Source organism: Balaenoptera musculus, chromosome 15 (genome assembly GCF_009873245.2).
Source record: "Balaenoptera musculus isolate JJ_BM4_2016_0621 chromosome 15, mBalMus1.pri.v3, whole genome shotgun sequence".
NCBI lineage: Eukaryota > Metazoa > Chordata > Mammalia > Artiodactyla > Balaenopteridae > Balaenoptera > Balaenoptera musculus.
The window spans coordinates 20,153,205-20,441,562 of record NC_045799.1 but is presented as its reverse complement, the minus strand read 5'-3'; positions in this window follow the sequence as shown (position 1 = coordinate 20,441,562).

Genomic DNA, 288,358 nt, shown 5'->3' with positions numbered 1-288,358 from the left:
ATCAGAGAAAGCAATTGCTAATTCCCTAATCATACAGATTAACTGAATGTGATCTCTAGTAAAATTGCTCACGTGTGATTACTGCAGCCAACCCTGCTGGCTCAGTCCTAGGCAAAAGATTCGATTATAGATGGGCAGGACAGAGGCTGTAAATGTGGGCAATCGATGACGGTTCAGTGTCTCCATGTATATCGCTTATTCTGTGTCAACGTCTTACACTCCCTCCCAACTCTGAGCTGGGAAGTAGCACCTTCCTATCCACCCTGATCTCAAATGTCCCAGCCTCCATGAAGCCTTTTCTCGGGGCCCCAACCAGGCAAGGGCTCTTCCCTCTTTCAACTTCTTGTGCTGCTTGAGTGGGTACTAGTTATCTGGTCTACCCCGTGTCTCTTTCTAATGGGCAATGCCCCTCTCCTATTCCATAGAGGCTCTGGTGGAGTTATTATTCAGGGACTATACTTCTTTGCCCCAGGTTGACCAGTAGAGAACACCCCACCACCAACACCCCTCCCGCCCCTGGGAAGAGAGATTGGTTCAGGATGAGCCAGTTTCTCAAGCAGGACAAAAAGAATCATTCTTTAGGGATCATGTTGAGTTTGGGAGAGGAGATTACAAAGTGTAAAGCCAATGAAGCTGTAGTTTCCATCCTGGCTTCCTTTTTTTTTTTTTTTAATTTTTATTTTTCCATACAGCTCTGCCTTAGTCCTTTTCTCCTGTTTCATGAAATTTTCTCTTTGCTAATCACTGGTTCTAATGAAGAGATGACAAATTTTATCTCAGGTCCCAAGCCTGATTGATTGGCAGTGGCTGCTGGAGCACTGTGTTAAGAAAGAACCTAAAGTCAAGCCTGGGGTGAGCAGGAAAAGAGATCTGTGATCAATCAGTCATGTCTGACATGGAGACAGGAGTGGCTGGAGTGGTAAACAAGCCAGGTGTTTGCCATCCTTAATCTAGTGACATATCTTTTTTCTTCTCAGTGATTGCTGTGAGTCCTGGATTTAGGCAGCCCCTTATTTCTATAATGTGTCACATTTGTCACCAGGAAAGCCACAGTGGCCACCTTATGAACCAGGTCAACTAGAGTTTTGCCCTTCAGATTTTGACATTAATTCTTTGGATTCTCAAAGGATGAAGTCAGTTAGCACAATAAATGATGTTAAAGAGTATAAATCCAAATGGAGCAGGAACATAAAGAATAGAAGGAGAGAACAACTAAAGCCATTCTGAAAAATTTAAGGAGCATGCGGCATAGCCTGGGAGCCCCAGGGTTGTATGCTCAGAGCAGCATATGAAGGAAATTTACTTAAACTAGCTTTCCAATTAAAATTTCGATTTATTGATTTGGTGGCATCATGGTCCATTGGGGATTTTTATGGTCTTATGTGGCCAAGGATCATGTACAAACATATCTCATTTTATTGCATTTTGCTTCATTGTGCTTTGCAGATATTACATTTTTAACAAATTAAGGTTTGGGGCAACCCTGCATCGAGCAAATCTATCGGCGCCATTTTTCCAACAGATTTGCTCACTTTGTATCTCTGTGTCACATTTTGGCAATTCTCACAATATTTCAAACTTTTTCATTATTATTATGTTTGTTATGGTGATCTGTGAACAGTGATCTTTGATGTTACTATTTCAAAAAGATTACAACTTGCTGAAGGCTCCAATGATGGAGCCACTTTTTAGCAATAAAGTATTTTTAAATTAACATATGCACATTGTTTCTTTTCAGACATAATGCTATTGCACACTTAATAGACTACAGTATAGTATAAAAATAACTTTTATATGCATTGGAAAACCAAAATAATTGTGTGACTTGCTTTATTGGGATATTCACTTTATTGTGGTGGTCTGGAAGCGAACCTGCAATATCTCTGAAATGTGCCTGTATGCTGTCTTTGCTTTTGCATCTCCTGTGCCTAGTACATAGCATGTGTTCAACAATGTTGTGTTGAATGAGGGAATTAATAGATTATCACACTAATGTGCAAACTCTTCAGCTCATATCAGAAGTCAAAAATGATAGAACTGATATTTATGGAATATTGTTTGAACTGAAGCAGTAGAATCTAGAAAATACATTCAGTTTTTGAGAAATATTTGGTTGGCCAAAAAAGTGCCTTTGATTTTTAAGTAAAAATAAAAGACACATTTTTCAATTTCACCAAGAACTTTATTGAATAACGTAGTCACCCTTTTGTTCCACTACCTTCTGCCATTTTTCAGGCAACTTCATAATTCCATCTTCCCAAAACCTTTTATCTTTTTGAACAAAGAATTGTTCCAGGTGCCTTTTACAGTCTTTCAGGGAATTGAAATTTTTTCCATTAAGAGAATTTTGTCAAGACCTAAATAAATGGAAATCCGAAGGTGCAAAATCTGGTAAATACAGCAAATGAATCAGAACTTTCCAGCCAAGCTGTAACAGTTTCTGCCTGGTCATCAAAGAAACAGGCAGTCTTGTATTATCCTGGTGGAAGAGTATGCATTTTCTGTTGACTAATTCTGGATGCTTTTTGTTGAATGCCACTTTCAGTTGGTCTAATTGGGAGCAGTACGTATTGGAATTAATCGTTTGGTTTTCCGGAAGGAGCTCATAATAGAAGACTCCCCTCCAATCTCACCATATACACAACATCACCTTCTTTGGATGAAGACTGGCCTTTGCTGTGGTGGGTGGTGGTTCATTTTGCTTGCCCCATGATCTCTTCCGTTCCACATTATTGTAGAGTATCCACTTTTCATCACACATCACAATTTGTTTTAAAAATGGAACTTTTTTTACGTTTAAGTAGAGAATCGCATGCGGAAATACGGTCAAGAAGGTTTTTCTCGCTTAACTTACGTGGAACCCAAACATCAGAGCGATTAACATAACCAAGCTGGTGCAAATGATTTTCAATGCTTGATTTGGATATTTTGAGTATGTCGGCCATCTCCTGCGTGGTATAACATTGATTGTTCTCAATTATTGTTTCGATTTGATTGCTATCAACTTCAACTGTTCTACCCACCGTGGAGCATCGTCCAGTGAGAAATCTCCAGCATGAAACTTTGCAAACCACTTTTGACATGTTCGATCAGTCACAGCACCTTCTCCATATACTGCACAAATCTTTTTTTTTTTCATTTCATTCGCGTTTTTACCTTTCTTGAAATAATAAAGCATAATATCCCGAAAATGTTGCTTTTTTTCTTCCATCTTCAACATTAAAATGGCTACACAAAAATTCACCAATTTTGATAAGTCTTTTTTTAAATGCACGCTGATATGACTGTTGTCACGTACAATCTAACAAAATTGTTTCGAATGAAGTTAAAGACAACTAAGTGCTACTAGAGCCATCTTACGGAAAAAAATGAATGAACCCTTTGGCCAACCCAATATTAAGGAGCCGGGATTGACAGGATTTGGTGGTGGATAAAATGCTGGGAGACTGGAATAGCTGGGTGGGTGGTGGTAACATTCACCAAGATGCTCTTCTGGTACACCTGTGTGGATACTAGCAGAAGTATTTCTCATACTCTTTTTATTGGCTGGTTATTTGTCTGTCTTCATCCCAACCCAGGAAGTGCATTGAAGAAGGCATTGTGCCTATCTTGCTAACTATTGCATCCCCATTGCTTACTACAGGGCTAGCACGAGTAGGTTTGCAATAAATAACAAGTGCATACATGGATAGGCAACACCTATCCGATGATGATGACAACAATTTAGACAGTATATAGGATGACAGTTCATTTCTAGTCATTGTGGCAAGGGAACACATTATCCAAAACAAACTTCCAGACATTTATAATGGGAAGCAGGGCACACACTGTTTCACGCAGCTCATTACCACTTTCTGGTCTACCAGAGACCCACTAATCTTACTGTGGTATTAAAATGCAAGTTTTGCATGAGCTTCAATTACTGAAAGTCTACATGGCGTTTCTGAGGGTTAACCCATAGCTGGTTCCCGTTCACAGTCAAAGGCCAATGAATGGTCAATAAAAGCTGCAAACAGTTTTCCATTATTCCTGATGGATTTCTCTGTAAGATGACAGAGTGGAACAATGATCAACAGTGAAATGGCCATTCTGGAAGGCCTTTGTGCCAGATATAATATATTGATAAAAGGGAGGGCAGCATGAAGTTTTGTTGGTACATTGGCCTGTGGTTTTGGGTAAACAGAGGAAAGCTCTTCTTGAAAATAGGGCAGACTGTGCTTGAACCCTTCCAATAGAAACTGGCACATAGTTGAGGCTCAACAAATGGGTGTTGTGATGATCATATTGGGAGAGCTGGTTTATGGGGAACATCTTGGTGAGGACTGGAGCCAAGAAATCAGATGAGTTCTTGTGGAAAATGCTCTTCACCTGGTGTTTTATTAAATTTTAAGATTTGAAATCCAACGAGCTAAATGAGGAGGCAGAACAAGGTTGAGAAGGAGCTCTGATTCACAACAAGACTTTATCATCTTTATCTTGGATGACTTCTTGGCAGCACTGAAACAGTTAAACACTCTGTCCTAGAAAAGCTCACCCCAGATGATTTCCCTCACCCCTGTTGATGGTTGAAGTATGTCTCCTTAAAATGTATACACTGAAGTCCTAACCTCCAGTACTTCAGAATGTTACCTTATTTGGAAATGGGTTTGTTGCAGATGGAATGATGTAAGACGAGGCCCTCTCTATTCCAGGACAACTCATGCCTTTATGAAAAGGGGAAATTTGGAGACAGACACACACAGGAAGAACACCATGTGAAGATGAAGGAAGAGATGGGGTGATGTGTCTATAAGTCAAGGAATGCCAAAGATTGCCAGCAAAGCACCAGATACCAGAGGAAAATCATGAGACAGATCCTTCCCTCACAGACTTCAGACAGAGCCTGCTGACACCTTGATTTCAGATTTCCAGTTTCTGGAACTGTGAGACAATAAATACACTTCTGTTTTTCAGCTATCCAGCCCTAGCCTATGAATACAATACCTTGTTTCCCCCCACTCGTCTGCCTCTTCTTCTCAGAGTGCTATATGGATGCCTGTTCCACTTCTTCTCTTACACATTAGGATTCCTTAGAGCGCTGTTCTAGATCTTCTTATGCAACACACATCCCCAAATGATTTACCCTCCCTATGCCATTTCCTCTTCTGACTCCCAAGTCTCTTTCCTGTGCTTCAGATATATGTGTGTGTATATATACAGACACACACAAACACACACACACACACATACACGCATTTGTGAACTCTAAAGCTTGAGCCTTCTTTTTTTTACATCTGTAGAGTTCAGATATTATTTGTTTTTTCATTCCCTGACTAAATGGACTGACATTTCCTTGTCAATATTTTTTAGGGGAAAAGTAATAATTGCAATTACCCACCACTTAAACGAGGGGACACCTGTTCTGATTGAACCAGCATCCACAACAGTTAAGAGGTTCCCATCTTGAGGGGCCCTTGACAGACTGCCAGGGTCTCATCTAGCAGCCCTTCTTTTTGTGTGACTGCCTCATTGTAAGTGGTTCTTCCCCCCATTTCTACACTGCGGACCAGACTGGGATCTCAGATGTTCAGGCTCTGTTGAGAGGTGGCACTTGGATCTTTGATTCTCAAACCTGGAAAGCTCCACTTTCTCAGTAGGGGGTGAGTTCTATCATTTCTGCTGAAATGGAAGGCTGCCATTCAACCTGGCCTAGAGCCTATGGTAAGTCACTGGTCAGCCTGAATATATGAAGCAATTATTCGTTCAATTTCGAACACGTTAGGAGAGGGTGGTGAAGTCAGCCATTGGCTGGGTTTCCATCATTAGGGAAAGTTTGGACAGTTGCAGTTATTGGGACAACCTAGTGGCCTGGCTGGCAGGGACTTAAGAATAGAAAAGAATAGAGAGTTAATGGAAACAAAACATTTCTACACCTTTTTCTTTTTAAAAAATGGTGCTAAAATACACATAACATAAAATTTGCCACCTTAACCATTTTTTGGCTTACAGTTCAGTGGCATCAAGTACATTCACAGTGTTGTGTCACCATCAGGACCACCCATCCACAGATCTCTTTTCATCCTGCAAAAGTGAAACTCTGTACCCATTAAACAATAATTCCCCTAATCCCTTTCTCCCCAGTCCCTGGAAACCACCATTCTACTTTCTGTCCCTATAATTAGACTATTTTAGGAGCCTCATATAAGTGGAATCATACAGTATTTGTTCTTTAGTGACTGGCTTATTTCACTTAGCATAATGTCCTCAGAGTTCCACACATGTTGCATCATGTGTCAGAATTCCCTTCCTTTTTTAAGGCAGAATAATATTCCACTGTTTGTATATGCCACATTTTGTTTATTCTTTCATCCATTCATTGTACACATGGGTTGCTTCCACCTCTTGGCTATGAACATGGACTTACAAATATCTCCTTGAGTCCCTGATTTCAGTTCTTTTGGGTATATATTTATAAGAGGGATTGCTGGATCATATAGCAATTGTATGTTTGATTTTTCGAGGAGTTGCCACAGCAGCTGTACCTCTTTCCATTCCCATCAACAGTGCACAAAAGTTCTAATTTCTTCACATCTTTACCAACACCTGTTCTTTTCTTTTCTTTTTTTTTTTTATAGTAGCCATCCTAATGGATGTGAGGTGGCACATTTTTTTCCTTTCTGAAACATTTTCCAATGTTTCTTTAGACATAGAACCAGTTCTATTCCCTTGGTTACAAAAAAAGTAAATTTGCCATCCCAGCAGAAGCCAAGATTTCGAGTGAGTGAGGCGATTGTGTGCTGAGAATTTGAAATAGGCTCAATGACCTACTGCAAATGTCCCACTGCAAATGTCCCTCAGCACTTCTCTCTCAGGAAGTCCAAACTAGAACTCAGTGTTTTACTCAGAAAGCTGCTCCTGTCCCCCATGTTCTCCAGACTGATGAACTTCATTGCCATTCATGCAGTTGCTCCAGCCAGAAAGCTGGAGAGTTCTCTTACCTCTTCCTCAGCTCCAAATACACATTCTTCATCAAATCCTACCGCTTTCACTTCTTAAATATTTTCTTCCAAGACCTTGTTCTAGGCAGCAGCTTCCTTAGTTCAGTATACTTGAGTCTTTAGCTAAAGTGGCTTCAATAACCATCTATCTGCCCCCTAACCCCAACTCTCTACCCCCATCTTCTCCAGTCTCCACACTATAGCCAGGTGATCTTTGTAAAATAAAAACATTTGATCTTGTCACATCTTACCCCAGTAAAAACCCATCAATGCCATTTCCTTGCCCTCGGAATGAAACTGAACATCCATAAGAAGGCCTTTTTTTCATCTGGTCCCCACCTATGTGTCTTATTTATCTTCATGTATCTCCTCCTGCCCAGGAAGAAAGTGGGTGGAAAAGGAATTTTCGATTTACTGAATGACAGAGACAGCATTTTTTCCCTATTCATTATACAAATGCTCAGCACTTCCTGGCCTAGGTCTGACCCTGAGAGAGTCAGAATTGAAGACCTGTACCAAGATGCTGTTACATGATGGATGAAGGATGTGAAGTGCTGCCCTAAACCAGAAAAGCACCAGCATACCTGATGTACAAATTGGCTAATTCATTAGTGTCTCTAAGATTTTCCGAAGACACTAAAATTTGGATATTCAGCTTTTAATGCTTGTGGGAAGCATATAAATAACAGCCCCTTTACAGATTTAAGAGATGTGCTCTTTGCAGGTGTAGTAACTGTGGTAGGTTATCATACAGCAAAGTCAGGTTCAGTTAGACAGCAGTTCTCAGTCCAAGTTGTACATTGGAATCAGTTAGGAATCTTGACAACGTGAGACCTCCATCCTAGAACAAGAGCTCTGTGAATGGGGCTGGGAGTCAGGATTTTTTTAAAAAAGCTTCTCAGGTGATTATAATACACAGCCATGGCTAAAACCCACTGACTTAGCTCAATAGAGAAATGAATTCATCAGATATCCTTTTATGGAGAAAACTGATCTGACAGCTAACTGGACAGTGAATTTCTTTAAACTGGATTTGGAGCACATTTGGAATTAGAGATTTTTAGCTAAATTACAGGTAACTTGAATTTGGGATAGCTTATTTCATTTTTGTCTATGACCTGGGAAGGGAAAAACATGAAAAATTATCTTATCCCATGTCTAGACATTGGTTACAATCATTGCCTAGAGTATCCACATTTTGAGGAAGCCAGATTAGCATACAATGCTTAACTGAGATGCCACATGTCTATTGAGAGAACTTCCAAGTATGCAGCCCCTCAGGGAATTTCATCCCAGGCAGACACTGGGGAAGGCTGTCTTGGGATGTGAGGACAAGGAGGAAAAGTTGGATTCAGGCTTCAGAAAGCAGCCAGGGGTTAGCCTCCAAAACTCCCACCTCTTCTGAATCAAAAAGAGAAATTGTGGATGGGAGGCAATGGCCTTGGCTGCTTGATGTGCACATCTTGTTGTGTTCTGACCCAGTGGTGAGCTCTTTTGATGGACATTGTCAGTGAAAACCTCTGTGGGACACCAGTAGACCTGACTTGGTGCCGTGGACTGCCATCAAGGAGGTGGTACTTCAGGGCTTTGCCGTGGGATGAGGTGACTCACTGCCCTGTAACTGGATACAAAAGGGGAGCCATAGGCAAAAGCTGATCAAAGCAGCACAAAGAAGGTCTTTACTTGCTAAAGAGGGAACTCAAGTTTTCCTAGCCATTCAGACACCATAGATTTAAAAAAATACCTGCTGGATCTGAGAATTATTATTGGTTTTTTTGCCCCTGGTTTCAGACTTAACATGATTATTATTGGGTATGTTGGGAACTGGACTTGTTTCATTATTTTAAGTAATCAACTGACCTGTAACAAAGGGACATGGCCAAGGAAGTGTTGTTCAATAAAGGAAAGGGTCATATCTCTGTTAAAACATGAGCCTGTGTATCTGTGATCTTGTATATATGGCTGGGGTTCTGCCTTTCCCAGGCCTACCTGAATGGGTTAGTTCAAACTCCTTGTTGGACTGTTAAGCCTGCTGAGACTTGGTAGGAGTTTCCAAAGAGCTATCAAATAATGCTGAAATTGAGCCTTTTCCCTGGAGGCTTCTTCGCAGGGAAGACAAATGAAGGCAGAAGCTTGCTGCTAAGGAGTACCTCCCTGAGGATGTATGATGGTGGCTGTCTGCAACGGAAGGGTTGTCACTGTCCCTTCTCCCTCCCACGGTTCCTGAGATCTCAGCTCTGTAGCCGGATCCTCCATGCTACTGCATCCTGCCCTTCAGGCTGTGTCTCTCTGTGCAGGTGGATGAGGTGACAGAAGGCAGATGCATGGAGCATGCAAGAGGTCATGAAGGCGGGGACCAGAAAGTATCTAGAATGATGTCTACTAGTGGCTTGATGGCCTGTGTGTATTTGGATGGAAGGCAGAGAGCCGTCCAAAGTGCTCCCCAAGGGGGAAGACTGTCTGGGCTCAAATCTCTGTTCTGCCACTATGTAATCTTGACTTTTAGTTTACCCATCTGTATAATGGGGTGATGATAAGGATGCTCGACCTCATAGGGCTATTTTGAGAATGAAACGCAGTATTATTTATAGGTACTTAGGGCTTCCCTGGTGGCGCAGTGGTTGAGAATCTGCCTGCCAATGCAGGGGACACGGGTTCGAGCCCTGGTCTGGGAAGATCCCACATGCCGCGGAGCAACTAGGCCCGTGAGCCACAACTACTGAGCGTGCGCGTCTGGAGCTTGTGCTCCGCAGCAAGGGAGGCCGTGACGGTGAGAGGCCCGCGCACCGCGATGAAGAGTGGCGCCCGCTCGCTGCAACTAGAGAAAGCCTTCGCACAGAAACGAAAACCCAACACAGCCAAAAAAATAAATAAATAAATAGCGTTAAAAAAAAAAAAAAGTACTTAGACTAGTTTCAGCCATATAATTAGTGCCCAATATAAGCTATATTCGGGCTTTTGGAAGATTAATAGGGAAATTCAACACTTAAGACTTCCTAAGATGGATGGCCATTCATTCATTTGTTCATTCATTCAACAAATATTTGTGAATATTACTGTATGTGGAACTGTCATGCCAGGTACTCAGAAATGAATTACAGATGGTTTCTCTTTCAGGGAGCTGAGAGGGCTGCTCTGTTGTTTATGTCCCAAGAACAGACAATCAAAAAGAGAAAATAGAACTGCCTACTAGCCCAAGTACACATGGAGACTTCTCATATTTAGGAAGAATCAAGCCATGGGGGCCAGAGCTTCTCTGGGATCTGGTATCATCATGGTCACATGACTAGGATGCAGCCCAAGTTGGGTGGGGAGGATGGAAGAACAAGACTCAAGACTTTTCTTTTTCCTTCAGTTTAGATGTGAGGCTATATAGTCATTTCCAAAAAAAGAAAACCCCAAAACCAAAAGAACAAACAAAAAAAAAACCCCAATCCACTGAACTCAAGTTCCCCATCTCAGTCTCAGATAAGTGGGAAATAGGGGTCAGTGGCCTCCTTTCACAGACTTTCAGGGCAGGAAATTACCCAACTCTCATGCAACAAGCAACCAGCTTCTTCAGGCCCCATAGAAGCTTCAACTGTTGAGTGATGCTGGTCTTGAATGGGAGGCCTCCTGGGGCTTGGGCCAAGGGCTCTGAATAGCAATTAGCTTCCTGGGGGTAGGACTGCTGTGTTCTCAGTCTGCTTTAGATTATAATTAATTATAGAATCTCTGCTCAGCAGAAGTGGGTTGAATCTTGGAGAAAATGTAATTCAATCCTATCATTTTGCAAAGAAAATCCCTTAAAACCAAAGAGGACCCAGTTCTCCTTACTCTCTATCTGGTTCTGTTCCTCTCTCAGCAAAAATCTCTTCTCTCTACTAATAGCCCATAGATCCTCTCCACTAATAGCCCATAGGGGTTCTGCCTGATCCATTTACAGATGATTCATGCCCTAAGAACTTTGTACCAAATGTAAAGTCCAACCTATTTGAACTATATTAGGAGATTTCAACAATAGTTGCCAGGCTATCACATGAGGCATACTAAAATGGTATTTTTTTTCAAATTATGTAAAACAAGTTTACATATTACTTTATTATTTATGTAAAGTTGGAGTCCCTTGTAGCTGTCATGATCATGATCGAGATCGTCATCATCATTGCAATGGACAACACTTTACTAGACGAGTGGTTCTCAAAGTGAGGTCCCAGACCAACAACATCAGCATCACCTGGGAACTTGTTAGAAGTGCAGACTCTCAGAGCCCATCTTAAACTTAATAAACCAGAAACTCTGGGGGTCAGACCCAGAAATGTGTGTTTTAAGAAGCCCTACTGGTGATTCGGATGTAGGTCAAAGCTTAAGAACCACTGTGTTAGACTGTGCCAAGGGCTTTTAATGCATTATCTCATTTATTCTTCATAGTAACCTTCAGTGAAAAATGGCATTGTTAACTTCACTTTGAGAAGACTGAGACAGAGCAAGGTTAAGTAACTTGCCCAAGGCCACACAGCTTGTCAGGGGTATAGCTAGATCCCAGTCCTCATTTATTTGGTGGCATCAGATCACATTTTCAATGAAGTCAGTATCTGGGTCTCTGCTTATCCTAACAAACCCTCTGAACTACAACAGAAAAGCATAGTAACTTCTTTAACAGCCACCTCCCACCTACGTCATGGAATTGCCATGGATTTTTACTCAGCTTCATCTCCTTTAGTCCAGAACCAGCCTGTGGGGCTTGAGGTGGTGGCATGACTTCAAATCCTGCCTCATCTTCCCTTGAAGTGAAGCCAGAGATGACTTCCTGGGCTGGGTCTGCGGCCAGTGAGGTCTGTGGTTGAGAAAGGAGTGGGTTGAGGAGGATAAGGCTGGGACCAGCTGCAAAATACTTGCTGAGTAGGGAAAGGGGGATGGAGAAGAAAGGCCAAAAGAGAAAAGTGAGTAAGTAAGCAGGGACTGTTACTCTATCAAATAAATACAGTGATGTCTATTTTACTAATGAGCAAACAAAAACCTAAGGAGGTCACGTGACATGCGTGATACCACTAATAGGGCAATAGAGGCCCTGGGTGTGAATTTGGTGGTTTTGACTCTAAGTTCAGTGTTTATTCCATTATAATGCCATTGGAGCAACTCCCTATGGAAGCCAGCAATATCAGACTCTGAAGAAACACCATGTCTTAGGGTTCGTATTGACATTCAGGGGATTGATGGACCCACTGAAACACCAGGTTATGGTGTTGTGGTGTGTGTGTATGTGTTTATGAGATATATATATATATGCACTCATGCATATATCTGTGTATGTATATGTGTGTATACACATATATGTAAATACATATACATGTGTATGTATGTGATGTGTGTGTGTGTGTGTATATATATATATAAATATATAAATCTGTATTAGTTGGGGTTCTCCAGAGACATAGAACCAATAGGAGATTTCTTTGTCTCTCTCTCTCTCTTTATTACAAGGAATTGTCTCATATGATTATGGAGGCTGAGAAGACCCATGATCTGTCATCCACAAGCTGGGGACCCAGGAGAGCTGGTGGTATGAGTTCCAGTCTGTGTGCAGTAGAAGACTGATGTCCCAACTTGAAGACAGTCAGGCAGACAAAGTGAATTTTCCCTTATCCTGCCTTTTGTTCTATTTAGTCCTCCAATAGATTAGCTGGGGCCCACCCACATTGGGGAGGGCAAATCTACAAATTCAAATGTTTATCTAATCCAGAAAGACTCACAGACGCACCCAGAATAATAAAATAATAATATTTAACCAAATCAAATATCTGGGCACTTGGTGATCCAGTCAAGTTAACACATAAAATTAACTGTATATGCCCAAACTCATGTCTAAACAATAACACACTTGACCATAAAGAAGTTTCACAGGTTTACAGCAAAAAAAAAAAAAAAAAGTGAAAAAGTAATAGTATAATTGGCTAGGCTTTCTTTCTTAAGGGTAAATCTCTTAAGTTTTTAGAAGTGGACCTCTCTGCCGTTTTTTTTTTTTTTTCTTAAAATTTATATCCTTCCTCCTTTTTGGTCCTTTTTAAATGGAATAATGAGAGTAGGTTATTTTGTTTTTTCTGCTGCTGTTGTTTTTTGTGTTGTTAAATTCCTTACTAGGCAAAATAAAAAGTTGGTTACTGAATGCTAGTCTCTAATTCTTTAAGAAAAAAATTCTGTTACTTGAACTAAAAGTCTGGGAACCACTGACCCACATAACAAAATCCAAGCCACTTAGCATGGCATTAAACACTGGATGCTGTATTGGATGAATCCTATTCTAATTGTATGATAATTGGACCCACCCCTAATGTGATTCAACACTGTGTCCCTGAGGTAAGTTATGAACTTCTGAAAAAATTAGAAGCTTGGTGGAGCATTATTTCTTTGGGAAAACGTGTTTTAAGACACAAGCTATTGACTTAGGTTAAATTTTAAAACACAACCAAGTTGAAGTGAGACATTGCTAGTTCACAAATAATTAACACAAAACATTTATCCACTTAGATATACATGGGGCACATGTTCAGCTCCCACGTGGAGTCAGTCATTCTCACAGTCACAGGAATGTCATACCCCCCCCCCACCAAAGGGGAGATGCACACACCCATAGACACAGAGACACACACGGCGGCTGGAACCATGTAGAACTCTAACAAGTGATCCAGCAAGGCCACTAAGCTGAGCTGTGCTTCCCAGCTGTGCGATGTTCCATCAATCTCTGCATATCTGCTTCCAGGAGCTCTTTTTCCCAAAGTCCTTGGAATAAATTCATGGCCTGATATTTGAGAAAGGACCAATATGGGCCCTGCTCACATAACTCATCCATCCCCTTGACATCCTCCCCTTAGATTTGGCCATGAACAGCTGCCCATCCCCAGGACCAGGGTGGGAATCAGGACCTCTGGTGGAGGAAGCATTTGTCTTTTCTCCTGGATGTGAGGCCACCTGGATTTGCTTCCATTAATCAGTCGCCTGCCACCTAGCCCGGGATAATAGTTCATTTTGGGTTTGTTGACCCCTGTCTCTTCCATTTGCCTGGTGTTTGGTGATTCAAAGAATGATAAATAAACATAGGATTCATAATCACAGCATGCATGATTAGGAGGACTTTCTGAACATTTCATTTCAATTTGCATTTAGGTCTGGTTAACCTGAGGGGCAGGCATGTTAATCTTCACACAATACAGATTGATTACTGACTTCTCTAATTTTTCTTCCTTCAGATGACAAACGCTGGCAGCCTGGAATTTGTCAATTTAGGATAGGACTCAAGGAGTACAACTCACCAACTTTGGGGAAAAAAAAAATAACTTGGAATAAATACATTACATCCGCACAGAGCGGGAACATAAAATTATACCCCAAGGAAAGACTAGCCTATAACCTACTGCACTCCTGAGATATCTTGGTGCTGCTATTAAATTTATAAATGAGGGTTGGAAGGTCTTAGCAGTGATGCTGGCCCATAACTTCCACCCAGCCCTATTGTTTAATAGGATCAGTAGACACTTACCAGCACAGATGATTAATTAGAGAGAGGCTTTATCAGTGTAAGGGCTGGGACTGGGGAAGCAGGTGGAGATGTTTTCCCTTGACCTCATAATCCTTCATCTGTCTTCTTTGCAGTGAGGTTTTATTACTCAAAGTACACAGGATCTGATGCTTACCCTTGGAAATGTCTAGGAATCCAGGGACATCTCTGTGATCTCCGTGGAAGACCTTGGGAATTCCATCCAGGTGTGCAGATTTCTCTGCACTGGCCCATGCTTAACAGTGAAACTACAAAAGGCAAATCTTAGAGGTGTTTGCTGTTAAGTTACTTGTATTTTTCAAGGGCAGAAATCAAGCCTTATGTCTCTCCAATATCTTAGTAACTGGCACGTGCTATGATGTATAACATGCTTAGGAAATGCTTATTAAATGAATGGGCTTTTGGACTGTTTTCTGAGTTTCCTGGCCATTGGTTGAGTAAAAGTGCTGGAGGATATTTTATTGCAGAAAGAGTAACCTGGGTAGCCTTTGTAATATTTATTTCCTCACTGCTCTTCCCATCTCATCATAATACTCATCATCTTTCATCTACTCTGTAGACCAGACTCTTGACTACTCTCCCCACCCACTGGAGCTCATTTCCCTCCTCAACTTCTTGATTTTTACAAAATGATGTTAACAGTCTCCTGAGTGTGAATATCTATGGCACTTGGGGCCATCCTCAAAGGTCAACAAAGGATAACTTTGTCACAAGCATTTACTAATGAGTATGATCTAGTGATCACAGCCCTCATTCTCTTTCACAGTCCCTGGAGAGAAGTAATATTCAAAAAGGATTGCTTGCTTGGAGGGTCTACAATCCACCTCTTTTCCCAAATATTTTTAAATGTTTTCTTGGGATAAACTAGGTCAAGAGAAAGCTGGGCACCTGGATGTTCTACTGGTTCCCTGTACATCTGCTGCCACTGGATGTTCTTTGAGAGTCTATATTGAGGTTCTGATAAGAAAACAGATCTGTAAAGCTTATAGTTATATCCATTTTAATGATGCTGTAGAATGGTGTTTATTATATCATACGTTGTCTTCTTTATGAAGACTCTTGGGAGAAGTTTTCATCTGGTCCCAATACTGTGAAGGGTTGGATGATTAGCAAACAGTAGAGCCTTTACCTTTATGAGCTACATAAACTTTCATCTGTGTTCAGTTGGGGTGTGTGTGTTTGTGTGAGTGCGTGTGTGCTTCTTTCAGTAAATTCATCAAGAAATGCAAAGGCAAGAATCTCATGGGAGAGGAACTCCTATTTATCGTTTAAGACCTATGTTAAACAAATGTCCTTTGAAGAGTTAGAAACTCCTGCCTCTGGTGCCCCAGATCACTTTGTTTGTTCTTCAGATTCATTGATTGTGTGGTTTTGGGATTTGTGTGTCCATGACTGTCATCCCCACTTACCTGAGAACTTACAACAAGGCCTTATATGTAGCTTCCAGAACTTAGCACATACCTAAGGACACTGTTACTCAGAAGTTTTACCTAAGCCTCTTGGTTTGAGTCGACTGGCACACTCTCAAGTGTGCTTCGTCTATGTGCAATTTTATAGTAGAGTGTTTGAAGAGGAATGGGTCTTTTGGGACAGAGATGGGTCCATGTCTTATTAAAGACCTTGTCATTCTATTTCCTTTTCTTGCCACCCAGAATTCAGAAATGTCTTCTCTAGTGTTGTGTGTGTGTGTTTGTGTGTGTGTGTGAGACAGAGAGTTTGATAGATTAATTGAGACCTACCTCAGTAAATGAACGGGAAGAAGACCAAGTGTCTTTTGACTCCTGACTTAGATCTGACCCACAAAATCACAATGCTTCTGCTCTGTAGCACAAGGTACTCTTTTCTATACTTTTTAAAATAAATCTATGACCGGGTCATTCTGATTTTTGGATTTTGGAACAGGTCTATTAAAGATAAAAACCATGCTTCTGAGGTTTGCTTTATAAAACACAGCTGTTTCAGATTTTTTTTTCCTTTTTGCTGATTTGTGTTGAATTCCATCCTTTCTTCAACCACTTCCTTTTTCCCTTCTAAGAGCAATACAAAGTTCAGATGTGTTCTGAGTTTGAGTGACTTTAGCAGAAAGTCAGCAGAAAGCTTACAGTTCCCTCCCTTCAGGCTGGTGATGGAGGGTGATGATGCCCATGGTTTCCAGTCCTGCCTCTGGACCTGTGATACACCACCATGGAGTGGGTCCTCAGCATCCTGGGAATGTGGGTGCTCATCCAGCTTTCAATATCATCACTGAGTGGCAATAAAAAGAAAGGGACATCATGGACTGACCTCATGCCAAGGGGCTCCCCATTCAGTTGTGCTCTGCTTTGGACAGCTTGAGCTTCTGGGGTTTAAAAAATTGGAAAAGAGGAAAGTAAATAGCTCCAAGAGGCAAATACTGGATTTCTTACCAACATATTAAGGGGAGAACAAGACTTGAATTTGAGTTAAAACATTTTATAAAAGGTGTGCCTTTTGAGCTTCTAAAAATGGAACAATCATTCTTGTTACTCATTTTTTTTTGACCTGGTAATTGCTACGAACTGAATGTTTAGTCCTCCTCCTGTCCCTGGTGCCCAATTCATATACTGAACTCTTAACCTCACTGTGGCTGTATTTGGAGATGAGGACTTCACAAAAGTAATTAAGGTTAAATGAGGTCATAAGGGTTGAGCCCTGGTCTCATGTGATTAGTGTCCTTTTAAGAAGAGACAGGAGACAGCTTGCTTTTCCTGCATACAAAGAGGTCATGTGACCACATAGTGAGATGGTGGTCACCTGCAAGCCAAGAAAAGAGGCCTCAGAATGAAACCTATCTTGCTAGCACCTTGATCTTGGACTTCCCTGCCTCCAGAACTGTGAGAAATAACTTTCTGTCCTTTAATCTGTGGTATTTTGTTATGGCAGCCCATGCAGATGAATACAGTAATCTTAGTGAATCTGCTGTTTACAGGGAAGTAAAAGTTGTGCGGGTTTGGTAGTCAGAAGGACCAGGGTGTGAGGTCCTGTCTCCACCATTTTTTTGCTGTGAATTTCAGGTAAGTTTCCTTGCCTCTAAACTTGTATTCTGTGATATGCAAAATGGAGATTATAATGCTATCCTAAGGTGTAAAGATATATGATATAATAGATAAAAAATTGCAAACCTAAGTGTGGGACTATCATAATGGATTGTCTAACAGATATTTATTTATCAATATCTGCTTGACAACAGTAGGGCCACCCAATTTATTTTGATGTGATCACCTCCCAACCCTCAGCTCCACCCCAGAATTGTGGCAGGAAGGATTGGGGGTGGGAAGCCTGCCTCTTATTCCCTTCTGTCTACACTGGAACCAAAAAGGATTTAAGAAAATACCCCTAAGTGGTTACCGACTACCATAGGGCACAAGTTTTATGGTCCGCTGGATTAGTACAGAAGAGATAGTTTATTTTTTAAGGTCCCTGAATGAAAGAGACGACCTTCAAAAAGGTAAAGAGAAGTTTTGGGAGAGTTTAAAAAAAGGGACTAGATCCAGAGGTATGGATTTAAGGAAATAACAAGGCATAGCACAGCATCCTGGGGCTAGCAACAGTTGGGGAGCTGTACCACCACTGGGTCTAAGGGCAAGTGGAGGGACCAGTTCACTGGAAGTAGATAGGTTAACTGTCTAGAGAGGGAGGTCTGGCAAGAATATATGGTCTGGTGAATGTAGGAACACAGTGAACTCAGGATGCCTTGTCAGCGAGGAAGCTAAGTGAACAAACATCTAGCCTCACTCTCTCCTGTCTTCTGCTCTCCTGCTGTCCTCCATTGGCTTGAACCCAACTAGAAGTCAAGGACAAGGGGATTGGTTGATGGATCCCATGTGAGTTAGTCTCCTGGGGCACAGAGCAGAGTGGAGAAGGTGGGAAGTGAATTTGGGAGGGTAAATGGAAAGTTATCCAGGACCAGAATCTCCTCAACACTTCTTAACTTCTCAATAGAGAGAAAACTTTATCTTTGATTCCTCTAGGTTTGGTTCTTGATGTGTTACAATAATATGGACATCCTGTCTCTTTCCTCATTTAAATTTCCAGGTTTAACATCTGCCCCAGAGTGATCAAGTTCTTCCTTAGAGCAGAAGACTGCAAGGACATACGATTAAGAAAGAATGAAACAAATAGGCTTAATGTTTGAAAAATACATTCTCCGTCAGACTGTTAGTTCATCCATGGCTGTGGGCCCTTTAATCACTGTGTTCTGGGGCCATCCACATGTCCATATCTCTTAGTCACTGGAAATAAAATCTATTTCTTTGGGCATCTCCTTTCCTCCTTTTTATTTAAACTTTTAAGTTTGAGGTAATTGTATATCCACATGCAGTTACAAGAAAGAATACAGAGAGAGCCCACATACTCTTCACTCAGTTTCCTCGGTGATGATATGTTGCAAACCCATAGTATAATATCACAACTAGGATTTTGACATAGATACAGTCCACTGATCTTATTCAGATTTCCTCAGTTATACTTGTACTCCTGTGTGTGTGCGTGTATTTACCTCTATACAATTTTATCACATGTGTAGGTTTGTGTATCTACCACGCAGAAAAGGTATAGAACAGGTCAATCAGCGCAAGGCTCCTGTTGCTTTTATAATCACATATATTTCCTTCCTGTCCCAACCCACCTTGTATTCCATCCTTAACCCCTGGTGACCACCAATCTGTCCTTTTCCCTATAATTTCATTAGTTCAAGAATGTTATATGAATGGAATCATACAGTTTGTAACCGTTATAATTTTTTTTTTCACTTAACATGATTCTCTGGAAATTCATCCAAACTGTTGTGTGTATCAATAGTTCATTCCTTTTTATTGCTGAGTAGTAGTCCATGGTATGGATGCACCACTGTTTGTTTAACCAGTTACCCATTGAAGGTTATCTGGTTTGTTTCCAGTTTTTCGCTATCATGAATAAAGCTGTTATAAATAGTCATGTACAGGTCTTTATGTGAACATGAATTTGCATTTCTCTGGGATAAATGCTCAAGAGTTCAACTGCTGGGATATAAAATAATTTCATGTTTCATTTAAAGCTAACTGCCAAACTATTTTTTAGAGTGGCTGTACCATTTTACACTTCTACCAGCCAAGTATGAGTGATCCAGTTTCTCTGCATCCTTGCCAGCATTTAATCTTGTAACGTAAAAAAACAAAACAAAACAAAAACAAAAACAAAAACTTACTCATTCTGATAGGCGTGTGGGTAATATCACATTGTGGTTTTAGTTTGCATTTCCATAATGGTTAATGAAGCTGAACATCTTTTAATATGCTTATTTGTCATTTGACATATCCGTTCGTGTCTATTTGATTGTTGTTTTTTACTCTTTTGAGGGTACTTTATATATTCTAGATGTTAATCCTTTGACATATACGTGGTTTTCAAGTATTTTCTCTCAGTCTGTAACTTGTCTTTTCATCCTCTTGACAGGATATTTCACAGGGCAAAATTTTTAATTTTGATGAGGCCCAATTTGTGATTTTTTTCGTTTTTGTTGATCATAATTTTTGGTGTTGGAACTATAGCTCTGAACCTTCCACTTGTTTTTGTAAATGAAGCTATATGGGAACACAGCCATGCTCATTTATTTGCATGTTATGTGTGACTGCTTTTATGCAGAGTTGAGTATCTGGTGCAGAGACCACATGGCCCACAAAACCTAGAACATTTACCAAGTGGTTCTTTAAGAAAAAGTTTGCCAACATCTGATTTAGCACATATTAATTATTTCAGAATTATAAAAACTATTTTGTAGACAACAGCCAATTAGAACATACTTAGGTTATAATTTTAATGGAAAAATAATATCAATTTATACCTCTATTTTATAGTTAAAAATACATTAACCTACAATGACTTAAGAGAAGAACTTGAAAAGGAAGAGAAAGTAAAACTGATTTGTGAGATCTGGGGAATTCTAAAAGTCTTTTCTTCCCCAAATTTCTTGTATTTAAGAAACATAATGATTTGCGCAATAAAAATTATCATGTAAAAATGGTGTCACTTGTTAAAAAGAGTTCAGGAATTCAGGTCCTCTCTGGGTGTGGTCCTGTCTCCAGGGAAAATCCCGCAGGTGGTTAGGTGGTTAGGAAGTCTCCGGCCTGTGCCATTGTTCTCGAGGTGGAGATGTGTGCGCTGATTGAAGAGTGTAATGAAGTCCTTTCTTTCCTCCCCTTCCAGCCATTTCAGGCAGAGCCAAAGTGTTTCTGCATGCAGGGCTCAGGCTTATTAGCAATGCAAAATGAATATCTAATAGTAGGCTTTTTAATAGAGCCGTTCTTAGCTGTCAAAAGTGGATTTATATCGCACATTAATTCCTTGCTGAAGACACGCAGAGCTTGTATTTCTGATGAGACTGGAGCTATCTGACTATGGTTAATAGTTTTATTACTGTCATATTGTATATACCTTCAGTTTTCTGTGTGCCTGCACACACACACACACACACACACACACACACACACACACACACACTATGGGGACCAAACAAAATTTCTGTGGGCTGAATATATCCCTCAGGCTGAAAGTTTTAAACCTTTGTCCTAGAAAATAGTTTGGAAAGATACTTAGAGTAGGCCTATCTAGCAGACAGATTACATCTTTGAACCAGATGCAGTATTTTTTTTACCACTAAATCTGTTGAACAGCCTACAAGCCATGATTGGGCCATGACACTGAGTTCATGCTGTTTAGGACTTTGTGTTTGTACATGTGTGATGTGTAGATACACGATGGTAACTACCTATTGTGAGTTCACATGATTTTGAAATTCGAAGGCACCTGAACAGCCATACTCAGAGCTCCACACTGGGTGTGACTTTTCTCCATGATTTCTCAGATAAATGGAAGCCCAGGGATGAAGAATGCACATTTAATACAGAGGAACTCAGTACCATGTAAGGTGGTTCAGTTCATTACAAAGCACTTCACTTATCTGAGAGGTTTTCATTATATTAAACAAATCCAATTTCCCTGTTAAGTATTCTTATTGACCCTTTGGAATTCTATAACAGTATCTAATTCCTCTCCTGCTTGATGGTGCTAATTATTTCAATAAAGGTACCAAAATATCCTAAGTCTTATGAACTCCCTGCAAAACAGCCAACAGTTCCTTCATGGTTTCCAGATGTTTCATCTACCCCAAACTAATTCTGGGTGTTAGCAACAGCTATTCTGAAATGTGAATAGAATGCTCCAGAGGCCTATGGCCAGCACAGAATAGTAATAACACAAAAGTAAACAGCCACCCAGCTGCAGACTCTGTACACGAAACCCAAGTTTCATTTGGGCTCAGTTTCTTCATCATGTGATCATGTGATGGTCTCACAGTGAGCAAGTTACCATCAGTTTGAGTTCCTTAGCTGTGTCACCCGCATTTTTCTAAGCCGTGTTTTCTTGTCCTGTCCTTTCACAACCGACAGACCTAGGTGCAGTAGTTGACATTTCTATCATCTGGTTTTAATGTATTAGATCTGATCCATTCTTCCAACTCATTTAAGTATTCTTTTAACTTATTGGTTTATTTATTCATCCAACAAAGATATACCAAGCACATATTCTTTTGCCAAGAACTGAAAATACAATAGTGGAGGTACTTGGAGATTAATTCTAATTATTCACCATTTTCACTGTCACTTCAAGCTTTGTATCATCTGTGACTGTGATCTGTATAAATTAATGTGATGAAACAACCAAGTGAGATTACATCACAGCAGAGAAGTATGTTTAATTTGAGTCTCTTAATCTAATTCATCACATTAACACATTATAAAGGAGGAAATTATATTTTAACACAAATAAATGTAGAAATAAAATTTGATAAAGTTATTCACATTTTCTTTTGTGTTCAGATAAAAAGTATCTTCTTAGTAAATCAAGAAAGTAATTCCTTGACCGGATAAAGAATATCTTCTGAGAAATGACAGCAAGCATCATTATCAATGTAACTTAACATAAACGTATTTTCTTTAAGGTTATGAGGAAGATATGGATGCCTATTCTCATCACGCTGCCCAACACTATCTTGGAAGCTTCAACCGGCACAATAAAACAATGTTAAGAAATAAAAGTATAAGGATTAAAAAGGAAGACAAAAAGTCATTATTTTAAAAAAATTTTTATTTATTTTTATATTTATTTAATTATTTTTTTTTCTGTGTTGGGTCTTCGTTTCTGTGCGAGGGCTTTCTCTAGTTGCGGCAAGCGGGGGCCACTCTTCATCGCGGTGCACGGGCCTCTCACTATCGCGGCCTCTCTTGTTGCGGAGCACAGGCTTCAGACGCACAGGCTCAGTAGTTGTGGCTCATGGGCCCAGTTGCTCCGCGGCATGTGGGATCTTCCCAGACCAGGGCTCGAACCCGTGTCCCCTGCATTGGCAGGCAGATTCTCAACCACTGCGCCACCAGGGAATCCCCAAAGTCATTATTTTTAAACAATATGATTGTTCACACAGAAACTCTGAGATAATCTCCTTATAATTATTACTACTAATGAGAGATCAGTAATGTTGCTGTATATAAAAGCAATGTATAAAAATTTAAAAAATGTTCACATGTCATAAACAATTAGAAAATATAACATAAAATATATAATATTTTTATCAGCAAACAAAAACTACAAATGGCTTAGGAATTCAATGTGTTATATGTTAAGAAAAGATTATAACACTTTACTGAAGGCCATTAAAGAAAATCTAAAAGAGAGCTTTATTACGTTCATGGATAGTAAGATCCATAGTGTAAAGATGCCATTTCCAAAGAATTCCAACCTGTGGGGAAAACACAGCACTGGAAGCATAAGCACTGGATAATGGTTTAGAGCAGCTAAACACTGCATCGAGGTCCCAAGAAATCAGCAGTCAAGACCTCACGTAATAATAAGAGCTGGAGTGAGAAGGTGGCCACATTTTGGTGGATGAAGGGAATAGAGTTAGTGTATACAATTCTAATTTCTAGTAGGAAAATAAAGGGACTAAAAATAATCTCACTCATATGGACTGTGTAAATATGAGTGAAAAATAAAGGCTACCGCTCTATGGTCGCACTGTATATAGTCAGGGTCCTAAAAGGAAACAGATGGCATACTCGGATGGGATGGTTGGGTAGAGCTTAGAGAACTATTTATTGGAATGTGAGCGAGGTAAAAGAAGACCAAAAATGATGGAGAAGTAGCTAGGGAATAGCAGTAGAAGAAGGCATTGTTACCCTAGGCTGAAGAAGCAAGGGGACTGGGCTGTTAATGGAAATTAGAGAGAGATCTATAGGTATAAGAAGGTCAACATACTGAAGTGATGGCTTTTGGTTGAGAAATACAGCCACGGCTAGATGATGTTCCAGCAGAGAGGGATCTGGGAGAATAAATATCACAATCTCACTTTCTTCACACTCTCCAGTCACCTGCTGGTGACTTCATTGACCAACTCCCACTGGAATCCAGAGCATAAGAGATCCCAGGGGTATAGTCCATTGAGGTCAGTGTCCCAGAGAACAGGGAAGGATGGAGAGGGCAAAGAATGGGTTTGGAGAGGCAAAGGGAGAATGACCAGCTCACAATAGCAGCTCTCCACCAAGATTTTATGGTAGCAAGTCTATTTTCAGACTCCATTCAATGGTGAGAATCAAAGTTGAAGAATAGATTATTTTTGTACTTTAGCCTGATTGGAACTGGACCAGAACAGAGCCTTCTGGAAAAGGGCCTCAGTGTCTTTTGCAGAACTGGCTTTTGGAGAAAGCAGGATCTAATCTAAGTCCTGAATAGATGTGAGGACCTGAGTATTTGCTTTCTTAGTATAGTTGTGTACTCTGAGCAATCAAGTATGATCTTTAGGAATCTCATTTTACAACATACCAACATAGCCAGGTAACTCCAATTAGTTGGAGTTACCAAATTGGGCACATGCCTTACTCTCATTCCATTCTCCTTCCTACCGCCACACCAACCACTGGGTGAAATAGAGCTTTCTGCCTGAATTGTCTTCATTTGGTTCTCAGCCCCATCATTAAACAAATATGTACTGAGTGCCTGCTGTGTGCAAGACACGATGCGGGCACAGTGGGAATTCAGCAACGAATAAGACAGTCCTCGCCCTCAAGACCCTCCAGCTCAGAAGAAAAAGAAAACAAGTTCATGAGAAGCTACAGTGCAAGGCTGAATTTATCTTCTCCTTCGTTCCTCTTTTATCTAAGCTGCTTCTCTCTAGGGACAACACGATTGTCTTGATTCTCTTGACAAACCTTACATTAGAGGGGCTATGATTTAATGTTTCAGGGAACCAGAGGCAGGAGAGAGTTTAAATAACAGCATATTGCTGTTTAGCAGGAGACCTCTTCCTTAACTACATCATGCTTTTGCTGAGGGTAGGGTGGGAGTCAGAATGTGGGCTTACTTCCTAGTGTCATACTGAGTAGCTTCATGCCGAGAGAAGTGCCATTAGCACAACCAGAGAGCTGTGCAGATTTATAAAGCGTGATCCGTGTAATTCTCTGCACATTAGCTTGAAGACACATGGCTTACGGCACTGAACGCTTACCGTTCTAGACTCATGCAGTGACCTTAGTGGTTGCAATTTTGCCTTTAGCTATACCTTCATAGCAACGGAATCCACCCATTCAGAAAGAAAGGAAGTATGAAGGGGAAGAATGAGTTTTTTGGGGAAGGGGTGCCGTTGTAGTGAGCTCTGCTCTGCCTTAGTCTTTCTTAGAGGCTAATCATTAGTAGCCCCAAGTGCAATGGATATGGGTGTAGATTCTCTGGTCTCAGAATCCAATGGCTGCCGCATGGTACCCTTGACTACTTCTGTCTGCCCCAGAATTTTCTGACTCTTCAGCTGAGGTCATCAGTCGAATACTCCAGCAGAGAAAGTCCCAACTGGCTACAGACTCATCTCAACCTGAGTAAGAGGTGCCTAGGAGTTCCAACGCATAGCATCTTGGGTCTGACATTAGTTGTTGTGTTACGATAAACCTAATTACAATACTAGTGTATCTGGGTTGAGACTATGCTCCTTATGAGGCCCTTGAATCTCCACCTGCCCATAACCTGCCCTCTTGGTCCAGTCCAGGATCCCCAAAAAGTGGTTCTCAGAACAGCCTTAAATGAAATTTGCAAGGAAAAAAAAGGGATTCCATGGTCCCAACAGTTCCAGAGACACTGCACATCCTCTCCCCTTCGGAGGATGCTAAACTGTATAAGTCTTGTAACACCAAGAAGAAAGAAAGAAAAAAAAGCACTTAGATTAAACTCACATTTTCCCAGTTTATTTGCTCATATACTCTCCCTCCTTTTAGGGAAAATTGTAATTTGCTGGGTTGTAAGGCACACGGGAAACACTCAATAGATATTGGTTGCTACTGGCTGTTGAAGATCTGCTGTGAACCCTAAAGCTTTCAGGAATAGGAGTTCTGAAAGCTATCCTCAATGACTCTGCCCATCACAGCTTGTCCCCACATCTATGAGTGTCTGTGGACACCCGCCCAGCAGCAGCTCTTCAAGGAACACCCTTAAGTGCCAGCACTGGGTAGGGTGTTGCAGCCAGACATAGCAGGCATGAAGCAAGCTTGAGGCAATACCTTAAAAGGGGTAGTTTCCATGATCATCACTCAGACCCCAGATCCCAGACGCCTACACAGGCATCTGCATCTATTTTTCCACTCTGCTTTCTCCTTCAGGCCCGAACTGGGGTCTGGGGATTCCCATCTGGGCTCTGCTGCTAATGGGTTGTGTGACCTTAGGGCAGTTACTTAACCTTGGGGTCCTGTCTCCTCAGCTGTAAAATGAGGGGGTTGCATTGGCTGGTCCCAATGGGCCTGCCGGCTCTGCCAGTCTGTGAATTTTGCAAGCTCAAAATTGTGTGTTCCCTCTCCACGCCTCAATGCCCTCATCTTGCAAACAATAGGAGTGTGAGCCTCCAAAAAATGGGGTGGTCCGTAGCATGGATGGACGCAGGACAGCTTAAGCTGGAGTTCCAGTTCTTGTCTGCACTTGCACCTTGCTTCAATCCAAAGCCGAAGTCTGCTTATTGTCAAACATCTGGAAGAAGCACACATGAACAAAATCAAAGATCCAAGTGAGAAGCTGGCCACAGGGAAGTTGACGCCTTCAGCAGCTGGTATAAAGTGAAGAATCAAGAGGCCGCCAAGAAAAGTGAAGGAGCGAGGTCTGGTTTGAATCCTGGCACCAGCCACTTAACCTCACTTGATCTCCATTTCTTCATCATTAACTCCTAGCTCACTGGGTTATCCTGAGGATTTAAAGAGAAGCAAAGCAGCGGAGGCAGACGATCTGGGTTAGAGCCCTGCTCGGCTATTCACTCACCGTGACCTTGAGTAAATTCTTCAACCAGCCTGGGCCTGTGTTTCCCCTTTTAGGGTTTTGTGAGGATCAAAGAGATAATACAAAGTCCCTTGTTTGTTTTAAGCATCCAGTAAATATTATGAGAGCGATTACTAGCAATATTACTGCAGTCATCTATTTGCTACTATTGATATTGTTGGTTGTAGTAAACGATCAGTAAATATTGGTTCACCCCACCCAGCTTTATTCCGTTCTATACTTTCCCAACTTCCTACAGAGTTGGACATCATTGTTCAGTGTTTTGTTTATAAGAGAAGTTTGGCCAGATGTAAAAGGCAAGTCTTGACGTTAACAAAACAAAATAAAAACATAACCTGATTTCTGGAGTCATTTAAAAGTTTCTTTTCTAAACAAACTCATTTCTGGAATCATCTTTCGTCCCGTGTAACTTGGTATTTATTTGCCTGTGTGTTTTAGTCTCAGCAGGAAAACCAGGGAGGTGGAGGTAAAGTCAAGGAACTTCCTCTCTGCGTCTGTCTAAGCCCACGGCACAGAGGGCTGGGCCTCCTGGGTGCGCAGGCAGAGGGGCCCCAACTCCAGGGTGGAGAGGAGGTGGGAGGCTACATCCTCTTCTGCCCCAGCGAGCAGGTGTGCCCCGCCCATGCCTCTCAGCAAAGCCCTGCCAAGTGACAATTGACACATTGTGTGGAAATAAGAGCAGTGGCAGTCGCTGCTGTTTCTAATGGCAGCGTGGGTAGGGGGGGCGGGCCAGGCCCGGCAGAGTGACAGCTGTGGTACCCAACATTGTCAACGCAGAGTTCCCGGTGCCGGCCCACATTTGTGCACCCTGTCACCGCAGGGTGACAAGCCCAAACACAGCGGGCCTCCCTTTCTTATGCTAATGCTCCGTGATGACAGCTTCACCGGGGGTGACAGCCACCAGTGGCGGCCTCCACCTCCACTACTGGGTTTCCCACTCCAGACCCCAGTCCTGGATTCAGGATGGAGTCAGCTCGGGACAGACCCCTTCCGCCAGCCATGAAGGTCTCAGGCTCACAAGTAGCTGACCCTCTGCAGCCTGGATCTTGATTTGTCTCCACCCACAAGGCCATCTTGCCACTCTCCACTCTGTCTTCATCTCCTGCCCCCTTGCTGTCTAACTACCCTAACCTCAACCATCTTCTTTTTGTTCTTAAACACACCAAAACCTTCCTCGTTTCTGGCCTTTCTCCTGGCCGTTCCTTCTGCCTGGAGACTTGTGACGCTTGCTCCTTCCTTAGTTGATTCATCCTTGTCCTTCAGGACTCTGCTTAATGTCACCTCCTTCCCTGACCTCCCTAGCCCGTATCAATAGCTCTTCATTCTCTCCTTCACATCACTCTGCTTATTTCCTGGATAATATTCATTTCAGTCTTCATTTTTCTTGTCTGTTAATGCATTCACTTGCTGATCTGCCTCTTCCACTAGAATATCATCTCCTTAAAGACAGGGGTCTGTCTGGCTTGTTCACAGTTCCATGCCAGAGTCGAGTCCCAATGCCTGGGACAGAGTAGCTACTCAATGAGCACAAATTGAATGAATCAATAAATGAAGATCTGCACAGATGAAATTGCTCCTATCCATAACTGAGGATCACCAAGTAATGCTTTTCAAATGGGGAGCCATGACCTCAAGGGTACACACACACCATCTTAGAAAAGTCCCCCAAGTAATTCTACTGAGCTTCTGCAAGAGCAGATAAACTTTTCTGACAGTGACTGTTCTTGCACCGGCCCCTTTTGCTTTCCTAAATCTTCTCTGTCTGATCCTTTAGTCCTATTCTCTGCCAATTCAGGAGACAGCTGGTTAAATGTTTAATATTTACTCCCCCAACCTGTTCAAGCCTGAGGGCTATGAGTAAAAATCGTTTAAAAATCTTGTTTTCTTTCTGAAAACTTGCAAGGATCCCTCTTTATCTTTTGAAGTTTGGGAATTTCACAAGGCACTTCAAGTGTATGTCTTTTTTCCTTAGTTCTGCCTGAGGCTTAGTGAACTCTTTCCATCTGAAGACTAGACCAGCATATGCTCCAATTCACAGTTTTCGTCTATTATTTGATTATTATTTTTCTCCCATCCATTTTCTGTTGTCCTTTTGGCTCTCCTGCTAATTTCTTATGAAGACCCCTGGATCCATTCTCTAAGTGTCTTACCGTTTCATCCTTGAATCTCCTTTTAAAATTCTCTTATGCATTTTTGTATTTGTTTTGCACTTATTTGTAAGATGTTTCTTCTAAGTAGTCTTTCCAAACAGTAATTCAGATGTCAGGAGTGACTCTCCACTTTTTCACATCTTCCATTGAATTTTTAAATTTTGAAACAATTTTCCCCTACAAAGTCTTTTTCTCTCTTCAGTGGCATCTCTTTGAGAGAGAATGTTCCTTGCCTACTCAAGTTTTGGTTTTTTCCCCTGCTTATTCCAATTCTTCTGCCTCATAAGAGCCACCTCTTCCAATTCTTCTCTCAAATTTCTGTCTTTGAGACTCTCTGTTTTAATTTTATTTTTTTTCTCAATTAAAATTTTAATATAGTATACATAGGTATAACCCACATAAGTATTTAAGTCTTCAATGCTTTTTAAGGATGTAAATAATCTTGAACCAAAAAGTTTAATTGATTTTGATATACTCATTTACTCAAGAAATATTCCTGAGTACCTGTTGTGTGCCAGGCCCTGATTATTATGGATTATGGAGAACAGCAGAGAATGAGACAAAGCCATTGCTTTTCAAGACATTCCAGCTGGGGAGGTAGATAATAAAAAGTTAACAACTTAAAATAGAAAATAATTTCAGGTGGTGAAAAATGCAATGAAGAAAACAAAGCTGGGAAGGGAAAGCTAATGCCAGGGGTTGAAATTTTAGACATGGGAGTTGGGAGGCCTCCTTGGGGAGGGCGTATGGAATCAGAAGCCTGAATTGACCTAATTCTTTGTGCCATTTCTTCCAGGAAGGCCAGAGACTCAATGTGCACATAGACTCATGGTGGCCCGTTAAGACATGACATAGGTTCCCAGTAGGTGTCAAAAATAGCAAGACCCTTGTCATTCATGAAAGACATTACCCCTCTAAATAGATTCATCCTAAGTTCAGTTCAAAATGCTTATTGCAGTTATAATAATAACCCTTTATTGAATATTGAATATCTAATCTTAACCATGTTCCAAGGACTGTGTATATTATATAGCATACTTTTCTCGTTGAACCCTTGCGATAACACAGTGACCTGATGACTTTACATATGAGGAATCTGAAGCCTAGAAATGCAAATCTCATTGTCAACGTGGTTAGTTAGTAGTACAACCAAGGTTCAAATCCTGGTTTTCCTTTTTCCAAAATTCATGCTCTTGACTATGAGGTAAATATGCTAGGCCTGGGTATATAAAAATAAATGCACAGAGAAATTCCTGGTGGTCCTCTTTCACTACAGTGGCCCCGGGTTCAATCCCTGGTCAGGGAACTAAGATCCCGCAAGCCTCTCTGCATGGCCAAAATAAAGAAATAGAAAATAAATTAATACATTTTCCCTGCTTTGAGGAAGCTCATTGTATTATGTAATAATAGATAGATAGATAGAAAATGATTACACCATGTGGTGAATGCTGGTATTCAGAAAAGCATAGAACATAATGGGAGACCAGATGAGGGTCATATAATCTAACTGACAGGAGGGTACACAAAGAAAGCTTTTAGAAAAGAGGGGATTCTTGAACTTGAACCCAAAAGATGTGGAGGTAACCAAGAGAAAAAAAGAAAGAAGGGTATTCCTGGTAAAGAATCGAGCATAAACAAAGATGCTGAGGTATGAATATTATGGAGTACCCAGAGAACTCTGAGAAGTTCAGAATTGCTGGAGCATGAAAAATGAGGCAAACCTAAGCAAGAGGTAGTATAGTTTGAAGATGTGTGATCATGGAGTGTTGCATCCCATGTTAAGATGCTTGGAATTTGTTCTGTAAAAAATAAACAGCTGAATGCTTTCAAACAAACATCCAGGTAAAACTTATTTTAGGTAAAATGCTCTGATGACCATTTTGAGGGTGAGTTTGATGCAGAAGGATAGGACTGGGGTCAGGAAGAACAGTTACGAAAGCACTGTAGTGGTCCATGGAAGAGATGATGATGGGCTCCTCTAAGGTAATGGTGATAAGGATGGAGAAGAAGAGGAAGATTGAAGAGATGTTGAGGAAAAATCATCAGCATGTGGTGCCTGATTGGAAGTTGAAATGGAATGAAAGGGAAAATCAGTATGATCCTCAGATTTTGGCTCAAGTGACCAGTAAATATTGGTTTCATCAGCTGATGTGGAGAACCGAAGAGGAGGAGTAGCACGAGAGGGGAGTTTGGGCAGAGTGTGATGCAATGGTGCATTTGTGGTGCATTTGAGACACCAGCTGGCATGTGTTGGCTGTCTGCAGCTCACCACAGAAATCTGTGCTGGAGATAGGGATATGGGACTGTCAGCAACTCACTGGATGTTAAAACAATAAGAATGGATGAGACCATCCAGGGAGCAGCTAGTAGAACAGTGGTGGGAAAACAAAATAGAATAGGGAGGGCATAATATTTAAGAATATTCAAGCAATACAACTTATGTTTTATAAAACAAGTTACAGAAACTGTGGCTAACAAGATCTCCTTCGCTGGTGGGACTAGAGAGAAAATGGTATGAGAAAGATGGTTATGAAAGAAAGGAAGCAAGTGAATAAGTAACAACAGTGAGAACCGGTGGGTGGAAGGAGAAAAGTCATGGGTCCAGGAAAGATCTATGGAGAAGAGATGACCAGAAAGTGGACAGGGGTTGGTTGCTGGGCCTTCCAGGGGTGTTTCCATTTTAAAGATGAGTATTGTCTCCATTCAAATCACGTCAGTTCAAGTATCCGATAAAGACAAGATTAGGATCACTGAAGTGACACTACAGCGGCTTTGTTACTGCTCTTACTGGAAGGTCAGCTTTGCCTATCCCTGGGCTGTAATCCAGTAACCAAAGTCACAGGGTCATAGAGCTCCTGGGAAATCTAGATCAAAAGACAAGGAACAAAGTTAACTTTGTAACTCAAATTTGTCCTGTTGCTTTCCGGTTCCTTAGGAAGCTACATGGACAACGGCATGGATACGTCTGAATTTAGTTGTCTTTTTCCTTCCATTGGAAATTTCATCTAGGCATCTGAAAGCTGTGGAGTGCACAGTATTCCACGGAGATGGTATCTTTTTTGGTGCTATAATTGGAATCCAGTACTTCTTTTTGACTTGGTAAACTTTTAGTGGCAAAAATAGCATTAATATGACAGGTTAGATGGGAGTTTTACTGAAAGATCAGTGATGAGGACTGGATCAGAAAGAGAAATAATCTTCATTCCACATGGCAACCTAATGACAGGTGAGGACAGATGGTGACAATCCTCAGCCTGGAATTCTGCTTGAATCAATCAATCAATCAGCAACTATTTACTGATCTCCTATTCTGGCTAAGAACACAGACCTTGGAGTCAGATGCCTGAGTTCAAAACCCAGTTTTTCTGTGTACTACTGACTTATCTTTGGGAGAATTCCAAAACCTCTCTGAGCCTCAATGTCTTCCTTTAATGAATGAGGAAAATGACTGTACTTGACCCAATGGGTTGTTGTGGGGACTGGTTGAGATGTAGAGACTCAGTAAGTGTTAGCTACGACTGTTGTCATTGTTTTTGTTGTGGTTGTTATTGTTGCTACGATCATTATCACTTCTGGGTTATCCTATAGGCTTTCTTTCTTTCCAGGATGATTTTATGGTGTTTCCCAGAAATGCGTAAGGTGAGTTTCAAAGAAATGTCCAAAGTGGTGCCCTGGGCCTGTTAAGTCTATCCTAGATACTCATTGTTTATAGTTTTATGAGCTCTCAGGGGAGCCTGTGGGGAAAAAAGGAAAGAAAACAATGATGGGCAAGGAAGTGAGGTGAGGAGACCTGCAGGATGAGGCAGGGAAGCGGGGAGCTTATTGTGGGAAAAGGAGATACTGTCGTCTTGCAGCAATTTTTGCAAGATTCATTCATTCACTTAACAAATATTTATAGAATGCCTACTATGTGCCAGACATTCTTCTAGGTGCTGGGCATACCATAATTACTAAGAAATACAAAGTCACAACCTTCAGGAATCTTGTATTCTATGGGGGAAGGAGAGGGAAAGATAATAATATATCGTCCAATACCTAGTTTCAGTTAATGGTAAATGCTATGAAGAAGACAATACTGGTTGAGTTGCTAGTGACTGGCTTAGGCAGTGTGAGAGGACTTCCTTTGGGTCATGTGGTCAGGAAGGGCATTTTTGATTGCTAAAGAGAGGCCTGACTTGTTTGGGGGATAGCTCTTACCCAACATTGAAGTTTCATTCCATGTGGTGGATCTTCTACTAGCCTATTCCCTCACCCACCTCTTCATCAGCTCCTCTCCTCCCCGTAGGAGGTGGACAACCTTTTCTGCAGGGAAATTTGGGAGCAAGACTTGGGTGTGCATAGCTCAGCTAATTTCCTCACCTCTTTAGGGCAGAATGAAGTGCCTTCAAAGAACATATATTCCACTCTGCTTCTTTGTGCTTTAAGTTTTACGAGGGCAGAACCCCCATGTTCTCTTTCCAATCCCAGGGTTCAGTAGTAGGAAGCCCTCATGCCTTCATATACCAGCCCTCATGCTCAGAGGCAGTGATTCTGAAGGTGCAGCCCATGGACCAGAGGCATCAACCTCACCTGGGCACTCATTAGAAATGCAAATTCTCAGGCCCCAGCCCAGATGACCTGAATCAGAAGCTCTGGGGGTGGGGCCCAGCCATCTGTGTTTGAACAATTGCTCCGGGTGATCCTGATGAGAGTTCAAATTTGGAACTGCTCCTCAAGAGCAGTTTGACTTTCTGTAACACGTGGTGCTCTGGTGTTGAGAAGGTTTGCAATTCAAATCGGCAGGTCAGCAACCAAGAGCCTAGATCAGCAGCCAAGAGCCTGAACTTGAATGTCAAAAGTGCCCCTGTTCTTTTGTCTATCTCAGCATTTCCCAGCCTCAGCACTAACGACATTTGGGGCTGGTTAATTCTTTGTTTCGGTGGCTGGTTTTGTGCATTGTAGGATGTTAAACAACATCTCTTGCTTTTACTTCCTGGATGACAATAGCGCCTCTATCTACCCCCAGTTGTGACAATCATACTGTCTCTAGACAGCACCAAATATCCCCTTGGATGCAAAATCATCCCTGGTGGAGGACCACTGGTCTATCTACATTAGTTAAAGAGTATAGCTTATTGACTATTCTTAATGATCACTAAGTAAATGGTCTTCCTTAAAGAAAGAACAATAGCCACCTCTAAATTTGTTGGGTGGATTCAATGTAAACATCGGAAAATCTTTAGAACCATATGTGTCTTATCAAAGTCGTCATGTGAGTTTGGTATTATTATTATTATTTCAGTTATTATTGTAATTGAATAATACACGGACCATGAAAGGTCTAGTACAAGTAAGTTTTTGTTAACATTATCATTTACTCGAATTATTAGTCTCTTTATCTCATGAAATGTCTATACAGAAGTCAGTTGTTGTTAATTTATTGTCACTCTCTTCATTTTGTGAAAGACCTGAAGTTGCCTTTATTTTATACGTGGCACCCCTAGATCTTCTCCCTATTAGGGGAAAGGATCATAAAGACCTTATCAGTTTTGCTTTAACTCATATTCCTTCCACTTAGAAAGATGTAGCGAACATGTTATTAAACTCCCTGTCTATTTTCCTCACTCTCCTTAAGGGATGCTCAGGCACATCTGGATAGCCTCTTTTCTCCACCCTCCAAATCTTAGCAACTTACTCCACACTACCTGCTTTTATAAAGAAAAGCAGGTTCTTTCCTTCCCCCTACCCCATCCCATGAACATTGTGATCCACATATGAATAGAGAGACTCTTTTCAAATAAACTCCTCAGAGTGTGCCAGGATCGACAGCTGCTACCCACGTCCTTAACTCTGTAACAGCAAACATCTGAATCAAGAGGAAAAAAGTCAGTAAACCATCCGGATGTTTCGTTGATGTTTCGCCACGCATTAGAAGTTGTGCAACATCTGGATGACAACCTAGGATTTTGGCTTTCTATTGGACTGCTTGGGTATTGTGTAGACACAGGCTTTATCTTAACCTGGCCATAATTTACGAGTTCGGAATTTCAAATTCAACCCAAATCCTTTGGAGCCTGAATCCACTCACCCCTGGCAAAATGTGAGTATGTGTTTTTAAAGCAATAAGACTTGGAAAGTTTATTAAAAAGTCTTAAAAGGCATTTGGACATCAAATAACTCTCAAAACCCAATGTTTTTGTGATTTAAATGAATCAGAAACATATGGATTAAATTCTCTTTAAATAGCTCACAAGATTAAAAATCAAGGGAAAAAAGTGCTCAGGGCCAAATATGTTTTGGGTTTTCCAGGACCAAGTATGGTTGAAACTGAGCTAGAGTCATGAATAGCACCCACACTGCTGCTGGGGTACCCCCTCCTCAAATTGGTTTAAGGACTAGCATTTTATTCACAGAGCATTTGCTCTCACTCGGCCAAGCAACCGCACAGACCACCAAAAACAACCATAATAGCAAACATCAACAATTAAAATGTCTGCTAATTTGCAGTTAGCCAAAAACAAACAACACACTTCAAAGTCAAACTAAAGATGTCTCTTTCTGAAGTTCCCCTGCAGAATCTGAAAGTGATTAAAAGAGAAATTACATCTGAGAAAGGAGCTGCTTCAAGCATTATTTAAAAGTGGGCAGAGATGGGGCTTCTAACAGCCAAGCCATCTCAGGCAGCAACCCAGCTCTGGGCTTGTCACCCTTGGGCTCAGATATCAACCTAAATTCAGCTCCGAGGGGTCTAAAGTAAGCCAGAGAAGACCAACCTGGCAGACGTGGTGCGGATGAGCTTGGGAGCTTAGTTCTCCACTGGAGGCGGGGGTGGGTTCTTTATTTGGTTTCTGCTACACCTACAGCTCTCTACTCTTGCCGACCAAAGAGCAAAATCATTTTAATCTTGTTGATGACCAAAAGATATCTTAAAACATAAAACATATGTTTTAATCTGATTGCCTCTTTCATATCAGTTTTTGTGGGGGGGTCAAATTATTTGACCTTCCATTTCTGCTTCTTCAGATTAAAACAACAGATCCCTTTTCCTAAGTTCACCGTCTTGACTGGACCAGGGGCTGGTCCCTGGAGGCAAAGAGATCTTTGAAGGAAGGAAGGACCACAAAGTCTGTCTGACCTTGCCTTCTTTTCCTAATTGGCTCTCCTGCAGAAAATTTCCACCCTACCTCCCCATCTACCTCCTGTTGCCTCCCTTCCCAGTCCCCAGTTATAATTTTGTAGCTTATATTTAGAAATTTTATTACAGCTAGGGGTGTAATTATTATCTCCCTTTATCAAGTTTCCCATCAGATCTCTGAAACTCTTATATGTTTCAGAAAGCCACTTATTTATTCAACAAATATTTGCTAAGCTCATACTATGTGCCAGGTACATACTTCTTTTTGTAAATCGAAGGTTTTATTGATTTATTTATTTGCCACACCACACGGCATGTGGGATCTTAATTCCCCAACCAAGGATTGAACCTGTGCCCCCTGCATTGGAAGTACAGAGTCTCAACCACTGCACTGCCAGGGAAGTTCCGCCAGGTACATATTTATTGAAGATACATCTGTAAATAGGACAATTAACAGTAGATGAGTAAACAAATGGATATTCTAGAAGAAGGGTCAGCATGGAGGACTAGATGGAGAGCTAGTCCTTATTTTGGTGTTAAAGGTGGTGAGTGAACTGAATGAGGCTGATTCAAGGCAGTTAAAAGGCAATCCGTTGATTGACATATTTTACATCAAGGTGTGAATGACTGATAGCACAACTTAATAACATAAATGTCCTTCTCCTCTTCCTAACCCTAAGGAAAATATCTTTCCTTCAAACAAACCTCCAATGGGTGATCTTCAACCAGCACTGCGGACCCTTTTTGGTAAGAAAACATCACTGTTTCTTATCTTGTGCTCTCCAAGTAGCAAATCTGCCCCTGCCTCCTCTGCACTATTCTACTACAATTTACAGATGGTAATTCCATTCCGTCTTAGGCTTCCACTTCGTGGAGGACCTTCATTAAGAGCCATTTTAGCTAATCTTCTTTAAGTCTTCCTCTGTCTTGTTTTTTCCAGACTTGTTCAAATTTTTGTATATAGGTACAGCAGGTTATAGTATCAAAGAGGAACTTATTCTCAATTTGTTTCTGATTCCTTATGACTGAGGGCTGTGATATGTAAATTATCATGCTTGTGAAGGCCACTCAAGGTGACATGCATTGATTATGGACCACAGGGAGACATCAGCCCTAAGGATTTAACAGAAAAATAGATGATGAGCAATGAATGAAAGTCATTGGTCTCGAGGAACACATAACCCTCACTATATTATTTACTACAAATTTTCCTTTCTGTTAAAAAATTATTAAGATAGCATTTATATACAGTGAAATATACAGATGTTAAGTGTATAATCCACTAAATATCAATTGCTATGTGATATATTAATATATATGTATATATGAATATACCCATTTTGATCAAGATCATTTCCATTACCCCAGAAAAAATTCTTTCATGCCCCTTTTCAGTCATTCTCTACACCCTCCCCCCCAAATAGGCAATCACTGTTTTGATTACGATCGTTATAGACCAGTTGGCCTGTTCTTGAACTTCATGCAAATGGAATTGTATGGTAGGTATTTTTTATGTCTGGCTTCTTTTGTTAAAAATACTATTTTTGAGATTCTTTTACCCTCCCTGTATTTTGTGTTTGTTCAACACCTAACAACATGATAAAGAAGAATGTGAAAAGTAAATCAAGAATAAAATCTAAGCTCATTGGGAGCCTCGAAGACAAAGCATGATACCAATTTGGTAAACATCCAGATGAAGATTTAGAAAAACTTGGTCAAGGGGGTGATGCTTCTCATTTTTATCTCCATGAATCAGAACTTGTAGAAGTAGCTGTAGTGTTAATGTGCCATCACAGTATCTATAATGCTGTGACCTTGGGTGTATTTTAAAAACTCCAAAGATACTTCTAAATAATATAACCCAGGTTGAGAACCACTGCCCTATAATGAGTGTGAGAGAGGCAATATGAATTTACTGTTCTTTCAGCGAATTGCAATTTCTGCCTGCTTCTTTATTCTTTATGAATATCTCACTGTAATTTTAGTATTTATAATTCATATTTTTATACACTATATCCTTTAAAAGTAAGCCAACAATTCTATTTTCTGAAGAAGCAGTGATCTGTTTCAATGATGAAGGAAAAATGGGCTGTGTTGGCCACTCCTTTGAGGACAATTCCTAAAGGTATGTTGAAAGTAGTTTTGACTTTATATGATTTTTCACTGCATTAGTCAGAAGGCTATGCTGTGATAATAAATTAATTTTAGAATGATAAAGATGTACTTCTTATTCAGATTACAAGTCCAATAGAGATCTCTACACATTGCTCAGATTCTCAGGCTGACAGCTTCCAGTATCTGGATTGGCTGGTGTCTGAGGTCACCAAAGAAGGGTATGATAAAACAGAATGCCTTTAAGGACCAGACCTGGGAGTGGCTTACATCAGCTCTCAAACTTTGCTGCACCTTAGAATCATCAGGGAAACTTTAAATTTTTTTTTGATATTCAGGCTGTGCCCAATCCCAATTAAATCAGAATTTCAGGGGGTTGAGATTCATGTATCAGTATGTTTTAAACTTCCCCAGATGATCCCAATGTGTAGCTGAATGTAAGACTCAGTGGCTTATGTCACTTCTGCTCACACTCCATTGGCCAGTCCGAGTCAGATGGCCCTGACCTAACACTAAGAGGAGCTGGGAAATGTAGTCTTCCTGTGTAGCCAGGAAGAGGGGATTGAAAGAGGAGTGGCAAACATATATCATTGTGTCTGACACATTGATTTTTCATGTTAACTTCAGAACATGCCTTCCCACTCCTCCCCATACACATGTGATTTCACTCTAATAATATTATATTGATAAAAGCCTGGTCTGAGGCAGTAGCAGTGGGATGGGGAGGAAAAGTGGATTATACTGACATTTCAGATGTACTTTTCATTCTGGTCCCATTCACATTTGAAACAGGACCCCCCCCGTGAATCTTTCTAATTTTTATTCTAAGAATATCGGGCATCAAATAAAGAGTTTTAACCAAGGGACCAATGAATTATTTTAATTTGGATCAGTTATGATGTGGGGCAAGTGTGGATGGGACCAGGCCAGTTAGAAGGTCTCTGAGGTCATCTGGGACAAGATGGTGGTGGCCTGGATTAAGGTGACACAGTGTAGATGAGTTTGAGAGAAATTCAGGAGATTGAAGCAATGGGATTATGAATTGCACAGTAGGAATGAGTTAAGTTTATCAGAATTCATGTGTTTCTCACATAATCAACCAAATACCAAATGGGAGAGTGGTGAGTGTGGGTATCAGATGCAAGTATGAATGACAGTGAAGAAATGGAGCAATGCACAAAGGTACCACTTTCAAGAAGTATGTCTCAGAATGATGGGATGGAGGGAGAATGAGGGCGTTGACTTGTCTAGCTCTTAATAGCACAATATTTGCTTCACACTTGACTACTGCCCTTTGTGTCTATAGCTCCTTGGGCTACCATTCAGATAGGGGAAGGTGAATGTTAATTTAGAGCACCAATGCCTCCCTTTATACTTAACTTGAGACTCCTGGCTTATCCAATTGTCTGCATACCTGCTTGGCTTAAAATCCATATCATATAAAGGAGAGTAAAAAGTTCAGCATACTCAATATAAGAAATATAAAGAGCCAAAACACCCTCTTGACTATGTTGGCTTGGTCCTGGCTAAAAGGTAGTGGCTCAGAAGAATTCCCTTATAGACCTTTGCTTTCCATTCTGTTCCAAGAAAACGTTGCCTTATGCAACTCAAAATTTTGAATGGAAATTTGGAAATATTGACCCAGGGAGTGGACTTCTTATTTATTTGAAATCTACTCCCATCTCCTGGCCCCACCATTAGATCAAAAGGCATTGAACCTTTCTTCTCAATGCTTACTAAATAATCTGGTATACAGTAGATGTTCAATAATTATTGGCTTGTGACCTGCATCAGAAATTACCTTTAAGTTCTTTCTTCCCTGCTATGGCTGTTCCCCAGGGGTTCTCTGAGTGGCCTGTGGACAGGCCAATGCAGGAATGTCCTCACACTTGTTCAACCTACTCCCAATCTCCCAAGTGGAAAATTTTCTCTACTCTAATAGTTTATTAAATTGAGATATAACTCACATACCATAAAATTCAACCTTTAAACATGCAATTCCACGATGACACTATATTCAAAGGTTATTCAACTATCTAATTCCACTATCTAATTCCAGAACATTTTCACCACCCCAAAAAGGACCCCAAATCCATTGGCAATCTCTCCTGAGTCCCACCTCCTACCTCCTACAGGGTAGCAACCACTAATCTACTTTTTATCTCTATGGATTTGCTTCTTCCAAACAGTTCATGTAAATGGAATTGTACTATCTGTAGCCTTTCATGTCTGGCTTCTTTCACTTAATATAGTGTTTTCAAGGTTCACCCATGTTGTGTGATATATTAGTACTTCATTCCTTTTTAAGGCTGAATACTATTCTCTTGTATGGATATGCCATTTTTGTTTATCCATCATCAGTTGATGGGCCTTTAGGTTGTTTCCACATTTTGGCTATTATGAAAAATCCTTCACTGTTCTAGTAGGTTTAAGAGTAATTAGAGTTAACAGGCAAACTTCAGGTTACAGAAAGCTCACAGGACAGATGGGTTAACCAAACAGTGAGTCTTGCTTCCTTTTGATTTCCTCTACAAAACTACAGATGTGTTGCTTCTAGGTAGAAAAGCCTATCATTGCAGCAGAATCTTGATTAAAATATAGTGAACTTTTCTCTTTAATCAATTCATAGTGAAAGGAAAACTAGAACAAATCCAATCAGAGTGCAGCTCATTTTGTGTACAGCTGCAATAAACATCTCTGAATTTCTGGGTTTCCCTCAGTAGGAACAGGTGGTCAGAAATAGCCCCAACTTTAGTGGGAGGATTTGTTTTATTTTTTAAAGTAGGAAACAGGAAGAGGGGAGAGGAAAACTGTTGATTGCACCAGTGACTTCAATGACATTTTAATTCCCACAGTCAATCCAGTGTCTAGTATTTTCAGACTCTTGAACGCAAGTCCTTCTTGTAATGCAAAATATTCCCCATTCTGAGCTGATACATTTTTGGATCGCTCTCTCTTGGACCCAAATGATTAATGTTTAGGTCTTCCCAACCCTGACCACACATTTCCCTATGCCAACCCAAGTTAGTGTCTCATCTCTGTTCCTTCACTCCTGGGCCAAAATATGGAAAGGTTTGTTTTTTCAGCTATGTAGCATCCCTTGGGGTTTGATCTCAGTCATGGTATCTTATCTTTCCCTGAGGTTGCAGCCTCCAAACTGCAGCAGGAGGCAGGCCCTCATGAACAAGTATAGAGGCTGGTAGGTGGACATCAGGTTGGATGCTTGGAGCCCAAAGAGCATGCGCCACTTTTGCACATTCCAATGTTTGAAGGTGCAAAATTGTACGAGCAAACGGAGCTGCCCACAACTGGCTAATTGCAGAGGCAATCATCGCCCTGGCTCCTTCCAAATGAGCAGAGAGCAGCTAATTGTGCTCACAATTGGCTGATTGAGCTCACAGTCAGTAAATTGCTGCTGTAACTGTTTGTGCATACAATTTTGCACCTGGGAGTAATTGCGGGCGATAGGGTCTAACCCACTTTGAAAGAACATTAAACAGTACAACAACCAAGAAATCCAACACCGTCCAGCCTTCTTGGGGAATTTGAGGAGACACACTTCTTAAACTGGAGTTGGGGTATCTCAGACCCCGAAGCTACACCCCAGGGTATGCATTACAACTTGGAGCTCTGCTCATACCACATCATCTATCTCTGACTTCACACTCAGAGCTCACTGCTCAGCCAGCAAAACATTTCAGTCACGGGAAGGGTCAGAGAGTGTAGTGCTTAGAACGGGAGCTCTGAACTCAGGGTACCTTGGTTCAAATTTGAGCTATTCCACTTTGCTGGAGAACCTTGGCAAGCTTCTTTTTTTTTCTGTAAAATGGCAGTAATGATAAAAAGTACTCAAGTCACAGGGTTACTGTGCAGAGTACATAAAATAATGCCTGAAAATTGTGACTACACAGATTTACTCAATGAATGTTTTATTATTTTTTAACTCACAGTATCAGTCAAAATTTGGACTTCACTTGATACCCCATGGAGTGCCTCGCACTCTGATTTTTATGACAATTGCTGATACATTGGTGTTAGTGTTAAAGAGATTTATGTTTTTCTCCTTGACAGCTGCAGGACTGTGGCCAAGTTGCTTAATTTCTCTAAATCACAGTTTACCTATCTGCCAAATGGGGATAAAAATGTCATCTACCTCACAGGTAGATAGGTAGCCCTATCTCATGGGACTGTTGTGAGGGTTAAATAAGGCCATGTAAGTGAAAGGGGTGCTTTGTAAACACGCTGTAAGTGCTAGCTCTTGCTGTTATAATTACTATTATTGTTCTCATAAAGCTCTGTGAGAGCAGAATGGCACCAGGGCTGGCACTTTGGGGACTTAGAGCCAATACTATTACGTAACTCATACCTGCAGTTTGTCAAGCTCCTACCCACTGCCCTGACGGAATGGATCCTTTTAGAGAGAAAGGAGGTATGTGAGCTCGACGGCAAACTGTCATGCTTGGGCCCTTCCCAAATCTATGTGAGGAGACAAGTAAGTTTTGAACCCAGAGAAACGCAAGGCCCTGATCCTTGTGTTTGCCTTGCCCTGGCTCATTTCTTGGTCCCTGATAGAGATGATTTTATAGGGTTCTTACTCTCAGCAAGAAAAAAGAGATAAGGACGAGCTTTGGCAGGATCCGGAAATTAATCCAGGGGAGGCAGACATTGTGTCTCTAAATGTAATTGAATCTCCCTGGTGTCTGGTGGGGGCGGGGATGGAGCACAGACCTTCTGACTTTAATGTCTGCGGGGGTGGGGTGTGGGACAGGGGAGGGAAGGTATGGGGAGGGCGCTGCACGGCTCCAGGCTAAGCCAGCTCCCTAAGTACTTCTTTCCACGCGGCCTCCTTCCCTTTCCTCTTTAGGACGGCCGCCATCCTCTCCCTTTGGATGTTTCTGACCCTTGATACAGCTACAATTTGGGGAACACGATCCCCCTCCCTTGCTGTCCAAGGATACAGGCACACAGGACTCTTTATGGTAAAATGGGCTTTACTGCCGATCCACAGGGATGCAGGCAAGGATGAAGGGCCAAGAGCTTAGAATCCCAGAGGATTCTCTAGCATTGCTTTTTGTTTCCAGCTCATACGTGGTGTATTACTTTGTTAAGGCCACCACAACAAAGTACCACAGACTGAGTGCCTTAAACAATTATTTCTCACCGTTCTGAAGTCTAGAAGTCTAAGATCAAGGTATCTGCAGGTTTGGTTTCTCCTGAGGCCTCTCTCCCTGGTTTGCAGATGGTGCCTTCTGGCTGTATCCTCACGTAGTCTCTTTCTCTGGGCAAGTGCATCCCTTGTGTATCTTTGTGTGTACAAATTTCCTTTCTTATAAGGACACCCGTCAGATTGGATTAAGGCCCACCCTAAAGACTTAATTTTAACTTAATCACCCCCTTTAACCCATATCTCCAAACATGGTTAAAGTCGCAGGTACTGGGGACAAGGGCTTCATCATATGAATTTGAGGGAAACACAGTTCAGCCCAGAACACATGGGATTCTCAGAATTCCCAAGAAATGTTCTCTCCTTAGAGGTGAAACCAACTGGACCCAACTCAGATCCCAACTCAGCCAACAATAGCTGTGTGACCTTCTTAGACAAGGCACATAATTAAGCTTCATAACTTGGGTGACCACATGTCTCAGTTTGCCTGGGACTTTTTCGTGTATGTCTGTTGTTCCAATGTAATTATAAGAGTATCCTCTTTCATTCTTAAATGTATCCTCGTTTGGATGATAAATTATGTGGTCACTATTCATTACTTTCAGACCTGAATCATAAGATGCTCAGGGTTTTCAGGGAATGCTGGAGAAGTAACCATCAAACCACCTGATACTTAGCAAGTGTGCCTGTCCCTTTTGCTTGCACCTTCATATTCCCCAATCCCAATTCCCTTGGTCAAGAATGCTCCTTTTGCTTGTGGAACCCTTTGCTCAGGATGTAGCCTGGAGAAGATGCCAGGGTAGACCAGTAAGTCTGGACCACTGTTCATCCAGGCTCATATGTGCTACATGTAACTGACATTTTAAGGGCCTCCAGACTGGGTGAGAGCCAAGTTAAAGGGCCCCTGCCACCCTAGAAAATTGTTCATCTCTGCCATCAGCATCTGGCAGTACACTTGATTGGATTAAGACTCCTTGACTACAAGCAACAGAAACGGCATCTTGATTAAGTGGAAGGAAGTGGGGAAAGAGCCTAATTATACAAGTAGTTTGCAGACTCAAAGGAAAAATTAGGCCACCAAACCTCAGACAGAAAAGGGCCCAGAGTGGTTCCTGTGATTTTTGGTTCAGGGATGAATGGGCAGTCATTTATTGTTTTTGATAAAATAAAAATGTGTATTTATATAATATCTCTATATATTATATACATACACAGAAATAATAAATCAAACATTAATCTTCCCCCATCCAGTTTTAACAATAGTTATTCATTTGCTATATTTTCTATTTGCTTTTGGTGGAGTTTTTATTATTATTATTATTATTATTATTATTATTATTATTATTATTTTGCTCTTGTTTTATTTGGTTGAATAAATGAAACAAAACCAACTTAACTTCCCAGGCTCCAGTCCCATTTTCCTTTCTACTGTTCAGAGGTAAACAACAGTATGAGTTTGTGCATCCTTCCAAGGTTCCTGATTTATGTGCATTTCCAAAACCAATATGGCAGACAAGTCTCTCTCTTGGCCCTGCTGTCAGTATAACTCATCTCCTGAGAGTCAGGTTCTTGGGAGAGTTTCTGATGGGCATGACCTGTGTCACGTGCCTACTCTCAGGGCCCCCTTATAACCTTCATGGACCTGGGGCAGTTATGCCTTCATGGGTCCCATTCTCCATAAGAAAAAAATTGAAAATTATATCTTACTATTGTGTTAGTATAAAGACACATATAATACAGGCTGGTTTATATTCATTCCTTTTCTCCTGATTTTCATGTAAATCATAACATTTTCCTGGGCTCCCAAAGGTACTGTGGGCAGTAGGCCCAGTACCTATTGTGACTAATGGAAGTGTTGGCCATGCCCATTCTTGAGGTCATTCAGGGAAAAGGCAAGGCCTGTGATTGGCATTCCCAGTAGAATCTCATGAAGTGCTGCTTCCCTGACATGAAGTGCTGCTTCAGTGACACTGAACAGATAAAATCAGGAGACTCCACTGTAAGCCCTTTAGTTTTCCTCAGGGGCTGGAGTCCAAGGTCTAGGTGCAGACACAGCCCCGGTTTGCCATAAGCTCAAACCTTTCCTTAGAAATTCCTCCACTTCCTTCCCTTGAGCGGACTCCAGTCTGGGTCAAGCTCCTGGAGGGATGCATCTTCCCACCTGTGACTCTCAAACATCCTTGGTTACATGTGGTGGCTCTAAGGATTGCTTCCTAGAGCTTCCGCTGGAAAAGCACCTCCTCTCTCTCTACCTTTGTAAGTTTCTTCACTTGCTCATTTCAGGAACCAGGACTGCTGCTCCGTGCTATTTCCCAGACACTGTTTTGTCTCTTAGAGCTCAGAGACCGATGAAGTCACACCTGTGCCCTGAAAGATATCACAGTCTCAGGTGGAAACAGACCACTTATTGTAGTACATGTGGCACAATGTAGTGAAGATGGGGGATAGTTATAGGCCATCCCTGGCTCTCTCTGTTACAGAGAAGTTCTATACCCACCTGCTCCTTCTGGCTCAACCCATCTTTGGGGGGCCATATTGGCTAGGACCCAGCCTCTCTCCCTTGACTTCTTATTCATCAAGTAATAAACCATATCTTATCAATTCTATGCTGCACATATTTTAAAAGCCATTGACCATATCTGAAAATGGGTTATGATTGATTGCCTCTTATAAACACTGTTGGCCAGGTGACAGTTGGGACATAGTTGTCATTGCCTTCACATTCATGAACTTGGTCTGAAAACTCTTTGTTGATACTTTTTGATAAGATCATGAGAGTATCTGCAAGTACCTTGCGGAGTGGGGGTGGTCAGTAATCTGGAAGAAGACCCCAGAGACTGTAGCTCTTAACCAGTAGTATTGCCTATAATTATTTTATGTATGCCAAGAGTCATAAAAATAAATCTAAAAGAGCTTTTTAATAATTAGAAAATAAAATTTCTAAGGCATCAGGAGGTACTGTGCCATGATTTAGTTGGTGGCATTTTTTTTCTTTCTTAATAGTGCATAAAATAATGATGTCTTTAATCAATGGTGACTTAGATTTGATAAAATAAGTCATAGCTACAAACCTCACAGGGGCTCCATAAGGATCACTGTGTTTTTAACACATAGCATAGTGTCTGGCCCATAGTGGATGTTCTCTCTCTCTCCCTCTCTCTCCCTCTCTCTCTCTCTCTCTCTCCCCCTCTCTCTCTCTCTCTGTCTCTCTCTCTCTCTCTCTCTCTCTCTCTCTCTATATATATATATATATATATATATATACTCTCTGACATTATTATTTAAAATAATATGCACAAAAGAATGAAGGGAGGGAAAGCAATACACCAGTATGCACCAGTAATAGACCTAGACTATTTTTCTATTTCTTATGACTTTAACTGCAAATATCACAGTGTCTTTTCTTGAAAGCAGAGATTGGCCAGCTTTTCCTGTAAAGGGCCAGATAGTAAATATTTTAGGTTTTGTGGGCCATACAGTTTTTGTTACAACTGCTCAACTCTGCTGTTTTAGCATGAAAGCAGCCATAGGCAATATGCAAACAAATGGGTGTGACTGTGTGCCAATAAAACTTTATTTACAAAAACGGACAGCTGGCAGGATTTGACTCCTGGGCCACAGTCTGCCACCTGCTCTAAAGCAGTGGTTTTCAACCTTGTGAGTGTACAATAATGTTAAATTTCAGATTCCTGAGTCCTCCTCCAGATGGCTCTAATAAAGATAATGATCCTCTTTTTGAGAAATGTTTCTAAAATATCTTGATGAATTAGTTACTCTTGGAAGGTACCTGCTACTCTTCTAGAAACTGTTCCTGGAGTATAGGGCAACAGCCTGAACAAGCAGAGGTCAGAATTTCTTGATGTCCTATTTACCCTGTCGTGAATATTTCCCCTTTATTTGGATGGTGTCTGAAACAGTCTTATATTACTAGAAGTTAAATTGAATGGGAGGGTTAGACAATCTTTTTAAGAGGACAGATGTCTCAACTCCCACCCAGGGTAAAGGATAGATGGTCCAAAAATGAAGTTATCCCCTTTAGTTCTTTGGCCAAGAGGAGATTCCTCATTCTAACGGGCAACAAAAGTTCCAGTGGCCATGACCGGGCACAGGTTAGGTTTGTGGCCAGAGGAGAAACCACTGCAGACCAAGCCTTGTCCACCAATGCCAGAGCCTGATGTGGGTGTCACATGTGCATAACTATTCAGACCCACATCAGGCAAACAGTGGATCCAAAGGAACTAGTCAGGCATCTGTTCAATGAGCCTGTTAGAATGCTGACTTATTTTTCAGTGAATAAAGCCCTCTTAAATTTGTTAGTTTACTTGTTTAAGAGACAAGTAAATGGTTTTGAAATAACTGTGTGAGATTTTAATCTGGTTAATTTTCTTTAAATACCTCTTGCCTGGGGATATAAACCTCTTCACTCCTGGAGATAGTCAGGAAAATGCAGGGAATGAGAAATCATTTGATCATATAATAATGATAATATTTATCTGCTGGGCACAAGCTAAGACCTTCCATGCATTGATTCATTCAGATCTTAAAGCAACCCTCGACGTAGGTTCTACAATTATCCCCTTTTTTGCAGAAGAGGACCAGAGGCTCTGAGAATTTAGGTAGCTATGCAGGGTCACTAGTTAGTAAGCATCAGAGCCATGATTTAAGCCCAGACATTCTTCCTTTTGACTCTGAACTCTTTATATCTACTTGACAAAACATCTTATTGGATAGCAATGGAGTGGACACATCATAAGTGGCCAAAAGGAGAAAACAGGATTCAGCCACTGACTGGGGTTGGGAGCGTACCCGGCTTACCCTGAAGGACGTGACCACCAGGATGTGGGTGAACAAAATCTGGGTTCTGTTAGCAGGGGAGAAGGAAAATGGCTGGTGGATAGATAACCAACAGTGTTGCTAAAGGTGGGAAACTGTGTGGCATCCATTTATTCAAAGTAAAATCTCAGGCATTGCGCCTATTAGACTGGAAAACAAAGAAACTGGATGCCAAGGGCTGTGAGGATGTGGAGCAATTGGAGCTCTGGTGTATTGCTGGTAGGAACGTGAAATTGGTCCAGCCACTCTGGGAAATAATGTGGCGATTTCTTAGAAGGTTACACACTCACCATGACACTCAGGAATCCCATTCCTCAGTGTTTACCCAAGAGTAAATAATAGATGTTAACACAAAAACCTGTGTGTGAATGGTTATAGCAACTTTATCATGCCAGATTGTAAACAACCCAAATGTCCTTCAGCTGGTGCATGGATAAACAAGCTGTGGTACATCCATACAATAAAATACTGTTCAGTGATTAAGAGGGATGAACAGCTGATATAGGTAACAACATAGGTGAATCTCAAATACATTCCAATAAGTGAAAGAAGCCAGACTCACAAAGTGAGGCATTGCATGATTCCAACCACGTGACAGGCTGGAAAAGGCAAAACCATAGGAAGAGAAAACCGATCAGTGGTTGCCCAGGGGCTAAGTGTAGTGTTGTCTGCAAAGGGACGGGAGGGAATTTTGGGGGGTGGTAATAGAGCCATTCTATATCTTGGTGGTGGTGGTTGCACAATGGTGCATTTGTCAGATTTCATAGAATTGTACACAAAAAGGTAAATTTAACTTTATATTAAAAAATGTATCTTAATAAACTTTACTAAAGTGAAGTCTTAGGTATCTCTCATCTTGGGATACAAGATGAAGGACCATGTCCTGGGCTGTGATCTGATGGAGCTGTCCAGTCAAGAAGACAATGGACCACTCAAGAGAGCAGACAAGGAGGGCTCCATGATAAGCCCGCCAGTCAGGCCTCATGCCTCCATCATGGAGTCCCGGTCTATTGGTACTAAGATAAAGTCTGCACCCTACATGTAGTTGGTCAAGTCCTCATCAAGACTGGTTCAGGAATTGGAAAAGGGCTGAATCTGCAGATGGGTGATGTAAAAAAGTCCAGCTGAAGCAGTTTGGGGAAGACAAAACCTGACAGCAGATGTTCCGACAGAGGGCCTCTGTATCCCAGTTTCCCCAGTATGAGATACAGGCAATGCGGTAAGATAAGAAACAGATTTGTGTCAGCGACTCATGCAAAGGAGTGATGTTTGCAGGCACTCTCTCTGTTGGGGCAATATTTCTACAAGCAAGCGTGACCATTTCTAACCAGGAAAATGCCTTCGGATAATGAACTAACTTCTATGCACACCTTTCAATGGGCTTGCTTCATCTTTGTCAGTTAAATACTCCCAATTTCCCTTCCACGGTAACTGACAAGGATCTATTCTCTTTTTATTCCATATATAAGGAGGGGGATTTTGGAGGCTGAGAGTGGTAGTAGTGAGATGTGATGTCACCATCCTCATGATTCAGGCTCCCCATTTCTGTCCCCATGACTGCAGGGCCTTGGGCAAAACCTCTAACCTCGGTTTTCCCCAAATGCATAATAAGGAGAAGGGTCTTTACTTATTTATGATGAACTCTGTTACTTGTATGAGAGATGTTCCAATGTAAGTGTTATTACAAGGTCCAATTTACTGTTCAGAAAGAAGCAATCCTGATAGAAATCTTTCATTTAATTAAAATTGATTTTAAAATTGCCTGATCAATAGTGAGTTAAAAATTCATCCTGGCTCAGTGAGGGGGGGGGGAGAGGTCTCTGAGAGGTCCTGAGTGGAGAGGTTTGGCTCAAAAACCGGGCTGGGCTTTGCTGGCCCTGCTAAACTGGCCAAAGTCTGATGGCTTCCCCTGTGGTCCAGATGGCAAAGCCCTCTCTGAAAGAGGGAGGGCACACAGAAAAATCAACTCATTTCTTTCTTTTTGAGCAGGAAAGCCTTAAAAATGCAACTGGCCATCCTAGTTAAGCTTGAGCCATTTCGTTTAATAGGAACCAATGAAAACATCTGCTTAACTCACTTTTGGACACATTCCTTTGAAAGCTGCCTCCTACAAGTACTGAGGGCCCTTTCTCCGTGTCCAGTCACTCCAGCCAGGGAACCTGGCACCGTGTCCCGCCCTCCCAAACCCCTCCGCCCCCATGTGCCATCATCTGCTGAATCCTGACACTTCAATCTCTGCCTTTTCTGTCCTTTTCCATCCCCATGGCTCCTGCCCTGGGTCAAGCCTCCTTCACCTCTCACCTGGAACATTTTAATAGGAGTCGCATTGTTCTCCCTGGCTCTGGTTGTCCACCTGTCTAATCCATTCTCTGTGCTCTGACTTGAGAGATCTCCTTAAAACAAGGTCATCTAGGGTCACCACTGCTCAAAAGTCTGACTCCCATTTTAATACAGAATTAAGTCAAATGCCCCAGTGGACGTTCTAAGACATCTATAATCAGACCGATTTCCAACAAGCAATGTCCACTACAGTCTCTCAGCAGAATACCACTCTCTCCTCTCCTTCCAGACTTCCATACTCAGCACTCTGAGAATCCACTGCACTCTCCCAGCCTCCAGGGCTATGCTCACGCTAGTTCCCCTGTTTCCAACCTGCATTCATTCACTTGACAAACACTCATTTGGACAACGCTATGTGCCCGGCCCTGTGTGAGTTGGGGGGAGGTGGTGTGTCTGATAGACAAGGTCCCTGCTCTCCTGGAGCTGATGTTCCGATGGGGAGGTAAGTTATTTAAAAAGTCAACAGACAAAGAAATGAAGAAATACAGAATCTGGTACATGTTATGAATTAAATCAGTGTAGGCTGGGAGTGAGGGCTCCAACTATGAAGTCAGGGATGACCTTTCAGAGTGAGGGCCTTTTAAACTGAGTTGTGAAGGGTGAGGAAGGGACGGATGTAAGATATGTGAACAGAGTGGGCAGAGGGGACAGTGGTTCTAAAAAGCCGAAGTGGGAGAGACATCGGTACACACTAGGAAAACCAAGACATTTAGAATATAGGGAGGTGTTTTTTTTTTTTTTTAATGTCAGGAGATGAAGGTGAAAGTCAACTGCCAGGTCATGTGTGGCTATGTGCCATGGAAGGGGTTTGAAGCATATTCCAAGTGTGTTAGTTTCCTCGGGCTGCCATAACAAAGTATTACAGCCTGGGTGGCTTAAAACAATAGAAATCTGTTGCCTCACTGTTCTGGAGGCTGGCAGCCTGAAATCAAGGTGTTGGCAGAGTCATACTCCCTCCAGAGCTCTAGGGGAGGATTCTTCCTTGCCTCTTCTAGCTTCTAGTAGCCCGGGCATTTCTTGGTTTATTGCAGCATAACTCCAATCTCCTCCCTGTCTTCACATAGCTGTCTTTCCTCTGTGTCTGTGTCTGTTTCCAAATCTCTCTTTTCTTATAAAGACACCAGTCATATTGGACTAAGGCCTACCCTAATGACCTCATCTCCACGTGATTAAATCTGCAAAGAACCTATCTTCAAATAAAGTGATGTCACCTTCACAGGTACTAGGAGTGAGGACTTCAACATATCTTTTTTTCAACCCATAACACAAAGTGATATGGGAAGTTTTTAAAAGATTTAAGGAGTGGGCAACATTGTCTATTTTATGTCAAGAATAATTCCTTTGGTTTCTGGTGGAAAATGAAGCAGAGGGGGCAGGTGAAAGCCAGGGATCAGTCTTCCAGGTGTGAGATGATGGTAGCAGCTGACTTGGAGATAAGTGGGTGTATCCCGATGTGTTTGGCACAGAACAGATGGGGGCAGAATGTAAATGCAACTTACATTCTGCACCCTCTGTGATGCCTTGCAAATCATTTCTTTTCTTTGTGCTCCCATAGCCCTTGGTGCATACCTTTATTTGGCCTGTATTTAGTTTTACCCTGTTTTAGAATTATATATGAGGGAGGACTGTCAAGGGTGGAAGCCCATGATATACAGAAGGGCTTTTGGCTAAATGAGAAAGAGGGAAGAGCTTGCACACACAGCTATCTTGAAGAGGGATGGAAGAAAAGAGTTGAGAGACTTTCTGGGCCAGCTCCAAGGACGCATATCTGAGATCATGGAGAGGGGCTGTAGGCAAGAGCCAGAGGACGTGGCGCTCCATAGAAACCAAGGCGTGAGTGACTGAGGGCTCAGGGGACACAGTGCTGCCCAAGGGAAGAAGAAAGAAGGCTTATATCCCCTTTGGCTTGTACCATAGTCTGCCTGTGAGATATCTCGGACTGCACAAATGCGTTGGTATCACAAGTATTTGCAACTTTGGGGTCATCAGGAGAAGGCGAATGTCTCATAGATTCCAGCACTTTTAGAGCAGACAGTGGCCATAGTGGTTGTGGTCAGACATTACCCTCAAGCATAATCATGGAATCCTGATGAGTAATCAGCACAGAAGAACCCGAAAGATCTGCCTGTGTGATCATGCAAGAACCTTGTGGATGACAGAGAAGATCTGGGAGAGGCTAGTGGACATTGATAATTTTCCATGTCCAGGATGTGAACCCCTTCCAATGTTGGGGATTCCCCACTGTATGAGACTTGGGGAAAGGCCCAGCCTTCCTCTGCCTAGAGGGCCACAAAGGACAGATGCCACCACCCCTGCTTCCTTTAAGGCTAGGGCCTGGGTGCGTGGTCTCTGCTCAGCCAGACATACTGTTTCAAGACTTTGCACTGTGAGCTGGGGAAGCAAAGGCACAGTGACAGTGGAGAAACTATTTTGGGGTGGGTGGCGATGGCAACAGCAGCAGGAGAAACACCCAGTTCTAAAAGCAGTGGTGGCAGCTTTGCTGTACTCAGCGTTTGCTGGAGGTGGTAGTGGGGTTACACTGAATATGGCTGTAGGATAGACTGAAAAATGCCCCCCCCTCCAAAGCCACATCAAATCCCTAGAACCTGTGGATGTTGCCTTATAAGGTAAAATAGGATATTAATATAAGGATCTTGAGAGGAGGTGTTTATCCTATATTATTCACCTGAGCCCTAAATGCCATCAGATGTATCCTTGTAAGAGAGAGGCAGGGGGTGTTTTGAGAGACATACACAGAGGAGAAGGCAATGTGGCCAGGAAGCAGACACTAGAAGAACATGGCCATAAACCAAGAAGTGCCTGGAGCTGCCAGAAGTTGGAAGAGGCAAGGATTCTCCCCCCAGATCTTTAGAAAGTGTGTGAGCTTGCAACACACGTTGATTTTTGACTTTTGGCATCTAGAACTATCAGAGAAAAATTTCCTATTGTTTTAAGCCACCACATATGTGATACTTTGTTAAAGCAGCCACAGGAAATAAATATAGGCTGTATAGCCAACCTTCCTCCTATTTGATTTCTGTGCTTGGTGGTTAATTGCTTGATGTGCTCTTGGTTCTGTCTTCCCTGGTTTGAACAGAGGCAATGAAAGCTTTGGCTGTCCCTGTGCCTTTGACTAAAAGGCACGGGAGAATGGAGAGCTCACTGTCAGCCCCTCCAGCTGGCAGCCTATTGCATGTCTTCTGGACTGAGTTTGCTGTCGCATACTGAGCGGTGCGTGTGGCTTGAGCATGTGAGAGGGAAGGATTGTGTGCACTGGGGCAAGCGAGAGGAGAGCATTGTGATAGTTAGAACTGGGCTGTGCAACCAGTTCACATGTCATATGTCGGTGCAAGATCTTGCTCCAGCACTCACCAGCTGTGTGACATTGGGTACGTCACTTAAGCTTTCTGAGCTTCTCCATCTGTGGGAGATAGGCTAAAGGGCTTGTCTCAGTTTACGCAGACAGTAAGTGTGGCAGTCTGACTTGGGTCTGCCTGACTGATTATTCATTCGTAGGAAAATATTTATTGAGCAAGTATTATGAGCAAGTCATTGTGCCAGATATGGGGGCGCGGTAAACTATGTCAAGTTGTGGCATATAATAGAGTCACTTAAAATGCTTCATTATTATGTTTACAATGTTACGGGAAAATGTATAGTTAATGTGTAAAAAAAATACAGGTCATGAAGTTGTTTTTACAGTATAATCTCATGTATATTTGGGAGGATGGAAAGGGAAGATCTTAGGTCATTTCTTTTTTTTTTAAATTAATTTTTATTGGAGGATAGTTGCTTCACAATGTTGTGTTAGTTTCTGCTGTACAGCAAAGTGAATCAGTTATCTGTATACATATATCCCCACTTTTTTGGATTTCCTTCCCATTTAGGTCACCAGAGAGCACTGAGTAGAGTTCTCTATGCTATACAGTAGGTTATCATTAGTTGTCTATAAGCACTTAGGTCATTTCTGAGTGGTTGTGGGAGTTATGGGTAATTTAAAAGATTTTTCTTTATTTTCACACATTTTCTAAATTCTCTAGCAAACCAAAGCAAAAATAATAAATGAAACCTCATGAAGTATTCATATATTTGTTGGGTACTTGCTCTCATGTCATGACAATTTACGTGGCACTAAAGGATACAGCAGGGAATCAAGAGGCATGTTTTGGACTTACCTGGAAAGAGCTGCCGCCTTCTTGAAACACCAAAATAAGTACATGCTGCTATAGAAAATAGGGTAGTGCTAACGGATGATAAAGCAGGCAATTCATTAAATTTGAATGGTAGCAACTTGCCGTAAATGAGCACTTACGACATTCCAGGTACTGTTGTAAGTACTTTACATATGCCATCACCTTGTATGGTGGGGACTAATGTTACCCCACTTTACAGATGTGATCATTGAGGCTGAGAGAATTGAGTATCTTAGCAAAGGTCACACAACTAACTAAGTGGTGGAGTGGGATTACAACCAATGTTTGTTTGATATCAAAGCTTGTGTTCTTCATGACACTGCAATGCCTATGAGCAACTTTCTAGAGATGACAAAAGTTGAAGTTGGCTTTAACAGATGGTAGAATTTATAGAGACACATAGGAACTACTGCAGGTGATAAAACAAGGGGTCCATGAGTAGGTTTCTTCTGGACATTTATTGTCTTCTACTCTGAACAGTGTGCAGAAAGAGATGTGTGGCGTCATCCCTACTCACTGGGTACCTTCATTCAGTGAACGTTTACTGAGTTCCTGCCACATGACACACACTGTGTGGGAGGAGAATCATGCTCTTTGCTCTCATGGAACTTACAGACTAGTGGGCAATATTGACACTAAATATTAAACAGAAAATCTATGAAGGAAAGGAATGTTCTAGTTGTGGGAAGTGAAGTGACCATAAGAATGTCAATAGTGTACACATGTATCAAATGATGAACAGCAGAAAGAGGCTGGGAACTGGCTCCGGGGCCCATGTTAAAGGCTGACTTTCAACTTGACTGAGCACATTTGAGTTCCATTCACAGGCAACCCTCAGAACAGACCAAAATATTGTTACTAGGAACTGGAGCTTAAAACTTATTCTACCAGGCTGTTTGCTTAGCTTCATCTGAGTCTCTACTTCCTAGTCTTTAAAATGGGGATAATAGTATCTATGTTACGGGTTTTTTGTATGAATGAAAGGGGATACAGCACATGAAGAGTTTAGCATAATAATCATAATGTGATTTATAACAATAAATATATATTTAGTCTTCCATCATGTTCCTGGCCCAGGGCTCCTAAATCCTTGGAATTTCCTGTGATAGAGCTATAAAGGTGTCTTTAGGTAACCTAAGGCTGGGGGCTGGTTGCCAGGGGAACCAACCAAGTGATGAGAGGGTTGAAACTTTCAGTACCTACCTCTAACCCCCTCCTGGGAAGGTACAGGAGCTGGAGGTTGAATCAATCACCAATGGCCAATGATTTAATTATTTATGACTATGTAAAGAAGCCTTCATAAAACCCCCAAAGGGCAGAGTTTGGAGAGCTTCCAGGTTGGTGAACATGTGGAGATGTGTGAATGGTGTACCTGGAGAGGACACGGGAGCTCCGTGCCCCTTTCCACATAACTTGCCCTATTCATCTCTTCCATCTGACTGTTCCTGAGTTATATCCTTTTATAACAAACTGATAATCTAGTAGGTAAAAAGTTTCTTTGAGTTCTGTGAGTTGCTCTAGGAAATTAATTGAACCCAAGCAGGGGGGGGCGCCCTTAGGAACCTCTGATTTATAGCCAGTTGCCCAGAAGTACAGGCAAAAAACTGGGCTGTGACTGGTGTCTGAAGGGGATGACCAGTCTTGTAGGACTGAACCCTTAACCTGTGGAATTTGATGCTGTCCCTGGGTAGATAGTGTCAGAATTGAGTTGACTTGTAGGACACCTGGTTGGTATCCCAAGAATTGCCTGTCGGTGTGCGGACCACCCCCTCATTGGAATTGGTACCAGAACCTATTTAGCCTGGCATATAGAAAATGGTCAACAATGTTGGCTATTATTATTGCTGTAGAAAGCTGAGCTAGAGGCATGGGAGGCATTGCAACTTAGAAATCTATCTTTGCTTTCCTTTTTGCTGATATGAATATGAACTCCTTCCTGTTGGTCTTTGGTCCTTCCTGGAATGATAAGTGGTGGATCCATTCCCTCACGCCCAATGCTACAAGGAGTTGGTATCTATTGAGAAGAATTTGTGCCAGTCATTATGTTTTATTATTTTTATGATGATGATGATGTTATTGGTTGTGTTTGTAAACATTCATATTTTCTCTGCCCTTCTCATCTTCCAAAATTGGTTTTGCAAACAAAAGCACACAGATAACCACCAATTCATAAAAACTGCTGTAACCAGAGTGTCGTTCTTTGTCCTGACCTGACCTGGGTAGGGAGACCATGGGGACTTCAGACCTCGTGGCAGTGTTTGGCTTTCAGGGGGCACCAGGATCCTGATTCAGCTTGGATCACCATAAAGCCTGACACAGCAGGCATTCAACAAACATTGTCTATATGGTTTGATCATAACTGCATAAAACAAATAAACCAAAATAGCTTGCATAGAAAAAAGACTGGAAGGAAATGTAGCAAAGTTATTCTCTGTAGTTCATTGTGACGAAGAATTGCTTTACAACAGCCCTTATAATTTTTGTTTTTTTCAAAACTTTCTAACAGAATGAGCCTGTATTATATTTATTTATAATATGGGACAATCTCTTTATGCATAAAACAACCATCATTAATTGAAAGAAAGTATAATTGTCTTCCACTGCCCAGAGGCAAATGCGGAAGCTCCCTGGAAGAGGCAGGTGAGGTAGAGAGAAGTACTGATGATTTTTTGCTCTCAGAGATTGACTTGTTGGTTTCACTTTTTGAGAATGTTATGCCAACCTCTCTGACTTACTTCCTGATGCCCTGTTCACCTCTCACCAGCAGAGGGACTTCAGGGACAAATGACAGGACACTAACGCAGGTTAGTAAAATCCTCAGCATGAAAATGATTTGAACTACAAATCCCAGGTGGGTATTTGGGATTGTGGGATTTCTTCCCATGCCCTCTTTTCTGCTCTCCCTAAAGAAGGTGGGTTGCTCACTGGCATTAATCTCTTGCTCTTGTGCATTCTTTTGGGTTCTCTACTAGGAAGCAGGAAGCATCTTTAACAGAGGGTGCAGCGGGAGCAGTGTTGGCTTGGGACGTTGCCAGGGGTCGGAGCAAAGCAGCTGAGCTGACTCGGCCTCTGATACCACATCTCCTATCAGCCCATTTACTTATCCTACAGACTGACTCCAGGACTCTCATAAAACCCAGGGGCAGACTCACTCAGTGCCTCCAAATCTTAGCCCGATTCTCTCCTCCCCCATCCCCACCACGTAATTTCTCATGGTGGAAAAGCAGGTTGAGTTTATTTAGATAAAGATATATTACTATAATAGAATTACTAATTACGTCCAACAACTTTTTCCTTAAACAAAACATTCCATGGTTGGGCTGGAAAGCATTAGTGAGAGGAGGAGGAGGAGGAGGAGGAGGGGGAGGAGGGGGAGGAGGGGGAGGAGGGGAGGAGGAGGAGGGGGAGGCGAGCGAAGTCGTGTTTTTCTTTCCCCCTGATTGATGATGGCGTGATAATCTTGGCCAGTTCACAAGTTGCTATTTCCCGTGGATAACTGGATCCTGCTTTGCCAGCTCTAATTTGAAGCAAATTTTGCTCTAACCAGTCTCCTCCTCCGCATTAATGTTTATTAAAAGTCAGTCACAGCACATACAGCGGCCTCCAACACCCCGGCCCCCGCCTCCAGGGCCAACTCCAGGTTACTGTGAGAGAGAAGGCGGCTCCCACCTCTGCTTTGCTTTTCCAAAGCCTGCATGAACTAGGGGGATGGGAAGGGAATCTGTTGCTGCCTCATGAAGTCTGCAGACAATCCTGAGTTGGGAGCTGTTGGGAATGCAGATGGCACATAAGGACACAGTGATACCAAGAGTCTTATAGTCTGAAATTCTTCGGGGGAATGTGAGGATAAGAGACTGATTACATGGGAAGCAGGAAGCATTACAAACCATCGTTGGCTTTCCCCCTTATCTCCTGCCTAAGTCTTCCCTTAACTCTTTTCACTGGGACGGTGATCCATGCCATGGTTCCCTACTCATTTAGCTAACTGTCTTAGGTTGGGTTTCCCCAGAAGCAAACCCTGAGATGAGAATGTTGAGTGCAAGTAGTTGATTTGGGAAAGGGTCCCAGGAAGCACTGTGGAAGTTAGGGGGGAGGTGAAAAGGGAAAAGTAGAAATTCAATACCTAATGTGACAAGTACTGAGGTCTTATTTTATGTTATTTTTTTAAAGAAATTGTATTTATTTATTTATTTAATTTTTTGGCCATGCCATGTGGCTTGCGGGATCTTAGTTCCCTGACCAGGGATTGAATCCGTGCCGTCGGCAGTGAAAACACTTAGTCCTAACCACTGGACAGCCAGGGAATTCCCTGAAGTCTTATTTTAATTTGTGTTTCTTTGCTACTAAGACTGGATATTTTTCTGCCTCATCTGTTAACCATTGCATGTATCGATAGTTTATTCCTTTTTATTGCTGACCAATATTCTATAGCACCAATGTATTACATGTTTATGCACTGTTAAAGGGCATTTAGACTGATGCCAGCTTTTGACTATTACGAATAAAGCTGCTATGGACATTCACGTACAGTTTTTTTGTGTGTGAATACGTGTTTTCAGAGAAGAGGAAGTGAGAAGTGGCACAGGAGAGGATGTGTCAATAAATTGCTTGACCGTAGATCAAACTATACCTGAAGCCATCCCTACCCCCTTAAACTTCTTGGTTACTAAGGGGGTTTACATCACTTGTTTTACATTATTAAATACAGTGACCTTTGAACAGCATGAGTTTGAGCTGCGTGGGTCCACTTACATGTAGATTCTTTTTCCATAAATACGTACTACAGTACTACACAATCTGCAGTTGATTGAATCTGCAGATGCGGAACCGCAGATATGGAGGGCCGACTATAAATTTATATGCGGAGTTTTGACTGTGCAGAGGGTCGGCTTAGTGAAGTAAGCCAGACACAAAAGGACAAGTACTGTATGATTCCACTTATATGAGGTACGTCAAGTAGTTAAATTCATAGAGACAGAAAATAGAATGGTGGCTGCCAGGGGATGGAGGGAGGAAGAAACGGGGAGTTACATTTTAATGGGCACAGAGTGTCAGTTTGGGAAGACAAAAAAGTTCTGTGGATTAATAGTAATGAGGTTGCACAACAATATGCATGTACTTAATGTCACCAAACTATGCGCTCAAAGTGGCTAAAATTTAAATTTTATGTTATTTTACTACCTGGGGAGTGAACCAGTAAACAAATGGATTAGCAAAAAGCAAGCTGACATTTCCTGAAAGATCCAGTCTTTATAAGATAAATCAGGATACATCTAAAATCAAATAGCTGCCATCATGACATCTTTCCAAATCCATCAGAAGAATGAACAGGTTCAGGCCGCTCTAAAATATGTTTGAAAAAAAATTCCAGCCTTCGGGGAAGTGTAAAGCTTCTTTCACTAGAAGCTGAAGGAATGAAAGCAAGAGTGAGTAAACTTATTGTACAGAAGAGAAGAATATCAGAAAATTCTAAGGAGAGTCAGGCCAAGTCTCTGGGTGGACCTGGAATACGAGAGTATGAGAGATTGTGCAGCAGCCCCTAGAGGAGACGGCATGAATGGTGGGAGCTTAGGATTCATCCAAACACAGAGACCACATAGAATCTGAGTCAAAAACTGAGTTTTGAAATCAGTGATTGATGTGGCTGAGTTAAATATTAAAAACTCTTGAAAAATAAGGAAATGAAACGTACGCTAAACTCACTGACAACGATTAAATAAACGATGCACTTAAAATTATATGCAAAGTCTCTAAACGGATAACGCTTTATGCAGTCAGAAAAAACAACAACGGCAACAAAAAAACGCAGTTAGAAAGGCAGAGATAACAGCTTCTGTGGGAACTTCAAGTTCTCTTAGAACTGCATCAAGGGGAAAAAACAAGAATTCTCACCAAATATTTGATTTAGAGAGAATTTACCCTGTAGAGTAGAAAAGAATCCTTCTAACGCAGGTGACAAGCTCAGCAATGCACTCAATGAGCTGGACACCTATAAAATACGAGCCAAAATTCTGTCAGAAGAATTTGAAAGAATCTCTGGCTGTTAACGAAGCCAGCTTATTTCCCATGAGAGAAAACTCATGATAATGAAAGCTCTGTTCACTGAAAGACACCTTCATAACTTAAGAGTATGTATCCCAGAGACAAAAAAATATATATATTGAGGGATATTTAAAGATTTTGAAAATTATTCTTATATCTTTGACGTTGCAAATGGGGCATTTGGCAGAGGTCCACTAGGACTGCCAGGGAACCCTCTGGATTACCAGATCCCAGAGGAAGGAGGAGCATCAGGCTATGATGAGGTGGGGATTCAACCTCCTGCCTGATGTGGGATAAATGCTACCTTCTCAGATCAGGGCCCCAGGAGAAAGAGCCCTCTATCGGGTCAGCTCTATCCTGAGACAGAAGCTCCTCCTTGAGAGAACAAGGGAGGTGTCCTGGTGCTTTCGATTTATCCCTCCCACTAGAACAGAGTGTTGGTGGCCCAGGCTCTGGTCTTCCACCTTGACCCCTTGTCAGACATTAAATGTTCCAAAGGGACCCCAGGGAGCAGCTCCTGAGAATAGAACTCTGTGTCCTCCCCCGCACTTCTAGATCAGAAAGAAACTGCCTCGCGGTCTTTCCCACCGAGGGACTCCCCTGGTCCACACATCCTCCACTGGCCACAAGAAAGGCCTCTGCATCAAATGCTGCCACACAACCTGAAAGCAGAAGTGAATCATCTCTGAGTTAATCCCACTCTCCAATGAGCTGAACTGAAGATCCAGAACCACAGCAAGATGCTTTTCTTTTTCAAGTAAAACAATTTTGGTTTTTGACTTTTAGTCGTATTGCTATTAAGTAATTAATTTAATACTAGTCTCCTTTATCCGCAGGAGATACATTCAAGATCCCCAGTGGGTGCCTGAAACTTCAGAAGTACGGAACCCTACATATACCATGTTTTTTTTTTTTTTTTCTATACGTACATACCTATGATGAAGTCGAATTTACAAATTAGGCACAGTAAGAGATTAACAACAATAACTACTAATAAAATAGAAAAATATTAACAACATACTGTAATAAAAGTTATGTGACTGTGGTCTTTCTCTCTCTCCCTCTCTCAAAATACCTTACTGTACACGTTTAATGCCTTTTCCATCTTATCTAAGCACTTATCACGTATTGTGTCTGTAACTTCTGCAGTTTGAGGTGCCACAGCAAAATAGCACAAGTTTCCTTCTCCTGCTTCACAATTTCATGGATAGAAGATTCATTCTTACCATAGATCTTAGCAACCTCAGCATACGATTTTTTTGTTCTTTCCTTGTTAAGAGAACTTTCAACCTTTTCGATTAAAGGAAGCACTTTACAGCTTCTTTTCGGCATATCCGAATTGCCAGCATCACCCCTCTTAGGCTTTGGGACCATTATTAAGTAAAGTAAGAGTTACCTGATGACAAGCACTGTGATACCATGACAGTCAATCTGACAGTCTAATTGGGTACTAAGGGACTATTGGGTGGGATACTCTGGACAAAGGGATGAAACATGTCCATGTCGTGGGTGGGACAGAGTGAGATGGTGTGAGATTTCATGACTCTCCCTAGAACAGCATGCAACTTAAAACTTATGAATTGTTTATTTCTGGAATTTTCCATTTAATATTTTTGGACTTTGGCAAGCAAAATTGCAGTTAAGGAGGGACTACTGTATCCAGTGGCTCAAATGGAAACCTGGTAGAATTATACTTCTAAAATAATGCCCTCTAACTGTGGATTACTTAAATATGACTCAGAAATTAGTTGCTTTCATTTTATGCTATTTATAGGTAGTTTTATTACAGTAGCTTTGTTGTTGATAAGTTCACTAAAATCATTCAGAAACACAGCAAAAATGTTGTCTTTCTTCTATTATATTTTTTTTTCTCTTTTGGTTTTATTGCTATTATTTATGTGATTATACAATGTTTCAAATGGAGACCTGATGGGATTATGACTTTTGAGATAGTGTTTTATAAATGTACATTATATTCGTGTGAATTTTGAAACTGAAAGGAACTAAAGGGGGAGGGCAAGCTATTAAGACTTGCCCCTCCCCGTGGTGTCACCTCCATCCTCAGCCATTTCCCAGCCATGTCCAAGCGACAGCTGGAGTTGATGACAATGAACAGGTTAGAACTTTTCCTTCTTTCGGGGCAAAGGCATATGGCCCAGGAGGAACAGGCCCCCACCAAGGTCCAGCCAGTCACAGGTTGACCTTGGGAACCCGACCTTTCTTGGGCTCAGTTTCCCCTGGCAGAGCTGCTGTGAGACATAAACAAGGTCCTGGGCATCCAGCTGTCCTTCAGTCCAGAAGCAGGAAGCAGAGCCAGATCTGGGGGAATCCAAGAGTCGTCAGGCTCTCCTCTGCTTCCTCTCGCGTGACCATCCTCTTCCTCCTCACCCTCACCATAGTTTCCTTCCTCATCCCCACTTCCCTCTGGCTGCACCTACTTCCCTCTTTCCTCATGTTTAACACAATCAGTGAACAAAAGGCAATCCCATCCCCTGGGTGTTGCTGGATGTCTGTCCTGCCTCCTCCTGGGCCAGGTCTACTGTGATTTTCTCAGGCCACCTCTGTAGGCCTGGAAGTGAGACAGGCTGGGACCTGGGACCCTTTGCTGCAGTGCTGGCACCTGGACACACCTCTCCTCGAGCAACAGAATACAAAGACACTATAAGGGAATAAAAATGACTGCATGCATGTGCAGTTGGGGCAAATTATGGACAACAAGATACAAAAACAACAAAAAACCCCCCAACTGCCACTTCTGAAGAGCCAGGAGCAAAAGTAGGGCACTGGGAACAATAGCAGGGCACTGCGCATGCCCCCTGCACACAACACCACCGAAGTGGTGGGCAAACCCCCTAAGCCACCCCTCTGGGCCGACCCCTGGACCTGTCCCCTACCCTCACCCCATATAAGGAACCAGCTTGCCTGCCCTCAGGGAGCGAGCAAGGGAACCTGTTAACTTGTTCTCTCTCCCCGCTGCTGCATCAGGGGCCCCAGTAAAGCCTTGCCTGAATTTCTTGTCTGGCCTCTGATCAATTTCTATTGATTAAGGAGATAAAGAACCCTGGTCAGTAACAGAATCTGGATCCCAAACCCCAACAGGGCCTGGTGCCAACTTTCTACCCCAATCCAACTGCTTCTAGGTACCTTTGTCCAGACTGCCACCATCCCTCCTGAAAGCCTACCATAGCTTCCTGCCCCGTAACAGTCAAGCCAGAGTAACCTTTCCGAACACATAAAGAAAATTGTGAGACCCTGCTACGCAAAGCCCTCCATGCCTCCAATCACACTGAGACTCAAAGACACACTCCTGATAAGGTCCTCGGGGACGTGCATACCTGGTCTCTGTTTGTCTCTGCCTGTGCGCGTCCAATCTCCATATTCACCTTCCTTCTGTTCCAGTCACATGTCAAGCTCACGCCTGCCTTGGAGGCCTTGTGCTGCCTATTTCCTCTTACTAGAATGCTTCCCACCAGCTGTGTGTGTGTGGCTGCCTCCTTCTCAGTGTTTCACTATCAGCTCAGGTCCTGTCTCTCTAAGTGGCCTTTCCGGACCACCCAGCTGCCCGACTCCCCTCCCTGCCTTCCTCCCTATTCCCTGGTCCTACTTATGGCTCCAATTATTCTAGTTTGTATCATTTAACCCTCCTTATAGTAAACTTCTAGAACAGGGATTGTTTATTTTAGAAGAAAGACAGAACCCCTACTGTGTTTCTGGACCATCGTAGTGGATGTAGTAACCACAGAAACACTGGACTGTCTGCCCTGGCCTCTGACACGGAGGGGACAGAGGGTTTACCTGATTTACCGCTGACCTTTCCCTCCCGCCCAGCACATAACAGCTACTCATGAAGAATCGGGAGAATGGAGGAATAAGACCAGGTGAATCCAGTGGGAAGACCTTCTGAGATCTCATCCTGTGAATAGGGCTGCCTTGTGCCTCCCAATGAGGGTTCCACACACCTGTGGGTAACTCCTGGGAGCCCCAGCTGGCATCCTGGTCCCAACTGGCTGGCCCCCTGGCTTTGTCCTAGAGCCTGCTTCACCCTGTGCATATGTGGGTTTCAGGCTGTCTGGCCACTCCACGCCCGTGTGTCCTAAGTCTCCACATTGATATGAATTATTCAGACGGCTGGGGAAGCCCAAGGTTGTGGAAAAAGCAGAAAGAGATGCTGAGGATGGAGACATGGGAGGGTGGCCACTGGCTTCCTCTGCCACAGTGTTGAGCCACAAAGGGACGGGTGCTTTTGTGTTCAAGGGAGGGCCACTGGATCTCAGGGATCCACGTCATGTCATCGGCTTGAAGAGGCCTTAGAGAGGAGTCAGGACGTGTAAGCACTGACCATCAGCTCTTACATGGGTGTCGTAACTAACACTCGTGGGACACTCAACTCACAAAGCACAGAGTTCCGTACAAACTCCACGCCGTCTTCTAGCTTATCCTATTTAATCCCTTTATGGCCGCTCTCTAAGACAGGCATTGCACTCAGAGATGAGGAAACTGAGGTGCTAACGAGCTCTGAATCACACACTGCAGGGGGCGCGGCTGACAGCTCTGGCTCCGACCCAGAGTGTCTGAGAACTAATTTCACCTCTGACACTTCCCAGCTGGGTAACTTTGGACATGTGACTTAATGTTTCGGTGCCTGCACATTTCTCATCTGTGAAATAGATGAAGGATGTTGTGCGCTGGGCACAGAGTAAGCCCTCCGTGTAATCTGCTGTTTTTATTATCACACCCAAAGTAAACGGCATGCCTGACACTGAACCTGAGACCTCTACCTCCAAATCCATTTACTGTCCACTCTTTGAAAACTGTTTTGTCTGTGTTTAATCTGCATTTGGTTTACCAATTGCTTCTAAATTTGCCCTTGACTTTTTGTTTTAGGATCTTCTTCTGGAGGGACCCAAACTAAGGTACTGTCCATCTTCTCCGAGCTTACAACGAAAGAGCAAGGTATCCTAAAGGACTAGGTATGAAGGTGGTGAGACAGTTTCAAAACTTCGGATAAGCTCTGGTTAATGGCAGTAACAACATTTAAAAGTCCCTGTTTCCAGTGAGGCAGACTTTTCCCAGGGAAATTTGATTCAACTCCACAAACACTTCTCCTACTCATTAAGGCACCTACCACTAAAACATCTGGTCAATTAAATTCAAAACATTAGTCAAACCAGTTGTTGGCATTATATGGTTAAACATCTGGACAAATGGCATTTTAATTGAACGTTTTGATGTCATGTGGTCTTCATTTCAAAGCCAGTCCCCAAATAGAAGTTACATACCTTGACTTTCTAGGCTGAATTGTGTGGGCTGGGTTTACTCTCTCAATTCACTTTCAGAATATTTACTAAATTCTAATGTTATAGATATAGTGATGGCGTATCCTGGATTTTCCACAGTAGACCTGATTTCTTAAAAAATTTATTTTATTGAAGTATAGTTGATTTATAATGTGTTAATTTCTGCTGTACAGCAAAGTGATTCGGTTATACATATATACATTCTTTTCCATTCTGGTTTATCTCAGAATATTGGATATAGTTCCCTGTGCTATATAGAGTAGGACCTTGTTGTTTATCCATTCTATATATAATAGTTTGCTTCTGCTAATCCCCAAATTCCCAATCCATCTTTTCCTCACCCCCCTACCCTTGGCAACCACAAGTCTGTTCTCTACGTCTGTGAGTCTGTTTCTGTTCTGTAGATAAGTTCATCTGTGTCATATTTAAGATTCCACATATAAGTGATGTCATATAGTATTTGTCTTTCTCTTTCTGACTTACTTCATTTAGTTTGATATCTCTAGGTCCATCCATGTTGCTGCAGATGGCACTATTTCATTCTTTTTTATGGCTGAGTAATATTCCATCGTACATATGTACCACATCTTCTTTATCCATTCATCTGTTGATGGATATTTAGGTTGCTTCCATGTCTTGGCTACTGTAAATAGTGCTGCACAACAGCCCTGATATTTAAAAAAATCCATTCTTTTGCTGGCCAATTGACATGCCCCAATTTTTTGTCAGACAACGTGGTCCATATTTACATGGAATCCCAAAGAGAATGAGGAAGCCTACGTTGAAATTTTGGATCTGGTTCCATTTACTCTAAAATATCCAATGACACGTTTAATAACACTTTTCATCAGGTTTCCCATTAATAAAATGGAGGAGTCACTTTGTCATTTTCTGCTGCCAGGGGAAGGCATTCTGGGTAAATCTACCATGTTTTAGAGATGTGTGAACACAGACATTCACAAACACACTGTGTATGCGTGTTCATGTGTACACTATTTCAACGAATCCTTGCCAATCCCTGATGTAGATGCACAATATTAGCGCCTTGGGCTGGGGTTCTAGCGGTGGACATAGAGGGGCGGGTTCTGCAGGAGTAGTTCCATTGCTACTAAGTGCAGTGCTGGAAGACACCTCTTGGTCGACCTCTCAAATTCCAAGACAGCAATCCAGCTTCTCTCCATGTCTCTCTGTTTTTCACCCCGGGAGTGCACACAAGCACTGTTTAAATCCCTCTTGACTTGTCTTGCTTCCCTGATCCATCCAAACCCATTATCCTGGCACAAGAAGTCTCTGGCACAGGGTCATGAAATGCTTCAAAAAAAAAAAAAAAAAAATCTCCAAACACAAAAACAAAAAAACAAGAAAGAAATCCCTCTCTGGACATCTGTTCTGATGCGGAGCCAAGAGCAGGGTCCGCGTGGTGCCAGCACGGCCACGCGGCTGCAGACCGTAGTCAGGGAGTGTGTGGTGCCAGCGCTAATGATCTGGGCTTCCTGCTGAGGGACGCGCTGCCAGACTCCTAATTAGGATCCGCTCCGAGCGGCCTGGGCTGGGGCGGTCAGTCCTTTTCTGCTGCCTGTCTCTCCCTCCGTGGTCTTTCTCCTGCGCAGCAATGTCCCATTGTGAGCATTTTTCATCGTGGCCCATTTAAAACAAAGGGGAAATAACAGCAGGCTCCTTGGGAGGTGCTGGACAAAGGGAAGAGCCTCTAAAGCCGATGGCGCCGCCGATGGAGGAAGCCCCGGCCACGCCCCCTCGGAAGGATGCAGGTCCCGTTTAACATCTCACTGGTCAGGAGCCCGCGGAAGACCCTGCCTTGAGTGGGGCCCAGAGATCCAGCCACTGTTATGGGAGGCCTGGCCTGGGGTCTTTCTCAGTTCCTTGTCCCAGAGGGTCATCAACGGGAGGTGACCAACAGGTCTGGCCCTTGCGTTTCAGCTGGATGTGGACCACAGCCACTGATGGAATGGGAGGAGACTCTGGCTGGGGCCCATCTGCGGGGCGGATGTTCCTCTGACAGCCGAAACCCCTCATGGAGGAAGTTTGGAAAGTCGTGCATTTTCCATGAGTGCTTTGGCTCTGATTTGTGCCCTTGAGGGCTGGGGTGTTGGGCACACAGTCTTTCCGAAAAAGAGTATGGCTCGGTGAACAGAGCCTGGGGGCTGACTGAAGGCGGGCATCGTGTATGCCTTGCTTACTGTGGTGGTACTGGTGCTCAGCACAGAGCCCGGAACACTGTAGGCGCTCAGTAAATGAGTTCATCCGCGAAATGGGCATCATCGTAGTGGCCACCTTTGAGCAATGTGGGTGTACGAGCGCTCAGCCCTGAGCCTGCACACGTTGCTACAACTACTGCCACTGAAGTGAAGCGTTAGAGCAGGGGCCTGCAGATGCTTTCCGTAAAGGCCCAGAGAGTAAGTATTTTAGGCTTTGCAGGCGCTGCAGTCTCTATCACAAATTACCGAACTCTACTGTTCTAGCGTGAAAGCAGCCATTAATAATATGTGAAGACATGGAGGTTGCTGTGTTCTAATGAAACTTTGTTTATAATAATAAGCTGTGGATTCGATTTGACCTGTAGACCATGGTTTGTTGACTCCTGTCCTAGAAAATGATAAAGTTAAGGAACCAGCTCTCCACAGAGAAAGTACAGATATAAATATACCTAGATTCAAGGGAAGTTCATATCTATCCATGAAGAGCAGCTCCTTCCCAGGTGAACCTGGTAAATTCAAATACAACTAAAATAGCCACTCAGCTGGGAGACTGATGGCATGAAGGATGTACAGAGCATCTCCCAGTGTCCTCCCTACAGCTCCTGAGTTGCTGCCAGGAACAGAATCTACAAATATCTAGTCTTGACTAATCCACATGGGCTCTGTAAGCAAACAGCTTATTCACGTATACAGACAGCGCTGGTGGAGTCATTAGAAGCCTGCCTTGCCCCCTGGGGTTCCCTGACTTGTGTACTCATATCTCTGGTGGTGTTTAAGGTCCCAGATCACTCTAGTGAAAACTGGAAGTTGGGAGACTTTGAAAGGAGATTAGACCCATGTGTATCCATTCAACAAACCTTATCTCCTACCTGCTAGATGCCAGGCATTGTGCCACATGGTGGAAATAAGTATATGGCTAAGATCTTATCTCAGACTTGGAAGAGCTCTTGGCCTAGCTGGGGAGACAGGCATGAGCAGGAAATTAATTGCAACACCATGCAACCAATGAGGGGGTAAATGGCGCTAGTGTCCACAGGGGAGGGAGTGGTCACCTGGGCTTGTGTTGACTGTTTGCTGGGAGGTGATGCTTGAGCTCCATGAGGAAGGGCCATCACACCTGTGCACACACACTGTGTTTAGAATTTATTTTTTTCTTTACAGGAAGGACACACTCTGGGGAAATGTTGGGAGAACAGTTTTCCTTGGTTCTCCCACTGGGACTTTTAGAAAGTAAGTGACACAATGCCAGAGAAATGCCTTTTCTCTCAATCAACATTGTTTGTCTGGCTCTAAGCAGGTCTTGGAATAAAGAGGCAGGGAGGGTGAAACACTGAGTAGAAAGAGACTCTCTCTTGTCTCATGACTTTTATGTTGATTTGTAAGTCAATTCTTCCGTGAGAAGAATGAAATTCAGATGTTGAACAGAACATGCGATAGGATTTATGCTGCAACATTAAAGGTAGGTGGGTGCTTGCTTCATGATGAGGAATAAGGATCTTGTGATTGCAGGTTTCTATTTAGAAAATTTACCCTTTTACAACTAAGGATAAGCTAACTATTGTCCATCGTTTTGTCATCTGCTTCCTTTGGCTGTACCCTCAGGTCATCTTTAACCTCATCATCAATGACATCTATTTGAAACCCAAACATGGCCATGTTCCTCCTTGGTTTAAAACCATTAGCAGAAGCCTTTTGTCTGCAGGATAAATCCCCCCACTCCAAGACTCTTTGTGGTCTGCCCCCCCTGCAGCTCTAGTCATACTAAACTAACAGGCACCATGTAACGAATGTCCACCATGAGTCACATTCTCTCAGCCATTTGCTAATGTGAGCTATTTGAGCTCCACTGTAATCCTAGGAAACTCCATCAGCTCAGTTTTATAGAGGAGGCAACTTAAACTCTGGGAGATGGAGTAACTTGCCCAAGGTCCAGTAAGTAGTCATGTCATTTAACCCAAGATCTGCCTGAGTTCAACTTCTACACCTCTTCTCCAACATCTTCTGCCTAGAACATTCTTCATCCCGTATTTCTCCTGAAAAACGAAGCCCCCTTAGGGTTTAGTTTGAACATTTCCTGGATTCTCTCATACCGTCCTTGCTGAGTTCCAGTACCATTTTCTTTTCTTTTCTTTCCTTTCCTTTTTTTTTTTTTCTGTAATTATCACAGCATTAGTACGGATATATCATTCCCATTTCTTTGCCTCTCTATTTCCTGTGATAGACTGTGAGCATCCTAAAGGTTTCTTCAATATATGATCTCTCTTTATATTCCTGGGCCCAGTATAGAGATGGTGCATTGAATACGGGTCCAATGAATGAATGATAGGAACAGAATATTTGGGGATGTGTGTGTTTCGATCAGATCTTTCAAATGCAGAAATACCAACCTTTAAGTCCATCTGCTAATGGAGACTGGGTGCTGACTGTCGCACGGAGGAATATTCTTCTCTTGTTATGTAGTCTTGGGGTGGGGCTGGAGCGGTAGACTGGTTGTGGCTGGTCGAGCCGTCCAGCCTCTCAGAAATCTCTGAAGTCCAACCTAAACGTTTAAATGAACTAAAGTGGTTGGCTTTATAAGTAATAGAAGTCAATTGTGTTTGCAGCGTCTAATGCAGGAACGGCATTAGATGGCTGAGATGGGCCAGCGCCGAGAACTGCTGAGTGGGCAGGAGGCCTGATTTTCAGCCTCCCTCTGCATCCATTTGTGATAATCCAGGTCTGGCTTTCAACCAGTCACTCTCCTAATGAGACTTGCATAAGACAGCCTTTGCCCCCAGCACAGACATATCCTGAATCAGGAGTTCACTTACACAGACTTCTAAAAACCCCCGCACATCTACACACACTCACTCACATTTTTTCTAAATACATGTTTTATCTTCCTTGTTATCAAGGCTCTCCTAACGGACTGGCAAACATTCAGACAGAAACTGAAACATTTAGATGGACGGGGGACACCTATCCTCCCCCAAAGAATGAAATTCCAGTTGAAAGACAGAAGAAAGTCGATATTCTGCCTTGATTCCGTGACATCTGAGTTATGGATAAGAGCTTGCCTTTGGGCGGCAGGGTAGGGCATGAGGGCTGAAAACAAAGATAGAAATAACGCTCATGTTTGTTCCGCCTTTCATAGGAGAGTCCTTATCCTCTCCCATTGGGAGGCTAGGCCCTGCTCACTATTAGGATGATAATAATGAAGACATTAAAATAAAGATGAACATGTATTGTCTCATGACATTGTTCGAAGCCCTTACAGCATTGTGTAACATAACCATCATGGCAGTCCTGACAGATTGGTGCTTTTATTATTTCCATTTCACAGATAGAGAAACTGAGGCTTAGAGGGGATCACAATTTGCCCAAGATCACAGTTCATATGGAATTGGGTTCATATGTATCTGCCCCCCGAGTCTGTGTTCTTAAATGCTGTGTTTTACAGAACAGAGAAACTGGCTCAAATCCCTTTGAATGAAATTCTAGGGAACCTCCAGGGAGTGAACTCATTCCATAGAAACAGGATATCAGGTTTATCAAGCTTTGCCCTGTAAAACACTTGGGAAGTATGAGTCAGGGAATTATTTGAGGGTACATCCTGGTGTTAGCGTCTTAGATTTGTCTCCGGGCTCATCTTTCTATACTCTTCTGTAATCTCTATGATAAGTATGTGTAAAAAGAATTATTTTACTAGAAGACGCCAGGAGACACAGAACTCAAGCAAGGTGACTGTAGGGCTCCTCTGAAAGAAAGTGACAATAAAAGGAGAAGGGGAGAAATCGCTCCTACTCCGTAAGCTCTGAGACTCAGGATAACGGAGTAGGATCTCGTGGGCCCAAGAGTAGATGGAAGGGCCCCGGGGGAGACCCTACCATGTCTGGCAGAAGTGAATCTACTGTTGGTAGAAGCACTGTGGCTCAGTGGGACATAACAGTCACTGAGGACAATCAATGATGTGGCTTGGGGGTTAGCCCCGGAGAAGAGGAATAAATCTGCAGATATCAGTAGCTGATGGTGTCCTTTAATTAGCACATGGGAAACACTTTTTTATGGGTTCCCCCAAATCCTTTGGAGGGGGCTCTTCTATCCAGGATACATGGGTCTTTTAATATCAGGTCACACTGGTTTATGTAAAGTTCTCCCAGATAACTCACTTATCTCTGGTGGTAGAGTGGTGGTCCTGAATTCTTCCCCTCCCTGCTGCCAAGCCCTTGCAGTGCGAGGTTGCTGTGCTCCCACGGAAAGGCAGACTCAATTTTCTATCTCTTTAATGGGCACAAAGCCCATGCTTCAAAACACACTCAGAACCATTTTATCCCTAACCTGGTCTCAAAACTTCTTCAGAGTTCCCAGCCCCTCCTTCTAGATGAACCAACGTAAATATACATGGCCATTATGGCCCTCTTCATAGCTAGGGTGACTCTAGGATTTAACTTACAAATGGGACCTTTTGAGGATAAAAGCATTGCTACTAATAACTCTGCCAGGAATGTCCAAGCAAACTGAGACATATGGTCATTCTATCCCTAAGTATCCCTAATATGGAGAGAGCACTTTGCACGTGGCAAAACCTTTTTAGATAGTTTATTACATTTTATATAAAAATCCTACACTGTAGTTCATCTAAACACCCACATTTTACTGACGGGCTCTTTGACCTTCAGAGAAGCCAAGTGACTTTTCTAAGGTTCCTGGCACTAAGTGGGCATTCAATGAATGTTTGTTGAACTGGATCGGTAGTTCAATGGACGGATGGGTGAATGAATACAGGAGAACACATGCAAGAAAAGGGAGCAGAAAGCCTAATCACATCAAATTGTGTGGTGTTTTCAGGCAAGTAAGAATAAACCAGAGTCACCTAGATGGATGATTCTCGAACTGGCCCCAGAACACCAATGGTCTCCATGATATGAATAGATATTTTGGGACCATTGCTCAAGGTCTAGGTCTTACCCTCAGGTTCCTAATCTATAAAATTGGGATAAACCTTCATGGAATAAAGGTGGGAGGACTAAAGATAATACAAATAATGTGTTCAGCACAGTGAGTGACACAGAAGAAGAAGAAAAATTATAGCAAATATGTATTGGTCCTATATTATGTTCCAGCATCATGGAAATGCAGGGCCTGGATCAATCTCATTCAGTCTCCCCCATGTCCTCTAAGTCAGGTACCATTTATAATTCCCACTTCACAGATGATGAAATTGGGGCATAGAGAGGAAAATTCCTTGCCCTAGGTCATTCAACCACCGAATGGAAAAGTGACCTGGAATCTCTTCTGTTCATTACAGTGCTGCTCTGTCTCCTGCCCAGTGAATGGCAACCATCGTTAATTTTATAATCGTGCTTTCTACAGCAGACACACCTCATTGTATCTGCAACATTTTTAATTTGAGTGGATGGGTCTCAACTTTTTTCAGCCACATGAGCCTTAACAAAATCACAACTGAATCGGATTTGGACAGCCTAACCTGTAAACAAAGTCAAAGCAGAATTTCTCTGACTGAACCAGCTATGGGACCCTGGAGCCCTCCCTTCCTGTGGCCTCTGCATAAAACCCTTTGCCCTCTGTTGGGCACAGTTGGAAAACACTTGTCTAAAACACAGTTGAGTGGATTTGCTGCCTGACACATCTAGTCTTACCGTCTCCAGGGACCCCAGCCTTTCTTAAAGGATCTGAATGAATGTTTAAGCTCAGATGAAGAAGCCCTGGAAGATAATGGAGGGTGGGACGGTATGGAATGGAGCAAGCATCTTTCTGAGTCTTTGGAGGTAAAGTCCAGGCAATATCTTAGGCTACAGTGGGGTTCCTGGGGGGTCTGCAAGACAGATTTCCAAGAAAACGAATTCTTAACAAAGTCAGGACTTCTAAAGATAGCGCTGGCTCAATGGCAATGAGGAATGACCTTATCTTCCCTCCTTCTCTCCCGCCCCACTCCAATTAAGTCTTTTTCCTTCCTCTCCCACCTGTACCTGGGGTTCTCTCCAGGCTGCAGGCAAATGTGTGCATTAATCACACATGGATCGGCCGGTGCCCATGGTGGGAAGCGGCTGATTTATGAACCAGCCAGAAGTGTGGGGAGGCTGGGAGTGGGCGAGGCAGGCCCAGCTCGGGGAGCATATGGGAGCCTTTTCTCTAGGACCAGATCCATATGCTCCACCGCAGGGCCATATGCTGTGTGTGTTGGTCCCCCCCCCCCCTTTGCCAGCATCAAGGTTGCCTGTCTGCTGTAACGTGTAGGGAGGTGGATTAACCACATGCCCTCCTGGCATTTGAACACACCTCCTCCAACAATGTGAGACCTCTGGGGTGAGGTCTTGGAGCTCTCCTTGTAGACAAAAAGAGAGCCACATGTATGCCCTTGTCAATATGAGTTATTGTCATTTGCTTATTTAGGGACAGTCCACAAAAGACAGGTGAGACCAGATTATTTTTCCCTTTTTATTAGAAGAGGAAACTGAGACATAGTACTGGAACCACAGGCGCTATTATTATTAATAATAACAATAACAATAATAACAATAACAATACCTATGTATATTGCAGTATGCATGTATGTCAGATACTGGGCTCTGTTCTAATCATGTTTTACTGTATTACTAATACGTAATACGGTATGTATTACTTAAAGACATGGAGACATAATTACCCAAGGTAATAGATTGTGTTAGAGTTAGGAGTTAAACTTAGATGTATGTTTGCTATGATTCCCTTTGAACTGTTTATTCATCGTTCATTCATTCATTCAATGAGTGTTTATTGAGTCCTTCCTGTATGTCAGACCGTATAGGAAATTCTGAGATTACAGCTGAGAATAAAATAGACATGATACTGTATCTTAGGGAAGATGCATTTTAGTAGGTCACGACAGACATGAAATCATGTGAGTGAAACTTTTGAAAATTGTAAAGCAGTATAGAATGTAAAGAATCTTTCATTCAAATTAAAAAAAAAAAAGAAAAGATACTGAAGAAAATGTATAGTTATAAATTGCAGCAACTTTAATTAAGGAAGTAAACAAAGGGTTTAGGCACAGAAGGGTACCTGTGTCAGCTAGGGTGGTCAGAGAGGGCTGAAGCTTTTAGGATAAGAGGGGTTTCCAGTATGGGAAAGGAGCTTCCTGCTGTGTGTGCAACGGCCCTGCGGAGGGAATGAGCTGGCATGTTGGGCCAACTAGAGGATGGAGAGGGAGATTTTGGGGAGATCACGGAGGGCTTATGGTGCATGCTGAGGTGTGCAATGGAGAGTCATTGCAGGGTCTTAAGCAGCATAGACCCTGCACTAATGAACCCTCACTAATTGTTAATATTGGTGAGTAATAGCTTAGCTGGCTCAGTGATAGTTAATATGCGACCCTCACACACGGCACCACTTAACATTCCCTAGTGCCTTCCCCACCCCCAGATATTTCCCAGCAGCGGAAGCCAGCTCAGGGAAGAGTTATTTGAACAGGGAGATGTGCTTAACTGGTCTCCATATGCCTCCTGGAGCAGACACTCAGTGCCTACCATCGTATTGGAAACACAGTAGTGTTCATGGGATGTGGGCACATCCTCAGATTTAAAAACCATGACTGATTCTTTCAGACTGTGTTTGCTTTTTAGTAAGCTCTAAAATGGTATCATTACTCCACCCCATTAAGTTTATACTGTTTTACCATTATATATTTTTCCCTTGGCACATTTTTTTCTTTGAAGATATCAATAGCTTTGGAATATTTTATCACTTTCTTTTATCACTTTAGAGTTGACAAACTTTCCATTCTAGCAGATCTGACCTCAATGATAAGATCTAGTAGCTTGGAAAGATAAGATTTTATTAAACAAACTTTTATATAGAGATTGATGGGCTCAGTATGGATCTAAGTACTTTAGAGGAATTAACTCATTCCATCCTATAACAAGCCTATACGATGGATAGATACTGTTATTATTATTCCCATTTTACAGATGAGGAAATTGAAGTACTGAGAGAGAAAGTAAAATAGCCCAAGGTCATACAGCTCGAAAAGTCTGTCCTAGGATCTATGCTATTAGCCATCTCATTCTGGTGGAAATTTCCTTGTGTAGACGCAAACTGCAGGGCCAAGAGGCCCGCTAACTAGGATTCTGACTTATGCTAGGTCTTCCCTTGTCCCTCATTTCTAAGGAGCCTCCAGTCAGGAGGGTCGGGGTTTGGGGTTTGGAACCCAGTGTCAGGAGGGAAGGGCAAAGGGAGAGGGTCGAGCTCTGGGAGGGGTTTGCCAGGGATGGAGAAGCTTGCTTGGAGAGGCAGACGGCAGCTGCAGTGTGTGAGGGCCGAGGAGATGCGAGAATAAAAGGGACACTTTAAGAAGCCTGGCTGAAAATGATGTGGCCTTTTGATGAGAAGCTGGAGAAGAAAAGGCAGATGAATTGCACGGGTTCTGCATTCTCCTTGGGTTACTGGGTCGCATCCTTGGCTGGGTGTGGCTCCAGACTGAGCTCCGGAACCACAATGTTACAACTCTTTTTTTTTTTTTTTTTTTTTTATGCTGAAAGGGTAATTTTATTTAATGTTTGGAGCTAATATACCAAATATTTTACAAAAAATATAATTATGATGTAAGCTAATATTCAAATACTTCTTTTTGATTTGTTATTTAAATTTCTATAGGCATTTACTCTTTTTTTTTCCCTAAATATTTATTTTTTAACATCTTTATTGGGGTATAATTGCTTTACAATGGTGTGTTAGCTTCTGCTTTATAAAAAAGTGAATCAGTTATACGTATACATATGTTCCCATATCTCTTCCCTCTTGTGTCTCCCTCCCTCCCACCCTCCCTATCCCACCCCTCTAGATGGTCACAAAGCACCAAGCTGATCTCCCTGTGCTATGCGGCTGCTTCCCACTAGCTATCTGTTTTACATTTGGTAGTGTATATATGTCCATGCCACTCTCTCACTTCGTCCCAGCTTACCCTTCCCCCTCCCCATGTCCTCAAGTCCATTCTCTAGTAGGTCTGTGTCTTTATTCCTGTCTTGCCCCTAGGTTCTTCATGACCTTTTTTTTTTTTTCTTAGATTCCATATATATGTGTTAGCATACGGTATTTGTTTTTCTCTTTCTGACTTACTTCACTCTGTATGACAGACTCTAGGTCCATCCACCTCACTACAAATAACTCAATTTTGTTTCTTTTTATGGCTGAGTAATATTCCATTGTATATATGTGCCACATCTTCTTTATCCATTCATCTGTCGATGGACACTTAGGTTGCTTATATGTCCTGGCTATTGTAAATAGAGCTGCAATGAACATTGCGGTACATGACTCTTTTTGAATTATGGTTTTCTCAGGGTATATGCCCAGTAGTGGGATTGCTGGGTCGTATTCCCTTGTATATATGTGCCACATCTTCTTTATCCATTCATCTGTCGATGAGCACTTAGGTTGCTTCCGTGTCCTGGCTATTGTAAATAGAGCTGCAATGAACAACTCTTAGAGCAGCCAGGCGACTAAACAGGGTGAGTATTTTCACTCTTTCGCTTTTCCTTTTTTCCTTCTCCTGTGGGTCTCCCTCCTCCTTTCCTCTTTCTGTCCTCTCCTCCTTCCTTCTCTCCTTCCTTCCTTTCAAAATCCACTTTTGGAGCACCCATTCTGTGCCAGACCGTGGCCATAACCCCTGCCCTTTAAGGGGTACAGTCTTGATATGGTCAAGGAGAACATTTAGATTGACATGCACTTCTGTAGTGTCGCGAGGACATTTCTTCCTTCTGCAGCCTCCTGGGTGGCTGTTCCTCTCCTGCCTGCTCCCTCAGCAAAGCCTGTTCTCTGTCACGTCTATGATTTGAGGATCTGGCTGTTTCCACCTGGCTTCTCTCCTCCAGGGCCCTTGTTCACTCCTAAGACTTGGGTGAAACACAGGTTGACAGAATACTCACAGAATTTACGAATTTCTTGAATATTTGTCTCTGAGTGCTGCCAGACCTAATATAATGAGGATCAGCAAACTTTTTCTGTAAAGGACCAGATGTTAAATATTTTAGGCTTTTGCAGGTCATTCAATCTCTGTCACAATGACTCAGCTTTGCTGTTGTAGCACTCAAGCAGCCAGAGACAATACATAAACAAATGCTCATGGCTGTGTTCCAATAAAACTTTATTTACAAAAGCAGGTGGCAAGTGGGTTTGACCTGCGGGCCGTAGTTCACTGACCTCTGTAGTAAAACTCTGATTCTCCCGTGCACAGACCACATCGGTGTGGATGTTGTGATTCAATAAGAGGATCAGCAAATGACAGCAGGGCTGTTTGAGGTGGTAGTGGCTTCAAACTTTCCACCAGCAGGGCTATTCAGGTGCTGGTGGTGATGCAATAGAGCCTGTTTCTCCAAACAGATCCGGTTGCAATCATTCTTATTCACTCTTACCTTCATGGGGATCCAGTCTATCAAGGGAGCCAAAGAAAGTATGACACAAAGGAGGTTTGGAACAATGCTGGGTGTGAAAAGAATCCTATGTACAAACAATTCTAAAACGTGTTAAGTGTTTTGTGGCTCTTGATAGAATAAACGTTGAGGATGGTGATGCTGATTAACCCCACTTCGCCTGTTCACTTGATGGGGACAGAGGAAGGAGAGGTGAACACAGGGGTGTCCTGGAGACTGGAGCTGGATGAGAAGGATGGGTGGCTATTTAAGGAGTGGTGAGTGATTACCAGATTTCTCCTGAGACCATAAGAGACTCAACAAAGGAAAATGCATCCTGCTAGCAACGTGACCCAGGGATGGAGTGTGCCGAGTCCAGATGCTTGCATTTACTGCCTGCAGATGCTGGTAGACAGAGCGTGGATCTCTAGGTCTCCTGGTCCTCCCGTTCCCTTATTCTTCATCCTGTGGGATTTGTGTTTGCACGCTGTGCCGACCCCCTTGGCTCTTTCAGCACACCCTTTCTCTGGTGTGAGTTCCCTCCAAACAGCCAGTGCCTGCAGCTGTTTCTCAGAGGACTGCCTTCGGGCTGCTGGAGCCCCTTCGTCCACACCGGAAGTGAGTCTGATATGCCTTGGAGTTTATACCCTTCAGGTGGCCTTGAACCAATGACTAAGTGGGTGCAGGAGTTTGAAAGCTCCCATGCCCGGGGTGAGGGTGACCACTGGGTGAGGGGTGACTTACACTGCAGGGTTCCCTGAAACCTGTGGGACAGGCTGTGGGACTTGGCCTGAAATCACACCCTTGTTTGGCTTCCCCCCTTCCCTGTCCTGCTCCCCCTTCCCAGCCCAGTTTCCCTGGGGAGCACTGCCTTGATAAGTCACTTGTATACACATCCTCATCTCAGGATTGTCCTTGGAGATCTGACCCCAGAGTCACTCCCTAAAGAGATATGGGAAAAGCCACTAAGGAGAGCTTAAAGCCAGTTAGCTGCCTGGACCAAAAAGGCAAGGATGCATTGGTGGAGGGAAAGGAAAAATAAGATATGGTAGATTTAGAATTGTAACTCCCTATCATTTCTCTCCATTTTAATGGCTTTGTAAAATTAAAAATATTGGGGAGATGGGGTTCCTCACATGTCTGCAAAGTAATTTTCTTGGGTGCCAATAAGATTGGAGTCTCAGTGCTGGTGGTAGCGATGGTGCCCACACAGTTATTTTTCTTCCTAGTATCACAGACTAGTAAGTGCTCTATCTCTAGTCCCTTTTTCTCTCCTTGGTGTTTTCCCACTTCTACTCCCTAAGAAACAGATTGGTCTGTTATCAGACCCAGGGGAAGTAGTGGGGCGGGTGGGGGGGGGGAGTTACATACTGATCCAAAATAGTTACTACAAAAAAAAAATCCCCTTTTAATATGGAGGGAGATAGAGAAATGTAGATAAATATGTATTTGTATTTTTATTTATTTAGTTATTTGGCTGCACTGGGTCTTAGTTGTGGCATGCAGTGTTCCCTGACCAGGGATCAAACCCGGGCCCCCTGCGCTGGAAGTGTGGAGTCTTAACCACTGGACCACCAGGGGAAGTCCCTATTTGTATTTTTAACATTGTATTTTACTGCTGTGGAGCATGTGTTTCGGTGGGTCCATGATACTTATGTGTTAAGTAAAGTTCTGTAATGCTGATCTGGCTTGAAAGGGAATTTCCAGAATCATATTCTGATGAGTCCTTTATACCTCCCCCAACAGCCCTAATCTAAAATAGTTGCTATGAAAGGGGTAGCCAAACTCAGCGTTGAGCTGGAGCTGGTTTGTACTGGCTCACAAGAGTCTATTATTGACTTTTCAGGAATTATGCAAATGAGTCAAGGGCCCATTGGTGGCATGAGACTGGCCAGGCTGGGAATATATACACCATGGAAATCGGCAGATGCTACCAATCAGGGCACACCTTTCCCGTTCCTGCCCGAGAGAGCCGACTGTTCAGCATTTCCCAGCCCATCACTGGCAGCGCTCAGCCCCCGGTCTGCCCACCTTCTGTCTGCAGTACCGATGCGCTGGCTGGCTGGACAACGGGGAGTCCAGGGAAGTGTCAGGATCAAGAATGTGGCAAAGAGCTCCTGGTACTCTCTCCATCATGACCTGCATCACAGTGTTGAAGGCTTTTCCTCCAGCCAGCAGCCCTGTTCTTGCATTAGAAACGGATGTGTCTGGTCATCTTTCTGCATTTGGAAGTACATATTTCATGAGATAAATGAAACAGTATTTGTAACCTGCATTTTTTTTCCTTCCAGAATATTTGAATATTTGAAGCTATGGTCTCACCATTTTGCTGAGAGGGAAAGAAAGTCAATCAGATTCCTGGCTTACGTGTGAATGCTGAGACTTGTGATTGAAAAACTTCCTCCCTGCCAGAGCCTGGGCCTCAGCCTCTGGTGAAGAGAATAGGGGTGGTTTTGAGTTAGGCCCTTATGAGTGTGCCTATGTATATATGTAACATCACTAAGCTGTCACATTCATTTAACAGACATCAGGCTTAATAACAGCCCAACGGGGAAGATGAGCAAGTAAACAACTAATGACAATAAAAATAGTTTGGGAAAGCCTGTGACCTTATACTATATGCTTATTGTATGCATGGGGCATGGTGTGGTAGAACCAAGTTGGGGTTTTAAGTTGAACAGGTTTGTATTCGAATCTTAGCTCCGTAGTCCTGTGTAACCTCAAGAAAGTTACTTACCTTCCGTTTTGTCACCTATGAGATGGGGACGATAATACTCACCGTTCTGAGAAGGAATAGGAGCTTCATATGCAAAGAAATGGGGTGAAATCATTCCAGGGAGAGGGAGCAGCTTATTATTCAAAGCCATGGAGAAATACATTGTGACAGAAACATAAAAATTGGGCAGGGAGTTAAGGGATAGAATGTTTGAGATTTTTACGAAATTAATGAAACTGCTATACCCTGTGAATCACAAAGCTATATGTGGAGAAGAGCAAGATTCTAATTTCTCTAACTATAAAACCCCTGGAGTTGCTCCCACTAACTCAGGCTTTGACCTTTGTGCAAAGGGGAGGTGGCCTTCATCACTCTCTGTGTGTTCTCTCCATTTCCACTCCTTCAAGGTCGAGGCACAAGAACAAGGAGCTGCCAAGAGAACGCTAGATTATTCCTTCTCTTGGGCAAATGGCAGTGCTCCCAGAGGAAGGACTGAGCCTCGCTGATTCCTGAGTTGCCCTTTATGGCAGTCCTTGTGTAGCCTGAATGCAATGACGAAAGGCCACAGCTCTGTGGCTCTAGGTGGGAGACCAGGAGGGGACTGGATTACTTGGGGAGCTTTTCCCAAGTTCAGGAACTGGGATCTGGAATCTCCAGTGGCTGGAGGGATGAGCCTCTGTGTTTATGAAAAGGTTCCCTGGGAGATTCAGACACATCCTTTCTCTCCCTGCCTTTCCATTCCCTTCCCCCATCTACCGAGCCCGTTGTATGGAATGTTCTGCAGGGAAATCTCACACTATAGTATTTGGGGGTATCATCTTGAAGGAGCAAAGCTTGGGATCCTTCCTTAGATATTTATTCATGATTCTAAACATAATCCGTTCTCCCAAATGTAACTTTCCCCCTGGGAATAAAAATGCAAAAAGGTAGCCCAAATAAGTGTCTTCCCCTGAAAATTGCTCCATTTTTGGTTGAACTCTTTCATCTTTTATTTTTAAATTTTTTTTTTAATTTACTGTGCAACAGCATTTTAATTGCAATAACAAAAACCTGAAATAAAGCTGCTTTCATTTTTCATGTTTACTCTGGACCCTGTCCACATGCAGACAATTCTCATAGTTTTACTATAATTTTTAAATTTTATAGTTTTACTCACAGTGTACATATAATTTTGTATTCTGCTGTGTTCGTTTAACATTATATCATAAACAAATGTTGAGTTTCTTTGTCATATTGCTAATTAACATTTTTATTGGCTGCATACTATTCTGTCAAGTTGATATAATTTTATCTGCTTAACCGTTTCTCTATCGCTGGATATTTACGCTACTTACAATTATTTTTAATTATACATTAAACGCACACAGAAATAAATATCTTCACACACAGTGCTTTTACCACTTTTTTGGTGTTTGTTCTTAAAGGATTATGTTCTTTGAATAAAATTCTCAAACTTTGCAAAATGATTTAAAAATGTTTCTGGGTACAAGATTACAGTGTGACCAGCAATGTTTACCAGCTTCATCAGACATTTGTCCCTGTTGGATTGTTACCATTGTTAAGAGGCAGTATTACTGAATGTGATTGAGCTAGGAAGATCAAAGAACTGGGCACATGCTGAGCTAGACATATGAGCAAGCACACCAAACTCAGAAGATTGCAGGATCGAGGTATGACATCACATACTTCTGTCTAATGGATATGACAAACTTGACTGTAGCTTTGGGAAAATCAAGGGAAGCTGTGAGTGTTCACTCACTGAGAAGCAGCATGAATGCTTAGATTGGGGCGCTCATAGCAAAGCTACCTAGATCATCAGAAGCACAGCGCCCCCTGCTGCCCAACTCTACAAGGTAACATTCACGTCACATCTGATTAATGCAACACAAAGAAGGTCACAGGGGCAAAGCATACTGAGAGGGCATCCCAGTCTTGAAAAGGGGTTGGCAGGCCCATCAAGGCAGTTACAGGCTAGCAGCTGGGTGGCACCCATCCTATGGACCAGGCAGGAACAGGTGAAAACTGCAGCTATTGCTTGACCATTGCTTGACCCTCCAGTCATTTCTTGACCCTCCAGAGGTGCAGAGAGAGCTGGCTTCTCTGTACCTCTGTCCTCCAGTGCCCAGCAGAAATATGATTCCTTCCAAGCCTGGTTAGGTTAGGAAGGAGTTGCTAAATTTCTGCTGGCCTGTGATCAGTGATTCTGGTCCTGTGAGATACGGAGTACGAGTGGCTGAATGGTTCTGAGGCTGGGATTAGTTTTATAATTGTAGCTCATTTTGTATGTCTCTTACTTTTATTATCTTTCTTGCTGCATTTGCTCCTTCCTCACTGCTAACATGCTCAAGTTTCTCTAACCTTAAAAGATTTTTAAAAAGTCATGACCCTGCTTCTCTGCTTCCTTGACTTTACCCTCAAAATGTGGACATTTTTTTTTTCAATTTGTCTTCCATGAGATGCTGAGCAAAAATAAACAGTTAAAATGTCATTTGACAAAGAGATGGCTAATTAGATGGTAGATAAAGTGGGCAAATGCTGTTTATTTCCTTCAGCAAAGATCTCAGGCTATCTTTTTCTTCAATCTCTTCTCTCCCAAGTCATAAGGGTCTCATATGCTGTTTCCTTTCTTCCCCTCTGATCTGATGGTAGCTTTCCACCAAGCAGAATACTACCATGTGGGTGCCATGATACAAGAGCTGAGAACGTATTATTTACTAACTCCATGCTGCTTCCACAAGCAATTATAAGACAGTATTTACATTTGTTTTCAAACTGTTTTGTGAATCAAAGGACATATTTCCTTCCAATCTTTTTTTTTTTTTTTTTTATGGACTCTGTTTCATTAATCTTTTTTTTTGGTAACTTTTTAATTGAAGTATAGTTGATTTAAAATGTCTGTTATTTCAGGTACACAGCGAAGTGATTCAGATATATATATATTCTTTCTCAGATTCTTTTCTCTTATAAGTTATCACAAAATATAGAATAGAGCTCCCTGTGCTATATAGTAGGCCCTTGTTGGTTATCTATTTTACATATAGTAGTGTGTATCTGTTAATCCCAAACTCCTAATTTATCCCCCCTCCTTTCCCCTTTGGTAACCTTAAGTTTGTTTTCTATGTCTGTGGGTCTATTTCTGTTTTGTATATAAGTTCATTTGTATCACTTTTTTTAGAGTCCTCATATAACCGGTATCTGATCTTTTAAATTCAGAAAATTTAGCTGAGTGAAACATTTAAAAATAGAGTGGTTTCTTCATGCCTATGCAAAAAGAATTTTTTTTCAGACAAATTTTCTGATTGGACATTACCCCCAATTTTGTTTCAAAATCCCATTGGCTTTGACCACTTGGTTAAAATGGTGACTGCTAAATTTCTTCACTGAAAAGTTACTACTGTTCTCTCTGTAATGAATAAACATCTTGGTGGGGAAGATAAGAACCCCATCTCATTTTGTTTTCTATTAAGTAAGATCAAATCTTTTCTTTTCCTCTTTTCCTTGTCTTCTGAATCTTATCTCTGTCCGGTTGATGGACAGATAACCTAAGGGCAGGCAGAATATTCAGTTATTATTTGGGGCGTTTTGATAAGTCAGGACACAGGGAGTGATGATATGTGAAAATTAGGGGCAAGGTCATCTGAAGACACACCTTGGGAGCATCCTGGAAGAAATTTAGGAATGAGGAAGAACAACTTTGTTTCTATAGCAGTTCTTAAGATCTCTAAGCATCAGTTTCCTTGAGCAGAAAATAGGGATAATAATGTCCTTCATAGGGATGTGGTGAAGATTAACATCAAAAGCTGCCTAGACATTTCCTAGCACAGAGCCCTGCACAAAATCAGTCTCATCACATCATAATTGTCCTTATGATTTTAGGAAGGCGTATGCTCAGATCCTGGACTCCACTTCCTACTTCTGCTGTGCATGGGGATTCCTTGCCTCTGTCTGCCTCTTAACCAGTTCCTAGGACCCAAAGTGTAAACTACTCAGAGAGGAAATTGTTGCCTGTTTCCTGCAACATGCAGCCCTGATTCAAACTTGTTTTAAATTCACACTGGTGAAAAATGGGCCTGCATCCTACTGTGAATTTAAATACTTACAACCCAGGAATAAACGGATCGCATGGCTCATTTATCTTGTAGCCATTAATTAATGGTGGTTAATTGTAGTTATGAGCTGTTGAATTCCAGACTCTTGTACCCATACATTTTCTTTAATGTATGCAGAAAACCGTGGAGGCAGTCAGTTAGGGACTGAAATCTCACAGCCCCACCCCTGCTCCTTTGTCTTTTCAGGGCTGCCCCTTATGGCACCGACCTCACAGGCTGGCCCGGGATGGGGGCAGAGGCTCCACAGTGCACGGCTTCCTGGGACACTCTCTTAAATGGTTATTGTCTACTCCATACCTGGGACAGACCTGCTTAGCTGAACCTTCTTTATGTGTCCTACCTGTGAGAAGTAAACTTGTAGCAAAGATTTAAACACTTTTTAAAAATCTGGCTACTTGAGAAAAAGATTGTGATGTCATATAGAATCAGGTCTTTGGCTAGAAGGAAAATTACATTTTTGAATATTTCTGTTGTACTGTCTACTGTGGAGGCTGCTGGAGAGGAGCCTGGGACAGATAAATGTTGACATTTCTGAATGGAGAAGACACCCCTGAGACTCTTTCAAGTAAAACTTCTGGAGCCATCTGTGGTCTCACAGCTCAATAGTTATCCCTGGGTTAGGAATGTGATAGAATTCTAAGATGGTCCCCAAGATTCCCACCCCCTCAGTGGGTCACCCTGTATAATATTCTCCCCAAGAGTGTGGTGGGTCTGACCTAATCAGGGGACCCCTTTTAACAAAGGGGCTAAAGGTCAGAAACAAAGAGAGATTTGAACTGCAGCAAATGCTGTCCTTGTTGACCTTGAAAGAGCAAACTACCAAATTATGACAGGGTCCATGTGGCAAGGACCTGTGAGTGGCCTCTGGGAGCAGAAGTGACCTCTGGCTGACAGCCAGCAAGAAGACAGGGTCCTCAGTTCTACAACCGCAAGGAAGTGAACAACCTCAGGGAACTTGAACGTTCCCCAGCTGAACCTCCAGCTGGGGACACAGCTAGCCGGCACTTTATCTCCAGCCTTGAGTCCCTGAGCGGACGACACAGCTAAAATGCACCAGGCTCCTGATCCATGGAGACAAGGAGATAATAAATTTGTGTCTTTCTCATCCACTAAGTTTGTGGTAATATGTTCTATAGCAATAGATAATAAATCCATGGAATCTGTGCTATTTCCTTGACTTACAGGGGTTATTTTCACAGCCTGTATTTTTTCCATTTATAGTCTTTCCTCTGCCACAGCACAGAGTTGTGCTGATGGATTCATCTTCTTGAAAACCTTGAAGTACGTCATCCTATGCTCTAAAATGGTCAGTGGCTTTGCAATGACTACAGTATCAAGGGTACCCTTGTTAATCTGACCATGGTCCCAAAGTCCCTGATGAGCCTAATTTCACACTGAGTCTTTTTTACTAATCCTACATTCTAGCTTAAAGGAATTGCTCGTCGCCACCTCCCACAGTGTCTGCTCACCCTGTGCCTTAGTCCAGGCTGCTTCCTCTAATGGGCTCCCAAGCTTGTGTGCCCACATTCTCATTCTTTAAGGCCCAGCTCCCCCTGGACTGCCCTCTCATATCACTTTTTCTTTGAACCTCCCAACACCACGTGATACCCCCAAGAGTCAGGACTGATATCCCCTACTCTGTGAGCTCCTTGGTGGGCTGTCTTGCTGGAAGCTGTATGAATGAGTGAGGGTCTGATTGACCAGGTCTGCCCTCAGGGTGATCACAGTTTCTATTTTCTTGACACCTGTAGTCAGATCTTTGAGAAGGTCACATTTTTAGTTCCTCCAAAACGTAGAAGCGCATTTCTGCCCATGGACTTCGCTGTTTCGACTCCCTCTGCATGGAACGTTCTTGCCTTAGATTCTCACGTGACTGGCACCTTCCCATTTTTTTAAAGATCAGCCTAAATATTACTCCCTAGGATGCCTTCTCTGGGCACTCTACTGAAGGCAGCTTCTCTCTCTCCCCATCACTCTATTCAACTGCCCTGCTTTAACAAAGGCATTTGTGTTTATCTGAAATGATCTTACTTTTCGGTGTGTGGCTTGTTCCTTTCCTGTCTCTTCTTGATGGTCAGGAATTTCCTTGTCTCACACACTGTTTTATTTACAGTGTTGGGCATGTGGTCAGCTCTCATCCAACAACTGTTGAGTGAATGAATACAAAAACATGTCACGTAGCCAACATTCTTAGGGGTCCTCACCTGAGCTTATCAAGTTTCTCACAGTCTTTTTCTGCCTGAGCTCAGTTTAAAATTTTTCATCCCTGATCCATAATAGTGATTCCCACAACCTCCAAAGATGCTTTTGTTGAAAGATGATGTATCAACATTTAACATATATAGATTGTAGGAGATACTATCATCATCGGCTGCCTCCATCTCCCCTTCACGAATGAGGCGCTCATACCCCTAGCTGCTGAAGGGTTAGTTACGGATGGCTTATAGCTGAGTCATTCTTTGGAAATTTCCTGGGCCAAAGGGAGCTGCCTTGCCCTAGATTATACCCCCTCTCTCGGGAAGGTAATCCATCCAATAACTGGTCAATAAGAAGGTACAAAGACTTTTCTTAATTAAAAAACAACCTGAAGGGCCACCCCAGATCCAGAGCTCTTTGTTGAGCTCAGTTGAACCCTTTGTTGTGACTGCATCACTGTCTACTTTCTCCTTCTGCCCATTTCTGCTTTCTAAATCCTCCCATAGGTGTTGTTCCTAAGACCACTCCCTAATCTCCTACAGGCAAATCCTCATCTCAAATTCTATTTCCCAGGGAACCCAGTCTAAGACAGTTGAGGTCAGAAATGGTCAAAGAAGCAGACTCTGAGGTGGGACTTTGCAGCTGGATTACCTACTGGCCAGCTGGCAATGAATATCCCATCTGTGATGGTAGGTGGAGTACTAACTTCCCCGGGCAGGAGGTAGTGGTGCAATTGTTAAAATGCACCAGTAGTGAACTGGGATGGGAAACTGGTAGAGGATAATACACAGGTGAATGCAATACCTCTAGATTTTTAAGATGTTCAAGGGATATAATAATTATAAAGACAATGGACTGGGATGGCTGGCATAATTGATGAATTAGAGAAAAAGAAAAACCATTGAAACCCTGGAGATGATTAGTCACCAATATAATATGAAGCATGAAAGTCAGAGGGCCTCCTTGGCAACATATAAAGCAAGTTTCATCTCTGGCAGCTGGAGGGCAGAAAAGGCTGATATTTGGGTCCAGAGCGTAATTATCAGGGTTGTAGATCTCCACAGAAGGTTACATCTTCAACCCTAGTATATCTTCCATGCCAAGTCAGTGTCCTAGTTAGAAAAACTAGGATCCTGAGACTTGGGGTAAGAACAATTGGTTTGATGCATGTGAATATCTGGAACCCCTAGACACACTTGAACTCTCTGAGCCCGAGGGAGCGACCCACTCCTCCCTGTTATAGGCTACTATTTCCTTATGCTTGAAGATGATTCAGAGGCCTATTGCCTTGCAAGATAACATATACAGCCTTGGAGATCTACCCCCAGATCGCTTCCTTGCCATCAGACCAATACCTATGTTCAAATTATAACATAACTTGAACTAGGAAGTTCTGAGCTTGCTAAGGAAGGAAACACCAGAGGGGCTGCAGGGTGTAGCCAACATGCACCAGCGGGATCTCAGTGAATATGTATGAGACTACATCCAAAGGATGCCAGAGCAAGATGAGAAAAAACTGAAGTCAGATATGGGAGATTTTATTGAGATGGGATTGAACATCTTGCCAAAGACCCCAGGAGAGGATTCCAACACATGGCTGGGATGGCTCTTAGAAACTTGCAGAAAATCATGGCCCATATTAAGTGAACCAGACATACTAGAACTTCCATGACAGGTATTGGAAGAAGAGATCAAAAGGCTCAGAGAAGTGGGCATCCTAGAAAGAATATACTAAATAATATTTGGAAAGTCATTAGCCAATGATATTCCATGGGGGGATTCCAAAGGACACGCCATTTACCAAAACAGCAAGATGTGTGCTGGTGAGGAGAGCACGAGCATTGTTGTGAAGCTCAGTGGTGTTTGTCTTCTGTAGTTCACGGATGATGGAAGCAGATGCTGTTATGTTACTGGAGCCCCTGCCAGGAGTGCAGAGGATAAAATTCCAAGTCAACTTAAGCCATATAGTAGTGTTTCATCCTAAGAAATAAGGTGGGTGCAATTATCATAAAGGATGGCAGTTAGAGCAGCAGTCAGAGGAGCCTGGTCTGCAGAGAGCTATGGGATGGTTAATAGAACAAAGTGACCCTAGGGTCAAGATAAAAGGGCAACCACCAAGTATGATGTTTAATCTATAAAATCAAAAGGTATCAAGGACAGATGACCAAGAAGCTGAGGGCAACCACCTCGATTCAAAGTTATGATCACTTAGTTTCTGGAAATGGACCACTTTTAGATACTGAACCCATTGATTGAGGCCAGATGTCCAGGTGGAAGTTCCCATAGTATATCAATGGTGGAGAGTCTTCTGGTGCTTCTCCAAAAAGGATCTGTAGGCATTTACTTGGGTTACTATCCAAGGGAAAGAGAGGATACACAGACATCTCAAAGATACTTGGATATAGAATGTGAGTTAACACTGAGACCAGAGACTCAAGGATTATTTTATCCCTCTGTATATTAGAGGTGAGACATATAGGACCCAGGTTATAAAAGGAATGCTGGCCCAAGTTCAGCTCATAGTCACCACGCACTTACCCTGGACTCATTTTTGAGATCCCTGAATAGGCATACTTGGAAGATGGCAGAACCCCATGTTGGTTCCTTGGCTTCTGTTGAAGGATAAGTGGAAACCCCTTAAACTTACTCCCATCCCCTGGCCAAGATGGTAAATAAAGGAACACATTGCATCTTGGCAGGAACGGCTTACATCAGTGCCACCTTCCTTCTGGTGTCCTCCTGGGCTCGGAATCAACCAAAGGTCTCTCTCAGTTTGCACCAGGCCAAGGCATGAGCCCTGGAGAAGGGTACACTATGATCCTGCAAACTCCCTGGGCCTGCCTAGGTTTCCAGACTTTGTGCTGAATGAATCACATTTTCTAATCTTTCAAGGAACAGTACATGCAATGGAGCTGGGATTTCCTCTTAAGCAACACATTTTTCCTAGATGGGATGTGGGGATTGACCTGGTCAGCTCCATGTTGTTTTTCCAGGTGAGTCTTGAACAGGACTCCATGAAGAAGGACTTGCAGACCGGCAGGCAGGAAATGGCTTTCTCTGTTACCTCACTCTTTCCCTAGCTCTTCAGAATTTGTTTCCTTTTCACACGTTATTTACACAAAGCCACATAGGCAGTAACTTTACTTTCGCAAGTCATTCACCCAGTATTGGAAGTTGTTTGTTTGTTTTCATTGCTGGTGCTGATGTTTGTTTTTAATCTTCTTGGAACAAAAAATTCATTTCTGGGATCTCAGATTTCTTCCCTGGAACATCCCCCATGGCCCTCATTATTTTATATTCCTTTCTAATGTGGGACACATGAAGGGCCTTTAACTTAGAACTTAACATGTTCTTTGCCCTATACTGGGTGTTTTACATATTCACTTACATTTACTTCCCATAGATTCATGAGTCAAGAATTACAGCCATTTACAGCCATTACAGCCATTCATACAGGTAAAGAAACCAATATTCAGAGAAGGTAAGGGGTTTGCATGGGGTCACACAGCTGTAAATGGTAGGGCCAGGACTCAAACCCATATCTACCTCATTCCATGCCTTATCACTGCCCACCACCCATCCTGCTTAACCCATCTCCTTTTCTAGGTTGAAGATTCCAAGGACAGAGATTACATATCTCAGAGGTCCTACTCTCTCCACTTCTACTTTGCTACCAACAGAGTCTCATACATTCAAAAAGGTTTGTTGAATGAATGCTTGAATGAATGAGTTATGCTATAAATACACCAGTGAAGGAATGCCAGCTTCAACAGAGCTTCATAATTGAAAGGGGATATAAGCAAAGATATTGTAGCAGAATAGAATCAAACAAATCTGAACAGACCAGGGCACGGGGCACAGAAGGAATCAAAGTGGAAATATCCAGCAGCAAGAGAATGGAGAAAAGAGGTTGCTGAAAAGGAAACAAGATGACAAGAAGCAGAGGGGCGGCTACTTGGAGGAGTGACAACTACCCTAAATTCTGCAGGAGGGGCAAAAGCCAGCCAGTGAAAGGCAAACACATCTCTAGGCGGATGAGACCATGGAGGCCAAGGCTGGGAGAGAGAAGGCTGAAGGCAAAAGACAAATTGATGGGAGTTCAGTGTAACTGATCTGGAGAAAGCTCAAAGGTGAAAGGATAGACCAGGTTCTAGGGAGTGGAAAGTTTAGATTTTATCCCCAGGGCAATGGAGCAGGATTGAAGGATTTTAAACCCTGAAGGGACCTGAGCAGATACATATTTTAGTTAGATCATCCGACTTCCATGTGGGAAAGAGATTAGATTGGGGTAACACTGGAGCATATGACTTTGGCTTCAAGAAAAAGTGGTTCTACCCTCAGACCCTATTCCACACCTGAGTATATATGCAAGCAAATGAGTGGACAAGGGCAAAATGTTCCCAGCCACAGCTTTAAACATAATAGTGCCGAACTGGAAACAACCCAAATGCCCATCCTCAGTAGAATGGATTGTGGTATATTCAGAGGATGCCTATCACTGAGAGAGAGAGAGAGAGAAATTGAAAGATTTATCACTACAGACAACCAGAAGGATGGGTCTCACATACATCTTTTGACAACAGAAGCCGCTCTCAAAAGAGTATATGACTCCATTTACATGTAATTCAGAGAGAGGAGGTTAGTTAGACGACCTGTTACCTTTGCGGTGGATATTGGCTGGGAAGGAGCGGGAGGAAGGCCTCCGGTGTGCTGGCAATGCTCAGAGCCCGATCTACGCGGGGGTTACACGGGTGTGAAATTTCATAAAACTTCATCAAGATGTTCACAGAAGATGTGTTTGCTTCATTACAATATGTGTTACACTTCAGACACACTTATCCCTTTGGAATTTCCTCTGTATTTACTCCTAGGCATGATGGTCTTGTGAAAAGAACTCTATTAGTGACCCCAAACCATATAAAATTCCCCTGGGTTTGTTCTTCTTAATCTATGTGTGGTGATACTCCGATTAAAAGCAAATTTAGCATCTAGTGAAACTGAATCAGAATGCTAAATACACCTGCCAGCTTTTGCTGTTTCCTTGGAAAAGTTCACTGTAATCTGTGTGTGTGTGTGTGTATACACTATAGCTACATGTTTGGGACACCTCATTTGAGTTCCTCCCAAAGTTCCTAAGAGGGCGGGGCATCTTTGCATCTGGGCATGCCATAGATAATGACCTAGTGCCTGAGTGTATTAGGGGCTGCAGGGGATGCCAAAGTCCCAGCTGTAAATTATTGCCCTGTGTTCTGACCCCCCCCCACCCCCCCGCCTAACTCTTCCTACTCAACTCCCTGTGGGCTTCTCCCAGGTCAGACTGGGTGAGCGCCCAGCTCCCCAGAGGAGGGACGGCATCTTGCTGCGACGGTGTCTAATTGTTTCTAGATTATTTCCCTGGGATAGCAGTCCCAGCCGGTGTTCCCGGAATTAACACGCTCACTGAAGGATTGAAGATGGTGATTAGAGCCGACAGCATCCGTTTCGGTGGGACAGTCGCAATGCCACAGAGCCGTGCAGGACGGCGAGGAGATTTATTTGTGTGGAATGGAGACATATGGGCAGAATCATCCGCTCCCTTTCCTCTGTAATTAAAACATCTGGGAGTACCAAAGAGCTGGGAAACGAGAAGAAAACAGTGCACAGCTCTTCCCAGCCCAGCTCTGAATAATCCAGCTGTGGGGCTGTGACATCATAGGGTGCCAAACACCTGGCCTGGGCTGGTCCGGGAATTGCCAACAACCCAAAGGCCAGTTCGCTTGCAAACATGACTTTGGGGATCTTGTTTTGGTGCTTCATTTTATTTTTGTCCGAAAGTGCACATCATGAGTTTCTTTCTGAAGATGTTTTTTAGAGTGTTTTACCAAAAAAAAAGGGCTAAATGAAAGGGGAATAGAGCTCAGTTTGGGGGCTGGTGTAGGCTATGGCATTTTTGGATCATGTGATGAGTTTTATCTGGGGCAGTGAAAGTTGCTTTTCCCTATTTGGAAGGAGATCTTGGTTTTCCTTGGTTCCTCTTAGCCAGGATCCCTCATCTAATACCTAGACCTCAAATGGATCCCATCAGCTTAGTTTCAGGCCCCCTCAGCAAATACGTCAAACTTGGAGGGACCAGTGTCTGAAGGTGTCCTCTGCTTTACTTAGAAGGGACTGAGGTGTGACAACTTAGAAGAGCATTCACACCCACCTCCCCACCTATCAGCCCACTCATGACTCCACCCACCCAGTCGTTCAAGCAAGGAAGCTTTATGAAGCACCATCTATCTCTCAGGTCCTGCACTTGGTGCTGGGAATACAGGAGTAAGAGCCCACAAATAGGTCACTTGGTTTTGAATAAGACATAAAACAATTCAATAAGGCACATGATAAGGAGCTGTGTAGTTCATGTCTTGCGAGCATACAGAGGAGAGCATCAGCTTCTGCCTCCTGCATCCTGATCTGTGAATTAAATAGTGATACCCATTACCAGAGTCTCTGTTCTGTACATCACACGGGGAGCCCAGCGCCATCAGCAGGAAAGTAAAGAGGTCTGCATTTATTGAGTAATTCCTATGTGCCTAGCACATTACATATTTGATTTCTTTCAATCTTCAGAGTGACTCTTTGAGGTGGGTATTATTCTGTCCATTCTACAGGTCAGGTAACCAAGATGCTAAGTGAGAGAGTGACCAGGACGGCATTTGGATCCTCAAGTGCTTAAATCAAATGCACAAGTTTGTCTGTTTCACTGAGCTACCTGCCTCCTGGACTTCATTATTACTGCTGTGAAATAAGCAACCTTCTTGGAATCCCGTGACAGCTTAAAGCCCCCTTGTGGCTCCTCCTTCCCAGGACACTGGCCCACCCGGTCACCTATCACAGGCGCTGCCCCAGTTCTTTTTCTCAGAATCCAGTTTCCTGGACTTCACTTAGCTTGTGCCAGCCTCTGTCCCTGCTTGGCAGGTTTCTTTCCCCTCTGTCCAGACTCCGCTGGGCTGTGAGTAAACTGAAGCCTCGGCTGTATCTTCTTTATCTCTGGACCTTTTAAATCTGTTTATCACTGTGGAGCATAGCACCTGGCACACATGTTCCACATCTGTGAAATGCAGCTAATATCACAACGGTACTGACAGGTAAGTGAGAGTCAACTGCTTTATGGATTTTCCCTAACACAGCTTCTTACCATCAGTGTATTTATTCATCCCCCATATATTATAGGGCCATCTTGTTCGGGCATGTTGTCTGTCTTGGAGCAGCGACAGACAATGAAAGAACAACAGCCACTGGGACGATTACAGCCCTGGGACGATTACAGCCCTGTGGCTGCTTGAAATAATCTCTATTTGTAAAATGCCTTCGGGAAGCCAGCTCTAGACAGGTGTCATTCCCTTTATCTGATCCTATGAAGCCCTGCCCAGTCTCCTCCCAAACAATTGCTCTCCAACACAGCTAAGTTTCCAGCACCCCTTAAGAGAGAACTTACCTGTTCACCTAACAGAGGATCATGTCTCTGGAATCCTGGGGAGAGTCTGAGAAAACTCTGCTCACATGGAACCCTATAATCAATGATGAGCCTAAATTTGTCCCCAAGATTCAATTAAGACCAATCCCCTTCCTGATGAAAGAATCTGACATCCATCCAGGCATAAATATTTATGCCTGATAGGCTTTTTCCTTAACAGCAAAAAAATCTGCAGTGACAACATTAAGAATATGAATACATTCCTGGTGAAGACTCCATTATCAGTACTAATAATAACTTAACAGTTTCAGCATGTGTCATGATGAGATGTATGCAAATGGGGGCTCATCTGTCAGAAGCACTTGGAAGTGGACCGGCAGGTCTGTCACATGCCTTGGTTGCAGCCGGTGAGACCTCGTTTCACATACAACAATGCCGTGTACTCATTTGCCAGGATAATGCTCTGTACTCATGTATCACCCTTCACTCAAAGATCACACGTCAGCTTGGCAGACTCTGCCAATGCCTCCATAAAGCCAAAACATCTGGATGAGAAGTGAAAAACCCAGTCTTTCAGCAAGTCAGCTAGCCAGACATCTCCCCCCATATATTTGTTTAGTGCCTACTGTCTTAGACCGATGTTTCATCTACACGCTGTCACACATGCAGATGAAAGACGGATTCCTTTTCATAATTCAGCTAGAAATTTGGGTACTGGGAAAACACAATGCTTCTTATAACATCTGCAACATCTGTTATTAGTTTAAAGGTTTCGATTTTCTTGTGGGCAGTTTTTCTTGGAATCGGGCTGAGCTTGTGCCAGAAGGTGGGCGCTGCCTGCTTTCTATCCTGGTGTTTCTAACCTCTAGGGTTTCTAAAGGTATAGCTAACCGGGACTAACACATTATTTTTCTAAATTACTCTCCTCCAAACTACAAAGATGAAATCTAAATTGGGATTTATGGATAAATGACATTGTGAGCATGAATAGCTTTCCACAGTATCCATAGTCCTATTAATTACCAACGGGATGCAATGACAAATTGTATGTCTGCAATGAAAATGAGGGAAAGGTGCCATTTATATGTCAGAATTGTCAAAGAGTTCCTGCCAGATATAGTTCAGAGGAGAAGGGATTGAAGGATGAACATACCCTAGCAATTGCTTCCCACGTGTGAAGCAAGAGTCTGTTTAGACAGGACCTGGAAAAGAAGCTGGTAGAACAACTTGATCAATCAACAAGGAATGATTGGAAGGGAAGAGCATGGATATTTGGGGAGGCTCATCTGAGCCCCACCAGTCACTCTGGGTGGTCATGCTAAGCACTAGAAACTTGTTCTTGGCAAGGAGGCTGGACAAAGAACATTGGCACTACCAGTGCTAACTCCCAATTGCGTAACTGTGCCTGTCAAAGAGGGTGGGCCTTATGCAATTAACTTTTGGCCATTTGCAAATAAAGGAGGGGAACTGTCCAGCCTAATCATGAAATGATGAAACTTATTGGGCCCCATTTCCACGTGTACCACACGATTGGATTTCTAAGCTGGCAATCTTAAAGAAAAATAAATCTAAGCTTTTCTTTGTTTGAAAAAGCCAGATCCGAATCTACACCATCTGCCCAATCTATCTCAGCTCTTGGGTCTCAGGATGAGTAGCGGGAAAGTTCCTCAAGCATAGGAGAGGGTAGATAATGTCAAAAAAGGGGACCTATTTGAAGATTCAGTGCAAACATCTCCATGTTAAATAGTTACTCTAAGAAAAGTTCAAAAAAATTAGAATTTGCATCTTCAGCAATATTCCAGAGGACAGTATATCTAAAAAGTGTGAGGAGGCAGGAGACAATATAAGACTCGTAAAGAATGGATACAGATGAAACATAAGATTGCTGAATTTAAAACTACAACTGAGCTACTAACCAGCCCATTAGGTACTCAGAGCATTGTCCAACAGCTATTTCTGTAATGGTGACGATGTTCTATATCAAGGGTCAGCACACTTGTTTATGTAAAGGATCAGATGGTAAATATTTCAGTCTTTGTAGGTCACATATAGTCTGTCGCATATTCCCCATGTTTTTAAACAAAACTTTAAGACTAAAAAACATTTCAGCCAACGGGATGTACAAAAGTAGTCCATGGGTATCTCTTCACGTCCACTAGGATAACTATACGTAAAAAAAAAGAAAAAAGAAAGAGAAAGAGAAAAAGAACAAGTATTGGTAAGGATGTGGAAAAATTGGAGTTCTCATACACTGCTGGTGAGAATGTAAAATGATGTGACCTCTGTGGAAAAGAGTTTGGCTGTTCCTCAAGAATTCAAACATAGAATTATCATATAAACTGGTAATTTCACTCCTAATTACATATCTCCAAAATTGAAAACAGGAGTTCAAACAAAACCTTATACATGAATGTTCATAGCAACACTATTCACAATAAGCAAAAAGTAGAAACAACCCAAGTGTCCATCAACAAATTAATGGATAAGTAAAAAGTGATATATCCATATAATGGCATATTATGCAGCCATGAAAAGGAATGAAGTAGTGATCCATGCTACAACATGGATGAACTGTGAAACCATTATGCTAAGTGAAGGAAGCCAGACACAAAAGGCTGGTTTTCATTTATGTGAATAACTAAATCATAGAGACAGAAAGCAGGTTAGTGGTTTCCAGGGGTAGGATGAAGTAGCTGGTGGAGAGTGACTGCTTAATAAACATAGGTTCTTTAGTTCTGGAACTAGATAGTGGTGATGGTTGTACAACATTGCAAATGTACTAAATGCCACTGAATTTTACACTTTAAAATGATTAAATGGCAAATTTTATGTTATATGTATCTTGCCACAATTAAAATAAATCAATAAAGGGGAAACCTAATTAACAACAAAAAAGCTATGGGCTGGATGTGACACATGGGCTGTAGTTTGCCAATGCTATTCTCTATCTGTACTATCCATTGGTAGCTACTAGCCCCATGTAACTTCAGTAGCTTCAAGGGCTCAATGCCCTTGAAAAGTGTGACAGAGCAACTCATCTTTTAATTGAATTTTATTTAAATGTTAAGTTGAAATTTAAATAGCCACACGTGGCTGGTGACTACTGTATTGGGTAACATGACTCTAGAAAGCTGAATACCGAAAGGGAAGAAAAGCTCAAGAAATTCTCTTAGAATTTTAAGAAATTTAAAAAAATAAGCTTTTCCACTACAAAAAGCTTGCTCATTTATAATTATGATATAAAGCATTACTGTATACACTATGGATTTAATATGAAATAAGTAATTCCATTCAGAAGAATTGCATCATACTGACATGAAAATACGTTGAAAGAAAAAATTAAATTTTTTATTAACAAAAATGTAATTTTGACCACTGCAACAGCTGCATTGTTTCAGTGTTTCTATCCATCAGGCAGTTAATCTCCATTAGACAAAGCAGAGGAAAGTGAATAAAGCAAATATCTTGAAAAAAATTAAAAAAATAAATAAAGAATAGTGATGAGATAAAAGAGGACAGATCCAAGGGGAATTCTAGGAGGATGGAAAGGAAAGACAGAGGAGAGACAAAATAAAGGAGAAAAAAAAAAACTTTTTAAGTCTAAGAAAGTGGCTTTGTTAGTTGGACTGACTCACCATGCTAGTATTATCAAAACAAAACAATGAAAAGACAGCAATGCTGAGGCATAGTCCAATGAAATTATTTTGAATTTGAAAGTTAAAATAAATTTTGCTACAAGCATTCTTGCATGAAAATAAACAGATTATTTAGAAAGGAACAAACACCAGAATGGTCTCAGATCTTCTGGGGAACTCTAAATGGTTTAGACAATGGTTACAGAGTTCTGAGGGAAAAAAAACACAGAGATTTAACCATTTTTTACTTAGATAAAATGGGAGTGCCTGGTTAAGAGCAAAAGAAATCCATTGTCAGAAAGAGAGATGCTCAGAGAGTCAACACTCATTTAAAAGAAAAAATTCTCATATAAATAACCTTGTAGAGAAGATTCCACATAGGAAAACAACTCCAAAACCCATGAAAAGGAAATCATGGTATTAAAGAATTGGAAAAAAACAACTAAAACTGCAAAATATAGAGTTAAGTATAAATAATTTTTCTTACTATGGTTATAGTATAATGTACATGAAAAAATCAAGAAGTAAATAATATAAAAATTATTTTATGCCAATAAGCAGTTACTGATTGATTACATCATTCAAACTCGGACATGAATGAGAAGAGAAAGTAAACTTGTCCGGATTGTCTCAAATGTGTGCATGTTTGTATGTGGACTTATTTATGTCACATTTATCCAGTGCATCATTTTATGACATGCTCCTGACATGGGCTTCCTCTACACAACGGCCTTTCACAACAATCACGTGACAGTGTTTGAGCTAACCTTATAAGGAAATATCATCAGAGGTGGCAGCTTTCTTCCTGAATTTGGGGATGTTTATTCTAGAAGGTCTTTTATCTTTTCCTCATGAGTTTCTGGCTTCTAGTGAGAGTTGCCATACCCTTATAAACTGAAGCATTCTGACTTTATGAGATACTTCAGTAGCAATTATATGGTTTCAATCATTTCTCTTTCCCAACACTAATAGATCAGTTTAATTCTAAAATTATTTATGTTTTCATATATCTTCATGAGAAAGTTAAAATCACCATAAGATATTAAGTGAACTTCATTTGTTAATGGTTGGTCTCATTCAATTGATAAAGTAAGCCCAAGGGTCATGTAAATATAGAGGAGACCAAAAACTTGTCTAATCCAAAGTCTGAAGGAAGGGAAATTTTTACCATAGCAGATTTGTCATTGTATAAGCTAAACATCTGGTACAGCTCTGAAATTTCAGGTATTATCTCATTCTCTAGCTTCCCCTAAAGAAATAGAAATAAAGCACTCAATGAATATGAGAGTAAGTGTATCAGTTATTACAATAAGTACCAGTGGTTTAAATCCTTTTATTAAAAGATAAATTGAATTAAAGAATAATCCAAGTTTGTGCAGCTTACAAATATTATATCTAAAAGTTCACTGACAAATGTTAAAACTCAAAGTATTAGAAAAGATATTTCAGGCATATGTAAACAAACAGAAAGCAGAGGTAGAGAATTAATATCACCCAAAGTATAATTTAAAGCACAATACAGTGAGGATTGTGGGTAGTTTATGTTGAGGATAATGGGTAGTTTATGTTGATAAAATGTATTATTGCAAATTATGCTATAATAGTTTGATTCATTATATTTCATATATATTATTATCAAATGATATAAAGAAAAATGTTAAAAAATAAACTAAGAAATTTAAAATACAATTATATGGGAGATAAAACAAAACACTTTCATTCTTTCCTACATCATGAAGACAAAAATCTATATATGGGATTTTGTATTAAAATTTATTAGGCTGAATACATGAATATTTAGAAACATTAGTTTCCATAACAAGGAAAATTTTTTTTCCAATATCCATAGAAATTTAGTAAAATTCAACAACCCCCAGGGAATATTCATTGGAGTGAGGTCTCCCAGAGGTCCTCATCTCAGCACCAAGAAACAGCTCTACCCAACAGCCTACAAACTCCAGTTTTGGAAGCCTCAGGCCAAACAACCAGTAAGACAGGAACACAATCCCACCCATCCAAAAAAAAAAGAAAAAAATGAGAGAGCAAAAAAATGTCACAGATGAAGGAGCTAGGTAAAAACCTACAAGACCAAATAAATGAAGAGGAAATAGGCAATCTACCTGAAAAAGAATTCAGAGTAATGGTAGTAAAGATGATCCAAAATCTTGGAAACAGAATGGAGAAAATACAAGAAACATTTAACAAGGATCTAGAAGAACTAAAGAGCAAACAAACAGTGATGAACAACACAATTACTGAAATTAAAAATACTCTGGGGATTCCCTGGTGGCGCACTGGTTGAGAATCTGCCTGCCAATGCAGGGGACATGAGTTCGAGCCCTGGTCTGGGAAGATCCCACATGCCGCGGAGCAACTGGGCCCGTGAGCCACAATTACTGAGCCTGCGCGTCTGGAGCCTGTGCTCCACAACAAGAGAGGCCACGATAGTGAGAGGCCCATGCACCGTGATGAAGAGTGGCCTCCGCTTGCCACAACTAGAGAAAGCCCTTGCACAGAAACGAAGACCCAACACAGCCATAAGTAAATAAATTAATTTAAAAAAATTATTAAAAAAAATACTCTGGAAGGAATCAATAACAGAATAACTGAGGCAGAAGAACAGATAAGTGAGCTGGAAGATAAAATGGTGGAAATAATACCCAGGGAGCAGAATAAAGAAAAAAGAATGAAAAGAATTGAGGACAGCCTCAGAGACCTCTGGGACAACATTAAACACACCAACTTTTGAATTATAGGGGTCCCAGAAGAAGAGGAGAAGAAGAAAGGGTCTGAGAAAGTATTTCAAGAGTTTATAGTGGAAAATTTCCCTAACATGGGAAAGGAAATAGTCACCCAAGTCCAGGAAGCACAGAGAGTCCCATACAGGATAAACCCTAGGAAACATACACCAAGACACATATTAATCAAGCTAACAAAAATTAAATTCAAAGAAAAACTATTAAAAGCAGCAAGGGAAAACAAAAAATAACATACAAAGGAATCCCCATAAGGTTATCAGCTGATTTTTTTTTTAAAGGAACTCTTTTATTTACTTATTTATTTATTTATTTTTGGCTTTGTTGGGTCTTTGTTTCTGTGCGAGGGCTTTCTCTAGTTGCGGCAAGCGGGGGCCACTCTTCATCGCGGTGCATGGGCCTCTCACTATCGCGGCCCCTCTTGCTGCGGAGCACAGGCTCCAGATGCGCAGACTCAGCAGTTGTGGCTCACAGGCCCAGTCGCTCTGCGGCATGTGGGATCTTCCCAGACCAGGGCTCGAACCCGTGTCCCCTGCATCGGCAGGCAGTCTCTCAACCACTGCGCCACCAGGGAAGCCCTATCAGCTGATTTTTCTGCAGAAACACTGCAGGTCAGAAGGGACTGACAGGATATACTTAAAGTGATGAAAGAGAAAAACCTACAACCAAGATTACTCTGCCCAGCAAGGATCTCATTCAGACTCGATGGAGAAATCAAAAGCTTTTCAGACAAGCAAAAGCGAAGAGGATTCAGCACCATCAAACCAGCTTTACAACAAATGCTAAAGAAACTTCTCTAGGCGGGAAACACAAGAGAAGAAAAAGACCCACAAAAACAAACCCAAAACAATTAAGAAAATCGTCATCGGAACATACATATCGTTAATAACCTTGAATGTAAATGGATTAAATGCCCCAACTAAAAGACACAGACTGGCTGAATGGATACAAAAACAAGACCCATATATATGCTGTCTATAAGAGACCCACTTCAGACCTAGGGACACATACAGACTGAAAGTGAAATCATGGAAAAAGATATTTCATGCAAATGGAAATCAAAAGAAAGTTGGAGTAGCAATACTTGTATCAGATAAAATAGACTTTAAAATAAAGACTATTACAAGAGATAAGGAAGGACCCTATATAATGATTAAGGGATCAATCCAAGAAGATATAACAATTATAAATGTTTATGCACCCAACATAGGAGGACCTCAATACATAAGGCAAATGCTAACAACCATGAAAGAGGAAAACTACAGTAACACAATAATAGTAAGGGACTTTAACACCTCACTTACACCAATGGACAGATCATCCAAACAGAAAATAAATAAGGAAACACAAGCTTTAAATGACACAATAGACCAGACAGATTTAATTGATATTTATAGAACATTCCATCTGAAAATGGCAGAATACACTTTCTTCTCAAGTGTGCAAGGAACGTTCTCCAGGATAGATCACATCTTGGGTCACAAATCAAGCCTCAGAAAATTTAAGAAAATTGAAATCGTATCAAACATGTTTTCTGACCACAACGCTATGAGACTGTAAATCAATTACAAGAAAAAACTGTAAAAAATACAAATACATGGAGGCTAAACAGTGCGCTACTAAATAACCAAGAGATCATTGAAGAAATCAAAGGAGAAATAAAAAAATACATAGAAACAAATGACAATGAAAACACAATGACCCAAAACCTATGGGACACAACAAAAGCAGTTCTAAGAGGGAAGATTACAGCAATTCACTCTCACCTCAAGAAACAAGAAAAATCTCAAATAAACAATCTAACCCTATACCTAAAGCAACCAGAGAAAGAAGAACAGAGAAAACCCAAAGTCAGTAGAAGGAGAGAAATCATAAAGATCAGAGCAGAAATAAATGAAATAGAAATGAAGAAAACAATAGCAAAGATCAATAAAACTAAAAGCTGGTTCTTTGAGAAGATAAACAAAATTGATAAACTCTTAGCCACACTCATCAAGAAAAAAAGGGAAAGGATGCAAATCAATAAAATTAGAAGGGAAAAGGAGAAATCACAACTGACACTGCAGAAATACAAAGGATTATAAGAGACTACTACAAACAACTATATGCCAGTAAAATGGATAACCACGAAGAAGTGGACAAATTCTTGGAAAGGTACAATTTTCCAAGACTGAACCAGGAAGAATTAGAAAATATAAACACTAGTGGGAAGCAGCCACATAGCACAGGGAGATCAGCTCGGTGCTTTGTGACCACCTAGAGGGGTGGGATGGGGAGGGTGGGAGGGAGGGAGATGCAAGAGGGAAGAGATATGGGAACATATTGTATGTGTATAACTGATTCACTTTGTTATAAAGCAGAAGCTAACACACCATTGTAAGGCAATTATACTTCAATAAAGATGTTTAAAAAAAAAATAAAAAATAAAAAAAATAATTTAAAAAAATAAAATAAAATAAAAAAATAAAAAAATAAAAAAATAAAAAGAAAATATAAACAGACCTATCACAAGTAATGAAATTGAAACTGTAATTAAAAGTCTTCCAACAAACAAAAGTCCAGGATGAGATGGCTTCACAGGTGAGTTCTATCAAACATTTAGAGAAGAGCTAACACTGATATTTCTCAAACTCTTCCAAAAAACTGCAGAGGGAGGAACACTCCGAAATTCATTCTACAAAGCCATCATCAACCCTGACACCAAAATCAGAAAAAGATATCACAAAAAAAGAAAATTAAAGACCAATATCACTGATGAACATAGATGCAAAAATCCTGAACAAAATACTAGCAAACAGAATCCAACAACATATTAAAGGGATCTTACACCATGATCAAGTGGGATTTATCCCAGGGATGCAAGGATTCTTCAATATATGCAAATCAATCAATGTGATACACCATATTAACAAATTAAGGAATAAAAACCATATGATCATTTCAATAGATGCAGAAAAATCTTTTGACAAAATTCAGTCCCCATTTATGATAAAAACTCTCCAGAAAATGGGCATAGAGGGAACTTACCTCAACATAATAAAGGCCATATATAGCAAACCCACAGCAAACATCATTCTCAATGGTGAAAAACTGAAAGCATTTCCACTAAAATCAGGAGCAAGACAAGGATGTCCACTCTTGCCACTCTTATTCAACATAGTTTTGGAAGTCCTAGCCACAGCAATCAGAGAAGAAAAATAAATTAAAGAAATACAAATTGGAAAAGAAGAAGTAAAACTGTCACTGTTTGCAGATGACATGATACTACACATAGAAAATCCTAAAGATGCCACCAGAAAACTACTAGAACTAATCAATGAATTTGGTAAGGTTGCAGGATACAAAATTAATGCACAGAAATCTCTGGCATTCCTACACACTAACAACGAAAAATCAGAAAGAGAAATTAAGGAAACCATCCCATTTACCATCGCAACAAAAAGGATAAAATACCTAGGAATAAACCTACCTAAGGAGGCAAAAGACTTGTACTCAGAAAACTATAAAACACTGATGACAGAAATCAATGATGACATAAACAGATGGAGAAATATACTATGTTCTTGGATTGGAAGAATCAACATTGTGAAAATGACTATACTACCCAAAGCAATCTACAGATTCAATGCAATCCCTATCAAACTACCAATGGCATTCTTCACAGATTTAGAACAAAAAATTTTACAATTCATATGGAAACACAAAAGACCCCGAATAGCCAAAGCAATCTGAAGAAAGAAAAATGGAGCTGGAGGAATCAGGCTCCCTTACTTCAAATTGTACTACAAAGCTACAGTAATCAAGACAGTATAGTACTGGCACAAAAACAGAAATATAGATCAATGGTACAGGATGGAAAGCCCAGAGTCAAACCCATGCACATATAGTCACCTAATTTATGACAAAGGAGGCAAGAACGTGCAATGGAGAAAAGACAGCCTCTTTAATAAGTGGTGCTGGGAAAACTGGACAGCTACATGTAAAAGAATGAAATTAGAACACTACCTAAGACCATACACAAAAATAAAATCCAAATGGATTAAAGACTGAAATGGGAGACCAGACACTATAAAACTCTTAGAGGAAAACCACTCTTTGACATAAACCACTGAAAGATCTTGTTTGACTCACCTCCTAGAGTAATGAAAATAAAAACAAAATTAAAGAAATGGGACCTAATTAAACTTAAAAGCTTTTGTACAGCAAAGGAAACCATAAACAAGACAAAAAGACAACCCTCAGAATGGGAGAAAATATTTGCCAATGAAACAATGGACAAAGGATTCATCTCCAAAATATATAAACAGCTCATGGAGGTCAATATCAAAAAAAAACAACCCAATTAAAAAATGGGTAGAAGACCTAAATAGACATTTCACCAAAGAAGACATACAGATGGCCAAGAGGCACATGAAAAGCTGCTCAACATCACTAATTATTAGAGAAATGCAAATCAAAACTACAATGAGGTATCACTGCACACCAGTCAGAACGGCCATTATCAAAAAATCTAGAAACAATAAATGTTGGAAAGGGTGTGGTGAAAAGGGAACCCTCCTGCACTGTTGGTGGGAATGTAAACTGATACAGCCACTATGGAGAACAGTATGGAGGTTCCCTAAAAAACTAAAAATAGAACTACCATATGACCCAGCAATCCAGCTACTGGGCATATACCCTGAGAAAACCATAATTCACAATGTTCATTGCAGCACTATTTACAATAGCCAGGTCTTGGAAGCAATCTAAATGCCCATCAACAGACGAATGGATAAAGAAGATGTGGTATATATATACAATGGAATATTACTCAGCCATAAAAAGGAACGAAATTGGGTCATTTGTAGACACGGGGATGGACCTAGAGAATGTCATACAGAGTGAAGTAAGTCAGAAAAAGAGAAACAAATATCGTATATTAACGCATATATGTGGAATCTAGAAAAATGGTACAGATGAACAGGTTTGCAAGGGAGAAAGAGAGACATAGATGTACAATGGAATATTATTCAGCCATAAAAGGAAACAAAATTGAGTTATTTGTAGTGAGGTGGATGGACCTAGAGTCTGTCATACAGAGTGAAGTAAGTCAGAAAGAAAAAAACAAATACTGTATGCTAATGCTTACATATGGAATCTAAAAAAAAAAAAAAAAAATGGTACTGATGAACCTAGTGGCAGGGCAGGAATAAAGACGTAAACATAGAGAATGGACTTGAGGACACGGGAGGGGGGAGGGGGAAGCTGGGGTGAAGTGAGAGTAGCCTTGACATATATACACTACCAAATGTAAAATAGATAGCTAGTGGGAAGCAGCAGCATAGCACAGGGAGATCAGCTCGGTGCTTTGTGATGACCTAGAGGGGTGGGATAGGGAGGGTGGGAGGGAGGCTCAAGAGGGAGGTGATATGGGGACATATGTATGCATAAGGCTGATTCACTTCGCTGTACAACAGAAACTAACATAGCATTGTGAAGCAATTATACTCCAATAAAGATGTATTAAAAAATTTATTAGGCTGAATATATGAATATTTAACATTAGTTTCCATAAAAAGGAAAAACATTTTTTCCAATATCCGTAGAAATTTACTAAAATTTAACATATTCTTAACCGTAATGAAATCCTCAATAAATTCTAATGAGTAGAAATTAAACAGCTCATATTTTCTAACCAGAGTACAATAGATTCTACAAATTGCAAGAATAGGCTTAAATAAAAACCACTTGGAAAGCGTGGGAGAAGAAAAACCCTTCCTCAATTAATCAAATGATTTAAAAACTAACATTAACTCTTCAGAAAATAATGGACTTAGTGCATATCTCATGGGATATGGTCAAAACTACACTAGGCACAAAACCATAGCATTAGTATTCAAAAAGCAAGAATTAATGGAAAATATTCAACTTGAGAAGTTATTTAAAGGTTAGCAAAATCAGCATAAAATTAGCTCAAGAAAAGAAATTTTAGAAAAGAGTTCTGAAAAAAACAAATCCAAGAAACAATAAAATTTTTAGATTGTGTGCAGGGTTAATCAAGAAGAGTCGAACAGGGAATTCCCTGGAGGTCCAGTGGCTAGGGCTCTGTGCTTCCACTGCAGGGGGCACGGGTTCCATCCCTGGCTGGGGAACAAAGATCCCACATCACATGTTGCGCTGTGTGGCAAAAAAAAAAAAAAAAAAAAAAAAAAAGATGAGTCAAACAAAAATATAAAATCATGATTGGGATTTATATAATAAGTTACCTCCACATAGATTTTTAAAAGAGAGAATGCTATGTACAATTTTTTTTTTCTGGATATATTTTAAAATCTTACTTGAAATGACAGTTAGGGTAGGTGATATGAATGGTTATTATTGACTGAGAAATAATTAAACAGAATGGACACATATCCAGTGTCAAGATAAAAAAAAAACATTTTCAAAGTATTTCTATCAAATAACTCTCCTGATCCAGAATGCATTATGGGTGAGGTCTTTCAAGCTTACTGCACAGTATTGCAATCGTTCTGTCTCCTGAAATGTTAATTTTTTGAGACATGACACTTGAGCTGTTCATCCTGTGTGCCTGATGCTAGGCTTGGCATAGAATAGCCTTTCACTCAGTAAATGCTTGTTGAATGGATGAATCAATCCATGGAGACCTACCATGATAAATATTAATTCAAATAGGTTGTGGGACAGCTGTGGCCAATCTTTGCACCAATGGTATTGTACTTTCTTATATCTTCTTTCTTTGTTCGCACCGTTCCTTCTGCCTGTACAACCTCCCTTTGGCAGGGTAAGTTCTACTTTTCCTTCGTGACCGAGTTTAGGCATCACTTCCTTCAGAAATCCCCCTTTCCCACACCTCCTCCACACCAGCCTGGCCAGGCATTCTCTTTCTACATTCTTGTAGCATCTCGCACATATAACTACCTTTGTATTTGCTATATCACACAGATACTATTTCTGCAGCTACCTGTTTCCCCAACAAGATGAGATATTTCTGGAGGACCGTGACTGTGTCATATCAATCTTCAAATTCCCAGCATCAAAGATGAAATTTAGAAGGACTCAAAAATGTTGAACTCCACTAAACTGATGAGCCCATGTGTTATGGTAACCACACCCATGCTACTACGTTTTGCAAATTTCTGCACGCCCAAGCAAGCTGCATTTATTACGGAATAGTCATCATGCTCTTCATTTTTTTTTAAAATTAATTAATTAATTAATTTATTTTTGGCTGTGTTGGGTCTTCATTTCTGTGGGAGGGCTTTCTCTAGTTGTGGCAAGCGGGGGCCACTCTTCATCGCGGTGCGCGGGCCTCTCATCATCGCGGCCTCTCTTGTTGCGGAGCACAGGCTCCAGACGCGCAGGCTCAGTAGTTGTGGCTCACGGGCCTCGTTGCTCCGCGGCATGTGGGATCTTCCCAGACCAGGGCTCGAACCCGTGTCCCCTGCATTGGCAGGCAGACTCTCAACCACTGCGCCACCAGGGAAGCCCCATGCTCTTCATTTTTATTAACTGAAATATACGTAACAAGTGATCAAAATTTTTGACCGACAATAAGGGAATCAGGAATTCCGATGGACTTGATATGGTTCCTGCCCATGCAAACTTGTAGCAGGTGAATGTACACATTTTACAGTATTTTTTGAAATCCTGACCCTAAATACTTTGAAATATTTAAAATTTCTGAGTGATCCATGACCCCCTACTTATTAGTAGTTCAACTGTCAGTAGATTACTTACCTTTCAGGCAGGGATGTTACCTGAAGGGGTCTAGCCAGAAGAACAAATTGTGTGGGACTTCCAAGGTATGGTGATGAAGATCTCTTAGGGCATCAAGCCTGAGTCTATGGCCTGGCTGCAAATGTTTAGATGCTGAGATGTGCTTTCAGTCTGTCTCTACACTCCAAGAGAGACCTTCTAGCCAAAGACCTTCTAGCCAAAGGATCTAGCCTGGATCCTTTGCTAAGTAGAAGATCTCCTTTTCTTTCTCCTCCATCAAAGCTCCCAATTCACCGAGCTGCATGCATCCCATTATTTTAGAAAGGACAAGTCAAAACACAGGTTTAGACTCTGGAGGATGCTGCAAAATTCTAGGAAGTGAGTTCCTGGCATCTGAAGCAAAACTCCAAGTCCCAGCCTCTCTGATTCTTCTCTTATGCCCTTTTTCTCCTCAGTCCCAATGATCTATTAGGTAACTGGCCTTCTAGAAGAAATACAATAAATTCATTAAGGCATTTCTGTGGGACAGTCACTTTATTAGGCAATTATCATGTGTTATTTTATTTATTCCTTGCAGTTAAATAGGAATCATAATTTCCATTTTAGATGTGAGAAAACTGTTTCATGTTGCTTAAATAATATGCCAGAGATTGGGTAGGAGCAGAATTGGAATGCTAAGGTGGATGGACATTTTTCTCATTTCATTGATACTTGAGGTTCATGAAAACATCTGGATAGGGAATACAAGGACTGCAACTTCTGTTTAGAAAGATGATTCTGTAGAATCAGAGGACAGACTGATGGAAGCAAATGTCATGGTTCAGGAGAGAGATCATGACCAACTGAATTTAGACAGGTGCAGCAGAACCACAGACAAGAGATATCTGAGGAGAAGGACGAAGATCCAGGCACCACCTTCTTGGAATAGGTAGTTGATTCTTTGGTCTTGGTCAACACATGCATTATAATAGTGTTGACCTTGGAATCACAGAAACCTGGGCACAAACCCTGCCCTCTGTAACTTCCTTACTGCGTGACTTTAGGCAAATTACTAAATTTCCCTATTCTCAGTTTCCTCATCTGTAAAAATTAGAGCAATAATAATTTTTGCTTCCTATTGATCTTATGATGATTAAGTGAGATAATTAATAGATGTAAAAATTTTACATAATAAATCCTTAGTACATTTTTTCTGTTGTAATGACTTTATTAGTAGCAGTGCAAAACAAGAGGAGTTGAGTTGATGACAACCACAGGGAAGGAACTTGAGAGAATGCCTGATGTTTTCTTCTCTGAGGCAAGAATGATGGGAGATGCAGAGAGGGTGCAGTAGAGAAGACATGCATTGCATGTTCCGTCAAGTGAGGCAAACGGTGTGTATTCTAGGTACTTCTTCCTGACCGCTGGTTGGGATCCTCCAGACCCCTGCATCTTGCTTTCCTCTGTTTTTTCCCTTTGGGAAACTGATGCTCAAGGTTTCAAAAGTTTCTCCTTCTGCACCCCAAGGCTGTTTCTCTCTGCCCCCCCACCCCCATCTAGATTCGTCCTTCAGTTCCCATGGCATCGCACAGCCCCATCCACCTGTTTTTCTTCTACGTCCAACACTTCTCTGACATTCAACCTCAAAATGTTTAACAAGCATCAACAACGTTCCAGGCAGGAAGAAGGCACGGATACTCTTACCCCCATGGATCTCACCCTTTCTATGAAAGGAGACATCACACTCTCCTCCCTAGACTCAATGTTGCTTGGTAGCTGTCTAAACAGCTGCCAGCGCCACTGATTCCAGAAGTGGGTGATCTTAGGAGGAGAGAAGGGAAATGAAATGCAAAAACTTCCATTTTTAGACTTACTAAGATTTTATTACAGCATACTGTATACCAGGTGCCCGGCTAGGAAGCAGAGATACTGAGATGAGATGAAGTAATCACGTGTCCTCCTCTTGGGACACTTACATTCTACTGGGAGAAATAGATGCAAAACTGGTGAACAGATTAATAAAGTAACTGCAAATTGTGAAGCACATAAAAAGTTAAGAGAGAGAATAAAAGGGATCAGGGCTGCAATCTGCTCTCCTTACACTGGGTGGTGGTTGTGTGAGCTTGGCCAAATGCAAATAGTTACTTTTCAGATCTTCAGACCAGAGAATAGTTGAGAAATATTAGATTGATGACCTCTAGCATTTCTTTTTAAATGAAACCTTCACTTTGGAATAATTTTAGATTTACAGCAAGGTAGCAAAGACAAAGGACAGAGAGTTCTAGCATGGCCTTCCTTAATGTTAACATCTTATATAGCCAGGGTACTTCTGTCCAAACTACGAAGTTAACATTGGTACATTACTAATAACAACTCCCCACTTTATTTGGATTTTGCCAGCTTTTTCACTATTGTCCATCTTTCTGTTCCAAGATCCAATTAGGGAAACCACATTGCATTTAGTCTAGCATCTTTGGGATCCTTAAGTATTTATGCCTCCATGAATTTATTTAGCACACAGATGTAAAAGCAGACACGGAGAGTAAAGCATCGCTTGCATAGGTAGTCCGCGTACACATACGCGCAGAGAAATCCTTAGGAAACTGGACAGCCATTACTGCGCAGACACCGATGTCAGCCAAGCCTTTTGTATTTTTCAATTCATCTCCCGTGGGCATGGGAGACAGATCCTGCTTTCCCACAGAAGCCTCTCTCCAAATTAAATTCTTTAAGCAAAACTGGCCCTTGGAATGCAGCATTTATAAATTACCTATGAGGGCCTGTAAACATCAGATGGCTTTTTTTAAATTTAATTGCCCTTTTAAATTTTTCATCCGGAGACAGGGCTAGTGGGGGAGACACGCAGGAGGTGTACAGGCTGATTCCAGAACTGTTTTCTGTCCGTCAAATGGACAGCCCGCCCAGAAAGATTAACCCAGATTCCCCCAAAGAAATCTGTGTCAAATTGATGCTGAGTTGGGCTGGCATCTGAGGAGAATCTTGACATGACAAGATTAACCCTCTCAGTGCCCCAGGGCTCTGGGAGAAAAGACTCTCAATGGCTTACCTGTGCAGAGCTCAGAGCTGAAGGTAAAATAGTGCTGAGTTCTCTGCGTCAGACGTGTGGCAAGGGAGGAGGTCGGGATGAGTGATGAGAAGGTGTTATTACTCAGGGGGGATTTCCCACCTGATTGCACTGGATTTGTCACTGACATTTTATCACACTGCATGCTTGCTGTGCATTTGCCACAGAGGAAAGCTGTCGCCAACTGGCTACAGACGGTGCGGTCCACAGCCACCTCCGACACCCACCTGCCGCCAGATGAAGAATCCAGTGTTCCGTATCCTCTGGTCCATGACAAGACTTTTGTTGAATGCTAATGAACCCCTTTCCCTCCTGGACTTCTGAATCTTGATTCATGCCCCTGGGAGCGTTTTCACTCCGGTGGGTGACCTCCTCTCCTAATTCTTGCAGAACCTCTCAAAGCTTCCTCTATACACGCTACTATATATAAAATAGATAACTAATAAGGACCTACTGTATAGCACAGGGAACTCTACTCTATATTCTGTAATGGCTTATATGGGAAAAGAATCTTTAAAAGAGTGGATATATGTACATGTATAACCGATTCACTTTGCTGTACACCCGAAACTAACACAACGTTGTAAATCAGCTATACTCCAATACAAATTTTTTACAAAGAGCTTCCTCTGATTCTGAATTGTGAACCAATTCCCTCTTCTCCACAGTGCATGGATTGTGCTTATTTTTTAGGGTTTCTCTACAAGCAAAATGAATGATACCAACTGCTTGCTATTAAACAGAGGTTTAGGAAGATTTGAGACAGAGAGACACACAGAGAAGATGGTCCAGGGCCTAGGAACTCACTATTTTTTCACTGTCAAACACAAGGTCTCACATTACTCCTTTTTACATTGAGACAGGTATGAAAGGTCCAGGATGTGGCCCACAGAACTCAGCCAGGAAAAGCAGCTCTAAGACTCAGTTATGATGGTGTAGTGACAAATGCAGTCCTGACTGAGGCCACTCCACTGAGCTTTGTTTGCTTATGGTTTGTGCAAAACTGGAGTGGCCCCTAGCCACTTACTCATTTGTCACTTTACATAAGGGATACAATCCTTCTTCTAGTTTCTGCCAAGCAGGAAGTGGTTGGCGAAGTCAGTTTTGAGCTGAACATCAGACTTTAAGAAAAATCTGGCATCCTTAGCTGCCATTGCAATTGTGACTGGCAATTCAGGGATTTACTGTGACATAACTATTAAGGTATCACCCACGAAAAGAAGCATCCAGGATTGCCCTGGGTTCCAAACTGGCCACCCATGGACCATATCTAGATGCTGGATGTGTTTTATTTGGCCACACAGAGTTAACATGACTGGCTTTGGATGGGACACATACTCTCCAATACGCCACAGTCCCCACCTCTCCCTATTGACTTGTGTCCAATATGCTTCATAGATTTGTCTTATGTGTAATGGGTTGAATAGTGGGTCCCCAAAAGATATGTCCAAGTCCTAACCCCTGGAACCTGTGTATGTCACCTTATTTGGAAAATGGGTCTTTGCAGATATAATTAAGTTAAAGATCTCAAGATGAGCTCATCCTGGATTTAGGGTACACCCCAAATCCAATGGCAGGTGTCTTTCCTTCTAGGAGAAAGGCAGAGGGAGATCTGAGACACAGAGACTCATGGAGAAGACCAAGTGAAGATGAAAACAGAGGTTGGCATGATGCTGCCACAAGCCAAGAAAGGCCTGGGGCCACCAGAAACTCGAAGAGGCAGGAAAGGATCCTCCCCTAGAGCCTTTGGAGAGAACACGGCCCATCAACACCTGATTTTGGATTCCTGGCTACCAGAACTGTTAGGGGATAAATTGCTTTTGTTTAAGCCAACAGGTTTGTATTAATTTGCTATGGTAGCCATAGGAAACTAATACGCCCCTCTAGTCATAACACAGCCCTATGTTTTTGTTTGTTTTTTAGTGTGTGCGTGTGTGTGTGTGTGATGATTTGTGTGAGTACATGTTTAACAGCCTTTGAGATTCACTCAGCTGCTGGGCATTATTCTCCCGTGTTTACATCCTTCTTCTCCGGCTGTGCCTTTTCTCAGTCCTTGTGGTGTCTGCAGTTTTGTCCATCTAGCACCCTCTTCCCCTTGCTCCAGTGACTGAAGCCACCACTCTGATAAGAGGGACAAATGGCCCAGGCTGGGTCAGTCCTGGCTCTCCCCATCCCCACAGCCATAGCAGTCAGTTCAAAGGGAGCATGTGATTTGTCATCAAAGTCAATCCTTGGACATTTCTAACTTGAATTGACAGAAAACTTTTCCTCTCTAGCCACGGAACTGTTGGTTTGTGAACGCTGAGATGCTCACTGACATTCTGCAGGAGTCTGTCTGTGCAGGGGAAGAGGCAAGAGGCTGATATGCAGAAATGAGGGATAGGAAGAGGTAATATTTTGTTGCTGTTGCTGTGTTAGTTCAAATCGGGTTTCTCCAGTCACCTGTAACTGAAAACTCCTTGAATCATAGACCCCTATTAATCTTCTCCATCCCTAAATACGTAAGCATATTGGATTTTCCTCTTTGGTCTGTTTTTTCTCAATTGGAGAAATGGAGGGGGTATCACTTCCTACGTGATTTTGCTCCAGATCTCAACTCTGGGCTTCAGACACACACATATCTGGCTACTGGATGCCCCAGCCTAACCAAACGTGAGCAACACTGAACTTGCCCTCCTTCCTGCACATTTCCTGTGGTTCTTGGTAAATGACGCCATCAGCTACCTCCCTGCTCAAGCCAGAGTTATTTTCATCTTTTCTTTCACCACCTCTTCACTCACATCCAGTCACCTCCACTTTTACCTAATGCATTTCAAATTATCTTTCAAGACTCAACTCAAAGTCATCTACTCCAAGAGCCTTTCACAGGACACCTACCTCAAGCTTCCATTCTGGTGTAAATGTCCCTCTACTACAGTTCCCTAGAATGTGCATACTTCTATCTTAAATTTATGTAATTAATTTTTCTGAGGGGGGAATCCCTGCTGTTTCACATCGAGAAAACACCAGTGGAAGTCTCCATTTATGAGAATTCATGGAGGTGTTATGTGCTCATGACTCTTGCTTTGAGTAATTAATTAACCACAAAGATTTTTGAGTGCCTACTAGATGTCCCATGCTCTGCTAGCAGTGGTGGGCAAAATTAGACATGCTTTTGTCCTCTTGTGGCTTGTCCTCTTTAGCCAGTGTGGTAGACCACGCAGAGATACACTATCCAGATTCCTCCAGGGAAGGAGAGGAGTGTGGTCAGCAGGGAACCACCAGCTCAGCTTCTGCCTCCGCTGCAGAGGGCTGCTTCCCAACGATCATGCCCTTCCTGGGTCAGCCTGCCTCCAGCATTATTTGTTCTGGAGCTCCCTGCAGGGTTGGCTGAGGCTTTATGTAGGCTGCATCACAATCTGACTTCTTTCTCTGCCCAATCCTGCTTCCTCCTCCCTTTCATATGTGTTGGTCCCTATTTCCTAATAAACATCGTGTACCCCAAACTCCATCCTAGCACCTGCTTCCAGAGAATCCAACCTGAACGATGGGTCAGAGAGCAATCAAAGCAAGGGTCATACAAAGAAATGTGAAATGATTATTGTGGTAAGTGTTTCAAAGGAAAACTCACTGGATTCTTGTTCCTAGTTCTACACTTGGAGATTGTCCCTCAGTCTCTCACCTGGATGGTGGCTCAAACGTGGGACTCACTCCTTTTTGCTATTTACATACACCCTGATACCTAAACTCACAGACAGAGCCACGCACACATTCACCAAACTCACTACAATGAGGTCCTGCACAGGTAGAAGATATTTCAGAAAATTTGGCCAATGAGAAAATGCCTTTAAATGGTTTAAAATGAGAAATTAGGTACACCAGTTCTTTAAAAAAATCCGTCCACAATTTCTTCCAAATGGGGCTCAGCCTCCTGCTATATCAAAGTTACTCTTCGATTCTGTGGGGTCAATGTTGTGCATCATTATGTCAAGCAGAATCACTTTCTTTTTAATTTTTTAAATTGTTTTATTGAAGTATAGTTGATTTACAATGTTCTGTTAATTAGTGCTGTACCTCAAAGTGATTCAGTTATACATATATAAACATTCTTTTTTATATTCTTTTCTATTATGGTTTATCATAAGATATTGAATCTAGTTCTCTGTGCTCTACAGTAGGACCCTGTTGTTTATCCATTCTATATATAAAAGCCTACATCTGCTAATCCCAGCCTCCCTCTCCATCCCTCCTCCAATCTCCTCCCCCTTGGCAATTGCCAGTTTGTTCTCTATGTCCGTGACAAAATCACTTTCTTGCCTCCATTTATCCTCTTCTGCCCTTTAAAACTGCATCCTTTCATTGGGTTACACAGCTGTATTCATTTGAAAAAAAGTTCATTGAAGTATACACCTAAGATCTGTACATGTTACTGTATATAAATTATAAGCGTCTGTTTAAAAAGAAACTGTGGCGCTTCTAGGCCCAAGGGGTTAAGAAGCAACGGTGGTGTCCACTGTTAACCACCCCTCCCTTCACTGTGCAGTGGTCCAACAGAGTTTCTGAGGTTACTCTTTGTTAGTTAGAATCTGATTACACTCTTGGGGAAGGTAAAACTCTCCTTCCTCCATTGGTTCTGATGCCTTGTGTGGTACGGTGGGTTTTTGCTGTTGGTGGTGCTGTTTGTTTTTTGTTTTTTTTAGTAATATCTGTTTCCTACAGAGCATCTTTTGCTAGACTGTGAGCTTCTTGAGGGTAGGAGCTATGCTCAGTGTCTCTATATCACTATATCTTGCATCGAGCCTGAGTCAGAAAAGGGGCTCAGTAGATACCGAGGACAAAAATAGATCAGTTAATAAATGGCTGAGAGACTAAGTCCTAAAAAATTGTGGAGGCCCCAGGGTCAGGAATGGAGACTTAGCTAGAGATCCTTCTAGCTGGGGCCTGGGTCTTGGATAGCATTAGGATCCAGGTGGCATGGGTCAAGGCATGAGATGGCCTGAGAAACTCTCAGAGTTTGACCCATATCACCAGTCTTATGATGGTGCCCTTTGGTGTCATTTGCTGCCTACAACCCAAAGATTCATCCTCATCTTTAGAGCTCTTTTCACCAACCTCATAATCTCTATGCAGATTAACCTTCCCAAAACATTCAGACAATTGCTCATTCATTTTATAATAAACATTTATGAAGCTTAGACACACTAAGAAGTTTCCTGATGTTGTGTCTTTGTTCACATTGTGTTCTTTATGCAAAATCCTCTTATCCCTCAAGGGCAGGAACCCATTCTTTTTTCTTTTTTGTTTCCTTCTTGTCTCTCCCTGTAATGCTCCAGCTCACTGGGCAGCCACTCTCTAAGTATTTGTTAGATCATGAAACTTATTGCATTTGTTGTGTACTTACCATGGTCCTAGTTCTGGACCTAGTTCTCACTTACAGATGCTCCTTTCATTCTGCTCTGGAAAGTTTCAAGCACTTAGCATTTTGCTTAAGTTGAGCTTACTTTAGAATACATTTATGCTCCTTCCACGTAAGCAGAAGCAACCTCACTTCCCTTGTATATTTCATAGGCTGGCATGAGGTTCGAATTTATCAATCACCCCGGGTCTAATCACTGGCTTTGTTTTAGAGCCACTTCCTATGGACTTTAGACCTTTGCTTGAAAAGGTACTTTTGAGCCATAATTAGGATATGTTAAAGAGAGAAATGACACAGGATTGGATGAAGATGAACAGAGCAGCAGAAATGTGAGAGATCTTCTCGTGGTCACTGCCACTTACCTGGCATGCTTACTTCAATGATGGAAATCATTCCTGTACATTCTATTTCACTATGTGATATGAATCTCACTGACTCTCTGGAAACTTATGTTATATCTGATACTAGGAGAAGAATTTCCATAAGCTGAGCTTTGTGTAACCTGCAGAATTGAGCTTGGTTCTAGGTGGACTGAGGTTGTTATAGGGCTTCATCAATCTGAGCCATGGTTCTGGGAAGTTTTGACTTGTTTTGTACATGATATTGACTAGCTGCACTTTGACTAGCATTCACAAAAGTGTCAATAAACTGAATAAGTACAAGTAGGCATCCTCTTATGACTTGGGAGCAGGGGAAAATCTAAATGTTTCCTGCCTTTCTCAATCTTCCTTCTTAGGTCTTTATGATTTTTGTTCATATTTGCTTGTATTAAATGATATAATCAAGACCAAAAGAGCTGGATTCATAGAACAGGGTCTGAGAGTCTCTTTTCCTGTGTCTGGAACTGCCAGCAGAGATTCATTTCTTATGTTGGAGACAGCAACAATTTGTCACTTTACAATATTTCAGGAAGCCTTTGAACCAACAAGCAATGACTAGCTAGCCCTGAGTCCAGGGGATTAAAGTGATTGGAAATAACCTTTCAAATGCAGGGGAAATGTCAGTGAGTTACTCTCATAACTATTTCAACCCAGGTTCATTCAATTGAATCTAGCTGAGAAAACCAGATTTTCTACGTTAGTGTTTTTCAGTGTGATGTGTGGACCAGCTACATTGAAATAATCTAGGAGAACAAGTAGATTACAGGGAACCATCCCCTACCGTGTGAGTCAGAATCCTGGGATGAGGTGAAGGAGTAGATGGTAAGCAGTAGAATTCTCCTGGTTAAACAAGATAAAACCAAACAAAACCAAACAAAACCAAAACAACAACAACAAAAAACCAAGATGTCCAGGTGATCCTTCCATTCACAAGTGTTTGAGAACCAGAGATGAATAAGACACTCTCTTTTTTTGTTGTTGTTCAAATGAGGTATCTAAAGGTAATATACGCAGAGTGCTACAGTCTAAGATCATGTAAGATAGCATGGAAAGACAGAAGCTGGACCACTGGGACAACCTGTCAATTCATTGATTGTCTTACTACAGTTGGCTGAATTGACTGAAGCTCCAGCTGATTGTTGGCACGTAGACAAGACTTTATTGGGAGGATGTTGAGAGTAATTGACTTTACATGATTTCCATGTCCCATCACTGAAGATGTTGTGGTGCATTCCTTAAGAGATCATCACGACTTGATACAAGAAGAAACAATGAGCTCCTGGCCAGCTCTCTTACATTGAGTAGAATAACTTATTCCAGCTCTTACCAGACTTTCACATCACCTCAAATGAGCCAGGTGCTTCACTAAGAGCTGTGAACTGGTGCTAATGTACATTAGGCAATTTTTAGCCCCAGAAACTTTCATTTCAGCTACCTGAAGAAAGAAACTGCAACTTATAAGATATATTATATGTTAGTCAAGGAAAAATTCCAGATGAGTAAAACAGACTATTAATTTAGGGGCTCAGAGAATGGTGACATTCCTGTCTTCCTAGAGGACAAGAGGTTGTAGGAAAAAGGGCACAGAGGGAAAGGGACTTAAGAGATATTATTTTGAATATTGTATTAAGATTGTCCAGAAAAACAGAACAGAGAGACGTTTATTTAAAGGAATTGGTTCACATAATTTTGGAGGCTGGCAAGTCCAAAATCTGTAGGATAGGCAAGCAGGCTGGAGACCCAAGGAAGGGTTGTCATTCTAGTCCAAAGGCAGTCTACTGGCAGAGGTGCCTCTTCTTTTCAGTCTTTTTCTTAAGGTCTTCAACTGATTGAATAAGGCCCACACACATTATGGAGAAAAATCTGCTTTACTCAAAGTCTACTAATGTAAATGTGGATCTCATTCAAAAATACCTTCACAAAAACATCTAGAATAGTGTTTGACTAGATACCTGAGTACCATGGCCAGATAAGTTGACACATAAAATTAACCATCACATGCTGAGGGTCCTGAGACGACACTTTGAGTAGCAAGGCTTTGACATAGAAACTCTGTGCTGCTTCTTGTCTACTTTACCTCCCCTGGCCTCTGGCAGCTTCTTCATCTGGGAAGCTGGTAAGAGAGAATGGAATTGGTGTGTCTCCATAGTGGCTTTTCTTCAGACCCTCCCTGGAAGTTTCTAGAGGGATGTATTGCCTGCTCTAGAAGCTTAACTACCTCCCTAGACCATGTGACACGAATCCAAGAACCATTGGCTTAGGCTCTTAAGACCCTGATATTTTTTTTTTTAATTTTATTTATTTATTTTATTTATGGCTGTGTTGGGTCTTCGTTTCTGTGCGAGGGCTTTCTCTAGTTGTGGCAAGCGGGGGCTGCTCTTCATCGCGGTGCGCGGGCCTCTCACTATCGCGGCCTCTCTTGTTGCGGAGCACGGGCTCCAGACGCGCAGGCTCAGTAATTGTGGCTCACGGGCCCAGTTGCTCCGCGGCATGTGGGATCTTCCCAGACCAGGGCTCGAACCCGTGTCCCCTGCATTGGCAGGCAGATTCTCAACCACTGTGCCACCAGGGACGCCCCTAAGGGTGAGTTTCTTAATCTCTCCGGGCCTCAGTTACACACCTGTAAAATGGGAATGATAACTAACAGCCTCATGAGGTTTGTCTTAGTCTGTTCGGGATGCTATAACAAAAATACCATAAACTGGGTGGCTTATGAACAACAGACATGTATTTCTCACAGTTCTGGAGACTGGGAAGTTCAAGATCAAGAGACCAGCAAAGTTGGTGCAGGTGAGGACCCACTTCCTGTTTTATAGAACTTCTTGCTGTATTCTCACATGCAGGAAAGGGCTAGGGAGCTCTGTGTGGCCTCTTTTAAAAGAGTATTAATCCCATTCATGATGGGCTCCATACTCATGATAAAGCACTTCTCAAAGGCCCTACCTCTTAATACCATCATCCTGGGAATTAGGATTTCATCATATAAATTTTGGGGGGACACAAACATTCCAGAGCATGCAGAGTTTTTTAAAGATTAAATTAGTCAGTATGTATGAATACATAGAATTTTGTTTGGCTTAAGAACTAAATAATTGGGGCTTCCCTGGTGGCACAGTGGTTAAGAATCCGCCTGCCAATGCAGGGGACACGGGTTCGAGCCCTGGTCTGTGAAGATCCCACATGCTGCGGAGCAGCTAAGCCCGTGCGCCACGACTACTGAGCCCACACACCACAACTACTGAAGCCCGCGCACCTAGAGCCCGTGCTCCACAACAAGAGAAGCCACCGCAATGAGAAGCCCGTGCACCGCAACGAAGAGTAGTCCCTGCTTGCCACAACTAGAGAAAGCCTGCATGCAGCAACGAAGACCCAACGCAGCCATAAATAAATAAATGAATTTATTTTAAAAAAATAACTAAATAATTGTTAGCTGTTATTATTCTTGCTATTATTGCTATGTATTATTATCCTGTGGATTACTTGACCTTCTCTCGGCTTCTTCAGCCTTCCTCTCTATCCATAAAAATGGCTTTTCTCCTTTATAAGGAAGGGGAGAGAAGATTTTCAAATCATCCTGATTTAATATGTATTTAAATACTGTCATACTAGGTAGAAAAATATGCTTGGAAAGAAATGCATGCATGGTAGGCAGAATAATGGCCCCCAAAGATGTGCTGCTACCTTACATGACATAAGGGACTTTGCAGATGTGATTAAGTCAAGGGTCTTGAGATCAGAGATTATCCTGGATTATCTGGGTGAGCCTGATGTAATCATAGGGGTCCTTATCAGTGAAAGAAAAAAGGTAGGACAGTCAAAAGCAGATGTGACAGAAAAAGGAGTAGAGGTTAGAGTGGTGCTGTTGCTGGAAAGGGGCCATGAGCTAAGGAATGTGGGCAGCCTCTTAATGCTTGGAAAGGCAAGTTATGATTCTCTTCTGGAGCCTCCAGAAGGAACTCAGCCCTGCCAACATCTTGATTTTAGCCCCATAAGGCTCATTTTCAGACTTCTGACCTCCAGAACTATAAGATAATAAGACAGTGGATGGTAATTTGTTATAGCAGCAATAGGAAATTAATATAGCATCAAAGCTATAGATCAAAAGATTACATCTACATCACAGATTTATAGAAAATTTTAGTTTTCTTCCTCTTTGAACTATCTCTGTTTTCCAAAATAAGAAGAAAAATGTGAGTTTAAGAAATAAATGATCAATTACAGAAGCTTACCACATGCCAGTTCAGTTCTTATGCTGCTGTAGAAAGTACCCAACCATGCGGATTGGAGTCACCACTAATGTGTGGTCCTCACTCATCACTGAGTTTACCATAGTTCCCAGCTCTTATGATGACCTCTACTAGCACTTACGCTGAACCTTCTCTGTCTGCTCAAGTTCTCCACATCAATGCTACTCAAACTTTACTGTGTGTGTAAAGCATGTGGTAGATCTTGTCAAAATGCAGATTCTCTCAACATCATTAGTGAGCAGGAAAATGCAGACCTCAAAAAGGTACCACCACACAGCACTGGGAATAACAAAACTTAATGAGGTGAAGAAGAATACCAAGTGTTATTGAGGGTGTGGTTCAACCCCCTCTCACATACACTGCTAGCGGGTACGTAGAATGGTAAAACCACTTTGGAAAACTGGTATTTGCTTAAAAGTTAAACATACACATGGCATATGATTTGGCCACTCCACTCTCAGGTATTTACCCCCAAAATATGTCGTCACAAAGACGTAACAATGAATGTTCATAGTGGCTTTATTCATAGTAGTCAAAAATCTGGAAACAACTTAAATAGACATCAGTTGGTGAAGGGAGACACAAAACAAGTTTTGTTTTGTTTCCACATCATGGAATAGTACTCCATGAGCTACTAATAAGGTCAACAGCATGGTGAATCTCAAAAGCATTGTTCCCAGTGAAAAAAGCCAGACCCAAAGGGGAGCATATACTGTGATTTTGTTTATATAAAATGTCAACTAACCCATAGTGACAAAAAAATCAGACCAATGTTTACCTGGGGCCAGAGCCGAAGGAAAGAAGGACTGCAAAGGGGCATGATCTTTTGGGGTGATGGAATTTTTTAAGGTTTTGATAGGGTGGTTTCATGTGTGTAGATGACTGCCAAAATGCGTTAAATTTTACACTTTAAATGGATGTGACTTATTCCTCAATTAGTTGATAAGGAAATTAAGAGTAGATTCTGATCCAGAGGTCTGGGCTGGGCAAGCGAGCCTGAAACACCCTCAATTACCTGTCTTCTACCACCCATATACTATAAACTACTTGAGTTTGTGCCACAACTTGAATTTATTATATGTAGGGTAGAACACTTCAAAAGGCGTTTCTGGTGCGTTTGTAGTGGTCCTAGCATCCTACCTGTCACCTTTTCTTCCTATCACTGGCTTGAGCTTAAAATGGAAATGCTTATGATTAGCAACAAAACTTACGTTGGGATTATTGTGCTATCACTCTAAATCTTTGAATAGATTTCTAACTTTCACTAAAACATCCATTTTCAGGTGTGATTAGAAGACAATAAACATGTGACATGGGCAACATTGAAACCATAGAGTTAATACTTTTTGACTCACAGGGATTAGAAATAATTCAAGACCCAAACAGAAAGGCTGTTGGCCATCTTGTACTCTTGCTTTGTGATATTTATTTGTGCACTGGTCAGAGTTAGGTTTCTTTAGAGGACCCAAGGCATCCATATGTAAAATAATCTCTAGACATGGATACAAAACCTTCACAAATCTTCACATACTTGACACTCTGAAGAATAATGCTTCACTGAGAAGCAGTTTCTGGGTGGTCCTCAAGACTCTCTCTAGCAACAGGACTGTTTCTTTTTCTCATTCCAGTTGTATCCATGTGCAATCCAAACCCATATCTTGACAAAGTAGTAAGTTAAAATAGTTTAGGGACTTTAGATTAATGGTAAGTAGTGAAATGAATGCTGTATTACTAAGTTCCAAATTCCTTGTGTACTGACCCAAACAAAACAAATAAATAAGTAAACAAAAATGAGGAAATCTTTGGATATAAATGTAACATTTTGTAGATTTTATGAACTTTATACCAATGTCCCTTTAAGTCTTTGGTAAAGCATCAAGAAAGGAACTATTAATTGCTATCTTTCTGTCTGCATTTACTCAAAACTTACACCACACACAAAAGATGTTCTGCCTTCAGTATCCAGACTGCATCAATTGTGTGTCCATTAACCTAGCTGTTTATTCACTGTGGTGTCATTTCATAAATTCATGGAAACATGGAGAATTTAGGGATTACGGTTCTTCTCCAGAACAATCACGTTGTTTTTTTTTTCTCACAAAATGTTCATATTTCTTTTTTCTTATTTTGAATTTTATTTTATTTTTTATACAGCAGGTTCTTATTAGCTATCTATTTTATACATATTAGTGTATATATGTCAATCCCAATCTCCCAACTCATCCTACCACCTCCCGCCACCCCACTTTCCCCCCTTGGTGTCCATACATTTGTTCTCTACATCTGTGTCTCTATTTCTGCCTTGTAAACCCGTTCATCTGTACCATTTTTCTATATTCCACATATATGCGTTAATATACAATATTTGTTTTTCTCTTTCTGACTTACTTCACTCTGTATGACAGACTCTAGGTCCATCCACATCTCTACAAATGACACAATTTCATTCCTTTTTATGGCTGAGTGATATTCCATTGTATATATGTACCACATCTTCTTTATCCATTCCTCTGTTGATGGGCGTTTAGGTTGCTTTCATGACCTGGCTTTTGTAAACAGTTCTGCAATGAACATTGGGGTGCATGTGTCTTTTTGAATTATGGTTTTCTCTGGGTATATGCCCAGTAGTGGGATTGCTGGGTCATATGGTAATTCTATTTTTAGTTTTTTAAGGAACCTTCATACTGTTCTCCATAGTGGCTGTATCAATTTACATTCCCACCAACAGTGCAAGAGGGTTCCCTTTTCTCCGCACCCTCTCCAGCATTTATTGTTTGTAGATTTTCTGATGCGGCCCGTTCTAACCAGTGTGAGGTGATACCTCATTGTAGTTTTGATTTGCATTTCTCTAATAATTTGTGATGTTGAGCAGCTTCAGAACAATCAAGTTTTATGTATATTACTTAGAGCTTAGCTCATAGTAATGAGTGAATAAATATTTGATTTCTGACAAAATAATTGGCTTTCCAAGGTTTTAAAAATAATCTTTTAAATCTGGCACAGGATTGAACAGGAAGATTGCTAAGGCTTAGTTCAGAAGTAGAATGGCTAAAACAACCTTTTTATGAATGTCAGACATCATTTTTGTCTTCCTGGTTGAAAAAAAAAAAGCAAAACTAGAGTCACCTGGCTAAATGACTTCCTGTGTCCCCCTTCCTCAGCTCTTCATGACTTTATGAAACAAACAACAACAAAACTCCTCTAAAGCTAAACTAATGTGAAATAACCCAGAGTTTGAACTTGTCGCATGACTGTTGCTTTAAATATTAATGCGAACTCGGGAATAGATTTGTGAACAGCAAGGTAAAGCAAAGGCCATGAAATATTGATTCTGTACATTTTCTTATGCATTTTTATTCTCCAATTTAGTAAATTTTTCATCTTGCCTGCACTTAGAGGTTGTCTATGAAGTCGTTACCACCAATTGTATTAGCTGTTGTAAATAAATAATCATTGCTCAGGCTGTTTGCATGATGGAAGGTGGACAGGACCCCACTTCTTCTGAGCACAAACTTCCCATAGCCCAGACCAAGGAGGAAGAAAAGGGATGATCGCCATTTTCCACACAGCACAGTAGCAGACATTTTCTTTTTTTTTTTTTTTTTTATTTAAACATCTTTATTGAAGTATAATTGCCTTACAATAGTGTGTTAGCTTCTGCTTTATAACAAAGTGAATCAGTTATACATATACAATAGGTTCCCATTACTCTTCCCTCTTGCATCTCCCTCCCTCCCACCCTCCCCATCCCACCCCTCTAGGTGGTCACAAAGCACTGAGCTGATCTCCCTGTGCTATGCGGCTGCTTCCCACTAGCTATCTATTTTACATTTGGTAGTGTATATATGTCCATGACACTCTCTTACCCTGTCCCATCTCACCCCACCCCCTCCCCATATCCTCAAGTCCATTCTCTAGTAGGTCTGTGTCTTTATTCCCGTCTTGCCACTAGGTTCTTCATGGCCTTTTTTTTTTTTTTTCCTTAGATTCCGTATATATGTGTTAGCATACTGTATTTGTTTTTCTCTTTCTGACTTACTTCACTCTGTATGACAGACTCTAACTCCATCCACCTCATTACAAATACCTCCATTTCATTTCTTTTTATGGCTGAGTAATATTCCATTGTATATATGTGCCACATCTTCTTTATCCATTCATCTGTCGATGGACATTTAGGTTGCTTCCAGGTCCTGGCTATTGTAAATAGAGCTGCAATGAACATTGTGGTACATGACACTTTTTGACCTATGGTTTTCTCAGGGTATATACCCAGTAGTGGGATTGCTGGGTCGTATGGTAGTTCTATTTGTAGTTTTTTAAGGAACCTCCATACTGTTCTCCATAGTGGCTGTATCAATTTACATTCCCACCAACAGTGCAAGAGTGTTCCCTTTCCTCCACACCCTCTCCAGCATTTATTGTTTCTAGATTTTTTGATGATGGCCATTCTGACCGGTGTGAGATGATATCTCATTGTAGTTTTGATTTGCATTTCTCTAATGATTAATGATGTTGAGCATTCTTTCATGTGTCTGTAGGCCATCTGTATATCTTCTTTGGAGAAATGTCTATTTAGGTCTTCTGCCCATTTTTGGATTGGGTTGTTCGTTTTTTTGTTATTGAGCTGCATGAGCTGCTTGTAAATCTTGGAGATTAATCCTTTGTCAGTTGCTTCATTTGCAAATATTTTCTCCCATTCTGATGGTTGTCTTTTGGTCTTGTTTATGGTTTCCTTTGCTGTGCAAAAGCTTTTAAGTTTCATTAGGTCCCATTTGTTTATTTGTGTTCTTATTTCCATTTCTCTGGGAGCTGGGTCAAAAAGAATCTTGCTGTGATGTATGTCATAGAGTGTTCTGCCTATGTTTTCCTCTAAGAGTTTGATAGTGTCTGGCCTTACACTTAGGTCTTTAATCCATTTGGAGTTTATTTTTGTGCATGGTGTCAGGGAGTGTTCTAATTTCATACTTTTACATGTAGCTGTCCAATTTTCCCAGCACCACTTATTGAAGAGGCTGTCTTTTCTCCACTGTATATGCTTGCCTCCTTTATCAAAGATAAGGTGACCATATGTGTGTGTGTTTATCTCTGGACTTTCTATCCTGTTCCATTGATCTATATTTCTGTTTTTGTGCCAGTACCAAACTGTCTTGATTACTGAAGCTTTGTAGTATAGTCTGAAGTCAGGGAGCCTGATTCCCCCAGCTCCATTTTTCGTTCTCAAGATTGCTTTGGCTATTCGGGGTCTTTTGTGTTTCCATACAAATTGTGAAATTTTTTGTTCTAGTTCTGTGAAAAATGCCAGTGGTAGTTTGATAGGGATTGCATTGAATCTGTAGATTGCTTTGGGTAGTAGAGTCATTTTCACAATGTTGATTCTTCCAATCCAGGAACATGGTATATCTCTCCATCTATTTGTATCGTCTTTAATTTCTTTCATCAGTGTCTTATAATTTTCTGCATACAGGTCTTTTGTCTCCTTAGGTAGGTTTATTCCTAGATATCTTATTCTTTTTGTTGCAATGGTAAACGGGAGTGTTTTCTTAATTTCACTTTCAGATTTTTCGTCATTAGTGTATAGAAATGCAAGCGATTTCTGTGCATTAATTTTGTATCCTGCTACTTACCAAATTCATTGATTAGCTCTAGGAGTTTTCTGGTAGCATCTTTAGGATTCTCTATGTATAGTATCATGTCATCTGCAAATAGTGACAGCTTTACTTCTTCTTTTCCGATTTGGATTCCTTTTATTTCTTTGTCTTCTCTGATTGCTGTGGCTAACACTTCCAAAACTATGTTGAATAATAGTGGTGAGAGTGGGCAACCTTGTCTTGTTCCTGATCTTAGTGGAAATGGTTTCAGTTTTCACCATTGAGGACAATGTTAGCTGTGGGTTTGTCATATATGGCCTTTATTATGTTGAGGAAAGTTCCCTCTATGCCTACTTTCTGCAGGGCTTTTATCATAAATGGGTGTTGAATTTTGTCGAAAGCTTTCTCTGCATCTATTGAGATGATCATATGGTTTTTCTCCTTCAATTTGTTAATATGGTGTATCACATTGATTGATTTGCGTATATTGAAGAATCCTTGCATTCCTGGGATAAACCCCACTTGGTCATGGTGTATGATCCTTTTAATGTGCTGTTGGATTCTGTTTGCGAGTATTTTGTTGAGGATTTTTGCATCTATGTTCATCAGTGATATTGGCCTGTAGTTTTCTTTCTTTGTGACATCTTTGTCTGGTTTTGGTATCAGGGTGATGGTGGCCTCGTAGAATGAGTTTGGGAGTGTTCCTCCCTCTGCAATATTTTGGAAGAGTTTGAGAAGGATAGGTGTTAGCTCTTCTCTAAATGTTTGATAGAATTCACCTGTGAAGCCATCTGGTCCTGGGCTTTTATTTGTTGGAAGGTTTTTAATCACAGTTTCAATTTCAGTGCTTGTGATTGGTCTGTTCATATTTTCTATTTCTTCCTGGTTCAGTCTCGGCAGTTTGTGCATTTCTAAGAATCTGTCCATTTCTTCCAGGTTGTCCATTTTATTGGCATAGAGTTGCTTGTAGTAATCTCTCATGATCTTTTGTATTTCTGCAGTGTCAGTGGTTATTCTCCTTTTTCATTTCTAATTCTATTGATCTGAGTCTTCTCCCTTTTTCTCTTGATGAGTCTGGCTAATGGTTTATCAATTTTGTTTATCTTCTCAAAGAACCAGCTTTTAGTTTCATTGATTTTTGCTATTGTTTCCTTCATTTCTTTTTCATTTATTTCTGACCTGATCTTTATAATTTCTTTCCTTCTGCTGGCTTTGGGGTTTTTTTTTTTTTCTTTCTCTAATTGCTTTAGTTGCAAGGTTAGGTTGTTTATTCGAGATGTTTCCTGTTTCTTGAGGTAGGCTTGTATTGCTATAAACTTCCCTCTTAGCACTGCTTTTGCTGCGTCCCATAGGTTTTGGGTCGTCGTATCTCCATTGTCATTTATTTCTAGGTATTTTTTGATTTCCCCTTTGATTTCTTCAGTAATCACTTCATTATTAAGTAATGTATTGTGTAGCCTCCATGTGTTTGTATTTTTTACAGATCTTTTCCTGTAATTGATATCTAGTCTCATAGCGTTGTGGTCGGAAAAGATACTTGATACGATTTCAATTTTCTTAAATTTACCAAGGCTTGATTTGTGACCCAAGATATGATCTATCCTGGAGAATGTTCCATGAGCACTTGAGAAAAATGTGTATTCTGTTGTTTTTGGGTGGAATGTCCTATAAATATCAATTAAGTCCATCTTGTTTAATGTATCATTTAAAGCTTGTGTTTCCTTACTTATTTTCATTTTGGATGATCTGTCCATTGGTGAAAGTGGGGTGTTAAAGTCCCCTACTATGATTGTGTTGCTGTCGATTTCCCCTTTTATGGCTGTTAGTACTTGCCTTATGTATTGAGGTGCTCCTATGTTGGGTGCATAAATATTTACAATTGTTATACCTTCCTCTTGGATCGATCCCTTGATCATTATATAGTGTCCTTCTTTGTCTCTTGTAATATTCTTTATTTTAAAGTCTATTTTGTCTGATATGAGAACTGCTACTCCAGCTTTCTTTTGATTTCCATTTGCATGGAATATCTTTTTCCATCCCCTCACTTTCAGTCTATATGTGTCTCTAGGTCTGAAGTGGGTCTCTTGTAGACAGCATATATATGGGTCTTGTTTTTGTATCCATTCAGCCAGCCTGTGTCTTTGGTGGGAGCATTTAATCCATTTACATTCAAGGTAATTATCGATATGTATGTTCCTATTCCCATTTTCTTAAATGTTTTGGGTTTGTTATTGTAGGTGTTTTCCTTCTCTTGTGTTTCTTGCCTAGAGAAGTTCCTTTAGCATTTGTTGTAAAGCTGGTTTGGTAGTGCTGAACTCTCTCAGCTTTTGCTTGTCTGTAAAGGTTTTAATTTCTCCATCACATTTGAATGAGATCCTTGCTGGGTAGAGTAATCTTGGTTGTAGGTTCTTCTCCTTCATCACTTTAAGTATATCCTGCCAGTCCCTTCTGGCTTGCAGAGTTTCTGCTGAAAGATCAGATGTTAACCTTATGGGGATTCCCTTGTGTGTTATTTGTTTTTTTTCCCTTGCTGCCTTTAATATGTTTTCCTTATATTTAATTTTTGACAGTTTGATTAATATGTGTCTTGGCGTGTTTCTCCTTGGGTTTATCCTGTATGGGACTCTCTGTGCTTCCAGGACTTGATTAACTATTTCCTTTCCCATATTAGGGAAGTTTTCAACTATAATCTCTTCAAATATTTTCTCAGTCCCTTTCTTTTTCTCTTCTTCTTCTGGGACCCCTATAATTCGAATGTTGGTGCGTTTAATGTTGTCCCAGAGGTCTCTGAGACTGTCCTCAGTTCTTTTCATTCTTTTTTCTTTATCCTGCTCTGCAGTAGTTATTTCCACCATTTTATCTTCCAGGTCACTTATCCTTTCTTCTGCCTCAGTTATTCTGCTATTGATCCCATCTAGAGTATTTTTAATTTCATTTATTGTGTTTTCATCATTGCTTGATTCCTCTTTAGTTCTTCTACGTCCTTGTTAAATGTTTCTTGCATTTTGTCTATTCTATTTCCAAGATTTTGGATCATCCTCACTATCATTATTCTGAATTCTTTTTCAGGTAGACTACCTATTTCCTCTTCATTTGTTAAGTCTAGTGTCTTTTGACCCTGCTCCTTCATCTGCTGTGTGTTTTTCTGTCGTCTCATTTTGCTTATCTTACTGTGTTTGGGGTCTCCTTATCACAGGTTGCAGGTTTGTAGTTCCCGTTGTTTTTGGTATCTGTCCCCAGTGGCTAAGGTTGGTTCAGTGGGTTGTGTAGTCTTCCTGGTGGAGGGAACTAGTGCCTGAGCTCTGGTGGATGAGGCTGGATCTTGTCTTTCTGGTGGACACGTCCACGTCTGGTGGTGTATTTTGGGGTGTCTGTGGCCTTATTATGATTTTAGGCAGCCTCTCTGCTAATGGATGGGGCTGTGTTCCTGTCTTGCTAGTTGTTTGGCATAGGGTGTTCAGCACTGTAGCTTGCTGGTCATTGAGTGATGCTGGGTCTTGATGTTGAGATGGAGATCTCTGAGAGATTTTTGCTGTTTGGTATTACGTGGAGCTGGGAGGTCTCTTGTGGACCAGTGTCCTGAAGTTGGCTCTCCCACCTCCGAGGTACGGCCCTGATGCCTGGCTGAAGCACCAAGAGCCTTTCGTCCACACTTTTGGGAGGTCTGACGTCTTCTGCCAGCGTTCAGTGGGTGTTCTGTAGGAGCAGTTCCACGTGTAGATGTATTTCTACTGTATCTGTGGGAAGGAAGGTGATCTCCGCGTCTTACTCTTCCGCCATCTTCTCTCTCCCCTCCAGCAGACATTTTCTAAAGGAAGGAGGGTTTTAAATAAAGCAACAATGAAGAACTCCAATGTTTCAGCAGAAATTATACCACCATTCTGACAACTGCCCATTTGGTCTGGGAGAAGGTGGCATTGATTTTTGTTTGTTATTAAAATCAGAACATCAGGACAGAATGTCATGACATGTGTGCTTCTTGGACATACCCTAAGAAAATCAAGAGGAAAATATTTCACAGCCCACTTTTAAAAATTGAAGTATAGTTGATGTACAATATGATATAAGTCACAGGTGTACAATATAGTGATTCACAATTTTTAAAGGTTATACTCCATTTATAGTTATTATAAAATGTTAACTATATTCCCCATGTCGTAAAATATATCCTTGTGGCTTATTTTATACCTAATAGTTTGTACCTCTTAACCCCCTACCTCTCTATTGCCCCTCCCCATTTCCCTCTGCCCACTGGTAACCACTAGTTTGTTCTCTATATCTGAGTCTGCTTCTTTTTTGTTATATTTACTAGTTTGTTGTATTTTTTAGATTCCACATGTAAGTAATATCATACAGTACTTGTCCTCTGTCTGACTTATTTCACTTAGCATAATACCCTCCAAGTCCATCCACGTTGTTGCAGATGGCAAAATTTCATTTTTTTATGACTGAGTAGTACTCCTATATATATGTATATATAGTATTCATATATATATATATATACCATATCTTCTTTATCCATTCATCTGTTGATGGACACTTAGGTTGCTTTCACAGCCCTACTTCAGAGACAATAAAATGCAAGACTTTCACCACTAACCCTAATCCTTGTGTATGCACAAAAATCATATTTTATCAACCACACGAAAAAAACAACACCATCAGATATTTCTCACTGTCTTCATTATGTAGTGGACTTCTTTTTCCTAGACTATATACCTACACCCCTATATTCAATATTTTACAAGAGGTAAGAGCCCAAAGAAAGATGGAACCAAGTTCTGAGGGTAAGTAATACATAGGAAGGTCTAGTGTGGTTCTGCCTCTTGTGAAAATGGCTATGATTCTTTGTACAGTTTTATACATTAATTTGTTATTTCTCTGTCATTAAGTCAGATTGGCCATCTCTCCAAGTTCCTGGTCACATTGGCCAAATACTCATAACGGACTGTTCCCTGGGTCCCAAATGTCTTATTCCATTTTGCTGGAACACAGCAGGAAAGGAGGGGGGATAATATCAGGTTGAATATTTAGCCTTGAAATAGATGAAAATATGCCTGCTCTCAATGTGATCAGCGATATGGTTATCCTGTTAGGTGAATAACAGTGTTCCTCATCCTCATTTTTCTCCCTGTTTTATATTTATTAAAGTCATATATGCTTGCTTATTGTAGGAAACACTTGCACCTTAAAAACAATGAAGATTAGTTTAACTCTCTGCCTCTCTGCTACCTGCCAAAAAATAAGCAACACAGGCAGAGCATAAGAATCTCTGGTAATGTGTTACTTTAGTTTTTACTTTGGTGTACATTTTAATATTCTTTTAATCATCTTTAAACCCTTTTAAAGCCATTGTTAGTTTCTCTATTTACTTTTAAATCCTTAAATATTTGATTCATATGCTATCTAAATTTGTGGTGCAAAAGGAAAGTAAAAAGACATTTAATCGCCTAAATGGGTCCAAGTGGGATTTTTTCTTTTCTAAGTTTGGTAGCTTTTGTGTTTGTTCAGTAAGTCTGCATGTTGGGAGAGTTATATTTATATGTTCATCTGAACACACTGAATATTGTTGCCTTAGGCCATACACCCAGCACAGGTGCTCACCAGTACATACTGTTACCTTAAGACAGATATGATGCTAGCACAACTGCAGCAAGATCTATCAAGTAAGTCCAAGTCCCAGATGTTTGGATTAGATGTCAGTGTGAGCACACACATATAGCTCTTCTTAAATTCTTTTTAAACTCTCTACTCCACCTCAGGCCAAATCCCCACTGAAGAAATAACAAAGGGAAGGAGTGGGCAGGGGAGAACTGAAAACTAAGGAATGACCCAATATAACTATGGAGGACTGAGAAAGTTTGGGTAGACATAGTGCAGAAGGCATTGAACTGAGAAAGATACCAAAGGTTTAACTTATAACCCTTTCCTAGAAAAGGCCATTCATATTGATCTCGAGTGGCCTCAACCTGCAGTGGCTTGAAGTAGGGTTTTGATTTCTGGCCATAGATTGAGGTCGGGCAGTGGCAGTGACAGCACTGAATCCTGGCCACCAGACCACCAGGGACCAGTGACTAGTGACAAGGCCCTGGCCCATCAGCTTTGCAGAAAAGCATTCCCACAAAGACGGAAAGTAGTGAAACAAGTAAAGTGCTTACTAGGAAAAAGAGTACCGTACATGTGGATAGACACATGGGCGAGCTCAGAGAGAGAGTCGCACCCTTGTGGCAGTTTGAATCACTTTTATGGGGCATTTCTTCTGGGTTTGTTTTGACCAATCATCTTGCTTTGCCTGGTTCTGAGTCCGCATTTGGTATATCTCAGTGTCTTCCTATGTGTGCGAGTGCATCTCTTAGTCAAGATGGATTATAGTGAAGAGACATATGCTGTTGGAGGGTATTATGCTAGGTGAAATAAGTCAGACACACATATGGTGTCTTCATAGTTGACACCACTTACTATGAGGTGACACCCCCCTCCTTTTTTGACTTCCAAGGAACCTTTCTGTGCAAGTGTAGTCGGGAAGGTCTCCTTGACTTTGAGAATTAGGAATATGTGGTCTTTTATCTCTAATCTGGGCAGGGCCCAGCCTCCTCCATCATCCTGCTTTTATGGAGTTTCTGCTATTACGGAGTTTCTGTCCACAGGGGAGAAACTGTTCAGCCTGGGGCCCATCTATGTCCTGCCTCAGTATCACAAGTAACATACAGGGGCTCTGATGGAATCTTACGCACTTATCTGGAGGAGTAAGACTTGGGTGCATGGATAAGCCACGTGGAAGAGGATGACCTAATTTGGGCTTAACTTGAACTTCAAGGATCAGCATCATTTTGACAGTAGCACTTTGAGAATCCAGGATTAGTGTGGTGGCCACATGAAGAAAAGAGGGGTCACAATAGTGAGGACTTGTGCATCATGGAAAGCATTGGGTGGATACCCTGGGGGAAAACCTTAAGTTTTCCTAATTAGGAGTAGGATGTGTTGAAGATGAGGGAAGCTCCCCTGGTGGTACCTTGGCTCTGTGACCTGCACTGAAAAAGATCAGAAGCTTCTGAAACCAGGGGCACTGAGAAGACCCAGCATCAAGTAGCTGCCACATCAAAGAAAGCCCTCTCGGGGGGTTATAGAGGCATTTCCTCCAAGTGTCAAGCAGTAGCACCAGGAAGGAGCCTGGGCATCGCCAAAGTTTATACTGGAGTAGAGGCTGTGCCAAATAAAATGTGAATGCAAAACACAGAACCGAGAACAACAACAGCTTCACCAGGCATGGAAAGAATTGCTGCAGAGATAAATATTCCTGTGAACACTGCTCACAGCTCATGCTTCCTCCCAACTCCCCTCCGGCTGCTCAATAACAATGAGAGTGTTATAAATTTACACCGAAGAAGCCCTCCAGTTGGAGATCTGTGAAGCCAAGAACAACCAAAGGGAACCAGAAGGGGAAGCAAAGACAATTTACTCAAAATGTTTATGGAAAAACACCAGCCCCGCTTACACATCCCATGGCTTAACGATGAATATCTAAAGCAGCAACATCAGCTCTGTGAAACATTTCAGATTACAAAAGATTGAGAAAACGCATGCAATATGCAAAGGATGTAAGAAACAAAGACAACGTCAAGAATGTCTTCTTGTGTTTTTAATACTGTGGTAGAAATCAGGGTCTCTGAAAACAGAGATGAGAAGTGGAATAATAAGATTTAAGTGAAAACAGAGATGGGCAAAATGTAGGCAGTGTAAATAAAACTAAATTACCTAAGAGAGAAGGATGTAAGGACAGAATTCAGTATCTGTTTTAGGAATCCTAAAAAGAAGAGGCAGCACTGCAAGGGTGAAATATGTGATGCAGAACAGGAATGGATTAAGAGTGCCTGGAATGCAGAGGAAAGAGTCAGAACAAGGACGGTGATGAGTAAAAAGAGGCTAGCAGTGGAAGACAAAAATGGAGATGGAACAGATCTAATTTGTTTCTGAAAAAGATCCCAGAAGAAAAAGAAGAAAGCAGAAATCAGAGATGTAATAGAAGAAACTTTTCTGAGCCAAAAAAATAGATTCCTTGGAAAAGCTATAGGGTGAGCATGAGTGAAATACCTACCTATATCTTGATAATTTTGCTTTAATCTTAAGGAAAAAGGAAGAAAGAATGAGGTGAACATAAGAAATAGAAAGAATGAGAAATCCAGTCAGCTCCAGACTTCTTTTCTGCCACCGGAAATGTTAGGAAAAAATGGAGTAACGTCTACAGAACTTTCATGGTAAAAAAGCTGAGATGTAAGAATTCTAAACTCAGCCCAGATTCTGTTCATATATAGAAACAAGAAAAGGAGAAAAAAAAAAAAAGGAAGAGAAAAGGAGAGAGAGAGGGAGAAGGAGAGATTGATTCTAATCAAGATCCTGATACCATTTCTGTTTACCTCCAATCCATTCTTCTCAAAGCAGCCAGATTGATCTTAAATGTATATCAGATCATGTCACTTCTCTTTTCCATGCCCATCAATGCTAAAACCAAAAACCAAAAACCAAAATGCCCATAAAGATCTGCCACTGACTGCCTGATTTTACCTCTGGCCTCAGTTTCCTTTGCTTTCTGTCCTCCAGCCACCCTGGCTCCCTTCTCATTCTCAAATGTACCAATCAGCTCTTTCTCACCCGATGGCTTTCCTGGATATTATTCACTCTGCCCAGATCCTGCTGCCTCCACTATTCTCCCTACTAACTTCTACTCATCCTTTAAGTTTCATACACATGCCACTTCCTCAGAGTTGCTTTTCCTTGGCTCCCAGTTTAAATTAAGTGACTCCATAATATTCCATTTCTTAGGGCCACCTTTTTTTTTCTATTAAGGTAAAGATCACATAACATAAAATGAACCATTTTTAAAGCGAATGATTTAGTGGCATTTAGTACATTCACAATGTTGTGCAACCACCACCTCTATCTAGTTCTAGAATATTTTCATCACCCCAAAAGGAAACACTGTACCCATTAAGCAGTTACTACCCATTGCCCCTCCTCTCAGACCTTGACAACCACCTATTGTGTTCTGTCTCTATGGATTTACATATTCTGGGTATTTTATATAAATGGGATCATAGCATTTGTGACCTTTTGTAACTGGATTTTTTTCACTTAGCATGGTGTTTTCAAGTTCATTCAGGTTGTAGCATACATCAGTACTTCATTCCTTTTTAAGGTGGAATATTACATTGTATGTATATGTCATAATTTGTTTATCATTCATCCTGTGACGGGCATTTGGGTAGTTTCCACCTTTTGGCTATTGTAGGTAGTATCGCTATGAACATTCATGTATAAGCATCTGATTGATTCTGTTAGGGACTGAATGATTGTGTGCTCACAGTGTGATGATATTAGGAGATGGGGCCTTTGGGAGGTAATAAGGTTTAGATGAGGTCATGAGGGTGGGGCTCCCATAATGCGACTAGTGCCCTTAGAATAAGAGGGAGAGGCACAGAGCTTCCTCTCTGTCAAGTGAGGACACAGTGAGAATGCAGCCATCTGCAAGCCAGGAGGAGAGGTCCCGCCAGAACTGGACCGTGCTGGCATCCTGATCTCAGAATTCCAGCTTCCAGGACTGTGAGAAATAAATTTCTGTTGTTGAAGCCACCCAGTCTTTGGTATTTTGTTACAGTAGCCCTAGCTTATGAAGACGGATTCTCTGCTTTCAATTCTTTTGGGGACCCATGCTCTTTTAATTTGCTGCTCACATCCATATTTCTTGTGCAGTTCATATTTATATGATTCTTTCTTTAGTGTCTGCTTGTCGGTACTATACACAGAACCCCATGGGTGCAAGGAATGTTTGTGTCATTTGCCACTGAGGCACCTGGCATGATGCTGAACCACACGAGGTACTTGATGAATGTGTGTGAACAGATGAGCGAATGAGGCAGCAAGTTGCCCAGATTGTTGCCTAAGCTGATAGAACTTGAGAGTAGACTTTTGAGGCATCTGGAGAGAGATAGGACAAGATTTTTTATGTGGCTTGAAAGCAGCCTCTCACTATCATTAAAAGGCTGTCCCTCTCCAGTGACCAGGCATCATTTCATCTGGCACATTCTAAACTCTGAAAACTCCAGAAGTCACAAATTTAGGGAAAAAAAAGCTTTGGTCATACTTTGCCTGTTCCACTAAAGCCTCAATTTGGTGCTGTTCACAGCAGAGACACCGATTCTTGCTAAGAACTCTAGCTAGGGAACTCCAAAGGAACCACAGCCCACAGCGCAAACTTCTTTCTGGGTCTTTTTAGAGGAGCAGGATGAGATAAACATGAACGACATTCAGGGCCGATCTTGCTGGTCTTTAAGATTCTGGTGGCTGAAGTTGAGTTTGGTTTCTATTTGATCTCTTGAGGGCTTTTCCAACTTTCTGTGTGTCAGCACTCTCTATCCATCGTGCCTGTTGTGACCTGTGCTGCCCGCGGGCAAGCATGCTGTGGTGGTGGGGCATGTAGAGTTTGGGCATCTTTCCCCTCCACTCGTCATCTCTGATGCTATGCTCCTGGGTCTGCTTTTGTCTGTCTACCTCCATCTACGAGTCTCTGTCTGGGTCTCTCTCTATCCTGACTTTGCTCTGTCTCTGCTTTCTCTATTTGTCTGGGCTTTGTGTCTCTGCTCTTCTTCCTGCTCTCTTCCTCTTCTTCCTCTCTCTCTTTCTCCATCTCTCCTTGTCCTTCTCTGTCTCTCCTAAGGCACAGAAGCTTGTACCCCATGCACCACGTGTATATCTTGCTCCCTCTCTTCAGAGCTGCTGTGTTCCCTTTCAATAAACTCTTTCCTGTCTCCAAGTGGCTGGCCCTATCTCCTCTACAATCAGAGGAGACCGGAACTGGCTGCAATGAATGTGAGGAAGTCTTTATAATGAACAGGATCTCTCTGCTGTTTACACAAACACTTTTGGCGGCACAGGGAGCCAAGCAGACCATTTTGCAATTAAGTGGAATTAAACGTAGGGAGTGAGTAGCAAAGGGGGTTGGGGGCAGGCAGGGGCTAAGGGATAGGACAGAAGGGTACTGGGAGCGAGCAGATTAACATGGGGGGGGGATGTTTGTGCTTAACTAGGCTCCATAATTATGCACTGACAGTTTCTAGGGGCAGGGCTCTGAGCTGGGATCCGAGGGTATATGGAACTGTGTGGAAGATCGCTGTCCTGCGTGAATTTAGTTTAATAACATGGAGCCTGAGTGCCATAGAGATGTAGGTAGTGGGTTGCAGAAGCTGCGAGAAGGAGACTGGGGAGGAGGAGATGTTAGAGGTGCGGTGATGTTGAAGCAGAGCCTTGAAGGGAGAAATCGACTTGGGAGGGAGAAAAGCTGCAGGAGGAAGGGCCTTCTAAGCTACAGGGACAGACTGACCCAGAGCCCAGATCAGGAAGGTCTAAGGTGCTAGGAGAGCTGAGAAAATGTCCAGATGGTAATCCAAGCAGGCAGGCAGGGAGAGAAACGGGCAGGTGGGGGCTATGAGGGCAGGAGCAATAGGTGTCATGTACAGCGTTTGGCTCTTACTCTGGGGAACCAGAGATGCTGCGAGTCTCTGTGGGCCGGCCCGCTAGAACCTTCTGTGATGGTAGAAATGTAGGTGTGGTGGCAGCCACATGTGGCTACTGAGGAGCTGAGCTCTTGAAATGTGGCTAATATGAATTTTTATTTTTTTGAATTGTAATTCATTAAGACATACATTTAAATGGTCCTTAGAATGAATGGCTACTGTATCAGCCCAGCTCTGAGAAGTCACGTCCAGCATCTCTGGAGAGATGTCATGACCAACTTTTTGGAAGACCAGTCTGGAAACAGTGTGATGAGGGGATTGGTGGGCTTGATACTTTGGGGAGAATAATTAGGACGTTGATGTGGTACTGTAAGGGGGAGCAGGCGAGGGCATGAGCTGAGGCAAGGATGGGGGACGCTGAATGGGATTCAGGACCTTGGCAGGGAGGTGTCACACTGAGAGTCAAGTTTGGGGCTAGGCCCTGGGAGGGGCAGGACCACTGCAGCTGGAGCCCAGCGGCAAGCTGCTGATGTGTCCACATGCCGGGTGACCCCATCAGCCTGGCATCCAGGGTGGGGATGTGATGGTGACACTGAGAAAGTCTCTCATGGTAGCACAGGGACCAAAGGAAACTCCTGGTTCCAATATCCTAAAACCCAAAGGTGCCTCTCCTACTTCCTTTTCCTAAAGGAATATTTTATCTTTTCTTGAAAAACAAAGTCAATTTAAAGCAAAGAAAATTGAATCAAATCCAAACAGGTTTTTGTTTGTTTGTTTCTTTTTAGTGGAACTTGACAAAATTAATCCTAAGATATTCCTGGAAAAATAAAGGTCCAGAGATAGCTAAGATGCTTGTGAAGAAGCGGGGGGCTTGCTGTTCCATACAGCAATATTTATTTTAAAGCTATGGTAATTAAAGCAGTGTAAATGTGATACTGAGATAGACAAATCAATCAAAGGAACAGAACAGACAGTGCAGAAAAAGCCCTTAAACACACATAGAAACTTGGTGAAAAACAGCGGCGGCATAACAAAGAGTTGTAGTGAAGGGGAATGTTTTATTCAGTAAATGCTGTGGGGAAAATGGCTATATTTATAGAAAAAAAAAAAAGAACATTTGTCCCTACTTTAGACCGTATACAAACATCAAATTTTTAAGTAATAAATACAAAATAATAGAATTTTTAGAAGAAAATTTATGAGAATATCTTTGTGATCTTGGAGTAAAGAGGTTGTTGGGTTTTTTCAAAAAAAATAAAAAACACAAAACATAAAGGATAAAATTGATAAATTTGACTAAATGAAGTAAAGTCTTCCATATGCCAACAGACATCTGTATAAATAACTGACAAAAAGTTTCTATCCGGAATATAGAAAGCACTCCTATGAATCAATAATATAAAGACAAATAGTCCACTAGAAAAAAATGGACAAAGGATACAAACAGAGGATGCACAGAATATGAAAATTAAAGAGCCAATATGCATATAGGAAAAAATGCTCAACACATTAATAAGTCATAGATACCAAGTTAAAATGAGATACCATTTCCCACCCATTATGTGATGCCGATTTTCGCTGAGTACGTGAAGAAAGGGATGCTCTCACAAACTGCAGAATGACTGTAAGTGAGTACATCTCATTTGGAGATCAGTTTAGCAATAATGGGTCAAATTGAATATGTGCACACTTTATGACCTGAAACTTCAATTGCTGGGTATTTACCCTCAATAATCTTTTGCACATGTGCACAAATACTCACGGAAGCGCTGCTTGTGAATAAGGAACATTGGATTCACCAACTGCAACAGTGACATATATCAGTGACATCCTATCAATACCAATACATATCAATACATCAATGACAACCAGTGGGGAATGGATAAATCAATTGTAACCAGGGAAGAGAGGTTACTGATCAGGGTATAGGTTGCTGTGTGGGTAACATCTGCTAAGAGATGGTATCACTGCCTAGTAAACACACCTGCATGCATTTCTGGTTTTTCCTTTTCTCCTTCTGGCTTCCACAAAGCTGGATTGGTGAGCTCATTCCCTGTCTCATCTATGAAACACGGCTAGGCATTATTTAGCGGCAAATGAAGCCTTGAAAAGGGACATTTCCCCCCATTGAGTCTGTTCACAAATGGGCTGTAAATCCCATGTACAGCTCCAAAATAAGAGTCCAAAAATAGTCCAAACATTGGCAACCTCACTGAGAGCATGGCTTCCCGCAGGGGCTGCTTCTGAGAAGACAACTTCATTTGGACAGATTTGCGCTGGTGTGTCTGTTAACAACATGGTCTCCTCGATTTAAAGACTTTTCGAGGATTTCCCAGGGCTTGGAGAGATGTTTGCACAAACTGGCTTCCCAAAATAAATCCCAAGTCACGTAGCCAGGGGCTGGCATCAGACTGAAAGACAGTACAAAGGAAGCTAATTAAAACCTGGCCAACAGGATCCAACAGAACCAGGCATCCCAAGTGGAATCAGTACAATATCAGCTCCAAGTGGGCAGAGATTTTTGTGTATTTTGTTCACTGCTGAATCCCCGAATCTCATTCCTGGAACAGAGGATAGGATTTGTAAATATTTGTGGAATGAATGAACTGAATTCAGTTCATCCAGCATTCGTTGAGCTGCTACTCTGTGCTGAGTTGGGAGCTGGATTTGCAAAGTACTCTCAGCCTGACAGAGGAAAGAAATTCGAAAACTAATAACCATAATGGAATATGTTAGGTACTCTAATCAAATGTGTGAAATTGCTGGGGGAAAAGTGACCAAGGCAGGATTAATTGTGCTGGTAAAGGACGGAGTACCTGCTGCAGAACGTGGTGTCATTCCAAGGATTTGAAGGGTTAGCAGGAGTTATGCAGACAGGCAAAGAAGGATTGAGAGGGCATTCTGGGTGGAAAGGGGGAAAAGGGATCATAGGAAAATGTCTGGAGGTGTGAAAATCAGTGGCATATTTAGGGACCACTCCCTTGTGGAGTTAAAGGAGCAGCTGCCAAAAGCAGGAGCAAAAGAGGCTTTCCCTCCAATAACATGCAGAGCCACTGATGAAAAAATAATAGCATCTACGAAGTTCCAGGTACCATGTTACAACAGCAAACAACATAGATGAACCTTGGCTTCTAGAATAATCTCCAGTACAACATACACAAAGGTGCTGTCTTATCTATCTTTGTATTTCCAAGACCTGAAATGTACTTGACACAAAGCAAATGCTCAGTAAATGTTTGATGAATGCACGAAAGAACAGTTCAGAGGAGTTTGCTAAATTGGAATGATAAATAAAAATAAAGGGGAGGTTCAGGTTATACTTTTATACAGAGCAAGAAAGCAGTGAAAGAGCTAGAAATGACATGGGCTTTGATGTTAACTGACCCAGATTCCAATCCTGGTGCCATCCAGTGTAGGTGACCTATGATGAAACGCTTGAAATCCATGAGCCTCAGTTTCCTCATCTATAATACCTAGATCATCAAGGCTAGCACAAATATCTACATAGGCAAAAGGCTACCTGATCTGTTTTTTTGGGCCACACACTCTGTGGTGTGGTTTTAGCACCTGAGACAGTTCAATGTTTAAGAGTATCCTCTGCAGTTAGATAGACCCAGTTTGAAGCAATGCTCCATGATTATAAATCTGGGTAGCACTGGGAAAGCTAGTTCACTTCTTTGTAGCTCAGTCTCCTCATCTGCAAAATGGGGATAATGACTGTATATACCTCGTAGCGTTTGGGGAGGATTGAATATGTAAAGTCAGTGCCAAGTATCTACCAAACTCTCTTAATAAGTGGAGTTTGATAATTGATTCTTGGTGGACCTGATATTTGATATCTCACCTACTAAATTGTGGTACGCCTTCAGCAATGTAAACTACACAAGCATGCTGTTGGCTTTGTATTACTGCATATCAAATTATCGCAACTCAGTGGCTTAGAACAACACACATTTATTATCTTACAGTTTCTGTGGGTACAGAGTGTAGGCAGGGTTCAGCTGGGTTCTTACAAGACTGTAATCAAGCTGCCAGTCAGGACTGGAGTCTCATCTGAGGCTCGTCTGGGGAAGAATCTGCTTATGTATTTGTTGGCAGAAATCATTTTCTTGCAGGCTGTTGTCCAGAAGCTACCTTCAGTTTCTTGTCATGTGGCTGGTGTTCACAAGCTTTATCAAGTTCAGTTATAACTCTTCTTCCTTGTAGTATAATCAGGAGCTAATGCTACCTTACAAGTCACCATTTGGACATTTTCCTGGTACATGAGGCAAATACTTTCATTAATAAAATAAAACACAAACCTAATAACAAAAATAAAAATATAGAAATAAAAAGAAAAAATGAGGAAAAAATATAACAAAATAAAAGTCACCTGAATTGGGTTCCCAGCCCTTCAAAGGAAACCATTGCTGTGAGCAATGGCTCAGCCCTTTCCTTAGGCAGGTTGAGGAGAGTAAAGAGTTCTGAGCCAGAGCTATGGGTTTGGTTGTGAGATTCTGCTCTGAGCTCAATTGTATTTGAGGACAGAGTGGGTTGTCATCTGAACTTGTAAGAGGCCCTTAAGGACAGGTAGCATCTAAGCTTTTGGAAAAATCAGCCTTGTCCCCAAATTGACATGTGCCTAAAGGTAGGAAGGGCTCTATCTTCCCTCTGGGTAGCTGGGACTTGAGGGGAGCATGGCTTTGTGGCTGAATGGATTTAGAAGACAGTCAGCCTCACGTAGCCCCAAAGAGGAGCAGATGCAGCTCAAATATTTATCATCTCTCTCCACTCTGAGTGCTCCCAAAGTCCAGACAATGGCAGGCAAGGCTGACCAGCTTCTTGTACCACTCATGTGTTCCAAAGGACCTTGGGAACAGGTTTTCATGGGAGGGGGCAATGTCAATGTTTGGATGGACGAAGCCTATTGAAATCAATGAGAATTGATTTAGAGTGTGGGGGCCACCGTGTTAAAATCTCCTACCTCTTGATAGAGCTTCATGAATATTAACAAGGTTAAGATCAATAACGAGCTGATTTCCAGATGCAAACCTGACTTCTTCATGTGTAGATTAAAGGAAGGGAATGATGATCTGTCTTTCTGCCCTGTTCCCACTCAATGCTGAGTGGACCTAAAATCCAAAAACCCAATTGAAACCTTCAAGGTGCAGATCTCATCACGTATTTTCACATTTCACATAGTTGGACATTTTTCTCCTTGTGCTGTGATCTAGGGATGTTCTGTGTTTGAGGCATGTGTGCAAAAATCATGTGTGTGTGTTTATGCATGTTTATTCATTTACTGATTCATAAGTCTTGCTTCAATTGGTCTTCCCCATCATTATTTTTGATCTTCATATCTCATTTCGACTTCTGCAATGGCCTTGTAATTAGTCTTCTTGCTTTCGATCTTGTCCCTTTTTGATTCATCCTACAAAACACCATGAAAATGATTTATCTAAAGCTCTGTTTCAAGCAAATCTCTCTTCTGCTCAAAAATCTGTCAAATCTCCCCCGTTGCCTTCAGGATGATGTCCGAGCTCCTTAGTGCCATATCCAAGACATGCCATTGTTTAGCCCCAACTACACTGATACCCACACAAAGGCATTTCAGCTGGAACCTGAAAGATGGAGAAGAGCTAGACCTGGGAAAATATGAAGGAAGAATATTCTAGGCAAACGTTATAACAAATTTAAAGGCACTGAGGTAGAAAAGATCACAGTGTGTTCAAAGAACAGAAAAACAGTCAGTGTGTATGGCGGGGGGTGTGCAGGTAATGATCAACCAGTTATGAATCACCCTTTACTATTTGGGTCTGATTTGAACATTCACCCAGGATTTATTATGAAGGAAGATTCCAGATATTTTGAGGGGTGTACTAATCATTATAATTGTGATGCACGTCACATACTAGGAGATTTTTTAATGTCATGACTAGGTTTCCCCTGTATAGAAGGAACTTGGGCAGAGGCTAGGATGCCACCTTAGCTCACTGGGAATGGAAGCAAGAGCTCTGAGTGTCACTTTTCTCAAACTTCTCTCTCAGACCTGCTGTAGGACTTGGATAAGGGCCTGTTGACTTCTGCTGGCCAATCTGGGAGCCTAGGGCCTGTGTTCCTCCCCTGTATTTCTGAAGAGTCACCTTCTCTGGTGCCTTTGAGTGAGGTCAAACACTTCTCGGAACACCACTTATCGGGAATTTCTCCTGCCTTGAGCGTGGACTGGGTCATGTTCACTTAGTTGCCTTCCATTATTGACTGACCTTTTATCTTCCACTGAGATTTATTAGGACTGCAGAGACAGCAGACGTGGCCCGAGCCCTGGTACTTTAAGACACGCTCAGCACATTTATGCCACACCTAGAGGTCTCCTACCTCTGCTGTCTCCTTGGGTTCTCTTGCAGCCCAAGAATGCAGAACCGTGGGGTATGTGCTATTCTCCCCCTTTTGCAGATGTTGAAACCGAGGCTTAGACATGATAAATGATGTCTCACTGTAAGTGAGAGATAGAGTTGTGATTCTGTATTCCTCTGCCTAATGAACACACCTATTTCCTTTCCTCATGTCTGCGCCAGGGTCCCAAAACCGGACAAGGTTACGTAGAACAGAAAATTGGTTTCAATATAACTTCATACCCCCTAACTCAGACTGGATCTTAACACTTCCTGCAATTGCACGATGGCTCAGCCCACAAACCTATTCTTCCCAAGGACTATTTCAAACCTTTTCCACTTTCCCCAAACCTTGTATCCCAGCTCCTCACCCCTGCTGCTGTCAGCAGATGACCTCAGCTCCTGATTTGTAAAGCATCAGCTCAGCCCTCCTCACCACCCAATTAGAGGACACACCAACAGGTCAAGGGTCTCCCCCTCCCCTACCTTCCTGCATCCCCTGTAGAGCAACACAGTGCTTACTGCACTTGCCCCCAAAGTTGATCATAATATGAGGCTGCCCCCTACCCTCTCTTCTCTTCTCCTCCCTTACTAGGCTGATCCACAAAAGGCTCCGGACTTGACCTTTCTTCCTACCTGAGTTCCCTTTCCCAGCTCTAGCCTCCCCTTCTCCTCCATCTTCTTAGACATTCTACTGTCTAGTATCTCAATCAACCCCCAGCCCCACCAGGACAATCCTGCACATCACCCACGGGCTCCCATACTTCTCCGTCTCTTTCTCCCTCTCCTCCTTGCTCCTCAAAATTCTCTCTCTCTCTCTAATCTATTCAATCTAGCTCATCTATCTATCTATCCATCTATAATTTACCTATCAATCTAATCTAACCTAATCTATCAATCTATACTATCTATCTCTTAATCTATCTAATCTATCTCTAATCGAATCCAATCTCTTTCCATCTTTTTGTCTGTCAATCCCTCTGAGTTCAAGCCTGTCTCAGGCCAATTTATCAAAATCTCATCTACCTTTTCAAGGACATGGTCCATATAATTGCCATTATTCTTTTCAATGTAGTTTAAAGACACAGTTAATACATTTTCAGCTTAAAAGTGTTCAAATAATACAAAGCGGAAGTCATTATTTAACATCCTCTCCACTAGCAGGCTCGCTTCCCTCCCCAGAGGTGATCCACTTGTCCAGTTTGATGTGTATGTACACAGAAAAGTGCACAGTGATGTGTGGTTTAGTTATATAGTATATTGCACATATCTCCCTGCATAACAATATACTGACAGTGAGATACTGGAGCTGAGCAGCACCCACTCATGAGAGCCAACGCAGGCACCTCTTTCCAACTCCACATTCAATAGCATCACGTCGATAGCTTGAAGCTGGCCACGGTGGGAATATTTACACCATGGGAAGCAGCAAACACTGCAAATCAGGGCTTTTTTTTCCCTGGAGAGCCAGTTGTTAAACATATTCTGCTGATTATAGATATCATCTCACGTCTATGGGTATATACTTATTTTATTTGTTTTAATTGTTGCCAAATGTTTAACATTGTGGACACGTACAGCTTATTTTACCATTCCCTGAATGAAGGGCATTCGCATTATATCCATGTTTTCATTTGCACACACAACGCTTCACTGAACCGTATGGGTTGTTTTCATTTTTCGGCCACATTCGTGAATATTTTTCTCAGAGAGTTACTTAGCAGTAGTACTCTTGGGTTGAAGCAAATATGGGTTTCCTATTATAATGGACAAGGCTAAATTGTCCTTCGAAATAACCACTAATTTATACCCTTATCGATAGTACATGTCAGATCTTCGAATTGGCTAGTTCCCTAGGTGGACAAAAGGGAAATTGCTCTTGTGCTAAAGTATCATTATTAGTAAAAGTACAATGATAATGGTGATGACCATGATAAAATAGTTTTAAAAGTAGTCATGAGTAATCATGCTTCCATATATGGCTGCCAGTTGTCCAAAAAAATTATATTCTAAATTTATATCTTCTTATTGCAGGAGACGTGGTTCCTAAAAGTCATTGAACTAATTAATTGGAAGTTTGGGTTTGTCCCTTCACTCTGACTGATTAAAACTATTCTCTTATGGATTCTAATTTTTGGACCCCCCAAAATGTTAACTATAACTTTTTTGTACAAGATGTTTAATTTAATCATGGTGACCTAAAATCATAGTCTTTCCCTGTAATGGTTGTAAAGTACCATTTCCAGCCACTCAAGATGAAGTGTTCAGGAATAATTCAGGTTATCTCATCTATTGCCCTCACTTACAGACCTCCGGCAGAAAATGGGGATTGCGCAGTTTGTTTTTACTGGCTGTATTGATCTGATCTGCAGAATTTCTTTCCTCCACAGCTAAATCAGTAAATCCCACACTTGGCTGGCATTTTGCTCCAGTACTTTTAAGAAGAGTTGAATTTGGAGTCATGAAACGATATATTGTCACTGTTACTGATCCTGGCAGATCGTTATTAAAAGGAATCTATAAAATTCTTGCCTGTGTGTGGAAAATCACTATTGCCAAACTTCAGGGATGAGGTAACCCTTTAGAAAATAAGATATGCCTCCTTATATTCCATTGGACATCTCTTTAGCAGACTTCGGGGTGAGCTGTGTTTTTAAAGGGCACGTTTGGATTTTTCAAATTCTGAGCACAGAATCTTTCTTCCATGATCAACCGTAAGCTCTTCTTTTCCTCTTCAGAATCAGGAGTTACTAATGTAAAATGCCCTTTCTATCACAAGAACTAAACTTTACTGAGATGTTATTGTGTGCCATGGTGTGTGCTAGGTGCTTTCTCGTTACTGTTGACTGAGAAAAAATGCACAACCTAGAAGCTGAGAATTATGTTTTGTTCAGCAGACAAATTGAGGACCAAAGCCCAGGAGTCAGCCTCTCAGATGGCTCTGAGGATCTGTTGCAAAGAGGTAAGGGAGGAACAAGGATATATAGGCGTTTTTGCAAAAATAAATAAATAAATAAACAGGTACTAAGAACATCAAAAAGATTACTGTTAATTAAAGAGAAACCAGGGCTTCCCTGGTGGCGCAGTGGTTGAGAATCTGCCTGCCATGCAGGGGACACGGGTTGGAGCCCTGGTCTGGGAAGATCCCACATGCCGCAGAGCAACTAGGTCCGTGAGCCACAACTACTGAGCCTGCGCGTCTGGAGCCTGTGCTCCGCAACAAGAGAGGCCACGATAGTGAGAAGCCCGCGCACCGCGATGAAGAGTGGCCCCCACTTGCCGCAACTAGAGAAAGCCCTCGCACAGAAACGAAGACCAACAAGCCAAAAATATAAATAAATAAATAATTAATTAATTAAATAAAAACAAAAACAAAAAACCTCTCTGCTCTTATTATAAAAAAGAAAAAAAAAAAAGAGAAACCAGACACTTCAAGTTAATGAATTTAGCCCTTTTCTTTGTATGGGAAGATGCAAGAGTCTGGGCTAATTCTTTTGATATGCACCTTAACTATCTAGGGCCACTATCCTGTTTTTTTCCCCCCATCCTGAATCCCCTCAGGGTGCTCAGCCAGGGGCTACAGTGGCTGAAGGCTTGAAACATCCTTTGTTTACTGATACAGCAGTCGACATTCTTTGTCTCCATTATTATCTCATTTAATCTTCACCACGACATTGTAAAGTAGATACTATTATTACTCCCATTTTACAGATGCTGAAACTGGAACTTAGCACATCAATCAAGTCAGAAAACTAGTAAGTAATGAAACAGAGCAGGACCCCGTGGGGCTCCTGGGCACAAAAGCCTTTCTGTGTCCCCTTCTCTGAGTTCCAAAGGGCAGGTTCAAACAGTTACTAATCAAGGAAGGGAGGGGATGTGGAGATAAGGGAGGGGCAGTCAAGAAACAATAGTGCAGCCTTGGGGGCAGGGTCCTGGCTCCCCCTCAAGGGATACACATAACATTATCTTTGAGCTCTTCTGCAGAACTAAAACTCCCACCAAAAGGAAGACTTGATGAAACCCTCTTCATTCCAGAGAAGGTCACAGTTCACCCATCATCACCTGATGCCGGATGGTCTCTGGATTGAAGGAATGCAGGTCTTGCTTGCACCCTGATCCTTACCAGCAACCCTGCCCCTGGACTATAAGACCCCTCACAGCCACCGCCCACCGCCACGCCCGGGTTGGGACACGTAGTTCTGAGGGCATCAGCCTCCTGTGGCCCCCTTTGCCTGGAAAAGGAATAAAACTATTCTTTTCTACTTCACCCAAAACTCTGTCTCCAAGATTTAATTCAGTGTTGGGGTACGGAGGCTGGATTCGGCTTCAGTAACAGAGCTCGGAGTCAAACCCAGGACCTTCCACTTAAGAGACCCAGCCCTCTCCTAAGGGGAACCCCTCTAATTTCATTTTTCTTTGGGTCCTGACTGGTCCCCAGAGGCTTTGAAGAACAGCCCTGATCAAGAGTGAGAGCAAGGGGCAAGGGCAGAGATGAACAGGAAGGTCTACGGGATGTGCTTCTTCCTTGGTATTTCGGCTAAGAGATTCTGCCAGGCTGCCTCCCTCCTCATCCCTTCTGAGACTCAAGCAGTAACTAAGTCACTGATCATTTCTGCTTTTTCACCTTAGGTAGGCAAAAAGCCGTTTTTAAAAAACATTTAAAAAGAAAAAAAAAATGAAAGAGAAAACACACACGCATTCCTCATAGGCATTAAAAAATAGTATCTCAGGGAACAAAGAAAATGCTTGATTCCACAGGCATCCCTGCTTGAAAGAGGTCTTGTTAAGTTAGAGCTTGTGGAAAAGAAAAGGGCTGCAGCTTTCCTGGGTTTGATGTTTATCTCTAGCCGAGCACCGCCATTCAAACCAATCAAAGTTTTACTGGGTTCAGAAATGCCACACCAGCACATTCTGTATTCCTAGTCCCCCAAAAACACTGTCTGTAAGTGAAAAACATCTGCATCTAAAACAAGACAATTAAGAAGACAGGCACAGTGCTAATGCTGGGGGTCTATTTTTGGTCACCAGCTTACTGAGGAGTAGAAGCAGTGAAGAGAGTGTGCCTTCTTCTTTTTTTTTTTTTCCATTTATTTTTATTTTTTAAGCCATGGTAAAATATACATAACATAAAATTGACCATTTAAACCATTTTCTAAGCCTACCATTCAATGGCATTATGTACATTCACACTGTTGTGCAACTATCACCAATATCCATCTTCAGAACTTTTTCATCTTTTGAAATGGAAACTCCGTACCCATTAAATTCCTTATTCTTCCTTCTCCACAGCCCTCAGCAACCACCATTCTACTCTCTGTCTCTATGAATTTGACTCCTTGAGGTACTTCAGATAAGTGGAATCACACTGTATTTGTCCTTTTGTGACCTGTTTATTTCGCTTAGCATAATGTCTTCGAGGTTCATGTTGTAGCATGTGTCAGAATTTCCTTCCTTTTATGGCTGAATAATATTCCATTTATGTACAGACCACATTTTGTTTATCCCTGTATCTGTTAATGGGCACTTGCACTGCTTCCACCTTTTGGCTACTGTGAATAACATTATGAACATGGGTGTACAAATATCCATTTGTGTCCCTGATTTTAATTCTTTGGGGTATAGACCCAGAAGTGGAATTGCTGGGTCCATGCTAAGTCTATGTTTAATTTTTTGAGAAACTGGCACATGAGGGTGTGCCTCTCTTAATCTTTCTTGAGCTTCTCCTCTGATGAACTCAGCTCCCAGGGGAAATACTGGGGGGCGGGGGGAGCAGGGCACACCAGAGAGGGCATTGCCAGAGGAGTACCACTAATAAGGGTCTTCTGGGGAAAGGTGCTCAGTGAGAGGCTGTCATCATCCATCTGGTGGAGACGATGCCTCCAGGGAAAGAGAGTGGCTGTCTCCTGGGGTCAGAGATTGAATGGTCATTGAATTCATAGAAAGGGGGCATTTCTGCGAGCCTAGTAAAGGCTAATACCAAAGATGCTAAACAGGTAGAAAAAACTGTGTTTAAGACAAAAATGATTGCTTTCAACTCAAGAATAGGTATAGCTTTTCTTTTAGGAAACCCAAGGATGATAATTTGTTGAAAGGGGTATGTTTATTTCACTTAGGTTTCCCAGGCATAGCCTCGATGGGTGGGGATAATTTTTATATTTCCATAGGCCACCTGGAAGAAAAGAGAGGAGAGGTGAGGAAGACTGAGAAAGGGAAGAAACTTCTAGAAGAGGCCAGTCCGTCAGGGTCTCGGGAGAGAAAACAGACCATTGAGAAATTCCCTGTGTCAAGGGCAGCCAAGGAATGTTTGGTCATTCACTTGGCATTCAGTGCAATGTCATCTCCTTGTTGTTGTTAGCAATGTTTGGTGAATGTCTGCTACCCCAAAGGGTGTCCTTTTAGTAACAGGGGGTATGAGGGAAGAAAGGGGGCAGATTGACTTAGGCTGCGTTCCCCCAAAAGGAGATGCTGAGACAAGAATTTGAGTGGAGAGGTTAATCTGGGAGTTGGGAAGTGTTGAGCTACATCCCCCAGGCTTGCAAGGCCTATACTTGCCCAGCTTTAAGACTGAAGAAAGAGCAACAGAGACATCAGTGGTTTAATGGATGGGGTGTCTTAAATGTCTGAAGCAAGGTCCTGGAGTGACACCCCACCGTGTGCGGTGGACGGTGGGCAGGACATGGAGACAGTTTTTGCTTGGGGTGGGGGATGGGAAATTGCCAGTTATGATGTCAGGTGGGCTCATTAGTTACCAGGGAAACCAGCAGAGGGGCACACCTCTCACCACCCCTTTGATAAGAACAATCACTAGCTGGGGCTGGGGGCAAGGATGTAGGAAGGTCAGTCACGTGAGCGGGGTGTAGGTGAAGCAGGCACTGGTCAGGCCAGGGATGTACAGAGAGCAAGAGAATAGCCATTTTGAGTGGCCTGACCATACAGGAAGGAAGTAGGGGAGTGGAGAAGTGAGATAAGAAAGGGAAGGAAGCTGATTCAGGATGAATTGATGAACAGGTCAGCTCTGCACACAACTCGGGCTGAACCCCACTAAAGTCTGGGAGACTATAGAAAAAGACCCAGAATTGTCCCTGGTCCAGGGGACTAAGGGCAAGAATTGTTCTAAGTTTGATTTTGCTTTTCAGAATGAGGGCACTTACAGGTGCTGTGATGGATAAGTTGGAGTAACTTTGTGAGCAAACTTAGAAAGGGTATATGATGCTAGAACAAAGAGGTGAGCAAGGTAGATGGTACAGTTTTCCTGCAGACCTACCTGGCAGGCAGTCATGGGGCTGAGCTTTCCTGCTAGGCTGCCTAAGCCAGCTCCTCCCACCCTCCACCCTGACCCCCCATTTTCCAACCAGGAGAGAACTTAACAGCAACAGGACAGAGGACCATAACAATAAGAATGTGATCCAACTCTTCTCCCCATGCAGTATTCTCCACAAGATAGGATACGCGCTACTGACATTGTTTAGACTTCTCTTTATCAGATTAATATGTGATTCATTCTTCAGTGTACCTTTCTGTCTTTCATTCTGCAATGGAAACGATGTCATAACAATGATGGCAAACACTTCAAAATAAATCTCAAATAACCCACCTTCCCTCTCCATCCCAAACAACTCTTTAGTTTTTGTGCATTCTTTCCGGACCCATCCCTGTGGCTAAATTTTACGTAACAGTAATTATGACCTCCATGGAATTTTGTCGTGTGCTTTCATCAATTATATTTTTTCACTTATATTTCATATTAATTTTCTTCACAGAACGGCTACAAAGTATTCCATCCAATGGCTAGAAAATGATGTATGTAACTAGTTCCACATTTCTAAATCTGGAGGATTGTTCCCTTTGACTGTCAGGGAAAGTGGGTGCCGAGAAAGGGATTAGCAGCAGAAGGTTGATTACAGAGTGTTCTTGAGGGCGCAACCCCCATGGAAGGTAGGGATAGAAAGCAGGATTGGACAGAGGGGGAAGCTGACCCCCGGAAGATGTTTGAGGCGGGGATGGTCTTGCAGAATTGTCTCAAGCTGGGGCGTGAAGACAGGGGCTTCATACACCATATCCATCACTTGTTGGCTATGGGGTATAATGTCAGATACGGCAGTTATCTTCTGGTGAGGAAATTCTCAAAGAGGGCAGATAGCTGAGGGCTGTCTTACAGGTCCCTGCAGCGCCATCTGGGTAGGGCATCATGACGTCTAGCTCAAGGGTGTTTTCCAGTTTTCCTAACTTAGATATCATCGTAATGAGCATCTTTGGACACAGTGCATTTTCCACTCTCCTTTCTGGAGAATCTGGGTACACAATCAAAAGTTGGAGCTAACAAGTTTCCAGCCTCTGCAACTTTTTCTGGTGCTAACAAAATTGCACAGCTTCCTTTTGTTTACTTAATTTCTAAAATGGTGACACCACCTTTAGCTAATCAGAGATGTAGTGGGAAGAAAAGTTGCATGATATGCCTGAAACATCTTGAATATTACATTTTCCCAAACTTACATTGGCTAGTGGTTACAAAATACAGATTCTCAGGCTTATTCCCTAGATATTCTAATTGACAAGTCTGAGGTGGGGTCCATGAATCTGTGTTACAAACCAGTATACTGTCTATTTTTTTTTCCTAGGAAAATTTGACAAATACTGCTTTAGAATATAAAACTTGTTGATGATAAATCCAGAATGCTTTGTTATTATTTTGTTACACTCTTAGAAGGAAAATAATTTGCATCCTGTCTCCTTTGCTTTTTTGTTTTTTGTTTTTTAAACTTCCACCCTTCATCAAGTACACACCCTAATTTCAGCACACTCTTCTGTAATCTTGTCAGTTAAAACTCCTGTAGAAATAATTATGATCTGAATTACAAATGTATTTTCATATGAACTCCCACATTTCTGGGAAATCTTCCTAGACATTAACTGAGAGCCCCAAAATATGGAGGCCACCATGTTAGGCATTTTCTATATATTTTATCATTTAATTCTTAAAGCAACCCCTAAGGTTGGTTTTATCATTCCCATTTTTCCCACAGCAAGAAATAGAGTGCCCCAGAGGTAGAATAAACTACCCGAAGTCTTGATGAGCTATTAATCACTTCAAGGTGTTAGGCTTGGCAGTAACTCTTACAAGTGGTATCCAAAGCCAAAGTCTCAGACATTGCTCTTAAACTCATAGGTATCTGTAACCGAAGACTTTTTCAGTTGTAAGGCACAGAAAACCCAATCCAAACTGGCTTAAGCAAAAAGGAAATTTATTGGCTCATATAACTGAAAACTCCATGAGTAACAGCCTTTAGATGTGGCTCAATTGAAGGGGTCAAATGATGTCATATATATATATATATATATATATATATATATATATATATATATATATATAGCCTCTCAAGTTGAATAAATGTGTTTTCTGTTTTGTTTCCATCCCCAGGCAGACTCTCCTTCTCTTGTAAAGTGGCTGCTAGCTGCTCCTTCCAGCTTTACATCCAGTGGAAAAGAGTCCTAGGTGGTCATAGTCATATAGTCTGGAGAATTTTCCGGATCAGATAGACTTAGGATATGTGCCCATCCTGAACTGCAGCCTGGAAAGAAGATACTCTGGGTTATCTGCTTCACCTCCTGCTCCTCCCAAACCTTGAAGACAGGATGATGAAGGGGCCAGTCTCTAAACTAAAATTAGAATCGTCACCCCAATAATGCTGGGGAACAAATAGGTAAATTTCTATTGCTACTCTATCAGGTCCTTTTCATTTTTCTTCAGTATTGAATCTTGTTAAATAACCTCCCCAAACCAGCCTAGACAGAAATAAAGACACAGATGTAGAAAACAAACTTATGGACGCCAAGGGGCGAAAACGGGGGCGGGGGGATGGGGCGTGGTTGGTGGTGGTGGGATGAATTGGGAGATTGGGATTGACATATACACACTAATGTGTATAAAATCGATAACTAATAAGAACATACTGTATAAAAAATAAAATAAAATAAAATTCAAAAAAAAAAAAACCCAAAAAACAGTCTAGAGAATTCAGGAACCATTCCAAACACTTTATACATTAACGCAGTTAATCCTCTTAACTCTAGGAGGTAGGTACTATTATTATCTCCATTGTACAGATGAGGAAGCTGAGTGATAGGAAGGTTAAGTGACTTGTCAGAGCCTGTGTTAAAGGTGGGATGGGAACCCAGGCAGACTGCATCTTGAATTCATTCTTTTTCCCACCACACTCTGGCTTTTGTGTGGTCATAGTGCAATGTCAGTACAATGCCACAGGCTTCCCATGATCTGTTTCTGAACTAATCCTAGATTATATCCAGCATCAGGTCTCTTCCCCTATAGTCTATGTAACCCACACATCTTCTCCCCAAAGATTCATGCGTTCTCTCATCCACACCAGCCACATGCCTGGTTCTGTTCTAGACACTTGGGAGGGGGATGGGGTCTCTGTGATCAAGAAGATAGACCTGATTCCTGCCCACACGATGAACACCTAGACAGTTAAACGAGTGATTTTGAAAAGAATTCAAATGTCTTTGCATGCCACCTGGGAAAAAAGACATCAAGTGAACAAACATAGTTCATGAACTTTCCCTCAGTGTTATTTCTCTACCTTAAGATGAGCTGGCTGAGGGATTCAGAGGCAGTCTTTATTCCTGATAGCTTATATATCCTAGATCTCAGCCTAAAGTTCTGGCTTGGACTCAGTTGTGAGTTCTTGGACTATATGAAATTTAAAGCGTGATAGTTTTCCCCAGTGGTTCCCCAGACATACCAGGACCTCTCGAGGGTACATAGCTTAAGTCTTTGCCTAGGGGCTCCCACTGTGGTTATGACAGTAAGAATATGTCATACAGTGTGTCATAAGTATCAGGTGTTACCTTACAGGAATGGACTTGCTCTCTGGTGCTGGTCTTGGAAGCAGATCCGTCACACACATCACACTGGGAAGACTTGGGCTAGGAGTCAGGAGTCAGCACCACTGCTCTCCTATTACTATATCTCTGGGTGGTCTCTCAAAAATCTCTTGCCTTTTCTACATCTCAGACTTCTCCTTTGCAGAGTGAAGGGATTGAAATAAATACGTGTGAAGGGACATTACCGATGCTGCCAAGATTGGAGAACATAAAGGCCCCTAGAGAACATTTTTGAGGTCCTTAGAGAAGGCAGATTTTGATCAGGGCATGGAAGGTTATTAGAGAATTATACTGAGCATGTGCATAGAAAGATATTAGGAAAGGAGCCAACCCTAGAAACCAGGAGTTAAAAATGAACTTAAGTGTTCATGTCTCAGGCTGATCAGGAAAGAGAGAATGTTGGTAAGACCCGCCATGACAATGAAGTGTGTCTGGAAACCACATGCATCTTCATGAAGTTGCATCTGAAGGTTAATTTCTCCAAGTCCTGCCCATAATCTGCTTCTTTCATGAGACAGAGACTTTGCCTGCCTCACAGCTTTGCTGCAGGCAGTTAACTAATTGCAAGGATGGGAAATTCTAGTCTACATTAGAAAGACAGAGAACTTCTCTCAGATGTGGCAAATGTTAGACACATTTGCTGCTCTCACTCCTACTGCCTGTGTCTGTGGAAAACATCACTAATCAATTACTGCCTCTTTCCCACTGGGCTTGGACAAAGCTTTAGAGTCTGCAACACAGCCTTCCAAACAGCCAATCCATTAAAGATGGCGCTTAAGATGAAACTGATTTCCCCAACTAGCTCCTGGGTTGTCTCATCTATAGTCCTTTCTAGAATATAACCTTAGGATCCTCCTGTAGTAGATGACAAAGTGGTTTGAGGCTTGATTCTCAGACCCAGGGTGACATAATATGAGCTGTAAAGACAGCTGGAGGCAGACGTAAAAGTTTTGGGCACAAGCCTACAGAAGGGTTTGGTAACAGCACCTGTTTAAGCCTATTGCTTTGGGTCAGGCTGGAAACACAAAGAGCCCCTCAGACGTGGGCAGGAAGTCCCCCACTCAGATCTGTCTGGGTTTAGTATAAATGGACACCCACTGTCTCCTCAGGTCTCTGGTGTATCATTTCAGCTTCTTGGCTTTCATTCAGATTGGATCTTAGGTACAGACAGGATCTTGTCTACCCATCCTTTTTCATCATCCAAGTATTGTTATAATCCATCAGTTTATTAAGAATTAATAGATAATGGGCTGGCCCTATTTCCAGCCTTCTTCAGCCATGTGTTTGTAATGGGGGTTTCCAGGGAAAGGACCACAAGTGAGTGAGCACCCTACCTCCCCATTTATATTTAATCAGATGCTAAGAGGGCAGGATCTCAGAGTTGCCAGGGGAAATCTATAAGAAACCATGGGGTCTTGACTCTTAAAGGGGCAGTCTTTTGTTGGAAATACAATAATAACAAGTGCAAGAAAAAAAGGTAGAGCAAATAAGACATTTGCCTGATGTTTTAGCAGCCATCTTTCCTAAAGTGAAAGCAACATAGACTATAAACTCTGGTGTGAGGCTTGATCCTTTAGTTTCACATACTTTGAGATAACATGGAAAATGTGAGCCTCAACGGAGAAGCCTAGGTTGTCACTGTGGCTGAAACCTATTAAAAGTAGGCTATTAATTGTCCTCGTTAGAGAGAGAGGGTGGTGCAGTGGAAAAAGATTTGGGGTCTGACATACCTGGGTTTGAAACTCAGTTTCATCACTTACAATGTATATGAACTTGAGGACAGTACCTTACCTCCCCTGAGCCTCGGTTTTCTTTCTACAGAAACTGGAACAACTTACTGTTTGAATTCTTCAAATAACATTTCTCCAGCAAGACAAAGGTACCATGATATTGTATAAGTCAGAGACCATCTTATTGGAACAGAAATGTAGGAGATGGTGTGTATTGCTAACAAGAGCCAAGATAGAACAATTAAGGCCTACTTTGGAATCAACTGAACAGATTGGAAACTGGGGACTAGATTTTCTCAGGGCACTTAGAGTTAGACCATTTCTACTGTAGGACAATGGACTCTTGGTCTTCTACCCAAGGGGAAGCTGAGCAGCATAAACAGAGCAGTCTTGGACTTGTTGTAACCCTAGAGTTTGCTCCATAGATGCACGCATGTGTTGGCCAACCTACACCAACTCTCTTTTCCAGATAATGATAATCATTTTGTGTCATTGAATTCAAACCATACCTAAGAAGGCCAGGACGATTGCTGGATAAGAAACAATACACTTCATATCCAAAATGAAAAATTTTTGAAATGGATTAGATGGGCAGACATAGGATTCTAAGCTTGGACATTGCTCATCCCTGGAGCTGGGACCTTACTCAGAGACGTCCATGCACACGGGGCTCAGGGACAGGTTGCTAGTTACTCTCTCTAGATGAGTTATCTTCCTCCCTTTAGTGGACACGAGAGCCAGCTAGCCTATATCCGTTCCTTTTCTCTCCAGCTTGGCTACTAGGAAGCATAAAGCAATTATGTGTGTGGCTCTTTTGCTTTCCTCAGCCTTGACATTTTTTTTGGAAATAATTTTCCCTTCTTTATTATTTATTTTTCTTAAATCCCCAGCTAATGGCTCAGGTTCATTGGATTCAGGATTTTACTTTAAGCTGCCATTCATTCATTCATTCATGCATGCATAGGCTACAGCAGTGGAGTCTGACCTGGGTAGGTTGGAATACCAGTTTTGCCATATTGCCATTGTGCCATTTGAGAAAAGTTACTTAATAGCTCTGTCTTCATCGCTAAACTGGGGTAATAATAGAAGCTGACTCACAAAGTCACTGTGAAGATTCAATGAAATGCCATGATGCAGGGCTTAACGCAGAACCTGGAACATAGCACACCCTCAGACCATCTCATTTCTCATCCGCTTATGAGTTAGGGTGTCAGCAAACGATAAATGTACCAGATAGATACCTAGAACATGGGAATGGCAATGACAGCCCTGGCTGGCCTCCCTGGCTAAGTTCAGGGCTACGATTGATTTGAATATATTTTCCACTTGGGCTGCTATACACCCTATATTCCCAAACCCGGAGAAATCTCTGAGTCCATAGAGATCTGTCCCTAGGCACTGGGCACTTCCTGGTTATCTGGCTAAAGGCAGATAACATTGTAAACCAGCAAATGCCAGACAGCTTTCCCACTCAGGGAAGTCTCACTGATTCCCCCTTGTGAGCTGTAATTGTGTTTGCATTGCCAGTTCAGACTTTTTCTATTTAGCCTGCACTCCTGTCTCACCGGCGATTCTCACAAGGCCAGCAATAAATGTGTCTTAAATGGAAAATGTTGTTTGTGTATGCGGCATCAATGGAGTTGTTATTAATACAGCTCTAGGAAGACAGCTGCTGCCGACCTGCTGGAGAAGCTGCAGCCACATACAGAGCTTGATGTGTTGTCGCACCGTCTCAGGGCTGGGAGGCACTTAAAAGTCCTCAGGTCCAGCCCATATCTGATGTTTGAGTCCCTCCATCCTGGGGCCATCTAACCTGGGCTCCAGTGGCTCCAAGGGAAGGAAATCTTTTGTCAGTTATAACTTCTGCTGTGGCTTTTTCCGTCTCTGGGAAAAGCTGTTCATTACAATTTTGTTTGTTTGTTTCCTAGCATTGGCTTCAAATTTGCTTTTTCAGAATATCGTCTTATTGATGCTGATTCAGATCTCTGTGATTATAAGGTACAAATAAAATCTCTCTTGCCCATGATAGCTTTATAGTTTGGAAGAGAACAGTTGTGGTTCCAGGGAGATTTCTCTACTGGCAGCTTGAGCATTCCCAGGCCCCTTTATTATCTCAGACTCACATCCCAGCTCCACCCTGGACAAGCTGCGCGACTTTGGGGAAACTACCTAACCTCTCCCAAACCTCAGTTTCCTCGAGTTTAAAATGGGACATGCATATGTATATATCTATTTAAGATAGTATATAACTTGGAGAGATGTGAAGTTAAATGATCTAAATTATAAGGTGTTAGACAGTGCCTGGCATGTAAGAGGCACTTAGTATATATCAGCGATCATTACTGTTGTTGTTTTGTCACTGGGCTTTGAGCACAATACACTAGGTGTGCTCTGACTAACCCAGGGATGATCCCAACTTATCAGGGTCTATGCACTAGGGAATGGTCTAGGCCCTGCCTCCCTTTCCACCCTCATCTCTCACTGCTTCTTTCCTTGGTTGGCCACTCTCCATCTACACTGGTCTTTGTCCAGGTCTTTCCATGTGCTAAACGCTTTCCTGCCTTGGGGTCTTCAATTCCTCTGTCCTCTCTTTGGGGCATGTTCCTCCTTCTCACCTGGATGCCCACAATTTTCATCATTGTTTCTTTCTCAACTTCAAGTCTCACTTCTCCCAACCCCACTTCCCAAAAGAGGTTTCCCTTGATCTTCCATTTAACAAGTTTTTCCAATATATTTCTCATGCTGTATCCTATCTCTGTTCCTCATAACAGTCACCAAAATACGCAATTTTATATTTGTCCACGTATTTAGCTTGTTTAATGTTTTTTTTTTCCCACTGCTAAAATGTCAGCAACATGAACACAGGGAAAGAGCCTTTTTGTTTATTTTAAAACATTTTTTCTCAATGTGTTTCAATGGAAAAATTTAAACATACAGAAATGTTGAAAGAATAGTAACATGAACCTCCATATACACATCCCTTATATCACACAAGTAATATTGTACTGTATTATCTTTATCACATATTTATCCATCCATCCCTCCCTCCCTCTATCCCTTCCTCCATCCTTCCATCCATCTTCCATCCATCCATCCATCAATCCCTCCATCCTTCCTACCATCCATCCATCTATCCATCCTTCTTATTACTTGCTGCATTTCAACCTGAGATGAAGACATCAGTATGCTTCACCTCTAAGCACTGCAGCATGTACATCATTATTAACCAGAGTTCAATATTCATTTATGATTCTTCTTTTGTTCTTGAGGTAAGATGCACATAGAGTGAAATACACAAGTATTAAGTACACAATTTGATGAGTTTTGAAAATGCATATACCTGTATAACCCAAACCCCTGTCAAGACATAAAACATTAATGTCACCCCCAAAATTTTCCTTATGCCCCTTCTTAGTTAAACCTCAACTCCACTCACCTTTTTTCTTTTTTTTTTTTTAATTAATTAATTAATTTATTTTTGGCTGTGTTGGGTCTTTGTTTCTGTGCGAGGGCTTTCTCTAGTTGCGGCAAGCGGGGGCCACTCTTCATCGCGGTGCGCGGGCCTCTCACTATCGTGGCCTCTCCTGTTGTCGAGCACAGGCTCCAGACGCGCAAGCTCAGTAGTTGTGGCTCACGGGCTTAGTTGCTCCGCGGCATGTGGGATCTTCCCAGACCAGGGCTCGAACCGGTGTCCCCTGCATTGGCAGGCAGATTCTCAACCACTGCGCCACCAGGGAAGCCCCTCCACTCACCTTTGAAGCAACTACTATTCTGATCTTTTTTGATACTGATTAGTTTTTCTTTTTCTAGAATTTCATATAAATGGAACCACAGAGCATGTATTCTTTTTTTTGCTAGACTTCTTTCATTCAACATATTGTTTTTGAGATTCTTCCAAGTTGTGACATATATCAATAGTTCATTCTTTTTATTGCTGAGTAGTATTCCATTGTATGGATATATGGGTATAGCACAATCTGTTCTGTTGATGGACACTTGGGCTATTTTCTATTTTTGACTATTATGAATAAAGAGGTTGCATGTATTCTATTATATTCATTTACTTTGTTCTTTGGTTATTATGAATAAAGAGGCCACAAGTATTTGATTACATTTATTAATCTTAGGTAAATACCTAGAAGTGAAGTTTCTGGGTCATAAAGAAAGTATAAGTTTACTTTTATAAAATACTGCTGGACCTTTTTCCAAAGTAGTTGTAGAAGAGTCCGTTTTGTTCACTAGCATAAATGGCCTAGTAAGTGAGTTTGGCACAAAATAAGTACCTAATAAATATTTGTTAAATTAACGAATAGAGAAAATAAATATTAGTATAGTGAATGTTCTCACCCTTTCCTACTATTTACTAGTGAAGCGTGACCCTTCGAGAATCAGTTATGTTCTATGGGTTTTCGATTTCATTCTATCTGGGAATAATAAAGTGTGCCTTAGACAGCTACTGAAAGGATTAGAGCAGAAGGGCCAAGGATATGGTGGGGATTTTAGGAGGTAAGTGGCACATTTATTTAATATAAGTGTGCCCTTTCTTCTGTTCCCTCATCCTCACTTATCGCAGAAATATTGGCCAAGGCAGTTGGGGAATATGCCAAGGCTTAGGCACGGGAGGAGCCAGGCAAAGCCAAAGAGCAAGAAGCACTTGGACCAACCCACTGTCCCTCTCCAAGGCAGATTAATGTTTCTGTCTAAAGTTGGCATTTATATACTTGACTTCTACATTTTCTCCCCTTCAGATTTAATGTCTAGGTTTGTCTGATTTTCAAACTGGGTTATGTGAATGTCAAACTTTCGATAACACTTTAATAGAGGTGTCCATTAACCCGTGCTAAATTAGAGCCCAGCATCTCTGGAAGTACGTGTGGTATCCACATGAATACCAAATGCCTTCATTAGGTGCAGCACTTACGCGATGAATACCAAATGCAGAGCCCAACTCGGAGACTCAGACTCCGTTCCCAGGAGCTGCCAACACATCTTTGTATTTCCTCGGTGGTACCAGTCAGCCCTGTTTGCTGTTTATTTCCAGGTGATGAGACGTGGCAATTGTGGCTTTGTCTGAAATAAATACGTGGCATCCTAATCACCAAATTCAGGGATGGAGCAACAAGGAGGCTGGGGCAGATCACCCAGGAGTCTGCAAGAGGACGCCCACTTAGTATGCAAGACAGATTCCAAACACTTCATAAAAGGCGATAACTTTCTTTGACCAATGAATATATTATTTATAAGTGATTCCAATGCCTCCTTCTCTCTCTCCTTCCTTGCCAGTCCCCCCGTCCCCCCATTTCGCAGTACGTTGTAGCACTTGTTCCATGATGAAGGTCCTCATGATAAATAATTTATAAAGCAATTTACAAGTACATTATTTTTAGCAATAAGATAAGACCTGGAAGAAAGTGTTTTACTGATACACACACAGACACACACAGACACACACAGACACAGACACACACACACACACACAGACACCATGACTTATAGGAGCAAGATACCAGAACACCAGTGAGTAACGGGGGATGGGCAGGAGGTGAAGGTGTTATAAGCTACAGAGCTGGGCTCTTATACGTGAGCCCTGGGAAGTATATGAAGCACATTTGCATAACAAGCAAGAGAAAACTCAGCAAAAAGAATCTTTTCTTTTCATTCTTGGTACACAGCTGCTAGGGTCTTTCAGACGGTATGATTCTAAGTGGAGATATTTCCCCTGTAATGTCTAACTTCTCTTGAACGTGTCTATTGATCCAGGTCCAGTGTTAAGAGTTCTCCATAAATGATCTCAGTTAATCTTCAGTATCTCTATGAAGAATGTGTTATTATTCCCATTATAGGGATGAAGAAACTGCGGCTGTCTCCCGGGGTCCAATATTCCCTCTTTGAACTCCCCATCCGGTTAAAGTCGCTCATTTAAGTTTTTATTCAATCACTAACATTTGACAGCTGTTTGATAAGCTCCTATTCTCTGTCAGGTGTTGTGCTGGCATTTGGGGGGTGTAGATGGACGATGCATCTATACGACAACTAGAGCAATGCCATCTAAAAGAAATAAAATGCAAGCCACGTAGATAATGTCAAAACTTCTAGAAGTTATACTATAAAGAAGGTAAGGAAAAGGTGGAATTAATATTAATAACATATTTTCTTTGGCCCAATCTATCCTAAACATTCTTATTTCATGGAGTGAATATAACGTCATTAATGAGATATTCTAAATTCTTTTTTTGTACGGTCTTCTAAACCCAGTGTGTATTCCATGTTTATGACACATGTCAGTTAGGACTGGCCAACATCTACATGTGGCTTGTTGGACTGGGTAGCGCAGATATAGAGGAAAACAAAGGAGGCTGACGCAGGGGGTGAAAATATCACTGGAGTGTGACATTTGCTCTCAGAAAGATTAGCACAGGGTGGGTCTAGGTAGGGAACTGGGGACCTCAAAGCCAGAAAGAAGAATTCAGCTGAAGGAGAGTGCAGGAGGCTGAGGTGGAGTCAGGTTGGAAATCAGGGGCCAATGAGAGCAACCTTCCCTGGACTTTAGTTATCCCCTTACTTCCCTAGTGATGAATGATCTGATTTCTTGTCCTGCTGTTTCTTTACTATTTTCTTTAAATGGATTTACTTTTTAAACTTAAACAAATTCATTTACCTCTGGAACTTTTTGATGTTAACATTAATGGAAAAGCAGGATGGATTGTTATAAATAAATTAACCATAAAAGAAATACAAAGCAAACAAAACAAAGTCATTCAATTCTAGCCCTATATTTTTGCCTGTGCAAAGCTTTGGGGTCTGCTTTATCTTTGTTTAAAAAAAAAAAAAGGAAATGAGGAGAGGGAACTTATGCTTCAGACCAAGATGAAGTATGAGGGACTATCTTTGCTCTCCATTAACACAACCAAAAAAACCGACAACATATATGCAGTAATGTTTTTCAAGACCTAGGCAAGAGGCAGCAAAGGACATTGATTCCTGAGAGGTGGTTAAAAAAATGAGGTGAGCCCTGAGATTGCCCCATCTTCCTGTCTAGGGAATAATCTGCCTGACAGTGAGAACTGCTCTGATCCCACTTTACAAATCTTAGAAACAAGACCTCCAAGGACCATAATGTTTCCAAGTAATTTAACTTCATTCTAGAACAAAGCTAAAGAATATTTATAGGACTATAAAAATTACCAGGCTGCAGTGTAGGGAAGGGAAGCCCAGGTGTAGCCTGACAGCTGAGGAGACAGAGCTGAGGGTCCAGGGAGATGAAGGCAACCAGTATTCATAGGACAGAGTACTGAAGGGCTGACAGCTGCACAGAGGGAACCCCAGGTATCCGCAGAGGGCTCCCCACAAGTATTCAACTGAGTAGTGATCAGTACATTTATGTAAAGAAGGGATTAGAGTTAAGAGTGCCCTATGCTCACACAGGATGCTCTGACCAACCAGACTGGAAACCTCACGATTCGTGGGGCATGGGGTAAATTACACAAATGGATCCTGCATCAGGAGTGGGGAATAATTAGCCCTACAGTGAGAACATCTCTGATCCTATTTAACGTGTCTTAAAAGCAAGATTCCAGATCTCGTTTCCAAATAACTTCACTAGATCCAGGAGCAAGCTAATGGATATTTTTAAGAATATAAAAATCTCCAGTCACAACAAGGTAAAATGGACAATGTCTTACGTGCAATCAGAGATTACCAGGCATACAAAGAAGTAACAAAGTATGATCCATGATGAGGAGAAAAATAAATTGAAACGGAACCAGAACTGACAGAGATGTTAAAATGAGCAAACTCATAAAAAAATAAGGTGTGATAACTGTAGGCCAATTATGCCTCAATAAATCATTTTTTTTTAGAAGAGGAACTCAGCAAGTAGTCAAAAATTTTTGCCTAGTACTAAACTGTCTTCTCAATATAATCAGAATTAGCAACTCTACGTGAGTCAGCATTGCTCAAAGCTGTATCTGCTTGCCATGTAAATTCATCACCCAGAGCCACGTGGGGGAGCACCGGACGCCTGGGGAAACTCTTGGCCATTCTGGGCCCAGGACTGAGGGCAGAGGACGCTGCGACTATTTCAGAAACTGCAAGGATGATATTTAGCTGGAGCATACAGTGCACAAGAAAGACCAGAGAGTGGGAACTCTTGCCGTAATTGGGGGCTGAACTGAGATTTTTAACTATTTTGGCATAAGTTAGGTTGACATACTAGCGCAAATATTGGCCTATGTGCAAATCCTCCTTCTTGTCTGTTTTATTGGAACTTTAGTAGGTTAAATCATCTCTCTGAGTATCCCTTCCCCCATGGATAACATAGGAATATTAGCCACTGCCTCCAGTGATGATTTGAGAAGATTAAATTTTATGACATAGGTCACTCACTTCTGTTTCTTCATTTTCCTCACAACGCTTAACATGATCTGAAATTGTGGTATTTTGATATTGCTGATATTCTGCACTTCTTACTTTCCCATCACCCAAAGTAGGGGTCTTGTCTGTTCTGTTCAAGGTTGCATATCTCACGCTTGATATGCACAGCACTGGACGAGTAACAACCCTCAGTAAATATTTGTTGAGTGAAAGAATGAACTCAGGAAGCGTAACACTACATCTGGAACATGGTAGATGAACAGCTTTTTAAAAAGTGTTTATTTAGGTTCTTAGAACAAGGCCGTGGCATCAAAGGTATGAATTCCTTCCACCAAGATCTTTCTAACTTGTCAGGTGATAAGTGAAGCAGGGTAGCCAGTAGTCTAACTCTGAGTTCTCCCAAAGTTCACTGTTTCAATCAAGGTCAAGAAAACTTCTTCTGCCTTGAGCCACGTTGAGTCATACTAGATTTAAGGAAAGAAGAAGTAAATAAAATGTTCCATCTGATCTGCCTGGATGAACCACAGTCCTGGCCCCAGAAGCTGGCCCCCTGGAACGGTCCAACAGACCATGGCACAGAAGAGATAGTTAATAATAAATTATAAACATGGCAGAGCAACCACAGGGAGATCTTGTATCCACTCCCCCAGCCCACAAGTTCACTCACTGGCCTGTTCTACCTCATGGGCTTAATTGGCATCAAAGCGAAACAAATCCAATAACATGTTTCCCTGACCTAGAAGTGAGTTCAATGATTCATTCTCATTCATTTTCTCTCCCTCTCTCTTCTTCCTGCCAAACAGCTGATCATAGCTGATGGAAGAACAAAAGAACGGGTATTTTAGAGAAGTCATCTTCATATTTCTCCTTGTTCCTTTGCTCCCTCACAAGACTCAACACCTTGTCCTAAAGCTTACCAAGACTTAGTGCTAAACGCCACTTGGATAATGGTACCATTTGTGTCCTCCCAGGAGCAGGAGGCACTAATGTGACACCTTGTTTCTACCTTTTTGTTGCTCCATGGTGGCCATGAAAATGCTGTGCTCACATCCCCTGCTATGGGGGATGGCAATGACTGATGAGTCCCAGCTGGGACCCTTCTGGATCTACCCCAACAGTGGAACCTTGGCCATACTTCCCATGAGACACCAATGAGTCAGTACAGTAGGGGATGCTAAGGCAGGTTCATTCTTGCAAGATTCAGGGCCCCTTTATTAAGTGACTTTTTTTCAGCTTTATTGAGGTATAATTGACAAATAAAATTATAATATATTTTAAGTGTACAATGTGATGATATGATATATGGCTACATCATGAAAAGATTCCTACTGTCCAGTTGATTAATGCATCCATCACCTCACATGTTTCTCTTTTTTGTTTTTTTTTTTGGTGAGAACACTTAAGTCCTACTCTCTTAGCAAATTTTGGTGATACAGTACAGAATTTTCAACTACGGACATCATGTTGTACATTAGATCTTCGGACCTTATTCATCTTATAACTGACAGTTTGTACCCTTTTAAAACAGGTGACTTTGATTTGAGGAGTTGCCATTGGCCTGGTCAAGATGTTCTCAGAACTGTGTTGCTGTCTGAAACCCTTTTATCCAATCCTCCTTCCTTTCTTTTCTCCTTCACAGGCATCAGGTGTGAAGGCTCTCTTACTTTCCTTCAGCATCCTCTCCCTATTTCTTCACAAACATTTCTTGCACAAAATCTCATACACATCTAATTCTGTCTTTGCAGAGAATCTGAATGAACACAGGTGGTACAAGGCAATAAGACAGGGCTTGGGGACTGTCTCACTGCCATTCAGCTGGCAAACAGGCTCTCCTCCTGAGTGGTATATGGGGCAGAAATAGTCCCTGGCACAGGCTGGTAACCCAATGGCCAAAGATCTCACCAGCGGTGATCTGGGACATTGTCTCAGCGGTGGGAAAACCCTTGCAGTGCAGTGACTCAGACAATTGAAAGATGCCTACAAAGACAGGAGGAAGGAAAGATCTTCCCAGTGGGTGGAGCTCAAAGTAATCTGTATTAGTTTGCTAGGGCTGTCATAACAAAATGTCATGGACTGGGTCAATTAAACAACAGAAATTTATTTTCTCACAGTTCTGGAGGACAGAAGTCCAAGAACAAGGTGTTGGCAGGGGTGGTTTCTTCTGTGACCTCTCTCCTTGGCTTGCGGATGGATGCTTTCTTACTGTGTCCTCTTTCCTTTGTGTGCACATGTGGCCCTGGTGTCTCTCTGTGTGTCCAAATGTTCTTTTCTTAAAGGGACACCAGTCAGATTGGATTAAGGCCATAAAAACCTCATTTTAGCTTAATTACTACTTTAAAGACCTTATCTCCAAATACGGTTTTATTATGAGATACCAGGGTTTAGGACTTCAACATATTGATTTTGGGGGAAACACAGGTCAGCCCATAATACAGTCATCCAGTCATCAACTTTGTGTGGAAAGATAAGTAGCCCAAGGTGAGAATGTATCTCGATTCTGAGGCAGTGGCCAGCAGCTGGGCCAGTTGGTCAGGGGCCTGGATGGAAAAGGCCTAGACAGCGTAAGCCATGGGAGTCTGAGCTAGACGCGTGTGGATGGACATGTGAGAGTGGGCAGAAAGTGTAGGCTTTTGTACCACACCTCCATCCCAGATAGAAAAGCATTAACCCTGAAAGAGGTACTGAACAATCAAGTAGATAGAAATGACTCAGCCTGGTGACATTAACCAGCTTTCTTTATTGGCCACCCCAGAGCTGACACAATGAGCACACAGACAGAGTGGCCATGGTGACAGAGGGGGAGGCTACTATGGGCCCAATAGCATGGACTTCCACTTACCCAGGCCAGTCTAGCTGCTGCCCCTGTATCTCCAACTTCCCAGCGACAGTAACCAACACTGAGGCCCTGATATGGCACTATTCCTTGAGGAGACCAAATTTGTTAGCAAATTGGTTTCATGCGCTCCATCCTTCTCAGAAGGGTCGGCAGGTAGTCCTTGCAGGGATGGATACCTACTCTGAGTATGGATTTGCATTTCCTACCCACAGAGCTTCAGCCAGAACCATGCCACAGGTGCCATGGAATGCCTGATCCAAAGACATGGAATTCCACACAACATGTCATCCAAGCAAGAGACTGGCTTCACAGTGGAGGAGGTATTGGAGTGGGCTCATGTTCTAGTAATCTACTGGCTTGGGAATTTTCTTGGAACTGCTCAGAAGTCTGAGACTGCCTACCCTCCTTCCTTCCTGCAATCCTTCACAGATATCAGACCTGCATCATGGTCTGAAGACTCTTTCTACCTTCTCTAGCTCACTCTCCTTTTATTCCCAATAAATCTCTTGCATTTCAGATCCTGTCTTAGAGCCTACTTTTCTGAGAACCTGAGCTAATGCAAATCCCTTCTCAAGAAAGAGTTTCTCCCTCCCTGTAACTTATATGTGGTCAGCTTCCATCGGCTGATTGATTCTATCTGTGCCCTTTAATCACCCTAAATGACTCTACTTACAAGTTCTTAATTTAACGGTGACTATTCCAAATGTATTACTAGAGTTTTATTTCACCTTTTCTTTAGAAAAAAAAAAATTGGCTCAAATCCCTTGATCATAAGTAAAAATCACAGCCCTCTTCTGTTAATGCATTGTACATAATTATATTTGAACTTTCTGTCTTAGGAGGAAATTAATATTTTGTGCTAATGGATACATTCCAGTTATTTTTAAAACCTTACTTTTTGTGATAGTAGCAGTTGGAATCTTAGATGTTAATCTGCCATGACATCATATTTCATGGATTTTGTAATGTGTTCCAAATGTTATATACCTTAAATTTCAGTGATGACTAAGGTAATTTTATCAGCCAGGAAACCCAGAATATCAATGCTTCCACTTTCTATTTTTTAAAGATATTCCACTTTTAGGATAATACACACCCAGAAGTATAAAACAGTAGTCAATGGGTTTATAAAAAGTATGTGTAATTGCTTTGTTTGCTGTACTTGCCAGCTTTCAATTAATTTAGATTTAGCTAACTTCCAAATTTTGAGGGTTTCCAAAATATAGTATTTTTTCCCAATTCACCACAGCAAACAAGTGACCCCCCCGACCCATTTAAAAATTATTCCTGATTTCCCTTAAATTCTTTTCCAAGCATTCCCAAATCTGTAAACTATCACAAAAAAGTGATAAACAAATAATAAAAATAAGATTTTCCTCTAAATATCCCTAAAAGTAAGCTCTACTGAATTTCTATGTTTCTTGTGCAACTCTTGAGGCTTCTAGAAAAATGGTGAGATTCTTGCGGACAGAGGCTAGATTATTCCTCTTGTGTTTCTGTGGTCACCAGCAAAGCAGTGGGCGGGTAGTTAGCTTTTAGTAACTGTTTCCTATTTCTCTCTCAGATGCTCCCCTTCCCATTTTGAGAAAAATCTTGCTCTGGGGATCTAGGATAGTAGAAATGGGCCTATGTTTCCTGCATGGGGTTTGTACAAAGGGAAAATGAGAAGAATTTAAAAGTACTTGTTAAAAAAAAAAAAGATTCCAAGCTTTTGACTTATCAGAAATTCTTACTACTCCACCTAAATCCCAACGTTCAGAAAATCATGATACCTGCTCCACTATATTGTTTTGTGAAGTCCCCTTTTGATCAAATCAAACGCTAGAAGGTCATTCCCACGATGTTTAGCATCAAGATAAGGTCAGGCATTAATTAATGTTGAATTACCAAAGAATTCCTATGGAAATGCATATGACATCTACATTAAAACCATAATTAGCTAATTAACAAATCAATTATAATGATTAATGTGATCATAATGAATGTATGGCAAATGGTTATTAATTCCTAAAGTTTCCAAAGTGAATGCATTAATCACAGTTGAATTCATGGTATAATGTGGGTGCCTAATTGTCTTCCTGAACTCTGGGTAAGATGTAATAACTTACATCTGCTTAGAACTTTTGCAGTTTATCAAGCACTTGACACATGTTATCTTATTTTTTTCCTTGTAACAGACTTGTGAAGCACTGGGAGGAAAGTGTTATTGTTGTTATTGTTGTTTCCATTCCACAGGTGGTAAAATTAAGTTTCGGAGAAGTTGCGGATTTTCCCAGTATCACACTTTTTGTATTTCCTCCTTCAAACAGGTCTTCCAACAATTTTGGTTGGTATCTGGAGCTCTGGACATAAACAATTGTACTAGAACCTCCCCATCATTTCCCAGACCTTTTATTGCATTATACTGTCTGGTGTTTTCTTAAAAAATTAATCAGCCTGTCATCATATCATAGATGTAAATTGGAAGAGAATTTTACCACTGAATGAGAGAAACCCTGAGTTACTTAGAAGAAGAGAAGGGGCGCTGGGGCTGGGATCCCCGGGCTTCTACTGTGTGGCTGGATGGGAGGGAGGGGTCAAGAATCATGGTGTGATTTTTTCCAGTATTCCTAATTTTCCTCCATTGCAAGTCTTGTAGCACCCAGCACCATTCCAAGCGCATGTTAACAATTAACAAGTGTACTTGCTGAATTAGTATATGTAACTGGATGAGGAGTAAAACCAGAACCAACAAAAAACTCAAACAAAATGAAAGAAAATACTGAAGGGTCCTTTGGAATCAGGCACCAAGCTTTAGCATGTAAAGAGATACTTAGACCTGTGAATTCAATTATTTTCTGATTTTCCCTGGGACATTGTGTAACTTTTGAACAATGGTCATCATAAATGTGGAATAAGTCAATAGGGAAATGTCAGAGGAGATGAACATGGAGACAGGCTCAAGCACAGGCTTGGAATGCAAGGAAGAAGAGGAGGGTCATTCCAGATCAGAGCCATAGCATCTGTCCAGGGCGGAAGTGGGAGAGAAAAGAGTAAAGAGAAAGGCCTTACAAAAGGTAGGTTATCATCAGAAAGCAGTAGGAGACAGGGTGAGACCAGAAGACCAGTTGAGGGAGAGTTCATTCTGGAAGAACTTGAGGACCGAAAAGGAAGTGAAGTCAACACATGGTGGAAGAAAAACCTAGACCAGCTGCAACCAAAGATCACTTCGAATGTCAATCTACAGGAAATGCTTTCACATTAAAGGATGTTTTCAGTAGTGGATGAACTTTTTGAGGTCTTGCTCTATTTCAAAGTCTTTTACTCTGTAAAGCATCACAGACGTTTGAAACTGACTCAGAACCTGGTAGAGTTTTTAGTAAGGATCTTGATAAGTGACATCAACAGTTCCAGAAGGGGATATCCAGAAGAGGACCAGCAAACCAGTGTGACCACGTGCACCGGTGCCACACCTGGCTGGGGAGTGTAGCTCTTGCTAATTGAGGAATGACTGCAGGTTCAGGTCAAGTTTTAAGGTGTACTTAAGTGAGCTCACAGTTAAACTCTATGTAGTTTCTTTTTAAACTCTATTCTGTGGTTAACTCATTTTCAACTAATTATTATGTTGTAGGCATAAACACCAAAGTGAAAGTACCCTTTCTAAAATGTTATATTCTTCACTGTTCAGTTCATTATTTAAATATTACTTAGTGTCTACTACACAATGATGGGCCCCAGGGAGACAAAGATAAATATATCATGTTTTTCCCACTGGGAACTCTTAGCTTAGTAGGGCAGGCAGATACGTAAGTGAATAGGTGTCTTTTGGAAATGGATCCACCTGGCAAGGGTAGTCCTGGTTAAAGTGTACAGAGTGTATGGAGCAGAAAATATCTCCCTTATAGTCCAATCTAATGAAGCTGATCCAAGTCTGTGTGCTTTAGATTATGTAAGCATGCTGGGAGAAGTTTACCAACAAGTTTCACAATATTTATCTGATTCCAGAAAGTTCTGTCACGAGTTGGAATATGGAATCGTCTATAGTGGTTAGGAACATAAACATTGAATTAAAAAAATTTTTTTCTTTTAAAGAATGTATGTTTAAGTCTTGTCCCTACCATGTATCCAATGAGTTGCCTTGGATAAGTTAACTCTGTTATCCTCAATTTCCTTTTCTATGAAAAGGAATATTGTTACCTATGTTAGATAGAGAGTTAGGAATTAAAGAAAATAGTGTATATAAAGTGCACAGAAATGTGCCTAGCAATTAATGTCTTAGCCTGGATACCCTAGAACAGAATCAGAGACAAAGCGCTAATGCCTTATTGGAAGGTGCAATCCCAAGGCAGTGAGAATGGGGCTGGGAAAGATGGAAGCAAATACCTATGTGACCAGTATTTCATGAAGAGCCAGGACTGGTCATTCAGCCAAGCCAGAGATTTCTTTTCAGCAATACCATGCTTCATATCACCCCAAAAGAAAGGCATGAAGAGGGTCTTTATTTGCTAGATTTCTCCCTTCTTGGGCCATCTATCAAACAAAGTTTGTTTAGCTTGGTTTTAGAAGTGTTGAATGTTGAGGCAGTGGCAGCGGTGGTGGCAGCAGTTGTTCACGGAGTCCCAAGACCAGGCTGGCCCTAGGAATATCTGCTCTAGAATCAACATGCTGCATAACTCCAGCTTAGGATATCTTGTTTTCCCCTGATGCCTGGTTTTGATTAAATGCATATGTCATATTCAAAGGCCCCTGCTCAGCTCAGCTCAGTCCCTGGGTTCCCTTCTGTAATTAGTTTGTTTAAACTGTGTCTCTGGTTATGTCAGGTCTTGACTGTGGCCCTAAGTACAAGAGTGTAATAGGATATACCGATTAAACAGATGTTGGACCTTAATGGATATGTTTTGAACAATCAATCGAAATTAAACTTTCAGTAACTACTGTAGAACAAGAAAACATATCTCCTTACATTAAACAAAGCAATATGGCCTCTTACTGGTTCTCTAGGGCAGTGATTTCCCCAGATGGGTTGTGTACCAGAATCTAAGAGAGGACATTTTACATTTCAGATTCTTGGGCCTCCACTTACCAGATATTTTGATTCACAGATCTGGGACAGAACTTAGGCATCTGAATTTTTAAAGGGTCCTGTGATATTATGATTTATTATAAGACATATATAATCCCTGTGTCTGGCATAGAGCTCTTAAAACTCTTGGAATTTCCTTAGTGATGAGAACCATAAAGATGTCTCTTGTTCCATGTATGAAGTGCCTTTTGGACCACACCTAAGGATGGGGGCTGGTTGCCAGGGAGCCAATGTTGTGATTGGAGGGTTAGAGCTTTCAGCCCCACCCCCACCTCCAGGGAGGGGAGAGAGACTGGAGGTTGAATCAATCACCAAAGGCCAATGATTTAATCAATCGTGCCTATGTAACGAAGGCTCCATGAAAATCTGAAAGAATGCGGTTCAGAGAGCTTCTGGGGTGGTGACCACGTGGAGGTGCTGCAGGGAGTGGTGCACCTGGAGAGGGCATGGAAGGCCTGTGTGCTTTCCCCACATCTTGCCCTATGCCTCTCTTCCATCTGGCTGTTCCTGAGTTTTATCCTTTTATAAGAAACCAGTGATCTAGTAAGTAAAATCTTTCCTGAGTTCTGTGAGCTGCTCTAGCAAATTAATTGAACCCAAGGAAGGAGGGGGTTATGGAAACCTCTGATTTATAGCCAGTTGGTCAGAAGCACAGGTGACAACCTGGGCTTTCGACTGGTGTCTTAAGTGGGTGGGGTGAGTAGGGTTGTCTTGTAGGACTGAAGTCTTAACCTGTGGGATCTGATGCTATTTACAGGCAGATAGTGTCAGAATTGAGTTGAATTGTAGGACATCAAGTTGGTGTCCAGAGAACTGCTTGGTGGTAGTGGTGGGGAAATCCCCCCATGGATTGGAACTGAGCTCTATACACTTTTAGGTCCCTTGAAAATTATAATGTGCAGCTGGGTTTGGAGGCCATGAGTCTAGAGACAATTAGAGATGGTCATTTATAGACCATTTGTTTGTTACTAGAAACCAATATTTTCATTCATTCATTCCTTCTTCACCCATTGATTCAGCTATTAATTGGTTGATTGATTGAGTCTTCATTAGTTTAATATCCTCTGGGCACCTGGTATACACAAGGCATTGGCCTAGACTTGTTCGGGATATAAAAGATGTTTACTTAAGATGCTTCTGCTCTAAAAAGTCCTTGCAGTTAGCTGAGAGTAGGGAGACCAAATGTTCATTCAGTACCCAGTCTTGTTTCATGCATGTACTATATACTTTCATATTCCACATCTTATAATAACCCTAAAGAGGAGGTAGTGTTATCTCTATTTTATAGGCGAGAATACTGAGTTTAGAGAGTTTAAGGAAAACATGTTCACTATTACTCTGTTAGTAACTGCCAGAGGTGAGGAGATGTGCGCAGAGAAAATAAACATCCTGAAAGAAAGACATCAATAAATCTTGTAAGCCAGTTAAGTTAAAAAATATAGAGGGTTAATATAAAGGGAGGTCACGTCCATCCTGACTTAGCAGAGAGAAGACAACAGTCTAAGCTTAGAAGAAGTCAGTGAAGGACATTTTAGACAAACTAGACAAAGCCAGGAGTTTCCAAACCTGGCAGATCATCTAAATCACCAGGGAGCTTTACAAACAACTCTGATTCAGTGGGTCTCATGTGAGGGGTCTCAGAATCTGTATTAATTTAAAAGCACCTGAGGTGATTCTGAATTATCAGCCAGGTTTGGGAATAAGATACTTGTTTACAGAATGGATAGAGGCACCAAAGTGCTTTCAGGCACTTGTTCAACACATAACTTGACTGAACAGAACTGAGTCGTTCAGGAGTAATCTGTCTCCATCATCCCCATTTAATTCATCACCAAGTCCTACTGGTTCTGCCTCAGGTGGTCACTCCGATTATTCTGCCCCTTCTCCAGCTCCATTACTACCCTTTGGCCTCTATCATCTCACTCCTGAATTAACTACCTCTGATTTTTGCCCCTTTAATATATTCAGCCTCCATTCACAGCGGCTTTACCGCTCTTTCTAAAATTCAACTGATCATGGCATATGATGGCCGTGACTCAGTTAAAAATTGTCCACAGTTCCTATTTCTGTATTCCTCAGAATGGCCTTCAAGGCTTTCTCAGTTGTTCATTAATTTACAAAATGTACTTAGTGTCTATGACATGCAAACACTGTGCTGGACAATGGCAATGCAGTGATGAATAAGACACAATTCCTGCCATTCATAAGCTCACACAGTACAATAAACACTGTTGAGAGGTGAACTCCAAGTACTGAGGTTGTGGAAGGCTTCCTGGAGGATGTGATGCCCGAAGGACTGATAAGAGACATTCACTGGGTAGAAAGCAAAGGGCAATTGTGATAGGTCATAGCAGGTACAAGGGCATGGCAGTAAGAGGGAACATAGTTTGTTCAGACAGCTGTTGATAGTTCAGGATGAATAGCAGTTGGAGAAGGGGTAAGTACTGAGAAGTTATTAAGCAGGAATGTAAGCACAGTTCTAGGACTGATTTGGGTAGAGAGGGTGCAATGCCTGGATCCAAATCTAACTGGATATATTGAAATAAATGATGACATTCTGCATTTTAAGCGCAAAGGTCCATACATTGACCTAGAGCCCAACTACACTCTAACAGGCTGGGAAAATGTGGCTTAACCTCAGAAGCACACATGAAAAATGTCAATGGTATGAAGTGGCCCCTGCATGGACTCAATCTTAGAATAGAATGTCTAGGAGTCCCAGGATATCCAGGTCCTTGTGTTCAGTGCTAGGATCCACAGTACAGATGGCACAGAGGAACAATGTGTGCCCAGAGGTGGGTTATGGGGGAGAAGAAGTGCTAAATTGAAACGTATGAGAAAATCTTGGAGGAACTGGGACTGCTTCTCCCAGTGACTCTAACCAGCTAATTATCCAGAGAGCTGCCTTGTGGAAGAAGAACTGACCTCTCGGACTCTAGGGCACGGAGCTGAGTCCAAAGGGCCACACCCACAGGTCTACAGATCTCTGATGAGCATAGAAAGAACTTTCTTAGGACAAGAATGATCTTTTTTTTTTTTTTTAATTTTTTTTTTATCAGTCAAGTTCCTTTTTTTTTTTTTAAATTTTATTTATTTGTTTATTTATTTATTTATGGCTGTGTTGGGTCTTCGTTTCTGTGCGAGGGCTTTCTCTAGTTGCGGCAAGCGGGGGCCACTCTTCATCGCGGTGCGCGGGCCTCTCACTATCGCGGCCTCTCTTGTTGTGGAGCACAGGCTCCAGACGCGCAGGCTCAGCAATTGTGGCTCACGGGCCTAGTCGGTCCACGGCATGTGGGATCTTCCCAGACCAGGGCTCGAACCCGTGTCCCCTGCATTGGCAGGCAGATTCTCAACCACTGCGCCACCAGGGAAGCCCAAGAATGATCTTCTTAAGGTGACATAAAGGAGAACCGTGTATCAGATAAGGGATAATATGCTGCAGCGTTTCTTTTTTCTCTCTCTTTTTTCTAATCATTTTATTGAGGTATGATTGACATGTAAAAATATGCACATATGTAATGTATACAACTCAATGAGTTTGGAGATAAGTACATACCCTTAAAACCATAACCATCACCAAGGCCATAGACATATCCACTGCCTCTGAAGTTTCCTGCTGCCTTCTTTATTATTATTATTATTGTAAGAAAACTTAACATAAGATCAACCCTCTTGGCAAATTTCAAGTATACAATATTGTTAGCTCTAGGCACTCTGCTATGTGATAGATCTTTATAACTTATTGATCTTGCATAACTGGAACTTTGTACTCTTTGGCCATCACCTTTTCATTTCCCCTCCGCGCAGCCCCTGGCCATTACCATTCTACCATCCACTTCTGTGAGTGTGACTATTTTAGATTCTACATACCAGTGAGATCATGCAATTTTGTGTTTCTATGTCTGGCTTATTTCACTTAGCATACTGTCCTCTGGGTTCATCCATGTTGTTGCAAATGGCAGGATACTCCTTTTAAGGCTGAGTAATATTCCAACGCATGTATAGATCACATTTTCTTTATTTATCCATCGATGGACATTCAGCTTGTCTCCATATCTTGACTATCATGAATAGTGTTGCAATAAACATGAGAGTGCAGATAGCTCTCTGAGATCCTGATTTCAGTTCTTTGGGATATAAACCCAGAAGTGGGATTGCTATAGCATTTCTTGTACCTACTAGGTCTGATTTTCTGATCAAAGAAACCACTTTTTGGTGAAGGAAGGGTTGTGTAATATTTAGAGTGGTCAAAAGAGTTAAGAGGGTGTTTTAGGACATGGGTTGGAAAACTTTTTCTGTAAAGGGCCAGATAAAGATGCTCAGCTTTGCAGGTTCCTTGCTCGTTGTGGCAATTACACAACTCTGACTTTGTAGTAGGAAAGCAGCTATAGACCATAGGCAAATGGATGTAGCTGTGTTTCTGTAAAGCTTTGCTTACAGAATCAGAGAGGGGGCAGGGTTTGGCTAAGCTCTGTTGTAGCAGATGTTGAGAGTCCAACCTCTGAAGTTATTCGAGCAGCTTTGAGGATTTGCACTAAAATGATCTTCATAAGAGAAGATAACTATAAATGAAGACAATCTCTGAAGAAAACATGACTTTTTATTGAGAATAACTTAGTTCAATTCTCCTACAAACAAGAAAACAGAAGCCCCCAAAAGAAAGGGAACCACCCCCAAATGTAGAACTAGAGAGTGGCATCTGCTATGCAGAATGAGATCTTTTCCCTTTAACTGCATTATTCAAGAGATGGGGGAAAAACACTAGTTTTTATGGTTTGTGAAGTCTTTAAACTTTCTTGCCTTTGATGAAAGCCTTTTCTAACTAGTTCCCGAGCCTTCCTCTGGGGGGTGTGAGCCTGCCCCTCTCAAATACATGAACATGCGCATTATGAACTTGCTGTCAATGTCAGCAGGCTAGCTTTGCCAATTTTACAAAAGTTGTTTCTTTCAGGAGCTGGGAATGTTCTCAAAACTGTCCTGAAAGCAAGTAATGCTTTCGGTCGTTGTCACCTTCCTGAGGAACAACCTGCAACTTCGCTTTCTGACTTCATTTTCCTGGTGACATTTTTCACACAGACTCTGACAGAGACAGCAATTATAAAGACATCCAGGTTGGCATTCAAGGATTCTTGAAGTTAACAAATTGTCCAGGGATAAATGAAAATGAAATTGGCAGACTACACATTCCTTCATGAAAATGCACGCACGAGGGGATCAGAATGGAGCAGTGAGAAGAGACTGCCCCTCATCAACATTCCTGGCGGGGTGCAGTGGGGTTACCCCGGTACAGCTTCCTCGGAAGGCAATCCAGCTTAGGCCAGCTGGGCTGTGGACATCTCAGCAGGTCCGAAGGGTAGAAAGATGTCAGAGAAAAACAATGAAAACTACATACTTAAAAGAATCCAGTATAGCTTCTTGATTTGCTGACTATCCTCAAGGGCAGGGAGGGTGTTGATTTCATGCAAATTCCCTCCTGCCTACATTGACCATTTATTGGGTCCTTGCTGCCCCACATCTATCCTCTCTGCAGCCTGGCCAGCTCCCCATTCCCGCATTTTGGTTTCGTCCCTTTGTTCTTGAATTCAGATGTCCTCTTTTGCAGCTATTCAGAACATTTCAACGTGTTGGTGCCTTGCACTCTGTTCCCTCTGCCTGGAATTGCCTCCCCCAATTTCCCACTGAGTATCCCAGCTTTCCTGCGAAGCCCTTTTTTTCATTCCCATGAGAATCATCTTCATTCATGGATGAAGGTGGAATCCCTGGGTCCAATGGTAATGCCTCGGGAGTCCTGGGATGGTCTGGAAGCTTTACCTTAGAACATAGAGGGTATAGAGAGTTCAGGCTCAGGCCAATTCCTAAGGAGAATTCCTTATGGGATCGCTGAGTCCATCACGAAGCAGGAAGACCAAATGTGGACCAGCAAGTCCTAATGGAGCAAAATCAGAAACTTAGTGCTACTAAATGCTTACTGTATGGAGGTACAATTTTAGCCTCGTGCAGGTACTAGGAAGGGGGGAAAGGGTAGGGGAGAGTGAGGAGGTAAGTGGTGGGGTGGGAGGGAGGGATGGGGGGTTACACAGAGTGTGGACAGCTGTAGCTGAGAGATTATGGGTTTGATGGTCTTGTCCTCATTAAGGATAATAATAATAGCATTTATGAAGTGCTTACCAGGCTCCATGTTCTGTACTTTACTTGGGTTTGCACATTTAGTCCTTATCAAAATCCCCATTTTGCAGATGAAGAAGGGTAAGGCCGAGAGCCACAGAGCCCAAGGCCACGTAGTTAAGATGGGCCAGGATTCAAATCTGGCTCTCAGTCTCCAGGGCAGATTTATCACCACTCTGCTCTACTGCCCAGTGAACATGCAGCTCAGCCATCCAGACCAGGAGAGGGGCGTTTCTCATTCTCAGCATCTTTCCTGGACACTAAGCACGTCAGAAGGCATTGTGAATTTCCAGCTGGGTGGAAGAGGTAGTTCACTCCAAGGTAGCTCTGTCTTGGTAAGAGAGCTAGATGAGCCATGCTGTTGGTAAGTGATGTAGCAGAATCTGTGTCTGTCACATATCCAGTACCCGACACAGGGTCTGTCACTAAGGAGACTCATAGTAAATTGTTCTTGAATGCGTATGGAAGGATGTCTTGGAGAATGCACTCAGTGTGCCCGGCTCTGACCTCCTCCCTCTCTGCCACCTCTTCCTCATCTCAGAAAACACACATTCCACACAGGGGAGAACCCCGGGACTGCAGTCTTCTCCAATGTCTCAGGATGTCCGTCTCCTCCTCTGGTTTAAATGTCTCTCAGCCTAGGTCTCTAACCAGTCATTTCAACCCATCACCTGCCTCCTTCCCATCAGCCTCTTACTCTATCCACTGCACCCACCCACCCAGTGGGTGGTTTGATTCTCCAGCTCAGAATCAAACCTACCATTTTCTCTCCCTGCTCCTATTCTTGGGTCTCTATGACCTCCGGAAGAAAAAAATGCATATATAAACAAATGGCTGTCTTTATGAGTGTGTAATTCCAATCTCATGAAAATCCCGGACTTTGAAATTATTTCACTTATTTCCCATGAACCACTGCAGGCATTTGAGATTTTTTTGGAGGGGGGTTGTGTGATGTAAGGGACAGGAAAGGGGGTACTGCTTACTTGGGGGTTGTAGGTGATATGTTTTAATGTTTTGTATTGATGAATAAAAATATTTTTTACCATTGTCTAAAACAAACTGACCCATAATGCCTGTATTACAGCATATTTTATGTACCTTTGACAGAGTCATCATGATTATGACACTTGGTAGTTGTTCTTCTCTGGCTGCCAGGTAAGATGGCACATTCCCGTATTTTGCTCGAAGCTACTTTTTTGTCTCCTGCTTGAGTATTCTAAAACTTCATTTGTCTCTTAACACATTTTGCATTCTCTTGTCTCAAAATTACTGGAGTAAACTTAAGAGCTGCCTCCCTCCCTCCCAGAATATGGACTTGCATCCTTGTATATTTCTTTATCTCTCTGTAGTTCTCAAACATTAACTGTGAGTCAGAATTACTTAGGAGGTTTCTTAACACTCAGATTGCTGGACCCCAACCCCAGGGTTTCTGATTCATTAGGTTTGGTATGGACAAAGAATGTGCATTTCTACTGAATCCCCAGGTGAGGCCAAGGCTGCTGGTCTAGGGACACTACTTTGAGAATGACTACTCTAAACTCATCCTTCCTTTCTTAACTTGTGTCAGATGAACAGGGGTCCCTTCTCCTTTCTGTGGCTAACCTCTTCAGCTGGGGACACTAATAATTTCTCCTTGAATTATAGTAGAAGATTCACTATGAACCAAGTCCAGCAGCTCAGTTTCATTGATTCAGCAGTAAACAAAGCCAAGTTGGACTCTCCTCTCATGGAACCCACGCTCCACCTGGGAAAAGAGGTATCCCTGGGGTGAGAATAAATGAAAATAAATAAATAAAATAAATAAATAAATAAATAAATAATAAATAAAATATATAAATAAAATAAATAAAAAAATAAATAAATTTCCGAGAATTAACTCGGAAAATGGGTGGAAGTGCTGCTTTTACCAAATTGATGATGGGGAAAACACAACAGAGTTTGTCTACGTGATGACGAAACAAAGTAAATAGATGTTAAAAGTCATCCGATAAACAATGAAGAGAATTTGCTGTCTTCATACTGGGCATTTTAGCAAAGAACATTTATTTCCCTTTGCAAAGTGATCTGCAGTGCTCTGTAGATATCAGCTCGTTGTTTGCCTAATAGGGTCGTCTTCTCCTCGATTTCATATCTTTTGCAGTGTATTTCCAGCGAGAGTCAACCGAAAAAAGAGTATCATACACACACACACACACACACACACACACACACACACAACAAGGTTGGCTGGGAGATACAGCAACCACCTTTGACAATTCTAAAATCACTTGATCTTTTTGAGGCTTTTGCTCAGATGAGAAACTCAGAACTCTGCAATCTTGTCCCTACTGTAGCTGTATGGAAGCGGGACAACATAAAACCAACATGAGAAGTTTCCCTGCAGTGGCCCAGAAAGCATTTGTGAATGTGGCAGGAAATGAGATCTTAAGTCAGTGCATAAAACAATCAGATCCATCAGAGCCATGGAATGGCCCCTCATAACTCAGGGATGTTGTGGTACTCTGTGTGCACAGAGGCAGTCGTGGAAGGAGTGACTGACTGAGCTCCGAGTCCGCTAAATCCATTCTGGCAGCCGAAGGAATATATTTCCAAAGCCAAGTCACATCGTTTTCCCTGAGCTCATTTGACTTCAGGCTAAGAAGCTATTGCAGAAAACTAAGGGATGGTGATGGGGGTGCTGGAATAATGAATATTAATGAACTTAATTCTGCGGTTTGCGGTTGGTCTAGTGCTGGTAGGACAGAAAGGTGAATAAAGAAGAATAAATTCAAACTGATGTTTCAAAATGGATGGCCACCCATCGATCCAACCCAATACAAGCTTGCTGTGTACCTACCATGTGCCTGCTACCAAGGCTTGGCAAAATGAAGAACACCCTACCCTCTGTCCTCAGGGAACTCAAAGTCTATTGGAGACATAAATGTACAAGTAATCATGACTGTTCAGGGCTATGCTTTCCTTTATAGGAGACATACACAGAGTGGAGGGGAAGTTGGGGAAAGCATCCTAGAAGATGTGACTGCTTCACCCCCGCCCCCAGACATATGGACTGACTCTCCTGGAGGGATGAACTTGAGGTTTAATAAAGGCTGGCACTGTGAATGTACAATAACCAGAACACCCGATTTCCCAAGAAAGTCTTGATTGTACCCATTTTCCTTGTTGCCCCCGTTGTGGGTTGAATTGTATGCTCCCCAAAGATATGTCCAAGTCCTTATCTCCAGTTCCTGTGAATGTGGTCTTACTTGGAAATAGGGTCTTTGCAGATGTAATCAAGTTCAGATGAGGTCATACTGGAATGAGGTAAGCCCTAAATCCAGTGACCGGTATCCTTATAAGGTCATACGAAAGCACAAAGATGTAGCAACGCAGGCACAGAGCGGAGAAGATCATGCAAAGATGGAGACGGGCTTTAGAAAGATGAAGCTACAAGCCAAGGAATGCCAAGGATTGCTGACAACCACCAGAAGTTAGGAGAGATGAGGAAGGGTTTTGCTCTAGAGTCTTCAGATTCTCCTCTGCTGATACCTTGAGTTCAGGCTTCTTGCCTCCTGAACTGTGAGAGAATAATTTTCTGTTGTTTTAAACCACCCTGTCTGTGGCGCTCTGTTACAGCAGCGCTAGGAAATGATGACGGCCCTCAAGCTTGAATTTTGATTCGGAATGTGTGGTGTCTGTATTTTAGTATTCGCTAGGATCTAGAATGAAGCTGGAAGGACAACTTCCAGTGGTTTTTCTTGCCCTTGTCTCTCCCTGCCAAACTCTTCCTGGATTCAGTGTTGGATTAGGAAGGTCACTTCTGCCTCCACTTTATGAGAACAAGCCTGTGGAGAAGCATTGCAGAAGCCAGGCACTCAGCTAACATCTGTTGACTGGGTTTGATTTATGACGGGTCCTAAGTAAAGTCTGAGTTTACCATTCCTCCAGAAACAGTTTACAGACTTCTCTGATTTGGAAGAGGCCAGAACCTCATAGCATGTATGTTCAAAACTACTAAAGAGAACGGTTTTTATAACTATAGACACTCAATTTGGGGTAGCACTCTAGACCACTGCTATCTGCACATTGCATTAGCATATACTTTTGGGAAATTTTTTGCATTTTTATCTGTATCAACATATTTGGATGCTTTGACTCTATAATTCAACTTCAGGGAATCTACCCTGAAAACAATCCCAAAATGCAGACAAAGTTGTTACCACAGTGATGTCATAGTGGTACAAGGACAGAAATCAAGCAAAATGTCCAATAGGGGAATGATTTAGTAAACCATTATAGTATATTCATAAAAAAGAGTATTATACATCTACTTAAAAGGATGACATTGAAAATTATGTAGCAACATTGAAAAGCTTGAAATATAATGTTAAGTAAAAGGAACAAGTTTAAAATGATGACATGATGACAATTATGTTAAGTGTCCACTGAAACCTGGCTGGAAGGAAATATGCCAAAGGGTAATTTGTATTTGCGTTTGCTCTTATGAAACCTCTTTTTTTCATCTCTGCTTTTGAATTTTTCTGTAATGAGTTTTTATTTTTGAAATTTAAAATACAAAAGAATAGACCTGTAGCATCATTTATGTATCTGTTTAAAACTGATGGAAAATTGCCAATCATTTTGGTCTATTTTCTAGTTAAACACCGGTTGCTATTCCATGAGGGTGTGTAAAATAATCTTGCCTATTTCAACTACATGTTCTATAGTGACATTACCTTCCTTTAAACTAAGACCTCTGGCCACCGAATCCAGCCCACTGCCTGTTTTTGTTGATAAAGGTTTATAGGAACACAGCTACATCCATTTATTTAAGGCTACATTATAACAACAGAGTTGAGTAGATCACATGGTGCACAAAGACTAAAATATTTAATTTCTGGCTCATTACAGAACAGTTGCTGACCCCTGCTTTAAAGCGTTCTTCCACTCTGACTCCAGATCACTCCAATTGGCCTGTTCCTCTGTCATTCCTGATAGAAAAATCTATTTGAGCTTTTGGAATGGGCAACTGACATTAATGAATTCATTCATTCATTAATCCATGAACCCAGGCTTTGACATGTTTTATACTGGCATTTATGACATGACTGAGTTTGGATTTGGTTGGAGGGCTACTGTGGATTGCTGGAAAATTCAGCATTCTTTCTTAAATCCTGACATCCAGGCCCCTGAACAGCCCTCCCTCCACTTGCCTCCGATCTCGACAACATAGGTTCTGGATATAACTAACTCCCACCCTCACGCTAGATCCACTCCACTTCCTTAAAACAAAGGTCCGGGGTATTGGTGGTACTGTTGTCATCCACTCTAACAGATACAGTTGAATTCCATTAGCAATATAGCAGGAAGGTTGCTCCTCCAATGAGTGCATAGTCTTACCCAAAAGCAATCCAAGTTCATTAAAATCGCTGTTATCTGACTCTCAAATAAGTGTGACGATACTTTAATTAACAATGCCCACTTAATTGTCGATGGCAGGCAAGTGAAACAGGCGGCCTCCATGGTGCCTTAGGTGACTTACCCCGAAATATGGTAACAGGCTTTCTGAACCAGCCAGGTCAGTGACCTCTGTGCCCTTCTTTGCCAAATGAAGGACCTGAAAAAAGTTAACTTTGGCTCTGCTTGGCAAATCTAATTTTGATCTGGAATGGTGATGCTAAAGTTTTTATACCAGGATGCCCCAAATGAAGATCCTCGACCAGCATCCTTAATGCTTGGCATTCATTCATTTATTCACTCACCTTCTCTCTCTCTTATTCCCTCCCTATCTCCTTTAAGCATCTGTTAAATCCTTATTCCTGTTCTATTAAGTACTAGGAGCTTTGTAAAATACCGAGATGGAAGAGGCCAGAGAAGTCTGAATTTCAAGAAAGGAGTGATAATGTTGATAACACAGTTTACTGAGCCCTTATAATGCACCAGGCACTGTAAGTGTGCTGACTGAAAAAAAAATGCACAATTTAAAAGTTGAGAATCATGTTTTATTTGATGGACATACTGAGGACTTAAGACCGGGAGACAGCCTCTGAGATAGCTCTGAGGGACTGTTCCGAAGAGTTAAGGGAGGAACCAAGGTACATAGAAGTTTTTACAACAAAAACCAGGTAGTTGGAACATCAAAGGGTTACTGTTAATTAAAGAAACACCATACATCTCAAGTTAATGAATTTAGCTCTTTTCTATGTATGGGAAGACGCAAGAGTCTGGGCTCATTGAAATCATTCCTTAGGCTTAAGTCCTCAGTATGTTTTCCGAATAAAACATACTTCTCAAATTTTAGGTTGTTCATTTTTCTTTTTCAGTTGACAAGAGCTTTAATCTTATTATTTTATATTCACCAAACCCTGTGAGTTAGGTATTATTATTTGATTTGACTAATAAGGGGAAGCTGAGGCTTAAGGAGATCAAGTAACATCTCTAGGGTCACACAGCTAATAAAAGGCAGAACCCAGATGCAGCACTGATAGGTCTGATGTCCTTGCTCTTAAAACCTAGTGAACGCTCCCTCTTTCCAACTCTTGAACCTATGGCATGGTGCAGATACCTGTCATCCCTAAGTGTTCCCCTCAAATGTCATAGCTCTCTACTCAGGGGAGCCAGGTCCCTGCTTTGTATTAAGTTTCCTTTCTTGCTGCTTCTGGGCTGTAGGAAGTCAAGTACCCAGCATGACAGGGTTTGGAAGAACAGGTCTCAAAGCCATAAAGATCCGTTCCCCTGGGACCATATCTCAGTGACTTTGGCATCAAGAGCCTCTCTCCCCATTCCTTTTACCTTCCACCTTCACTCACTATTTCATGGAGGCATAAGGACTGGACTTTAGCACAGTCTATCAACCCCTGAAATTGTCAAAAATCTGGTAAAAAATACACGTGTGTATATTTTCTAGAGGACTTCCAAAGCTTTGGGCAGATTCTCAGAGAAGTCTGTACGAGGTTAAAAAAAAAAAATGTTTCCACATTCTTCAAAAGTATTGCTCAGAGCAGTGACCCATGGACCATAGACAGTGTCCTGTCAAAAATGCAAATTCCTGGGCTCCAGCTTAGAGCTGGCTCCCTGGCAGGTCCCACGAGGAATCTGCATTTTTAAACACACACCCTTATCAAGAAATCCCTGATTGTCAAGATGCCAGCACCAAGCTGTGGTGACACTGGAAGCCCTGGATGCAAGCCTTCCTGGGACCTTGCTGCGGGGACCTGAGTTTGGAGGAGAGCCTGGAGGAGCTGGCAGGGAGGGCCCCGGGAGGCTGCCCTTCCGCACGTCCGGGAGGCTGCCCTTCCGCACGTGTGCAAACGGGAAGGATTTGTCACGTGGCCTTTTCCCCTGGGCTTTATTCTGTCTGTGAGCCAGCCCAGTTTCCGCAGTTCTCGATGAGAGCCAGCCCAGTTTCCATTGTTCTCAGTGATTGGAACTGCTGCCGGCATGTGGGGAGACGTGAAGTCTGATGCTCCTCTCAAACGCTCGGACCAGCTCTCATTCTGAGCGGCCCCTGGAGCTCTGTTTGCAAGGCAGACCCGACGCCTTTGAGGTCGGTGTTGCAGTTTCCTCTGTCTGGGGGCAACAGGAGCGCCAGTTGCCTTTTCCCTGGCTTTCTGCAGCCTTGTTAATTCTGGAGTCTGTGCGCTTGCTAATTCTTTACAAGCTCCTAGAGGCCCTGGGGTCAGCTCCAGTTCAGGGAGCTTGGGGCTGTTAAGTGGCTCTGAGGACCCTGGGCAGAAAGCCTCCTGCTTCAGTGCCGGATTCGAAACCATTCGGGAACTTTGTCACAGTTCCAACCACGGTGAGTTAGTGACACAGCTGGACCCAACTCTGACGTCCAGCCCAGAGGCTCAGTTCTGGAGCCTGTTCATTTCCTATAGAGAACAGGTCACCCCACAGGGCAGACCACCGGCCAGTTTCTGTTCTGTAATCCTGCAGGATACGGGAAGGTTCTTTTCCTCTTGAACCAACCCCTTCCCTCTCTTAATTCCTCTGGACCAGAAAATGGTGTGAAGACTAATAAACACCAGGAATTATTCTTGGGTCCTGGTTATTGAGGGCCAGTTTTCTGGAACTTTCTCCCCAAGGTTTCTGAAGTTCAAAAACACTCACATAGAAGCCAATCACTAATGATCTAGTGAGTACTTATTCTGGTGGAGCTCCTTGTAAGGTAAACTGTAATCCCTGGAGATCGCACATTTCCTTCTTCACCCCAATTCATGACCAAGTCCACTTACCTCTTGACTCCATCTACTTCTCTCTGTAATCCACACGCCCCATTCTGGCCCAGGCTTCCTTCTCCAGAGCCTGAATCAGGGATTCAGCCTCCTATTTCTGTCCCCTTTCATTCTTGCCCCTACCCCTAGGTCTATTTCCTGCAAAGCGGCCAGAGCCACCTTTCCCAAAATGCAAATTTGATTATATCATTCCCAGCTGAAGCCCCATTGAGAGCTTTGTATCATCTGCAACAATTACAAGGCCCCCTCATGATAGGGTCCCAACAACTCTTCAACTCCCCACTTTCCCCGTCAACTAGGACCTTTCTGTAGTCCAGCCAGATACCTTCTAGAAAGGACCATGTTTCTTCTGTCCCTTTCTCTGGTCAATGTCTTGTGCAGCCTTCAGATCTCATCAGCTAACCCTTCCTCCCAACTGGCCAGGAAACCCTGTTAAATGCTCATAGCGGTGTACAGCCCTTATCTCTGTCTATAATTATACATTACTCACATGATTCTTTAATTAATGCCTCTCTCCTTCAATCCAACTGCGAGCTCCAGGATGGCAAGGACCCTATCTAGTTTCCTAATTCTTTTTGCCCTGATGCCTGTTGCTATCCCAGCCCAGAGAGGATGATCGTCCTATTTCTACTATAGGAGCCCAATGAATGAATAAGAGTCACTCCGTGTGTGAAAGGAGTTTGAGCTCTGGATTGGAAACATTGAAATCCCCTCTTCTGCTCTTGCTAAGCAAATCCTAGGATGTGAGTGACAAAAAGCCATGCATAGCTCAAAGCCACCTTGGGGGCTTCGTGGGGCCACTAGGTCCCCAAAAGCGTGTGGCTTGTGCTCTGAAACAATTAGCCTGACTTGGGCTGCATTGGATTTTGTTAAAACATGTGCCAATTGCCACGGAAACTGTTTGCATGTAATCAATCTTCAGCTGCAGAGAGCTGTCTGGTCCAGGAAGGCATGTCACCCTGACTGTGATAATCCCTGCACATGGCTGAGGACCCCTCCTCCACATCCCAGAGTCCGCAGTCCCTGCACACCCTTCCCCCAAAGGGTACAGTGTGTGACTTATTCTCCCTTTGCTCACTCAAAATCCAGTGGACCTGTGTGGAGACTAGGTAAGAGAAGGATGTGAGGCAGAGCGGAGAAGGAGTCAGGTCCAGCAGAATGGTGCAAATAGGGGTGAGGGTCCCAAACGTGTGGCAATGGCTGCTTGAAGGGCAGTCATCACTGCTGGGTTTGCTTGTGGGTACCCTAGTGTGGCCAAGTCCTCAATGATGGAAGGTCCAGTTATACAAGTGGCTGTAGACGTCTGCAGTCTGCGTGTTTCTGTGCTGCTTTATGCCTCAGTCTCCTCATCTGTAAAATGTGATCATAGTGGTTCTTATTCCAGCCGGTGACTGGAAGAATGAATAAGGATAGTCCATACAAAGCAGCTGAAATAGTACCTGGGGCGTGGTCTCCACTGAGTAAATTGCACCCTTGGTGTAAGGGGCACTCAGACTCCTACGGCTGGATCTGCTGTTCCTGTTCCCAGTTAGCAGTCCTGACTGGTATCAAGGTCCCCTGGGGAGCTGTTTAAAAGTATAAATTCCCTGGTTTCACTGAATCAAATTTATCCAGCGGGCTTCAGTCTGGACATCTGTGTTAAAAAGAAAAGTCTTCCATTGATTTTGATTCATTTGAACAACCTAGCCCATCTACAAATCTCCTGGTGAGATGTAGGCAAGCATCTTGCCCTCTTTGCACCTCACTTCCTCCCTTTTTCCTAACGCTGCACCTGGCTCTATCGCTCTGTTTTATATCAGGTCACAGTAGAAACTTTTGGTAACTCCTATGCTTAACTTAGAGTTCATTTACATTTCTTAAATACATATATTTCCATTAGCCAGATAAAACAACTTTCATTTCTGCCTATTCACTTTGTGCCTTCGTCCACATGCAAACCTATACTTGAAATACAATGCAGGAACTGCTACATATCATTAACTTTGTTTCTTGCTTTGTTTCTGTGTTTCCATTTCAGCTAGAAAATGTTCATTGTGGTCACTGCATACAATTCCAGTGACTATAGATATAAACCTAAATTAAATTAACCGTATCCCTAGTTTTGGATGTTTAGATAGCTTACAAGGGTTTTTCCCTGTTATAAATAATGCTGGAGTGTATATCTTCAAACATATAGCTTTTTCATATTTAGGAATTTTACCTTGAGTGCATTCCCAGAATTATCACTCAGTTAAATGCAGAAACTCTTTTTTTTATTTGTCTGGAGATCTATTATCCAGCTTTTTATCTGAAAAAGTGTTGCCAGAATATACTCTGCCTACCAGTAATTAATGACAATTTCCTTGCCAGCATCGAGTGTAAACATTTTATTTTGTATTTTTTTTTTACTAATTTAATAAACTGTGGCACTTCATAGTTGCTTTATTTTCATTTTAAAGTGTACTTTAGAACTGCATACTCCTTGCATGCTGCATAAACTTCCCAGGTGGTAGTATTACCACCAATTTGATACACATAGAATTCTGTCCTTTGGAATAACTTTATAGGGTTGAGGTCAGGAATTGCCTCAGGGAAGGAGAATACCACCATTGTTCTCTCCTTAGACAGCCTCTTCATGTTCAAGGTTGCCATCCTGAGGACTGAGGCTGGCAAGGTGCTAAGGAAACCAGATGCGTTCGACAAAGAGGCTTCTCGGCTCCCTGGTCCAAGGCCTGGGTTAGGCACTGGGATACTTACCTCCTAACTCTCTCCACGCAGGCCCACATCTTAGCCTCTCTGCCTTTTAGCACCTGCATCCACCCTCACCTTGGTACAGAGATCCCTCCACATCACTCATTTCCCTCATTAGTTCATTAATAATTTATTCAATCAACAAGTATGTGTCGAACACCTACCATATGCCAGGCAGTGTGCTGGGGCAGGGTCTACAAGAGTGAGGGGAAAAAAAATTAAAGGACAAAACAAACTCTGCCTGCATAGATCTGCTAGCCCATCAGGAGAAGAAGATGTTCATTAGGCTATCACCTGAAACCACGTGTCACTACCTCTGTTCTAACCCCTGGTGGTCTTTGCCCACTTAACTCTCTTCTGTTTTGGGGTACCCATGCATACTGTCCTTTCTGCCCTGAAGCCTCCTCACCCCATGGCTGGCACAGATGTCATCTTTTAAGGAAACATCTGAGAACCTCTAATAAAGTATTATCAGGGTCCCCTTCATACCCGTGCTCGCTAGCTGCCTCTCCCAGCTTTGCTTTTCTCCATAGCACTTACCACTCTCCAATGCATTACTCATGTACCTGTGTGTTTATTGTCTCTCTCCTTCATTAAATATAAGATCTGCAAAAGCAAGGGATCTGTCTGTTTTGTCACTCCTATGAATGGTGCCTGGCATGGAGTAGCCTCGTAATAAATATTTGCTGAATAAGACAGTGAATGAATGAACGAATGAATGAATGAATAGGTTTTATTCTGATTCCCACTTAGGGAATTTGTATGAACACTTTTTAGCTGCAGTTGGCCTGGAAGGGGGGGTGGTTGGGATGGGCAAGGAACGGGGGAGGGAGGGTTGAAGCCCCATGTCCACTTTGGGGTGCTTCCTATAAGCCTGACTCTTACAAAGTCATCTGATAACTCTGCTTCTAGCTGATTAACAACAACAATGACAGTAATAAATCAGTCTTCTCTAAGGCCCTGCCCGTACTCCGATTCCTTGCAACAGGACGAGCAAGAGAATCTCAGAACCAAGGCTTTTGGTCTTCATGGAGGAAAGCCCTGGGCTCTTGGCAGTGGCTCAGCCCCTGCACACACAGGCAGGGACCACCACTGATTTCTGAAGATGCTGAAGGATGGCCTTGTGGAGGAAGAGCCAGTCAGCCAGGAAGGCTGAGATTTCCTGTCTGTACAATTAACATCATTATGGAGGTGCATTCTCCTTAATTAGTTTATTTCATCAAGATTTGATTGAAGGCTTTTCTCATCTGCCTCTGTGGCATCCCTCTACCTAAGGCTCATGAATAATAGGAAGCAAGATATGTATCTGATTCGGCTCCCTCCTAAAGAGACCAGCCCATAAATAAAACATCTGGGCCTTGCTGGGGTGGGGACAGCAAAGGGGCTCTGAGTGGGAGCTCACTGATTGATGGAGACAGGAGAGTGTTTTCTTAAGTGAGGCAGGCAGTGATTTCGCCTCTGGACCTGGGCCACAGAGCTTGGCTGCCCTTCAAGAGCAGCCAGCCTGGACATGGGCACTAATAAATGGGGAGGGAGGGTGGCAATGGGGCAGCCGTGGTACCAGCCTACAGGCTCACCCTCTTTTTTTTCCATTTCCTGACTTGACTCCTCTTAGAAGAAAGAAGGATAATTTATTCCTCTGCAAGTCTTTTCCTAACAGGTTCTAACAGAGCTTCATTGTCACATAAATAACCAACAATTTCAATGATTTTGCAGTGATAAACAAAGAGAATGGGTCCACGTCCAGCTCAGTCCTTGACTTGCCCAGATTTCAGCTACTTGTCTGCATAATGAAGGTTGGACAAAACATCGGACCACGACCATTCCCCTCTACTCTCACCAGTGGCAGACATTGCTAATCAATCACAGCTGCTGACCTAGGAGGGAGACTTCTTATTGCAGTGCCCAGGATGTCACTGTCAGTAGATGAGAGTTGGTGCAGGAGAGTTGAAATCTATTCCCCCCCCCCCACCGCCCGGGGAATCAATGATCCTTTTCACCCTTAAGCTTTTCTCTGATGATGGCTGGAAAAAGCACATCCAAGTGAACTTTCTCCCCTCAGACATAAGAAAATTACTGGGAAACCAAGCAGCCACCAGAGCCCAGAATTTGGAGGGAAAGTCTTAGTCAGAATGGCATCCACTTGACAATAGGCAGAGGTGGTTTAAGTTCTAAGAAAAGCCTGATGGGGGACTTTCCTGACGGTCCAGTGGTTAAGACTTTGCCTTACAATGCAGGGGGTGTGGGTTCGATCCCTGGTTGGGGAGCTAAGATCCCACATGCCTCGGGGCCAGAAAACCAAAACATGAAACAGAAGCAATATAGTAACAAATTCAGTAAAGACTTTAAAAATTGTCCACATCAAAAAATCTTTAAAAATAAAACAAAACCTGATGGTGGCACAGGGCAAAATTTTGAAGGCACAAAATGAGCATCAAGCCAATCAAAAATATATGGGATTTCAAGCAGCCATTTACAGTAAGCAGACAAATTTTACTGCTGTTTAAACAATGTGTTCTATTTAAACGATGGAATAGTATACTTCAATGAGACTGACCAATCTATAGCCACACATGTAAATGAGGATAAATCAGACAGTGGGGACGATGTTAAATGAAAGAAGACAGACACAAAAGAGGGCATATTGTGTGGTTCCTTTGATTTAAGGCACAACGGCAAGTGAAACCACTCTATGGTGTTAAACATTAGATGATGTCACCTTGGGCAAGGTAGTGACTGGGAGAGGCAGGGAGGACGGCTTTTGGGAGGTGGTCATGTTTTGCTTTTTGATTGGTTCTAGTTTATGAGTGCATTCAGTTTTGGGGAAATTTATCCAGCTGTACACTGGTGATAAGAGCATATCAATAAAAGGTTGACAGAGTCTTAGGGTCCAGAGAGGCCTATCTATCGGTAAGAATTCCCATCATCCTGGATCCTTGCCTCCATTTTCCTTGCCTTGCACCCTCACTTTCTTGAATCATCACACCTCCCTGTGACCAGCAATGGGCATTTCTCCACTGAGAAGTGGCATGGAAGAGTGGAAAAAGAATTGGAGGAGGAGTCAAAACACCTGGACTTGATTTCAGGTTTTGCCACATGTGGGATGTGTGTTCTCAAGCCGGACTCATACATCTGTGAGCCTTACTTTTCTTCCAGGGTCTGATGAGTGGGACTTGGTCTCTCCTTCCTTTAGGTGTGTTTGGGTGTCCTCCCTCTCACCTCTTGCCTCTTGTCAGTCTTGTTGCCCCAAAGGGAAGAGCGGTAGAGAACTGTGAACCTGTGGCATCAGGAGGCCGTGGAGAGCAGTGCTTTGAGCAATGATGCTAGATTCCTCTGGTCTCTAAGGGAGACTGACTCTCCAGACAAGTGAAACAATTACCTGGGGAGGTCTTCTAAATCAGACTTTCCCCTACATTGTGAAACTGGTCAACTTGCGACAAACAGAGACATCTTCATAGAAACATGATGTCTTGGGGGCCATCCCCAAAGCTTTGGGGGGAATGTGTGTTATTTAAAAACTCATCAGTGCCTTCTACATCACAAGTCTGTTTAAAGTGTGCTTGAAGGAACAGTTCAAAACAACAATAGAGAAAAGACTGTTGAAATTGGGAGGAAAAGAAAATCTCTCCATCCCAAGAAACCCAGGGGGTTAATCCTCCCCTGTGGCTAAGGAAATGCCAACAAGCCTTTGGCAACCTTCCTCTTTCTTTATATAACAACACTTCCAAGAGCTGGAGCTAGAATCGTCCGGTAATGCTTTTTTAATTTGTGTGCAGTTGGGAAGAGGCCAGGATTTAAGCGAAATTGTTAGAATGGCTTTGCTTGGAGTAGCTGAGTGCTTGCAGTAGGGTTGGGCTGTGAGGTAGCACTGGAATAATTAAAAGAAATACCTAAGGTCATCATCATTGCTTGAGTTATTCCAGATACTGGGCTTCAGAGTAAAAAGGTGGAATTAAAGAGCGTTTTTTTTTTAACTGCAATAAAATTTGTGCAGAGTTACTTTTCTATTACACTTCAATTTTCTCTCTTCCCATTCACCAAATAAAAGGACCTGGGGGTCCATGTTTGATTAATGGGGGTGAGGGCCAAACCCTGGGAATTGGCTGTTCCTCAGCCCGCCCAGGTGCTCAGCATTCCTACTCTTACCCTGCTCTGGACTGTGGGTGGTCTGAGCGGTTCACCTTCCTGAATTACATGAGCTACACAACTGTGCAGACAACATTCCACTTGCCCCTTCCTTCCCAGGGTAGTCCTACCCTCTTGAGTCCCATCCTTGAGCAAAATGTGGAAAAAACTGGCACGGACATTGGAATTTCCATACCTGTCCTCTTTCCTATTCTCTTTCTACAGGGAATCATGGGTCCCCGGGCCCCCAAACAACATATGGTCAAGATTAGGAATCATGTCCCTAAAAGACTGAATAATTCAGGTTAAAAAAAGGAGCACATCTGTGAAGCAGAGATATTCACCTGACTTATTTATACGTGATAAACACTTACATGGGTCACAGGGGACCCAGCATATGCCATGCCAGTTATTCACTCTATCAACAAGCGTTTGTTTACATCTAGGCACCACTCATTCTTTTCTTTTCCTTACAGAAGTAAGGCCTTCTGCTAAGTTCTATAGTGAAGATGAGAGAGAGATGAGGCTTCTACTCTGATGCCAAGCTAGTGAAGCACTGGCTAGAGGCAGGTCTCACATATGGAAAGGTTCAGAGCACGTGTCTCTACCATTTGGTTGGGCCAATAGGGAATCTTTCTTTCTTTGAGGCAATGTGTCACCTATGGTATCAAGGGCAAAGGCTTTAATAGGTGCTCAAGTCACACCGTGGTCCAGCCCTATTTTGTTTTCAATCTTAGCTGCTCAGGAAAGCGAGATCACTGCTGTCATTAAGTGGTGAGAGGAGAGCAGTGACGGTGTCTGGGAACAGGTGTGACCACAGGAGTCAGGTCCACGGACTCTGCTCCCTCAATGAATATCCCCATTAAAAAGAAAACAAACAAAAAACGATGACCTAGGTACTATGGTGATCTCCATTTTATGTGCCAGAAAACTGGACTTAGAAAAGTCAAACAACTGACCCAAGGTCACTCAGGCAATATGTGGCAGAACTAAAATTAAAATGAAAACTCCAACCCAAGGCTGCCTGACGCCAGAGCCCACACTCAAGGCCCACAAGGCGAGAAGGCAACAAAGTGAGCCAATGAGACGATACCTTAGAGAAGCCAAGAGAGGATTGGAGCAGAGCTAATAGGCATATCTGAAAAATGGAAGGAACGTGAAGAGAATATTCACAAAGAAGATAATTGAGGGTGCAGATCCCAGAGGAAGGAGCAGCTGATAGAATCACGAGTACCAGTTACCTTTGGCAAAGAAAGACATCTCTTCCTTGGGGTGGGGAAGAGGATGGGCAAAGGCTTGGGATACATTTTCATGTAGAGAGCCACACATGTGGGAGAGAGGAAAGCTAAGATGGAGGAGTTTTGCCATTGTAACTTCGAGTTTTCCAGTTGGGAAAATATCACTTATCTATTGCCACATATCAAGCCATCCACAAAATAGTGGCTTACCACAATTTACTTCTTCTCCAGTTGCCATTAGCTGATGGGGTAGCTGGGAGAGCTACACAGGCTGGATCTCTCTCCCTTTCTCTCTAGGTGTTGTCTTTCATTCCAGACTTCTTCATAACCTGGGGGTTCCAAGAGGGTAAGTGTAGAAGCTTCAAGACTTGCTCCACCATGCCCTCCTTAGTCTCTACATCAAGATTCTCTTAGTTGTACCTGATAGCATTTGGGTAGCTCAGACTGTCACCACTAGGTCACAAAAAGACATGCAGCACTCACAGAGTTCCACATTTCCAACAAAAGGGCCTGGCATTTTTGAGTTTTTTCAGTTGAGCCATTTCCCCTTCCATGATGGGCACCAACCTCTGTTTTGCCCAAAATAAAAAGGATTAAGTTGTTTCCCATACTTGAGGCCAGTTCTTTTGTCAGCAGTGGCAGCGACTTAATTTCTCTCCTATAAGGCAGAGCTGGAGCCGGTTCAAGCACTCCACCAATGGCCAGCAGGAGAAAAAAAAAAACTCATTAGAAAATCAATTTTTACTTAATTGAAGATTCTTCCTCCAAACAGGAACAAAGTGGGATTTGTCACCTCCGTTGCTTCCTAGCCTGGGTAATAACCACATTTTTGTCTGCCTGAGTTTTCCTTGGTAGATCAGATGTCTCCAGCATCCAGCTCAGTAGCACCACATGTGCTGACTTCCAAGGGTCTGAGGGCACCGAGGAAGACCATGACCTGGGTGATGAATCCACTCGGGATGTGAGCAAAAGTTGTTCCACCAAAGGATGATGAGAAATTATGCTCAGAAATAAGATAAATAAAGGCAAGTCTGACCTACTGGTGTCCCTTTTTGCAGGCAATTTAAAGTAACCTTCCTCCTAGGGCTGCTTTTTGTCTTTCGCATCTGTTATTGCCTAAGCATTGAGACTCCTAGAAAGTGCCAAGCCAAGGAGCCCAGCATCTGCTGGGAAAAATCTGGAGTGCCATCAATAACTATGGGGATCATATTGGGGCTCTGACAGCCCAAGAGTGATGACCAGAATCAAGACTCATCAAGAAACCACAGCATCTGTGGACTGATTGAAGAATTGAGGGCATTTGGTTTTGAGAAAGGCATTTGTTTTTTGTTTTTTTTCACATCTTTATTGTAGTATAATTGCTTGACAATGGTGTGTTAGTTTCTGCTTTATAACAAAGTGAATCAACTATATATATACATATATCCCCATATATCCTCCCTCTTGCATCTCCCTCCCACCTTCCCTATCCCACCCCTCTAGGTGGTCACAAAGCACCGAGCTGATCTCCCTGTGCTACGCAGCTGCTTCCCACTAGGCATTTGGTTTTGAGAAAGGAAAGGACATGTGAGAGCTGTCTTTCAGCCTGGGAAGGGGATAGTCTTACTTGGAGTTACTGAAATGGGCAGAATGGAGGTACCCCAAATACGGAGACAGATAATGGTGCAATTAATGAAGAGTTATTAGCAGAGCTGCTTAGAAAAGTTTAGCGTTGTGTTCAGGAAGACTGGATTTGAAGAAAGGAACATTTTTGAGGTTCTAAAGTTCCCGTCGTTCTCTCCAAAACAAAACAAGTTCCTATCTATCTAAATAGCCTCATCATCACTATCATTATCTATCTTTATATATCAATTGAACAACAAATCCCAAAACAGGAATTTTAATAAGATATCCCTTGAGAAGTTCATAATGTAGTCTTTAGAGAAGTCGGGGCATGCCAACATCTATTTAAACTTTTAAAAAATATTTTTATTGGAGTATAGTTGATTTACAATGTTGTGTTACTTTCTGCTGTACAGCAAAGTGAATCAGATATATATATGTGTATATATATGTGTATATATACATATACACATATATGTATATATACATTTTTTTCCAGATTCTTTTCCCATATAGGTTGTTACAGAATATTGAGTAGAGTTCCCTGTGCTATACAGTAGGTCCTTATTAGTTATTTTTTATACGTAGTAGTGTGTATATGTTAATCTCAGTCTTCTAATTTATCACTTCCCCCCACGTTTCTCCTTTGGTAACCACAAGTTTGATTTCGAGATCTGTGAATCTGTTTCTGTTTTGTAAATAAGTTCATTTGTATCATTTTTATTAGATTCCACATATAAGTGATATCATATGATATTTGTCTTTCTCTGGCTGACTTACTTCACTTAGTATGATAACCTCTAGGTCCATCCATGTTGCTGCAAATGGCATTATTTCATTCCTTTTTATGGCTTAATAATATTCCATTGTATATATGTACCACATCTTCTTTATCCATTCATCTGTTGAAGGACAATTAGGTTGCTTCCATGTCTTGGCTATTGTAAATAGTGCTACAATGAACATTGGAGTGCATGTATCTTTTCAAATTATGTTTTTCTCCAGATATATGCCCAGGAGTGGGATTGCTGGATCATATGGTAGTTCTATATTTAGTCTTTTAAGGAAACTCCATAGTGTTCTCCATAAAGGTTATACCAATTTACATACCCACCAACAGTGTGGGAAAGGCATGGGCCTCCCAGAGTCTGGGGAAGATTTTCCTCATTTATCAGCCACATGTGTAAAGGCCTCTGTTTCACAAGGACTCTCCTTAGATAGGTTTATTCCTAGGTATTTTATTCTTTTTGATGCGTAGGTAAATGGGATTGTTTCCTTAATTTCTCTTTCTGATGTTTCATTGTTAGTATACAGGAATGCAAGTGATTTCTGTGTATTAATTTTGTATCCTGCAACTTTGCCGAATTCACTGATGAGGTCTAGTAGTTTTCTGGTAACATCCTTAGGTTTTTCTATGCATAGTATCATGTCATCTGCAAACAGTGACTCTTTTATTTATTTTTTTCCAATTTGTATTCCTTTTATTCCTTTTTCTTCTCTGATTACCGTTGAATAAAAGTGGTGAGAGTGGACATATTTGTCTTGTCCCTGGTCTTAGAGGAAATGCTTTCAGTTTTTCACAGTTGAGAATGATGTTAGCTATGGGTTTGTCATATATGGCCTTTATTATTATGTTGAGGTAGGTTCCCTCTATGCCTACTTTCTGGAGGGTTTTTATCATAAGCAGGTGCTGAATTTTGTCAAAAAGTTTTCTGCATCTATTGAGATGATCATATGGTTTTTATTCTTCAGTTTGTTAATATTGTGTATCACATTGACTAATTTGTGTATATCCCTGGGATAAATCCCACTTGATCATGGTGTATGATCCTTTTAATGTATTGTTGGGTTTGGTTTGCTAGTATTTTGTTGAGGATTTTTGCATCTATGTTCATCAGTGATATTGACCTGAAATTTTATTTTTTTTGTAGTATCTTTGTCTAGTTTTGCTATCAGGGTGATGGTGGCCTCATAGAATGAGCTTGGGAGTGTTCCTTCCTGTGCAATTTTTTTTGAAGAGTTTCAGAAGGATAGGTGTTAACTTTTCTCTAAATGTTTGATAGAATTCACCTGTGAAGGCATCTGGTCCTGGACTTTTGTTTGTTGGAAGATTTTTTAATCACAGTTTCAATTTCAGTACTTGTGATTGGTCTGTTCATATTTTCTATTTCTTCCTGGTTCAGTCTTGGAAGATTGTACCTTTCTAAGAATTTGTCCATGTTTTCTAGGTTGTCCATTTTATTGGCATATAGTTGCTTGCGGTAGTCTCACGATCCTATGTACTTCTGTGGTGTCAGTTGTAACTTCTCCTTTTTCATTTCTAATTTCATTGATTTGAGCCTTCTCTGCTCTTGATAGCAGAATCCTGTACCTTTGCCTGTCTGAGCCTGAGTTTGCACACTTGAAAATGAGGTTGAACATTCCTACCTTGCCTGCCTCTAAGAGTCTTCTTCTGTGCCATTTTCCTCACTTAGCATTTACCTGCAAGCTGCTCAGAAGCACTTTGCTCAAGATTTGTGTCAATCAGAATTAAGGTCTTTACTTACCAGCATTTTAACTTTTGAGTTCTCTCAATTTTAGTGCCAGGAGCAAAGCTCTGGCCACTGCCACAAGTTGGTCCTATCTTGTCTACACCATCAGCAGTCCAAGGACAACCACTGCTGTCAGTTCTGGGTCTAGAGTGTTCCAGAGTCTATTCACTTTCTAACCAATTGGTCTGAAAGATTCAGTTTGAAATAAGAAAGGGAATGGATCGTTGGGATAAATCAGATATGGGTGAACTTATCAAAGTTCAATAAACATAAAAGTGATGAATTTCAAAGTCACATAATTAACTCAGGATTACATGAGCAATAACCGAGTAATTACACCTTTAATAATGCATTGAACTTGTCAGGAATACTTACTCATTCTGCTCAAATTTTTTAACAAGATAGCCTATAGCAAGTGACTGTAATTAGATATTGCCTCTGAAAACATTGACAGCTCCTAATTGATACCTTTTATTATAAAGCTAGATGCCAAACATTGCTGTTGAGTAGATTAAGGAATAATATTAGAGGTGTTAGGATCGTAATACCTACTTGTAAGAATCTCATGCAAGTGGGGAAAAAAAATCCAGTTCGACTCATCAGTCACCTACCCAAAACTGGTTCAAGTTTGCACTGGTTTGCTTTAAATTACAGCCTGACAGCAATTGCTTCTGCCAGTGCTGTCAGGAAAAGAAACTGGAAACAGAAGAGGGTGGGGATGGAGACAGGGTCCTTCCCTGCTTCCTCTCTCACGTCGATGGCCAGGAGAGATGGATCTGGGAGAATGGAGGTGGCAAGAGGTCTTCATGCGGGGAGTGAAAGGAGAGAATATATATGTTTTTGCCTTTCGATGAGAGATTTTTTTTTTCTCACTTCAAGGTTGATCTTCAGAGCTTTTGTTTGTTGTTTTATATTTTCTCTAGAGCTACTTGAGCTAGGACTCTAATCTCTGTAAAGATAAAAGAGAGAGGCTGTGATTTAGAGGTGCTAGGGCGGTTCCCCATCCTCTGCTCCAGTCCTAGGATATAGTGTCTGTGTGTTTTTCCCTGGACTCAGAATTCTTATTTATAATTTTTTTAAAATTAATTAATTATTTATTTATTTTATTTTTGGCTGTGTTGGGTCTTCGTTTCTGTGCGAGGGCTTTCTGCAGTTGCGGCAAGCGGGGGCCACTCTTCATCGCGGTGCGCGGGCCTCTCACTATCGCGGCCTCTCTTGCTGCGGAGCACAGGCTCCAGACACGCAGGCTCAGTAGTTGTGGCTCACGGGCTCAATTGCTCCGCAGCATGTGGGATCTTCCCAGACCAGGGCTTGAACCCGTGTTCCCTGCATTGGCAGGCAGATTCTCAACCACTGCGCCACTAGGGAAGCTCCCAGAGTTCTTATTTAAAAGGAAGACTTGAGAGCCTTCTCAAGGAGGCAAATGTTTTAACTGGAATCAGGGCGCAGAGAGCAAGTACTTCCAAAGGACCATGAGAGGCAGTCTCTTGGTGGTTAAGAGCCTGGACTCTGCCTTATTTGGATCCAGCTCTGCCCGGGTTCCCAGCTGGAGGGAATCAGCTGCTCTGTGCCTCAGTGGTCTGGTCTGTAAAATGGCCTTACAGTCTGGATCCCTGATATTTGCAGGTCTGGGGCATGGGTACAAACAGAGACCTTTATACTAATGACTAAATATTTAAAAGCTGTACATCAAGCTTGCAAACTCTTAAAGCAAATGTTTTCTATCCTTCAACTTTGACACATGTACCTGCAAAATAAAAATGTGTAAAGCTATTATATTTAAATGATTCAAAGACATCAAAGTAGAAAAGATGGCTGTATTTAATTATTATTCCAGGGGTGTGAGTGCGTTGTTAGTGGAATTGGGATGTTGGGTGAGTACTAAACTAAAGACATATATGATTCATAAGTTATTTTATATTTATTCCATAAAATTTATTTATTCTTTCAATTTTCTCAGCAAAATCACTAATGATATTATAATCAGATTTTCACATAATTTTTGTTCTATCGGCAATAATGACCTAAATGATTATAACATAAAATGTAATTTATTCAGAGTGTATATATATTTCCATATAGTCATATTTTTATATCCATCAAAAATGTAAACTAAAGTCAATGTTGGAAATGTCAATATAAATGTAAAAAGTAAAAGTAAAATATAAAAATCATTTAAATGTTTTCAAAACGATTAGTATTCTAAAGGATTGAAAAGAACTTATTAAAAGCAAAAGGCAAAACAAAAAGTTTATTTAAAAAAGCAAAAGGCAAACACATTAAAATAATACATGTTAATAATCTAATAACATTTCAATAAAGTTGCATTTTTATATATGAAAAATTTGATGAAAATTTTGTGGACAAATTTGAAAAAAAATCACCACTCCGGGGTTCGACATTCATCTAGTTGCTTGTGTAACAAAGTGGTATCATGCTTCATGCATGTGAGGTCTAGACTTACGTGTGTTCAAATTTCAGAGTAATACGAATTGCTTAACGTCGCAAAATATTCCATAGCTGCTCTGTGCGATGGTTGTGAATACTGTGCTGATTTGTGAACAGCTTGAGAACTCTAAATTGGAACACAAAAAGAAGCAAGGAAATGCATGCTTGTCACCACCAGGAAATGATGCTTGGGTATAGAAGAATCTATAGCATTCACGTGGGTAGGAAAGATCTGACAAGCTAATTAATTTATCTTTTCTCTCCCTTCAAATCCTTCCCAACTCCAGAGCAGCACCCGTCTCTGAAGATGGCAGCTGTGTAACCCTCAGACCTCATGGCGTTCAAACACAGTGTCCTTTGGTGTCAAGGTCATCCATCGGGCAAGAACGGTGACAAACATTTCCCTGGGATCTTAATAGTGTTACTCAGGAGACTGGCTCTGTAGGGCACTGGCTCCCACATGACAGAAGCATTGTGAGGTATTTAAAATTTTTATTTAAATAAACTTTTTTAATTTTAGAAAAGTTTTACATTAACAGAAAAAATTGTGAGGCTAATACAGAAAATTCATAGACATCCAGTTTGCCCTATTTTTAACATCTTACATTGATTTAGCATCTTTGTTACAATTAATGGCCCAATATTGGTGCAGTATTATTAACTAAGATACATACTTTATTCAGACTTCCTCAATTTTCCCCTAATATCCAATTTCTCTTCCAGGATCCCATCCTGGAATATATAATATCACATTATATTTAGGAGTCACGTCTCCTTAGGGTCCTTTTTGCATGTGAGTATCTCAGATTTTCCTTGTTTTTGCTGGCCTAGAAAAATTTGAGATTTGAATTTTGAGACAAAATTGGGATTTGTCTGTTTTGTTTTATTTTTATGATTATACTGGGCTTATCGATTTTAGGAAGAAGATGCCAGAGGTGGTGTGCCATTCTCATCACATGATACCAAGGGTACACACTATGGAAAGGACTTAGCACTGCTGTTGTTGACCTTGGTCACCTGGCTAAGGTAGTGTTTGTCAGGTTCCCCCATGTAAAGTTACTCATCCCCTCACCCCCTTTCCATACTCTGCTCTTTGGAAGGAAGTCAGTATGAGCCACCCAGACTTCTGGCATGGGGAGCTGGCTTCACCTCCTTGAATTTATTAACATAAATTATCCAAAATTCTTCTGCGTGGGAGATTTGTCTCTTCTCTTCCATTTATTTATGTGTTTAATCATATATTTATATCAGTCTGGACTCATGGGTATTTATCTTATATTTTGGTTATAATCGAATACTACTTAAATTTTTTTTCTAAAATTGTTCCAGTTGTGGTCCTTAGGGTCCCTTTTAGTTGACTCCTGTGTCCCTTAGACATACTCCCATCCTTGTGTGTGTGCACGTGTATGTGTGTGTGTGTTTAACCTTTTTTGAGCACTTCCTTACTTTTAGGCACTATAAAGTACCATAGACTCATCTTGTACATTTTCCATCACTGTCCAAAAATCAGCCGTTTCTCCAAGGAGCCCCAGCATGAGATTTGAACAAAGCAATTTTTGTGTGTACGCTTGTCGAATGCAGTGTCCAAAGTGCAGGGCCCAGGAGACGATCCTGTCTTGCCCAGGTCCAAGAGCAGCGCTGGTCACACTCTCTACATCACTGAGTCAAAGGGGTAATTAGAAGAGTTAATGTGTACAAAATGCTCGGGGCAGCTCCTGGCATGTGGTAAAAACGCAATAAATGTTAGCTATTATATAACTGCGTGCTGTATAAACTTCCCCAATCTAGCCAGTGAGTCAGGCTAACAGCGGCAACAATAGTAATAGAAGTGGGATCCCATATTTGAGTTACACGCTACAATGTAGAAACATCCAGAGATGACTTACATCCAGGGATGATGTCTATGGTTATCTTTCTGGGGCAAACGTGTGAAACCTTGATGCTCATGGGTTGCCCTGTAAGTAAAGATAAATATTCTGTTCTCTTTCCCAACTGGAATGGACTGGCCAGTGTCTTTTAACTCCTCCTTATATTTGAATGTCTTAAGTGGTGTCATACAGGTCTCTCTCACTTTTTAAAAGTTCACTTTATGCCATTTTGATTTTATTTATTTATTTTTAAATTTTTATTTTATACGGGATAGTTTTTAAATTTTATTTTATATTGGATATATACTTGATGAACAATGTTGTGTTAGTTTCAGGTGTACAACACAGTGATTCAGTTATACATATATATGTATCTATTATTTTTCAAATTCTTTTTTGTTTTGCTTTTATGAAAGACCTACATTAGTACCTCTTTTTGCTAACTGAAAGAAATCCAAAGAGAATTTTCATTTTTATGAAAGAGGCTGAAAAGCCAAAATAGCATTCAGCATTGGTTTTGCAAGGAGCCCTTACAGAGGCAGCACACACCCCAAACAGCAAGAGAGGCACCTCCTAATTCCTTTCCTGGGAACCACACTCAGTATCTCAGCACCCAGCCTTTGTGGCTTTGAACTGTGTCTTTGAGCATCTGTGCTTTATCTTGATTTATTTTGTGCATCTGTTAGCGAGATGTGTCCTGAGGTAATTGCTTCTTCGCTTATGCCATTTCAGCTTACAAGAGGTCTCACAGGAACGCTTCACTTTCGGATAGTGGGGGAAACCTATATTCTGTTCTACTCACACTGGTCTTGTTTTCCTTGCTTCTACTCTGTATACATTATACTTTTGTGGCTTCGTGCCGGAGCTGCTCCCTTTTCAGCATTCATCTTGGATCGTCAACTCCTGCTTTCTGGCTATAAAAAGTCCCAGTGTTTAGGCAGGAAGAAAACTTGGCTGAAAGAGGAGGCAAAACCTTCCAGGATGTGACAGCTCCCTGGGACCGCAGCTGAGTGACCATGTGTCCAAGGCTTGTTGAGGCCACTTGAAGTGCCAGCTTAGTACTTTTACATCTAACATCTTACTGCCCGATTCAGGCATGGTTTCCAAAAACTTATCATGCTGCTGTCAGAATATAAATATTTTATAGGTGTTGGGTAAATGAGACAATCACATGAAAGTGTAATATAAGGCATTATACAGTAGCTGTCAAATTACTGTTGAGGATGAGAAATTCTGTAGGAGCTTGGGAAGAGGGGGATAGAGGTGGATAATACTTACTGAGTAGAGTTGCAGAACCATAAGTGTGGCTGCTGGGACCAGAGGGTCTGGGCTCAAATCTCAGTACTTTCACCTGTAAGCCTTGTGACCTTGGACAAGTCATTTCACCTCTCTGTGCTTCAGTTTCCTCATCTGTCAAATGGACATAGTGATATACCTATATCACAAGTTTGTTCTGAGCATAAAATCAGTTAATATACTCAAAGCACTTAAAATAGGGACTGGTACATATTAAGGGCTGTATAAAGTTATTGCTATTTTTACTAGATGCCATGCACCATGCCAGGGACCTTCATGGGATATTTCATTTTGCCTTTTATGCAACTGGGTCAGGGCTACTTAACCTACCTTTTAAAGACGCACACAGAGTAGGAGACGCTGAAGATCAAGGATGCTTGTGTATTGGTACACAAGGATGCTTGTCATATATGAAGACAAAAGAGTCCAATTTGGGCAGGAAGAGGGATACTATGAGGTAGCCGGGGACTGGAAAATGCTGAGGTTTGGAGGACTGGGGCGTAAACATGGATCCCAAATAATGAGATGCAGTGACCAAAGACCGTCTGCTATTATAATCCCCTCTGCTCCCTTTTCCACCTACTGTGAGACTTGGGAGTATAACTTAAGTACCTGGAACTTCAATTTCCTCATCTGTAAAAAGGAGAAAAACGGACCTACCTCCCAGGTATATTATATGTTTAAATGCATTTACATGTAAAACTCATTTATCTTTATCAATGTAAAAAGTATGTTTGTATGTGTCTCTTTATACATGTTTACATTTATTTGGTTTATGCCATGTTTATTCCATTCTAAGGTGCTGTTATTTGTAGTATCCACCATCAATTTAATAGCGAGTCTTCAGAGGCTGAAGAAATACTGCCACTTTAAATGTAAATGTTAAATATAAAATGAATCCTTATTACAGAAATGATCGAATATAAGATGAAAGTCCCTCTTAGAACAGAGAAATGGAGCAGTAGACTCTCATTAAGCATCTTTCTCTCTCTCCTCCATCTCTTCGGCTACACTCTTTTTCTGAATCTCAGACCTACTTCCTGGGACTTAACCCACAACCCTGGGCTGGACCAGACTCTGCCTGTGGTCACCCCACAGGCAAGACCTGCAAGAGGGGGTCTTGGAATGGTGTTCCAATGGATTTCCAGCTCCAGGGAGGTAGAAACTGCCTTAGGGGGTGTACAAATTCCTCAGCTTTGAAGAACTTCAGAGTTAAAACATCATTAAATCATTAAACAGGACACCAGAGGGGAATTAATACGCAGAGACGCAAAGCTAATTTGGCGTCTCAGGTGACTGGCTCAGAATTGCCCACTTAAACTCTGACCCTTTAATTCATAGAAGTACGTTCTGGATCCTAGAGAACACTTTTTTTTCCCCCTCTTCAAAGTCTGGTCCTCTCTGATGGCTGGGGGAGAGGGCCGAGGGAGCCTCAAGAGAGTGGATCTCCCCACCCAGGAATATTCCAGTAATAATATGCAGAGCAGAGAGCTCTCCGTGAGAGTGCAAATTATCAGCTGCCTCTGGGAACTCCTCGTCTGCCTCTAATTTTAATGGATTTCAAACGCAGCTCTCTCTTGCTTGGACATCCTAAGATAAGGTTATATCAGTGATTCTTAACTGTGGGCGATTTTGTCCCCCTCCGCTGCCTGAGGGGACATTCGGAAAGTTTAGAGATAGTTTTGGTTGTCTCAACTACTGCCACCTAGTGGGTGGAGTCCAGGAATGCACAGGCTAGCCCCCCCAGCAGAGAATGATCTGTCAATAGTGCTGAAACTGAGAAACCCTGGATTAGACTGATGGAAGGTGACCTCCCCTCAAGCCACTCTTCCTGAATGCAGAGGGACACTGAATGTCCCCTCCCACCGCCACCTTCCTTGGCCTCCAATTTCTGGCCTTGACAAAATGTGGAGAAATGGTAGCTGGGTTCTGAAGTCAGAATTCTTTGCCTTGAACTCTGCTCCGTAACTCAGTAGTTAAAAGACCCTGGGGAAATCAGTGCATGTTTCTCAGCCTCCGTTTTCTCATCTGTAAAATGGTGATAACAGTAGTCATCACTGGGTCGCTGTGTGGAATTTAATCCTTGTGTAGTCATAAGCACTCAATAAATGTCCAGTTATGCCTGTCCCAGGATTGAAACATCCTTGTTTCAGAAAGGTTTGAGTTTACTATATATATAGTCAACCTGCATCTATTTCCTGCATTGTTGCAGCCTTTTTTTTTACAAGGTCACGGACTTTCAAACCCCGGGCTCGTTTCTCTGTTACTGATCCTGCTGCCCTTCCCCAGGCTTCATTTTCTTCCGTCATGATCTCTGCAATACACTGGACCACCAGCATCCCTGTTTTAATCAGAATCTCCCCCAGAGTGAGCTATTGAAAGTGACAATCTGAACAGATTACCCTCATGCTGGCTCTTGCTATGGGGACCTAGTGCTGCTACAAAATAAAATTCATATTTCTTATCATGCCCTCAAGGGCCTGTACCCTAAACTCTTACTATTTGCTTGGTCTCACCTTCAACTATACTCACCTTATACAGTTTCCCTAATATATTGATCTGTGTCTTCCGTCTAAGCCTTTGTTTATGATGTTTCCTCTATTTGGAGTGTTCCACCCCTAAAATTTTCCCATCAAATGTTTATTTTCCAAGATTCAGGCCAGGGGTCACTCAGCGGGGAATCCATCCCCAGAGCCCAAGGTGGTCCAGGCTTCTGTACTTGCATATGCCCGTGACACAGAGGATATGCTGTTGGTTCACGAAATTCCTTATAGTGTTATATTTGGGGGAAAATATGTTTCACCCATGGATCTTTTCAGAAGAACATTCTCCTAGAAAGAAACCGTTGAAACCAGACTCTTCTGTCCCTCTCATTTTATCAGGGGTCTGTCATAGCTTCCTAAATCTCCAGCCTCATTGTCTTGGGGATAAGAAGCCAAATGCAGCTCTGCTTCTTCCTGCCTCTGTGACCTTCAGTGAGTTACTTAACCTCTCTGAGCCTTGGTTTCTTTATCTGTACAAGTGGCATGCTAATATCAGCCCCCTAGGTTGCTTTGTGCAGATTAAATGAGACAATTTACGTAAGGAATTCAGCACCAAGCCCAACGCTAGGGCTCATTGAGAACTATTGCTCCTGTTACTGGTCTCCTCAGCCTTGAAAGAAGCCATAGACCAGCTGTAACCGTGGGGTTCATACATTCGTCTTGGAGGGTAAGGTGAACCAGGAGATCTGGATGTGGGATCTTTGTGAGAGCTGAGCCATGCCAGGCTGCACTGCTTGAGGCCTGGGGTGTGCGCTTATGTGTGTGTATGTGAGTGTGTTCATGTGCATGTGTGCGTGCAGGTGGGTGATGGGGGGGGATCAGTATTGAGTAGGACAGCTCAGATTCAGAAACAGGCCATTGGCTTCTGCTCTGACAATTGGGAAAATTGTCTAAAGTCAAGGGTGACAGTGGAATGTGAGCTCCCCCTCTGGGGTGGGGTCCTGCAGTGGGACAGCAAAGGAAGACCCTGGATGACCTGTGAGCCGCTGAGAAGAACAAGAGCCCTTTTTGTGAAGCCCTAGGAAGCAAAGGAAAAGTAAGCTGAGCAGGGTCTAACTTGATCTCCTCTGAGATGTACAAATTTGCCCCCGGGGATGATCAGGCCAAGGAAGGTCTTCTGTTGTCAGGCTATCCCCTAAAGATTTACCCCTTGTTTGTGAATCACTTTATATATAGTATGCTGTACATCTGAAACTAACACAACATAGTAAATCAACTATACTTCGATAAAAAAAAAAAAAAAAAAAAAAGACTTACCCCGACCTGCAACCTCAGTCGATAAGGGCCCAAAGATGCTAAGGCAACAATGGGGTCAGCCGTTTAGCTTCTGTCCTGAGTTCAGCCCTTACTCAGCACTGTGTCCTTGGGAAGGCCTCCCTTCCACTCTCTGGTCTCAGTGTCTCCATCTCCACCATGAGGCCATGGCTCTGTCAGTCTGTGGATCTGATTCTGGACATTTCCATGTTTGCCTCATGGGGTCCAGGTCAGGACCCGCATCACCTTAGCCTTGTCAAGGAAGGACCTCTCTTCTCCAGGCCTGTGGCTCTGTCCCCTCTTTCTGCGCTCTCTGTCCATTGAGGGAACCACACGAGGTCCAGTGTCACCCAGCTTCTGCCCCTCACTCGGCTTGCCCTGTGACCTGCTCCTGGTTTGTTTCATGGATGCATCCATTTAATGTGGTGGTTAAAAGCATAAGTATTGGGGCCAGATATATAGAGTTGTGAGTGGGGTGTCCTTGGGCAAAGAATACAGCTTCTGTAAAGGTATCTTTAGCTACCAGATGGTGTTGATAACAACCTTTCCTTCGTAAGGTGGATGCAATCATTAAAGGTGAGAATGCAGGCAAAGCCATTAACTCGGTCCCTGGCCCATTGGCCTCCTGAGGAATGGGCTGTTTAAACAAGTGCCTTGTCTGGGTTTAGTCCTTTTCAGAACTGCTGTCGCTATACAATGGAATGCCACTTCACTTTCCATTAGCCTGTAAGATCCTTGGGGGATACGCTAGTCTCATATTCCACTATGTATCAGTGTTTGATACATAGTTAAGTGCTCAGGGCTTAGCAATGTCCTTACCTCCTCCTTTCTCACAGAGACATGAGCCTTTCCCTGTAATCTTGTGCACTAAGATGCAAGTGGTCCTGGGGGGAAGGAAGGCCTTGGCATGGTCCACTCAGCTCCATGGGGAAGGGACTTCCACATCCCTCTACAGGCATCTGTGGGACCTCATCTGGCCATTCCACCAGCTTTCAGAGCACATTCCTCTGAGTCCCCTCAAAGTCCCAGGGAGCATGTCATGTGACAGAACACAGAGACTGCGGCTGAGGACCTGGGGCACGAGTAGTCCCAGCGCCATGGCAGTGCTGCATATCCCAGGTAGCCTATGGGGCTACAGCGAGTGGGGAGGGGAGGCTGGAGGGAGACCACACACTGACAGAGGGAGGATGGAAGCAGAGATGCTCCCACACCCAAGCTTATGGAACAGAGTGGTCCGTGAGTCTCAGAGAATCACGTAACACGTGGACCAGGACAGAACTCAGTTGTCAAGAACGTTTACACCACTGGGTCAGCTTGGGTCCTTGGAGAAATAGATACCAAGAGGGGACCAGACATGCAAGAGATTTATGAGCAGGGGATGTCTGTGCCAGATAAAAAGGGAGGAAGTAAAATCAGGCAGGAGGGTCTTCAGACCATGATGCAGGTCTGCCATCTAAGAAAGGATAGTGGGATGGAAAGGGTTGGGCAAGAGGAGACTCAGACTACAGCACGTTGCTGACAAAGTTGCAGCCAGGCCGATCGGTGAGGAGTTTCAGTGCCACAGTTGCCCATCAGAGGAATCCCGGAAGCCCTACTCCAATACTCCCTGCTGTGCTTGCTCATTGGCTGGGAGCAGCCCCAGAATCTTGGCCTGACGTTATCAAGGTGAGGGACTCAAAAGTGTGGCAGCTGGAGCCTGTCAATCACCCATGCTCCCTGCAGCAGGTTCCCATGAAGGGAGATCTGAGCAGATCAGCTCCATGGCTGCCACAGTTGAGATGATCTCTTTCCAGAAGCCTCAGCCATGAAAGTGTCCGTGGCAAAGCCAGTGGTCTTACTTTCCATCGGACACACACACACACACACACACACACACACACACACACACATTTTCTCACTGTGAGTATACAACCGAGCATAAGCAATGCACATATAGATTCATATACATATCATTTATCATGAAATAAGCACTGAACTAAATTCTAATCTAAAGTCTGCTATAGACAAGACAGACGATCTTGAAGAAAAATTCCCTGTCTATAAACAATTTTTTTAAACTGTAAAATTATAGGCACCACTCAGATCTCTTTTGATGCTAGCATTTTATGAGCTACTGGATCACTCTTATAACCCAAAACAGGAGAGACAGACATTATCAGTGGATAGTTCCAGCAAGGAAACCCAGCGAGCATACTCATTCACTCTGCTCACATGTATTGAGTATCCAGAGACAGCTGGTGCTTCTGGTGGGTTGGTGAACAAACGATATGGTTCTTGACCTTCTAGAGCAATATTCAAGTGGAGAGACAGAGGGAAAGAGAAGCAGGGAAATAAACAATGGCAGACGCTTGTAGGGGATAAACAACATTCAGTGTCAGAGAACTGTCTAGAATGGGCACTGCTGAGAGATTCCACACGCTGTTCATTTGTCCGACGTGAAGGGTAATTTATCTGCCCCACACATATTTATGGCCCATTTACTGTGTGCCAGGCATGGTGCTATCTGTTAGGTTAAGTGAGTTCTTAGTCAAGCCCATGGACAAAGGCCTTCCTTCTGGTGATTTTCCCAGACCCACTTGACTCTTTGTTAAAACAGTGCTTGTCACAAACTGGTTGGTGCATTTCTCATTAATGAAAGCAGTCCATGGTTCAAGTTCATTGTGTTTTATTTTCTTCTGTGAAAAAAAAAGACAATGTGAAGTGGTCACATGAAATGTCTTTGGCAGAGAGTGAAGGTACGGTTGCTTTTTTTCCAGCTCTGTTGTGAACTAGCTCTGCAACCTTGGGCAGCTCAATCCATCTCTCTCGTTCTCGTTCTCACTTTGTGAGATAAGGATGAAATGACAGCTGACATCTCTTCCAGCTCTCAGATAACTGCGCAGAAATGTTGGCTTTTCTGTGGAATTCAAACAAGTCTTTTTGTTTTAACAATTCATGAGTTTATATTTTACTTAAAAATGGATATTTTTGCTTTTTTCCAATAAGGACTTGTTATCAATTACCCTAAGATTAGAACAGTTCTGTGGTCCTACTCTGAACACCTCTATGCTCTAATTAATTTAAATAATTACTATTCAGCCATTTTTTTTCCCTACAATCAGTTTTATATTTTGTGTGTGTGTAAAGATTTTTTAAAAAATATATTTATTTAGTTGGCTGCATCGTGTCTTAGTTGCGGCACGCGGGATCTTAGTTGTGGCAAGCGGGAATCTTTCGTTGTGGTGTGCAGGCTCAGTAGTTGCGGCATGTGGGCTTGGTTGCCCCGCGGCATGTGGGACCCTAGTTCCCTGACCAGGGATTGAACCCACGTCCCTTGCATTGGAAGGCAGATTTTTAACCACTGGACCACCAGGGAAGTCCCTGTACGTAAAGATTTACACTTAATAAATAGTATCTTGGATCAGGTTCGCTAGAAAAAAAGTGACATTTTCTTTAAAGCAACAACAACATTTGTACTGAGCCCCATGAAACCCATTCCTTTCATGAAATTATTTTTAAGCAAAATTTCCATTGGATTCTTCACTCTACCATTTTCTAGCTACGTGGCCTTGGTCAGTTTCCCTACTTCTTCAGAGTTTCAGTTTCCTCATGGGGAAAAGAGTTTCCAGGCATATTCTTCCTTCTGTCCTTTATCTCCTAGGAGGTGTCTGTCTTGTTTTGGAACTCCAAGGAGAGGCTCTGACCAGAGCCATCAAGCCCAGCTGTTTCTGGATCCTGAATGGGGTTGCCTTGTTGTGCATCTTTCTCTTGCTTTGGCACTCGAAGACCCTGAGGTTGCAGGAAAACAGGGTGACTTTTGTTAAGCAGCTGCAGCTCGGCAGTTGTGTTGGAGGTCACGGTGCTCCTTCAGAGGCGGCGGGTAATGTATTTATTTATCACTGCCTACGGTCCACACTCCCCCAGCCCTTCAGTTTGTTCTGCCCAAGGCCGTTGGGGTCCGACAGAGATCAACAGTGTTTCTACAGAGATGAAGCGGCTCATCAAAACCTGAATTAGATGTTAAATCTTTTTGAAGTGGGGAGGAGGTAAGGGGAGGGAGGAATCCTATTGAAATAAAAATTTATCCTGTGTCGTTTCCTGTGAGATAATGTCCCCGGGAAGATTTGTTACTGGGCAAGTTGCAAACTGCTGTTTCAGGCTGATAGGTGTTGCCAATTCATTTTGATGAATTCTGTCAGTCAGAAAAGTAGTTTCCCCTCCTTTCATTCACTGGGGCTGGTTGGAAACGGGCGATGGTTTTAAGAGCTCGCATGATGCACGCTGGCATTCCTGGGAATCTGTGGAATCAAAGATGCTTTGATATGTACTTGGGGCTGTAAAGAAAAGCCAAAAGGATATCAGGCTAAAAATGGTCTGCCCTCAGTCCTCAGCCCCAGTGCATGCTCTCAGATGCTACTTTTCCTAGTTACTCACAAGTCTGCCAGGGATCCCCCATTCAGATCTCACCCCAATCCCCTGCTCAGCTCCCAAACAGCCCTAATATCCCATCCCTGTTAGGCTAGGAGGAAGCACAGCAAACTCGACTCTGGAGTCAGAAAGATCCGGGCACAAATTCTGGTACCATCCCTAATGGGTTAATCTGGACAAATTACATTATCTCTGTGACCATGGCTTTCTTCATCGGTAAACTGGAGATAAATGAGGTACAGGTCTGCCTCGCTATTTGGATTCTTACTATGCAAACTCTTCCTATCCAAATACAGGAACTAAACAGATCCAGATACATTTTTGAATAAATTCCTTGTCATCTGAACTCTTCCTACTCATTCCCTGAAACTTAGAGATGTCTCTCATTATCCTCCCTCCCTCCCTGCACGCAGGATCCAAACATATTTGGATTTTGAAGCATACTTGTACTAGTTTCTAAGTTTAGGGTGAAATAGCATCAGTAATATAGCACAATTTTGGCAACAGTGAGTGCTCAATAAATGCTCACAGAGATGATGAGGCCAATGAGATGACCCTGAAGTGGACCCCAGTGCTGCTTTGCTGCTCACCACGTACCTGGATTTCCATAGAATGATAGTCCCTCGGCAACCCCAATCCCCACCCTATCCCCTGGTTCTTCCAGATCAGCTCTCCCTGCTCATCTCCAATGTCTTTCTTGGATCCAGTGCCCTCTTTTCCCCTTGCCTGTCACCAGACAAGTTGCAGACCTTCCACCCCAGCCTCAGGGCTACCCTGGTCCCAGACTGACCTTTCCCCGGCCTGCAATGCATCTTTGGCTTCATTCTCTTGCTTCTAGAGGGACCTCATCTTTCAGCCTACAGTTTGCAGCTGGGACATCTCCTCGTACATTTGCCCCAGGCCCTGCCCAACTCGTTTTTTCTATTGTGGGTATAAGTCCCACAATTCCAAATATGACTGTCAAATCCAAGCTGGGCATTTCAGGGTTAACGAAGGCCACTGTGGGTTTTATGATATTCCTTTTGTTTCTCAGTCAAATCTCACCTTCTCCTTCTCTTCTTTTTGCCCTAGCTTTTTCCTGTTAACACTGTAAGTTTTTATTTATCTCTCTGAGGTTGGCACCATTGATACTTCTTGCTAACCAAAACCCAAGGCCATGGACCGTCTAGAAAGCTGGGAAGCTGGAGCTGTCATCATTGGCTGAGGGAACCAGTCCTGGTCAGGTTGACCATCTGCTTCAACCCCGCCCCCTCCTTCTGGACACCTCCATGGCTCTCTGGCTGGTACCCAGCTTCCTCTTCTTCCTCTTGCTTTGGATCAACAACTTCTGGTGTTTGCTTCAGTTCTCCCCAAGGAAGCATCTCTCAGATTGTCTCCCTTGGCCCTACACACAAAAGGTATTGACCTCTGTCTACCCTAGCCTTTGGTCACCACCTGCAGAAAACCACTGCAGTCCGGTCCTGCTACATGCCAGGGGCAGCCCAGCATTTTTCTCATGTCTGGGACACTCCTGAGGAAATATTCTGTCAAATGGTTACATCCTTTTCCCCCTTGCTGCCTCCACCCATCTTTGCCTCAGCCCCATAATATGGCTTATGGAGCCATAAGGGCTCTTGAAAATATCCTCCAGACAGAAGCATGTGTGGAAAGAGCTCTGAGATCTTTCCTGACTTTGGCTGCAAGATTCAAGCAAGTTTCTTTCCTCTCTGGACCTTAGTTTGCTCCTCTATCCAAGGAGGGTGAGAAATCCTCAAACTACCTTTGTATTTTTCCAAGGTCTCTGTCATCTTCCGGGGTCACTTTTGGGGATCTCTCCTTGAGAAGGTGAGGGAGGGTGAGAGGAAGACCGCGGGGAAGGCTACCTACTTCACTCCCTTGGCCATCCATCCACACTCAGCTGAGGCAGGCATCCTCACCACCATCTGGGTTCCCAGTCTCCCCTTCTTCCCCAAACTGCCCACATCTCAGAAGTTGCCTTTCTGAGATTTTTAAGCTGAGCTGGAAAGGTTCACTGAACAAATTGTCAGTGAGGCAGTGACTGGTAATAAACTTCACCAGAAGACATTCCAGGAGCCCCCAAGAGGGATGCAGACAGAGATCTTGGCTTGCATAGCCCGAGGGCCCAGGGAGCTGAGAGAAATATGGACCCAGAGCCCAGTGACGTGTGAATGTGACAGCCAAAGATGAGGTTCATCACCTGGGCAGGGCAGGGGGGCACCTCCTTGGGGCTCCTTTGAACATCCCCACATAGTTGGGAATTTTCCAGGGGTCCTGCCCCCAAATCTGATCGTCCTGCCTGCCAGCTGTAGGACGCTTCCTGGTACATGTGGATATTCCTTGTGGACAGATGCTTATCGGGGCTGAAGTTGGTTGTGCCTTCAGAGTTCTGCTCAGTTATAGAGCAGCTTAGGGGCTGAGCTTACGTCCTAGGTGCATGGCCTTAACCACCTAGTGACTATTTAGGGAAGAGCAAGGGAGAGAAGAGGGGAGATTTGAGGGAGAGTTAAATCAAAGTGTGTTACTTGGAGCATTCGCCTCAGAAGCACCTGTCCTGATTCTGATTCAGTCTGTCTGGGAGGGTCTCAGGACCATGAATTTTAAAAAGCTGCCTGTGCAATTCTTAATGCAGAGTGAAAGTGTAAAATCAAAGGTGTGGATGACTTTAGTATTTGGTATACTTGTCATTCAGGAGCAGCTCCTTAAAGGAGAGACAATGTAGCATAATGGTCAAGTTCATGGACTCTTGTGTGTGAATCCCAGGTCTGCGTCTTGCCAACATGTGACCTTGGGCAAGGCAGTTCTCCCCCTGCCTGATTCCCCATCTGTGAAATGAGGATGTTGATAACAGTGCCCAACTCAAGGGGTTATTGAGGATTAAGTAGTTTGTGCATGTAAAACACTTAAGAGACGGCCACATCACACATGTTTCTAAAAGAAACTTGAGCAGATCCAACACAGCAATTCTTTGCCAGTAACCTTATTGGGATAACGGACAGAGGGGTCCTTAGTGGGGGTGGTGTGAGGGCTCCAGGTGGGCTTTTGGACTGGGAAATGAATAAAAAGCACCATCTACCTTCAACACCAGGAGAGACAAGGATTGGGCTGTGCCAGCAAGAAGGACCACTCCATGACACCTGTGACTAGACCTTCCTGGTAGACTCTCAGCTACTTTTTATCTCCTGGGCTATGCAGAAACTTCTGGATTTTTACTACACTACAGGGAAGCCAGTGTTGTCTGGAGTACCAACAGAAGCTCTCTCTTTGCTCACTCATACTTTTCTGTCATATTAATTCTGAGTCAGCCACCTCGTGCTCTGGTGGGGGCAAGTCTGTGAGGTCCAGTCTCGCAAGTGCCCCAAATTGGGGGTCAGGTCAGAATTTCTTCTCAGCTTCCTAACTTTCCCACTTGGTGTAGAGAAGAAAGGAAGAATCCTATATCTCCCACTGGCCATTACTCTTCTTTCTTCCATAATCCTCCAAGATCCAAACAGAAAATCTACCCTCCATCTTTCTCTCTAATTCCCAAGGGAAGAATGACCTGGCTTCTCCTTCGTCTTCATTATGGAAAGAGTCTTTTGCTCCTGTTTATGGAGCTACAGTGGTAGACAAAACAGAGAGAGAAAGACAGAGACAGAGAGAGAGACTAGTGCACACACAGGTATTTCAGAAATAGTACACTTATACACACATAAATGATGTCCAATAAATATTTGTTGAATTGCACGGTATGTTTAAAATATCATGGGCTAAGTATTCAGGCTTGTCTGTTTCAAATCTTGGCTTTGTCACTTACTAACTGTATGAATTCAAGGCTGGTACTGTGGTCATTGGCAGAAATGAAATTGTGTCACATCACTGGAGTGATCTGAGCAGGGCCTGTTCACTATACAGGCATGAACTTAAGATTTTGTTTTACAAGCTGGTGATTATACTGGCTGTCAATGGAGCTTAAACCCTGGCATCTAGGAACCCACTTAAGTACTTGTTCAAATAATATCTGGGTCAGAGAGACTCCCCTTTTCCTTCTTGAAACGTTAAAATTCAATAGGAAAGTGACCTGCCCAAAGGGGAACTCTATTTTATGAAGATGTTTTCAGTGGGCTCTGGGTGAAAAATATTTCATAAACCAGAGGAAGCCACTAAATCAAGGTGTGGAGAAGGAAATAGACTGGCTAAAGCGGTACCATTTTGGTGTGGGAAGGTGATATATTCAACATTTTTTACTATATTTGGCTGCAAACTCCAGACAGTTTTTGCCTTGATCTATGACTGAGTTTCTGTGGCAGGGCACCATTTGAACTAACCCTCCTCAGGACTTCCTGCTGCAATAGGAGACCATAAATGATGATAATTGGGTGAATATTTTCAAAAGGAAAGAAAGAGGCAGTTTCAGCTGGAAAGTTCTGGTGGATTCATGGAGCTACTGAACGTGGAGCCACTGTCACGGGTAGAAGGTAATGCTGTGCTGAAAGTGGCTTCAGACAGGGGGTGTCTCTGTTGCCAGCTGGGTTCCCTGGGACACAGACTGAGGCAAGCAGGATGTTTACTAGCAGTTCCCCTGGGATCCACACCTGTGGACAGGGGGTGAGATAAGCAGAGGCGGGCAGAGGGAAAAGTCCAGCTGTGACGCAGCTCCAGTGACAAACTTGGTCCACCACATGGGGAAATCTGGAGCTAGAATCACCCTTCAGAATTTTCCCCAGCTGGGCTAAGGGGCTGGTCTTTTCAACACCATGGCATTAACTGGTCATTGAATCCAGGGTGAGTTTGGGTGAGATGCGTTAACTCGGCAGCTGAAGGTTGTGGCATGCCTAGCAGCTAGGGCAACGAAGCCTTCAATAAAACATGGTTTGGGTGTGTATCACAGGGTCCACTGGGATCTTGCTAGGAGACTAGGAATCCCAGATCTGTGCGTGGTTGATTGGTGGTTTGACTGGGGTTTATCTAACAGATTATTCTAAATAAGATCCAGTTGCTAATTAATTCAATAGCTCCTTGCTATGCCAGAGATTTGAGTGAGAATGAACACACATCAGTCCCCCTCAGCCTGACGACTATGGAAACTTTCCCCTTCCTGCAAGCATGAGGAGTCTATGTAGAGAAGCGTCTTTGTGGTTGGTGTGGGCTCTGGAGTTGGACTAACTCTCTTCCAAGCCTGGCTAAGACACTTCCCAGCTGTCCAACTTTGGCACGATGGCATGACCTCTGTGAACCTCAATTTTCTCCCCTGTAAAATGAGAATAATTATTGTACATACCTCACATGTTGTTATAAAACACTTTCCTAGAGCATAGAGCCATCAATCAAAGTTAATTTTTATTGCTATTATTTGTATTATCAATAGTATGTCAGAGAAGGGAGAGGCTCCACTCATTTACCTTTTCTAGTCCTGATATTAGTGTGATGACAGCAGAAGTCTCAGCTCGGGTTTTGTGGGCAGTGGTCCTGTTAGGATCACATGTGTACTTCAGTAGAATCTCTCGGGTCAGCTCCTTCTCTCAAAATTCTGGGGACGATCAAGGCCACAAAATTAGCCTCTAAGTTGTCTTGGCAATGGGTCTTCTACTTGAGTAAAACTGAAGGGAATCATGGATCACTTCATTGTCAGGAATTGTCAGTGTTAGGCCCTGGAGTTTCAGCTGTGCAAGTACCCAGAGATGTACAAGGAATCATACGGGTGTGTTTGAATATTAAAGACCAGTGTGACTCAGAGTGGGTCCTTGTACCAGCAGGAGCAGCATAAATTGGGAATTTGTTAGAAATGCAAATTTTGGGGCCTCACCCCAAACCTACAGAAACTCTGAGGGTAGAGTTCATTTATGTTTCTTTTAACAAGATCTCCAGGTGATTCTGATGCATTCTCATGTTTGAGAATCAAGGCCACTACAATATTTTCTATAAAGAGCCAGATAGTAAATATTTTAGGTTTTGTAGCCCATGCATCAAGTCTCTGTTACAACTACTCAAACTCTGCCACTGTAGTGCAAAATCAGCCATGGACAATATGTCAGTGAATGGGTGTGGCTGTGTCTCAATGAAGCTTTTACAACCAAAGGCTATAGTTTGTCAGTTTCTGGTGTAGGCACATGAAAGATCACAATGTCTTCCCTTAAGGTGAGTTCCCTCCTCCACAAGAATATGTTCATTCATTCATTCAATAATTCACATTATTTTATTTATTTTTCCATTGTATGAAGGATCCCTGCAAACTAGGAACTTTGCTGAGAACAGGAGAGGCTACAATAAACAAGAAAGACACCATCCCTGCATATTGGAACTAAAAGTTTAACGGGAGACATAAGAAAGCAATTTACAAATAACTATTAGGATAAATGGGTGGCACAAAGGACAGAAAAGTAGAGGAGGTGTAGGGTGACCTAATCTAGTCTAGGGTGGGTGGCAAAGGCCTTTCTGAGGAGCTGCCCTTTAAGATAGGATCCTAAGGATAGTAAGTAGGTGTCTGTGCTCATAACTCATTTCATCCTTAAATAAAACCCAGTGAGGTGGGTACCATTTTTATTACTAGTTCACACAAAAAGAGATTGAGGCCCAAGATGGATGAGTAGAGTGGCCCTAGGTTTGAGCCCAGGCAGTTTGGGTCTAGAGGACATGTTCTTAACCACAACTCTGTATTAACCAGGTAATGGGAAAGAGAAGAACATTTTAGGCAAAGACAGTAGTTTACAGTCTAGTGGGGTAAACAGTCCCTAATTTACTAATTATGTTTTGGAAAGTCTATTATAATCTAGACATCATGTTAGGCATCAAGGGTACAGCTGGAAAGATGTCAGAAAGCTTTTCTGCCTTCATGGAACTTATAGGCAAGTGCAGAAGACAGATATTACTGAAAACTAGGGAAGAAAGAACAGAGGGACAATGGGGCAGGTAAAGGATATTCAGGAGTTTAGGGGATGGTCTGAGGCTTCCTTAAATATTGAACAGAGAAAGCATAGAAAGATTAAGACCAAATATCTCTTCTTGACTTTTTTGGTCCAGTGTTATCTCTAGGGCTTTTGTTGGTTAAATCTAATTTCTGTCCACCAATAGCTAGAGAAGAACTCTCCAATAAGACTTTTATATCTACATGCACTCTCGTATGTAAAACTATATAATATTTTATATTTATATGCAATGTTTCATCATGTAAGGAAGAAGAAGATAGATCACTAGTTTATGGGGTTACTGGGTTAGTGATTTGTTAATACAACTAAATAATCCTCACTTAACACTCTATCCCCAAATACTACATTCTAGACTAATTAAAGGATTATATTTTATAACAAAATTCTGTCTTAGCCTAAATAACATAAGTACTTTAACATATTTAAGTTTAAAAGCCCTCAAAGATGTTGTTTTGTCAGAATACATAATCAAAGGATAAGAAGCAAAACAAAAATAACACTGCACATTGGAGACATATTTGCATTGAGTATGGCAGAAAGATAATTACTATCTATGCTATAAAAGGAATTCATATGACTAGAAAAGGAAAGAAGTCCATTAGGCTAAATATTCCAGAAGTTAAATATGGGTATAATTTCAAAAGACATGGACAGGACATAGAGCTCACAATATAGAAAACAAAAAATGGCTAATAATTGTAGACAGTATTTAATCTCAGTGGTAATCAAAGAAATTTGAGTACAAAATCAGCGTGATATAGTTTGTCAAATAAATTAGCAAAGTTTATAAAAACAATATTCTGGGGAGATTACGATAAAACAAATATTCTCACTCATATTTAATAGAGTTAGAAATCAGCATAAAATTGGGAAAAATTTGCAACCTGGCAAAATGTACCAAGAAGGTTAAAATATTTGCACCCTTTGACCAGATATTTACACTCTGGGGACTTTTTCCAAGGACATCATATTAATTTCCTCGGGCTGCTGTTATGAGGTACCACAAACTCGGAGGCTTAAACAATAGAAGCAAATTGTCTCAGTTCTGGAGGCTAGAAGTCTGAGATCAAGGGATGGGCAGGGCTGGTCCCTTCTGAGGACTGAAAAGGAGACTGTCTGGTGCCTCTCTCCCAGCTTCTGGTGGTTTGCTGGCAATCTCTGGTGTTCCTTGGCTTGTAAATGCATCACAGGGAATTCTGCCTTCATCTTTACGTGACATTCTAGATGTGTGCATGCCCATCTCTGTATCCAAACTTCCCCTTTTTATAGGGAGTCCAGTCATATTGGGTTAGGGCCCACCCTAATGACCTCATCTTCACTTGATCATCTGCAAAGACCCTATTTCCAAATAAGGTCACATTCACAGGTACTAGGCATTAGGATTTGGACATCATTTGGGGAAACACAATTCAAGCCAGAACAGTCATAATCTAAACTTAAAAAAAAAAATTAACTTTTTTTTTTTTTAGCATAAAGGCATTCATCAAAATATTAGAAATAATATAAACATGTAAGAGTGTGAAATAAGTTAATTATACCCCACTAAATGCAGTGAAGCTTATGTAGCCATGAAAATGATGTTATGCAGAATTTTTAAAATAATGAGGGTAATATGGGCAGAGTTTATGCTATAATTTAAGTAAGAAAATACACAAATCATATAAGTACTATGTCCTCAGCAATATAAAATGCATAAGAAAAAAAACTGTACAAAGGAAATGCATTAAATTATTCCCATTGACTGTGAGAGTGATAGAAGTATGAACATTATTCATTTTTATTTTAATTTTTTTATATTTGTCTAAGTTTCCACATTGAGTCTATATTTCTTTAATAGAAAAATAATTGATTCTAGAAATGTCCATGGTACATTTAAAGATAAAAAAGACAGGGCAGTCTTCCACTCCTTAGAGCTCATTAGCACCGTGCCATGAGATTATTTTTTATTTAATAAGCTAATTTTGAGGATGAGGAAAATTGATTAGAACCCCAGGACCTCCTTTGTCTTAGAGAAGTTCTGTATTAACAGTCAGAAGACCTGGGTTTTATAAGCACGTGCACAGAATTTTCTGAAGACCTTGTTCCAATCTTACCTAGTGGCTTAGGAAACCACTTTCTCTCTCTGAACTTCACTTTATCCATCTGTGAAATGGGAGACCAACCTAGAGTGTCGATTCTGGAGAACATTCTGTGTTTCAAGCTGAGTCTACACCTTTCCTTGGCAGCCTCTTCTACAGGTACCTTGTGACTCATGGGTGTTCTAACCCCAGCCACGTCTAAGCTGATTTTTCCTGCTTATTCTTCTACCAACAACCCCCTCCTGGAAAACTGGATCCAGTTCCTATTCCTTCCTAATCCTTTCTTCTCTGTTTGTGGGGTTCTAACTGTTCAATTTCAAGTTTTCCTACTTGTTTCAGTTCCTTGACTTTCAAGATATTATTTTTCCTGGAATATTTATAAGAGGTGGATAATTTTATTATAGCATTGTGGAATTAGAGGACTTAGTTCTGGAATGATTTCCAAAAAGATAATTTACCCAGATAAGGATTCCTTTGCTCTTCTTTTTAGTAATATTATTATTTTAATAGTTAATAATATAAATTATAATGTGATATTGAAATTATAATTATATAATAAACATGATATATTATAATATTATATTTATATTATATATTATATCATTTCAATATGTATATATATGTAATAGGGGCCAGAATTTTGCACCTGATGTTAACACTCCCTCAGTACATACTACAACAGCTGCAAGATTCTTAGGTGTCCTAATAGCAAACTATGTTAGTTCTCCCTTTCACTTTCCATCTGCATCAGGGAAAAAAAATTTCCATTTGACATCACCATTGTCTTTAAGAAGGGAAGTTTCTGTTAAATGAGAAGCTACTTCTTGAGCTGATGGTCTTGATTCATTTAGCGATCCAGATCTAGAAGAAGGAGTTAGAAGTTGCAGAACTGCTCATCGAGGTATAGGATGAGTAATTTGAAGTCTTCTGGGAATTTGAGGAGGCAGAAGGTGAGGAAGAGAAAGTGAGAGCACGAGGGTGAGAAGAAAGGAGGAAGCAGCGTTCATTGGCAGCAGGACCAACTAGGAGCTCCAGGTGTGGGTAGCTTGCCTTCGGCAAACAAGAAAGCCTATTAGTTTTTAAGTTCCTATTATGTAATCTCATGGTGAAACTCCAGCTTGGTATGAAGTCTAGTACATCAAAAAATGCTGTGTGTGAGTGATTTCTGTTCTATGTTTTCTGCATCTATATATATATATAATGATGAAAAGCTTGACATTCATCCTACGTTGAGGCAATCAGGAACCCCAGAGGTAGAGGAAACCATAATATTATAAAAATTATAAGCATCCTGGAATTTGGAGAAATGTGGTGAGGCCACAGACTAGATACTTGGGGATTCAAGAAAATTGTGCCTGTGTCTCAAGGGTCGGGAAGGTTCCAGCAGACCTCTGGACTATGAAGAGCGTGCCCAGCTTCTCCCTCTGAAAGAAGAGCATCCTGGAATGCCTCTCCACCCATTTCTCCCTTCCTTTTGGGCTGCAGCTGCCCTACCAGCTGTCCCTAAGGCCTCTTTTAAGAGGGAGGAAGCAAAGCCTCCAACCTACACATTCTAGAGGACTTTTTTTCTTTTTAATTGAGGAAAGGTTGCACAATGCAAATGAACAATGGGTCCCGTTTCCAGCCTCCCCCAGAAAGGGGCTGCTCCTTGATTGAGGCAGGAAGGAAATGAAGGTTAGGCTTTTCAGAAACCAGTGCTGGGATGAGGAGAACAGTTTAAGCCATGTTGCAGGAGAGGAAAGCCAAAACAGTTTTCCAATCACTGATCCAAGGTTTCCTTTCAAACATTTATGGGATTTAGCATTTTAGCATAATGAACAAGGCCGTCTTAAAGTTACCCAGAGAAACATGAATCATCTGAGCATTTCAGTCACTGACGAAACTGGATAAAGAGAGAGGGAATAAACATTTATTGAGCCCTTGCTGTGTGATAGGCTCTGTGATAGGCACTACACAAATGTTGTCTTATTTAATACCCTCTAACAATGTCCCCCTGAGACATGTGTAATTATCCCACTAGAGGATGGATTTGGGGCTCAGTACAGTGACGATCCAATGCCACAAGCCTGGTATGTGTGTCAAAGGCTGTTGATGTGGCTTCCAGATGATTATTTGGGAAGACGATGGGGCGGGGTAGCTACTGTATTAGACAGTGTGGATACAGAATATTTCCATCATTGCAGAAAGTTCTGTTGGGCAGTGCTGTTCTAGAGAGAATAGAATAGATTGAAATGTCCCAGGCAATAGAAGAGGGTACCCGTAAACATAAGAGATTTGGTAGGAATCCAAGTGATGCTTTTGAAGCAGAGCATCACTGGGGCTCCAGGAACTGGGCAGAGCCCCCTAATTTAAAGAGCAGATCTGGGGGTCCCAACCTGGCAACAGAGTAGATGACCTCTCCCCAACTCTCAAGGGTGGAGAGGTTATAGGATGTTATTTAGGTGATACTACTCTGTGGGCAGGGCTGCAGTCAGACTTGAGACCATGCCTACATCTTGAAGGTGGTCACAGGGGACCACCTGTGAAGGGGTCACATCTTGTTAGCTTTGTTCCTAGTTGGATAAGAGGCTGGTATGGTTGAACCGACACTGGCAAAATAAGGCAAATCTGTGGCAGGTAGAGGCTGACAACAAAAACCTTCAGCCATTTTAGGTTCACGTGCAGAATACACACGTATATGCGTGTGTGTGTGTGTGTGTATGCGCGTGAGCACGCGTGCTATGAGGGCCATTAAGCACCCTTTAAGCTTTGACTAAACAGCTTGTTTCCTTGGGTGTCCTGGATTCCAGTTTGAACCCTCCTGTAAGTACGTTGGATTGGAAATGGAATCTTAGAGATGCTTTAGCATCCAAACAATTCTCCTTCTCCCCTTTATCTGTGACGATCTCTTTTAAACTGGTGTCCACTTTGAACTTTCCCCTCATGGGATTAGGAGATGAATCGGCTAGGGCTGTAAAAGAGCTTTCTCTTCAAATGCATGCTTGAAACGTCCATCTAGCTCAGATGTAATTATGCACACTAGTCTGGACCAAATAGAAAAGAACTAAGTGATGTAAAGGACTTACATTCCAGCAAGGTCTGTATTCACACAGCAATAACTGCAGCAGAACTGTCTCCATCAGCCCAGTCTCTTTGCCATCAGAATTAGCTCCTGAGATATCTCTAAGAAGCAGTTAGCCACCATTGATGTTAGCATTCCCCCGAATATGATTGTATATAGAATACTTGTCCAAGATGCTCCTTGTGGGAGGAGGGGAATCTCTTAAAGTACTCTGTGCATATGTTGGAGATTTGCAATACTTTAAACAAAGGCTCTGAGAAGTCCTGCAGTAAAGAAACTTTTTAAAAATTCTGTTTAAGCTAGAATTTTCCAAACTAGTTTAGAAAGTATTTTCTTCTCTTCTTCCTCCTTTCATCCCTCCCTCCCTTCCTTCCTTCTTTCCTTCCTTTCTTTTCTCCTTCCCCTTTTCCCCCACTTTCATTTCCCCATGAAGCACCTGTAGAATACAGCTCTACAGAACACATTTTAGGAACCACTAGAGTAAATACAGCTGAATCATGACATGGGATGTTGGGTGGGGGAGGGATGTGTGTGTGTGTGTGTGTGCTGTCTTTCACTTTCAGGGAATCAGAAACAATGATGGGTGGTTGTGATTTCCGTGGACCTGTCCTGGGGATAACCCTCACTACTTTGTGTTCCTTTCTCTAGACCATTGCCCAAATTTCACTTGTTGGGCATAAGTTCTACATAAAACTTTGATTTATGAGTTCAGTTTCAAATGCTACCTACTCCATGATTATTTTAGGCAAAAAGTTACCTTCCTATGCAATCTTCAGAGATATTTCATCTAACACTTTGCTGACACTTATGGTGACCTGACATGGTTTGCCACTCCATTGGTTTTTTTCTATCTCTTACCTATTCTATTATCATGACTTCCTAATTTACTTCCCTTTCTCACAGTGTCATCGTCGCTCTCCCTTTGAATCCCTCCATCTCCCCATGACAGAGATTATTATACCTGAGCCACATCATCACGGTCCACTGCCAACCAGGTGAACCCCAACCAATTTTTCTGAAGTCATTTGAGCTCGCGACCCAGTTCTACCCTTGCCAGTGCTGTTCCTTCCTCTTTATATGCTTTTTTTTTCTCACTCAAATACCAAACACTCACTCACCCTTTAAGACCCAATCCAGTTGTTATGACTCCTGCAGAGTATTTCTTGGTATTTGCAAGAAAAGTTATTTATTCTCTTTTCTGTGTTCTCATTGCATATTGTATTTATCCACATTTTTGGCTTTTTGCTTTTAAGGTATAATGGAAATTATTGGAAATAAGCTTGCCAAAGATAATTTTGAAAAAAAAAAAAACATAGTGAACTCAATCTTTCCTATCTTCTAGCCTTCTTTGATAAATATAGACCACTGTCCTTACCTACAATTGCCACAGACATCATGCTCCAAGCGCTGGACTATGTATGTTACATACATCGTCTCTTCAGTCATTAAGACGAAATTAAATATTTTACCCTCACTCGACAGATGGCCTTATTCAAGGGGGTCTGGCCCCAAAATCTGTGTTCCCTCCACTATGCAACACAGCTCTCAGGTGCATGACTAGCTGGATTGTGTGCAGCTCAAGATACTCTATGTTCATAATACTTACTCCTAAGCCCCAAAGAAACCTTCCAAGGCAATATTAGTATCCACATTTATGACCGAGGAAGGTGAGTCTTATTTGCCCAAGGTGATATAGTAGGTTGATGAGAGATTAAAACCTTGTCCTCTTTCCAGTGCATCACACAGCCTCACATTTCCATCATCCAGGAGACAGAAGTCTGGCGTTTAGAATGGAGACCAGGAAGTTCTATTGGATCCATAGTCAAGGGTGGAATGATTAACCATTAAGGTCGTACAGAGGAAAGTCGAACATGTTAAACAGCACCACAGGAGTGCAAACAACAAAAGCCAGACACATGACCCTGTTTAGTCAACTAACATATTACAAAGAAAAGAGAGGAAAAGAAAAAGAGGAAGGGAAGAGAGAGGAAGAAAAGGAAGGTAAGGAGAGAAGGCTTATGGATTAAAAGAGAGGTAAGTGATATATCAACAACTGCAACGTATGAATTTTATTTCAATCTCAATTTTTATTACAAACCTATACAAATACATTAAAAAGAGATCAAGGAAAAATCTGAACACTGATTAAGGATTCGATACAATTGATAAGCAACTGTTAATTTTTAGGTTGATAACATAATGATAGTTAAAAAGGCAGCCCTATTGGGAAAATGTGAATACTGACTAAATATTTGATAGCAGTAAGGAATCATTTTCTTTAGATGTGATAACAGTGTCCTGGTTATATTTAAGAAAAATTCATATTTTAGAGATACACTCTGAAATATTTACAGTGAAATGATATGATGTCTGCAATTTGCTTCAAAATAATCTGGGGCAGAGGGAATGAGTGGGAGGCATAAATAAAACACAATTGACCATAAGCTGGTGATTGTTGAAGGAGGCTGATAGATACATGGAAGTTCATTGTACTCTCTACTTTTATGTATGTTTGAAGTTTTCTATAATAAAAAGTTAAAAGAGGAATTGCCTGGTGGTCCAGTGGTTAGGACTTGGTGCTTTCATTGCCAGGGCTCGGGTCCTATCCCTGGTCAGGGAACTAAGATCCCGCATGCCTCGCAGTGTGGCCAAATAAAAAAGAAAGTTTAAGAAAGGGAAGCCCTAGTTTTGTAGAGGTAAATATTAAAATATTTATTGACACAATGATAGATATCATGGATATGCTTTAAAATAATATGAGAGAGAGGCCAAATGGGTACCAGTTCAGATAAAACTGGATTGGCTATGAGTCTATAATTGTTGAAGTTGGGTGATAGGTATTTGGGAGTTCACTCTATTATTCTGTCTAAATTCAAAATTTTAAATTATAAAACATTAAAAGGAAGTGATTAGTCAGGCCCATCCTATGAGCAGAAATGCTGATAGATGTTTTGAATGTTTTTTATCAATAAATTAAGATATCAAGGTAGAAAACATGACTTCCAGCCAGATTCTTGTCCCAGGAACCAGATTCTTGTTTACTCAAAAGCTGAACAAGCTTATTTGTACATGGGTAGTTTGCTAGGACTGCCCATATAGAAATAAATTGTCAGGGGTTGAAGGATCACAGGCATTTTTCTTTGTGCTCCTATAACTAGTTGTAATGGCAGCCTGTATTTTGAAAATGGATTTGGTTTTACCCCTTAATTTATTAAAGTATGTGCATTTTTGGCCTAAGCTCAATTTTGCAGTTTTATATCATGTGATCAGTGTAAAAGGTTTCGAGAGAGACCCCAAGTTTGCCAAAGTGAAATTGGCGAGAGAAAATTAAGAGTTTCCACAGTAATTCTTTCTATTCCAATGCTGGTTGGTTCAATATAAAGGCCAGCTGAGATCTCCCAACAGGAAGGAGAAAGTGAGAAAGAAACAGCAGGAGATGGGGCCTGGGAAGGACTCACTAGACTTGCTTCAGGAAGAGAAAAGTCACTTAAATCACCAACCCCAAGAATAAAGCAGAGTCAAGTTCCATCCAGGTGAAGGTTGATGTGTAAGAAGTCTTATTGTAGGGGTGGGGACACTGGCAGAGGGTCTGTGTCCTAGCAGAGCTTTTTTTTATTCTATAATGTCAGGCTCACTCAATGAGACACATTCAGGTTGTCGTAGGGTTGCTCCCACAGGTACCAGCCCTTGTGGAGAGAAGGTCTAGGCTGTGAGGCCATGATGCTTTCCTGGGGTACATTACTCAAAGAATCAAAAGTGAGAGTCAGGAGCAAGTAAAGGAGAAGAGCCAGTCAATCAGGCTTTAGAAAACACATAGGAGTTTGGGATGAAAGAGCCCATGTGGATATCTGGGTATGTATTCCCTCTCACTCCCACATTTTTTGGCCACCATTTACAGAATAGTAACTATTCCTGAAACTTACCTTTCTGGTGGGCAGGGAGGTGTTGATATCTTCCTAAGCTGTGTCTCCGTTACCCTTGGCTTGGACAGGGCTTGAGGATGCTGGTGGCCGTAGGCAGTGCCCACAGCTGTGCTGGGAAAGGCTGGGGCAAGTATGATGAGCAATTTTCCCAGCTGCTTCTTTTCTGACCCATGAGAAAATGCAAGGCAGCAAAGCCTAGGAGATGAGGTCTGGCCTCTTTGCCAGCCCGGTTTAGAGCTGAGCCTGAAGCTCATGGTCTGGGCCGACAGCCACAGACATTTACGGCCAAGGCTTCCTTGAGTCAAAGGGCCTCAAATTCTGCCATCTATATACTCCTCGCTCTATGCTGTTTACTTATCTGATGGAGCTGTTCCCTTGGAAAGCTGTGTTATTCCCGTAATGCAAAGTGACAGAGAAAATAAAAACACCCAGCTGAGAAAAAGCCGCAATGTTAATGTGAAACACAAACTTTCTGTTCATCTGAATCTTCGTTTATTTTAAAACAGAACCATAAGGGCTCAGATCCTGGAGATTGGGAGGGCTGTTGCCACAGCTGTCCGGCTCTCTGATCCTTCTCGACTTGCCTTCTGGTCTTAATCCTTTGCCCTTTTCCCAGGAGTCAAGGTGGTACAGTGTGGGTTTGCCCTCCCCGAATATGACTCAAAGACGAAGGAAGGGCAAATTCTTGAATTTATAGTAGATGAAACTGAAATTATGTCACTGTGTTCTGCCCACTGACGCTGAAGTTCCTCTGACTGAATAAAAGCTTGGCCCGAGTTTCCCAGGAGCTTTGTTCTGGATGAATCTGGCTTTTGTGTTCCATCTGAACCAAGTTAGGGGTCTGATCCCAAGCTCCTACAGCTGGCTTTGAGCTACATCTGGTTGGCATCTTCTCTACCCTGTTTCCTGGTGTTTGCCTGCGTTTTTTGGAATTCGCTCAGTTTTCGTAACTTTTTTTTTTTTATTTTCCCCGAATGTTTTCTGAGCGGTATTATCCATATAAGAATTTTAGCCCTATAAATCCCTGGGGAGAATCCTGCTACACAGGCTGCTTCCTCACGCCTCCCCAAAACTGCAAAAACAGGAGCCCATGGTGGAAAATGAGGAGAAGCAGTCCAAGTTTAGAAGAAAAGCAGGAAATGATCCCACAGGAGAGGGTTTCACAAAGCAAGGGGAGGCACACTGTGTCAAATTAGACATCTCCAAGAAGAAGATGGTTCAGGAAAGTGGCCACTAGGCTGAGAATTGATGTCCTCAGCTAAGTAGAGTTGTGACGGTCAAAACCAGAATGCAATAAATCGAGAAGTGCATGGGAGTGAAAAAAAAAGGAAATACTGCCTTTGAAGGGATTTGAGCACCAGTTCTCAACTTGAGGTGGACATTTGAATCCCCTGGAGAGCATTTACAAAAACACTGATGCCTGGGCTCCATCCCAGAGATTCTGGTTTAACTGGTCTTTTGAGGGGACTTGTTTTGCTTATTTTATTTTATTTTATTTTAAGACAAAAACCAACTGAATTGTTTGTAGTCCAATTGTAAGTAGCCAATAGAGAGGAAGAAATGAAAAATGCAAGGTGGGTGGTGGAGTCATGATGTAATGAGATTGCTGAAGAGGCAGCAGTTGGGATCCAGAGCCCAGATTACTGACCTTTAGACCTGGGCAGGCGAACAAGAATACAAGGTGGCTTCTTTTGCCAATGAGTATTCTCACTTGATGATTTCTAGGCCAGGGCATTGGAGAGTAGGCGATCTTCTGAGTATCTTTTTTTGACCAAAAGCAGAATGTCTAGTGAAGTTTTGGCTTGGCTTACTAATATCATCTTCTCCTAGGAGTATAATAAAGATAAGGGGAAACTCCTTCTCTGAACTTAAATGTAATCATAAATATGTTTGTGATGAAGGTGGAAATGATGGAAACTGGGGGGTGGGGAAAATGTGGATGATAAAAACTTACTAAGATTAAATAATGACTTGGGAAGGGAAGAGTAGGTCTAATTGGACACATACCTGAGCCGCTCTATGAGAACGTCGAAAACTTCCGGGACAATTCATTGCAAAGATGCTTGGTTTTCTCTTGAAGTATCTCATCCAAGGAAGGCCAAGTTCACACTAAGGGTCTGTCACCCTGAGTCAGTCTTAATGTGCTGAGCTAGAAGGAAGGAGATAAGCCCAGACTAGAACGAAGTAGTGAGCCAGGGAAACTGAGACATAGGCAAATGGTGATACCCCAGGTGGAAAGGCATGAAGACATTGTGGAAAGTCAAGCAGACAAGGGCAGGAGAGAGAGCAAAGTTGGCAGTGAGGAGGTGGGGACAGGCAATGGAGCGAGGGTAGTAGTCCTAGACAATGCTGTGGGTGCTGGCTCTTTTCTGTGGCTTTGTCATTTCCTTTGCAAGTGAGTGTGGCCTGGATCTCATAGGCGCAGATAGGAATACCTACCACTAGGTTTTATAATTATTGGTTTACATCTATCACACTTGGTAGAATATGTATTTTTAAAGAATTTTTTTTTATAAAGATCAGATGTCCAAGCCCCCAAAATTCAAGTGACATAAGAAGTATAAAATAAAAAGGAAGGGTATCTCTCCCATCTCTCCTACACTGTGAATCTTGTTCCGTGGAAGCAACCAAAATTAATATTTTCTGGATAGGAATTCTTAAATGGGCATTTTTGTAACATCATTTTTTAAATGTTAAAAAGCTAGATAATTGCATAGTACTGTGACAAATAATAAGAAACTGCTGTGAATCTCCAACATATCTGAACAGGGAGCTCTCTGGCAAGCTCAATTTTTCGAGTGATGTCTGCAAATAGTGAGGAACATAGGTTAAAGTTATATGAGTGATTTTTGAGGAATGGTGAATAACATGGAAGGACTGTAGGCAAAGATAGTCACATTCTTTAAAGGGTTTATCAAATTTTGCAGCAATGATTTTACTTGCTCTGAGGCACCATTTGAGAATGGATCACTAAAGAGATAATTGGTGAGTGTTTTGACAGAAAAGTTATGCTCACCAGGGGCCAGCATGCATCAGGTAAAATAAATCAGGAATTAGGTTAAAATAAGTCTTTAGGTTGGTAGTTCAAGGAGAAAGAATAGAAATAGGGCACCTGAAGGTAATCAGGGACTTGACCTGTGATATATTGATATTCTTGTGGACAAGATGGAGGTATATGTTCTGGATAGCATTGAAGTTGGGACGGTTATTAGCTAACAATAGCCAAAGGATGCTATAAACGAATCAACCTCAGCTGAAAATGGGAGGAGCTCCATCCTAAATTCTGGCTTATTTTATGTTTTATTTTCACTGCCTTTTGTGAAAACGTATGTACAGTGTCTGGTACATAATATAATAGATATACAATAGGTATCTGCTGAGTGATAAAATACAAGAACGCATATCTGAACAAATGCATGAATGATTGCATGCATCTGGGAGGGGCAAATAGCTAATAATCTAGGGGACACAATTAGGAGAAAAAAAGCAAACAAATTCTCAAGCAGGGAACCAGAAAGATCATTGACCTGCCATTCGGTAGGTGGGAATGCAAGGACCTTTGTTCTTTTGTGCCTCTCAGCTTCTAAAGCACAGAGACGATGTTAGGTGGCTGTAAGTAAATTTCGTCTATTTCCTGAACCTCCTTGTTTCTGGCTTTATGCTGCTTTAACATTGCAATGGATTTGGGGGGAAACTTGCAGAGTCCCACCAATCCCCTCTCTCTTCTCTAGTGCTCCCCTAGAGAGCCCATGGTTAGCTATTAAGACTCTATCAGTTTCCTACCTAACAGTCTCTCCACTGTAGGAAATCTCAAGTTTCTTGTGGTACCCAGTTAGATGACTATAAGCCTCAGCCCCTTCGCCTCTGGGTACATTTCTGGGAAGTCATTCAGTCTCTTACTTTACCCTTCCCTCAATTTATCTTCAAGCCATGCAAATGAGATTCCCTTAACTATTTTTGAACGTCTTAAAATTGAAACCTGAACTTTAATAGGTTGTTCAGCTTGTGCTTAAAAGTGACATCAGACTTATGAGTATGCTGGTCTAACCTGGGCTCACCATCCAAGCCTTCATTTCTGGGGGCACAGAAAGAATGTCACCCTCTCCCCTTTTCCCAGTCCCACATCTATCCTCTCATATATTTCTCTACTTCAGCGGAGAATAGGTACTTTGATGAGAACTTTTAAGATCTACTCTCTCAGCCACTTTCAAATACACAATACAACATTTTTAATTATGGTCATCATGCTGTCCATTACATCCCCAGGACTTATTTATTTTATAACTGGAAGTTTGTACCTTTTTCACACCCTCACCCATTTTTGGCCCACACCCCATCTCTCACCTCTGGCAACCACCAATCTGTGAATTATATCTTAATAAAAAAATACTGGTACTTTGATTGTGATGAAGCAGCCTTGGTGGACACTAAGGGGACCTGCCTGTCCAGGAGGCAGTAGTAGAGACTGGCCCTAGACTGTCATTTGTTGTTGAGAGCATAGTTCTCTGCCTGATTCATCCTCCGTGCTTTATATTCCTGTGACTTAGAAAGTGTGGTCCACATCGCCTGGGAGCTTGTTGGAAATGCAGAATCTCAGGCTTGGTCCTAGATTCATGGGCTCTCTTAGGGAGCACTGAATCAGATTCTGCACGTTAATGTTTGGAAGCACTGGTCTGTGTTCCTTGAGACAGGATGGTGAGGGAGGAAGCAGTCAGCTAACATTTGTTTTGCGAGTAGCCGGGGAGAAAGGGGAAGGAAAGGAGAGGAGGAGAGGGAAGGGGAGGGAATGGAAAGAAGTCAAGTTGAAATCATATGAATACGAGGTGAGGGCAGCCTGAATTTGTGCCAGGCATGACAGACAACTGTACCTAAGTGCATATGGTAACACGAAGCAATTGCTGCAAGGTTCTCCTGCTGTAATAAAAAATAAATATCATGCACCTTAGGAGGAATTATTTGCATATTCACATTTTACTTCTGGTCTTGGGAAAGGTTTTTAAATATATTAAATATGTCCCATACTTCCTTGAGTTTTAGCAAACTCTTCATAAAAGGGAAAAAAAGTGAATTTCTTCCTAATTCAGGACACTTATCACAAGACCCAAGTTGGTGGGACCACTGGATCCATTCGTGCAGTAAGCATGTTGTGAATGATGCAAAATGGCTCTCAGGGAGCTCCAGGTGTAGTGTGGGGAGAGCTCAGGATGAGAGTAGGGAAGGGGTCAGAGGGAATTACCCTACAGGGTACAATGCCTGAGGAGGACCTTGAAGGCCAGATAGGCATTTGCCAGATATTCTAGAACAAGATGGCGGTGTGCGCTAAGGTAGTAAAGAGGAAGGCACGCCTTGAGGAATGAGGTAATGTAGTGTGGCTGAAGCTCAGGACGTGGGGAAGTGGGAGGTAAGGAGACATGAGGCTGATGAGGTAAGTGAGGCCAGATCAGAAGGGCCTTGAATGCCAGTCTAAGCAAGGGAAGGTTTGAATCAACATTTTCCTTTTAGAAAGATTATTTAGTTATTTTGAAAAACTTTTTATTTTATATTGGAGCATAGTTGATTAACAATGTTGTGTTAGTTTCAGGTGTACAACAAAGTGATTCAGTTATACATATACATGTATCTATTCTTTTTCAAATTCTTTTCCCAATTAGGTTGGTACAGAATATTGAGCAGAGTTCCCTGTGCTATACAGTAGGTCTTTGTTGGTTATCCATGTTAAATATAGCAGTGTGTACATGTTAATGGGTGATGGACAGATAGGGAGAGGAGGGGTCAATGGTGAAGGCAGGTGGTAGTACTGGATAGAGGGAGACCAGTGAATAGGGCAGTTGCATTGTTAAAACAAGACTAGGAGGTAGAAGGAACAAGGGATGTTTCAGAGAAATTCAGGAAAGATTCAGGCTTTACTGTTCCATGACTGCTTTATTGATTGACAAATGATCCCCAACAATCACAAACCTCATTACTGAGATTTCAAGTGCTGGCTATAGAAGAACAAGAAGGCTTGTAAGCCCAGAAGCTGTTTTCACTCATTATCATATTTAGTTTTGCTTTTCAAGTAACTCTTGCCAGCCTGTGAAGCTCTACAGAAAACCCTAAATGTCTTTTACCACCAGGGCAGACATTTCTCCACAGTCCATATTAGTAACTCCTAGTTGTGAAGACATCCAAAGAGTGAATTTCCAGTCAGCGCTTTCATTGTGAATCCATGTAGCTCCTTTAAAGGCATATGGAGAAAGAAATAAAGGTGAAAAGCGAGGTTTGTCAAATATTTTAGAGAGCTGACAAGAGCCCAAAAGTCTACTCTGCTAAACCTGGATATTTAAACTCAGAAGCAAATGTCACTTGGCTTTCTGGGAGGCATGTGCCCTGGGTGTTGGGGATTGAGACACTGTTGTCAACTCTTCCACTGTATTTTCTCCTATCTTTTCACCACCCAAATGATTAGGATTGCAACTTGGCCCCTCTTCATCCTCCCAGTATTCCACGGTTTCTTAACTGGGGCTCCATGGTTCTCTCAGAGTCTCAGAGTATTCTGCAACTGAATGAACTCTTTACATGTATGCACGTAGCTTTGTGACATTTTCCTGACAGAGAGTCCATAGCATTACATGAGATTCTCAAAAGATCCATGACGTAGAAAAGGGAAAGAAATCACTGCTCTGCATATCACGGCCCCTTCTCAGCCCCAAGCAAACACACTGTCTCCATCTTCAACAGCATAAGACCCCAAACACTCTCCCCAGCTAACACCACTGTTCTGAGCTCTCAACCATTAACTCTATTGCTTCTTTGGCTGCTTTGGAGACACACAGCAATGAGCGCACCCCAAACTTGAGCTTATCGTCTTCACCTCAAACTTGCGCTCCCTCCTTTGTGCATAAGAAAATGCTTCATACTCCTTTCTTAACCTTTGCAGCCAACCTGCGCTAACCCCTGATACTATTACCTCTGTTTTTTTTAAAATTAATTAATTAATTAATTTATTTATTTATTTTTGGCTGTGTTGGGCCTTCATTGCTGTGCGTGGGCTTTCTCTAGTTGCAGCGAGCAGGGGCTACTCTGTTTTTGATCACTTTGTTCCCCCTTTGATTTTCTGTTGCTTGGAGAACAGAATCCAAACTTGTAAAAAAGGGTCGGGGCCCTTGATTGAGTGATTCTCGTGTTATCTCCCATCATCACGCCAACTCATTCTCCACCTGCACTGCACGCATGTTCACACCTCTCTGTCTTTGTGCACGCTGGTCCCTGCACCTGGAATACCCTTTCCCTAACTGGATGCTTGACAATCACGTTTCCAAGACTCAGCTCAACTATGTCATCTCCTTGATTTCTTCCTAACTACCAGGCTACTTCCTTCTTCCATGGGTACACAGTATTTTTGGCGTAGTACTTAATTCAGTAAGTCTATTTCTTTGTTTCCATGCCCAGCTCTCTAGTTAAGCCCAGTGTTTCTTGAAGGCAGAGACCATGGTCTATGTATTGTTGAATCCATAGTGCCTAGAGCAGGAGGACATGGCACGCTGTGGGTGTCAAAAAAGCATGTGCTTTGAATTGTATGAATTTCAATATTCCTCTCCATAGTCATCCTTTACACCTATCTGACTGATAAAAGATAAAGCTCCTGAGCCAAAGACCTGATAAGATCTTAGATTGGACCACAGTGTTTACCTGAGTAGCATATTGCATAGAATATTTTCCAACAAGAGTTCTTCTAGGGTACACACCAATAAGTAGGGTCCGTCTTGGATTTATTTGTTGATTATTTCTTATCAGAAATCAGTAGTTCTTTGGCACATTCATTAACATTTATTAAGCTCCTACTGGGTGCCAGCGTCTGTGCTATATGCTGTGGGTACAGTGATAAAGAGAACAGTTATGTGCTCTGCCCTTTTGAGCTTACATTCTAGTTGTGTCTTCCTTGTCTTTAATTAGCTTCCAGGTTTTAATCATGTGATCATTTCTGCCTGAACAAAAATATTTAGGCTGACTTTTTTTTTTTTTTTTTTGAGGAGTAGAACATCTACTTTCAGGTGTCCTATTTCAGTTAAAATCAGGGTACTCTTAAACTATAATTACTGGAAGAATTATGATTATTGTTAAAAGTTACTACAGATCACATTGATTGTACACTTACTGTAATGGACTAAATGTATTCCCCTAAAATTCATATGTTGAAGCCCTAGTCCCCAGTGTGATAATAGTGGGAGGTATGTCCCTCGGGAGTTAATTAAGTTTAGCTGAGGTCATGAGGGTGGAGCCCCCATGATGAGATTAATACCCTTATTAGAAGAGGAAGTAACACCAGAGCTTTCTTTCTTCACCATGTGAGAGTACAGCAATAAGATGGCCATCTGTGAGCCCGGAAGAACGTCTTCACCTGGAACTAAATCTGATGCACCTTGATCTTGGATTCCCTAACCTCCAGAACTATAAGAAATAAAAGTCCATTGTCTAAATCACGCAGTCTATGGCATTTTGTTATAGCAGTCCTAGCTGACTAAGACATTTACTGTATACTTATCACTGTGCTAGGTACTTTTCTACATTTTCTCTATAATCTTAACAGGCCTGGAAATAGGTACATTTATCATTATTATGATGCATATTTTACAAATGAAGAAACCAAGGAACAAAGAGGTAAAGCTACCTGTTTAAAAACTAAGGTCAATGTAATTCAATGTAATTCCTTAATATTTTCTCTTTAACTGGGAATACAGAAATAGGTAAATTGTTTAGAATAACCAAACCATACCAGCCATACTGGTGTTCAGATCTATTCTCAATTAAAATATACAAGAAGAGGCATTACACCACATAGGAATCATTCTGGCTTTAATTCCAATTTCAGTTCCTCCTGGGGAAGTTTTACAGGACGAGAACCAAGTCTTCAGCTTCTTCAGTATTCTCCCACAGTATCTAAAAATCCACAATACATGTTCATGGAAATGAATTTATTTGTTTACATGGGTTTTTCCAAGTACACCTGTGGGAGGAGAAGGAATGGGTGATTCGGTGGACAAATGTATACCCTTCCTCTCTGGAAAAGTGAAGGTGAAGTTGTGGGGTATGAGACAGGATCCATCAGAATGTGGATTTACCACAAAGCCCATGATTGTGTTTTACTCATCACCCAGGGTTTTTGGCACAATCAGTGCTTGATGAATGTGCTCTCAATTGAAGAATCAAGATATAAATTATAATCATAATTATATCAACAGGTAAATGTTTATTAAACACTAGTAATCACAGGGTGCTAAGAGCTTTACGTGTTTTCTCATTAAATTCTTCCAAAAATCCCATGGAACAAGTGTCATTATTAACCCCTTTTACCCATGAGGAACATGACTCAGAATAAGTTATTGGCTCAAGGTAACACAAGGCTGTAATTTTAACTCAGAAGTCTATATCCAGGCTCTTAACCCAGGTGCTGAACCATCTCCCTAATCCATGGGAAGGATGCAACACATGATGGGGGTATGGTAACTTGTGGGAGACAGGAGAGTAGACTGCAGAAGAAAGCAGGTCTTGGAATCAGACTGTCTGGTGAGTATGAGATGTGCTGTAGGAAATTTCCTACCATTGCTAAGGCTCGGTCCTATTCCAAAGGGTTGCAAGAATTAAATGAGATAGTATACCTACAACCCTTAGTGGAACAGGATAAACAATCAATAAGTGTTTATAAATATATAAATAATATTATATATTCTTTTTATTATTAGATATTTGAACGTAGTTCCTTCTATGCTGAACCAGGCTGTACTCAAGAATAATACTAAATATCACAAAATCTGGAGTTGCTCAGGGTCTTGGGTAGCAAATGCCCACTCCAGAACACAGCTTATTAAAATGGCCATAACTTCCAGAGTTCACATCATGCCTTCTATTCCTCTGCTATGTTAATGAGTTGTAATAATCCTTTAAAAGAAAACCTTTTAACATATATTCAGTTTATCTCAAATATTTCCTTCCTTTGTCCTCAAGGTTGGGCAGTAATTAGAAAAAAAAATATCTTATTTTCCTTTCTTTCTCAGATCTCGTTCAAGTTGAGCAGGCCCTGGCTCCCTGCCCACCCACCTTTATTCCAGATGTTACCCTGGCGAACTGCTCAGGCTGTAACCAGGCAACCATGGGGAAGAGGGTTCTCCTGGCTTAGGGCCTAGAAACAGAAGAAAAACAAATAGGAGGATGTCTTGAGTCTTCTACTTACTTTGGTTTTCCAATCTCATTTCCCTCGAACTTTTATTATTTTTGCAATGGAAACTGGGGGTTGGTATCTGGGCTGTCTGTTCACACACCAAATGTCCGGTCTGTTCTGGAGCAGGGCTAGATCTGGGCTCTGATTGGATTTGATCCTATTGATCCTTATTTGGAACTATGACAGCCAAGGAAAACATTCCTACGCCCCCTCTCACTGGAAAGGAAAACTTTGACCATGTGGTTCTGTAGTGATGAAGGGCTCAGCAGAGAAAGGGCTCTCAGGCAACTGAATAGCTCTGTGCAGTTAAACTAGGCATCCAAAACAGAATTTCTCCGCTCAGTTTTAAATCCTAAAACATCTCTTCAATGCACACCCATCTTGTGCTCTTTGCCTCTTGCCTGGACTACGGCTTAGTCTTCTCAATGGTCTCCCATTATGTGCATGGCTTAGAACTCAAGTCCTCCAATCCTCATTTTGTTGGAGAGAACATTTCAGACACAAATGTAATGATATTATAATCTCATTTAAACCTCTTCAGTGGCTCTCCATAAGCCTGCTGCCCTGTTTCTCAAAGTCTAGAACACTGTCTTTGAGAAGCATCACGCTTTCATTCAGTTCTTATTTCCTGAGTACCTATCTAATGCCAGGCACCATCACTCTTCCAGGTACTCTGGCTATATCTTACAAACAAAACAGAGAAAACCCTTTGCTCTCAGGGAACTTGCCTTCTTAGGGTAGAGGGAGACCATAAATTAGCAAGTGAAAAATTTGATGTGTCAGATGATGTTGAGTTCTATGAAAAACAATAAAGCAGGGACAGAGCATAGGGGGTGTAAAAGCAGGGGCAATCAGTGAAGGGTTCACTGAAAAAAATGACAGCTGGGGAGAGATCAGTAATTGGTGACACATCCAAGCAAGAAGGGGATATCTGGAGGGAGAACATTCCAGACAGAAGGAAGAGCAAGTACAAAGGCCCTGAGGTGGGAACATGCCTGATGTGTTTGTGTTATAACGAGGTGGTCCGTGTGGCTGGAGGAGAATAAGGGATGGGAGAGAGTAACAGAGATGAACTCAGAGAGGTAGCAGGGAGATATATCTGACAGATTCTTTAGAGCATTTTATGGACTTTGTCTTTCACATGAGGTGAGAAGACAATTCATAGGATGGTTTTGAGCATCTAATTTCTCTTAGAAGGATTATTCAGGCTCCTATAGATTTTTTTTTTCCTGGAAGGCAAGGGTCAAAGAAGGAAGACTTGTTACTTGTTAGGAGACTATTGAAATTGTCTGGTAAGAAATAAGGGGGAATTGGGCCAGCGTAGTAGTAGTTTTTGCCAATGCCTCTCTCCAAGTAGACATCGACTTTCTGGTTTAATTCCTCTAGCTAAAGGGAACTCTCTCCCTGCTGAGATTATTTGGATTGCTTTGAGAATGCTTAGAATTTCAGTTATTCCTTTTAAAGAGCTAGAGTCTGTCTTTTGTAGGTTTCTTTCCTTCATTATTTTGGTCCTCCCCCTTGAGTTCATTAAACCAAATCTTGCTCCTTTCCTTTGAGACCATGTCCCCTTGGGCCTCTTCTTCTCCAAAATCAGCATCTCCAGCTCCTGACTCCTTCACCATACAGCATTGTCCTAGCCTCGCGTCCTTATCCTGGGCGCCCTCCTTTGAAGGTCTTTAGCTGACAGAGTTGTGCCTTTATCATCTTGGCAGTCAGGGTCTAACAAGAAAGCCAAGGCTGTGATCTGAGTCTCTACCCTTCTGCAACGTTTAGTCACTGAGTTCATGCCTCAGCTTATGGTTTTTACAGTGTAGACTAATTCATTTCCATCATCCTCCTTTTGGGGGAATGGTAAGAGTTAACTTCTCAACAAACTCACACCACTTTGCAGACGACAGCAAACACCCGGTGTAATATTATCCTTATAAAACATATCTTTCCATAATGTGGTCCAAAGCACAGAGAATATTTTTACTCTAGCATTTCCTGGCATTAATGTTTTCCTTTTGCAATCTTCAGATAGTGTTATGAGTGAGTTTTGTGTTATAAAAAGCTACATAAACACCCTCACCTTGTAATCTACTGTAAGGGCATTAGTTAGACAGCCGTAGGCCTTTCTGTTTTTGTTCCCTTCCCTCTTAAGTGTAACAACACTAAAGTGTTTTACCTTTCAGAGCTGGATGAGATAATGTCTCTGAAGAATGAACTGTGAGAAGTAAAGAGCATTATATAGAGGCAGTACTGACATTCTGAGGGAAAAATGGGTGTTAAGAAGCTTGGCAAAATTCCCAATCCAATTGATGGCCACAAAGCCATCACACATGTATTTCTGCTGGAATTATTTTATTAAATAAAATAAAAGTGTACCCCAAATGATGGTAGAACAGATAGATTTGGGAGTAGCAAAAAACCATTTCTATAAGTTGGCACTGAGGGGCTAGAGCATTTCCTGGACAAAGAGGGACAAATGCATTTTAGATCTACAATCATTGATCACTTATCAAACACCTATCAAAACCATGGACTACGTTCTATACTTTGTTGTAAAGATAAAAATATGAGTTAAACAGGCCCTTGCCCTTGGTGTACTTTAAATAAGGAGGAAAGAAATGTGCCCAGATGTCTGCAATGTTGGAGAGGGATGCAAAACAAAGACGTGGTAAAACAGAGGCAGCGATTAACACCCTGAAAGTTATTTAGCGGTTCTCCAAGGATGTAAGTATACAATATACCAGGGAGCTCTAGTGACACAGAAATAGCATGGGTTTTATGTAAAATAGGCCTAATTCTGGAATCTGGAATCTGCTCCTTTGCGGAAACTCCTATGTCCCACTTGATATCCACTGTCTTCTTCTTTCTTAGGAAAAACAAAAATTTTCCATTTTATTTAGGATGCTAGTGCCCAACTAGAAGTTGACATTTCCTAAACATTTACATTTTGGTAATTACTGCCTAAAGAGATGTAAGACAAAAGATGATGTGGAGATTTCTTAGAGAGAGCTAACACCACTGGCAACTGCCTCCATGCTGCTTCTTTCCTGCTGTCTGGAATGAAGTTGGTAATAGCTGGAGCACCTGCAACCATTTTGAGACCTAGAGGCTTCATGTGAAGGATGGTGGAGGCTAAAGATGAAGTCTAGGGTCTCTAATGAATGTGTAAGGTAGTTATACCAGTCTTGGATTAGCTACCTATGAACTCCTCTACCTGGCAGAGAAATGATCTTCAATCTCATATATGCTGCTTTTACTTCCAGTCTTTGTCCCAAACAGTAAACAGAACTCCTAATTCTACTTGTTTTTAAATGGGACATGGAAACTGGCACTAGAAGCTACCCAACAAGCATACTTTCTCTTTCCCCTACCCACCATCTTTCCTTCTAGGAAATTTCTCTATTGGAAACCAAAGAAAACTTAAAGGAGAGTGATTAAAGGGACAAAAGCATTTTAAAATTGGAGAGAGGACATTTGAAAGTGAGCTCTCAGGAGGGTTAATTACCTTTTTTTGTGAAACATTTGTTTTAAATGAGAACTGAAGAATGAAGTCTTGAGGAGTTTAGAAAGGATGTAAAACACTCCATGTTGCTCCTTCCTTATCCAGTCACTTGCAGTGCCACTGAGGTCACATGGAAAGATTTTGTAAATCAGTCCATTTTTAAGACTTTAGCCCGTCTTTGTCAATGGATAATAGAGGCGGCCTGATTTGAGCGTGAGGCATAGGAAACTGGACAGAAGGTCAATGAATGAGAGTTGTTCAGATGTCAACCATTATGCTTAGGCTGATGATAGAAGTCAGTTAGACCAGGAGGGTGTGATATCCTGGAAGATTAATATGGCATTGCAACACTAGAACTCACGTAAAGGCAGCGATGGGCTCCATAAAAGGATGGCCAAAGAAAGGGCTCTGGGTTCTGGTGCTGTGAAGTAACACAGTTAAGAATGATGTCTATTTCCAAAAAGTGGACTTGCATTCAGGTAGCTGAAGTTGTATGAGAGAAGACCCTTAAGTAGATCAGGCTTGAAGCTAGCCAAGGTTTAAATGGAGCATGTGTTTTAAAAAACGCTTTGAGAGAGACAGCAAGTACTAGAAACTTGTTTTTTTTAATTAATTAATTAATTATTTTTTAAATTGAAGTATAGTTGACTTAAGGGGATTATGAAATATTGAGGATAGTTCCCTGTGCTATACAGCGGGCCCTTGTTGTTTATCTATTTTATATATAATAGTGTACATATGTTACTCCCAAATCCCTAATTTATTCCTCCCCACCCTCTTTCCCCTTTGGTAACCATAAGTTTGTTTTCTATGTCTGTGAGTCTGTTTCCATTTTGTAAATAAGTTCGTGTGTATCATTTTTTTAGATTCCTCATGTAAGTAATATTATAGGATATTTGTCTTTCTCTGTCTGACTTACTTCACTTAGTATGATAAGCTCTAGGTACAACTCTGTTGCTGCAAATGGCATTGTTTCATTCTTTTTTTACAGCTGAGTAATATTCCATTGTAGATATGTACCACATCTTCTTTATCCACTCCTCTGTTGAGGAACCTTTAGGTTACCAGCCACTTGTTCAGCCAGCTCTGGTCAGAAGCAGTGGAGGCTGAAAAAGAGCTATTTCTAGCTGACCCATTAACTTACTCCAACACTTTATCAGTGAGGCATTTTTGTCCATTTCCAAAGACACGATGCAGAGGTGCAAGGCTGAGAACCTGAGGGCTGCGCTGCTGGGAGGGTTCATGAGGATGCACAAGCAGGCAGCCCACTCTGGAAGGAAAGCATCAAGGCATCTTCAGAAGGTGAGGATCTCTAGGTACCCCCCCCCAAAAAAAAAGATTTGTATAAGAATTTTCATAATAGCTTCCTCATAATAGCCCCAAACGTAGCAGCCAACATGTCTATCAGTAGGAGACTTGATAAACAATCTGTGGAGTATCCATGGAATACTAGGCAGTACTAAATAGGACAGAAGTATTGGCAATACACCAAGAAAGATGAAGCTCAAAAACTATGATTGGACCCTGAATAATTTAAAATAAAGGAAGTGTAACTTCCAGCCTAGCCATCAGAGTTGTTTCAGATTTGCTAGTGACTTTTGTCTAATGTGTAAATAATGCTTCCATTGAGCATGGACTTTTTTCCTGTGGCACTGATGGATGGATTTATGCTGATCCGTCATTACTTTAGGGCTTGGTGGTCTTGGGGAGTGGCTTGGCTAAGCTTCAGGTGTGCACTGGTCACGGAGCACAGAAACTGACCAGCTGCAGAGGGTTCAGGCTTGAGCCTCTGGGTGATTCTTAAACCAGGGGAGTAAAACAAGCCTTATTCAAAAAGAGCTGATTTTGTACTGGTACAGCTGGAGAAATGCTCTCTTTAATTGTACACATTTTATATTTAAAAATCATTAACACCGTATGGAACTGTGATTAGAAAATATCTGGTCACTAGATGTGATTAGCCAGGATATAAGGTAATGCATTAAGACTTCCCAATGTTTTTTGCTTGATTTTACTTGCCAAAGGTAGCAAGTATGTTTTTGTCTTAATGATCAAAGGCTGGTGTACAAACAAGGGGCCTAATCAGAGTCTGTTAGCAGAAGCAGCCCCAGAGGAAAGAACAGGAAGGGGGATGGGGTATAGGCTGAGCAAGGTGGTCTGAATGATACCACTTAGAGAGTTGGGAGCTACAGGCCCAGCCCACTGTAGGGTGGGACAGGCCTGTCATTTCCTCGTGGGCCTCCTGCAGGACCATCTCTCCCCACGGTCCCTCCTCTCACAGCAGCTCTGGGCTAACAGATGGACTGTCACATAGCAATCATCTCACCCTCTTCCCTCTCCCTTCATGCCAGTAGCTATCTTGGGTAGCAAAATTATAACAGGAGAGTGATAACAGAAGTACATCTTTGCTCTGGGAAGAAATAAACATTTAAACTTTGCCATTATAACTGAAAAAAATAATAAAACCTCAGTTTTAACATCTTTAAAACAAAAAACAAAAAAAACTACGCTCAGTGAAAGAAGCTGTGCCCATGTTCTTTCCTAGTCCATCCCCCACTCCAACATCACTAGAGGCAATGGTTCTAACTGTTTTTTCCCCCACCATAGATTGGTTTTGCCTGCTCTAGAACTTCATATGAAAGGAATATACAATATTTACTCTTTGGGGTAAGGCTTCTTTCACTCAGCATAATGTTTTTGAGATTCAGCCATGCTGCTACGATATGCATCAGTAGTTCATTTATTATTATTATGACTATTATTATTCCTAAGTGGTACTCCACTGTTTGAATAATCCACGTATGGTTTATTCATTCTTCTATTGATGGATTGCTGGACATCTGGGCTCATTCAGTTTTTAATTATTTTAAATATTACGAATAAAGCTGCAACGAACATTTTTGTATGTCTTTTTGTGGACATACATCTTCGTTTCTCTTAGGTAAATTCCTAGGAGAGGGGCTGTTGGGCACAGAGTAGGTGATACCTAATTTTGTAAGAAACCGCTAGACCTTCCCCAACAGATGTTCCATCTTATATTCTCACCAGCAATGTATGAGAATTCTGATTACCCTACATACTTGCTAACGCTGGTGTTGTCTATATCTCTTTAATTTTTGCCATTTTGGTGTGTGTGTGGTGGTATCTCACTCTTCTTAAATATATGGAATAAAATATATAGATTCATAAGGAAATAAATTATCTTGAAAAAATATAAAAATATTTAAAATAGTTGAAATACTCTATTGGTTGTGCTTTTTTATTAACATTAAATAACAAGATCTAGCATGAGATCAAGTAATTCTATAATTTAGAGGTCATAAGGAGTATACATAACATTTCAAGACAGCTGTGATAACAGCATCGATATAAAACTATCTGTAATATCTGTTAGTGACCATGTTTAAGGTACCACTAATACAACTGTAATTGTTGCCTATAGTCATAATAGAAAGAAATGCTAAATTTCACACAGGGGATAGTAAAAATAAAGATGTAATTTTTTTTTTTTTTTTTTTTACTGAAGTTTGCAGACCCCAGGTTAAGAATCTCTGATACAGAGGCTATCAAAACGTTCCTTCAGTGGAGAGGACGGTAAGATTAGGAATCTCTTGGATACTGTCTAATTCTGAGATTCTAGGCTGTTATGATACAACCAACTCTAAGATCAAGGCATCAAGTGAAATGGACAGAAATGAGGAACAATTAACAAGGAAGATGATTGGTGCCCAGAAAGTAGGTGGATGGCAAGGCAAGAAGAAGCAGGGCAAAGGGAAGGATGCTGAAGCAGTTTCAAAGACTGAAATAAAGGAGACAGATCTCATGCTCTCACTCATTGGTTCACCACCATGTCTGTTCTTCAGAATCATCTATTGTGGTTTGAAAAATATAAACAAATTGTCCTGTTTCTATCCCTGGAGAACTATTCAGTAGCGTTGGGTGGGGCCTGGAAATCAGTAATTTTTAAAAAATTTTTACTTTATTATTTATTTATTTATTTATTTATGGCTGTGTTGGGTCTTCGTTTCTGTGCGAGGGCTTTCTCCAGTTGCGGCAAGTGGGGGCCACTCTTCATCGCGGTGCGCGGGCCTCTCACTATCGCGGCCTCTCTTGTTGCGGAGCACAGGCTCCAGACGCGCAGGCTCAGCAATTGTGGCTCACGGGCCCGGTTGCTCCGCGGCATGCAGGATCTTCCCAGACCAGGGCTCGAACCCATGTCCCCTGCATTGGCAGGCAGATTCTCAACCACTGCGCCACCAGGGAAGCCCTGGAAATCAGTATTTTTAAAGATATCCATTGGTGGCTTAAATGAACATCGATGGTTGAAAGCTATTGTTCTAAGTAGGATGTTTGTGCTATGGTGTAACTGACATATTTGGGGCCATGAGGGAATGGGGCATATGGACAACAGGCCAGTGGGGTCCAGGCTGGGAAGAAGCCGGGGAAGCTGGGTGATGGGGTGGCGGAGCTAGAAGCTGGGAAATAGGCTAGAGGTATAGAGGAGGAGTGTGGGGTTCTTAAGCAGGATTCCTTATAGTCTTGGACACGCATCAATCTGGCAAGGCATTCAAGGTAGGGATTAGTATCACTGTATGTTATTTATGTGAAAGTGGGCATGAGCTTGTATTAGTCAGTGTTCTCCAGAGACACAGAACCAGTAGGATACACAGAGATATATACAAGAGGATACTTATTATAGGAATTGGCTCACAGGGTTATGGAGGCCACAAAGTCCCATGATCTGCCGTCTTCATGCTGGAGAACCAGGAAAGCTGATAGTAATTCAGTCTGAGTCTGAAGGCCAGACAATCAGGAGACTGATGGTGTAAGTCCTTATCTGAGTCAGAAAGCTTGAGAACCAGATGTCCAAGCAGAGCGAGAGCAAATTCACCCTTCTTCTGCCTTTTTGTTCTTTTTGGGTGCTCAAAGGATTGGAAGATGCTCACAGCCCTTGAAGAGAGCCAGAATTCTGCTTTACTTAATTCTCCCATTCAAATGCTAATCTCTTCCTGCAACACCCTTGCAGACACACCCATTAATGTTTTATCCATTGTCCTGGCATCCCTTAGCTCAGTCAAATTGACACAGAAAATTAACCATCACAGAGCTTTACAGATGATAGAGATTTTTAAAATAGAGTTTTCATTCCCTGCTTACCTCTCTTACACTCCGTATCAGTATTCAGAAGCATCCAATTACCTATTATGGTATCTAGATTTTTCTTTGTGTTCTGAGTCTGTTTTTTTTTTTTTTTCTTCTTTGAATATTTGGGTAGAAATCACCAAAGACATCTATGCCAACTGAACTCAATGAAAGCATACACCAATGATTCCAGATTGCCCTGTGAACATTGAAGTAGATTAGACTAAACATTTCACCACACCCTCTTAAACAGTTTAAGGTTGATGGCACACGTATGTAGGTCCAGTTGGTCCTATCTTCTATAATTTTAAACATATTTCAATAAAAATTTGGTTTGTATAGAGAAGCTTCAGAGATGGATGGACAGAATATAAAATTATAAAGTTGTAATAAACAGAGAGAAATTGTCTATACACGAGAACATTATCCTCAAAACAATCACTTTTAGGGATTAATTACATAAAACTTCCAATGCTCAACAAATTCCTAAGACTCCTTTCTAGGAACTAGCTCCAGAGCCATGTGTATGAACCAGCAACCAGATACGTTTCCTCACAATGCTGTGGACAGCGCATTAAAGGACTACTTTGTATTTGCTTTCCCTCCCTGCCTCACTTCCCTTTTATCTTCATCCTCACAGACCTGGAATTGCACCTCCTAGCAAAGCACTAGCGCATAAGCTTTAAATCAGCTTGTTTTCTAGGGAGTCTGGTCTAACAACACTGTAGACTACTCAATTGTCTTTTTCATAAGGTTCGTTCAGACTCAAGGAGTAGAATTTCCCTGGCATTTAGGAGAGTGAGAAGAGTATTCCAGATATGCTGAAAGAAAATTTCATAGAGTAGTTTCACAATGGAAACAGTCGTGCCTAGCCCTAGAAGAACCACGTGTTGCGTTCAAGCAGAGCTGATATTTAGCTGACGTGCACTTATATAAATGAACCAGTTGGTAAAATCTTGAAATACTTCCATTTCAGCTAATAAGTACTATAATAGTAACTGTGAGACACTATATGATTAGTTTATAATATTATTTCTAATATACATTCATTAGTTCAAGATAATTGTCTTAGGGTGTTCCAATGACCATAGTTAAACAGGTTTCCCGACACAGAATGATTTAATTGATTATAAAGATATAGGATAATGGAATATCTCAGATAATATTATAAGAATTGGAAAACTTTGAAAGCAATCATTAATTCAGCAGAAGCTGGAAAGGCTTCTATACCATGAATAATATCATTCTGGTAAAGAGGAATTTTCTATTTAGTGATTCTGAAAGTATCTAATGATGCCATGATAGTGGTGGCCATGAAATCAGGCTGTAAAAAAAAAATTAGTAGACAAACCTCAATTAAATAGAGTCAGGAGACTAGAAGGGGTTGCTCTCATGCCCTGCGAGGACAGAAGAGCCCAGCAGGAAGAAGAAAGCCACCTCTTCTTTCCTGGCAAGGACTCACCCAATGAAAAGTCATGGACTCTTTGTTTACTATAGCCCTCCCCAAATTCCTTTTCCTCTCCATAAAAGCATTCTCCTTCCCTTGCTGTTTGGGGACTTGCATGTGGCTTGCCATGGTTGCAGACCTCAAATCGCAATTCTCTACTGATCTTGAATAAAGCCATCTTTGCTGGAGAAAGAACTGGCAGTCTATTTATTAATTTTTAGGTCAACAATGTCCTGAGAGCAGTGCGGACGTGGATTCTGGCAACCCCATTCGGCTATTTAGTGGACCAAGGTGACGGCAGCATAGAGTGTGCGATCCCCATCCATTGCTCCAGACTGACCCAGATTGGCAGTGACATTGCACGGATGGATCAAAGGGCAGGCACTCTGGGTCTGGGTCATGTGGAAAGTGCTGACATCCAGGGGTGGGCCTAGGTGTGCCATGCAGTCAGCACTCAGCTGCCCTCTGGAGTCAGTGAGCTGAACATCAATAACCTAATGACTTACCTACAGGGGGGTGTCAGTGCACGTGGTTTTTGTCGTTTTTTAAATACATTTTATTTATTTATTTATTTATTTATTTATTTATTTATTTATTTTTGGCTGCGTTGGGTCTTTGTTGCTGTGTGCAGGCTTTCTCTAGTTGCAGCAAGCGAGGGCTACTCTTCGTTGCGGTGCGTGGGCTTCTCATTGCGGTGGCTTCTCTTGTTGCGGAGCACGGGCTCTAGGTGCAAGGGCTTCAGTAGTTGTGGCTCGTGGGCTCAGTAGTTGTGGCTCACGGGCTCTAGAGCGCAGGTTCAGTAGTTGTGGTGCAAGGGCTTAGCTGGTCCGCGGCATGTGGGATCTTCCTGGACCAGGGCTCAAACCCGTGTCCCCTGCATTGGCAGGTGGATTCTTAACCACTGCGCCACCAGGAAAGCCCTGTGTTTTGTTTTGTTTTGTTTTGTTTGCAGTTTCTTATGTCAAATCCTGGCTCAGACAGGGACACCATTAGCAAGAGACCCACATTTGACAAAAGATGACACCAGCCATTTCTCAAAATCAACATATGTTTTGGAAATTGTTATAACACTTTAATGACTTCTATGGATGATTATGATGCCAATTACTAGAGTATTTTTACCTATTTTTTTGTTGTGGTTGCTGTAGTGACTACTACAGCAGTAATTACTGCTATAGTAATTGCAATAGTCTCATTATATCTTTTCTCACTGTGAAAGTAATCTTTAAAGCAGTTTAAGACTCATAAGAAGCTGCAAAAATAGTGCAGCACTCCTGTGTACCCTTCACCCAGCTTTCTCCAATAATTATATTGCATGTAACCATAGTACTATGTCTAAATCAGGAAATTAACATGATATAATACTATTAACTTGAGCTCAAAACTTATTCAGATTTTGCCAGGCTTTACATGCACTCTGTGTGTGTGTGTGTGTGGTAGGGACTTGTCTCTATTTTTAGGGACTCTTTCTTTAGGGTCTCTGTGCCAAGGCCATGGAGTTTTAGCCATTGCTAGGCAGAGGTAGGTCTACACATGAGTGCACCCCTATGTACTCACGTTCCTTTTACTTAAGAATATTCATCCCATACGGAGAAATAGACCATGTTTATTAATCACTCCAGAAGGTATGTAATTTCATTAGATCGAGCTGTGTCTCTGGGCACTGAGTCATAGGAGGGAATGGCTCTCCAGTGACCCAGAGCTCCTACGACATGCTCCGTGGAGACAACACTTTGGGGCCAGCTGCTCGAATGCACGGCTGGAATCCCAGGCAGAAATGTGTAATGGCACGTCAAGGGCTGCCGAGCTGTCAGAGCCCAAGCAGGGTTATTTGTGGCTTCCAAAGAGGGGCTGTAACCTTTTATGTTATCCACAAATCTCAGGCTTCAAGAGTGAGGGAGAAAAGGCAGCCACGCTGTTTGACCTAGCTAGCTCTATCCCCACCTTGCCTGCTGCCCCTCTTGCTGCCTTTCCATTCCCAGCCCTGCCTAGCTGTCCCAGAAAAGGACCGGGTACTGGATACTACCTTTAGCATTGTATCAGGTTCAGCTGAAATGGCCAGGAATCCCTTCTGGTTAGATGCAGAAAGGCCCAAAAAAGTTGACAAAATGGAAACTTTCTAATTCGAGGTCCTGAACATTCTGTGTTCTTTACAAGCAAGACAGAAAAGTCTTATTTCTTGACCGGGACGTTTTGAACGGCAGCTGTAAGCCAGGGACAGTCATGTCTACATCTACACCCTTTTATCATCCATCAGGCCAACTAGAATTCCAGAACTCAAGAGTATCTCTCACATGCTTTAGAGGGCACATGGAAAAGGGGTTTCTGTTGTCACTTGACATAAAAGCAGGGCTTGAGTTACCTTTTCTCTAGCAACTTCTTTAATACGCTTGTATATATCTTCACTTATTTCATTCACCAAGGGAGTCCAATTAGTGAAAATATTCCAGATATGGGCTCTGGAATCAGACAGTCTTGGGTTTCAATTCTCCCTCTAACACTTACTGGCTGTGTAACCTTAGAATTAGGCTAATGGTATGGTTGAATTGTGTTCCCCCCAAATTCATATGTTGAAGTCCTAACCCTCAGTACTGAAAGAAGAATGCAACCTTATTTGGAGATGGGGTCTTTACAGGGGTTATCAAGTGAATATGAGGTCTTTAGGGTGGACTGCAATCCAATATGACTTGTGTCTTTCTATACAGGGGAAATCTGGACATAGACATGCACAGAGGGAGAGAGTGGGGTGATGCTTCTACAAGCCAAGGAATGTCAGATTGTCCACAAGCCACTGGAAACTAGGGGAGAGGCCAGGATAGATTCTTCTCAACCCTGCCCACACCTTTATCTTGAACTTATAGTCTCCAAAACTGTGAGACAATAGATTTCTGTTGTTTAAGCTACTCAGTTTATGATACTTTGTTATGGCTGTTGGAGAAAACCCATACAGGTAGTTACACGACTCTTTTTGGATTTAACTTTCTTTTTTTTTTTTTTTTAAAGTAAATACTGTGTTTATTTTTTATTTTTTTTAATTTTATTTATTTATTTATTTTATTTATGGCTGTGTTGGGTCTTCGTTTCTGTGCGAGGGCTTTCTCTAGTTGCGGCGAGCGGGGGCCACTCTTCATCGCGGTGCGTGGGCCTCTCACTATCGCGGCCTCTCCTATTGCGGAGCACAAGCTCCAGACGCGCAAGCTCAGTAGTTGTGGCTCACGGGCCTAGTTGCTCCGCGGCATGTGGGATCTTCCCAGAGCAGGACTCGAACCCGTGTCCCCTGCATTGGCAGGAAGATTCTCAACCACTGCGCCACCAGGGAAGCCCTGGATTTAACTTTCTTATCCCTAAAATGCCAATGGTAATTTTAGCAGCGATTCTCAGTGCGGTTCCTGGGCCAGCAGCCTCAGCATCGCCTGGGTAGTTATTAGAAGTGTAGATTCTTAGGTGCCCACCCCAGATTTACTGAATCAGAAATCCTGGGAGTGGGACTCAGAAATTTGTGTTTTAACAAGACTTGACGCCTGCTTAAGTGATTCTGATGCATGCTTAAATGTGAGAACTGATAGCATTGTAAAAAGGACTATATCAGAATAATATATTTAAAGTTCTTAGCATAGTGTTTGACATATAGTAAGTACTTAATATATGATAAAACACAATAAGATCTCAAACATTTATAGAATGCTTAAAGTGTTCCAGTTACTGGAGGTATAAAGATATATAAACTATGGTTGTTCAATAAACTGGTGGAATTCACAACCATGGGAAAGAGATATAGGCAAAGATTAATAATAATGCTCTTAGGTGTAATAATATTATCTTTTAAAATATGCTGTGGGGACACAGTAGATGCACCAGGGCAATATAAAGTCAAAGGAGATGTTTTAGATAGATAGACATATAGATAGATAGATAGACATATAGATAGATAGACAGATAGATAGATAGATAGATGTAATCAAGTATAGAATGTGATTTACAATTATTAAAATAATGTTTGGCAATTCATTTTTTTAAACTTATATTATTTAAATTAATCCTCCCAACAGATTTGTGGTATAAGGCACTATTAGAGGAACAATGGAAATACCTAACTATTAAGGATGTAATACTAATTCCTAGTATATTATTCTTGGGAAGATTAAGTGATATCATGCATTCAGTGTGCTTAGAGCAGGGCTGGGCACATAGATAGCTCTAAGTCTTGTTGCCATTATTGTTTTTTTAAAATTATTATTATTTTCCTACATTGTTTTCATTGTTCAAATATAAGGGACATAACTGATCCACCAAAGAGCCTTGTTTCAAGCCCTCTGCATATGATTCCCTTTCTTGCCTATTGCCACTGTCATGCAGTCTCTCATATGAGACATGTAACTTTCTCTCAGCCCTTGCTACAGTTCCTGTGATTACCCCACTAGTATGTCTGCTCCTGTAACTTGTGACCCAATTCAAATGTTTATAACAGGACACCTCACCTCAGTGTTCAGTGCTCAGTGCTACCTGTTCTGATGTTTCTGAGAGAGGAAACAGTCGAGCCTTGGGATTATGATTTTTGGATGGATTGTTGGAATGGTGGGTATTTAGAGTAAAGGAGATTGCATCAGGCTACAAGACTGTCTAAGCGCTCAAGAAATCATTCTGCTGTTTCCCTCTTAGTTGGGGGCAGAGACAGACAGAGAACTTTCTGGCCATAAAAGATCTGGAGTACATGAACTCTGAAATGAGACACTGTGAACCCAGATGCAGTCATCTTGTGAACTATGACAACTTCATCCTCTGAAAACCTCTAATTTGAAATCATTTGCCCTCACACTCAAGGTCTTTTGAACCCTGACCCCAGCCTCTCTTTCCAGCATTATATCCTGCCATTCCTTTCCACACTTGCAGTTCCAGCAAGACTTCACATTTCAGTTACCTACATCCCTAAGCCCTAGAACTCTGGGTGTCAGGGGTGATCTAGGGGAGGTGTGCTTGGCAAGGGAAAAGGCCTGTTGGGCTATTGTCACAACTGTTCCTGTGGCAACCTCTGCATCTTGCCCTAAATCCAAACTCCTTGAAGGGGCTTGTGGGAAAGTATAGACAGTTCTCATTCCTTGAGTGCCACTTCATGTCCCCCCTCCTCCATCTCCACAGCTCTTGACCTCATGATTGGTATTCTGGAGGGATAATGGGCACTTGTTAATTCCCACCCTTCCTCCGGCATCTGTTCCATCGCAGGGTTTGGTGCTCCATTGTAAGCACTTCGGCGTGGGAGTAAAAGAGGGAAAGGCAAGTTCCTTTGTGCTTTAAGAGTGTATGCGAACATCTTTCCAGCCACAGGAGACTCAGACCTAACCAATAGGAGCCAATTCTTCTCTGACATATGAATATGTCCATATACACATGGGAACATTTCATCCAACACATGTTTATTGAGTACCTATACTGTTGCTGCACAGCTAAGTCCTTGTGGATATGACTGATAGTGAACAAAACAGATTTAATCCCTGATTTATTGATGCTGACCTTGATGAATATTATCCTAAGACCGGAAATCCCTTAAGACTCTTAAACATAACCCTTTTCGATAAGTTACAGTGTTCTTCCTTTGTTGATATGCCCATCTTTTCTGATGGCCAGGAGTTCCCCTCCTGATTTTTCCTTTGAAACAACAGGGAAGTAGGAAGTACAATGGAAACAGTACAGGAATTAGAAGACATGGGGAGGTCCAGGTCCTTCCCAAACCAACAGGGTAAAATTGGCCAAATGTAGCCTTTTATCTATGGGGTACAGGCCTAGAGCATTGATTTCACTGGGGATCCTGGTCATGGTGGTATGACACATTGAGCGCTGACGTGGTAAAGAAACCTAGCATTCATTCTTGCCTCTTTTGAGTTTTTGACCCTATAGTTAAGGTAATGCTGGCCACTGTAACCAATAAACACTCCCAATATACGTGTATTTTCTGTCTACATCCTATTCAGTTAGTGAAGGGGTCTGTATCCAGTTACTCAGCATCCCAGCCTGCCATGGGTTTTATTATCTTTAAGATGTGAATTCCAAGGATACCCTGCATATGGACATCCACCCACCAGATGAGGGAAGAGAGAGAGTGGAAGACTTCAAAGGAGTGTTACAGACTCAGCTGAAAGAAGTGTACATCACTTACCCAAATTCCACTGACCAGAACTCAATCTCATGGTTGCATCTACCTACAAGGAAGGCCAGGGATATAATCTACTGTGTACCTAAGAAGAGAGGGAAATTGATTTTCTGAAAACTTAGTACTCTTTGCCATAGACTTCTTTAAGAAAGTAAAGAAAAATTTGGACCCTATATCACACACAAATATATATATATATAAAATCATCAAACATATTTAAAAAAGTGATTATTTTTACAGTTTAACACAATTCTTTTTTTTAAATTAATTAATTAATTTATTATTTTTATTTATTTATTTTTGAATTTTTAAAATTTATTTATTTTTTATACAGCAGGTTCTTATTAGTTACCTATTTTATACATATTAGTGTATATATGTCAATCCCAATCTCCCAATTCATCTCACCACCACTGACCCTCGCCCTGCCCCGCTTTCCCCCTTGGTGTCCATATGTTTGTTCTCTACATCTGTGTCTCTATTTCTGCCTTGCAAACCAGTTCTTAAAGGCACAGTCCCCAGGATAATAAACACTGACACCCCAACTCCTTAGAGAAAGGGGTCAGATAATAAGTGATGGGTATCTGCCAATGTCATTTGGAAGCCTCCTTAGTAATAAACAGGCCTGGGGTTGAAACCTTTGAGAATTCATCTTTTGGAAAATGAAGGAGGGAATTGTTATTGGCATCAGTCACATATGACTCTTACTTGCCCAATCTCTCTAGATATGTCCTAGGGGGTAAATTTTCCAAAAACATTTGGCACATTTTCTTTACAAACCAATCAACAGAACAACCTACAATGTAGAAGGCAGAAACCCACATGGAAAAGAGCATATGAGAAAGTATTTTATTTGCTCGATCACATTTTATGTCACCCTATCCTAATGCTGAGCCAGTGAGTGGAGGAGTTAACGTAGGGCCTGGATTCATATAGGGGATTCCAGAGTATATACACTCAAGTTTCCAACTCGAATGGCTCATCAAGCTTCTATATTTCATCTCCACCTGCCTACTGGGTCCAGAGAAACTGAGCTTAAGGCTGACCTTGGGATTTAGTCATGACCCAACCAGTACATGACAATGTCCAGTGAACTCCTTAAAGTAGACCTGAATTCTCAATACAAAAGAAGAGCATGGTGTAGTATACAAAGCATGAACTTTGGAGCAAGAGGAATTACACATGAATTCTAACTCTGTCACTTCAACTTTCAACATCTCTGTTTAACATCTGTTAAAATGGGAGAAATGACATTTACACCTCAGAGTTGCTATAAAGATTAAATCAGACAACTTCCCTAAAACACACAACACAATGCCTGATCCACAGTGGGCACGTGATAAGTGTTAAAGGTAAAGAGCTGTCTTCAGAAAGAAAAAAACAAAACACACTACAAAGCAAGTCCTGCAGTGAGTACATACGCAAAGCCATATAAACCTAATGGCAATTACTAGCAACCAATAGAAATTTTTAGGCAATATTATGATTATTTTCTGGAATCCATTGGCTATTGTCACGAAGAGGATGTGTTTGAATTTAGTTGAATTTAATTTTAACACGTGACACTCTGGATTCTAACAGTATGTTTTGACTCATTCCCTAAGATAGAAATCGAGATATCACTTCTATTAAGCAAGAAGAGACGGAGGGAAACTGCAGTGGAAGAGAACTAAAATTGTATGGAACGATTAAAATCATCACTAGAAATATTAACAAGTAGAAGTGACAGTGTGGAAAATTGAATTAGCTAAGCAGAAGCTAAACCCAAGAAACAAATCAAGAGCACAAATTAATAATAGACAGAGAAGTGAAAGGAATGTTAGAGAATTTGAGATTGAGCATGAAGTGTCAATATACATATAATAGAGTCTCTTATAGATGATATGGAGAAATGGATAATCAATACTATAAGCAATGGAAAGAAGTGATTAAATATTCAAATATAATAACCGCATTCATAATAAAGACATAGATCATCAACTCACTAACAGCTAAATTACTAAAGACCTATTTGAGGCATTTTGAAGCAGGAAAGAGCTGTAAGGTCTGAAAAGGAAATATATCACGAATCAAGAACACTTCTTATGAACATTCATAGAGTTACAACATGTTCTTTTCGTGTAACACACCGCTATACACATAAACATATATGCGTATTTCTGTCACGCATACCCTCTACTACACATGTTATAGTTGTTGCTTTGGTAAGTTAGAAGCTTGCAGATACTTAATTTTCCTTATAATCAAAGCCATTACGAAACCATTCCTCCCATGTGCATATTAATTGCTCCCGTCTCTTTCAAAGTTCTAGGTCTGAGAACTGCCCTTGCTCAGTTGAAGGGGTAAGTTTACCGAAGACCATTCTTAGTCACATACGTCCCACCTTATTGTCTCCACTACACTCATACACAACCCTCTCCACCAACTGGAACATCTAACACTTCTCCAATGCTACAATTCGCACCTATTTATCTTTATATTTTTAAAGTATTTTTCAACTGGGATATAATTTACATGCAGTCAAATTCATCCTTTATTGTGCAGTCATGTAACCACCACCGCAATCAAGATACAAAGCAATTCTGTCATACTGAAAAAGTACCTCATGCCCCCTTCCACCACCTTATGCCCCCGGCAACTGCAAATCTGTTTTCCATCCCTTTAGTTTTGAAATTTCCAGGCTTTTCAGTAGTTTTTGAATCTGGTTTCTATTATTTAGTATGATGCATTTGAGGTTTGTCTTGCTGCCTGTGTCAGTAGTTGACTCATTTTATTGCCGAGTAGTATTATATTTTATGTGTGTAGTACAGCTTGTTTATCCATTCATCCATTGAAGGACATTTGGACTGTTTGTAGTTTGGGGTAATTATGAATAAAGACACTATAAACATTTTACATGGAGGTTTTTGTGCAAGATTATGCCTTCATTTCACTTGTGTATTAGAATGGAAATTTCTGAGTTGTAAGATGAGCCTATCATTTAATTTTACAAGAAAATGTCCAACTATTTTCTAAAGTGGTCACACCATTTTGAATTCCTATCACCAAAATTTAAGTTCTGGTAACAGTGTTACTAGAATTTGGTAGTGTTATCTCATTGTGTTTTTAGTTTGATTTTCTCTAATAACTAAAAATATTGAACATCATCGTAAGTCCTTATTTGCTATTTGTTTATCATCTTTTGTAAAATATCTGTTCAAATCTTTTGCTCATTTTTAAAATTAGGTTGTTTGTTATCTTTGTGTCTTGAGAATTCTTTATATATTCTAGATACGAATACTTTATTAGACGTGTGTTTTTCCAAGCATTTTCTCCTAGTTTGGGGCTTATTTTTTCATCAGCTTAACAAAGCCTTTTGCCCTTCCCCCAATGACTTAAGTCCTTTGATTCTTGGGGGTGTACTTGAGCTGAATTATGTCCTCCCCAGAATTCATATGCTGCGGTCCTAACCTCCAGTACCACAGAATGTCACCTTATTTTGAGATAGGGTTTTTAGAGAGGTAATCAAGTTAAAATGAGGTCATTAGTGTTGGCCTTATTCCAATATGACCAGTGTCCTTATAAGAAGAGGAAATTTGGACACAGACACACCCAAAGGGAAGATAATGTGAAAAAACAGGGAGAAGATGACCAGGCCAAGGAGAGAGAGGCATGAACAGATCCTTCCCTCACCACCCTTAGAAAGAACCAACCCTGCCAGCACCTTGATCGTGGACTTCTAGCCTCCAGAACTGTGAGAGGAAATTTTCTGTTGTTAAGCTACCCCATCTGTGGTACTTTGTTATGGCAGCCCTAGGAAAGTAATACAAGGTGAAAGATTTGAGTGGGGTTTCTTTTCTTTCCAACAGGGAAGGAAGAGGCTCCTTCCTTCCCCTGTCCTGGAATATAAAGGATGGTTTCTCCAGTCTCCTGCTTGCCCTTTTTCTTTCTCCCCAACATCCAATGGGGTCTGTGGAAAAGATTCTATGAGTGCTTGCAAACTGCCTTCATGTACACTGTTCGTGTATACTGGGTTTCTACACTCTTGTGCTAATTCTCATGCAGCCTTGAGCAATTTTTCAAAAGTTTAACTTCTTACTCCCTTGTATGGCAGCCTTGTTTTCCTTCCATGCTCTGCCCCAAGCAAACCAGTGCATGTGTTTTGTCTTTCCTTGGAGGTACCTGTCTCTACTGAAATTTCAGACTAGTTGGTGGATTCAAGAAAAATTAGGATTTTGTAGAGTACACGGCATTTTTTTAGTTTGTAAAGTGGGAGCAATCCTCTTTTCAGCTTTTGACATCCTAAGCAGAAGCCAGACGTCTCTTTGCATTTCAAAATCAAAATCTTATATACACTTTGTTCTTCTAAGAATGCCTTTCTCCTGATCTTTTTCTTAGCAAATTCCAACTCATATATCAAAATTCACAAACCTTGTCTCTTCTTTCATGAAGGTGTCCCTTACTCCCATGAATAGAGTATGTTGACAAAAGTCTGTGTATTCCCACAGAGCGTTGTGTATACCTCTATTGTTATACCTGTACGACAAGCATCTCTCAATATGCTTGTATCTCCCACTAGGCTATGAGGCCTCTGAAGGCAGATGCTTTATTCTTCTGGTTCATCTTGCCTCCAGCCCTTAGTATAATTTCCACCATGCAGTGAGTTCTCAGAACATGTCTGGTTCAATAAAAGGTCTCTTGAGGAAAAGTATTATAAGGCAGGTCCTCCATGCTAAGAGGCCAGAGTGACACTACAGAATTCCACGTGGAGGAGAGATTTCCTGGCCCCTTGCTTTTGAGATAATCCACTTGTTTCTTTCTTACAACATGTACTTGCCAGGCACATCCATGACAAAGAGGAGAAATGCATGGACCAGTAATAGACAGTAGGACACAGTGGTTAAGAGCATAGGCTCTGAAGTCAGGCTGTCTTAGCATTTGAATCTTGGCTACCATACTCACCAGCTGAAAGAGTTTCTGCAACTAAACATGACAAAGCTCTTTCCTTATTTGTATAATAGTATCTACCTCAGAGGGATTGTTGCGAAGATTAATTGTGAAACTGGATGTAAAGTACTCAGCACATAGTAGATGCTTCATTAATACTTCACACAATTAGCATTCTTATGTTTACTACTCCAGATCATCTCCCCAACATGCCTGGTGCCAGGACATGTATTCCAGTAGTGTGATCATTTCCCTTCAGAGCAATTACATCTTTTCCAGAAATCTGTATTATAACCTACAAAAGTTACAGCCCTGAAGTCCACTCAAATAGAGCTCTTAGGAAGTGTGATGGTTTAATTTTCTGTGTCAGTTTGACTGGCCTAAGGGATGCTCGGAGAGCTGGTAAAACATTATTTGTGGGTGTGTCACTGAGGGTATTTCTGAAAGAGATTAGCATTTGAATTGGTAGACTGAGTAAAAGAGTTCCTTTACCAGTGCAGGCTTCATCCAATCCCTTGAGGGCCTGAATAGAATAAAAATGTAGAGGAAGGACAAATTTTCTCTCTGCTTTACCTGGGAAATGCATTTTCTGCTGCCCTTGGGCATTGGTGCTACTTGTTCTGGGACCTCAAGACTCCGATTGGGACTTACACCATTGGCTTCCCTGGTTCTCAGGCCTTTGGGTTTGGACTAGAACTTCAAACGTCCGTTCTCCTGGGCCACCGTCATGCCAACAGAAGATCACTGAACTTCTCAGTCTCCAAAACTGTATGAGCTAATCCCTCACAATCTCTACCTTTCTCTCTCTCTCTGTCTCTTTATCTAGATCCTAATGGTTCTAGCTTTCTGGAGAACCCTGATTAATATAAGAAGACCCACTCACTGGTCACATTTTAAGAGGGATCAAACACATTGAGTATTACTGTGGTATTCGCCAAGTACCTAAACCTGCTGTAACTAGTGTAGGGTGATGGTGTGAAGCATGAGCTATGATGTTGGACAGACTTGGCTGGTTTTGAGCTCTAGGTCTATCACTTAGATTAATGGGACCTCAAACAGATCACATCACCCCTCTAGGCTTCACGTCCTCATTTAGAAAATTGTGCAGATAGTGACAATACCTAACCCCTATGCCTGGTTCACGGTATGTGATCCAGGGCTGTTAGCTGTTTATACAGTTGAGTTTATCCTAAAAGGTTGGCACTTTGCTGCCCAGCTGGCATTTCCTCCAGCAAATATGGGGCTTCCCTGCCTCTGGCTTTTCCCTCTCCCCTTTTGCCAAACTGGATGGAGCCGGTTTCCCTTTCAGGAACACACTCTATAGAGGGACTTGAGAAAGGAACAAAGACTGAAAAACAAACCAGTCAGTTTTCCCACATTTTAACAGTAGCTCTGTCAAAAGGTGGAATGAAGGAAGGAGTCTGCATCCATTGACCAAAGTGGGAGCTCTGCTTTCTGTCTGTAGGCATTCATTAATCCCACCCTCCATGAAGCTCTCAGACCTCGCAGGCCTGGGATGTCAATCCCTCTCTCCCTGGTCTGTCCCCTGTGTCAGTGCTTCCCTGACCCACCTCATGCCCTGTCCCCATTCCACGTGCTTCTAGGGAAGAGCTGCGAGGCTGGCACAGGGCAGAGCCGGCAGGTAGTCTGGGTCACTGAGAAGTGTCCTGCAGTTGAGCCGCTGAGCTAGGTCTTGGGCCTGACAGGACAGATGAAGCCCTTTGTTCCTGCAAATGGGCCTTTCCTGGCAGTGATGGAGCTGGCCTGTGGTCCAACCCCTCTCCTCCTCTGCAGCTGCAACCATTATCCTAAAGTGGTTCTATTGATCTGCTGACTGTCCGTCTCCTGCCTGCTCTGCCTCCCCTCTTCGCCCCCCACTCCCCAGTATCCCATGGTTGAGCTCCCAAATACTCTGTACAAGCCAGCCTTGCACATGCAAGTCTTTCTTTCGGTGGGAGGTGGGGGGAATAATGATTTTGAAGTTAAATTAGACCACTGTACTTGTCTCCTGGGAAGGCGGATATTCCTTTAGGAAAAGCATTTTCAAACTGGCAAAGCCTAAGTCTCCATTTACCAACTTTACCTTCTCCTGGATTTTAATTTCTTAGGATTTCAAGTTTTTGTGTGATTTAGGAAACATGGAAAATATGAAAATTCGATTTTGAAGTTAGCATTTTGGCCAACTACAGTGCATGTTGCAGCATCATGCTACTAAGACCTCATTTTATATGACTGACAATCATATTAATATCAATACAGTTTACAGGTAATCAAAATAATTAAAAATGATTCAGTGGTTTTGCAGAAGGTATAGTTATAAGTTCCTTAAAGGTATGTATTCTTGTTTTATTCTTACCAATCTTGCGAGATAACTATTATTATTCCCATTTACAGGGGAGGAAAAAGAAATGACTTGTAATTCATAAATCTAGCCAAACCGTAGACAGGATGCAAAGCTAGGCCATCTGACACAGTAACTTATTTTTCTCCATATGAAAGGCGGCATGTATGACGATATTTGAGATTTTAGGTCTTTAGCTGATTAAGCTGTGCTCTATTTTAGGCATGTTATATTTAATACCGCTTATGGAACTCTAGCAATTTTTATTTTTCAAGGGGGGAGTGACGCGAGTGTTAATCACCAGAGTGCTGGCCCACCATGAGGAGTTTTAACTGAAATGCCCTCATTTAATTCTAGTATGGCTCTTACAATCATGCTAAATATTTTGAAAGAATTTGGCACTGCTGCCCTTCAGTGAAAATGTGACACCTGGATGGTGATTTAAGCCTTTACCCAAAGTCTGCAAATAAAGTCTGTTGAGAATCTTTTTTTCCTGGGGAGATAAGAGATCGCAGCATGGACATGGAAACTCTTTGACTCTTATCCCTGGATGTGCCAGGCATCCAGTGTCAGGGCAGGTCACAAGGAACAATACGGAATTAAGAGGACAAGAGGCCAGGATGCTGTCGTGGCCTTTAATTAAACTTATGATCATCTTATGTGCCTGTGCAGAAGGGACATTTAGGAGAGATGTATGGACCTTCCATGGGCCTAGAATGAATTACTGCCTTGTTAGAATAAGAGTTAAGGGAGGTCTCTGGAAGAACCAGATTCTGATTATTAGTGAAGGCAGGAGAATGGAGCATCAGTGAGACAATCCCTGTACATAATTATTATTTATTACTATTGAACAATACGATCTGCTGTGCACCAATCCGGTTCACTGCCATATATAACATTGACAGGCTCCTGGCCCTGCCAGATCAATACCTTCTATTGCAGAAGATAGAGATGACTTTTGTCCTTTATCTGCCCCCACTCCTCATTTTCACCATGGGAAATGTTTACAGTGAGATATAATTTTGAGTTTTTTCATTTTAAGATTAGCTCTTACAGATGTTTTTGGCTTTACAGCAAAGTTTGGCTGTATTTTCTTTTTTTTTTTTTTGGTTGATTCACATTATAAAATTGGCACTGTGTTTTTATTAGAAAAAATAACAGATTTAGTAGAACATGTTTGCAAAGGGAAGATGAGTGGGGAAGAATGGAAAAGGTATAGGATTGAGGATCAGGATGTCTGGAGTCTAATTTTAAACCTGTTTCTAGTGCTTAGATGATGGGGCTCTTGTCATAGTTTTGCTCCTATGAGAGTTGGGACATGCTGTTTAGGGATCTGCGAGCCTCGGTTTCCACATCTATACAACGGCGGGGTTGGGACTAAATCAGGATGCACATTATCACTCAGGATTGCTATGCCTATAGCAGACATTGCTAATCAATAGCTGTTCTCCTTCCGATTGAGCCAAAGTACAGTCTCAGCACACCCATAATAAATGACGGTGATGTACTGATCAGAGTTAAAACCTAAAATGCTTGAATTATATGCTCACTCAGGTTTCTTCCAGCGTACACCACCCAGGATCCTGAAAGAGTGGCTAGCTTCCCGTAGTTTTATGCCAGAAGCCTTTCATATATTCAACTTATCCTTTACATAACTCTCTGAATTCACTTCAGAGAAGGAAGACATGAGAAAAATTCAACAAGAAAGAAGACTAGGAATGTAATACAAAAATACTCTTGTTAAAAGACTGTATTGTTTACCCTGTAGCAGACTTGGACCAAAACTACCCATGTTCTGGATCTGTTCTATTTTGGTCTCCTTTCCTCCTTGCCATGAACAGCTCTCACTTCCTTTTTCTCCTCTAATTTTTTTGAATTGATTCTTAATAAAAATTCATAATTGTGGCACCAGCTATGTTCCTGTCACTTTTGAGGACTGATTTTCTATAGACATTGTATAAATAATCTCCATTATTTACTGCTTCATAAGAAAGGGCCTTATACATGTGTAGCCACATAAATGCAATGTGAAAAAAACAAAGATGCACTCTGTAGGCGATGCCAAACACTAATTCTGCTATATTACTCTGGAAGTGTATACCGAATAGCTGAGTGTCTACAACGAATGTTTGTTTTTACCATGCGTTTAGTTCTTTTCGTTATTGTGAAAAAAATTAGTCAATTGTCTATGTGAATCAATAATTCTTTTATGATGTCGTTTTGAAAGAACATACATTTTAAATGAAATCGACCTGTTATTTATAATGTGATCATAAGTACATTGGCGGAAAGTTGTATCGCTGAGTTTTGAGTAAAGATTGGGTAGAAACATTAACTGAAAGCGTGAAGTTTTCGTACACCGCCCTCCACAAGACACAAGTTTGCTCTTACAGTTAAGGTTATTTCAAATCAGTTTAATCTAGGCTGAACATGTCACATAAAAGTCCCATTGGCTTACAGGGAGGGTGGGGCCTCTGAAGGAGAAATGTTTATTCCAAATAGAAAGATGAATGAATGAACGAATGAAGCCCTTGATTGTGAATGAGAGACAACATGATATAACAGAAGGAGTCCAAGAGTTGTGCTAATGCAATTTGTATAACAATTCCAACACTGTCGTTAGTGACTCATAATATCAATAGTAAGAGAGAGAGATAGCATTTCTTTTCTTGTTGCTACATCTCTGGCCATATCTTCCTTACAAGCTCTACTCTAAGTATTGAGGAACCAAGAATTTGATTCTTGGGACCACATTTTATGAATGGGGATGGTGACCGTTAGTTATAGGTCAGGACCCTCAGACCCTTATTGTTTTTCACATTCTGGCTCCCAGGTAATAAGCAAAGCCATGGCAGGTATACTGATCTTCCATCTCTCTCTCTCTCTCTCTCTCTCTCTCTCTCGTTTCTAGCTCTTTCCTTCCCTCAGTGCTACTACATAATGATAACATAGTGATTGCCCCTTCGGGGCTGATTGGCTAAGGTAAGTCTTAGATTTAGGGCAAAGTTGAAGACAGCCTTATTTTGACCTTCAGTACAAACTGTATTCTACCAGGGAACTTTGCATTTTGTGCGTCTTCAAAAGAAGAGTGGAGATTGCATGTTTGCCTTCATATTAATAAAGAAGAACCTCTCGCTTTTATTGGTGGAGTCTGGTTCCAGCCAGTAGATGTTACTCCTAGGGAACTATTCTGCTGTCCTAACTTGGGTGAGAAGAACCCACCTTCCATGGGGAAAATGAAGCCGTGAAACATACAGACTGGGGCACAAACCTCTAAGGGATACCCTCTGACTTTCTAATCCCGTTCCCATGTCTCCAGCAACATCCCTCTAAATTTGGGAACATTTATGGGACTCCCAGAATTTCTTGCATTTATTTCCTGAAATACATTGCCAGATTTTCGAGTAAGGGATTGTTTGAAAGTCACCAAAGCTCTCTTTCAATTTTGTTAAAATGGGCTGTATTGGGCAGATAATAACTGGAGTTTTTAGTGTAAATTTTGGACTTTATCTTTGTGCAGGTTTTTATAAATGTGCACTTAAGCCACCAGATATCCAAAATGTCCTGTTTTTTTTTTACTTAAAATCATTTTGTTGGTAATGAACACATCAGTTCTCAAAAATATATCTCTTATTGTGCTTTTAATACTTAAATTTTAAATGCATCCCACCATTCACATGGAGAAGCGAGTAAGTTATTCGTAATCCTTGATTAGACTTCATCACGTGCAGTCACATTTCCCAGTACTCTTGGGGACTTAATAGCATTGATACCAAGTCACACACTCTGACATGGGAAGTTGACCAGAAGGGGAACCTTCACCTAATGTAGGTTTGCATAGACTTTTCTCTATTAATAACCATTAAGAAGAAATGATAAGGACAAATGGGACGTAAAGAAGAAAACCCTTCATGTAAGAAAAAGAATGGATTGAAGGCAATTAGCCTTCTAAGCCTTAGCCATCAAGTCACAGTGAACCAGGGGGTTTTGAGTTCAGCAAAGGCTGTATCTCTCCCTCATCAGGTTGGCATGACTTGCAAGAATCAGAATGAGCAATCGCCAGTCTATGAGCTTATGATGGTGGCCTTTGTTGCCCTTCGTATACTCAAAACTAAAATGTATACTTTCTCATGAGTGCCAAGAACTGTTTAATTACATCAACCACTGAATAGGATGCTTTCTCCATGGAAATTTAGAAGCCAGAATGTCCAAGAGGGCTTTTCATAGAATCACTGTTGATGCCCTGCACCCTCTCTCCTCAAGCTTAGTTTTGGCTCCTGTGGGACCTTGAGCTCTTCATCCTGGTGAAACTGGCAAAAGCTCTGAGTGCCCTGTGACTTATTCTCTGAGGCTGAGGGCTTCATTAGGCTCCATTCAGGAGGCTTTTTGATTACAGGCGTTTGAAATGTCCTCATGACAGGAAATTCTCACTGTTATATTTGTGCTTTCCTGTTGGACCCAGTGGATTTTGTTTTCATATTATTATTTAATTTACAGACAGGAAAATCATTTGGATCTGGAGAACTCTTGATAACACTGTTAATGCAATTACCAGGACGTCCCTGTGTGCACCGTCCAAGCCCTGGGACTCTGAATGGCTGTCCTTTCAAAGTTTCAGGTGTTGGTTTCAAGGGTGATCACATGACATCCCATAATCACATTTATGAAAGGACTAATTAAAAATACAGATGTCTTCAGCTCACAATACCAAGACAGCTGAAATACTTATTAGTTTTTTTAATGTCTCTATATCCTCACTTCTCTCCACCAGAAAAACTAATAATAGATAACAAAGCCCAGACAGGAGGGCCTTCAATCTTTTTTCCTCCCAGTAAATGACATGCTTTTTTTTTTTCTAGAGAGAAAACACCTAGTACTTCTACAAATTGGTCTTTTACAAAAATGCCTTTTTAGATTACTTTGTTTCCCCTTTCAGAATGGCTCAGGTACACAGTATTTTTATCTAGGGCATGAGGGTTTTAAAATATCTGTAGCCCAACTCCTCTAACACAGAGCTGATGGCCATACAAAACAGCATCTGTGTCTGAGAATACAGAACCATTAAGGATCATTCAGCCTTAAGAAGAGGGTCTCTGTACTGCAAATATCAAGTTGTCTCTAGATCTCCTGGGAGACAGAGTAAACAGAACCATTATCATATTCAAAAATGTCTTAGTGATGTGTGGACCTAAGAACTTTGCCCTGATGAACAAAAAACCCTTTACAGAAATGTTGTGTTTGCACATGTGAACCAGAGCAAATGCATTTCCCCTGTTTTGGCAGATAAATACTTCAGACCTGAATGTGTATTTAAGATAATGTCAAAAATACCAACTTTAGGTTTTACCAAAATAATGTCCCATTAAAGGACAAAGACACCTTGAAAATGCTGATGGGACTTTTTGTTAACTTTCTTCCTCCCTTCCTTTATTTTCTTTTCTCCCTCCCTCCTTCCTTCCTCCCTCCCTCCCTCCCTCCTTCCCTTCCTTCCTTCCTTCCTTCCTTCCTTCCAAAACCGCTGTTTTAGGAGGGTTTACTAAGTGAAAGGCACTGCACTAGACACTGAGTTGGGTACATGGAGATGAACAAAACCTGCCCTAGAGGAAGTCATATGCTGTCAAGAATTATACTCTGGGGTCAGTTTGGAGAATAGACTGGAGAGAGTAAAACTAGAAATCAGAAGGTTGGAGAAATAATCCAGATTGTTGTATAACCCTTTTCTGCAGCCCCAGGGAAGAGGATGAGACATCTCAGGGCAGGAAAACTATAAATGTTTTAATTGTCTCATCCCCTTGGAATGAAAGTGAAGACAAGGCACAGCTGGAGAGAGGTGGCATTAACCCCTCCCCTCACGTGGGATTTTCCTTTCTGGCTTTGCATCTCTATATTCAACTCTCAGGAAAATTGCACGTGCTTTTTCTGTCTGCTCTCCTGTCTTTCATTTTATTCATTCTAGAAACATTTTTTCTGAGCATCCATCCACTAAGGTAGAGGAACTTTACTAAGCAATGAGGATACTCCAGTGGTAAGACAGATTTGACACCCACCCTCACAGTGTTTATAAACCCTAAGAAACTAAGTAGTCCTATCCTAGATTTCTAATGCCAATGGCAATTCTTGGCATTGGAAGAAGAGAGAAGAATTTCTAATTATGATGCTACTTCCCAGTCTTTATTTTCTCTGAGATTTTTATCCTATCACTTTTCAAATGCTAAAATATTACTAGTCTTCTTAATAGAATCCACTGTCATGAACTGACTCCCTATTAACTCTTTTTTTGTTGTTGTTATTATTGGCACTGTTCACGTCCATCATTAACTAATGTGTGAATAATTTCAGTTAAATCGGGTTTTTTCACAATATTCAACAACTGCAACTAAACAATAATTTCTGGCTCAATATCCATCTACAAATTTGAGTGTTTGCCCCATGTCCCTAAATGTTTGTGCTGTACTTTGGAAGTTACTAGATCTATGCTGTCCAATATGGTGGCCACATGTAGCTAGTGAGCACTTGAAATGTGTCCAGTCCAAACTGAGACGTGCTGTAAATGTAAAACAACAGACTTAAAGAATTTGATATAAAATAGAATGCAAAATATTGCATTAATATCTTCATATTAATTACGTGTTGGAATGATAATATTGGTTGGCAATACGCTGTCTCTGACACTCCTTAAATTGCTGCAAAGTTACACAACTCAGCTCACATCCCTCCCAACAGCATTGTGGAGTGGGACACAAATGAGGGCCCTATTTGGAAACCCATTGCTCTTTCCCTAAAGCCTTATCTTCTTTGCTGGAAACCTATCTCCCACTCTGGAACTTGATCCCCTGTTCTGGAAATCTATCTACCTATCTCTCTCTCTTTCTGTCTCTCTCTCCTTGGTACAGGCTCCCACCGATCTTTTTCCTTACATGCTTCATGCTCAACCATGAAGAAATAAAAAATTGGAAGTATAAACACACACACACACGCATGTGCAACAGGAATGAATGTTTGGCTCTTTTTTCCCCTCTCACATCCTGCATCCTCAATCTTTCCTTATCATATCTGATATGTGCCATTTTATATGGTCTGAATTTTCTCTTCACCTTTTTTCTTGAGCCAGAGATCCCCTAGCTTCACAGTCTCTCCACCCACTCTGATCAATACCCCACTTTATGCTTGTGACATTGGTGGAAATCCAGGTGGCATTTGTGGAAAGCCCATATCTCCTCTTCCCTTACCTCCCTGTCTCTGTGAGTGGGAAGACAGAGACTCAGAGATGGTTCTGTTGGCTTTAGACCATCTGCCCACTGCACTCTACTCAAGTGGCTTTTTAAAATTCTCTAAACTGGAGTCATTTGTAACAAGCAGGGGAAAAAAACTTTACATATTTTTCATTAACATATACTGTTAACTATGCCAGTAAATTATGGATAATTTAATTTAATTTAGATTTAATGGCAACATTTTTCCTCACTAATGAAATGGTTATTTGTTATTAGGAAAATATTTATTGAAGTGGAATTGTGTGATCTCTCACATCACTATTAAACCTTGTTAAACCTTTTTTTAAATTTCAATTTGGGTTTAATTAAGATTCATTAAGCATTTTATTAAATCTAAATTAAATTCTAATGGAAACGGGGTTTGCCAAGGAAAGACAGTTGTGCCCTTCCTTCCCTCTCAGTTCTTTTAAAGTGACACAGTTACAAGAGGACTTGGGATGAAGTGGGGTCCATCGTTATTGGTAGAACAGGAAGAATGCAGGGTTTGTCACAGATTGATCATGGTAGAACTGCCGCTGACTCACCATGAGACCTTGGATAAGTCATTTTCGCGGTGATCAGCTTACTCCTTTATAAGATGAGAATTACAGTAGTAGAGTGGTTGTAGAGATGGAAGGGCAAGGATCAAATACCAACCAAATGAATATTTATATCTCCTTTTCCTGTCTCAAGTATCTGTAACTCCTTAGAAAATGGAATTAAATAAATATATTCTTTGAATAAGAAAACTAAGGAAACTAATTGTGACTTTTAAAAGTGGCGATCTATGTGGAGTCATCCATCTGAAGCCTGGATTCAAAAGAGCATGTAGGTGGGAGGATGTAGGTGGAGTAAAAGCAGGGGAGTACGTTAGAACTTAATGAGCTGGGCCTTGGAAAAGGCTGGAACAAGGATACAGGAGCTGCGGGTGAATCCAAGTCAAATGTGGTGAATCTTGTCCACCTGAAAACTCATGAGAGAAATAGCCTCCCCTTGGGTCTGAAGGTAAACTCATGACCCCAACCTTCTGGAGCAGTTGGCTAAAGTGAAGCCTGTATTGTGTATTCCAACTTAATGGAACCCAGAGGTAAACCCTAGTGCTATGTAAAGTCCTTGAAATGGACAAACATCATTCATCCAGTAGATCAAAGCTGTGAACCACCTATGTGCCAAGCTATAGGTGTTAGGGATATGGTGGTCAACAAGACCTTCCTGACCTAATGATAGAGACACGCCAGCAACACACCCCAAACTATAAGTGCTACAATTAGGATATGGATAATGTGCTGTGTGAAAAAGATTGTGTAATGTGCCAACTATGAAATACTTACTCTGTATGACTTACCAACTTAGCATCTCTTTCAGAGTCTCTGTATTCCACTTTAGGTCTCTACTGAGCTTTTGACTCAACCCAGTCCTTGATTTCATTCTCACCCAAAGCTCCCAGAGAAAGTCTCTCTTTCCCTAATGCCCCATCAGTTGGATAAGGCTCTATCATCTGCTCAGGTGAGATGGTTGGGAGGTACCTCTTCTAACAGAAGCATTCACCTTTGATTTGACTTTTACTTCTCCTGGAATGAGTTCTTTAGAAGCAGGATTAAGTCTTTCCTTTTGATGTAGCTCATCCCGGAGATTGTAAACATTTGCCATCTTGTTATCTGAAGATAGATTTCCACACATATGATCACAGAGGAGATTCCCACTTCTCAGTACCCTGCCCTGTTCTTCAAACACTCAGCAATTAGAATTAGAAGAAAGCAAGATACTCAGTGACCAATATAGGCCAAACAGAACAAGAGGTAGCCCCTGAATGACTCGTCCCTTAAAGCAAAATCAAGTTTCTTTTCACCAGCCTAGCACACGCTCATGTGCATATACGCATGCATATGTGAGCACAGAAGTTTATGTACCTGCATGCTCGCTCTGCTGGGTAACTTCTATTTGGTCTTCCTGATCCACTTTCCACCCATTCCCACTGTGACACAGAAGTTTGACCAATATTGACCACCTCAACGGGTTTTCTTGACTTCTGGCTTCTGGTTGGGGCAGCCAATGGGGAGCTCCAGCAGGACAGTTCAGAGAAGAAGGAGAGTGAGGTGAAAGCTTGTATTCTCTCATCTCCCTTCCTGGGAGTACCAAGCTTGCCACCTCTGTTCGCTAAGATCGCAGATCCTGTCACATGGCCGTTTCTCTCCGGGGTGCTGCTCCCAACCCCTTCCCTTCAGGACCACAAGTGGTAATAGAGCTCTGCTGCTGCTATCCACAGGACACTGCCCTGCCCTTTGTGATTTGTCCACAGCCTGCCTACACCTTTGTAAATCATCCCTGTATTAAACTCATTTTAAGTTGTCCAGTTTAAACAGTGTGCCATTTGCTTTCTTCCATGATCCCAACTGACAGACACACATAGAAGCGCTCAGATTGAAGGTCCCTACTCAGTGTATAACTGGAGAGCCTTTACGGAAACCAGGAAAACTAATTGCCCTAGTGGCCAGTCAAGGTACCTCCAACTGTGTTACTAGTTGACCTGAGATATAATAAAAGTGCTGGAAAGATCGGCAGATGTGATTTAGTCCTTGGCCATGCCTTTCTGTTCCCAGGAGCAAGCCAGATTCTGTAAGTTTCTAATACCTTCCTTTGTCTTCATTCCAGAAATGGAGAAGACCAAGTGGCCCAGATGGAAAGCAGAAGTGCAGACAGAAGGTTGTGGAAGAGGAAACTTAAAATAACTGAACAACTTAAAGAAAACAAGCGAGGATTTATTGGAAACAACTGCCTTAAAAGAGAGAGAGAGAGAGAGAAAAAAAAAAACCACTCCCGGCATAAGAAGAAAGAAGACGAGAGGACACAAAAGCAAGCCAGATGAGAATCACAGCAAGGAAAACAAGGAAGAAGGAAGAAAGAAGAAAGGGCATAATTATGCAGAAAGTGGGTCAAGAGAATGAAAGTCTGGGGCACCCTAGCCTCCGTCTTTCTTTTACCCAGGAATGGGGCCATTGCAAGTTGTATGTACCTGAGTGTGTGTTTTGGTACTAAACAACTCATAACAGTAGGGTGGGGGGGTAACACAGAATTCTGTGAACCTCTCCTTACCAGTGTGAATTGGCAGGAAAACCGGGCCATCACTCCTTGGGGTGGGATCATGACTTTGTGAAGACAATCACTAAGTCCAGCCTGACACCCTGCATCACACTCAGTCCTAGGACCAGCCTGGGAGAATGTACCAGGAGGCCTGGTCAGCAGTTCCACTTCTCACACTTACTAGCTATGAGACTGGAGAAGTTGTCGCATTTGTTTGTCTCAATTTCTTTATGTGAAAAATGGCAGACAACTCATAAGGCAGTGCTGCGGATTAAAAAACAATGATGAGGGGCTTCCCTGGTGGCGCAGTGGTTGAGAGTCTGCCTGCCAATGCAGGGGACACGGTTTCGAGCCCTGGTCTGGGAAGATCCCACATGCTGCGGAGCAACTGGGCCCGTGAGCCACAATTGCTGAGCCTGCGCGTCTGGAGCCTGTGCTCCGCAACAAGAGAGGCCGCGATAATGAGAGGCCCGCGCACCGCGATGAAGAGTGGCCCCCACTTGCCACAACTGGAGAAAACCCTCGCACAGAAGCGAAGACCCAACACAGCCATAAATAAATAAATAAATAAATAAATAAATAAAAATACTTTCTATTTTAAAACAAACAAAAAACAATGATGATGTAAAAAATCATTGCATTGTTATTGAGTATAAAATTAGGACTTACAAAAATAGTTTCCCTCTTTCCATCACCTCCTTTTCTTCCCTTTTACTTCCTTCCTTCTTCCCTGCTGTTCTTCTTCCCTGGGTCTGGTGTTAAACCTCCGTCTAGATAGTTGATACTATTGCTGTTTTTGTTGTTGGTATCATTATTTTTTAGTCACCATGATTGTTGCTGGTGATGTCGTTATGCAGTTTTCTCCTTTCTTTTTTCAGAAAACTCCTGCCCTGAACTCCAAGGATACCTACCTCTCTCCCAAGGACCTCGCTTAGGGAATACCTCCCCCATCAAAAGCCCTACCCTGTATCCTCTACCTGTATCCTCTAGCTGTATCCTGTATGGGCAGGGGTGATCGGGGCACTGGTCATTATCCCAATGATTACAATCCTATTTCTTGCCAGGAGGTGCACCCAAATGAGAGCAACGAGGCTCTCTCCAGCCTTTTTCACTCCTCCTGGAGTCTTGGGACAGGCTCTGGGGTTTTAATACACTGTTTTGTCCTATTTTTAAACCAAATCCATTAAAGGTGGATCAAGCAGCAGAAAACAAGAATCCAAGGTTATATCCCCAAAGATAAGGTTTAATTAATTTTGTTTGTTGATGGTGGGTGTTCTTGCTAATCAGTCTGTCCATGTCTGGAGCTCAGGTTGAATTTCACTGACAATCTGACTGTGGATAACGAAGACCATCTTTTCACAGCAACCCAACCTGAGATGGCATCCCCCCTCCTCTAGCTGACTGGATCAGGCAATGAACTTAGAGGCTCCAAAAGGGACTCTTTCAGCCAAGTTGGACACATTATTTCTTTTTCCAGCCCAGATGAACCCTCTCCTCTCTCCACTCTGATGATAAGCCCTATTAAGGCTCAAGCTTTCATCTACCTGGGTGGTATCAGGATCTGGGGGACATGTGGCCTCAGTCCTTGTGTTTGGGTGGCATGTGCCTGTGAGACTCTGCTGATGTAAACAGGTTTTATAAAATAGGCATGATGACAATAAAGATAAAAATATAAAAACAAGTTGTATAGGGCATCTACTCTGTCAGCATAAGGGATTCTGGAGAGATGATGTCTAATTCTCCTAATAACCATGGTAGTTAGGGACTGTTATCTCATTTCTTAGATAAAGAAAGAGGCCCAGGGAGGCTGAACATCTTACCCAAAGTCAAACACTCAACAACTAGTGAGAAACAGAACTAAGGTTTTCTTTACCTTTTGTGTTTGTCTCTATCAATTAAAACATTTTCAGGTGGTATCATTCTCCTTACCGTACATTAAGTACCTGTCAAGGCTCCAAGAGAAGGGAGAAAAGACAAAAAGACAAGGGACCCAGGGGAGCAGCATGTTCACTAGTCTTGCAGGGACCGTCCACTCCAGTGGAAATGAAAGGAAGACCTACAGGAGATAACACTCAGCTACGCCGTCTGATACGATATCTTCCTGCCACCTGATTTGCAGGGCAGAGGTTTGATCTCGAGTCCATATGCTTCATCCATCTCCACCATGTCTCTAAAGATAACCTGGAGCCTTCCTCTTGGAGAGTTTTTCTGTCCTTTCTAGATCTCGCCTGGTGAGAAGCACATGATAGGAGTGTAGAACAGGGAGATGGGGATTTCGGACCTTCTGTTACTCTTTCCACTATTTCTGCACTCAAAAGTTAGGTGTACTCAGTTTATAACTGTCATCATTGCTCAGCTCTTTTTTTTTTTTTAATTCAACGGTGGTGACAAGTCCTTTATTTATTTATTCTCTCCCTGTGCTTTCACATTCCTCCGTATCCCCCTCAAATCCTGGCCAAGACTAGAAAGGTCCATAGCTTTCACCTCACTCTCTAACAGGGGTTGGAATTATCTCACATGTTCTAGACATAGGATCCAGAGTGCAGTATTATTGAGATTACTAGGCACTCATCCCCCAAAGTTGTCTGTCTATTCTTTCATTCATTTGTTCATTCAACAAATATCTACTGAGTGGTGAAGTGATTGAAAATTTAGACTTTGGAATCACATTGGCTGAGAGTGTATTCTAGCCCTGCCACTTTATAAATAATATAAACCTTGCGTAAGTTAATAAACTTCTGTAGGCTTTCTTTATCCCTTTCGTAAAACGAGGTTAATACTGGATACGTGTTAGAATTAAATGCGTGTCAAGCACTTAGTACACCTGTCTGGCCCATATTTCATGCAGTCAGAGATAGTTTGACCTCTGGGGAAGGCATGTGTATACGTATGCATGTGTGCACGTATCTGAGGGAAACAGGGAAAAAGTGAAATTTCTATGCGGCTCCACCTCTGTATGGCTCCTCATATATATTTATGTGGCCTTGGACAAGTTCCCTAGACTTGCTGAGCCTCAGTTTCCTCATTTCATGGGATGAGACTTCAGTTAAGTATGTAAAACTTTCTAAACCATTCTTGAATCAGTGTCATTGCTTAATGAAATACTGTGTTTACCTCTTGTCTTAGCCATCAGGGCTGGAGATCCAGGGACCTGCATCAGGGTTTTCCAGAAGCCATTATGAATTCTCTCAACTACAGCCAGGAACATTGTTCAATGGAGACAATGTGTGAAGGGGAGAGGAGGCATAGTCATAAGACATTCATTGACTTTTCTGAGAAAAATGAGCTCAGGAAAACCAAATGTTGGCCATTTTTCCTTTCTGACACCTCATCTTTCTTTCAGATTAAGCTAAGCTGGCGACCAGGCTCTGGCCTGGAATGGACCCCTCCCATGCTAAGCCAGATTTAGAGGAATGAGAAAATCATCCAGGATAAGGCAGCACGAGTGACTCTCATGCTGGCTTCATCCAGGGAGAAGGAATTCAGATCCTCCGTCCCTTCCAGGTATCACCCAGAAAGCTAAAAATTAAAGACATGGCTTTAAGTCTAAGTGAGTCCATTATGGAAAGTTCTCCAAAGTCCAAAGGGATCTATTCAATTTTTTTAAAACAAACTTTTAAATTTTGGAAAACCGTAGATTTACAGAAGTGTCTCAAAGCTAATGTAGAGAGTTCCTGTATATCTTTCACTCCACTTACCCTAATATTAACAGCTTCCACAACCATGGTGCACATGTCAGAACAAACAAACCAACACTGGTAAATTACTATTAACTAAACTCCAGACTCTATTTAGATGTCACCAGTTTTTCCACTATTGTCATGTTTTGTTCCAGGATCCAATCCAGGGTACCACATTGCATTTAGTCTATTTGATTTTTAATGTGTCAGTATTTACCTTTTGACCTAGAGAGTTATGTGTCTACTAAAATAGTCTGGAATTTGAGCTCTAACTTTAACGTCCTCTTTTCTAGAACAGTCTATTCCTAGCATCTTCATCTCAGCTCTAACCCAAGGATGTGGTCAGGACGCTCAGATTCTACCTGATACTCTTATGAGAAACTGTTCTGACTTTTTACTCCTCAGGTAGGTGGTTAACGAGTGAATTTCCTTGCCTGAAGGAATTAGTTGTGCATTAGTTGTGTGCCAGGTGCTTGTGTTAAGTGCTTGTACAGACTATCTAATTCAACTTTCATAGCGTCCCTTTGAAGTTGGTACTATTATGATTATTATTTTTCAGATGAAAAGATTAGGTCCCAGACGGGTAATAACTTGCCCAAGAGAAAACATTTAGTAAATGGTAGGACCAGGATTGAACCCAGTCTTCTACCTGGAAGACACATTTGCTTTCTCTGATGCTTCTATTTTAAGGCCTCTGCTTTGCAGAGCTCTGCCCTAGAACTCCTATAGTTTCTCTTATGTGTACCCTGTGGAATGGTTAACAAGACTCACATACGGTACCCTTAGATAGAATTAGCTCAGGATTAAACGCTTCAAAGTCTCAAGAGGAAAATGTCAGTGGATCCAGGTGATGGATCTAAAATAGCAAGTAGATCTTGAAGTGATCCAGAATGCAGGGTGTAAGAGCTTATCTGCATGATATCCCTCCCTCCATATATACATAGTTACAGAAGCCTGGCATTTTACTTCCTGAATGAACAGAGGGCTATGAACACATTTCCCCCAGTGGCTGGTAGGTATTTCTTTGGGAAGAGAAAAAGCACAAATAACCGGCAAAGGGAAGATCAGAATCAGGGTGTAGAAAATCTGAGCTGAGCACAGAGTGTAGGACAGCAGCAGTCAAGGGAAAACCAGGGAGATTGCGCAATCAGGCTCAAGACTCATTTAATCAATTTCGGTAGAAGGGGTGTGTGTGTGTGTGTGTGTGTGTGTGTGTGTGTGTGTGTGTGTGTGTGTGTAGCTGTGCACAAGACCAGTTCGAAGAGACAGAAGTAGGTCAGATATAAACATAGCTCTTTAGACATTTACAGACACTAATCAATTCATTCATTCATTCACTCATTCATAGAACAAACATTTATTAAATACCTTTGATGTGCCAGGTCCTGTGCCAACACAGATTTCTGGTCTTGGTCTGCTTTTTAAAACTTTAACTAGACCTCCCTGGAGTGCATTTATACGTGAGGCCCCAAGAGTTTCATCTTTCTGGAAAATAATAACTATTTTTTTCATTTCTGTTAAAGGAAAGGAGAAGCTAGTTTCTAGGGGACACACAGTATCCGGGAAATCAGTGGAGAGCACTTTGCAGGGAAGTCCCAGTCCTAATAGTAGGAAGAAAACACAGCACTGCCATCTTTCAGTGTCTAGGACTCTTCAGGGTGGAGCACGTGCGGGAGTTCCAGATCATCGGCGGTGTCCATTACTGCAACGTCTCTCTTCCTTCCTGAGTATCACAATAATTAAGTTGAAAATGAGAACTGCACATCTAAGGGTCAGGGTAAAGTGAGGGATCTGGAGGGGAGGGCCTTGGTGTCTGCTGGGTAGACCCATGATGAACATTGTCAGAAAGATCCAGAGCAGGTGTGCTCTGCCGAGCATGAACTATCACCACTAAAATGGGCAGTGCTAGTACAGAAAAAGGACCGAACTATGGGGCCACAGACAGGAAGGGCACATACTCTTGGGAAATACCCACTGCAGCAGTCAAGAAGGGAATAGAGTCACCCAAGAAAGCTCGGGTGGCGAGGGACACGCAGAACACAGGATCCACACTGTTTCATTATACCCTCCAGAAACAAAAGATGTGCCCCAAATTCCACTGGCCTGTGGATTGTGTACAGAGATGGGCACCTCAAACTGCTCCCTGGGCAGAATGGTTGGGGAGGCTATAAAGAGACAATCTTTTCAGCACCTGAAAGTCAGGTATGACTTGAAGGAAGGTGAGGAGGAGAAATGATCATGGCAGAGACGGAGACGCTGGGTGGTGCAGGGAGAGAACATCTGCAGTGAGACTGCTCTTGGCTTTGAAGGATGCTCTGACAGGGCCCGCACCGGGAAGGTTCAGATGTATCTGGAGTTTTCTGCTTGGCTCCATGAGATGGAATTGGTATTAAGGAGAGAACTGTTCAGCTGGAAGTCAAAAAATGTTTCCCTCTCAGGAAAGGAAATTTGAGCAGGGCTTGGTATTCACAGGAAGTGATTTATGCCCTGTAATTTGTATAAAAAGTGAGAATCGGCTGGGGGTGTGAGTGTCCGGCTGCAATTGCCTTTGTCTGTGGGTCGTGCTAAACCTGGGAAGGAGCCAGCATGGATTCAGCTGGGCTCTGGTGTCAGGGGATCAGACTGATTGATTAGTGATGTCAAGATCAGTGACTCTAGCACATTTCTTGATCAGGAATTTACAAGAAAATTGACCTGATATGGCTTTTGATTTTTGATGATCTTGGCCATTCCTTGACCAGAATCTCTGTGGCTACAATGGGGCCTGCTGGGTTCAGCACTGGAATGTGACCAGTAAACTGGCCGACAGACAGAACTGAGCAGAGGGTACAGCAAAAGACAGCAGCAGCAGAGGTTCATCACGTGTGCTATTTCTCACCACTCCAGCAACTCTGCCAGACTTTGCTGATCCATTGTGGTGTCCTTTCTACTTCACCCAGGCATCACCTGATGATCCTTATTGAGACAAAGCTCAAGAGAGACACTATGTATTATGCATGGTAGCCTGTAAAGATGAAACCTGTTAGCCATCTGGGAGACAGAGGCAGGGAGGGACAATGGGACACTGCCATGCAGCAGGGGACATTCATTCATTCATTCATTCATCTCTGTATTGATTAGTTTAGAAAATAATTGCTAAGAATCTATGATTCTACTACTGGGCTGTCTACTGGGTTTCCTGCTAGATACTGGGGACTATAAAGATCAAAAAGCTTGGGACTTCCCTGGTGATGCAGTCGTTAAGAATCCGCCTGCCAATGCAGGGGACACGGGTTCAATCCCTGGTCCGGGAAGATCCCACATGCTGCGGAGCAACTAAGCCTGTGCACCACAACTACTGAGCCTGCAGGCCACAACTACTGAGTCCGTGTGCCACAACTACTGAAGCCCACGTACCTAGAGCCCCTGCTCTGCAATAAGAGAAGCCACCACGGTGAGAAGCCCGTGCACCACAATGAAGAGTAGCCCCCGCTCACCGCAACTAGAGAAAGCCCACGCAACAATGAAGACCCAATGCAGCCAAAAATAAAGAGTATAATAAAATAAAAACTTTTTTAAAAAGCTTCATATCTATTGTAAATAATTCACTATTGTGGGAAAGAGAGAAAGAAAGCACAGATCATTTCAAATAGGATTTCAAACATGTTGCAGGAACACAGAGGAAAGTGTGGCCAGCACCACACGGGGCTTCTTTGAGGTGGTGACATTTGAGCTTGGTCATAAATGAGTGAAAGAATGAATGAATGGGAGATGGATAAATAGTATAGTTTGTGTAGTTGGCAGTCTAGAGGAGAGATAGTCAAGGATATTACTTCTTTTTGAAGATTTCATAGGTTACATTTGGTCAGATTAGATAATTTTTTCATTCTTAAGGTAAACAGACTGACTGATAAACACAAATGACAATCTAGTGAGAAAGGAGGAGATAAAGATCCAGGGAAAGAGGAGAAGAGAGGAAGATAATTTATTTTCTGAAAACCTCTCAAAATGGCCAAAGGAGGAGTTAATTCAAAGTTGTCCTCTGTTGGAAAAAAATAGGAAGGGAGGAATATTATTTTCCACATTAGGAAGAGGAGCCATCTGTTGGTTTTTTCCCCCCTAGTGTCCTCCCAGTGTCCATTCACTCTTCTTGTAGAAATTCTACCAAGATTGCTTTCTGGGGAACCAGTTCCTCACCACTCTAAGCTCATGTGCTTTGCCACATGCCAACTCTGATTTAAGATGTGACCTAGGTCTGAGTCAATCAGAATATTGGCATTAGTTATATGATTCATTAAACCTACTACTTTGTTCTTTGTTTTCTGTCTTATCTCATTGTTCTGATTTTTTTTTCTGCTTTCTTTTGAGATAACTAAGTATTCTTTATGACTCCATTTCGTTTCCTTTAGTTATTAACTATAAATATCTTTTTATTATTTTATTTTAGTAGTTGTTTTGGGGTTTATAGTATACATCCTTAACAAAAATGATATTATACACGTCATGTATATTATAAGAACCTTAAATGTAAGTGTACTTAGATTTCATGCATTTATAATGCATTTCTCCTTTATATAAGTTATAAACTATGCACTGCATGGTTATTTTGTTTTAACAGTCAATTGTATTTTAAGGATTTACATAATAAGAACAAAATCATATACATTTATCCACATAGTCGCTGTTTCCTATACTATTATACTTATTTCTTTGTTTAAATTATGTGTGGTAGGCAGAATAATGCCCATTCCACCCCACCCAAAAAAAAAGATGTCCATGTCCTAATTCTTAGAACCTATCAATATTTTTCTTCCATGGTAAAAGGACTTTGCAGATGTGATTAAGTTTAGGGACCTTGGGATGAGAACATTATCCTGGATTATTTGGATGGACCCATTCTAATCACATGATTCCCTGATGGACCCATTCTAATCACATGATTCCCTGAAAGTTAAGAACTTTTCCTGGCTGAATTCAGAGGTTGAGGTCAGAGGTAGGTATGATTATAACAGAATAGTCAGAGGGTTGTAGCATTAATGCCTTAAAGATGAAAGAGGAGATCATGAGCCAAGAAATGTAGGTGACCTCTAAAAGCTAGAAGAGACAAGGAAGCGGATTCTTCTCTTGAGGCTTCTGAAAGGAGCACAGCCCTGCCGAAATCTTGATTTTAGTCTAGTGAGACCTATTCAGACTTCTGATTTACAGAATTGTAAGTTAACACATTTGTGTTGCCTTAAGCCACTAAGTTTGATGTAATTTTTTTTACAGCACCAACAGAAAAGTGAAACATCATGCATTATCAGCAGAGATGATATTACCTCCAAGTGGGTGAAACTGATTTTTGGGGGTGGGGGCAAAAAATATGGCTTTTAATGTAGAAAGCCAAGATATACATGCAGTGCATGAACAAGTATACATTGTATCTGTGGTATTGAAATTTTATGAGGTGGCAATTAGGGAAAAAAGGTTCAAAAGACTCCTTAGGGGGATGATAATGAAAAACAGTTGAGAAACACTGGTTTAGATGCATATTTCCATCTGGAGTCACATTTCTTCTGCCTGAAGTCTTTCTTTTATCATTTCTTGTAGTATAACTACCATTTTCAGGTGACAAATTATTTCAGTGCTTGCATGTTAAAAAAAACTTTAATTTTCCTTCATGTTTGAAAGATGTTTTTTGCTGGGTAGAGAATTCTACACTGATGGGTTTTTCTTTTTCTTTTTTTCCTTTCAGTACTTCAAAATGCTGCTCCACTGTCTTTTTTGTTTCTGACATGAAATCTGCTGCAATACTTATGTTTGCTCTTTTGTGGTTAACATGACCTTTTTCTTTGGCTACTTTGCAGTTTTCCCTTAATCATTGGTTTTGAGAAATTTGTATGCTGCGCTTTGGTGTAGCTTTCTTTGTATTTCTATGTTTAGGATGCATAGAACTTCTCAGTTTGTGTATTTATACTTTTAATAAAATTTGTCATTATTTCCTCAAATATTTTTTCTCTACTCTCTCTCCTCTGTTGGGTACTCTGCATTAATGTATATTAGGTCACTTGGATTTTTCATACAGCTCACACATGCTCTTTTCATTTTTTAAGACTTTTTAATCTGTCCATTTTTGGGGCTTCATTTCTATTTCTATGTCTTCAAGTTTACTAATTTTTTTTCAGTTACGTTTAATCTGCAGACACTGTAGAATTTTCTCTCAAACATTTTAGATTAAATGACAAATTTGATTTGGTTTATATTTATATCTTACCTGTCTCTATGTAATTTTTTTAAAGATATGAAATAGAGTTATAATAACTTTTAAAGTTCTTGTCTACTAATTCTCACCTCTGTGTCAGTTCTAGTAAGTTTCAACTGATTGATTTTTCCTCGTTGTTATTTTATGTTTTGTTTGCATGTCTGTTAATTCTTAATTGAATGGCAGGCATTATGAAGTTTACTATTGTTGAGTGTTTGATCTGTGTGTATTCAAGTAGGTAGGTAGATAGATCTTTTTTGAATCTTGCTTTTAAGATATGTTAGACATGACCACGGCAGTGTTTATTGTAGGGCAAATTTTGCCTCATTTCTGAGGCAAGACCCTATGTTGAGAAGAAAACTGAGGACCTATTTGAGTTCAGCAAGGAAGAGTGCTATAATTTATCAGCTGTGTTTATCATGCACAGAGGATGGGAATGGCAGGACATTTACTCATTATTTGTAACTCATATTATAGAAAGTAATGTGCTAAAGAACAAAGAATGAAGACAAAAATGAATACCTTGAAATTTCCCCAAGAAGTTGGAATACTCCCACTAGAAGGAGAGCAGGAAAGATGACCGAAGATATTATCCACATTTTAAAGAAAGTGAGGTTCAACAATGTTAAATGACTTGTTTAAAGTCAATCAGATTTAAATGCAAGAACCAAAGTTTGCGTCACATTTAGACTGATGTTAACTCCAGTTAAAAAATTGCCAATGTAGTAAGAGAGATGGCAGAAAAATGACTGAGTTACTGGGTTCTTTGTAGCCTTACAGGAGTTTTTCACTGTCCCCCAACTACATTATGTGGGTCACTGCTTCATTCAACCATTTTAGATTAGGGCCAGACCTGGAAAAGGGAAGCTGAGAAGGTAAGAGATCAGCAATGTATGAGTCTGATGGGTGTTCCAGGACTTATAAAAGATAAAGACGTAAAGGAGATGCATAGGCATTATTTTTAAAGGTACATCTGAGCTCAACAGGAAGGAATGCGCTGAAAAATTATCAGTATATGCTTTGAGCATGGTGAAAGGGAGATGAGGGAGTGTAAATAGAGGTCACTATGCCAACAACTTTCCAAAGATCATGACTATGACCTTGGTGGTATGAAATCCTGCTGGGCATATTTTTTGTTGTTGTTTGTTTGTTTTAAGTCTAGAATCTCTAGGTGAAACCATTCTTCCCACAATTTGAGTGTTCTTAGTGAGACTGTTGATGTCAGTCCCTCACTCCCTTGTAGGTGTGATTAGTCTGTGGGATGAGCCTATCTTCATAGAACCAACCAGAACCTTTCCCTGGAGTGGATATACACTTGCAGAGGGATAGAGGACCATCTCCGTCTAGATCTAAGGTCAACCCAAGGCAGGACATGGGGTCTTGGAAGAATGGAACATTCCCACATTCAAACCACACACATCGTCATCTCACTTTTTATAGGGGTCCTTCTTAAGAGCTCCCAAATTTGAGAGTCATTTGGGGAAATGTGATTGTGGAGCACATTCCCATAACCTTGCCCCGGACTTTGCCAACACCACAACCGACATTAGAGCACACGTCAAATCAGAGACAATATAGTGTAGCCTATAAGAGTTGGGGGCATACAGTTTAAATGCTCTTTGATCTTTGATAAGTTTGCTTACTTAAAAAACTTGTTTTTAAGTATCTACTATATTTCAGGGACCATTTTAGATACCTGCAATAAAACGATGAACAGGACAGATAATCTCAGCTCTCAAGGAACTTCTATTCTGGTTAGAGAGGCAGAAGTCATATAAAAAATTCATTAATTCAAGAGTTATACATCTCTGTGCCCTGTTTTCCTCCCTCATCCGTGAAATGGAGGCAGTGACAACATCCACCTTTTTCATAAGAGTCAGATGTCCTAAGATGGAATTAGTTGGAGAGATCCCAGCTCATTTATCACTGTTTACCATTGTTCCCCATGTACATTCTCCTTAAGAAAGGCGGGATTCTAGTGGTCCAGCTCAGTGAGTCCCTGGATCTCAACATGCCTGTGTCAAAGAGTTCTGCAAGAGTCTGGCACAGGACAAGCCATCCTTCCTGTGCTCTGAACACAGACCCCCAAGCCAGGTATACCTAGTCATGGTCCTCCAGGATGCACACGAAGTCCTCCTTCATTTTTGACTTGCATCTCAGAGAAGGCAGGAGAGGCCCTGGGCATCAACCTTGCCATTCAGCCCCAGTTCATTTGCTGGTACTGCCTTCCTATGTCCCTTACCTGGAGGGCCTGGGAGCATTGTCTGCAGTGCCTAGAGGTGTCTAGATGTACCTCCAGGTTCAGACATTACTATCCCTGCTTTTCTGGTTTTCATTTCCTTTTCTTGTCTGCTAGGCTTTTGAAATACATATTGCAGCCACTTGTTGCCCTGTTTTCTAAGCTGCCTTGAACTGCTGCCAGGAGCAGTTGCCAGAGGAGCAAATGACTAAGTCACTCTCCTTTCAGCCTCTGGCAGGACTGGGAATTCACTTGGGGATGGGGGTGGGTAGCAAAGGCCCAGCCATCCTGAACCAATCAGGAAACCACAATAAAAGTCCCGACCAGGGAGTCAGTCACTCACTCTCAAAGCCCAGAGCTGAGCTCAGCTTGGAGGTGACGACCAGTCTGGGATGCTCTGGTTTGCTCCTGCGGAACCACATAAGAGGCAGAGAAATTGGGCAGAAAGGCAGACCCATCAAAGCCGCCTTCAGGGGATCCCAGGGTCAGCAGGGAAGAGATACTCACTGTGTTTATGAGCCAGGAAAGACCACAGAAGAGCAGAAAAACAACAGGATATGAATCAGAGCAGGCAAAGCCAGGTGAACTGGATTATAAATAATAATAATAAAATAGCTAATGCCAACAGAAAACTTACTTTGTGCTGGACCCGATCCTAAGCACTTTAAAAGCACTAATTCATTCAGTCCTTCCAATAACCTTATCTGGTAGGCTCTATTATTCCCATTTTCAGAAGAGGAAACAGGCAGAGGGAGATTTTAGTTGGTGTACTTGGTGATGGCCCAATGTTTCCCCACTGATCCTCTCTTACCTAGACCTTTACAATGTTCGCCTCTTTGGTCATCCTGCTTTCTATATGCTTTTCCCAGATGGTTCATTGGTTGATATGTACCCAGAACTTGTACTGAGTTTTACCACTGATTACATGAGGTTGGAAGTGGATCCTTCCCTGCTGCATCCACCAGATGAGATCTCAACCCTGGCTGACACTTTTGATTGTACTTTGAGACACCATGAAGCCAAGGACCCATCTAAGCACAGATTCCTGACCTTTATCCGAATGCACCTCCATCAACA